The 239,260-nt window shown below is 43.2% G+C and overlaps 1 protein-coding gene across 3 annotated transcripts; it reads right to left on the reverse strand.

The window, feature by feature from the left end:
* Positions 1 to 14,712: 14,712 nt before the first annotated feature.
* Positions 14,713 to 215,164, reverse strand: MAPRE2 (microtubule associated protein RP/EB family member 2). Of its 3 annotated transcripts, none has more exons than XM_040431897.1 (8): positions 215,051 to 215,164; positions 199,132 to 199,191; positions 78,339 to 78,466; positions 62,965 to 63,110; positions 53,164 to 53,377; positions 28,180 to 28,316; positions 26,325 to 26,483; positions 14,713 to 17,789 (listed from the first exon to the last, which is right to left on the reverse strand). In XM_040431897.1, the coding sequence occupies exons 3-8, from the start codon at positions 78,457 to 78,459 to the stop codon at positions 17,712 to 17,714; spliced, it is 855 nt and encodes a 284-aa protein (XP_040287831.1). In that variant the 5' UTR covers positions 78,460 to 78,466; positions 199,132 to 199,191; positions 215,051 to 215,164; the 3' UTR covers positions 14,713 to 17,711. The 3 variants fall into 3 exon arrangements, with proteins under 3 accessions (XP_040287831.1, XP_040287832.1, XP_040287830.1); XM_040431898.1 differs by lacking the exon at positions 215,051 to 215,164 and adding an exon at positions 212,669 to 212,724; XM_040431896.1 differs by lacking the exons at positions 199,132 to 199,191; positions 215,051 to 215,164 and adding an exon at positions 127,233 to 127,663.
* Between the last annotated feature and the right edge of the window lie 24,096 nt (positions 215,165 to 239,260).

The following is a 239,260-nucleotide window of genomic DNA, read 5'->3' on the forward strand; positions in this document are numbered from 1 at the left end:
CATATGCCTAAGTAAGGTAGGTTATTTACACGCCATTTGAAGGGGAAGGAATTTTGCAGCTGCTTTATCACTTTGTCTGGGTGATTAATATTTAGGGCTTCAGACTTGGTATAGTTGATTTTAAAGTTGGACAAAGAGCCGAATCTTTCAAAGAGGGACATGATATGAGGGAAAGCCTGGAGAGGGTTGGTAGGTAAGTAGGTCGTCTACAAATGCAGCACATTTATGCTCCACTGCACCTACTTTAAAGAGGACCTTTCATCTGTTTAGTCCTAGTCTAATTAGGGTCTTACCTCATAGGGCGGCCCCCACTGATGTCATTGCACTTTTTTTTTTTTTCAAAGACCCCCTGTGGCAGGCGCAGCACTATGAAGTGCCTTTTGCGCTGTGGCATTAGAAGAATTTTGATATCTCGGACTTTTAGTCTAACCAGACTGTCTGTTACTCTGTAATTCCTCTAGCGCCGTTCTATGGAAACAGTAGGTTTAAAGAGCACACCAAATGCTTCAAATAACTTCTTTATTAACGTCAACTTTTCTTCATATATAACTATCTCCGCAGCACATAGTCCATGTACAAAACACGTGTTGAAAAGATACACAAAATGGCGGTATGCAGTTAGCAGTAACTATTTGCAGATTGATTGAGTATGATCTGGTATGGTTGTATGCAATTTGGATTGCAATATGTTTGTATGGTATTTGTAGTAGTTCACAGTTTGCAACTGTAGCTTGCAATTTGTATTTGTACTTTGCAATTCGTGGAACTGTAAGTAAACACACATATAACTGGTTCAGTATACAGTTCTAATCACAATAGTAACAACAGGAACATTATATAACTGTTTTAACCCCTTCCCGACCCATGACATACTACTACGTCATGGAAACCACTGCGTTCCCGCAATTTGATGTAATAGTACGTCATGGTGATCGGGCGGGCACTGAAGCAGTGCGCGCGCAATCACTGCAGGGGCCCGGCAGTTCCTGGTAGCCAGGCCCCTGCTGTTACAGCGATGCCGGCGGATTAACCCCTTCTGTGCTGCGGTCCGCGTTGACCGCGACATAGAAGGGGTTTGTGTTGGGTGAGTGAGTGCATCGAGTCCCTGCGCTGCTGTGGCGGGGACTTGATGCGTGACAAGGCAGCCCGATGCCGTGCAGAGGCTGCCCAATGCCTTGCACGGCATTGGGACCTGCCTTCTACGGGTGCCGAGGAGATCCAGCCTCAGGCTGGGTCTCCTAGGCAACCTGTTCATGTACTACACACTGTAGTACACGAACAGGCAATGCATTACAATACAGATGTATTGTAATGCATTGCAGAGGGGATCAGACCCCCAAAAGTGAACAGAGGGGATCAGACCCCCAAAAGTGAACATCAGAAATAAAGTAAAGTAAAGAAAAAAAAGTTAAAAAAAGTATTTTTGTAAAATTAATAAAGTAATAAAGCTAATAAAGTAAAAAAAGCAAAAAAAAGCCCCTTTCCCCTTATTTTATTTAAAAAAAACTGAAGAAAAAAAAACACACATATTAGGTATCGCCGCGTCCGTAATGACCGGCTCTATAAATATATCACATGATCCACCCTGTCCGATAAACACCATAAAAAAATTCAAATAAAAACGATGTAAAAAAAGCCTTTTTTGTCCCCTTACATCACAAAAAGTGCAACACTAAGCGATCAAAAAGGCGTATGTCCCACAAAATTGTATCAATAAAATCATCACCTCATCCCGCAAAAAATGAGCCCCTACCTAAGACAATCGCCCAAAAAAAAAAAATTATAGCTCTCAGAACATGGAGACACTAAAACATCATTTTTTTGTTTCAAAACTGCTATTATTGTGCTAAAGTGAAATACATTTAAAAATATATATACATATTAGGTATCACCATGTCCATAACAACCAGCTCTATAAAAATATCACATGACCTAACCCCTCAGGTGAACACCGTAAAAAAATTAAAAAAATTAAAAATATTTTGTCACATTACATCACAAAAATTGCATCAGCCAGTGATCAAAAAGGCGTATGCCCCCCAAAATAGTACCAATCAGACCGTCACCTCATAAAAAAATTAGACCCTACTCGGTCAAAAAATAATCGGTCAAAAAATAAAAAAGCTATGGCTCTCAGACTATGGATACACTAAAATATCATTATTTTGGTTTCAAAAATGCTATTATTGTGTAAAACTTAAATAAATGAGAAAAAAGTAGACATATTAAGGTAGTGCCACGTCCGTAACGATCTGCTTTATAAAAAAGTCAAATGACCTAATCCCTCAGGTAAACGCTGTAAAATTAAATAAATAAATAAAAACAAACAATTTTTTGGTCACCTTGCCCCATAAAGTGTAATAATGAATGATCAAAAAATCATTTGTACTCAAAAATGGTACTAGTAAAAATTTCAACTCTTCCTGCAAAAAACGAGCCCCTGCACAAGACGATCGGCAGAAAAATAAAAAAGGGCGTTCAGAAAATGGAGATACAAAAACCTAATTTTTGTTTTCAAAAATGCTTTATTATGTAAAACTGAAAAAAACATCATAGAAAGTAGACATATTTGATATCATTGCATCTGTAAAAACCTGCTCTATAAAAATAGCGCATGATCTAACCTGTCAGATAAATGTTATTAAAAATAAAAAACGGTGCCAAAACATAAATTTTTTGGTTACCTTGCCTCACAAAAAAACTTAATATAGAGCAATTAAAAATCATATGTACCCCAAAATAGTACCAATAAAACTGGCACCTTATCCCGTAGTTTCCAAAATGTGATAACTTTTTTGAGTTTCTACTGTGGTGCCGCATCACGGCAGCTTCAAATGGGACATGGCATCTAAAAACAAGTTCAGCTAAACCTGCCTTTCAAAAAACATATGGCGTTCCTTTCTTACTGCGCCCTGCCGTGTGCCTGTACAGCAGTTAACGGTCACATGTGGGGTGTTTCTGTAAACCGCAGAATCAGGGTAATAAATATTGAGTTTTATTTGGCTGTTAACCCTTGCTTTGCTACTGGAAAAAATGAATTAAAATGTAAAATCTGCTAAAAAAGTGAAATTCTGAAATGTTATCTCTATTTTCCATTAATTCTTGTGGAACACCTAAAGGGTTAATAAAGTTTATAAAATCAGTTTTGTGTAGTTTCTAAAATGGGGTCATTTTTGGGTGGTTTCTATTATGTTAGCCTCACAAAGTGACTTCAGACCTGAACTGGTCCTTAAAAAGTGGGTTTTGGAAATTTTCCGAAAAATTTCAATATTTGCTTCCAAACTTCTAAGCCTTCTAACGTCCCCAAAATATAAAGTATAATTTTCAAAATTATCCAAACATGAAGTAGACATATGGGAAATGTAAAGTAATAACTATTATATGAGGTATCACTATCTATTATAAAAGTAGAGAAATTGAAATTTGAAAATTTGGGAATTTTTCAAAATTTTTGGTAAATTTGGGATTTTTTCACAAATAAAGGTTAAATATATTGACTCAAGTTAATTGACACAATCCACCATCTTAACTGAGGGAGAACTTGAGGGCAAGACAATCTGAACTACACAGACGTAGCAGGATGATTCCTGACACATTGATTGGACTCCAGTTGGCTGACACCTCACTCCAATTAGCTCTTTTTCCACCTGCACTGTGAATGTTTACATGGTGTGCTCAATAAAAACATGGTAACATTGAATTCTTTGTGTGTTATTAGTTTAAGCAGACTGTGATTGTCTATTGTTGTGACTTAGATGAAGATCAGATCACATTTTAGGACCAATTTGTGCAGAAATCCATATCATTCAAAAGTGTTCACATACTTTTTCTTGCAACTGTACCTGCTAGTAATTTGGCCCATACTTTAATATCTATATTGAGGAGTGACATTGGCCTATAGTTTCCACACTCCCGTTCATCCTTACCTTCTTTGTGCAGGATTGTTTCTCCACTAGCAAGTGCCTGGCACCAGCTGGTCAAATGTGGGGAGAGTATTGGGAGAAGTTTTTTGTAATAGCCAATTGGGAGTCCATCTGGTCCTGGGGCCTTACCCAGTGGCATGGATTTGATTACATTTTCTACGTCTTGTTGTGTAATTGGGGAAAGAAGGGTGGAAGCATTTTCTTCTGTAAGGGTGGGCAAATTTAAAGTAGTAAGAAAGTTGTCTATCTTAGTTTGATTTTGAGATGGGGGAAGAGAGCCCTGTGGCGAGGTATGATCTGGGGCCAGATTATATAATTTCGCATAGTATTCGCAAAACTCTGCTTTTTTTGTGTGGAAAAGAGAAATTTGCCCTCAGAATTTTTTATCTGGCGAATGTATTGTGAATCTTTACGCTTCTTCAGGAGATGCGTCATTAATTTATTACCTTTGTCTCCATGAGCGTAATATTTGAATTTGGTGTATTGGTAAGCCTTGGCACACTTAGCATTCAGGTGTTCCTTTAATTGCCTTCTAAGGGAAATAAGCTCTTTTAAGCCTGTTTCCACTCTAGTTCTTTTTTGTTGTGATTTTAAAGAGGCTATTTGACATAGTAACGAATTCAACATTTTTTGTCTATTTCTTTTTACCCTAGAGCCTAAGGCTATTAACTCCCCTGTTATGAATGCCTTATGTGGCTCCCAAACAATTGAGTGGGAAGTATCTGATGGTTGGTTATCCTGAAAATATAGGGATAACTTTTGTGTTATATCAGCGAGGTCTTTCTCAGAGTCCAGCAAAGTCTCATTCAAGCGCCATTGCCAAGCCCTAGCTGAAATATCTTTTAAGACCAGTTTCGAGCATACTGGTGCATGGTCAGAGATGGTGACTTGACCAATGGAAGAAGTACGGAGAGCATCTAAGTGTCCCTCAGATATGAAAATGTAGTCAAGTCTTTAAAAGGACTGGTGGACTGGTGAGAAAAAGGTGTAATCTTTGACATCAGCATTCAATGAACGCCAAGAGTCGACTAAGTGGAAGTCTCTTAGTAACTTTTGTATGCCCCCTAATGATTTCTGTGATTGGGCCGAATTACCAGATGATGTTTCTAGTAAGGGGTTTAAAGGGATTCTGTCACCAGGATTTCACTTACTGGGCTGTTAACATGACCACATCAGTCTCCATGATATGGTCATGTTAACAGCTCAGTAAGTGAAATCCTGGTGACAGAATCCCTTTAAGGCAACTTTGAAGTCCCCTCCTATAATCTTAAGACCTTTAGCGAATTTGTGGAATTTTGTAAGTGTGCCATTTGTGTTGGTGGGAGTTGGGAGCGTATAGGTTGGACATAGACACTATTGTGGGACCTACTTTACCTTTCAGGAAGAGGTAGCAACCATTAGAATCATTTTGTACCACATTCAACAGGAAAGGAACATTCTTCGAAATGGCTATGCTGACCCCCCTTGCAGCTGAACTGAAAGTAGAATGGAACCAGTGAGAGAAATAGATGGTGGGAAAAGAAGGAATCCTGCCATTCTTTATATGGGTTTCCTGTAGAAAGCAGATGTCAGTTTTGTGGTTTTTTTTAAGAGAGTGAGAACCTGTGACATTTTTTGAGGGGTATTAAGATCCCTAACATTAAATGTGGTAATATTTAAAGATGCCATAATGAGAAAGGTGTTCTTATCAATATACTTGCTTTAAGAGTCAACCCAGACGTGGCAAGGATCAAAACAACAGAAAATTCTGGTTCTAAAAGAAAAATAAGTGCAGGTGAGAAAACAATAACCTGTAGAAAAGAAGTTAAGATGGGGTACAGCTGTAGAAGAAGGAAGATCCTCAGCTGAAGCCCATCCGTGTATGAGAGGGAATGTGAGGGTTGGGGGTGGAGTAAAGATCTCATCCCAACCTGGCGACACACCCCCATGCCTCTGTTACATGAGTATATACTTGCAAAGAGATATAACATATAGCAATGTAAACCCAACCTGAAAATATAGAACTAAAATTAATAAAACAGAAGCCACATAATCTTATACAGATGTCTGTGAAGAGGTATTTTTCCAGTGTGGCAAACTTGCGCTACTTGATCTGCCTTTCCATCCTTCTTTCTTCACATCTCTGAGAGTTTTCACATTTTTCACATAGAAACACTATGTTGAAAAAACCCACAGATAACTTAGTGTAATAACAGCTTTGTAGTGGGGTATAAAGGTACTCCTGATGAGGGTGCCCCTGGTGGGCCTGGCGGACCTGGAAGGAATCGATGTTGAGGCACTGGGATTATGAAGTGGATTATGACCCCATATTTAAGATGAAAAGTTGACATTCCGTCGCCATCTACTGGTAGGTGCGTGGTACAGTCAAAGAGGGTCACATAACATGTAATCAACAGTGGCCTGCGCCCCATAAGTATTGAAACTGCGAATAAAAGTAGTTATCTGGGTGAAGTGCAGATTTTGAATCTCAGTCTCATGCTGGTCTGCCATAGGTGCAATTGAAAGTTAGAAATTCATTCTATGCATCACTTGTTTCTTGAAATCTTATGCTTGGTGGATGTTGTCCAGGGATCATGTTGAGGCAAAGGTGGCAGCTTGTGCAGGGATATGTCCACTGGTAACCAAGAGTCGATGGGTAGCAGGGCGACATCTAGAATGGACCAGGCTGAGGACAGGTCCGATGGTGTTCTGATAGTGCAGCGCTTTCCTTCCCTGCTGAATGTAATCCCAAAGGGTTACAGCCACCTGTATAGTATTTTCTGACTGCGTAGATAATCAGTGAGAGGCTTAAGAGCCCTTCTTTTAGATAGTGTAGATGGGGCAAGGTCCTAATACAAAAGGATTTGGGTCCCGCTAATAGTAATGACCTTTTTTTCTCTTACCGCCTGCAAGATGACAATTGTGTCTCTTTAACTGAGGAGGCTACAAACGTCTCTAGGGGGTTCGCCTTGCTTGGGTGGAGGCCGGAGGGACCTGTGGATTTTCTCAATAATGATAGTGCACGCTCTGTCTTCCCCCAGGAGGTCTGAGAACAATTCCATGGCGGTAGAGTGCAGGTTTGGCGGTGCAATCGACTCAGGGAGACCTTTAATTCTAATGTTCTTTCTCCTGCTGCGATTCTCTTAGTCTTCTATGAGAAGATAATCAGTATTGAGGGAGTTAGTTTGCGCCCCCATCGATTGGACTACAGCGGAGCTATGAGTAGACATGATACACTGGTTGCTCTCTAGCGATTCCACTCTGTGCCCCAATGCCATCATGTCTTTCCTGAGGTCTCTGACTTCTTTTAACAGTGGGGCAAGCGCTTGTCTTTAAAGAAGGCTCTGGTGACTGCTCTGCGGTCTTCAGATTCAGCTGTGTCTGGCGCGCTGCTTGTCTCTTCCTTGTCTTCCTCATCCGAGCCTCGGCCACATGCTTGTGGTGCCATCTTGTCCATGCATGCAGGGGATACAGCAAACTTCTTTTTAAGGAAGCGGTCCATCTCTGCTTGATTCCTTTTCTGTGTCGGAGTAGCAGGGGATTCCCTGGATCTTTCCCTTCCAATCTTGACCATTTTGGAGTTGTTCCAACGTGGTAATTTATAGAGGCATGGGTTAGTGAAGCGAGAGCTCTGTGTCAGACCTCCATCCTGATCAGCGGTCAGGATCCACTCCCCTACAGCAATTTTTTGTAAATAATGTTAAGAACAGTTCAAACAAGATGGCCACCCCCATAATCAAGTTCAGGAAAAAGAATAAAAAAATCTGCAATCAGAAAATAAAATCAGATTAGAAAAAAAAAAAGTACATGTGTTACTATCTAGTTTTAACTGGAAGATAACATTTTTGGTGACACATTTCCTTTAACACAAATTTTTTTACAATTGTTATTCGCTTTCCACTGACTGCCCATAAATTATTCAGGTCTGAACTTAACTAGTTGTGGACCACCCAAAGACCAGGGGCGCCGCCAAGGGGGGGCCACGGCCCCCCCTACATCATGCTGTGCCCCCCCAACTGAACAGCTCGGAGGGGTGGCGGCGGCCGCAGGGCACAGGGAGATGAGCGCTTCCATTGCGCTCATCTCCATAGTCATCTGTATCGCTGTCCTCAGGACAGCGATACAGATGCCTGTGCTGCGGCGGGGAGGGAGGAGGCGTGTCCCTTACCCTTCCTCTGATAGGCTGCAGGCACTAAGCCAGAAGCCTACCAGAGGCTGGCGCAGGCGTCGCGATGACGGCATTGCGCCGCTTGAGCCATACAGTGCAGGGCACAGGCCGGAAGAGGCCTGCATCGCATCGCTGACATGGAGGTAAGTATTAGTGTTTCTTTTTTATATGTAGAATCGTTTTACAGGCACATTGTGGGGACCTCTTGTTACTGGCACATTGGGGGGGGGGGGCTCTAAGCTCTTGTTACTGGGCTGGCACATGATGGGGGGGGGCCTCTTACTGGCACATGGGGGGCTCTTGTTACTGGCACATGGGGGGCTCTTGTTACTGGCACATTGGGGGGCTCTTGTTACTGGCACATGATGGGGGGCTCTTATTACTGGCACATGATGGGGGGGCTCTTATTACTGGCACATGATGGGGGGCTCTTATTACTGGCACATGGGGGGGCTTATTACTGGCACATGATGGGGGGCTTATTACTGGCACATGATGGGGGGGCTCTTGTTACTGGCACATTGGGGGCTCTTATTACTGGCACGTGATGGGGGGCTCTTATTACTGGCACGTGATGGGGGGCTTATTACTGGCACATGATGGGGGGCTCTTAATACTGGCACACGATGGGGGGGCTCTTGTTACTGGCACATTGGGGGCTCTTATTACTGGCACGTGATGGGGGGCTCTTATTACTGGCACATTGGGGGGGCTCTTATTACTGGCACGTGATGGGGGGCTCTTATTAATGGCAAGTGATGGGGGCTCTTATTACTGGCACGTGATGGGGGGCTGGGCTCTTATTACTGGCACATTGGGGGGCTCTTATTACTGGCACGTGATGGGGGCTCTTATTACTGGCACATGGGGGGCTCTTATTACTGGTACATGATGGGGGGGCACTTATTACTGGCACGTGATTGGGGCTCTTGTTACTGGCACGTGATGGGGGGCTCTTGTTACTGGCATGTGATGGGGGGCTCTTGTTACTGGCACATTATTGGGGGCACTTATTACTGGCACATTATTGGTGGGCACTATAGGGGCATCTACTGAGGCCACAAAGAAGGGGTTATTTATATGGGGGGCTCTGTGCAGTAGCATTTTATACTGGGACACATTATGGTGGGTACTATGGGGAAGGGGGGAGAGGGGTACTATGGGGTCATCTACGGGGGGCACTAAGAAGGGGTATTTTATACTTGCAAATTATGGGGGACACTGAGGGCATCTACTGGGGCACTATACATGGGGCATTTTATACTGTTACATTATGGGGGGCACTAGGAGGAAGGGGGTTGAGGAGCACTATGGGGCATTTACTGGGGCACAATATAGGGGTATTTTATACTGGCACATTATGGGGGCACTATGGGGACATTAGCTCAACTGGGGGCATTACAATGGGGGATTTTTTGCACTGTCACATTATAAGGAGAATTATTTTTACTGGGGGGGCATTATGGTGGGCTTTTTACTTCCCCATGGTATGAGCCCCCTAGTAGCAGCACCAGCCTCTCCCTGCTCTGCTATCCCTCTGCCCCTTCTCCAAATCCTTTTTATGAAATCTTTCTCACATTAGGATAAAACAACATCAGCTCCACCGAGCCCCCCCAGCCAAAGTGTTGAAGTGGTGTCTGAGATCCCCAAGGGCCAAGCCAAGTAATTGTAAGTTTGCATGTGAAATAGGTTTATGTTATACACACATAGCATACACTGTGCCACACAATATACAGTATACCTCTACACAGTGTAGTCTGTTCTATAAGCACCATTGTTTTGTGGCGGCGGACAGAAAATAATCTGGAAGTGCCCCATCCGTGTTTTGCGGATCCGCAAAACACACAACGGGCGTGTGCATGAGGCCTTATACTTATGGCTGTGTAGGGTTCACTACTGGTTTTGGCTCACAATAACTGATGGAAATAACTGCCCAAATGACTGAAGTGTGTATGCAGCCTAACTCTCAAAAGACAGGAAGTCTTAACATATTTTAGGCCTAGTGGCCAGTGCAAATAAATAAAAATTTCTACAAAAAAAAAAAATACTTCACATTAAAATGTGATTTAACCACTTTTATCCTGGGCCTGTTTTTGCCCTTCTGCCCAGGCCATTTTTTGCAAATCTGACATGTGTCACTTTATGTGGTAATAGCTTTGGAACACTTTTATTTATCCAAGCCATTCTGAGATTGTTTTCTTGTGACACATTGTACTTCATGATAGTCATAAATTTAAGTCAATATATTTCACCTTTATTTATAAAAAATCCCAAATTTATCAAAAATTTTGAAAAATTTGCAATTTTTACCATTTCAATTTCTCTGCTTTTAAAACAGAAAGTGATACCTCATAAAATATTTATTACTTAACTTTCCCCATATGTCTACTTTATGTTGGCATCATTTTGCAAATGTCATTTTATTTTTTTAGGACGCTATAAGGTTTAGAATTAAGTGTTCTTGCATGGCAAGACCACTTACTGTTATCTTACATATATATTCTTATTATAGACAAATTTACCACCCTAAATCCTCCCACAGTTTTTACACTACATAGACAGTAATATACCGAAACACGCGGATTGTCCCCGATTGGTGTGCTATTACTTTGTGGAACGTTTCGCCAAATGGTTCACAAAATATCGGCGTTTTTGTGGCGAAATTGGTCCCATAGGAAAGAATGGCGGAATGTTCAAAACTAGAGTGGGAGCTGACAAATCAGGCCATGATTTCTAAACTGCCACCACTCCCTCATTTTCAAGCCCACCTACACAAATCGTATATCATTTAACGTATATCACATAAAAAAAATGTGGGGGATTGGGTCAGCACAACCTGTATGTAAGTGCACATCACTATGGCGAAATACATATACAAACGGAAAGTACAAATGTGATAGCACTCTGGATCCAGCATTCTGCCCTGCCTCCATGCTGGATGAGGCATTGGTGTACATTTTGGCCAAAGCTTAATAAGCCACTCACCACGTCAAGGTCGCCTCTATTGAGTGGTCCCTAACACTAGTTCCTACCTGTTTATTGACCCCCTATGTATCATTTATTTATATTGGGAATACAGCACAATTAATTTACGCATATTTAAAATGAATAGAGTGTTCGTGCTAGTGCTGTTTATGGACTCGACAAATTTGGTGTGGAAAACCAATAGTTAATAATTATATCAATTGTATTAACTATATAAATATCTCACTATGTTGTGGATACTCAATTATTGTACTTATAAAAAATTATTAACCATATATATATATATATTTTTAACCATTTTAAGGCATTTCAACGTTTTTATCCATAAAGTTCCATATCATCACTACTTTGCATTATCACAATTTTATATTTTTTATATTTTAGGTTTTTGAACTGTGATGTTGAATAATATCTGTTACCTTTGACCGTGTCTGCATGCATGGATGCATCTATATGGGGGTCAATATGTATCCATGTAGATCAAACGCATGACTTGCATCAGATGGGGATGCAGATATGGTCAAATGGAATAAAATGAGACAAAATAAAGTAAAATAAAATAAAATTATGATTGGAACCGTATTAACAGACATATAGAAAGGAGACCTAATATGTACAAGTAATGTATGATCCATTAAGTAACCTTGTAGAGTACGGTACTCAAATTTATACTACACACTAAATCACATTATATATGTTTGTAACTATTTTATAAAGCTTTTATTTTCTTATCAATTTTATCTTTTTATTATTTTATCATATTCTAATCTTGAATTGCGGTATTTATCCCTTTGGTCTTGCTTGCATCTCCATATACAATCACATGGAGATTAAAGATTGTATCTATGTGGATAAAACGCAAAAAAACTGCATTAGATGGAGAGACAAATAATATCAAATGCAAATAATATCAAACCGCATCAAGAGATATATGAAATGGCGATTCAATATGCATATAGCATATGCGATTTGCAAATAATTCCGTATGAGTAAGCTGTTTTAAACTATATTATACACCAAGTCCCATTTGGCGTATTTAGGAATCCATTTATATGAAGGACTGTCTTTAAAATATATATTATCAGCCAATGCGTTTATTTTATCAGTTGTTATATATATACTCTTATGCACATTTTTGTTATATCTAGTGAACTTTTATACACGTACATATTTATATTAAGATGATTAAAGGGCAAACAGCCGGGAAACCCATATCCAGACTTTCCGTTTTACTCTGTGATGACGAAACAAGTCATAATGAGCAGATGGATTTAGTCCTATATAAACTCCTACACAACAGACGAGACTTGACCACTGAGTCACTGCCAACTCCGAAACGCGTCTGGTGTACACAAGTCTCGAGTAAAGAAAGAAACCGCAGCATACAATCTGCGCAACATCTCTGAATCCTTGGAATCGCTTCTCTACAGCCGACAGGAAGAAACTTAAGTCCTGCTGTCTCCAGATCAACAGACACTAAGTAACGCCGAAGATTCAAGTGGGTCCTAATTACCTTAGACCCCGGCGTCTAAACGGACAGTTTTCTTCCCTGCTACGGTACCCTGCTCACTTATACCAAAGAGCGGACCAAAATTGAGACCACCTATGCTGCAACACGTGGGACGCCACGCTAAGCACGAGTGATCGGTCACTCCACCGCTTCAGAACAGTGAGTAGTGTGTTCACACACAGTAAGATTTAACAGCACACTATCCGGTATATGCTGTGAAGATAACCAACCAAAAGAACGAGACTGTATATGTATTCGGAAAATACCAGTCATAGTTGCTATTTACCTACTAAATATCAGCAGAGACATTGCGCACCAAACCCTGCGCATTGGAATTTGTATCAAAGACTGTATACAAAATCAAATAACCACGATCTCTTACTGCATAGTAACGAACAACTAGTGACATTTTTACTATATTTAACATCAAGCCCTTACAGATGGTTATTAATTTCTATGATTTTAAGTGAATGTATTTTATAGTAATATATTGAGGTACCTCATTTGTTTTAATTATTTTTTGGTGCAAATAAATAGTATATAAACGTATTGGCTGCAGCTCCATGTGATTTTTAGATGCAGGTCTGCCCCTCTTATTTATTCAGTTAATTTATATACCTTAGAAGATTGAGGATATCTTTCTTTTAGGGGGAGCACCCATTCCATATTATTTGGAGGGTGAGCCAATCCAATTTTTTCAGTAAATGTATGTTTTAATGTAACTGTGAAGCACGTTGGGCAACAACATTGCAATTTAATGTGCTATATAAAAAAAATAAAGTTGAAATGCATTTTTAACTCTATCAAGCTTGCCATGTGCACTTTTTAAATGTGATCAATCAATTGGTTAATGTAATGTTTACTATCTTTACTCACTCCAAACACTCCACACAGTGTACTCTGCCCACTCCATAAAGTTACTGTGCCCAGTCCAGTTGTAGACTGCTGGTGGAAGCAAGAACACTTCACACAATTTCCCCAGAAATTTTAGCTTTTCTATTTTTGTAAGCAATTCTTAAAATTTTTAAGAAAATTTCCAAAACCCACTTTTTAAGGACCTGAAGTCACTTTGTGGGGCTTACATACAAAGGAGAATGGAGATCAAATTTTAAAATTTCACTTTTTTGGCAGATTTTACATTTTAATCCATTTTTTTCTTTAACACATCGAGGGTTAACAGCCAAACAAAACTCAATATTTATTACCGTGATTCTGCGGTTTACAGAAACACCCCATATATGGTCGTAAACTGATGTAAGGGCACACGGCAGGGCGCAGAGGAAAAGGAGCTCCATATGGTTTTTGGAAGGCAGATTTTGCTGGACTGGTTTTTAGATGCCATGTCCCATTTGAAGCCCACTGATGCACCCTTACAGTAGAAACTCCCAAAAAGTGACCCCCATTTTGGAAACTAGGGGATAAGGTGCCAGTTTTATTGGTACTATTTTGGGGTACATATGATTTTTAATTGCACTATATTAGGTTTTTTTCTGAGGCAAGTTAACCAAAAAATGGCTGTTTTGGCACTGTTTTTTATTTTTTACAACATTCATCTGACATGTGCTATTTTTATTGAGCAGGTTGTTGCGGACGCAATGATATCAAATATGTCTACTTTCTTTGTTTAATTTTTTTTTTCAGCCTCCAATTTCTGAACAAATTATTTTTTTTATTTTTCTGCTGATCATCTTTTGCAGGGGCTCGTTTTATGTGGTGTGAACAGGGCATAAAGATAACTTAGCATGCAACTCCGTTTCAAAGTGCCAAGGTCACTACATTTCTTTGATCGACATGCAGATGTCTCACAAAAAGTTTCAAAAAAATGGTCACGTGGCATGCATTTTTTTTTAACCCTGTTTATGCTCATGTCAACAGGATTTTTTTGGCCTATAACACTATTGACAATTCTTACTCAATATCTATGGTAAAACCTAGTACCGTATATTTCCAAAAGAACCATACTGTACATCATTCCAAGATATTTGGTGAGATTTAAAGGTTCAATAAATGGAATAAATTTGCCTACCCTGGCAGGACAAACACTGAAGTGATCAAACCCTTTTCTGGCTTTTACACTTACAGCATGTACATTAATATATTTAGAAGATCGCAATGCAAACATTAAACAAGTGAACCAAGGAAGCCAATCATGTTCATAACTGGGGGTGTTTTATTAATCAGATTCGACTCATGATCATTTCTCCCATAGCCTTTCAGCTGAAACTGTAATAGACAAAATGCATTTTAAAATGAATGTGGTGGTTTAATAACAGACAGACAAGTTACAATGTGCCCCATTTTGAATAGTTGGTAAAATTGGCATTTTTTTAATAACATATACATTTTTTTATTAAATATGTAAAAAGATAAAACGCAAGTTATTCACATATTCATAGACAAAAAAAAACTACTCTATCATGCGACAAGTCATGTGTATGGTAAAATGAGTGTGATACATCCGAATAAGACTCTTGCCATCTAATCAGGACTTCATTACCTATTTATATTTAACAATACATATGTTTACATTCCTTTCAGTTTACATTTCATATATAATTTTGTATGATGTGCTATCCAGAAAAAGAAAAATATAACAGAAGAAAATGCCAAAAGAAAGCGGGGGGGAAAATACAGGCATTGTTAATGTACAGCAATACAATCCACAGAAAACTGTCTCACTTAATTGTCAGTTCCGAAAGCTATTTCCACATGGCTCCACGTGCTGCTTCTACAGGATCTATACACAGGGGAGAAAGCTATATCAATAGGATCGGCTGACCATCTAATGTATGCATGTGTATAAGGCCTACCAAATCTCCCCCGAATGCTGAAGTTGATGCCGATCCTTTTGTTCTCAGGAGAAAAACTGCTGCCAGAATTTTTTGGCAGCAGCTTTCTCTCTTCTTCCCATTCACTACATGGGAGGATCTGGAGAGATAGCTGTCGGCACTGGCATCACTGGTGTGATACATCTGATTCTTCTGTCTCCATAGAGCTGGACAGACGTCTCATCAGCCATGGTGAGATATTTACTGTTGCATCGTTTTCTTGAGACATCACTGATTAGAAGCGTTTTTGCATTCTATACATTTTGAATATTGGTTTGCGATATAAAAAAAAGCTTCTATTGCAGAGACCACAGGGATCTGAACAATGTACTGAAAGTTTCCATGATGCTTGTTAAGAAGGTAGTCACCCAAGCCTTCAATAAGCCAAACATCTGATAAATAATAGAGGTAGTACATATATGGGGAAGATTATATTACTGGTGTCATTGTATACTCAAGTCTGTTAATACTGCATTCAGAGAAATATAGTGCACTACAGCAGCTTAACAAGCATTTTATGATATTTCTGTTTATACTGAATTACTGCATCTTATGCTTAGGCAGATGCCAATTAAGTGAGTATGTGTATTTCTAGAGAAGTCATGTTGCTGTATTCCTGTTTGTTACATGACAGTTTCTATGTGTGTTCTAGCTCTTCGGCAATGAAAAAAAAAAATGTCATGGCATTATCTGGTCAGTCAATAATTCAGGTTAGGGTGCGACCACCTGGCCATGCATGCTTCACGGACTGCAATCTGCAAAATACAAACACTGGCCGTGTGCACCCCGCCTCGTTGACTTTAATGGGCCCGCAATCTGCAATGTGTGGCAAACAATAAGACATGTCCTATCTTCTGCGGAGGGGCCACACGGACCCAGAAGCACACAGAAGGGCTTCCGTGTGCTTCCGGGTCCGCGAGGCCACAAAGCAAAAGATAGGCTGCAACGTGTGGATCGTGGAACAATAGAAGTCAATGAGTTTGCACTGCGATGCGGCGTGCACACGGCCGGTGTCATGTTTTGCGGTCCGTAAAATGGACACGGCCGTGCGAATGCACCCTTACTGTTATAAAACTGTTGTTATGACTGAATACAAATCTCCTCAAGATGACTTTTCAGCCTGACTCAGTAATACTAAGTTAGTGTCGGACTGGTGTGGGAAATGCTGGCGGCTCTCAAGCCTTCAGCAAATGCTTGAGAAGAGGAAAACTTCAAATTAACAATTATGTCAATAACTCAAGATTATTAAATATCAAAACATCGGAGTATGTATTTATATGATTAAAAAAATAAAGAACAATTAAAAAAAAAAAAAACATTTGTACTGCATATAATATCTGTACCTCCTCAGTAGGCCCTCTGGTGCATGAGCTGTGCATGCTTCAGTCCGACGCCAACATCCCATAGCTACTGTGTGTGCTGTAAGTGGTTTTCTACTACTTTAACAATAACAAAATAAAAATGTAATAAACTCTTAGAAAAAATATTAATAAAACATTTATTTTGACAACAATAGAGCTGTATCGGGGAGTGATGAAGATTTTAGGGGTGAAAAATGTATGCAGTTCAGGAATCTCATATTTTTTTTTTCTTGCAGGAAAAAGTCCTGATGTTATGGAAGACCTAGGAACAAATACATTACCTTGAATTAATGTCTCATGCCCTCCACTGATATCCGTGGACATCTGGCATCAGGTGGGTGAATCTTTACTACATGTGGGAGAGTGATCAGATCTTCGCATTTTTGAGTGCAATTATCTTCCTTTAGGATAAATTAACCAAACAAACCCCCTAAAACAGGTCAACACTTTCTCAGCTACAAGCCAGCAGCCGTTTCTCCTTAACAAGATACATTAACCTGGTACACGTGTTTTTTTTTCTAGTTTTTTTCTTTTCTGTTAACTTAGCACTTTTACATTCGTAATACGTGGTAGTGATGGTTCCTATGTACGACATGTATATATAAATATTGTACGATATTACAATTAGAAGCAAGCAGTTTGGAAAACAAGGAAATAGCTCAATTACAAATAAATAAAAAAATATGGAAAAGATTTGAAAACAATTTAAAAACAGTCAAGTGGTACAAGCTGCTGCCGAGTAGCCCCACACCTCTCACTTTTGCTTGGGCTGGAATAACTTCTGTAAACACTTCTTGGGAAAGTAACTGGTACAGAATGCGGTGGTTTGCTGGCACTCACTATAGTACATTACATGGTAGGGGTGTGCCGAGTGTGACTGGCCACACATTGCTCTCTTGAAAGAAAGTTCCACGTGAAATGACAACAGTGAGGGGAGCGGAAGGGAGGAGGTGGGGGTCAGTATTCGTCCTGTTGCTGTGGATCCTCCTGAACATGGTCATGATCCTCACCATCGTGATGGTCTGTTTGGCCCTCCTGAATAGGGACAAAAAAAAATACAAAATTGTAGCTCATATGACTTATGGGAAAAAGGAAGCATGCAAGAAGACAAGGTGATCTTAGTACACAGATATCATAGTTAGTTTAGGCTACTTTCACACTATCCTTTTTTGCGGATCCTTTTCCATTCAGAATGCATTGGGCAAAACTAATCCGTTTTGGACCGCTTGTGAGAGCCCATGACGGATCTCAGAAACGGAAAGCCAAAACACTAGTGTGAAAGTAGCCTTACAGCTATACATTTGTGTGAAGTAGATACTTTAAAGTTTCAAACCATTAGGTAGATATGCTTATACAATGCAAACTGTTTTAATATTCCACGTTAATCCAAAAGAGCCCTGAAAAGGTCATAGACTTTGCTGGATAAGTAATTTTCTGAATACAATGGAGGACTAGACACATAAAAGAGGTCCAAAAGCAAAGAAGGGGGTCCATGTCAGATTCACACAGGCCCCCTAATAATATAGTAACCGTCCTGATCTGGGTCTGCTTTTGTTACATTAAGGGTCCATTCACACGTCCGTAATTTGGGTCCGCATTCGTTCCGCAATTTGCGGACCCATTCACTTTCAATGGGGCTGGAACGGATGCAAATCCACATTTCCTGGATCCGCATCCGTTTTTTCGGGATCTGCAATTTCGTTCCTGGAAAAAATAGAACATGTCCTATTCTTGTCCGCAATTGCGGACCAGAAAAGGCATTTTCTATTATAGTGTCTGTGATGTGTGGATCCGCAAATTGCGGATCGCACATTGCAGGTGTCCGTGTTTTGCGGATCCGCAATTTGCGGAACCGCAAAACACTTACGGACGTGTGAATGGACCCTAAGACATATACAGACACAAAAACAGCCTATATGGATATGTTGATGGCACTTAGTAAAGATCTGGCACAATTGCCTGTGCATTGTGACTTGATCCTTAGCTCAATTTTAATAGTTCTGTCTTGTCACACTAAAGTTTTCTGTGGCACTTTTGTACTTCTAGACAACTATAGTTGTGTTTGTTTTTTTTTTCATTTTACCTGTATAATTAAAAAAGTCTCTTTCCACATTGCATAAATGTAGCGCTTCACCGGTCAAGGAGTGGATTCTTACAGTTAATATGTACCTCTAGTTATAAGAATATTTTCATATATGAATAGTACAGGTGCTTATAAGAAACTTTGTAATATCTCAAAAAAGATTTATGGTTCCTTGTGGGCTTCTCAGGTTGCTCTCCACCTCCGTTCCTTCACTCAGCCTTTTATGTCTAATTGCACGGCCCACCCTCATACATGAAAGTCTATGGAGAAGGGTGGGTACTGCTGTCAGCTAAGTGATTTATTACTCCGAACAGTGTAACAACCTTATACTATTAGATATAGTAGGTTCAATAGTGGCAAGTGTAGCACAGCTAAGAAACTGTAGTTTGTGTGTCCCTCATCCAGGAGCCTCCTCCTCCCCCACCTCTCTCCATAGATGTCAATGTTAAAAGCAGGAAAGAGCAAAGTGGCCAGATAAAAGCAAATAGCAGCCTTTTTCTTTAATAACATATGTTACGAAGTTTGCTACATTCACATGCACTATTCATTTATGAAAAGCTGTTTTATAATTAGAAGAACGCTTTCATTCAAGAATAGTAAGTATTTGACTTAATTATATTGAGGAGTGTGACCCATATAAGAATTTCCCTGTCTTAGGCCTCATGCACACGGACGTTTTTTTTCACGGTCCGCAAAAACGGGGTCTGTAGGTCCGTGATCCGTGACCATTTTTTCGTCCGTGGGTCTTCCTTGATTTTTGGAGGATCCACGGACATGAAAAAAAAGTCGTTTTGGTGTCCGCCTGGCCGTGCGGAGCCAAACGGATCCGTCCTGAATTACAATGCAAGTCAATGGGGACGGATCCGTTTGACGTTGACACAATATGGTGCCATTTCAAACGGATCCGTCCCCATTGACTTTCAATGTAAAGTCTGGAGTCCCTTTTATACCATCGGATCGGAGTTTTCTCCAATCCAATGGTATATTTTAACTTGAAGCGTCCCCATCACCATGGGAACACCTCTATGTTAGAATATACTGTCGGATATGAGTTAGATCGTGAAACCTCCTTTCCGACAGTATATTCTAACACAGAGGCGTTCCCATGGTGATGGGGACGCTTCTAGTTAGAATATACTACAAACTGTGTACATGACTGCCCCCTGCTGCCTAGCAGCATCCGATCTCTTACAGGGGCCGTGATCAGCACAATTAACCCCTCAGGTGCCGCACCTGAAGGGGTTAATTGTACTATCATATACCCCTGTATAGAGATCAGGGCTGCCAGGCAGCAGGGGGCCGACCCCCCCCTCCCCAGTTTGAATAACATTGGTGGCCAGTGCGGCGCCCCCCCCCCCCTTCATCCCTCTATTGTAATAATTTGTTGGTGGCACAGTGTGCGCCCCCCCCCTTCCTCCCTCTATTGTAATAAATCGTTGGTGGCACAGTGTGCGCCCCCCATCGGCCCCCCCTCCCTCTATAGCATTAACAACATTGGTGGCCAGTGTGCGGCCTGAAGGGGTTAATTGTGCTGATCACGGCCCCCTGTAAGAGATCGGGTGCTGCCAGTCAGCAGGGGGCAGTCTTGTACACAGTTTGTAGTGTATTCTAACTAGAAGCGTCCCCATCACCATGGGAACGCTTCTGTGTTAGAATATACTGTCGGATCTGAGTTTTCACGAAGTGAAAACTTAGATCTGAAAAAGCTTTTATGCAGACGGATCTTTGGATCCGTCTGTATGAAAGTAACCTACGGCCACGGATCACGGACACGGATGCCAATCTTGTGTGCATCCGTGTTCTTTCACGGACCCATTGACTTGAATGGGTCCGTGAACCGTTGGCCGTGAAAAAAATAGGACAGGTCTTATTTTTTTCACGGCTAGGAAACACGGATCACGGATGCGGCTGCAAAACGGTGCATTTTCCGATTTTTCCACGGACACATTGAAAGTCAATGGGTCCGCGAAAAAAACCGGAAAACGGCACAACGGCCACGGGTGCACACAACGGTCGTGTGCATGAAGCCTTAACCACCACTAGAATATTTTAGATGCTTCACTATAAAGCTTCCATTACAGGTTTTTAAATAGTTTTACTTAAGGGTAAGTGTATACACTAAAACTGTAGGCAAAAACAAAATATTAAGTGTGTAGTGCTGAATTACATAGTTTTTATTGCGAATCACCTCAATACAGATACAGTAGTATAAGTAGTATCACCCAGAAGTATGTAAAGAGAGATCAGAAGAACAATGCATTATACTGTACATTCATTGCTGCCATAGAAGATAATATATTATGGAATCCATTAGTACTATAGAGGGTTACGAGTGAAGAACACCACAAACCCCACATCTGCTGAAATTTAGCCGGGAACCCACAATTATTATACATCTCCCCCCCCCCCAAAAAGGACAATGTAATTTACTTAAGTTTTCCATTAGGAAAGCGATGGGTGGAAATTTTCTCATGATAGGACCAAGCTGTGTGATTGGGAAGACCTAAAAGACAAACCTTAGGAGAGGAGGTCCACTACTTCTGTTCTGACCAGAATGAGTCAATGTAGCAGCAGCCTCAGAAAATTTTTATTAAAATGTGCCTGCTGAGTTGACAATGTTGATTTATTGTAGAAGGCTATTTACCGATATGAAGGAATCTGGCTGGAGTAAGGTAGCACTGATATAGTATATATAACTGTAAATTGTATTCTTTGCAACTGGGGAGACCAGTAAGTGAGATCCCATTGCTTCTGCTCAATCTTCATATATATCCTTTACATGTTTAACTACTAATCTTACAAATGCAGTTCTTTCTTTGATTCTGTTTTAATAGCCGTCTCCTTCTCAACAAGACTACATGAATACAAATACACAAAGCATTTACCACTTGCAGCCACTAGGTGGAGGCAGAAGAAAACCAATGTGCCTCTTATTGCCAATGACCTATTTACAGATTGCTCTCTGGACATGCAGATGCATGTGTTCTTCAGTAGCAATGTCTTCTAGCTTTAAATGGATTTTTAGAAATGTAATTTTAGCAGAGCCACAAGACACGGATAGAGGTTCATTTTTAATTAACTATTACACATGCACACTCTTAATACCATTAGCGCCTTACTTGTCGTGTTTTCCAGATTGAGCCATTTGTTAGTGGCATCTATATTTAGGACCAGCTTGGTCTCATTTCCATTAACACATATACAACTATACAAATCAATGTAACAAAATTTGAATTGGCACTTTCATATCTACACCACACTATATGTAAGATTGTGTACAAATGCACAAAAAAGCCATCCATAAGGCTGATGAATTTTATGCATGGAAAGGGATTTACAGTAATCCCCAGGTCAGATGAGGCAACAACCGTTAATATGGCATTATTTGGATCAGGAACATCACAATGTGATTATAAAAAAAATGACAAAATAATAATAATAAAAAGCACATCAAAAAGCAAACCATGGAGCACCACGAAAAAGAATCCAAAGATATTGCCAGCCACAGCAATCAATGTTCTCTGATTCCACTACAGCAATGATATCTATAGTTAAACAACCTGCTATGGGCACTGTTATTTCCTCTTCACCAAGTCTCCATCTCCGGCTACTTTCACACTAGCGTTTTTTGTAACGCTACCGTTATTGATAATACAACCATCTGCATCCATTATGAACGGATCCGGTTGTATTATCTTTAACATAACAAAGATGGATCCATCATGAACACCATTGAAAGTCAGTGGGGGACGGATCCGTTTTCTTTTGTGTCAGATTGTGTGTCAGAGAAAACGGATCCGTCCCCATTGACTTGCATTGTGGGTCATGAGGGATCCGTCTTGCTCCGCATCCCAGGACGGAAAGCAAACCGCAGCATGCTACGGTTTGCTCTCCAGTATGGGGACTCAAGCAAACGTAACAGAATGCTTTTTGGAGCACTCCATTCTGTTCAGTTACGTTTTGTCCCCATTGACAATGAATGGGGACAAAACGGAAGTATTTTCTTCCGGTATTGAGACCCTATGACGGATCTCAATACTGGAAAATAGAAACGGTAGTGTAAAAGTAGCCCCAGTGAAGCAAAACTTATACATCAATCTTATTCGGACATTGAAACTACTGTAGAACCAACTTGTGTAAGGATTAAAAGAGATTAAAAATGGGTACATTTTTCTGAAATACAGTATATGCTGGCCATATGTCTATTCATCCATCCATCCCAAGATGGACCTCCACACAGGAACCTGGGCTTTTGTCAGTTATGTGAAACAAGTCCGGACTTTTCAGCTGGGAATAATGTGTTGTTGAAGTATGTATTGTGGCCTCTAGCAGAAAATGACTGGCTTCCAGCAGTGAGATTATAATAATAATGGAGAGGATCTGGGCAAAGGATGGAAATCACATTCCAACCACAAATCAAAAAGGAAAAGCTTGTTTTACTCAATCTTTAATCACTATGTGTGCAGAGGAAAGGACATTGTGTATTTGGTCATCATACCCAAACTTTATATAGGCATTATGGGAGCTTGGCCACTTGGCAGTAAGGATCCCGCTGATCCTGAGAATTAAGGGCCACAGCTCTGGTTTAGCTCTGCATCCCCTTCTAAATTTTCCATGCACAGCAGCGTTCCCCACCGGCTGTGTGTCAGGAAAGTGCAGCAAGCCCCATTCACTTGACTGTGGCCTGCACAGCCAGAGACGGGTGTGTGTGACTCTGTTGAAGGGTTAAAAATCTAAAATAAATGTATATAATAAATATATAGCTCAGAGATCGGACATCCAAGAACCATAGAGTAATGGCATATCCTAGTGATCTGTAATCACTTATATACGCGAGATGGAAATACCTCTTTGTTTCTCTTGAAGAACATGCTAATTGGAATTGTTCCATTTGACCTTCTAGATCACAAATAAATAGTGATTTGGGTAGAAAGTATGAACATACTTAAGAGTCACACACTAGAAAACCATAAAGTTACATATTTTAATAAAAAAAAAACATGACCTATCATTCTTGGATGCATACAGGGATGCTTAGGTTTATATATCTAATATATAAAGCTGAGTGTATGTGTGTGTGTGTGTGTGTATGTCCACTAAAGGAATCCACACCGTTCCATTTACAATCAAGAAATTTGGCACACAGGTACATCAGGTATCCAAGAAGGTTTTAGACCAGGTGTCAGCTCTCTAGGACTTACCGAGATATTCCCAAAAAATGCATTAGCCAATAGAAGCTTGGTCACATGACCCTCATCAGCCAATAGAAGCTCGCAGATCCTCCAGTCTCCACATACACAGTTTTACTCCAGGTTTCCATAACAACCCAGCCATTTATCTTCACTTCTGTAGGAGAGCTTTAAGGAAAGCTGTCACCAGGATAATCGCTATTGAAGTAAAGCCATGGCCTAATAACACTTAGTACCTTATTTCCAGATGTGCCTTTGTTCCAGCAATAAATGTATTTATCCTTGGAAAATCTAGTTTATTTGTTATGCAAATGAGCCAGTGAGGTGCCCAGAGGAGCATCACTCTTGCAGGAAGGAGCCAAGACACGCCCCCAGCCACAATGTGTCCACCCTCAAAAGACTTTAAACCCCGCCCCCAGTTCCAGCTAAGCCACACCCCTCCCACTCTTGAGCCGAAGGGGATTGAAAAAATGAAGGTAAAAATCAACTTCTGTCAGCTGCAGGGGCGGGAGGGAGGATGACTTTCTCCCTGCAGCTTACACTCAGACAGCACAATGCTGCTGTCTTAGAGTAAGCTGTTCAAAAGGACACGCCCCAAATCCAGTTAGGTCACGCCCTCCCCCACTCCTCAGCTGACTGAGATAGAAAAAATGAAGTAAAAAATCAACTTCTAGGTCCCGCTAAGCAACGCCCAGATGTGGTTAGGCCACGACCCTTCCCATTCCTGAGCCGACAGGGATTGAAAAATGAAGTAAAAAATCACCTTCTAGGTCCCGCTAAACCAAGCCCCGATCGGGTTAGACCACGCCCCCTCCACTCCTCTGCCGACAGGGATTGAAAAAATGAAGGTAAAAATCAACTTCTGTCAGCTGCAGAGGTGGGAGGGAGGTTGACTTACTCCCTGCAGCTCACACTCAGACAGTACAGTGCTGCTGTCTTAAAGTGAGCTGTTCAAAAGGACAAGCCCCCGATCCAGTAAAGGTCACTGTTAAGGGACCGGGTTCTGTGGAGGTCACTGTCAAGGGAGTGGTATGCTGTGAAAGTCACTGTTAAAGGGGAAGGCTGCTGTAAAGGTCAAAGTTGAGGGGGTGGGCTGCTGTGGGGTCCCATTTTAAGGGACGGGACACTGTCAGTGTTAAGGGTTGGGGGGCTGTGGAGGTCACTGTTTTGGGGGCGGGGTGCTGTAGATGTCACTGTTATAGTGGATAGTGTTGTTATCTTTTAACGACACGCACAAACATTAAATGAAATAGATTAAATATACCCATGCGAAGCCTGGTCCTTCAGCTAGTATTTTTATATTATTATAATATCACTGCTGGAAGCCATATATTTATTTAGTTCATGCTTAGTGCAATTGTCTGTATTATGTACGTATACCCCTTTTTATATGTACAGCGCTATGGAATGAATGGCGCTTTAATAATAAATAATAGTCTATTTTTTATGGAAAACTTAATAAAGAAACATGTCTGCCAATTGTGATTTAAAACAAAAAAAAAAGGAAAGCTGGTTAACGTTGTTGTGCGGCTTGGAGGAGACAACCCAGGAGTCATGTCCCCTTGAACATACGAAAATCTGCTGCTTGGCTCCCGGCCTCTTCTGGTCCCCACAGGACCAGGAAGAAGCTTGATTACATGCCTCAGCAGCTTGAAGCATACATCACTGCTATGATGTAGCGTTCAAGCTGCTGTGACCACTGAGGCCAAGAACCACAGCCGTCACAGGACCAAGCCACTTCTTGGCCCTGTGGGGCCTGGAACTGGCCAGGCACGGAGCTTCAGTTGGACCGTGGACAGATGTGTTTTTTTTTTGTTTTTTTTATGTTCAGGGGAGGAAACCTGGGCTCCAAGGCTTTACAATCCCTATAATGATTTACAGTTTCTTATGCTCTGAACTTCTGCTAATGGGTAGAAGTTGCTCCTATCAGCCATGTTGGAGGTATGGCTTTTCATCCCTCATCAGTAATCCTTCCACTCTGTCCATTAGATATGACTGACTGAATCCATGCCTATAACTGCAGAGCAGTATAATATCCCAGCCATTCACTACATCCTAATACTGAATATATCAGCAGTCATTGCTAGATCACTAGTGAAATGTATTAGTCAGCAAGGGCATGATGGGCAATTTACTCCAGGCAGAATATCAATGATGGAGGAATTTGCAGCCTGGTGCTTTATTACTTTTGTAATCTACTGTGTTCTACTTAAAAATCTGGAGACGCAAAAACAGGTTCCTACTATTAAAAGGTTGCAGATCACTAAAGCTCTCTTAGTTTTGTGCACAGAAATTTACCTGCTCATCTGTCGCATACAGCACATCCATTAACCGCTGGACAAGGTCATCACCTTCTTGTCCGTGTTCTTGGCACATCAGTTCAATTTCCCTTAGCTTTCCAAAGTAGAAGTCTCTTTCCTTTTCTACTCCCTCTAGGGCAATTTTTAATGAATGCACCTACAAGTAATTACAGAAATGATCACAATAACTTTAATCAGGAGAATTCATTGTACAGCTGTCCAGTCTGATTATGTCTGGTGCCTGTATACTCATGAAGCACATTTACTGTATGGCACAGAAAAAATCCTGGGATTCATAAAGAATAATGAATCTTAATTAGACAGTTAGGCTGAGTTCACACGGGCACTGCGGGAAAATGTGCGGGTGCGTTGCGGGAACACGCGCGATTTTTCCCGCGCGAGTGCAAAACATTGTAATGCGTTTTGCACTCTCGTGAGAAAAATCGCGCATGTTTGGTACCCAAACCCGAACTTCTTCACAGAAGTTCGGGCTTGGGATCGGGGTTGTGTAGATTGTATTATTTTCTCTTATAACATGGTTATAAGGGAAAATAATAGCATTCTGAATACAGAATGCATAGTAAAATAGCGCTGGAGGGGTTAAATTTTTTTTTTAAATAATTTAACTCACCTTAGTCCACTTGATCGCGAATCCCGGCATCTCCTTCTGTCTCCTTTGCTGAACAGGACCTGTGGTGACGTCACTCCGGTCATCACATGATCCATCACATGATCCATCACCATAGTAAAAGATCATGTGATGGATCATGTGATGACCGGAGTGACGTCACCAAAGGTCCTGTTCAGCAAAGGAGATAGAAGCAGATGCCGGGCTGCGCGATCAAGTGGACTAAGGTGAGTTAAATTATATATATATATTTTTTAACCCCTCCAGCGCTATTTTACTATGCATTCTGTATTCAGAATGCTATTATTTTCCCTTATAACCATGTTATAAGGGAAAATAATAATAATCGGGTCTCCATGCCGATCGTCTCCTAGCAACCGTGCGTGAAAATCGCACCGCATCCGCACTTGCTTGCGGTTGCTTGTGATTTTTCTATGTTAAAAAAAACCCCATTCACTTCTATGGGGCCTGCGTTACGTGAAAAACGCAGAATATAGAGCATGTTGCGATTTTCACGCAATGCACAAGTGATGCGTGAAAATCACCGCTCATGTGAACAGCCCCATAGAAATGAATGGGTCGGGATTCAGTGCGGGTGCAATGCGTTCAACTCACGCATCGCATCCGTGCGGAATACTCGCCCGTGTGAAAGGGGCCTTAGGGGTCAGATACGATTCTTTAAAAATAAATAAATACAACTGGGCTATTAAAATGAATACTGAGGTTCTGTAAGATGGTTAAACCCTGGATGTAATATGTTTCTGACTAAGGCTGGGTTCACATCACTGTTTAGTTTTCTGTTCTTCTGATCTGTCAAAAGAACAGAAAACTAAACAAAAAAAAACGGATCCTGTATTTTAAGCATTCGTTATGCTCTGTTATGCACATTTTGCACCCATTTGATTTGTTATTTTAGACGGAAAAAAGTTCTACACAAGGTATTTTTTTTTTCTGTCTAAAATAACGAATCTCAAATGGAAATGGCTAAAATGGATGCAAAATGTGCAAAACGGAGCATAAAGGATGCTTAAAATACAGGATCCATTTATTTTTTATTTTTTTATTTCTGTTCTTTTGACGGATCCGAAGAACAGAAAATGAAACAGTGATGTGAACCTGGCTTAAGAAATCAAATGTACAGACTGCAACTGGAATTCAGAACACACTACGCAGTAGTGAGCCCAGTGGTTGCTGCTGTTAATAAAACACATTCATACAACGTTACCTGTTCATTAAGATGTGCAACTTGTGATTCCAAATCTTTATCGCTTTTTACTGAAGAACTGGGAGCTGCCTTCTTTGCAGATGATGGGCGAGATGAAGTGGAGCCTGGTTTTGCAATAGGACTTGATTTTGCTGCTCCTGGTGTAAAAAAAACAAAAACGAAAAAGGTCAAATCAGCACACCATTTTTGCCAGTACAACTGTTTATTTGGAGACTTGCTGCTTGTGCCTAAAGAGAATGCAATATATGTAGTAGATGTATGGAGAGATCCATTCAGGGAGATGCTGTCTTTAAAGGGAACCAGTCACATTGAAAATAAAAAGCAAAGTGCAGTCAGCATGTTATAGAGCAGGAGGAGCTGAGCAGACTGATATATAGTTTAGTTAGAAAAGTCCTAGTACAGTGGTGGCGAAGCTATGGCACAAGTGCCAAAGGAGGCACTCAAATCCCTCTCTGTGAGCACGTGCACAGGGCCGGATTATAGCCAGGCAGGCCTGGAGTGGCAATCTGGGGGCCGGCCAGTCCGCTCCTTAAATGTGAGGCACGGTGACATATCTTGGCTGACGGCGTGCCCATCCTCCACTAGCATTGTGTGGGCCATCAGGAAAATTGCTGTACACAGGAAGGAGTGCTGGTGTCAGCACATCAGACACTCTGCTGCATTTCCAGCGTGCAGTTGGGACCCCCCGAGTTGACGTAGGTAGGCCTCAGCCCTGTATATGGACTCCCTATTATTGAGGTCCTCCATTGGAGGATGTATGTAAGGCGATTATGAGCTATGTAATATACTGCCCTGTACATGAATGATGTGGTTTTTGGATTGCAGTCTGGCACTCAGTCTCTAAAAGGTTTGCCATCACTGTCCTAGTATAACCCCTTCCCGACATCTGCCATAGATGTATTGCAGATGTCAGGTCTTTAAAGGGAATCTGTCATCAGTGACCTCCCTATCAATCTGTTTTCATAGACACATAGCTGTGGTTCTTTTGGTGATCTGAGGCTTTGTTCTGGGGTTATGATAATTTTTCTTAATATGCAAATTATTAGGCCTTTGGTGTAATGAGGGTGTCACTGTTGCTCTTGTTGCATCTACACTACACTCACTGTGTGGTCCTGTCAATGAAAGCAGCATGGAAAATGAAAATGCTCAAACTATTAAAATATAAAAGTATTTAACCGTGTAATGAAAGAAAATAAAAATGGCCGCATTTTTTGGGATGCTTCACTTCCTGTAAAAAAGTTAAATAAAAAGTGGTCATACCCCCCCCCCCAAATGGTATCAATGAGAAAAATACAGATCACCCCACAAAAAATGAGCTCTCACACAGCTCCATAGATGTCAATATGAAAATGTTATAGGGGTCATGCGATGTAAAGAAAAAAATAAAACTGTATTTTTTTTTTTTTAAGTTTTAATTTTTTTTAAACCAAAACTATATATAAAAAAAAGTGCTATCACTGTAATCGTACTGACCCAGAGAATGACGTTAACATGTCATTTTTACCTCATAGGGAACACCGAGGAAATGAAACCCATAAAACTATAGCAGAATTGATGGGTTTTTTTCAATTCCACCCCGTTGGGATTTTTTTTAGGTTCCCACTACATTGTATGCAATATTAAATGGTGGCATTAGAAATACAAGTTTTCCCACAAAAACAAGCCATCATACGACTATGTAAATGGCTAAAAAAAAAGGGGCACGTTTATTAAGACCAGCGTTTTAGATGCAGATCTTAATAAACCCCTAAGCTGGTGGTGGTTACGCGGAAGTTATAAAGAGGCGCTGTCCTCTTCAGAACTTCGGCGGATCTTTGAGCCAGTTCTAAATGTAAGAGCTTCCGAGCTGTCTTACATCTAGACCTTTTTCGACGCCTGAAACAGGTATAGAAAATGGTAAATTAGACAGTCCTGTCCCCTTCCCAGTCACGCCCGCAATTTTAGACCTGGCATGAGCGGGGGATGTGTCGCAGATTGCGGCGCAACTAACCATTGTGCCGCAATCTGCGCCTAAAATACACCCAAATATAGGCGTATTTTAGCTTAATAAATGACACAGTTTTAAAATCTCTGTTCTCTCTGAGCTTAGTTTAGTGGGTGGTTCTATTCTATGATCAGTCTTGCCTGTATAAGTGTGCATACAGCTATACTTGGTCACTATGAAGCTCTGCCCACTAGACTCCTATGTGCAGATAGAACAAGGATTTAACTGAATAAATTACAAACAAAAAAATAAAATACCATATTTTTGGACTATATGACACTTTTTAGCAAGAAAAAAAATCTTGCTAAAAAGTGCATGTGTCTTTTAGTCTGCAGTCTGCTTTCTTTTTATCTCTTTTTATTGTTTTCTCCATATTTCACATCTTATTGTCTTCTCCAAATTTCATACCCAAATCGGGACACATGGTCAACATCAGCGCACATAGCATCATTGCTATTCCTTCCCTATTAACATATTCCCTTTCAGTCATCCATGCATAGGACTCTCCAAACCCACTCCAAATATTTTTCCCTCAGGTTTAAAAATAAGCAATAACAGGCGATTCATCCACTCACTCCTCTGTCCTCTGTACTAAGTACGCTCACTTCTCACCCTAGACTACAACACCTAACTTACTCCTCTTCTATCTCCTCTGCCACTCTGATGTATTGATTGTGATGTCTTATTCCTCACCACGGCTGCTCAGCACTATTTCATAGCTATAAGGCTTGCTGGGGTGAAGTGCGCCAAGGTTGTCTAGTCTGTCTGAGACGTGCTCTCCTATGTAGTTCAGTATTCTCTCCCTCCTTGATTCACAATTTTACAGCCCCCTCTGTGAATTTGGGCATCACATCAAACACCAATTGATATATTTACATAATTCTTTATTAATAATTTCCCAGGGATACCATTTAATGCGATCCTACCCTGAGAGTTTTTCCTCATATTCTAGGCACTTACATTGGGTGGCTTTTTATTTGTATTCTTTTTTTCTTCTTTATTACTTTTACAATCATGATTTAAATTTTATTATACGGCCCATCCATGACATGTTTTATTACATTGTACTTTCTTGAACAAGCTCAATCATACAACCTGTGACAAAGGATGTAAAAAGTGTTTGTATTTGTGTATATAGATCTTTGCATATTTTTATAACTGTTGTATATTGCCTGATGAAGAGGCTAGTCCAGTCCTGAAACGTGGTACTTTTACACTGTCAATAAAAAGGCCAAAAGAGACGACTTTTCAAGGCATTCTATTCCTAGCAGCACCTAGTACAGTCCTCTTTCCAGCACCTACTACAGAGCAGGAGACATATTTCCTTGGATAGGTACATTTAATGAGGTGACCACATGCACCATTGCGGTTTGTTACAATGGTCAGCAGATGACACACTAAGGTTAACAGGAGCTGACCAAAACTATTAAGCCTACTGCTGACAGCCCAACACAACCATGCCTGCCTCATAGACATTCTCACTAACATGCTGGACTAGTCACCTTATCTCACATTGTTTAGTTGTATATTCCCATTAGAAATATTTTACATTCTTGGGGTTTTCTGGATAGTTGGTTTGTTGCCTAATAGAATGGGAATGTGGGTTTTAGCATCACAGACAGTATTGTGTGGTTTATATGAAAGTTGGCAATGGTGGCAGCACATTTTTGTTATTCATTGTAGATCTGCAAATATACTTTATGTGGTGAAAAAAAAAAGGGTTTTGCATGATTTAAATACTGATGACCTCTGGATAGGTCATCAGTATCTGATCGGTGGGGTCCGAAACCCCAGACCCTGCGATCAGCTGTTTGAGACGGCACCAGCTCTCTTGTGAGCGCTGCAGCCTTCTCTAAGTTTACCAAGCACAGCGTCATATATTGGCCGTGCTTGGGATCGCAGCTCAGCTCCATTCACTTCTATGTGGTTGAGCTGCCCCTAGGCCACGTGACCGATGAACGTGTCATCACTAGGGAAAGCTTTGATAATGAAGGACGTGGCACTACTGTGAGTGCCGCTGATCAGATACTGATGACCTTTCCATCAGTATTTAAGTCTTGGGAAACCCCTTTAATAAAATATGCTCATCACTACCCAATAGGCACGGTTCTATCAACTGCCAAATCTTTTGGCAGTTTTAGAATAGAAACCGTAATATACAAGTGCTCCCTCAAGATACAATATTGTGAACATACAGTGGTCTTTCCTGGTCCATAGTAAGTTGAAACTAGACGCAACATACAATGTCTCAGACCCATATCCAACCAATCGACATTTCTCTAGTAAAACACCTGTACTGGTTGTCTAGTAGCCCCTCTTTACACTGCAGTGTGGTACTAAATGTCTTGTAGTGCCCTCTGTCTGTGCCAGGGTGAGCTGCTTCTTTGGATGTCAGGGGAAATAAAAGTAAAATAAAAAAAACTGTAAAAAGGGCGCTTGCCTTTGAATAAAAATACTAAAACCAACTAAGTATCTCAGGGGGGTACTCGCTCCACTTGTGAGGGGGTGGGTGGGTTTGGGTTTAACAGGAGGAGCACATAGCCTGCCCCTGCACCTCTCACACCAGAGTCGCCTGGAAAAGGTGGTCACACCACAAATCTTATGATGGACTCCAATTACTGGATAGGTCTGAATACTCTGTTTTGGAGAATAGATGTTCCCTTCTTCAGGAGAAGGCAGTAATATATCACCTTTGGATGTCAGGTGAGGGAGGCTTCATTTTATTTTTCTGGTACACTGTATGTTATAAAGGACCCTGAAGAAGCTCCTGTCCTCATCACAAAGTAATTTACATCTTCCAGCATCTATTCCTGTTATATGTAAGGACTTGCTTTATCCGTCTTAGCTATCTCATTATTTTTTTTAATCTTTATTTTCTCTAATTTTGGGATGACATTTTGAGGCTCTGGAACTAATTACTAGTTTTCCATAGAGTTATGGACTCAAGTTACAATGGTTGGTATCTCCTATTTCTCTAAGTGCCAGACAACATAGTTTCTAAACAAATTCACATTTGTTACTTAGATTTCTTTTGATTTTCCAGTAGTAAAAGGGGTTTTGTCACTTCAGTAAGTGGCATTTATTATGTAAAGAAAGTTAATACAAGCCACTTACTAATGTATTGTGCTTATCCATATTGCCTCCTTTGCTGGTTGGATTCATTTTTCCATCACATTATTTACTACTCGTTTCCATGGTTACAGACCACCCTGCAGTCCATCAGTGGTGTTCGTGCTTGCACACTATAGGAAGAAATGCCGGCCTCTCTGGTGGCCAGGACTGTGGGATCTCACATAGGCTGGTGCTTTGTCCTATAGTGCGCAAACACGGGCCACACTGCTGGATTACAGGGTGGTCGTAACCATGGAAATGAGACGTGTATAACGTGATGGAAAAATGAATGAAGTCAGCGAAGGAAGCTATATGGGCAATCACAATACATTAGGGCTCATGCACACAAACATATTTTCTTTCTGTGTCCGTTACGTCTTTTTTTGCAGATCATATGCGGAACCATTAATTTCAATGGGTCCGCAAAAAAAAAAAACTGAAGCTACTCTATGTGCATTCCATTTCTGTATGTCCGTTCCACAAAAAGATAGAACATGTCCTATTATTGTCCGCATTACGGACAAGGATAGGACTGTTGTATTAGGGGCCAGCTGTTCTGTTCCGCAAAATACGAATGCACACGGACATCATGTTTTTTTTTTGCAGACCGCATAATACATACGGTTGTGTGCTTGAGCCCTTAGTAAGTGGCTTGTATTAACTTTATCTACATAATAAATGCCATTTGCTGAAGTGACAAAACCCCTTTTAAAAGGTGGATTCCCAATCTTTGGATGCATTTTTCTATGACTATTGGCATGCCAAATCTGTGTGGGTCTTCTAAAGGTCTTCAGTAAATCAAACTGATAATTGTAAGGCACTATATGGCTTTGTTCACATCTTCACATGTAGGGAGGCCACAAAGCAGATTCTGTAAAAAAAATGCTGGTTAAAATAGAGCATCAAGCCGAGCTATTTTGGCCAGTAAATTAAAGAACATCATGGCGGAAACCTGTGAGCCAGGTGGGAATTGTCAGGCGGGCGGTCATCAGCGCTCAACCACTGACACTGAATGCTGGGGACAGCCCACGTGACAATTCACTGCCATTGCGCTCAAAATTAGCTGCCCCAATATTGGACAAACGGGGGGAGGCTAGGACAACATAAAACTGTGCCGCAGTCACAGAAGATACTGCTGCAAAGGTATGCAGCCCTTTGTATTTCTCTGAAGATGTATCCAAGATGGCTGTGTAGTCAGAACCCTAATTAATGAACTTCAAGATGATACCGAATTAGGCTCTCATGATACTGGTCACCAGCTAAAGGCGATGACCGGTTTACCCCAAAAAAACAAGTAATCGTGTCAGTGTCCAAGACTAGGATGGTTTGGTGGTTTCTACCTTACAGCATGTCTTCCAAAAAGAGGGGGTTGTCCAGATTTTTAATGGTTAACTTTTTTTTTTTTTTCACTCCCCCTGCCCTGCTGGATCTGGGGAGGGAGACATTTTCCTGCTCCTTGACCTTTGGTTCCTACTTCTTCAGTCTGCCGCATTGGGACATATGGGACTGGAATACAGCAAAGGCGGTGGTGAACCAAAGGAGCCAGAACCAAATGCAGGGAAGCAGGCAAGTATGCTTCCTTCCACAAGTCCAGTGGGCCGATGAACAACAACAAAAAAAAGTTTAAAAGCTGGACAACCCCTTTAATTGCAGCACATCTAGTAACTCCTTATTACAGATAGTACATTGTTCTCACGAAAGAACAGAGACCCAAACATCTAGGGCCCTCTGCCAATCTTATTTTGTCCTTTCAAGCAGTAGGTGCTTATTTTTAGCAATCCCTCAATCTAGTGGCATTTTCCAGACACTATTATGAGTCATCAGGCTCCCAGAGCACCTTCTGGGGAAAATGGTGGGAGGAGAAGACTGACTGTACACCATCTCCATGAGCTCTAGATGTGCTGCATGGGAACATTTACATCTTTATGTTCAACCAATCTATGTGATCAGAGGGCAGATCATCCTAAAGAGATGCGATACTGAATAAATGGAACAAGCCTCATATATTTCTCCTAGAAGGCACATAGCATCAAAAACAGCAATTTCTACAACTTGGATCTTACCTAAAATAACTACATCATAGCAGCAGATTACATCAAATTCATAAGAATGATTGAGGGGTTTGAAGCCCAGGTAAATCCATTCCTTTGTACATGATCACACACATTCACATATACAGTAAACTGTGCAGAATAGGATTCTCCAGAAATTAGGAATCGGGGGTCGCAGTACGAGGCCTAAATACAGCTAGCCAGGTCACACCATAGGGGTAAAATGATGATTCTGGATAGTCTATATATGTCTAGCTGGTCTAAGAAGGAAAGTGGAGCATATAATTGGTATTAGAGTTTGACATGCTAACGATATTAATGATTCAGGAATCACAGATGTTAATTTGACTGAATTATACAACATAAGAAGCGATTGCTATGGTAACGGTTTTCTTTTAAGAGTTGGAGTTTCATTAACCCAATTACAAAGAAAAGGAACTTTCTTCATGTAAGTATACATAATATATCTATAAATATTAATCTATATATCGCTATAATATATACACACACTGCACAGTCCACCGCAATTACTATAATTTACGCCAGAATTTGCCGTAAATTAAAGCTCAACTCTTCACCAGCCCTTAGATGGCTATAATATGGAGCTGGGATCCCGGCTGCAACTATAACATCAAACATGCAGGGTCGTCTTTACAACAAGACACATGAGGGCACCTGCCTAGGGCGTCAGGAAGGGGGTGAGCACATCACAGAGAAAACTAATGATTTATGTTGATTCTTTCACCTTAGTGCTGCTTCTCAGCGCTCATCTGCATGTCTCTTTTAACCCTCACACTGCTTACCTACAGATAACGTAACTGAAAGGCAGTGTAAGGCCTCTTTCACACGGGCGAGATTTCCGCGCGGGTGCAATGCGTGAGGTGAACGCATTGCAATTTGCACCCGCACTGAATCTGGACCCATTCATTTCTATGGGGCTGTGCACATGAGCTGTGATTTTCACGCATCACTTGTGCGTTGCGTAAAAATCGCAGCATGCTCTATTTTGTGCGTTTTATACGCAACGCAGGCCCCATAGAAATGAATGGGGCTGCCTGAAAATCGCAAGCAAGTGCGGATGCGGTGCAATTTTCACGCATGGTTGCTAGGAGACAATCGGGATGGGGACCCGATCATTATTATTTTCCCTTATAATATTCTCTTAATACAGAATGCTTAGTAAAATAGGGATGGAGGGGTTAAAAAAAAATAATATATTTTTTAACTCACCTCATCCACTTGTTCGAGCAGCCAGGTTTCTCTTCTGTCTTCTTCTTTGATGCCCATGAAGAAAAGGACCTGTGGTGACGTCACTGCGCTCATCACATGGTCCGTCACCATGGTAATGGATCATGTGACGGACCATGTGATGAGCGCAGTGACGCCACCACAGGTCCTTTTCCTCAAAGAAGAGAAGCCGGGCTGCGCGAACAAGTGGATTAAGGTGAGTTAAATTATTATTATTATTATTATTTTTTTAACCCCTCCATCACTATTTTACTAAGCATTCTGTATTAAGAATGCTATTATTTTCCCTTATAACCATGTTATAAGGGTAAATAATAAAATCTACACAACACCTAACCCAAACCCGCACTTCTGTGAAGAAGTCCGGGTTCGGGTTTGGGTACCAAACATGCCGATTTTTCTCACGCGCGCAAAACGCATTAAAATGTTTTGCACTCGCGCGGATAAATCGTGAATTTTCCCGTGACGCACCCACATCCTATCCGGCCCCCACACGCGACGCCCGTGTGAAAGAGGCCTAAGGGTTACATTCCCTGACTTAGTGCTGCAGTTAAAAAAAAGTTGTGAAATCTGTCATGGATCTGCAAAAACGCTTCTGTTACAATAATACAACCTCATGCATCCGTCATGAACGGATCCGGTTGTATTATGTCTTATATAACCAAGACGGATACGTCATGAACTCCATTGAAAGTCAATGGGGGACGGATCCGTTTTCTATTGTGTCAGAGAAAACGGATCTGTCCCCATTGACTTACATTGTGTGTCAGGACGGATCAGTCTCGCTCCGCATTCCAGGACGAATAGAAAAACGCTGCAGGCAGCGTTTTGGTGTCCGCCTCCAGAGCGGAATGGTGACTGAACGGAGGCAAACTGATGCATTCTGAGCGGATCCTTTTCCATTCAGAATGCATTAGGGCAAAACTGATCCATTTTGGCCCTGAATGGATCTCACAAATGGAAAGCCAAAATGCTAGTGTGAAAGAGTGATAAGAAAACATCAGAGGAGAAAGGTGAAACCAGTACACAGTATGTCCCTTATGTACATTTCCAACCAGCAGAGAGGATTTCTCTGCTTGTCACACAGTCTTTGTCAGACTGGATTGCCTAGGGCCCATCAGTAAAATTTACTTGTGGAGCCCACCGTCCAGGTACATGCAAATACTATCAGCTCCCAAAGCGGCAGACAGCAACAAGCCGCTAGGAGATGACTGATTATGGGAGTCACTGCAGTGGTCCCTGGGAAAAGATGATCCTTGTGCCCCTGTGGACCAGTCTGAGCCGGCACACAGCAAACCATTCTATAATCCACACACCGACACCAAAGCGGTAAAGTTCCTCAGTATAAGGCCTCATGCACACGACCGTGCAGTTTTTGGCGGTCCGCAAACCGCGGATATGCAAAAAAGGAAGCCTCCCGTGTGCCTTCCGCAATTTGCGGAACAGAACCGGCGGTCCATTATAGAAATGCCTATTCTTGTCCGCAAAACGGACAAGAATAGGACATGTTATATTTTTTTGCGGGGCCACGGAACGGAGCAACGGATGCGGACCGCAAAAACTGCGGCTCGGATGCGTACCAGAACTACGGTCGTGGGCATGAGGCCTAATTAAGACCAAAAAAAGTAGCGGCCACAGAATAAAGGTGGCCATACATCTAACAAGAGATAATGCTCATTCAGATAAGGGGTGTTAAATTCTTGTCTTCAGGCCTGTGAACATGGAGGCATTTTATAAGGACCACCCACAGATGATGTCCACGTCCTGTCTGCTTTTCTTGCAGACCCACTCTCTTAAGTGAATGAATTTTGATGGAGAAAATCAGCGCTGGATGGAGCATGCTATAATTTTTTATAGCATGCACCATCAATTGATGGAGAGGTCTTCAGTACATTAGATTTATATTTTTTTACCGACAGCTGTGTAAGTGTATATTTACATGAGATGTTTTTAACCGCAGTCAAAATTGCATTAAAAAGGCGTTTAAAACCGCACTCAGTTTTACCGGGTTTGCTCAAGTTTTGTGATGTGGTTATTTGCCATGCATTTTTACCAGGGTAAAAACGTAACATAAATGTGACTCATATACATTACATGGCCAATAACCACACCACAAAAACCACAGCAATTTATACCGCATGTTCAAAATCATGTTTTGGGGCTGTACCCTCAAATCAAGAGGCAGCTTTAGCTGAATTAAAGGGAATGTGTCATCAGAAAATGACCTGCTTTTGGCGACACTTTTCCTTTAATAGGGAATGTGAGCTCTAAACGTGCCTAGGACAGCATAAACTCTAAATACAGTCTTGGAAACACGTGTCTTCTGCTCCAGAATCCAGTGGCAACATACTTTACACCACACCAACACACACTTTGGAGCAGCAGCAACAGCACCATGAATACCCATGACATTTCATGAAGTTTTGGACCTCGTGTTGGTGTACCTTCCAGAGGGATTTTGTAAATCTGTAGTGAGTTATGCAACAGAGGGGAGTTTTATAACCCACGCGCTTCAGCATTCTCCTGTGACTCTGTGTGGTCTACTGCTCTGTGGCTGAGCTGCTGTTGCTCCCAGATGCTTCCACTACAAATAATAGCACTAAAGGGGCATTTACAGGTGCCAGGTGAGCAGGCAATTATCTGGAAGGAACAGTTCCTTCTCGATAACTGCTCATCAGTGGAAGTAAAGTGTTGCATTTACACGGCAAAGGTACTGTATCATCCTATCTCTTCAGTAAGACCCATGCTACTACCCGTGTTTGTCTAAGGAGATTGCACAGCTGTGTTACACAGTAACTACGGTAGGAGTGTGCACATACTTTTGTCCATATAGTGTATTTACATTATATGATACATAGATATACTTCTAAATATATTTAAAGTTTGGAAAAAACTGTTTTTCATCACGTTTATTTAATTACATGGCCAAAATATTCACTGGTTAATTGGTTGCCTGTAAACAACAATTCTGGTAGTTCTGGTAATCTCTCCTATACTATCATACAAACACCATATACTATACTACATTGTTAAGGTTAGTAAGCATGAACATGTTATTTGCAAAAAAAAAACATACATAAAACTGCAGTAGAGATGCACATTTCTGTGGAGCGATTTTGGAAAACTAGAATGAAAATATCCATTCTATATTGTAGACTGCTGGCTCGTGTCATAAAATGGGTGTAGACTCACACCCAGATTTGGCTTGGGGCTACTTCTAAGGGGTTATCTAAGAGGTTTCCCTGGTCTTCACACTTTAACCCCTGTACAGAGATTTGGACTCTGCAGAAGTAGTTCTACCAGGCCAGCTGACCCACGCGGGTCTAGAGACACCAGTGTGCGGCAATAAAGGGACAAAATACAGCATGGCCAGGGCAGGCAGAGTTCATTCAATCCGGTGTACAGACAATAAGTCAGGGCAGGCAGCACAGGGTCAACATAGGGGTCAGGCAGAGTTGGAACACAGAAAATCAGAAGAGAATAAAAGTGCACATTTGCAGGGACTAGTAAACTAGAGAACCTATTGCTCAGGCACCTCCCACAGGGGAAGGCTACTTAAAACATACAGGGATATACATGTTGGGGATAGATGGCGCTTTAAAGTATGGGAAAATTGGTGTGCACACACACTAGGAACAGCAGGCAGAGCAACAGAAGCTGGAAGAGGCCTAATGCTGCTTTCACACATGCAGCACAGCAATCTGGCAGACTGTTCTGGCAGAGAACAGCCTGCCAGAATTTTCTGGATTCAGCATAGCAGGATAGTGTCGCTTGCCCACTAGACCCCATTGACTATAAGGCCTCATGCACACGACCGTGCCGTTTTTTGCGGTCCGCAAAAAACGGAAGCCGTCCGTGTGCCTTACGCAATTTGCGGAACGGAACGGGCAGCCCATTGTAGAAATGACTATTCTTGTCCGCAAAACGGACAAGAATAGGACATGTTATATTTTTTTGGAGTGCTGTCCGCATCTTTTGCGGCCCTATTGAAGTGAATGGGTCCACATCTGAGCCGCCAAAACTGCAAAAATGTGCATGAGGCCTAATGGGAATTGGTGGGGATCCGGCGGCTTCCCGGCATAAATGTTGGGATTCGGTGTGTCAGAAATTGCTGTACACCACATTTTTTGTCCAGCCGAATCCCCACCGTTTCCCATTATAGTCAATGAGGTCCAACATCACTATCCGGCAGGCTTGCTGTGCTGCATTTTCAAGTGGCCATGCCCACCAGGAGAGGCAAGATACTGGAGGGTATGGACTGCTGGTATAATAGCTTAACTTTGAGAAACCTACTACAATCTGTGGGGGAAACTAGCAGCATGTGTTCAGTTACCATATAACACCACCATAGGCTAAATTAAACATTACATGGTACACATTGAAATTAATGGGCCTTCTGTATAATGCAGGGATGTGTTGGGTCCTCCATAGTCAAAAATGCTCTTTGGAGCTTTTCTCCGCCTAATGCATAAGAGTTTGCCCAATCACATAGAGGCATATGAAGCTTCTTGCACATGGAGAATGGCTGTACTGGATCTCATCAGAAATGTATACAGAATAATCTCACCAAGCAACAAAAGTCAGGCTGCCATCTGAGGGCAGATATCATTAATGAAGACATTTACTCAGTGTAAATTACCATGGATCCTAAAATAAACTATTCTTTGCTACCATCACCTTTCAACATATCTTCTAATGGTCAATTTCTGTTCTGCCTATGGCCTTGGTTCACTATGTAAATTGTCCTTAGTACCATATACCATAGTAACTGCTGGATTGAGAAAATTTTTATATTTTATTTTAGTCCCAACTAGTGTATACAGTTTTTCTACTTATTTAGCTCCCTTTTGCAGAGAATACAGAAGAACTTTACTACACATTTACTTGCACGGCATGTTAATGTGTAGTTTTAACACAATGAAGTCAGGCAAGAAATTCATGCTTCGTGTTAGACAATAGGCTCCACGGGAATTTGGCATGTTGTGCCTTCTTTATTTTTAATCAGACACAGCATACTCCTCGTCACATCACTTACATTACAGCATTCGTATAAGTTTAGTGTGCTTTAGGCTAAGTATGCCTCAAGTCGTGATGGGTCATACCACCATTATAATAAATGGATGCAGTGTACACAAGCAGCGACACCAGAGTCCTTTGTCAGTGCTCCTGTCTCTAATTCTTGTAATAGCACAGACAAAAAAGCCTCAGCGACAAAGTAAAAATAGCCAGACAACTCTGCAGATCTATTGGGGTATGCTGGCACCTTATACTGCGCTCATTCCAACACATGGAAACTTTATGAGAAGTCTGTTCCATATTAGTGATGTAAATACAGGAAGAGATTGTCTCCAAATTATGCCAAGCATCGGATGATCTAAAGTGTACTGTAGTTTATCAAATCCCTGGCACTGACCCACTGCAACCATTCCATATAGAACTTTGAGGGTCAATACCAACCCTCCTTTTGGCCAGGATTGTTTAATTCCAGATATAATAATCTCATAAATGTTACTTTAAATTGTAGAACTTTTTTTTGAGGAATTGTTTTTATTCAACATTTTATGAGAATATTTTTTCCCCATAAACAACATTCGTGGGGGAGGGAGAAAGTGGTGGTTGCTAGTAAGATAGGAGTACGATCATCCTATTGACATGGTGGTGTGGACCAAGTCTGGACATTTATTTTAAAACTTCAATGTAGGCAGGTTTTGTTCTGGCTGTTAAGTACATTTAGCATGTGGTTTAAGTTGAAGAAGTCTAGAATTTTGGAGTCAAGCACGGCTTGGAGTGCGGCTAGGGTTCAAAAGATGAAAGGTCCTGTTTGCGTCACGGTGGGGAGTGGGGGAAAACTCCCCACCATATAACGCGGAAAACGGAGAAGCAGCTAGGCCTGGACACCGGGAAAAGGGAGCTGGTCACCTCCTAGAGCTGTCCTAATCCTCGCCCTGACTCCTAACCGTATGAGCGGACCCAGAAGGTAGGACGGCTCATACCCAGAAACCTCGGACCCCAAGTCGCCCTGAAAATCCCTGGAATAGGGGCAGGGGACAGACGACCTGTTCTTCCACGACACGGATGAACAGGAGTCTCACAGAAAAGGGACAGACAGTGCACGGCTACTGCATCGGCAGAAAAAGAGCCCAGAAACTGGAACCCCATGCAGACAGGATGCATGGCGGCCCCCAGCAGAGCTGCACACTGACTTGTGGTTTCCCCTCCGGGGAACCTTGAGACCCCCTTCTGGAGGCACACCACATAACAGGAACATGTCTAGCAAACATGCTGGACTACAGACACCAAAAGATCAGACATGTAACAACCACTAGACAAGACAACAACCACCCATAGATTAACATCACCAAACATATGAAAGGGTAGTGAAGGGAAGGTAGACAACAGGATGACATAGATGACCTTGATGTTCCACCAGGTGGCCCTCAAGCACTGGGCAGATGGTAGAGGCCGGGCAGGAGCACAGCTCCAGCATACAGCAAGGCTGGAGGAACACTGAACCCAGCCAACAGGCCACAGGCAATATAAACCTCATGGCCACACCCAGGACACACCTACATCCCCACCAGCTAGATAATTAACCCCTCCGGCACCAGACAGGGAAGGCCCCAGGAGAAAGGAAGAGGCACCTACATGCTGCAACCACAACACGTTGCCGCTGGCAACAGCATGCACGGCAAACGTGTCACGGCGCACACAACAGAGGCTGTGACAGCTTGAGGGGTGATCAAGCTATGGGCAGAGTCTTTGAAGGTTATTTTGTGAATAAACTAGAGAACGTATTCCACGTTGAAGGTGAATCATTTATGGTTAATCCACATGGATACTTTTTGGATTTTATGTCGAGGAATCGGGGTCACAAAATCCACTGCATTTTACACTAGCAACAAAGTGGATGAAATTTAAATACATATTATCCACATGCCATGTATAAAAGGTTAGAATGCCTTGTGTACAAGGCCATGGCAGGCAGGGAAAGTAAAGGTACCTTTACACACGGCGCTGATTGGTACGATTGAGTGTCAAACTAGTTGTTTTTTGATATAGTGAACATTTCAACAATGACCCTTTAGACGTGCCAACTATCGTTCACAACATCGTAATTTTGATCGCATACTCAGTGCTCCAGATGGCGACCAAAATGGTCCCCAATGCGACTTAAATCTTGTCGCCATTTGTAAATTCTTGTCGTTATTTGCGACTAGACCCGCCGCTGCAGCTCTGCAGTTCAATACTGCGGCGGGGCACAGGAGATGATAGTTCTCTGCCCCGCCGCTGATCACCCTCATAGGCTTCAGGATTAGAAGGCCTGAAGCCTATGAGGTAGTAAATACCCGCGCAGGGGTGCGTGATAACATCATCACGGCTGGCGCATGCGTGATGACATAATCACGCCTGCCTGCACCGGGACACAGTGAAATGATGTGGCCGTAGACCAGAAGAGGTTGTGGCCTGCATCGTGAATACCAACGAATGTGGGATACAGGTGAGTAATAGTTGTTTTTTTTTCACTGCCAACTTGGGGGCCTTTACTTACAAGAACGATAGCACTGCATGGGGCATTGGGGACATAATACTGAAGGGGCACTGCAGGGGCATTACTCAATGGGAGCACTATGTGGGACACTACTGGAGAGGCACTGTGGGGGACATTACTACAGGAGGGGCACATTACTACAGGAGGAACACTGTGGGGGATGTTACTACTGGCGGGACACTGTGAGGGACGTTACTACTGGAGGGATTCTGTGGGGGATGTTACTACTGACGGGACACTGTGAGGGACGTTACTACTGGAGGACCGCTGTGAGGGACGTTACTACTGGAGGGGCGCTGTGAGGGACGTTACTACTGGAGGAGCACTGTGAGGGACGTTACTACTGGAGGAGCACTGTGAGGGACGTTACTACTACTGGAGCACTGTGAGGGACGTTACTACTGGAGGGGAGCTGTGAGGGATGTTACTACTGGAGGGGCGCTGTGGGTGATGTTACTACTGGAGAGGCGCAGTGAGGAACGTTACTACTGGAGGGCCGCTGTGGGGAACATTACTATCTAAGGGACTTTGTGGGGGACATTACTAATGGAGGGGCACTTTGGGGGACATTACTACTGGAGGGGCACTTTGGGGGACATTACTACTGGAGGGGAACTGTAGGGGGCTTTACTGTTGAAAGGGCACTGTGGGGGACATTACTAATGGAGAGGCACTTTGGGGGACATTAATACTGGGGTGCACTGTGGGGGACATAACTGGCAGCATAATTGGGGCACTCTAGAGGAATTTTTTATACAGGGGACAGTATAAGGGACATTACTGATGGCAAAGGGGACTTAACACTGAGGCCCTATAGGGGGCATTACCAGTGCATTTTTAATGAGGGCACTATATGGGGCATTGCTGGATGCACTGGGGGGCATTTTAATCCTGGGGCACAATAGTGGGATTTTTTTTGTACATGGGCACTATAGTGGCATTTTTACCTGGGGTAAAATAGGAGATATTAATGCTGGAGGCACTGTAGGGGCATTTCTATTACAGGAACATAATAGGGGACATTATTTTTGGGGACACTATACAGGCATTACTACTGGGAGCACAATATAGGGTTTTATTATTATTACTGGGGCATTTTAGCGGACATTATTTTTACTGGGGGAGGGCACTCTAGGGGGCATTATAATTGCTGTAGGCACCATAGGGACATTATGTCTACTGGGGTCACCATTTTTTCAAAAAGGGCATTGGGGAGCACAGTGGGCACAGGGCTGGGAGGGACAGCAGGATGACATTGTTGAGAAACCAGGGTGGGGAGGTTGTGTTGAAAATGTGGGGAGGCTTATAGAAAAATTAAGAAATCTAACATGATTTTAACAAACTCCGCAGAGTCTAGATGCGGCTGAAAGAATCGGTCATGGCAGTCTGGGTCGAATAAAAGGGTTGAACAAAGGAGAAGAGGAAAGAGAATGTCTACATGACAGGAGATGTCAATGGATGGAAGAGGTATGTGTTGCTGTAATTTCTCCTATATGTTTCCTAGTTCTGTCAGGAAGTATGCTGTATGTAGAGTTGGCTCACTACTGTCTCACCTTCTCCTCCAAGTCTTTTTTAATTATAATTATATGTATATAAATTTGGCGACTAATTTTTTTAGTTCAGTAGCCAATGGCTTCTAGGTATTTTTTTTTGTCTGGAGCAATGATATCATCGTTTGTAAAGCAGACTGTTTCATTTACACAAAGCGAAATTTGAGAAGCGTGCAGTGAATGATTCCTATTTACACGTATGAAATAGTTAACGTCCAACGATGATTTTTGTGCCCACACAAATGATCGAACCAATGGGAAATCTGCCGATTGTCGCTCTATCGTTCATTGCTTTTACACTGCTGGATAGTCGAGCAGTTTTACTTGATTTAATGATAATTTACACAATTATCTTGTGTAAATGATTCTTACGAAAGAAACAGGGAGTGATTCGTTTATGTTCATATCCACCTATGATCGGCATTCTAGAATGATTAAACGTGTGATCAATATATCAAGTCCCGGCATTGAGGTGAATGAGGCTGTTTCGATACCAAGCACAGCCACTATCAAATGGACGGTGCTGTGCCTGGTGAGCAGAGAGAAGGCCGTGGCCCTACAGCGAGCAACTATGCCTTCTCAAACAACTGATCATGAGGGTCCCGGGTGTCAGACCCCCACCGATCAGTAGAAAAGCCGTGGAAAACACCTTTAAATCTCAAAAGACTGACTTTTTTTGCACACTAAGAAAAAGTGCACATTTTTGTGCCTTTGATGTCAAAATTGCTCCTCCATGATAAAAGAGGGAGTTGTACAACATCCCATCAAGGGCAGTACAATATCACTGAAAGGGTATTTTACATGTACGGTAATTCAACTAATGTGATATACATGTTAAAATGCCCCTGTGGAAAGGCATATGTGGGACAGTGAAATTACGTATTAATGAGCACAAGTCTGCAATAGGGACATTTTATATAATGCGAATTTCGAAGTACAAAACTGGGGCATAATCAAGAATGAGATAGTGGGTATTAGAAAAATCCATGAAACAAGCATTGCTAGATATTTTGCAGAAGAAGGACATAAGGTATACGATCTAAAATGGCTTGTGTTGTTAGGGATTGAAGGCACTACTTCAGCCCAAACAGAAACTGGATTCGTGTCCCCACCTATCCCTTAGTTAAACTTGATGGACTTATGTATTTTTTCCACCGTATATTAACTATGTAACTATGAGATGACTTCAAAGAGATTTTTGGGATATTTCTGAATACGATTAGTCCAAACGGACTCAATGATAGTTGTAACTTTAATGTATTTTTACAGCTTTCTTAACAGGGCGCTTTAAGTCCTTGAATAGGTCGACACTATTATGACTGTTCATAACCGATATCTGTATTTGAAGATGGTTATAAAATGGAGTATTTTTAGATTAGACATATTATACCATGCAATGATTTGCAGCTTCCTTTTCTCATAGGCCCTATTTTATATCTGTATATTATATTTGTACTTGTATATACAATTATTTTTAATGGTTGATTGAGTACTCTGAAATTTCACACTTGTACTGGAACCATGCATGGCTGAGAAAGCTGAACGCCCCCGAAATGTGGCAGTTGAACGTGGAGCGCCCTGGTCCATCTCTGTTGGTTATGTTGACTATGGATAAATTTTTTTCCCCTCCGTTTTTGGTCACTGACTAGGACTTTCACTTTTATCAGTAACCTGTGTAAGTTATTTGACTTTTGCACAATGGTCAGCTATAAGCTGGCATGGATTTTAGGTATAATTTACATAAGACCTGTTGCCCCTGTACTACCACCATCAGTGCACCCTGTCCGCATTGACTGTTATTAGGTCTGATATAAAATGATTTCAGTAGAAGGCATTGCAGGGACAAACTATAATGAGGGCACAGCAGCAGAATAGAGGCCATGGGCCTCCATCAGCCAGCTGCCGGCCTCGTGACCTGACCAACCTACTGGGATTTCTCTCCGTACAGTCAAAGTCTAATCTGCCCCTTTCTATGGAGCTGGCTTGTGTGTGATAGGGAAATTAGATTGTGAGTTCAAATGGGGACAGGGACTGATGTGAGTAATCATAATCTGTGTACAGCACTGACAGAAACAACAGCACTGCATAATGGATAATAAATAATAATAGAAAACCAGCCATGACTGTAGCGTGTGCGTTACAGAACTCAGACCACTAGGTGTCTCTGTAGAGCAGGTTTTACAACACTAGGTCAGTTACTTGCATCGATGATGCATCAGATTTGCCATCTGTTGTAGTCGATTTTAGTATGAAGAAAAAAAATCCAACATCCAGGAGCTTAATATATATATACATAAAATCATGCTGTTATTCTACAATCAAAGAAGGAGAATACAGTGTTTCAGGATACTTGAAGAAATGGGCTCAAGCTAAATTTCCAGTTCCATCTCCATCTGCACTTCCCCAATATCCTCTTTATAGAATGTTTTACAGTGTAACGTATCGTGCATTACAATGGCAAATTCTATCCTGCTATAAACTATAATGCACATTGCTTATGTGTTAGCGTGTATACCTTATACAATGTATTTCCCTAATATCAATATTTTACAAAATACAAGATAATAAGCTACAACATCACAAAACATTCATTTACAGATCTCTAATAAATACTGCTGAACTTGCTCTACAGTATGTACATATTTACGATACAATACTGCTATTTAACGGTGGAGACTACTGTATACTTTTTAAATATTTTTGCACTGTGATAGATGTGATTTAAAGGCTATGTACACCTTTGGTGGCATTTTTTTTTATTATTATTGCATCATACTTATTTTGAGCTAAAATAATTTTTTCAATTGGTCTTTATTAAAAATATGGAGCCCCTTTTTTTTCTGTACAGAGCTGACATGCTCTAGTAGCAGCCTGTGAATTTTATCACTTTTCCGGCAGTTGGGGAGCTGACAGGCTCTTTATCTCTGCTCTCTGACCTTCTAAACACTCATTATAGCTCAGTTCTTATCTTACTGATAAGGTTTATTAGATGACATCACAAAGTAAAAGTGAAAGTACAGATGTAGCAGGGTTAGCACTCAAACTCTTAACTCAAATTTCTTAAATCATTGTGTTATCTTTAAACAAAAGCCATTGAAAAGCAATTGAAGGTGTTTGCTTAGTTTAGATAACACATCTCAGAATTCTCAGAAAGCATGAGTGTTAACTCTACTACATCGGTACCAGTCACACAGTTAGAAAAAAAAGTTAACCCTTTGTGACAGAACGGCTCAATATTTTTTATAAAGGCCAACTGAAAATGATTTTTAGCCAAAAATGAGTAAAATGCAATTATAAACAAAAGTTGTCCCTGAAGGTGTACGTAGCCTTTAAATCAGCCCGCTAAAAATTTGACAAAGCAAAAAAATGGCCACTAGCTTTTCAAGGCCCCCCTATGTCCACCGTGCTTCGGTTAGTCCAATCCCCTCTGCTCGTATGGGCCAATGCTGATGTCTCAGGCTATGTCTGAGAAACTGGTGGCAATTTAAGATGAATACAGAGTGGAGTGTGAATTGGCAGATTTGTGGCTGAAGGAAGAAACAAAAGGCCACCAAATACTTTGCATTTCCCCTGTTATGTGAAATTTTGATCCACAGCAAGAGGGCCACGCTCTTCTGAAGGCAGTTATTATCCTAAGCCATATAGCTTTTATAGTAGCTCCATATGATTAACTGTCCTCAGACGCTGTTCACATGACATTTCCTGCCTTCTAAACAGATCACATCATCCTGAATGATCCTATCCACAGCGGTTAGTCATGTTTCAAGTAAAGGAATGCCATAACTGCTGCAGGACAGGCACTTTGCATCTGGGCAAGTTCCAGTTCACATGACTGTATGCTTTTTATACTGAAAGGAAGATTACCTCACACACAAAGGTATGTGTGTATTCTTTCCCACCAGCACAGAATCCCTCATCTCATTCTATTTCACTAAAAATACATGTCCACGTCAGTAAAACACTGAGCCATCACCTGGTGGGGTGCACATTTATAGGCTCGGACAACTAGCGTCTTGTTAAAGCTGTACTAGACAACAGACTAAAGCTGGTGACAGAGGGGATAATGGTGATCAGGTTCCATAAATTCTCTAGTTGGGCAAGCATGTTATATCCTTGAAGGTCAAGCAAATTGGGAAACATAGCCTAGGAGCCGATTACATAGAAAACAATGGTAGCTGGCCAGAAAGATCCAACCATCACTTATAACAGCCAGAGCACAAGAAAATTATATCATGCCTAGGCCGCCTTCAGACTATGACATCCACTGTACTTCCTAGGGCAGAAATTCGGTCAACCAGGAATTGACAACTATATACAGCAAGCATGTCAAACTCAAAGGCTAACATGGGCCAAAAAAAAAATAATTTAAGTTTATGTGGGCCGCATCAAAAAAAAAAAAAATTTTTTACAATATAATGCAGACGGATCCGTTCTGAACGGATCCACCGTCTGCATTATATGAGCGGATCCGTCTCAGACGGATCCGCTCTGAACGCAAGTGTGAAAGTAGCCTTAGGGGCGAGAACCTGGGATCTTTCATCCCTTGTCCTATTCAGCTCTATTAGGGTGAATAGGACTTCACACTGTCCCTGCTGCTCTGTGCCTTGTGCACACAGCATCAGGGATGTTACCATGGCAACCAGGGCTTCTGTAGCGTCCTGGCTGCCATGGTAACTGATCGGAGCCCCAGGCTTACACAGCTGGGGCTCTGATCAGAAGCTGCCACTGCACCACCAATGAGGGGGAGGGGAGAGGTCCCTGTGGCCACTGCCACCAATGATTTTAATACTGGGGGGGTTGAGAGGGGCTGGCGCACTGTGCCACTAATGATTTTAATGGGATGGGGGGTTGAGGGGGGCACACTGCACCACCAATGATAAATTTCCCCTTTATACAGGAGGCTGGTACTGGCAGATCAGCAGTTAACCCCTCAGGTGCGGCACCTAAGGGGTTAACTGCCTCTGATCGCAGCTCCCTGTCAGCGGCAGGGTGCCGGCAATGCGATTCTGCTGCCGGCACCCGCCTCCTGTATTGTGTTAAAGACTGACTCTTACTATCAGGCCACACAGAGCGGCGCCCAGCGATGTCTCAGCACTCACCATTAGTTCTGTTCGCCGCTCCGTTCGCCTGCAGTGCTCCATTACTGTCTCCTCTCCTGCTCCACATGCTGCTGATTACTATCGGAGCGATGGGAGGAGACATCAGCTTCACTAGTGGGCGTTCCTTCTTCCTGGCTGTAGCGCTGTCCAATCACAGCGCAGGAAGAAGGAACGCCCACTAGTGAAGCTGATGTCTCCTCCCCATCCCTCCGATAGTAATCAGCATGTGGAGCAGGAGAGGAGACAGTAATGGAGCACTGCAGGCGAACGGAGCGGCGCCCAGGACTAATGGTGAGTGCTGAGACATCGCTGGGCGCCGCTCTGTGTGGGAAATGGGAATAGTCCTATCATTGGTGGCTCAGTGCGCCCGCCCCTCCTCCGCCCCTCTCTCCTCATTGGTGGCGCAGTGCGCCCGCCCCTCCTCCGCCCCTCTCTTCTCATTGGTGGCAGCGGCAGCAGCACAGGGGGGAGGGAGGACAGCTTCCTTCTCCCCGTGCTGCTGAGAGAACATGAGCGCGCCGATAGCAGCGCTCATGTTCAGAGATACTAGACTGCTGGGCCGCAAAGATATTCATTGCGGGCCGCATGCGGCCCGCGGGCCGCATGTTTGACACCCATGATATACAGTATGTATTAACTCACTGTTTTTGGAGAATTTAAAGAGGACCTTTCATGGGTCCAGATATTATGAAATAAGTAGCAGGTTATGTAAGGCATAGTCCATGGATGTAAGATCGCTTACAATTTTTTCTGGGTGCCACTCCCTTCCCCCGCTGTGCCCCTGTTCACTTCTCCTGCCTGGTATGCTAATCAATAGCATCGGTACAGGGAGGAGGAGACTGCCCTGTTTCTCAATGGTCGTCTCCCCCTCCCTGGCTGTAGCGCGGTCCAATCACAAAGGAGAGCGTCACAGCCAGGGAGAAAAAAAAACCCTCACCTTCTCCCTGGCTGTGACGCTCTCCACTGTGATTGGACAGCGCTACAGCCAGGGAGGGGGAGACGCCCATTGATAAACGGGGCAGTCTCCTCCTCCCTGTACCGATGCTATTCATTAGCATATCAGGCGGGCAAAATGAACGGGGGCCACAGCGGGGGAACGGAGCGGCGTCCAGAAAAAAAAAAGTAAGCGATCTTACATCCATGGACTATGCCTTACATAACCTGCTACTTATTTAATAATGTCTAGACCGATGAAAGGTCCTGTTTAACCTATTAATTTATTAGTCATTTATTATTTTTACATTCCTTTTTACTGCTTTTTAAGAAACCAACGAAACTACTCAAATATGTCTGATATAGGGTCCTTTTACACAGGTAGATTTCCTGCCCGTAAGGAGTGCTGCTCTAATATACAGTATGTATACAGCAAGTGAATAGAAAGAAATAGTTAATGTCTGTCCCCATCCAGTTTACGTTTATTAGAAGCACATTCCTGTTTACCCGGAAAGACGTGCTGCCGACAATCATATTAATGCCTACATAAACAATGCGATCACCAACGACGCGGTGCCATAGAAGTGGATTGAGAAGTGGACCACCATGTGAACTATTGCTCCATTCAGAGATGGGATTTTTACTTTTTTTACATCAATCATGGGATAACCCCTTTAAAGGATAGTACAAAATACCGACATTATGCTATAAACTCCCTGCAGAATCATTTTTCCTGTTCTTTTTAGTTTAATTTCACGGTCATTATATACACGTTATATAATACACTTTTTGATAACCCATTAAAAATGAGGAAGCATATGTAAATTTATAACAGTATATTAAATGTGCTGGCTGTTAATATCCTTTATAATAATATATAATATGTGCTGTGTTGAAAAAAGAAGAAACTTTTGCTTTTAAAAACTATAAAGTGTCTGAAAGTTGCTAAAAGAGATTTAGTACTGATCCCATAATTTAGACAATCAGTTGAAGATGAGGTGTAACCTTAGGAGACACTGATTTGTAGATTTTTTCATTAGACAAAAAAACAAACTGACTGAAACAATAATGGAATTTAGATTCCATTTCATCAGTCTGAACAGGGTTCATATAAGGTGGCTCGGACCCTGAGGAACTGCACATTATGTATATATGCCATGACATGACAAGGCACCAAAGGGGATACTCAAACTGAACTCCGATCCAGGGAGGAATGCTGCTCAGAGCAACTCATATTCTTCAGGCAAATTAACTTTCCAAGGACATGAAATATATTCCTTAAAAGAAGAGTCAAACAGCTCTGTACCAGTATGTGTCCATGTACTATAACCTAATTACAATTCCCTGTAAATACTTCTTTGTAGAAGACATCTCTTTTGATCGAAGACACAAAAGATCTCTAAAAAGATGATTATCTGAAAAAATAAAAGTGATTTGACTCCTTTGATCTAGGTCGTACCTGCTGTGGGAGAGTTGGCATGATGAGGCTTTTTTGGCAGGTTGAAGATCTGTTCACCGGGGTCTGGGGGTGGAAGGGCGTCCTGTCCTTGTCTGGCTTCCATGGGATCATATTCTTTGCCATCATAGTTTGCATCAAAGAATTTCTTAAACCACTGAATAAAATCCAGGTTGTCTTGGAATCGTCCTTTAACCAATTTTTCTACCGGTATGACCTAAAAAGTAATCAGAAATGAGTCAAATATATTTTACGTTTAAACTATAAAAAAATTAAAAATATAAGTATAGATCCATAGGAACTATAGGGAAAATTTACTAATCCTATCGAGTGCTTAGACAGTCTAAACGTGTCCTACATTTATCGCGGTGGCTCATTCTGGATAGTAAATTTGGTGCACATTTGGACACTTTCCTCCCCCCTAGTTTTACAACAATTTTACTGGTTCACTTGCTTTGTGCCAAAATTTTGGTGCATATTGGTGGATCCTCACCAAGTTACACACATCCTTCTTAAAGGGAACCTGTCCATCAACTTTATGCTGCCCATACTAAAAGGCAGATTAAGGCCTCGTGCACACAACCGTTTTTCAGGTTCAGTTTTTGCGGCTCGGGTACGCACCCATTCACTTCAATGGGGCCGCAAAAGATGCAGACAGCACTCAGTGTGCTGTCCGCATCCGTTGCTCCGTTCCGAGGAACACAAAAAAATATATAGCATGTCCTATTCTTGTCCGTTTTGCGGACAAGAATAGGCATGTGTACAATGGGCCACCTGTTCCGTAAATTGCGGAAGGGACACGGGCAGCTTCCGTTTTTTGCGGATCCGCGGTTTGCGGACCGCAAAAACCGGCACGGTCGTGTGCATGTAGCCGAAAGTAGAGACAAGTGAGTTTATTTCAGCGCTCTGTCATTTAAAAGTTAAAAGTAAGTGGTTGCCGAGAACCAACATCACAATCATTGCAGACTGGGCCTGGAAAAGAGTCCCGGCCACCTGAGAAGAGTCCTGGTTATTCATGAATTCCTGCTCTCCCGCCCACCTGCTGATGATTGACAGTCTTCTACCTAGTTTTCTCCCTTTCTGTCTAGGAGAGAACTGCCAATCATCAGCAGATGGGTGAGAGTGCAGGAGATTATGAATAACCATGACTCTTCTCAGGTAGGTTTGACTCTTTTCAAGGCCTTTGCTGTAATGATTATGATGCTGGTTCTCACCAACCACTTACTTTTAGCTTATGAGTGACACACCGCCGAAATCAGCATTTCTGTCACTATTTTATGCTGCCCTCTGTAACGGTCACGTCCACACACACACAGGGGGAGGGATAGTGACCACTGCGCTCCACCCTCACCCCTGGCCCTGCCTACTTGCCTCACGAGTCCTGATGACAGGGGACAACTGGACGACAGTCCCTAACTTAGGATACGTGCAGGGAAGACAGACAAGACAAATAACGGAACATGAACGGACCGGGTCAGAACCAAGAGAGCTACGCAGTACAAAGGGTTAAGCAAAGAATGGTCAGGAGAAGCCGGGGTCAAATACCAGGAGAGTAGAGAAGTACAAGAGGAGTCCTAAGAGAGTAGTCAGGTGGGAGCCGAGGTCACAATACCAGGACGGATGCGCAGTACAGGAGGAGCAGGCAAAGGATTGTCAGGGAACGGAATCAGGTGAGTATTCAGTAGTCCAACAAATAGCCAGGAACCTAGAAATTAACAGGCAACCTGTGGCTAGCAGGCTGCCTGTATTTATAGTGGGGAGTGAGGGTCATGTGACGTGGCCAGCGTCACATGACCGACAGACCAACCAGTTGAGCTCAAGGCAGACTTAGGAGCAGGGAGCCACCAAGCAGTAAAGCCGCCCTGGGAATGAGGTCAAACACAGATCCTCATTCCCAAAGCTAAGCAACAGGTCTGCGGGTAATGGGGGACCGAGTGCACCTTCGGAACTCCGTTACACCCTCAGTGAGGTCAGCATAAATTTGATGACAGGTTCCCTTTAACCCCTTAAGGACCCATGATGTACCGGTACGGCATGATTCCCGAGTCATTAAGGACCTGTGTTGTTCCGATCACCGCTGCCCGGCGGGCGGTGATCGGAACAAGGTGCCTGCTCAAATCATTGAGCAGGCACCTCGGCTAAATGCGTGGGGGGGGGGTCAATTCAGACATGCGGTTTGCGGCTTTTACCTGGTGCGGCGGTGGTGGTGCCATCGGGTCCCCATGGGGCTGTGGGGGGGACCCGATGGCATGAAAGGCAGCGCAATGCCTTCCTGAGGCATCAGCGCTGCCTTCCGGTGACGAGCCTGTGAGATCCAGCCCGACGATGGCCGAAAAAAGGGCCATCGTCCGTTTTTCGGTGCAGCTGTCCGTACCAAATTTATGCTTAAAAAGCGCTGTGTGAACGTCCCCTTAAAAGCATGCCACTTCTTGGCGCAGTTTCCATGGCGGTTGACCACATGCAGATTAGCTGTATTAAATAAGGTAATTCCATGTGCAGATCTACAGCATGTACATCTTAAAATCCATGGCAGAAATCCGGGGGTCAGCGTAAAAATTTCTACTGTGGATTACATGGCATATTTTTCCGACAAAACAATTTGCTATGTGTGAATGGAGCTGTGGTGATCGGGCTCTGTACAAGGTTTACTTATGGAACCATTAGGTTGCTGCCTACAGCTGGCTCTTCTGTCCGGCTACCACCAACTATTGACATCATTTTATTATTTTCCATTTTGTACACAATAATTTTATAATATACCTTAATACAAGATTTTTATATGCAAAAATCCTGCTTTCCGCCATAAATTAAGAAAGAAAAAGCCGACTATCTGCATCCACCACCAAGGGGAGCCTAAGAACTCACTGAAAACAGATTTATTAAAGTAGGTTCACATATGCACTCAGAAACACAGTAGCCTGATCTGGCAAAGGAACAGGCTACTGGATTTCACCATATCCAGCATAGCCACAAACTATGTGATCCAGAGGGGATCTGGCTACATTCTAACGAAATGCTGACTTTCGGCCGAACAAAAAGTCACGCATGCAGCGCTTTTTGACTGTCCAAAAGCTGGCATTTATGCTGGAAAGTGGTTGGATCCCATTATAGTAAATGGGGTCTGACAGTGCCTGGTTGTGTCCGGCAATGCCGCATCTGGTGAACTCTGGCAGGCTGTTCCTCTGAACGTAGGGTTAAGTTTAGTTGAATAGGAGATAGTATATCAATCAGTCTTCATGAAGGTGGCCCTCGTGTACGGCTTGTGAAGTAGAGCAGGAGATATAACCCTGTGTAGTGTTTGTGAACTCCTCTGTCTACAGTGTACACACCATGGGAACAATAAAAAAAAAGAAAAGATAATTACATATGAAAGCACTCCCACATTTTTCTCTGACCTGTTAGAAAGTTACATGAAGTAAACTGTGGTGAAGGTAATTTTCCTACTAGTGACTGTATTTGTGAGTTATCCCCTCCCTTCTGATCCTCAGCTGTGTCATATGACCAGCAATCAGACTTTCCAAATAACACAGCATCTTATGTGTAGACAGGAAGCCAGTTTCTCTATGTATTCCTATGGGAGCCTCAATGTCAGTCTCATATGAATGAATAGAGAAGTGACTGACCTCCTGTCCTGTGTTAGTTGGAAATCAGTGTTGGTCACATGACAGAGGATCAGAAGGGAGGGGATAACTCACAAATACAGTCACTGGTAAGAAAATTACCTTCACTACAGTTTACATTATGTACCTTTCTAACAGGTCAGAGAATAAAATAATTTGTGAGTGCTACTTAAATAAGTAATAATGTATGTAATCAATGGTTCATCCCTACAACTACTTGTACAAATACCATGTATTCTAGTTTGCTGAACTAGTTCACCCAGTCCTCAACCACAGAACCATGAGAATCGGCAGACATAACACTACAGCTTATCCTGTGAGAGCTAGATAATAAGAGTGTCATGTTAACAAGCGATAAGATATTCACAGTTATATACTGCCAGGATATTTTTGGAATCTAGACAGATAGGAACCTATTGAGCTCATAACTTCCCATGGTTTATTAATTGTATACCATGTAATATTTACTGTGATTTACTATGTGTGTATATGGATAAATAGATAGATGGATAGAAACTTGCATGCTAGGATGTAATTAGGCATAGGATGAAACAAGTACTGTTAGGTTCTGGCAGGTGTTCTATGAGTGCAGTAATGTTGCAGAATATGTGCTACTTCTGTACTGTAAAGAACGTCTGTCACCATGATCAAATTTATTAAACCAGACAGACATACTGTCTGGTAAAGTCAATCATGGTGGCTAAAATGAGCCATGTGTCTCTGCAATCAGTATTACTGATGCAGAGAAATTCTAACTTTTAGTCATATGCAAATGAGGTGGTCAAAGCTCCAAGGGGCCTGCCTAGGCTCTTGGAGCACCGATTCTTCCCCACCCATCCCACTGAGATTGACAGGGCAAGGCATAATCTCTGCTCCGATTCCTGCCCATGAAATCATGTGCATGCGCATGCAGAAGTACCATCAGCGCATGGTACTGATGGTACATGACCACAAGAGATCTTCACTGTGACAGCACATGCACGAGATTTCACGACCAGGCATCTAAGCAGTGAGGATATCTGGCCCTGTCAACGCCTCATTGCTTTGAGCACCTCATTTATATATAACTAAAAATAAGAAGTTCTCTGCATTGGTAATATCATTTGCAAAGAGAAAGAGCTAATTTCAGCCACCATGATCAGCCCTACCAGGCAGTATGCCTGGTTTAATAGGGTTGATCATAGTGACAAATATTTTTTAAGGGTGCTGTATGGAGTTAAAGAGTTATATATTTGCATATGCAGGTAGGCTAAAGCAAGCTCTGCCTATACACAAACTACTAAATAGCTTATTTTCTGCTAATGTTAGATAATGTAAATGTGCTTGAAAGGGTTCTGCAGTTTTATAATCACATTTTTTATCTGCCCAAAGTACCCCAAACACTGCCAATTTTTGCCCCATAGACCTGTTTTTTAGGTCAGCACTTTCATTGTCCTTTTCCCAGCATCACTGCATCCTGGCAGGATGTTTACAGGCAGAACTTCCTGTTTTCCTCAGCTTCCTGTTGGGTTTTCTAGCCAATCCCAGCATACTTATTTAAAGGGATTGGCCACTCTGTTAGCACTTATTAAAACTATAAAGAAAGTAGGGAGATATTACACTTACTAATATATCTTCTTAAGCAGATCTGCCTGGTTTGCCTGCTATTGGCAGCCACGCCCCCTCCTGTCCTGCTCTCACCACGCCCCCTCCTGTCCTGCTCTCACCACGCCCCCTCCTGTCCTGCTCTCACCACGCCCCCTCCTGTCCGGCTCTCACCACGCCCCCTCCTGTCCTGCTCTCGCCACGCCCCCTCCTGTCCTGCTCTCACCACGCCCCCTTCTGTCCTGCTCTCATCAGCGCCCCCTCCTGTCCGGCTCTCACCACGCCCCCTCCTGTCCGGCTCTCACCACGCCCCCTCCTGTCCGGCTCTCACTACGCCCCCTCCTGTCCGGCTCTCACAGCTACCTGTCTTTCCATCCCTGCAGGTGCCATGGAGGAGCTACCTTGTCGATGCCTGAAGGAGTGTGCTGCTGTCTGGGTCCTAAAGCACCCTGCTTGTATTAGATGTGCTTTCCTTCTGTGACTGGCACTCCTGGCTGTGCAGGGCTGGCAGGGGCTTAGCACGGACACTTGTTAAAAGCTGAAATAAAGACACTTTTGCAGGAGGAAGGGAGACAGGAGAATCTGTGATGGCTGATCTGACTGTAGGCTCTGCCCCCTCGGTTTCCCCTGTACTGAGAGGATCCTGCCAACATGCGAGGATGTAGCAGAGCCAGGGAAGCGCTGTGGACCACAAACTGTGAGCAATCCCAGTGTCTGTCCTGTTTATGGCCCCTCTGATCTGTTCTCTTATCACAGACATGATATTACAGCCAGACCAACAGTTCAGGAGCTTTAACCCCTTGTGAGCTGTCAGTATGGCTGAGGTCAGTGATATCAGCAGCAGGCACTGGGCTCACCATCTATAAATGTGTGCCCTCTCCTTCCTGCACTCGTTATATGGTGATATGTGACCCCTACCACTGCATATAGAGATCTGTGACCCCCTGTACACTGTACATACAGTGATCCGTGCTAACAGTAGCCCACGAGTGCCTCCGGAAGTCCGCTCCGGCCCCATTCAGTTTAATAGGACAGGTCTGAGATGCGGCCACAGCACGGCAAACATGCTGAGAAGTGGCCGGATAAAAAACGCAGCGTGCTGGACATCAGAGAATGTGAATGGGGCCAGAGCGGACTTCCTGCAGCACTCATGCGCTAGCGTTTGCACTGATTCGGCAGGGGAACAGCCTGCTAACGCTAGTGTGAAAGTAGCCTTGTCGTGTGATGATAGACTGGAGGCTCCTCTCTATGTCAGCAGATCTATTTGTACAAATTTATTCATCAGAGTTGGGGCGACTGGTCACTCCCCCTCCCTGCCATTGTCACGCCCTTTTTTTATTTATTTTTTAAAGGCACAGGGCCCCCTCCCTCCCCCGCCAGTAACATATGTATGATACATTAGCATCATATTCCTGTGTGCTGCTGGGGCTGGGGCGTACTTCCTATTGTTATGTCTGTACAGCAGTTATTCACTGAGTTATTGATATTATCTGAGGGGCTCTTGTCTCTATGGAAACACAGGTGGGCGGGGATGTCATGTGACTGCTCCTCTGAAAGTGCTTGCTGCAATGCATGCTGGGATATTTACTTTCACTTTACAGCTGCTCCTCCCACACAGCCGGTCTGAGGATCCTCCTCCAGGGAGCCGCATCATGCTGAACAGGTTACAAAAATGATATACAGCCAGTACATGTCACATGATAGAAATACTTCATGGTTTTGGCTATTGTCTAGGGCACTTTGGATTTTTGATACTTAGGGTGGCCAACATCTTTAATTATAAATTTTACTCATTTATATAGTGCTAACATATTCCACAGCGCTTTACAGACATTATCATCACTTCTTGTCCCCAGAGGTCACAATCCAAGTTCTTTATTAGTATGTCTTTAGAGTGTGGGAGGAAACTGGAGTACCCGGAGGAACCACACGTAAGTTTGGGGAGAACATGCTTTGCTCTGTAATGTTTCACAGGGCTTACTCCACCTAGCTAACATGGAGAGAGGAGGTATAGGGGGCAATGAGAACAGGGGGGCAGCACAACACTATAGGTGGTCTGGAAGGTCATTACACAAGGTTCTATCCCTGAAAAGAGTTTGGATTTGGTAGAACATTAATAAAAAGAACCATAAAAATCTCAAGCAGCAAAATCCACAATAAATCCAGGTCTGGCTTCGTAAAAAATCCACTGTGGAAATATCACCCCAAATAGCAGATTCCTACACTGCAGAGTTTGCTCCAGATTTCCCACCAATTTTACCCTATGTATTGCGAAGGATGAACTCCACGGTAGAAATCACCATCGTAATTTGACATGTTGCAGATATAAAATCTGTAAATTTACACTGGAGATTTGTTTCCCCAGCATGTGGGTGCGATTCTGCTTTGCTGATACTATAAAATGGAATGGAGGGAGGAAAATCTGCATCCTTTACACCGCTGTGGCCGAAAACTTAAGATGGGGCCTGCTATAAAATTCTGAATTTAGATTGAGCAGAGCAGAAGTGCAGGATTCAAGTGTCTCCATGCGTATTTGCCACATGTGGCCGTACACTTACAGTTAACTCTGATAATAAATTTACTCAGTAATATTAGGCAAAATGCATCCATCATGCCCTAACCTGTAGTTTGCTCTCTAGGATCAATTCATTTGACTCTAAAGCATTTTTACCCAGCAATGTAATACATTCCTGAGGAAAATCTAACAGGAAGCTTCATGGTGATAGTGGAATTAGAAGAAGGGGAGATAAAATTGTAATTTTAATAATGTAATTGAACTGGAAGAGATAAATATGGTAATTGAGCTACGAGAGATAGCAAACCATCCCAATTCCACAGTAAAATAGAACCTGAAAACATTACAGTGTAGTCTGATCGGCATGTGTGAAAATGGAACTGGGGAGTAAATTACAGGAGGAAACTTACATTGCAGACCCCTGTTATCTGCATCGCCAGACATTTCCATACAATGACGCAGTAAACAATGTGTTTGTGGATCTGACAACCGACCTTCTTACTATGGAAGGGCTTGGTGTGCAAAGTCACAACCAACCTGTCCTTTGCTGCCTAAAGGTGACCATACACTTTCATCTAAAGCTAATCAAAACGGACGATTTCAGCCAAAATGATCTTTCATCGGGTGAAATTGAACAAACAATCTTTTTAGCCAACCCATGGCCGACCATTATCATCTGAAAAGAAGTCGGGCGTGTTTGAAATTTTCATCTAGTAGTTGAACGAAAGATCTTTTGCTCAAAGAAAGATTGTCAGTGGACAAAACATCTCTCTTTGAAACAAGAGCTTTCACTTAACACATACGGCCAGTTTGACCAAGTTTGCGAAAAGGACGTTCATCAGATGTTTGTTTGTTCAACTATCAACTTACTTCCATGTAATGTGTACGGCCACTATTAGGAAACCCGTGCATATTAGTCAGTTGATCAAAACAGATGATTTCAACCAAAACGATCTTTAGTTGGGTGAAACAACAAACAATTGTTTTAGCTGACTGATGATAGACTGCCATAGTCCCCAGAATTAGATCATGGGCAATACAAGTTGACTCGTCCTCTTTCAGGGACAGTTATTTTTTTCCTAGGTTTACTTCCCTTTGGAGAGAAAATCATGTTCGCACCACAAGACACCCTAGCTGTGACATTCGTTTCTAAAACTATATCCAATTTCGAAACTGGGATCCATCAAAATTTGCATACAGGCTGTAAAACATAAAAGTGGGCAATCCAATATGTTTAGTATAAAGGAAGGTTTTAAAACCAGCACAGAAGGGCGTTTTTAATATTGCTGAATTCCTCAATTACATGAGGACAATTTGGCATCTACTTCAAATGTATAAATTTTGCCTTCCTCTAGATTTATGAACAAGTGTTTTTTATTGCATTAATACAAGAGTACAAGAGTACATTAACATACAGAAAAGAAAAGAAATAAAACAAAGAAAAGCTGTTAAACAACAGTAAGCTGTTAGACTTCCTCTAGATTTAAAGGGATTGTCCAACTTTTATTAAGTGATGAGGATAAGCCTTCACAAGCTGATTGGCGGGGGTCTGGCAACCTGCGTCACAGAAGATAACTGTCTACTTTGCAGTGGACTGGGCTTGTCACTGAAGCACTGCTCCCTGACTGTTGAAGGTGCGGGGTGTCAGACCCCTGCTGATCAGCTAGTGATGCCTTTTCCTGGGAATAAGATGAGGACACCCCATTTAACCCTATATTATATAATAACATACATACATAACTTTCATATGTCCAGATCACTGGAGAGTTGTAGAAACATAAATGGGTCGAGAATGTGTAGCAATATATCAGTAAACTCACATAGAGGCAGGCAGGGGTGAAAAATGTAGCCCCAATAAAGGAGGGGGACTTGCGTAACTATGCTTACATATCGCATACTGAATGACGGATGCCTGGTCTCCTGTAGACTCAACGGCCCTGCAATTTTCCCAGGAGATGCTGATGAGATACAAATCATGCTTTGGCACTTTGCCACCTACTATTTTAGTCATTACCCAGCAAGACTGCATTTTCCCAAAGCTTTCAGTTGACGGCAATAACAGCAGAATTTTTTTTTTTTACATACCTTATCGACATTCATTCTTTTAAATGAGGCTTGTAGCAGTTTGAAATTGTGAATGTACTCGTGTTCCAGCTTGGCTTGAAACTTGACCTTCTTTAGGCTTATGCATTGTGGGAAGAGCATATCCATAAACTGGCAGTAGGCAGCACCTGTGGAGAGAAGCCAGGAGAATCACACACAGGGTAGGAACAGATTGGAACAGTAGCGCTCTGTCATCACATAGTGATCAGATGTGTTTCCAACTCCTTATGTAGAAGAACAGTTAATATTTGTGAAGCTGTGCGGAATGATTTATGGACAATGTTTTCAAATAGTGTGCGAGATATGAGGACCCTAGAGCAGCGGTCGCAATATCGCCTGTAGAGGCCACTAAAAAAAAAGTCTCACAAGCATCAATACGCTTCAGACTTTTCCCTGCCATTCACGAGTGCATTGCGCGCTATGAAAGGCACATCGATACTGCCGGTGCCTGAAGTATCCAGTAAGGCTTCTTTCACACTTGCGTTGTTTAACGGATCCGTTTTGATTTTGCACATCAGGATGCATTCATTCCGTTAGGATGCAGTTGTGTGAAATCCAAACTTGAAAAAAAACGGATCCCTCACTAAATACATGGGTGATGGTTTTCCGTCTCCTAAAAAAAAAAAAAGAACATCCATCACTTACATTGTTTTCAGTGACGGGTCGGTTTTTTCCATTTTTATGACCGGACACAAAACTACAGCTTGCAGCGGTTTTGTTCTCCGGTCACAAAATGGAATGCTGCCAGAATGGAAGACATCCTAATGCAACCTGAACGGATCTCTTTCCATTCAGAATGCATGAGCACTAAACTGAATTAATTTTTTTTTTTTTACGGTATCCTCTGCCAGATCTCAATACCAGAAAACAACAACGCAAGTGTGAAAGTAGCCTAACAAAGCTCCTTAGAGCAATATACTAGACTGTACTTTATCACTTGGCCATAACTGCCTGCTGTGCATTCACTCCAGACCCCTCCCACAAGCTTATTAACCCTATCCTGGAGGGAGAGGAGCAATGTAATTTACATGGGACTTTTCGTTGGAGCGGTGATGTTATTTACATGAGACTGTACGTTATAGGGGTTGGAGGGAGGGGGTGGATATTTACATGGAATTATATGTTGGAGATGCTAATGAGAGGGGAGAGACGTTATTCATATGGGACTGTATGCTAAAGGGGGCTGAACGGAGGGGAGAGATGTTTTTTAGACTAGTAATGGTTTACTTGCATAAATACCCACCTCTTAGGGCACGTTCACACCACCACTATTTATTCCTGCTCTTCTGCTCTGTTAGATGAGCAGAACAATTAAAGTAACGGAAGTGCTGGATCTGGCACATCACTGAGCCGTATGGCGCTGAATAGACTTCATTGACTATGATGGAGTCCATTCAGTTTCAGTTCAGGGTCCTGTCTTTTTACCAGACAAAGAAGTCCTCCATGCAGGGCTTTTTGTCCAGTCTTTTTGACAGAATCTATTACAGAGGCCCCGAATGGAGCCTCCAAAGCAGATGTGAAAGAATCCTTATTATTTAGGCCTACATATTATTTAAACTACTCCTCGGCTAAAAATACGCTTCAAATGTTAAGAGGAGTATTTTTACTCTTCCAGAAAAAAAATGTAGTGCAACCTCTGCCCTAGGCTCTCAGCCGGTTGTACAATTACCACAGGGGCACACACAGTTGCTTTTATGGGTACTCGCCGTGTCCTCATGCTGTGCTTTTAATTTGCAGAAATATATGATTATAACCTTGGTGATACTTTACTGGTAGAGTACTTGGCTTTGATAACCACTGACCTTGAGGCAGCCTCTGATGCTGCTATGTGGTGCATGGAGAGGATGGTCTTAGTAAAAGAATAGTCCCATTGTCCCACCCATGGTTGGTGTGAACCTGCACAAGACTAAAGCTGGCCATACATGTTCAACAGCTGTCGGTTGGACAATTACTCCACAGATAGACATCTCTCCTGACTCCCTCACGACTTCCCATACACATTCGGTTTGGCCTAGTTTGTATGTGTTGGCAATGGGGAGAGAGTAAAAGCTGCCATACACTTCTGGCAGTGACTTATCTCATTAGGTGAAATTGGGTTGTATTCAGTTTGCCCAATCCTTCCCTCCCTGACATCTATCGGGGGGCGAGTTGGGAGCTCCCCATACATTTTAGACTGTATAATGTTTATGGGATCAGTAATCCTCAGTTAATACACCCATTCTCTGTCCCCGTTTTTCCCTTTGCTAAACGGTTAGTATATAATGCCCCGTGAACATTCGCAGGTCGACTGTCAGTTTTCAAATCTGTTAATTTGATGCTACTTTTTGGATTTTGTAGTTGGGTTATGTGGGTGAATATTTCTAAATAAAATTATGTCTAAGGGTAAGTTCACATCTGCATTTTGTAACCCTTGTAGTCTGTTCCGGTAGGGGAGCAGACTACCGGAGTTACTGTATCTGGCATAACCAGACACCGCCAGATCCCCATTCTGGCATAAATGTCAGCTTTGTGCCAGAAAAAAAGTGCTGCATGCAACGCTATTTTTCTAACAAAAAGATAAAATTTATACGGGAAACCCACTGGATCCCATTTTAGTGAATGGGCATATGGTATCTCTTGAACAGACTACTGGAGACCGTACACAGATGTGAACCTACCCTTACTGCGGCATTAGCCATCAGGTGAGATTGAAGGACCACAATGACCCTAGAAAAGATAGCAGGGTGTGTGTATTCCCAGAGGCAAATAAGCTCCTGCTCCGTACAGTATTAGAACAAAGTTTTATGCGAATCGACTTCGGATGTTTCATCCGAAGTCTATTCGCTCATCCCTAGAGTACAGCATGAAACAGTCATTGACTGCAAAAGTAATGCTATCACACACTCACCCATACTCTATATGGAAGCCTATCTGCATTATCCATAGGAGTCAATAGAGAAGTCTATGCCTGGCTCTTTCTGCAACTCCTATAAACTTCAATGGAGAAGAAACAGCAAATGTACTGTACGTCTCATAAATCTAGGATTGTGGGCTACTTGACAATAATATAAATAGAATTGTGCTTTTAATGTGAAAGTATGGACATTTTATGAGTCATATCCTCTTTTCTTTCCAGATCCATGCAATGAATGTAATTTGAATGCATCACACAAGGCTCAAAAGATACATTGCCTCATATAAGACCAGTAGCCGTCTCAATCATTTTGGGTCAAACAGACCAAATTCATACACAATGTTTGGAAAAGAACATGCAAGATACTCCAATGGTCGCATCCAAGTAATATGGATACTCAGCTACATTAAAGAGCACCTGTCACCTCTCCTGACATGTCTCTTAATAGCTTCATACTTTCCCCAAGTAATAAAAATTCTGGAGCATCTATTCTTATGGCTCTATGTTATGCCATTAATTTTTTATTTCTACTAGAAGTTATGAATGAATTTCTAGCAGTCTGCAGTAAGGGTACAGAGGGGAGGTAACCATATAGGGTGGGGGGTGTCCCTGCACATACTCTAGCCAATAAGTGCTGCCATTTTCAGACTGTGAAGGTACACCCCCCCAACTAGTTACCACCCCTCCCTGATCTCATACTGATGAACTATCCTAAGGAAAGGTCATCAATATGTGTATTATGGAAAACCCTTTTAACTAAACTGTTTGGCACGTAGCTGATTTACACAATAAATGGCTTGTGTATCCTACGATTGGGTAGGATTTGTAGACCGGAAATGCTAATGTAGATTGTTCGCTGACCACTTGAATGGAAGCTGAGCTGCAGTAATCAAGCATGGCCACTACACTGAGAATGGCGCTGTCTGCTTCCGTTGCCTGTGACAGTTCCAGCGCTAGCCAGATGATTGGTGAGGTGCCTGGTGTCGGACCCTAGTGTCGGTATCTCTCAACCGTATAAAAGTAGTAAGATACACCTACTCTCATCTACACCCATAACAATAGCTCCAGCAAAACGTTCTCATACATTTACAGCAACAACAAAGTGATTTGAGGTCTGGTGACATCTCTCTTCACAGCTCAATATTACGAGTACAGCTGATATAACTGTATATCATGTGAATGCCATAACCACAATGCATATTTTTCGGTTTTAAATCTATTTATTGTGTAGTATTTATTTGGCTCCTTTATCTGTTTTGGCAACCGATAATATAATAATGTGAGTATCAAAATAGAAGGGTAGCCGGGAACTTGTACAAAACCATATTTCTCCGGACACACAGTACAAACACAGAAGAGAGTTATAAATTAATCAGAAATACTTGTCTATGTGCCAACCTGAAAGAGGTTCAAGCGCAGTAGAAAGTGCTCATTGACGTTTCCTCACAGCTCGTTGTGTACAAGGCAGATTAGAAAGCAAATGCTGATAACAGGTGACTGGATTTAATGTATAATACAAATGCCGAGACATACTGCGAAAGCAATTTACAAAATGATTAACCATGTTTTGTCAGGAAACTATTCTGGGACCAATATAGTCGTATATCGTAATTATCCAGCCTCCAGCACAGTGCTCACATAATACGGTACACACGTCCAACACATTCACACCTCTTTAATATACGGTAGGTTCTTGCCAATAAGACATATCCTTGGGGAATTTAGCTTGTCGTAGTAAAGCACAGAGGTTGTATCACTACATTTTTCTATGATTTATTATCTCTCAACACAGGTACTACTTCTTGTGAAGGTACAGAGTCTACTACTGATATGTCTGAAACTCTTTGTGTAGACTGCAAGTGCAACAGTGCTTCAGATTATAAAATATCGCTCCAAAATTTTGACAAAATGTTTGAAAAATCTCTTAATAGCAATTACCTAATAAACGTAAAACAGCAGAAGAAAAATACCCTAGACCAAAAATACTATACAATCATTAGAAATATGTAATGATAAAATTATACATAGATCAAAATTAGAAAAATACCAAAAAGGGCATTTCATGGGAACGATAGTAGATTAAATTGCAGTGGAATTCTGCTAACCTTTAAACAACATGGAAAGAGAGGAAACCACTGTTGGTGCAGGGAGGCCGATACTGAAGAGGTTGCCCGATGCTGTGAATCCTTATAAGGAATATTTCAAGTGTTTTTGTTTTCTTAGCTGCTGATTAATCTGTTTCCTACCGTGGACTAACCACAATACTAAAATAGAAAATGGTGCATCTCTTGGGAATTTAATCTCAACAGTTATTAACTGTACTTTCTACTGCAGGTCAACCATGAAAGCCTACACAAGCCTTCGGAAACCAAGAAACAACACAGATTATAAAAGCACCCTTTACCAAGCAATCAGCCATTATTTTGTCAGCAGATTCAATCTTTTGACAAAGAATTTCACTGAATCTGATAGACCTTGAGCCGTTTCACTTATCCATTCATACAAAGGATATCGGGATATCAGACCTAGAGTTCAGCAAATCTGCCTTTTGGGGGTGATGTGCTAGTGGCAAATGCTGAATTTTAGGTGTATAAAAGCTGTCATCGTCCATTAAGTGGCATGTTTACAGAGGGCAATGATCGTGAACTCTGATGTGGCCATCATTAGTACCAAGGCAGAACCTGCTTTCATTACTGAACACTATTGTTTGCCATGGATGGCTGCACCAGAGTTTGCATTGTCATCATGCATAGTGCAAAAACATACAAGACCAATAACAGGTGTCATGGTGTGGGACACGATAAGCTACCATGCCCGTTCCCATCGGTTATTCATGGAGGGAACATGGAGCAACATTCAGTATGTCCAGCCACCAGCCCACACACTGCCCACGCTAAACAACATTCTCCTCAGGGTATCCAGCAGCTCCCTTGGCCAGCTCAATTACCAGATCTCTCCCCCATTGGGAATTTCTGGGACTTGTTGGTGTGACAGATCTCCCAAGCACAGCAGCCAACAACCAACTTGGCTGAACTACAGATCCAAGCTGAAACAGCATGGAATGACCTACAGTGCCTTGCAAAATTATTCACCCCCCTTGACTTTTTTCGTGTTTTGTTACACTACAGCCTTAAGTTCAATGTTTTGTTAATCTGAATTAAACTGTTTAGAAATAGAAAACAGAAAATTAGCATGTGCATATGTATTCACCCCCTTTGTTAGGAAGCCCATAAAAAGCTCTGGTGCAACCAATTGCCTTCAGAAGTCACATAATTAGTGAAATTATGTCCACCTATGTGCAATCTAAGTGTCACATGATCTGTCATTACATATACACACCTTTTTTGAAAGGCCGCAGAGGCTGCAACACCAAAGCAAGAGGCATCACTAACCAAACACTGCCATGAAGACCAAGGAACTCTCCAAACAAGTAAGGGACAATGCTGTTGAGAAGTACAAGTCAGGGTTAGGTTATAAAAAATATCCAAATCTTTGATGATCCCCAGGAGCACCATCAAATCTATCATAACCAAATGGAAAGAACATGGCACAACAGCAAACCTGCTAAGAGACGGCCGCCCACCAAAACCCACGGACCAGGCAAGGTGGGCATTAATCAGAGAGGCAGCACAGAGACCTAAGGTAACCCTGGAGGAGCTGCAGAGTTCCACAGCAGAGACTAAAGTATCTGTACATAGGACGACAATAAGCTGTACGCTCCATAGAGTTGGGCTTTATGGCAGAGACGCCAGAAGAAAGCCATTACTTTCAGCAAAAAACAAAAAGGCACATTGTGAGTTTGCGAAAAGGCATGTGGGAGACTCCCAAAATGTATGGAGGAAGGTGTTCTGGTCTGATGAGACTAAAATTGAACTTTTCGGCCATCAAAGAAAACGCTATGTCTGGCACAAACCCAACACAACACATCACCCAAAGAACACCATCCCCACAGTGAGACATGGTGGTGGCAGCATCGTGCTGTGGGGATGTTTTCAGCAGTTGAGGGAAAGATGGATGGTGCTAAATACAGGGATATTCTTGAGCAAAACCTGTACCACTCTGTGCGTGATTTGAGGCTAGGATGGAGGTTCACCTTCCAGGAGCACAATGACCCCAAACACACTGCTAAAGCAACACTTGAGTGGTTTAAGCGACTTAGAGCTGCGATTGCCGCAAAAGGTGGGTCTACAAAGTATTGACTTTAGGGGAGTGAATAGTTATGCACATTGACTTTTTCAGATATTTTGTCCTATTTGTTGTTTGCTTCACAATAAAAACAAAAACAAACATCTTCATAGTTGTGGGCATGTTCTGTAAATTAAATTATACAAATCCTCAAACAATCCATGTTAATTCCAGGTTGTGAGGCACCAAAACATGAAAAAAGTCAAGGGGGGTGAAAACTTTCGCAAGGCACTGTACCACAGGAGGATATCCAGCATCTGTATGACAATTATCATGCCAAAGTAGCAGCTTGCACCACAGCAAGGGGAGATGCCCTCACTATTATTGTGATGCTGCCCAATATGTACCCTGCTGCCGAATCCAAAATAAAGGCTGCACTATCTTTGTTGTGTGATGATTGACCAAGCACCACTAGCAGTTTATACTTTGTCAATTTCTGCTCAATCGCATTAGGTTTTCCAGGTGTTCCTTTTTAGCGGTGTAGAGAAGGAAAGAATTTACTTTACAGAACAAATGAACATTGTAAAAGTTCATAATAAACTCTAAAATGCATGGGGGACTGTATGGCATGGGATCTTTAAACAAGGAGTGTTATCTGTTTTATTAGAAAATGTTATAGGGATATTCCAGCAGACAAGAAACTAGAAAAGAGGCTGCAGGGGAATCATACACAGAGCAAAAATCTACATCCTAAACATTTAGAATTTTGTCACACTATTGCTCACTACTTATGTGCTCCCCAAGATGCAGCAAGTATGAGCTTTTCTTCAGCAGCAGCACATACAGGTAGTATAGTTCCCATCTTGCATTACTGACATCTATTCCAGGATGTTCTCCTCCCCTGTATTTCGATGCCTTTCAGATTTCATATTGTGCTTCCTCCCTTACTGTTGAGCCTCGCAGTAGTAGTTCCCAGTTAAGGTGCTATAACTCCTTATGCTGAAACTGAGCATGCTCGACCAGCAAACTGAAGCTGAACTATTGGTCGTAACCCTAAGTAGCAAGCAATAAACATCAAATTTTGTGACTATAAGTGGTGAGTGATTATGTGGGAAGCTACTGAAAACATTGAATTATTGTATATTGAGAATTTTTTATTTGAGCGGCATACTTTTAAGACAAGTTTTGGGTACTGGAATACCCCTTTAGATCATAGAGTGAATATGTCACAATATTTTAAAAAAGAATTCCACTTAAAAAAAAGTGAGTGATTGTTCTTATAAAGGTGAAATGTGGTCTTTACATTTGTACCTTGCACTTGATATTACTGCAGAGGATAATTTTGCCTATTATGGATATAACAACACATTACATCACAAATTAGCAAAATAATGAATGAACATGAAAATAAACATGAAAAATAAAAAACACGAACATTAAACATAAGGGGAGACGAGGAACTTTTATGTATTCTTTTTAATGGTCAGAACCTGGATTATAATGAGCTAACATTAAAGGTTACGGACACATTTGTACTATTTATTGTTCATTTGCTTCCTACTATAAATGCAACATTAAGCACATTTTTAAATAGTCTTAAAAATCTAAACAAATCCTTCATGTAGCTGGGTATCCTGGTACTTCAGAAAAAGCTCAAACACACTTCTGCTGGTCGTGTGAACTCTATGCCCTCCCCATTCCATTTGTCGGTAAGAGATAGCAGCAGGAAGGGAGATGTTGTAAAAGGAAGATCAGAGTGTGGAGAGGGAGGAAAGCATCCAAGTTTTAGGGAAGACAGCTCACACAGGCTGAACTATATCAGATTCCAAACAGTAAGAATAGCACACACAAATCAGACTGCAGAGGGATGGTAGAGATCATAGAGGATGTGTATCTGTGCAGACAGAAAGGACAGACTGTGCAAGTTGGCTAAAATCCATGCCACTTTGTGATAGTCAATATAAAAGTGCACGTACAATGTTTCCTGTAATTAACCCTTCATCAGCCATTTTTCAGGTCTCTATAAGGGATAATATAGGAGTAGAGAAGAGGATCAATTCACAGAAGGGAACTGTAATTGACTGACTACCAGGGATCTGTAGTAAATTAGGGTAGACTCACTTTAATTAGGATATCCATAGCTCTACTCAGAGGGGGAAACAGCCCTCCGTGGGGGCATTTTACAAAGGAAAAGCAAAAGTGGGTCTGCTAAGACCCAACAGCTCTGCTATGCCCAAGAACATCCAGTAATCACATGATTGCCGAGTCCTTTGCACCATTGTTGCTTCCTCTATTCATTGCATATCACTCACTGAGCACCGTGTATCCAAGAAAGGAGAAATGAGAAAATGTAATAAAACTCTGATGTCTACTCAGGGTCTGTTGTCTAGCCAGGGACCTAAACTACTCCTACTAGATTGCAGGTACTTAAAACCCCCACACTGTACATATACAGCGCACCAGATTAAAGCCCAGCACCACACGACATACATGTACTGCATGTGGTCATAAACAAGTATTGATATACAAAATTCCATAGTATTTACCTATTTATTCGGACAAAGATCTCAATAATTCATTACTGGCTTAATCATCTGATCTGCCACTTTACGTGGATTCTGCATAGTTCAGAACATTTTCACAGGAAGAAAGAATAGCTCTCTAGTCCCGCAAAATTGGAATACTATGGTAAATTTCCCCATCCCCCAAACCAATGCAGTCATCTTGCCCAGAGGTTATTGCTGAAACTGGTCATATTTGGATGGTGTGAGATATATTCAACATCTGCAGTGTCTCCAGAATCAAGACACATGGGTGCTTACAGTGCACTCTTGTGCTATAAACCATATGGTGGAGCAAGGCATCGTAGACTAAGAGTAGCTACAGTCTGCACATTCCCATACAAAGAATGTTTATGCATGACACCATCATAAGGAATGACCCCTCATTAGCTGCGTTAGCTCCAGAGATTCTTTCACTCTTTAAAAGACATTCTAAGACAGAATGTACAAATAATGGGTCATCAAATAATAATTAATACATTACTTATAGATTATAATGTGGCATCACAACAAGAACATGTGTCAGGGTAAGGCCAGATGTTCTTATACTTCCTCTCGTCAGTATTCTTACACTTTGGGAAATAACATTTCCTGGATCATTTGGCTAAAAAGTCCTGGAGTCTATTATTTTCCAGCCTGAATCACTGAGGCTGATGAATTACTTCATAGGGATTATTTATAAAGGAAAGCTGTGAATGAAGCATTCTCAAAGACATTGTTCTGGGGAATCCCAGCAAACCAGAAAGTCATTTTAAATGTCACCTGAATGACAGAACTTTTCTATGTAGTTGTTACACCGGTGACAGGTTTGAGAAGATTATCTGCTCATTAGTGATCTGACAGCATCTTTTGGTTTCACTTTGTCTGTGTGTTGCTTGTATGTCCACACCTCCTGTTCAGGTGTGGATCATGTGACCTTTACCTTCCCCTATTTAGTTTGACTTCACCCATCACTCCTTGCTCTGGATAGCTTCATTTGGTGTTGGAAGAGCTGGAGTGTGGTTCTAGTTGAAGTCCTGATCATCCATCATCCTTAGAAGTTAAGTGTTCCGCTTGTTGTGTTTGGTATTCCTCCCCCCTCCCCCTCTGTTGTTTACTAGGCCTCAGTGAGACGCTGGTTCCTTCACCAGGGAAGGAGCGGGTTGTCTCTGCCCGGTCATTTAGTCTAGGGCATCTGAGGGCCACCAGGGTTTTCTAGGTTACTGTGTATGGGCATCTCTACCATCGAGCGGTTAGGAGTTAGGGCCAGGAGCAGGGTTTCATAGGTGGTGACCCTTTTCCTTCCCTAGCGGTGAGGCCTAGTGTCTTTTCCCTTCCATCTTGTTGTCTTTTGGTGTTCTCCCCTACTACATCCGTGACAGTAGTATGCAAATAATTAGTCGACTAAAAAGGTAGAACAGCACACGACAGGTTTTGCCTTGCTTAACACAGAATTTTATTCAGGGGTTGGCTCAAATCCATGCAAACAACCGCTTTGTGATATACAGAGTGCATGTATAATGTTGTGGATATTTAACCCTTCATCAGCCATTTGTCAGGTTTCCATAAGGGCTTATAAAGGGTCAGTACCCAAGTCACATAAGAGACCTGTAACTGACTGACTATTAGGGTTCTGGAGTAAATTAGGGTAGGTTCACATATGTGGTACTTCTATAGTACTGGAGCTTACCATATCCAGCATAGCCAGATATCGCCACATAATAATAATAATAATAATAATATTTATTTATATAGTGCCACCATATTCAGCAGCGCTTTATCCCTATTAACTATAATGGGATCTAATGGCTTTCCAGCACAAATACTGGAAAGCCGCCAGATCCCCGTTGGATCCCATTATACTCAACAGGGATCCAGTGGTACGCGGCAGTATCCAGCTATGCCGGGTATGGTAAATTCCAGTTAACAGTTCCTCTGCTGGAACAGACTATCAGACTTTGTACCACATATGTAAACCTCCCCTTAGCTGAGTTATGGTTACCTTCAAACTGTATGAAAATTCTGATACAATACTGGTACATAAAGGGGTTTCCCCGGATTAGAGAAAGGCCGCCTTCTTTTTCCAGAAACATTGTCCTCCCTGTCCTTGGACCATGCCTGGTACTGCAGGTTGAGCTACTACATCTGACACTGGCAGGGCCAGACTGGGAACCTAAAGTGGCCCTGGGAAAAAGGAAAACTAAAAATGGCCCCATTTTGTAGCCAGGTCCAAATTAACAGAAGGCAGGGCAACACAAGTAGGTGGGACCAACAATACCATAGTGCAAAATATCATCCCAGCAGAACCAAATAACACAGTGTAGCACAATATACTGCCCCAAAAGCTGGTCCTCTGTGGTGGCCATCAATAGATACCATTTTCTGTCCTCCTCCTCCAGTTGTCTTTGATTACGATATGGAGCAGGAAACTGGGTGAGGTGAGGTGAGGTGCGGGACATGAGTACCTGATTCTCACAGTGTTAATAACTGTTGAGAGCTCATTATGTACATGTTCAGCGGCAGAGAGAAGGACTTGGGTGGCCCCCCTGGGGCATGGACCCATTGGGAAATTTCCCTGTAGGGTCTATGGCCAGTCCGCCCCTGGACACTGGACAAGAGTGGTGCTATTTCTAGAATAAAAAAAATAAATTGTATTTTCTTCTAAATGCAGGGATAATCTTTAATCTTATAGTAAAAATTTGCTGACAGGAAACACAAATCTAGAAAATGGTGAGGAATCGAAACAAAGTATATTACAAAGTTGTAGAACTTCTAATTTATACCACAATTAGGATGGAGCTACACAGTGATCTTGACTGTGACACCCATCACATGTCCAACGCTGGGGTTGTGGGCACTGCAACTTGCAATTTGTGCCATGACCTCCATTCAGTTCATTGGCTGAACTGCTACCCAGCAATCTCTGGTCATGAGATGGGTGTCGCAGCCAAAATTACTGTGTAGCCCTTTAATTGTTTGGTATAAAGGAGTCACAACCATTTGGCACATAAGAGCATAAAAGGCACATATTACATTTAATAAGCATTCATTACATGTAACAATATAAGACTTCGTCCTCCATACACACAAAAGTGTCCACTGTTCTAGAGAAACAGTACAAAGTTCTGTTTTTCTCTGGGGAAAAAAATAAAAAAATACAATTTCTCTTTTAACTGCTGCCCTAGTTACAGTTACTAATCCACCCACGCTAATTTTTGGCCACATGAGGGGAAAATACAATTAAGAAAGTATGTCCGTTCACATTGTTAGAAAATTACAAGAAACTTGAATTCATGTTTTAGCTACAGACAGACATAAAAAGTTTAATTTCCCACATGACTTTGTGCTGGTTGAGAAATAGGCTGGTCCTGAATATAAAACCTGCGGTCAGCGATCCAAACAATTTTACTAATGTTAAAGGGGTTGGCCCATTTCATACATTGGGGGCATATCGCTAGATAAGCCACAAATGTCTGATAGGTGCGAGCTAGGACCCGAACCTATCTCTAGAACGGAGCCGGCAATGTGAAGGTTAGCGGATCTTGCATGCGAGGCTGCGCTCCATTCATTTCTTTGGGAGTGCAGAACATAGCCAAGGGGCGTGCTCGGCTATTTTCAGAAGTCCCACGGAAATTAATGGGAAGCGCATCGTGCAAGCGCGGCCACCACTCCAGTCAGTTCTATGGGGCTTACAAAAAAAGTCAAGTATTTTCGTCAGCTCCATAGAAATGGAGGATGGCTGTGATCGGCTCTCCCACACTGTGCGGGCTCCATTCTAGAGATAGCTGCAGGTCCCATAGGTGGAACCTGCATCTATCAGGCATTGGGAGAATATCATAGCAATATGCCCCCAATGTACAAGATGGGCCAACCTCTTTAAGGATAATTGTTAAGTTTATTGAAGTGTCGCAAAGAAACCATTAGGGGTATAAATTTATCAAAAGCGGTACGGTTGCTCATTGAAACCAAACATATTTCTGCCTTCAATTCTCACCAACAGGGCACACACCTTATAAAAACCAAAAGGCCTGGTATGGTAAATATACTGAAAAATATGGCCAAAATGTTATATTTCTCTGAATAGTTATGCTCCAACGTAGTTGATTTTTGTGTTGCATTTTATGGTCAAATTCTTCAAAATTATTTGCAGTATATATTGAAAATTCAGTCACCATTTAGTCTTGTAATAACATTTCTATTATTTCTCAGATTAATAAAAGCACTATGGTTGACCGACTTTAAAGAGCCGCTGTCAGCATGATCAACCCTATTAAACAAGGAATACTGCCTGGTAGTGTTGATCACGCTGATTAAAAAGATTTGTCTGTACGTTAAACAGCTGCGGAGATTTCTGCATATTAGCATGTTGGAGCTGAATCTTTGGAGCACTGTTTTTGTAACACACCTCTGCACACTCTCCCCCAATCCCCCCGATTGACAGGATTAGACATCAGCATGCTGAGCACAGAACTGTGTCCTAGTATGTATATATCGTATACACTACTTACTATAGACTTATGTTGAGAATAGAGGTTTTCTATGGTTAGAAAGCTAATGCATATTACCGATTTATTCACAGGCACAATATATGATCATAAAGACACCAGTAATATGTATTAGCTTTATAAGTAGAAAAAAACACTTTTCTCAATATAATATGTGGTAAGCATGGCATGTAGATGTCTCAGGTTCAAATCCAATGAGAGAATTCTAGATTTTTTTCTCTAGTAATTTTTTTCTTTCTCATTTACACATAATCAATTACTAAATTGAGAATAGACATTTTCTATTGTTAGAAAGCTAATACATATTATTAATATCATAATAATCATTTATTGTGCCTGTGAATAAACCAGCAATGTATTGGATTTATGATCATAGACAACCTCTATTCTCAATATAGTAAGACTAGCCTTTTATGATGCGTTAAATTAGGGGAAAAAATAACGTAAGAAAATATCTAGAATTTGGTCAATTTGGTCATGGGATTTGAACCTGGGAAATCCACATGCAAGACTGACCATTTACCTACAGGCCTTTTCATATTGAGAATAGTGGTTTTCTATACTTAGAAAGCTAATACATATTACTGGTGTCTTTATTACCATATATTGTTCCTAAGAATAAACCAGTGATATGTATTAGCTTTCTAAGCATAGAAAAACTCTATCATCAACATGGTAAAGCTATAGTAATTTCTGTATATGATATGTACGTGCCATGACACAGCTCTGCCCTCGGTATCCTGATGTCTAGTCCTGTCAATCAAGGGGAGGAGAATGTGCAGAGCACAGGGGTGTTACAAAGCCAGTGCTCCATGGAATCACCCCCACTCCCTGGTGCTTCAACAAGCTCATTTACAAATGAATAAAAACGCAAATATCCCGCAGCTGTTAAACATGCAGACAAAAGAAAGGTATAGTTTTAATCAGCATGATCAACCCTACTAGGCAGTATGCCTGGTTCAATGGGGTTGATCATGCTGACAAAATCCCTTTAAAAGGGGTTGTCAGCCCCCTGTCGATCTGATATTGATGGCCGATCCTGAAAATAGGCCATCAAAATCAAATCCTGGACAACCCCTAAGACCTCATAAATCATCTTCATTTCCTCCCTTAATTTCAACTATCCCATCTGTCCCAACAACATTGTTGCATTTGTAAGATGATGGCATTGGTGGCATAGTAAATTATATATAATATTAATACTAAAAGCAGGAAACAAAATACAGTATCATAAGCATTTATATTTTCAGGATGCCAATGATCCGTATGGATTATGAACAGCAGATAACATACCTGAACATAGCTGTTCGACCTTTGTGTAGTTTAAACACAGAATGTCATTCACCCATGCAATGATGTCATGTCTGCTCATAGTCTCCTGGGTTATCGAGGTAGAGTACACATTGACCGCCATTCCCCAGCTGTAAAGACAAACATGAAAATTAGGATCTGATGACAGGATCAGTATAATAAGAGTCTTAAACATCACCATAACCAGTGGAGTAATAGCTCAGAGTACAGCTCAGGTTTTCAGCTGGCAATATTAAACCCATCAAAAACAGCAGTGTCTGGATTCACAGCATGTGCTAAATGACAATATTGCTGCATAAATTCTTTCCTGATCACAGCACCACTATGTGTGCCCAGTGCTGTAAAGAGCCTATGGCACCAGTGGACAGGAGCATGCAGATGTGTGCATAGGGGGAGTCATCACTCGGATGGAAGTTCACTGTGGCCATATTGTCCACATATTATGATATCGGAAAGGTAATCCTCACAATAATTTTATGTGTAGAACTGGGATAACAGTATGAAAGCTCTATTGTTCTCTTGGCGGACCTATATAAAGATGCTTAGAGAATAGCATCGCACTACTAATAATAATAATAATAATAATAATAATAATAATAATAATAATAAAATAATAAATAGTAAGAGTCAAAAAAATAAAACAAGAGGAATGAGGTCCCTGCTCGCAGGCGTTTACAATCTGATCAATGCCATGCGTGATGCTTTGAGCCTGAACCGATCTCTCTGGCCAGACATGGTGTTAGGTAAGACTGTCTGCCATGCTAAAAAGCCCAAACAAAGTAAAAGAGCCAGGACAAGAAGCAGAATAATGATATCCCAAAAACCATCCTCCCATGATTTTATTAACAAGACAAAACATTACATAGGATAGTCACAAATAGGCTGTGTATGTGTGATTAAAAAAAATTCTGATGGAAATGTCCTGTAAAATTTTAGCTTCAATCTGAAACATTTATTGTGGGCGTATGTTCCAACTGTAGCTCATTTCTTACTGGACAACGACAGAATTTGACACTTTTACATGTGTTTTTTCTGTTGTTCAAATGTGGGGTTTACCCAATATACCTGGCAGCATTGAGATGGCATAAAGCGTGGTCTGTGGGAGTTTGAGGCGATGAGGATCTAGGGCCAAAGATTCATACAGTTCTATTACTGAGGACCTGGGGCCTGTAAATACCTACAATTTCATTTTCCATGCAATGCCTTTTATCTTCTCCAAAGAAAATACGGCAGGCCTTGCAAAAAAGCAGCTAATGCGCAAATAAGCAACCAACATAAAGATCCTGGGTAAAACTGCTTCCAAAAAATACACAGTCAAGTGTATAAAACAGCATGTGGTTGGTCTGCTTACACTAAAACAATCTATTACAGTTACATAGGTGGTCTGTGGTCATTTATCAAGCATGTTCATTAATGACTTTTTTTGGGAAACCATTACAAGGGTTCTAACCTCGCCTCCATACTGCAGTATGATAATTTATAGTCCTCTGGCCACAAAATGCTTTCCTGTCTTGCTCTATATATAGCACTGTGCCGTTTTAATTTAGTACTTCCTCTTAGTAGTGTTTTCTTATGAACAGTTTATACCATGTCTATCACGGCTTATGAGTTCGTTTTCTGCATGAAGAATACTTATTTATAGATCGTTTTACCAAGACCTAAAACTCTACCAGATTAAAATAAAATGTAGCAATGTAGTCATTTGGAGTATTAGTGGGTACTTAAAGAGGTTTTCTGAGATTATGATATCTATGACCTATCCTCAGGGGTCCCGGGTGTCACCGCAGGCTCCTCACAGCTTACCAAGCACAGCGCTGTTAATGGGATAGTGGCTGTGCATGGTATTGCATCTCAGCCCCATTCACTTGAAATGGACTGAGCTGTGCCTAAGGCCACGTGACTGGTCTTCAAACAGCTGATCGGCAGTAGTGCTTGGAGACAGACCCCTACTGATATGATTTTGATGACCTATTCTGAGGATAGGCCATCAATATCAGAATCTCGGAAAAACCCTTTCAAAGTAGGGTTTGTTTGTCATTAGAGGCCATGTGCACACAGAGCAGGTATTTCCACTACAGAATACAAAATCCACATTTGTAAATTATTATGATGTACTTTGCTGTGAATTTTCAGGGCAAAATCAAGTACACAAATCTGCATGGCTAATATATTTACTGGCATAGATCAGTTGATAACAGACGGTTCCCCAATCTGCATCCCAATGTAAATACTACTAATGATAAAACGTAAAGGGGTTATCCTGTGATTAAAAGGGTTTTCTCAGTTATTAATACTGATGACCTATCCTCAGGATAGGTCATCAGTATCTGATCGGTGGGGTGTCAAGTTTGTCAACAGTATTAAAATCCCAGAAGACCCCTTAAATATAAAAAAAATAAAATCAGCTATCATATAGTACACGACAATCACTAACAAAGCTAGAACCAGCCCTGTACGTCACATCTCCCTATTCATTGCTCTAATTGTTCAGCTAGATTTATTTTAGGCTGGCAGCTCAGAGGTGCGTGTCCTTTCTCAGGTGAATTGTCCTTTCTGAAGCAGCTCTCTCCCTATCACAGCTTAGGGCGCATGTCTTGTAACTGGCACAGCTTCTAACAGTACATAGGGCTGGTGGCAGTTGAAGGATGGAACTGAGCATGTGCGACCACCTCAGTAGGCGGACAGAGATGAGGAAACAAATAGACAGCAGGTGGCACTATACAGAAACAGGTTATTGAATAACTCAGTGGCTATACTATATGTTGAATTGCATACAGTTAGAAAAGTATTTGATTCCAGATGTTGATTGGAAAAATACTGAATATTTTTAGTGGCACAATTCCTTTAAAGCGTCATGATACTGATGACCTAGCAGTACACCCAATCCTCCACCGAATTGCTGTTTGAGGAAGCTACAGTGCTCATGCTGTAGAGGCAGTACAGTGTAATTACAGCTTCCTCTCCTGTTCACTTGAATCGGATAAACCGGTATAATTACAATGCACCACTGCTACAATGTAAACACTGAAGAGGACACAGGGCTTGCTTGTGAGATGCAGCCGCTTCACAAAAAAAACCTGATCTGCAGGGGGGGTCCAGAGTTGTACCCCTGCCGTTCTGATATAGGACATCAATATCATGGGACTACTCAATCCCTTTAAGGCCTTATATGTTGTATATTGGTATTACAGGTCACTTGAATGGGATTGATTGCAGAAAGGCCATGATGGACATTACGTCACAGGCAGCAGAAGAGGACATAGTGCTTACCACCACCATATCAGATACTTAGGCCATCAATATTAAAGTCATGGACAACTGCTTTAAGACTAGTAAATCACACTTGAAAATTGGTATTCCGAAATTCCCCAATAAGCAAAATGGACCAGTCAGTCCATGACAGCTCCAAGTGATTTGTAAGAAGAAATACAAGATAATTGTGGCAGAAAATACAACAGCAGCTGTTATCATTACAGACTTGGATCAGTCACATAACCATTCCAATACACAATACACAGCTGACGTTTCCAAGAACTGATAGCTGCTATTATAAGAAGATCGCTAAAACAATAGAGCATCAACGCATGTTTCTTATAAAATGCCAGAGCCAGAAAATGTTTAGAAATTTCTGCAAATGCTTTCCACACAAGGTTAGGGCTCTTTCACACCTGCGTTCTTTTCTTCCGGCATAGAGTTCCGTCGTCGGGGCTCTATGCCGGAAGAATCCTGATCAGTTTTATCCTAATGCATTCTGAATGGAGAGAAATCCGTTCAGGATGCATCAGGATGTCTTCAGTTCCGGAACGGAACGTTTTTTGGCCGGAGAAAATACCGCAGCATGCTGCGCTTTTTGCTCCGGCCAAAAATCCTGAAGACTTGCCGCAAGGCCGGATCCGGAATTAATGCCTATTGAAAGGCATTGATCCGGATCCGGCCTTAAGCTAAACGTCGTTTCGGCGCATTGCCGGATCCGACATTTAGCTTTTCCTGAATGGTTACCATGGCTGCCGGGGACGCTAAAGTCCTGGCAGCCATGGTAAAGTGTAGCGGGGAGCGGGGGAGCAGCATACTTACCGTCCGTGCGGCTCCCCGGGCGCTCCAGAGTGACGTCAGGGCGCCCCAAGCGCATGGATCACGTGATCACATGGCACGTCATCCATGCGCATGGGGCGCTCTGAAGTCATTCTGGAGCGCCCCGGGGAGCCGCACGGACTGTAAGTATACTGCTCCCCCGCTCCCCGCTCCTACTATGGCAACCAGGACTTCAATAGCGTCCTGGCGGATTCGTCTTCAAATGCTTTCAGTTCACTTGCGTTTTTCCAGATCCGGGGTGTAATTCCGGCAAGTGGAGTACAAGTGGAGTACACGCCGGATCCGGACAACGCAAGTGTGAAAGAGCCCTTAGACAAAAGCTTGACAGACATTAGAAAGACAAAAATGAACACACAAAATACAATGAGGGTGTAGAGTAAAAAAAAAAATAAGGCCCCTTTCACACGGGCGAGTTTTCCGCGTTGGTGCAATGCATGACGTGAACGCATTGCACCGCACTGAATCCTGACCCATTCATTTCAATGGGGCTGTGTACGTGAGCGATGTTTCTCACGCCTCACTTGTGCTTTGCGTGAAAATCGCAGCATGTTCTATATTCTGCGTTTTTCACACAACACAGGCCCCATAGAAGTGAATGGGGCTGCCTGAAAATCGCATTGCATCCGCAAGCAAGTGTGGATGCAATGCGATTTTCAAGGATGGTTGCTAAGGAGATGATGTTAATAAATATAGGGATGAGCCCCGGAACCCCATTAAAGTCCATTTACTTTAATATTGTCCATTATAACATGGTTATAATGGAAAATAATAGCATTCTTTAACACAGAATGCTAAGTAAAATGTCCATTGAGGGTTAAAAAATTATTTAAAAAAATACTCACCTCATCCACTTGATCGCGCAGCCGTTATCATCTTTCTTCTTCTCGCAGGACCTGCAAAAGGACCTGCGCTGACATCATCGCGCTCACCACGTGGTGAGCGCTGTGACGTTAGCACAGGTCCTGCTGAATGAAGATATAAGGTTCTTCTATCTTCATTCAGCAGGACCTGTGCTGACGTCATTGTGCTCACCACGTGTTGAGCGCGATGACGTCAGCGCGGGTCCTGCAAGAAGAAGGGTCCAAATTATAACCTTCCCGCTGCTGACATACCTACGTGGGTTTTTCTTTTCATACAATAAGTATAATACTGCAGACTTGCTGCTGTAGCAGTAACACCTATTGCTTTCAAGAACACTCGTTACTATTTTTATCTGTTCCGTCCTCATTGAAATCTCACTTTATTTAATGCACTGTGAAATCTAATGGGAGTAGAGGCCAATGGGAAATCTTGCGACTAACTGAGCTCTTGCAGGGATTGCGTAGCATAACTGTTTTATTGTACTCGATCATTCCTAGTACTGGCTCATGAAAGGACAGTTCTCTGACAGAAGCTTCTCGTATTTCCTATAAAACGCCACATAAGGGTGTGGTAGAAACTGTTATAATATGAGTAATTTGTTTCAAGATATTTTCTCATCCAGCCCATGAAGGTTTATAAAACATAATATCTAGGTCTGACACTATTTTTAAGAGAATATTGACTGAGGCGATTACAATAAACTAATGGTACGGAGTATAAAGTCCTAGTAAATCCGGCATCACGCAGGCAAGCAGCCAATAAGCAAATAAAAAGTAGATGTACTCTTCAATAGCGCAAGAGTGTATTCACATGTAGTGATATTGCTTTTCTTTAATGTTATTTTGTTTAGATTGTGGCAAAAACCGCAATATGACTGCAAAATACAAACAAAAATAGATTTTTAGAAGGCATCAAATGGAAAAAAAAAAGCCACTGATGTAGTCATTGTCAGATTCAACTCAACTGAGTTCAACAGGGTTCAACCCAACTTCAAAGGGGTTTTCCAAGTGTTTCATACTGATGACCTATCCTCAGGATAGGTCATCAGTATCTTATCAGTGAGGATCCGACTCCTGGCACCCTCAACAATCAGTTGCTTGAAGAGGCCGTGATGAACCAACGAGCGCCACTGCCTCTTCTCAGATTACCCTAGGCCAATTACGTCACGTTTATCGGTCAGATGGCCTAGGCGCAGCTCAGCCCGATACCAAACACAAATGCTATCAAATGGACAGCTGCAACCTCCAAGCAGTTCACCAAGCACAGTGGCCACCTCAAAAAGTATAATATACTCATATGCACACATTCCATAATATCTAGATATCAATTGTCATCTTCAGAGTAAACTACCCGACAGCTGGGCATAATGGGTACAGTTGATATTTATATCTAGGGAAAAAGGAAGACTAGAGATGAGCGAACTGATTTATAAGAATTGTCTCATCTCATCGAGTTCTACACCTGCGAAAAGGTGTTCCCAAAGCTGAGGATGCTCGCCACGGCTTGACTGATGGGTCTGGCCCTGACAAACTCACACCTGCACCACTGCTCCAAGTAGCGGCACAAGCGCAGAGACTATGCTTCAGGAGCAGCAACTGGCCATGCACTGCCAAGAGGAAGTAAAATGGTGTATGCACAGTCGATGCTCTAGAAGCGGAGGCAGAGCCCCTGCGTATGTGCCGCTACTCAGAGCGGTGGCGCAGGTGCAAGGCCAAGATGTTAAACCCTGCCTATCAAGCAGCTGGGGAGGGTCTTCAGCTTTGAGGACACCCCATCACAGGTGCAGAACTCTTTTCTATAAGACAAAGTGATTTATACAAATCGATTCACTCCTAGTTAAGACCTCTCCTTTCTTAGGAGTCTGTGATGCTTATGTGCAGCCTAGTGTGCTAGAAAGAAAGTAAAACAAGATTCCTGATTTATTTTTTTATTCTTAAAATTTGGCAATTTCATTGCAGACCGCGCGACGTATGTGCAGGAAGTTTCGTGTTAGCCAGATTAGTAAAATGTGTTTTAAATATAGATATTTCTCAACAGGGTAATTTGCAACCTCTCGCCAGTAGAAGACACTGTGGAAGACCAGCACAAAACCTACGCTCCTTTTTCAGTGAGCAGACGTAAAAGCCTTGGAATGAAGGCTAAGATGGGGATTTCCACAGCAAATACTTAATTATTTATATAATATCCAAAGTCGTGACCTGTTTATACAACGCAAAGTGCGCATTTCATGGAGCAGAACAATAGAGTGGATGATTTAAATGGCAACGTAAACTTAAAGAGGACCTATAAACTCTCCTGGTATTAATAATCACTAGCATCCCTCATGAAGCAGCAATCCTGCAGGATCTATTCTTATAACTCTATGCTGTGCCATGCCACCTCTCTCAAACACTTAACTGCAGTACTACATTAACAGTACTGCTGACACCGACTCCGGATTGCTACTCTATAAGTGTATACTACCCAATTTCCCATGCAGATCGATTTGTAGCTCTGTGACCAAACTTGTGTTTTGCTGAAGCTGCTTCCAATTTATACATGTAGTATTTATTACATTATTTATTTTACGTACTTATATACTATCGTACTATCATCACTCGCACTCCCCAGTGGAGCTCACAATCTAAATCCCCTATCGGAAACCTACAGAAACACGGGGAGAACATACAAACTCCATGCAGATGTAGTCCTTGTTTGGTTTTGAATGTAGGACGGCAGCACTGCAAGGCATCAGTATTACATTGACAGGACTCATGAGCCGCACACACATAATGGAGAGGACTTCCTGAGCGAAGCTTACAAGTCCTGTCAATGAATTACAGGGACAATTTGCTGCAGCACAGTAGGAAAACAAGGGGCGAGTATGAACTCCTTGTTTTTAATTATATCAGTGTACTGGTTAGGGTTGTTGCGGGTATCGAAATTTCGATACCCAATCGATACTTTTGTCCCGGTATCGATACGATACCGGGATTTCCGTTTTTTTGATACTGGGCTGCGCTTCTGCGCAGTCTAGTATCTCTGAACATGAGCGCGCTGCTATCGGCGCGCTCATGTTCTCTCTCAGCAGCACGGGGAGAAGGAAGCTGTCCTCCCTCCCCCTGTGCTGCTGCCGCTGCCACCAATGAGAAGAGAGGGGCGGAGGAGGGGCGGCAATGAGAAGAGAGGGGCGGAGGAGGGGCGGCAATGAGAAGAGAGGGGCGGGCGCACTGCGCCACCAATGATAGGATTACTATCGGAGCGATGGGAGGAGACATCAGCTTCACTAGTGGGCGTTCCTTTTCCCTGCGCTGCGATTGGACAGCGCTACAGCCAGGGAGAAGGAACGCCCACTAGTGAAGCTGATGTCTCCTCCCATCGCTCCGATAGTAATCAGCAGCATGTGGAGCAGGAGAGGAGACAGTAATGGGGCACTGCGGGCGAACGGAGCGGCGCCCAGGACTAAATGGTGAGTGCTGAGACATCGCTGGGCGCCGCTCTGTGTGGCCTAATAGTGAAAGTCTGGACTCATATACAGTAGTCAGTCTTTAACTCATACAGGAGGCGGGTGCCGGCAGCAGAATCGCATTGCCGGCACCCTGCCCCTGACAGGGAGCTGCGATCAGCGGCAGTTAACTGCCGCTGATCTGCTAGTACCCGCCTCCTGTATAAAGGGGTAAAATCATTGGTGGTGCAGTGTGCCCCCCCCCCCCCTCAATCCCCCCATCCCATTAAAATCATTGGTGGCACAGTGCGCCGGCCCCTCTCAACCCTCCAGTATTAAAATCATTGGTGGCAGTGGCCACAGGGACCTCTCCACTCCCCCTCATTGGTGGTGCAGTGGCAGCTTCTGATCGGAGCCCCAGCTGTGTAAGCCTGGGGCTCCGATCGGTTACCATGGCAGCCAGGACGCTACAGAAGCCCTGGTTGCCATGGTAACATCCCTGATGCTGTGTGCACAAAGCACAGAGCAGCAGGGACAGTGTGGAGTCCTATTCACCCTGATAGAGATCTATCAGGGTGAATAGGAAAAGGGATGAAAGATCCCAGGTTCTAGCCCCTAAGGGGGGAAATAGTTATTAAATAAAAAGTGAAAAAAAAAAAAACACTAAAATATGAAGTATAAATCACCCCCCTTTTCCCAATTTCACATATAAAATATATAAATAAACATATTACATCGCCACGTCAGAAAAGTCCAAACTATTAAAATATAAAAAAAAAATCTAGGTGGTGAATGCCGGAACAGAAAAAATAAAATAAAAACTGCGCGATTCGCCATTTTTAAAAATGAGGAATGCACGTGGCTTTTTTTGTTTATTTTTTTCGCGTGGTATCGAATGGTATCGAGTATCGCAATACTTTTTCATGGTATCGAAACCGAATCAAAAATTTGGTATCGCAACAACTCTAGTACTGGTACACCCCTGCATTTGGGGATAATCAGCTTGTGTTCATTATTTTTAAGAGGTTTTATTAGTTACAGAATTGGTAGTGGGCTTGTACTGAGAAAGATTTTTGTATAATACATTTTGATCTTTTTCTGGAGAACAAGTAAAGGTTCCCTTATGAACTGAATTGGTCCATTGTAACCAAAATTCCTCAAGAGCATTTAAGAGTGCGAGGGGAACTGAGGAATTTTACTACAAATTACTATCCAAGAGCCTTGCCATGTCTTCAGGGAACCCCTTCCGAGGCATCAAACATGTGTTTCATCATACAGGCCTGGTTATATCAAGGGAAGGAAATGACTGTCCGTGTTTTAGACCGAAACAGACTGTAGAAGTAATTAACCTATGAATGGTGGATTTCAGATACACATGTGGTGGTGGAGCGCATTATGAAGACATCCAGCCTTCATGTGAATTAGGAGAAGACAGGAAGAAAATAGCTGCTCGGAGGAAAACAATGGGCTTTTGTGAAGGAAAGGGTTAAGATCAGTTGTGAAAGCGTCAAGAGGTTTGAAAAGAAAAAAAATTATGTTTATAAGATTATTTTCAGCAGTCACTTCTTGCACTTAAAACAAGGCAAACAATGGAAGCAGACTGGTGCTACTGCAGCGATCTTCTTCTAATGAGTAGAAGCTATGGTATGATATTTAGGTCAACAATTATCATTATATTTGGCCCTTTTTTGGGGGGAAATTTTATACCAAAATTGTTTATTATTTGTTGTGGGAAACATTGATTAACCATTTGCGCCAGATATTAGAGCCCTTCGCTTGCTGCTTGGCCAGTATTTAGACACATTTACCAATTGCGACTTCATAAAATGTTTGCACAATCTCACTCCAGAAGGTAGATGTCGGAAAAATTTAAGAACATCTCTAGGCATATTTAAACGTGTCAAATTTATCAACCTCTTACAACATTTTTATGAATTTATTGCAAATAACAGCAATGTTCCCTCCAGGAAAACTGACTTCAAAAATATCACATTTGAATTCCCCTTAGTGTTTTTGAAAACAATTTCACACCACATTTTAATAGAACACCTATGTAATTATAAAAAAACATAAATTTTTCAGTATAAACAAAAATCCATGGCAGCATGGTGCCTCAGTGGCTAGAACTGTTGCATTGTAGCACTGGGTTCCTAGGTTCAGATCCAAGAGCAACATCTACATGGAGTTTGTATGTTCTCCATGAATTTGAGTGGGTTTCCTTTGGGTAGTTTGGTTTGCTGCCACTCTCCAAAAACAAACATACTGAAATATTAATTGGTTTCCTATGAAAGTGGTTTGTGTGTGTGTCAAGTAAGCCATATACACTGCCTGTCCAAAAAAAAAAAAAAAGATTCTCAACGGGGTTAAGGTTTGGACTCTGTGGTGGCAAATCCATGTGTAAAAATGATGTCTTATGCTCCCTGAACCACTCTTTCACAATTTGAGCCCGATGAATCCTGGCATTGTCATCTTAGAATATGCCCATGCGATCAGGGAAGAAAAAATCCATTGATGGAATAACCTGGTCATTCAGTATGTTCAGGTAGTCAGCTGACCTCATTCTTGGAGCACATACTGTTGTTGAACCTAGACCTGAGCAACTGCAGCAACCCCAGATCATAGCACTTCCCCCACAGGCTTGTACAGTAGGCACCAGGCATGATGGGTACATCACTTCATCTGCCTCTCTTCTTACCCTGATGCGCCCATCACTCTGGAACAGGGTAAATTTGGACTCATCAGACCACATGACCTTCTTCCATTGCTCCAGAGTTCAATCTTTATGCTCCCTAGCAAATTGAAGCCTTTTTTTTCTGGTTTGCCTCACTGATTAGTGGTTTTCTTACGGCTACACAGCTGTTCAGTCCCAATCCCTTGAGTTCCCTTCACATTGTGCGTGTGGAAATGTTCTTACTTTCACTATTAAACATAGCCCTGAGTTCTACTGTTGTTTTTCTTCGATTTGATTTCACCAAACTTTTAAGTGATCGCCGATCACTATCATTCAGGATTTTTTTCCAGCCACATTTCTTCTTCGAATACGATGGGTCCCCACTATCCTTCTAGTTTTTTATAATGAATTGGACAGTTCTTAACCCAATTTTAGTAGTTTCTGCAATCTCCTTAGGATGTTTTCTCTGCTAGATGCATGCCAATGAATTGACCCTTCTCAAACAGACTAACATCTTTTCCACGACCACGAGATGTGTCTTCTGACCTGGTTGTTTAAGAAATGAGAATCAGCTCATTGCACCAGTTGGGGTTAAATAACTTGTTGCCAGCTGAAAGATAATCGCCCATGCAGTAATTATCCAATAGGAGGATCATAACTATTTGCTTAGTTAAATCCAGGTGGCGACTTATTTTTTGGACAGGCAGTGTATTTTAGATGCCTTCTGACCGCTCATACACCAGCACTGCAAGACACCAGTGCTAACCACTGAGCCTGAGTGCTGTCTTAATTATATGATGTATCCTATTGTCATGTTACAGTGACATCCAGCTTCAGCCAAATGTGCCCCGACTTTCATTTATGACCATAATCTTTTCAATCCTGTTTGTTTATATGCACAATAATTGCTCCAATAAAGTAGCTATATTTTAATATATTATTTTGCATTTGTGGACCCTCATTTTCTGCATGTAGGTAATATAACATTTTAGGTAGGAGGTCCCATGTACGATTATTAGTACCTAGGTGCATACTTTTGTAAACCAACACAAAGGTGTTACGCAACTGGGTGTGGAACAACTGTGTCCACCAACAGATTTGACTTTGGGCTAGTCCTAAGGCTATTATCCTGACAGTCCTCTGGTGTTAACTCTTTAACCTCTATACAGGGATCTGAACTTTGCTGCAGGGAAGCCTCAAGGCAGCTACCTCTTAGAGTAGTCTCTGTGTGGCTAACAGCTGAACCACGGAGGTCAGAGACAATACAGATATCAGGAAAGAGTCAGGTCAGACAGTGGAGTGTCAATATCCAGGAAACAGGCAGAAGTCAGAATATGAGCCGATAGATACAACACACTTTTGCAGGAACTAGCAAACTAATCTATTGTTCAGGCACCCTCCCATAGGGCAAGATGCCTTACAAACTAAGAGGTGGCCAGCCATAGGCTGGGGTGAATTAAGGTGCTCATGTGTTTGCCCCTTAAGAGGGCCTTTGCCAGCCAGGGACAAACACACAGTATTCCAATGACCAGTTCCACTGCCAGGGAGCAGAGAAAGGCCAGCGGGTCCACACCACTGAAGCAGCAGCAGTGGAGTAGTGCCCATTCCTATGTGGGAAAGAGGAACAGCGAAGTGCACAGGCGGTCAACATAACAGGTTTTATAACCTTATTTAACAACAGAGACGTTTGATGTGGAGAATGTCAGGTGCACAGAGCAAATGGGGATAGAAGATTTTAAATAAAACTGGAACACATCCATAGACGATATTGTTTGTGTACAGCCTTCCAACATTCTCATGGATATTTATCTTCTACATAACAATGTGTATAACGTAATCTGGTCATTAAATTTCCACGCAATATAACTGTTAAGTGCAGATGTACAAGACAGATGTTTCGGTATAAGCCAAGTCTAATACAAAAAACAAGGAATTGTTAAATCATTACTTCTAAAAGGAGAGTAACTATGGCCACAAGAACATACAAAACAGCCAGAAACTCAGACAGTATGCATCCACAATGATATCATGTATGCAACATATCGCAGCCATCCACCAGGTCAAAATGATCCTCAACAAAGATACATTCAGTGCATAAAAGTAAATTATTACATATTGCATCAAATTTAACAAAATAGCACTTGCTACACTAATTAGCGCAACATAAAAAAAAAAGACAGAAGTCAATAATGAATTTGAAATAACTAATGCATGTTTTCCTCAGTGCAGAACAAAACGTGGTCCCAAACTGACGGAATAGACAGAGAAAGAGGAACGTCAAGAATGAATGTGTGTCACTTAAAACCTAAATTTTTTTCTACCCAAAACTTTTAAATAGCCATTTTAGGCTCACATCTTTTCTAGGCGCATGCCTATACAGGGAGTGCAGAAATATTAGGCAAATGAGTATTTTGACCACATCATCCTCTTTATGCATGTTGTCTTACTCCAAGCTGTATAGGCTCGAAAGCCTACTACCAATTAAGCATATTAGGTGATGTGCATCTCTGTAATGAGAAGGGGTGTGGTCTAATGACATCAACACCCTATATCAGGTGTGCATAATTATTAGGCAACTTCCTTTCCTTTGGCAAAATGGGTCAAAAGAAGGACTTGACAGGCTCAGAAAAGTCAAAAATAGTGAGATATCTTGCAGAGGGATGCAGCACTCTTAAAATTGCAAAGCTTCTGAAGCGTGATCATCGAACAATCAAGCGTTTCATTCAAAATAGTCAACAGGGTCGCAAGAAGCGTGTGGAAAAACCAAGGCGCAAAATAACTGCCCATGAACTGAGAAAAGTCAAGTGTGCAGCTGCCAAGATGCCACTTGCCACCAGTTTGGCCATATTTCAGAGCTGCAACATCACTGGAGTGCCCAAAAGCACAAGGTGTGCAATACTCAGAGACATGGCCAAGGTAAGAAAGGCTGAAAGACGACCACCACAGAACAAGACACACAAGCTGAAACGTCAAGACTGGGCCAAGAAATATTTCAAGACTGATTTTTCTAAGGTTTTATGGACTGATGAAATGAGAGTGAGTCTTGATGGGCCAGATGGATGGGCCCGTGGCTGGATTGGTAAAGGGCAGAGAGCTCCAGTCCGACTCAGACGTCAGCAAGGTGGAGGTGGAGTACTGGTTTGGGCTGGTATCATCAAAGATGAGCTTGTGGGGCCTTTTCGGGTTGAGGATGGAGTCAAGCTCAACTCCCAGTCCTACTGCCAGTTTCTGGAAGACACCTTCTTCAAGCAGTGGTACAGGAAGAAGTCTGCATCCTTCAAGAAAAACATGATTTTCATGCAGGACAATGCTCCATCACACGCGTCCACGTACTCCACAGCGTGGCTGGCAAGAAAGGGTATAAAAGAAGAAAATCTAATGACATGGCCTCCTTGTTCACCTGATCTGAACCCCATTGAGAACCTGTGGTCCATCATCAAATGTGAGATTTACAAGGAGGGAAAACAGTACACCTCTCTGAACAGTGTCTGGGAGGCTGTGGTTGCTGCTGCACGCAATGTTGATGGTGAACAGATCAAAACACTGACAGAATCCATGGATGGCAGGCTTTTGAGTGTCCTTGCAAAGAAAGGTGGCTATATTGGTCACTAATTTGTTTTTGTTTTGTTTTTGAATGTCAGAAATGTATATTTGTGAATGTTGAGATGTTATATTGGTTTCACTGGTAAAAATAAATAATTGAAATGGGTATATATTTGTTTTTTGTTAAGTTGCCTAATAATTATGCACAGTAATAGTCACCTGCACACACAGATATCCCCCTAAAATAGCTAAAACTAAAAACAAACTAAAAACTACTTCCAAAAATATTCAGCTTTGATATTAATGAGTTTTTTGGGTTCATTGAGAACATGGTTGTTGTTCAATAATAAAATTAATCCTCAAAAATACAACTTGCCTTATAATTCTGCACTCCCTGTAGAAGACACTAAGGGACAGGCAACTGGTAGAATGAAAATAAATACAGTCATGGCCGTAAATGTTGGCACCCCTGAAATTTTCTGAGTATTTCTCACAGAAAAGTATTGCAGTAACACATGTTTTGCTATACACATGTTTTGCTATACACATGTTTATTCCCTTTGTGTGTATTGGAACAAAACCCAAAAAGGGAGGAAAAAAAGCAAATTGGACATAATGTCACACCAAACTCCAAAAACAGGCTGGACAAAATTATTGGCACCCTTTCAAAATTGTGGATAAATAAGATTGTTTCAAGCATGTGATGCTCCTTTAAACTCACCTGGGGCAAGTAACAGGTGTGGGCAATATAAAAATCACACATGAAAGCAGATAAAAAGGAGAGAACTTCACTTAGTCTTTGCATTGTGTGTCTGTGTGCGCCACACTAAGCATGGACAACAGAAAGAGGAGAAGAGAACTGTCTGAGGACTTGAGAACCAAAATTGTGGAAAAATATCAACAATCTCAAGGTTACAAGTCCATCTCCAGAGATCTAGATTTGCCTTTGTCCACAGTGCGCAACATTATCAAGAAGTTTGCAACCCATGGCACTGTAGCTAATCTCCCTGGGCGTGGACGGAAGAGAAAAATTGATGAAAGGTGTCAACGCAGGATAGACCGGATGGTGGATAACCAGCCCCAAACAAGTCAGGCTCAGGGAGCATTAGTGTCAGCGTGAACTATCCGTCAACATTTAAATGAAATGAAACGCTATGGCAGGAGACCCAGGAGGACCCCACTGCTGACACAGAGACATAAAAAAGCAAGACTACATTTTGCAAAAATGAACTTGAGTAAGCCAAAATCCTTCTGGGAAAATGTCTTGTTGACAGATGAGACCAAGATAGAGCTTTTTGGTAAGCATATCATTCTACTGTTTACCGAAAACGGAATGAGGCCTACAAAGAAGAGAACACAGTACCTACAGTGAAATATGGTGGAGGTTCATTGATGTTTTGGGGTTGTTTTGCTGACTCTGGGTGCCTTGAATGTGTGCAAGGCATCATCAAAAAATCTGAGGATTACCAACGGATTTTGGGTCGCTCTGTAGAGCCCAGTGTCAGAAAGCTGGGTTTGCGTCCGAGATCTTGGGTCATCCAGCAGGACAATGACCCCAAACATATGTCAAAAAGCACCCAGAAATGGATGGCAACAAAGCACTGGAGAGTTCTGAAGTGGCCAGCAATGAGTCCAGATCTAAATCCCATTTAACACCTGTGGAGAGATCTTAAAATTGCTGTTGGGAAAAGGCGCCCTTCCAATAAGAGAGACCTGGAGCAGTTTGCTAAGGAAGAGTGGTCCTAAATTCCAGTTGAGAGGTATCAGAAGCTTCTTGATGGTCATAGGAAGCGACTGATTTCAGTTATTTTTTCCAAAGGGTGTGCAACCAAATATTAAGTTAAGGGTGCCAATAATTTTGTCCAGCCTATTTTTGGGGTTTTGTATGTCCAATTTCCTTTTTTTCCTCCCTTTTATGGTTTTGTTCCATTACACACAAAGGGAATAAACATGTGTATAGCAATACATGTGTTACTGCAATACTTTTCTGTGAGTAAGTTGTTATTTTATGTGGACTATAATAATTAACTAAACATGTCAGGAGAGCTGATGGGTCCTTTTTATAGAGGTATTCCCATCTGGCACAGTTATGGCATTTCGATAAGATAAGCCATAAATGTCCGATAGGAGTGGGTCCCAGACGTGGGACCTGAATCTACCTAAAAAAAAAAAGGGGTCCTGCCATAAATGGAAAGGTGGCTGTCCATACATGGCATCTTCTCCATTCACTGCTATGACATTTCACAAAGTAGCCAAACAAGCCCACTTTGCTATTTTCAGGAATCCCATAGCAGTGAATAGAGAGGATGCCATGCATGTGCGGCCACCTTTCCATTCATGGCAGGGCCCTGGCCTTGAGAAGGTAGTGGGCACCAGAAGTGGGGCCTGCACCTATTGGACAATCATGGCATACCCTGGCAAAACATCAGCCTTAGTACAATCTGCCTCATGGCGTTTTGTACATTTCTGTGCAGTGTGGCTTTCAGTTAAATGTGAATGCGTATGGGAGAGTTGGGAGGGATAGCCGACGGTGTAGGGAGTGTTTGACCGTCAGCTATTTAAATTGTATGACATCAATGAGGGGAAGGGGGGTAGGGTGGCCCTGCCCTGATTCTTGGTACCAAATCTGTGGCTCCAGCTTTTTAAAAGAGGGGTTACACCATGAATCATGTAAAAAAAAAGAAAATCGGACATTATACAGTACATGAAAATCTCTTTCTAACAAAGCTAGAACCAGCCCTGTACCTCACATGGATCCAGAGATCTCCCCATTCATTGCTCTGCTAGATTTATATAAGCTGGCAGCTCAGGGGGAGTGTCTTCTCTGCTGCAGATAAGGGGGCGTGTCCAGGCTCTCCTTATCACAGCTCAGGAGGCAGGATGAAGGATGAAACTGAACATGTGCGGCCTCAGTGAGCCAGACAAAGAAATAAGAAAAAAATAAACAGCAGGTGGCGCTATACAGATACCTTTTATTGAATAACTCAGAGGGTTACAAAAATTTTAATTACATGCAATTACAAAAGTATTCAGATCCAGGTGCTGGTTTGAAAACTGTAGAATATTTTTCGTTGGACGACGACTTTAATGTAGCCTATGTCAGAGTTCATACAGCAAGTTAGCTGCAACCATTGTTTTTTTTATTAAAACAGAATAGGATCCCCAAGAGAGAAGTGTAAGGTAATTCTTCCTTCTTTATGAACAGATTCTGTTAAGAAACTAAATGAGCATCAACAAGCTTACAAACCCTGTGTGCATTGAGTAATTTACATGAGAGCGATTTAAAACAAGTAAAATAATCTCAAAACCTAACAGTGTTATGGAGTCATTATTTCAGAAGTATTATGAGCAGAAAGAGACTGGAGAATGTGCTAAGCTGTGGAAGGCATTTACACGAGGAGCCTGGCAGCGCAGCGTAATATGATGATCTATATTCAGTAGTATATTTAGAAGAATTCTGGCAGTAACGGTACATTATTGTAGTTTGTCTCCCTATGCTAGTAATTAGTAGATGCTGCACAATGACGCACACACTAAGGAATTGCTGGATGATGATCTCATTTCTTCAGTAGTCCGTCACCGGCCATGTGTACAAGATGACCGGACCAGGGTGATCTAGATCTCACTCTAGCAATCTCCATGCATGTTTTTAAAGCAGATTTGTTCCCGCCACTGCACAGCTAAACTGTTTCAGAAACTCCATTGACACGCATGGGATGCAGATTGTTCTCAGATGTACGTGTGGAATCCATGCCAAAATCCGTGTGAAAATTCCAGATATGTGAACATACTCTAACATTCAATGACAATTACAGGGACTGACCAAGATAATTATCAATTCTGGCAATGCCCATAAATGCTGTAAAAATCGAAAGATTACATTGATCTATCTCTTGCACGCTCTCTGCATCGGTCAGGTCCTTCTCCTGCTGTCTGCTTACAGATTGCAGTGCTGATATGCAGGTATACAGTACATGATTGCTGCAGCCAATCACTCTCCTCAGCTTTAGGGGTATCAGTAGAGTTTCTAATAATCTGGGACAACCTCTATAAAGTAGACCTGCCACCACAAAATGCAACACAATCTGCAGACAGCATGTTATAGAGCAGGAGAACCGGAGTAGATTAATGTATAGCTGTGTGGGAAAAGATTCACTGAAACTTGGTCTACCCCTGTGTATCAGTGACTGTCAGCTATCTCTGTATATACACTTAAACAGAGAATACTATCAATCATCGATAACACATCCCCCATGTACAACTAACAGTGACTGACAGCTATGTATACACAATTACACAGAGAATGCTATAAGTCACTGATAACACATCCCCTGTGTACAACTATCAGTGACTGACAGCTATGTATACACACCTACACAGAGAAGGCTATCAATCACTGATAACACCTTGCCATGCACCGCTATCAGTGACTGACAGCTATCTCTGTATACACACTTACACAGAGTACGCTATCAATAACTGATAATACATCCCCGTGCACATCTATCAGTGACTGACAGCTATCTCTGTATACACACTTACATAGAGAATGCTATCAATGATAACACTTCCCCGTGTACAACTGAAGTCAGAAAAAGAAGAAACTTAAATGCATAAAATTACAAGTTTTACTGAATCTTTTCCCACAAAACTATATATCAAATTGCTCAGCTCGTCCTGCTCTATAACATGTTGCCTGTAGACTGCACTGCATTTTGTTTGTGGTGACAGGCCCTCGTTAACTATATTTATATAGCCTTAGACGATAAAGCAGCCATTTTAGTGGCAAAATAAATATTTCACCTATCAAATCACTTGATACTAATGACTCAAAGCATAGTGAATGTGTGCAATTGGAAGGACAGAACTAAGCCATAAGGCACAAAGTGGATTTTTTTTCATCCTATTAATAGTTGCTAGTGAATTGCTAGACCTCATGCTCATGAACGCAAGGTCATCATAAAAAATGGCCTTCACAAAATCCTCTACAAGTCTTTCCATAAAGTTGTAGGAATGGCCATCAGGCATATTGCCAGTACATAAAGTAGATTTCTGCAGGGAAAAAAAGCATATAAAACATCCAAAGGGAGAGATTTTCGCTTTACCATTGTAGAGAAAAAAAATGTAAAGCCTTCATGATGAATTTAGCAGACTTCACAACTAAGCCAATATAAATGGTTAAACTTTATGGAGGAATGTTCTTCCTCTTACCCTTTACAGGGAGCATGTTCATTAAAACAAGGAAAAGAAAAAAACTGCAGAGAATAGTGAACTAAAGCAGAAGTGCTGCCCATACTAACCAATGAAGTAACAACATAAACACTAGTACATGTAAATCAGTATAGGTTGTTATGTCGTAACGTAAGATGGCCATACACATTAGATCAAAGCTGTACAAAATTGGAGAACGTTTTTATGTGAACAGGAAAATGTTTAGTAAAAGTTGAATCGGGCACGGCTGTTCCTCACTGAGCCACATATGCCGGCAATGCAGTAGTCAGGAGAGATATCGAGGGGCCCATTTACTTGGCTGATGCACAGGGCAATGTCTGGGAACAAATTGATCAGCACGTTCAACTGTATTCCTAGGCTGCAAACATCCACTCTATATTGGGATGAATGATCTTAAAGAGGACCTTTCACCGATTATTACACTATGAACTAACTATACAGACATGTAGAGCGGCGCCCGGGGATCTCACTGCACTTACTATTATCCCCGGGCGCCGCTCCGTTCTCCTGCTATGCCCTCCGGTATCTCCGTTCCCTAAGTTATGGTAGGCGGAGTCTGCCCTTGTTCTTCTGTAGCGCTGGCCAATCGCATTGCAGAGCTCACAGCCTGGGAGAAAATAACCTCCCAGGCTGTGAGCTCAGTGCTGCGATTGGCCAGCGCTAGAGCAGAACAAGGGAAGACTCCGCCTACCATAACTTAGTGAACGGAGATACCGGAGGACATAGCAGGAGAACGGAGCGGCGCCCGGGGATAATAGTAAGTGCAATGAGATCCCCGGGCGCTGCTCTACATGTCTGTATAGTTAGTTCATAGTGTAATAATCGGTGAAAGGTCCTCTTTAAGTATGATCATTCATCCCCATACAGATTCCATGTTTACACGGGGCAATGTGTTGCTCACAACCAATGATTTTAGGTGCTGAATGAAAGATGCACTCACGCGATAAATGAGCGTTTCTCTGTTCGCCGGATGTCGACCTTTACAAAGGGTAATTATCAGAAATGAGCGTTCATATGAACATTCAGCCCCAATAACTGTCTCAATCCTGGTCCCAGGTAAAAGGGCCCTTATGTATATGACCTGCTTTACTGGCTATTGAATGCTGTAATTTATAACATTTATTTTGTTATGTTAAAGAAGTGAGTAAATGGCCATAATTAATGTTTTACTTATACCGCATCCTTTATATCATGCTCTACACTCATCAGTCCCTTGTGCCTACTGAGGCTCACCATCTCATGCCACTGGATTAAACAAATGTACAGAAAAAGACATATACGCAAATTCTAGAGCCAATTTAACCCTCTCCATAAACAGCCGAGCGTGCATGTGTTCTCAATAGGAAGAAGGTGAAAGTGTCTGAAAGACGGCAGCTATTCTCTCCAAAAGCAAATGGATTGAAAATGTTGAAATCCAACAGCCTGAGTCCCTGACACTCATCTCCTGCGACATCTGCTGTCGTGAGACAGCCAGGAGGCCCCAGATACATTCAATGGTTGGCCTTTAATTAATCTAATGTGTATGGGCAGCTTAAGCCTTCAATTAGACAGAATAGAGAGCACCTACAGGAAATGCTGGCAACTAAAGGGGGATAACATACAACTGTAATGGCAACCACATCAGTGGTTAACAAAGTTTAAAGGGAACCTCTCATGTTGAACATGGTGTCTGAGCTGCAGGCAGCATGTTATAGAGCAGGAAGAGATGAGCAGATTGATGTATAGTTTTGTGGGAAAAGATTCAGTTTAACTTGTATTTACCTAAATTTCTGCTCTTTCTGGGCTTTGAAGTCCAGGAGGCGGTCCTATCAGTGATTGACAGCTATCTCTCTATGACTGAGTACACAGAAATAGCTGTCAATCACTGATAGAACCGCCTCCTCGACTTCAATGCCGGAAATAAGCAGGAGTTTAAATGGATAAAATACATATTATACATGTTCTTTTCCTACAAAACAGATTGTATTGCATTTTCATAAAACACACAGAACAAGTAATATCTGAACAGAAGTTTTAACAACGTAGTTTTACTTATGATTTGTGTAAATGAAAACAACGTATACTATATAACAGGGGTGCTCAACCTGCGGCCCTCCAGCTGTTGCAAAACTAGAATTCCCAGCATGTCTTAATAGCTGTAGGTTGTCCAGGCATACTGGGAGTTGTAGTTTTGCAACAGCTGGAGGGCCGCAGATTTTGGGCATCCCTGGTATATAAGCCTGAAGAACATCAGTGGATCCTCTAATAATTTAAATGGTCATCCCAGTTAACAACTGTCCATACTGATCTAGAAACATGAAAGCACGTCATAACTGTAGGTCAATCAATATAAAATATTCATATGTTCTAAGAGCATTAAGTGCTGTCATTGGGCATGTGGACATTGATCTGCTTTCCAGGTTGCTCTTATGTGACAGATGTTACCTCTCAGCTGTTATGGGTCATTTCTTATGTTCTTGGTGGACAGAGTCAGAACCTTATATAAATCACATGTACTAACATTAACTGGTTTAGGTCAAATGTTACACATGTGTAAGAGCTCCAGAAAATGTGTACATTAGCCTCTTCTGGTGTAAAGGAGACTCTATACATTTATCCACAGAAGCCGATCTCATTCTCTTAGCTAGGTCACTTCACAGCACTATTCTTATCCATTGCCAAATGCACGCAGTATATAACATAGGAAAACTGGCATTTTACTTGCTCGATGGGGGAGGGTATTAGAAGGACCCATCTGTTATGTTCTAGAATTGTCTTCTGTAATTTAAACATTAATTCCTCTATCTGGAGCAGGCAATGCTTATACCGAAGGCTTTTTTATAGGATGATGTGAAGTCTCACAATGATGTCCTAGAACTGCAAATGCGGTGAATGGAATTTGTATCAAGTACAGATGTCTGAATACAATGTGCTGGAGGTCAGAAATGCTGCAATGCTTAGATCATCTAACAGAATGTTTTATTCGAGAATTTCAGGTATGACAAAAATCTAAAGAAGCAGCAGTAAGAGCCATTCAGAAATACATAAAAAGTAGAATAAAAATGGTAATCTCGGAGACTAGAATATCTGTTGTCTTGTGCATTAGCACAGCACTAAAGCTACGTCAACATCTGCGGTCGGTAAATCCGGTAGGCTGTTCCGACAAAGGAGCAGACTATATCCGGCATATATCTGGACACCACCGTGGCCTGCCAGATCCTTATTCACTATAGTTGGATCTTTTGGGTGCCCAGAAAGTATGCCAGCTTTCTGCAAAAAAATAAATAAAAATAAAATGCTACCCCGGACTTACCGAACACAGATGTGAACCTAGCCTTACAGGATCTAAGAGCATTTGTGCAATACAGATATTTTTGTAGATGAGCTTGCATTATTTTTTAAATAACACAAATCCTCTGTTTTCCTAGCTTTTAATTCCAAAACAGAGTAGTAGCTTGATGGGCGTCTAATCTGTCCTGGTAATACAATGTTTGCAAATGCAATTAATCCAGTCTATGACATGCTAATCCTACTATTACATGGTCTCTACTATCTAGCACACAAGAAGCCATCATAAAAGCATTAGCCAATATATTCACACAATTATAAAAAGAACATTAATGCTAGATCTTGTCCTGCTTTACTAAACTCTGGTACTATTCCAGGCTCGTGGTTTCCATATCTTGGTGGAAAGTTCTTAGTGTCATATAAGCTACCTCAATATGGCCATATAGATCTACCAAATACTTCCCATGTTTACTATAAATATATTAGTTGATTTAAGTATGGATTAAAAATACTTTTTAGTTTTATACCTTTACCATAATTCCAACTAAACAGTTGCAATAAAAAGTATGTGAACCCTTTGGAATGATATATTTCTGCACAAATTGGTCATAAAATGTGATCTGATCTTCATCTAAGTCACAACAATAGACCATCACAGTCTGCTTAAACTAATAACACACAAAGAATTAAATGTTACCATGTTTTAATTGAACACACCATGTAAACATTCACAGTGCAGGTGGAAAAAGTATGTAAACCCCTAGACTAATGACTTCTCCAAGAGCTAATTGGAGTAAGATGTCAGTCAACTGGAGTCCAATCAAGGAGATGAGATTGGAGGTGTTGGTTACAGCTGCCCTATAAAAAACACACACCAGTTCTGGGTTTGCTTTTCACAAGAAGCATTGCCTGATGTGAATGATGCCTCGCACAAAAGAGCTCTCAGAAGACCTACGATTAAGAATTGTTGACTTGCATAATGCTGGAAAGGGTTATAAAAGTATCTCCAAAAGCCTTGCTGTTCATCAGTCCACGGTAAGACAAATTGTCTATAAATGGAGAAAGTTCAGCACTGCACTGCCGTCCTGTAAAGATAACTGCAGCAGCACAGCGCAGACTGCTCAATGAGGTGAAGAAGAATCCTAAAGTGTCAGCTAAAGACTTACAAAAGTCTCTGCCATATGCTAACATCCCTGTTAGCGAATCTACGATACGTAAAACACTAAACAAGAATGGATTTCATGGGAGGATACCACAGAGGAAGCCACTGCTGTCCAAAAAAAAACATTGCTGGACGTTTACAGTTTGCACAAGAGCACCTGGATGTTCCACAGCAGTACTGGCAAAATATTCTGTGGACAGATGAAACCAAAGTTGAGTTGTTTGGAAGAAACACACAACACTATGTATGGAGAAAAAGAGGCACATCACACCAACATCAAAACCTCATCCCAACTGTGCCTACGTTTTTGACACAGATTGCCCATTTTCAGGATAGGTCATCAGCTGTCTGGTGATGTCATGTTCATCAGTCACATGGCCTAGGTGCAACTCAGTCCCATTCAAGTGAATCAGGGTGAGCTGTGATACCAAGCATCGCCGGTATCCAATGGACGGTGCTGTCGTTGGTGAGCTGCAAGGAGGCCGCGGGGCTGCTGCCTCCTCAAGCCCCTGATCGACAGGGATTCTAGGTGTCGGACCCCTGCTGATTTGATCCTTTGGATAGGTCATTAATATCAAATCTCAGTAAACCCCTTTAAGCTTTATTAATATTGGTGCACTATGTGAACAGTGCACTAGAAACTCTTGCCCACGCAACGTGTAGCAAATCTGTCAACAGGGCACACATCCTGTTGATTAATCTGGCAGAGGTTAAAAATGTACGTCCTGGGATGTCCTCCCACCTGATCTGACAAGTGCATGCTGGGTGATACAGTTTGCACGGCAACCATAGGACACCCAGCAAGCATCATGAATGGGTCCTAATGCTCACAATAGGACCTGCACATGATACTTGCTGGGTGTTGAATACTTGCCGTGACAACTATACTGCCCAGCATACCATAGCATCTTTCCACCTGAGATATTAAATCGGATGGGATAGTACCCCTGGAGATACAGTTTAAAATGATGCCAGGTTAGGCTACTTTCACACTAGCATTTTTACTGGATCCAGCAGGGTTCAGCAAAAACGCTTCCGTTACTGATAATACAACTATCTGCATCTGTTATGAACGGATCCGGTTGTATTATCTTTAAAGTGTAACTGCCATTTCACTACCAAAAATGAAATTCCTAACATATGTGATGCTGAAGGGAAGATATTTATAAAGCTGCATTTTTCAGCTAATTTTACCTTTCTGATGTCTGTATTCAGCCCTTAGCAACCATATTTCTCTTTGCCTCTATTTCAGCAACTTCCTAAGATGGCCTCTGCTGCTCTTCCTGTGATGATCTTTGCCCTTCCTTGAGGCCATCCTGTATTTCCATCACTTCCCATAAGCCCTTGCTATCCTCACATGAACTAGCAGGACCAATCAGAACACAGATAACTTCCCACAGTACCCAGAGCAGTGTGTATCCTCACATACAGCTAACCAGAGACAAGCCCTGCAATTACATTAAATCAGTAAGCAGTAACCTCTTAATAGCCAACTGTACCTCATTCTCTTCCAGACTCACGGGGGGGGCTGCATTAGCTGCTTATATCTCTGGTTTGGCACCAGCTAGATGGGCTTTGTATTGTCTAAAAGCTGACATTCCAAACTTTCAGACAATACCAGAATGACATAAATCTGTTCAGTACAGGGGAAGATATCAATGATAGAACTCGGGATGCAGTGACTGAAGCTGAAAGTAAAAGCAGATTTTACCTGTGATTATTCCCAACTCTAGTTCTAACAGTTATTTCTCCTCTGTTGCTTGGACTAGAGCTGTCATTCTGGTCTTGTATGAAAGCCTGGACTGTCAGCTTTCAAACAAGACCATATTTCTAGCTGCTACCATTGAGAAGATATCACCATCGAAAGCAGCCCTCCCCCTCCACTTTCTGCCTCAGCCGAGCTCCAGGCTGAGCTCCTCCTCCCAGAGCTCATCCCTCTCTTGTTATAATAATGAGAAGACGGACTGCACATGGCAACGCTGTGAGATGAGAGCTGCTGAATAGGAAAGTAGCATGAGTTTGTGGGAGTTATTAGCAGGTAAAACTGAAAATGATCAAATTTCAAATCACAAAAGCACTTATACAGCAGGGTGTACTATACCATTAGGGAATAAAAAATGAAACGGCAGTTACACTTTAACATTGCCAAGATGGATCCGTCATGAACTCCACTGAAAGTCAATGGAGAACAGATACGTTTTCTATTGTAGCAGATTGATCCGTTCCCATTGACTTGCATTGGGGGTCATGCCGGATCCGTCTTGCTCCGCATCCGAGGACGGAAAGCAAACTACAACATGTTGCGGTTTGCTCTCCGGTATGGGAACGCAACTAAACGGAAATCATTTTGGAGCATTCCGCTCTGCTCAGTTCAGTTTTGCCCTATTGACAATGAATGGGGACAAAACTGAATCGTTTTTTTTTCCAGTATTGAGCCCCTATGACGGATCTTAATACCGAAAAACTAAAACGCTAGTGTGAAAGTAGCCTTAGGCCATACATTGTCATCTCTTTTCAAGGGAGAAAAGTGGTAGAAAAGCTCAATAAATTAGTAGCATTTAAAGGGGAACTATAACCTCTCCTGACATGTCTATTTTACTACAGACTGCTGGCAATTGACTGCTGGCAATTCATTTATACACTTCTAGTCGGAATAATAAAGAAATGGCACAACATGGAGCTATAAGAATAGATGTTCCAGAATTGTTATTACATGGGGAATATAAGCACTAAAACAGACATTGCAGGAGAGGGGAGAGGTCCCGTTTAAAAATAGGACCTTGAAAAATGAGAGATGAAATCTGAAAGGGTTGCCGTGGGCAACAACTCCACTTTTCATTAGCTTTGATAAATCTGGTAATCCATAAATCTCTAAAGCTGAAATCTGGGTCAAATGATATTTATCTGGTCTGCCGTCAGAAAACCTCATTCAATGTCTGTCAGAGGCTTGAAGACCTATATATTATACAGCATAGTATGAAGAGCACCAACACTTTGAGAGTGAAAAACTAACATGATATGACAGTGGAATCTGTAACGGTTCATTTACACGGCCCGATAATTGGGCAGATTATCAGGAACGACTGTTCCCGCGAACGGTCGTTCCCGGCAATCTGGCCGTTTAAATGTGCAGCTAATAACCTGATGAATGAACGAAACCCTTGTTCATTGGGTGATCCTGTCGTTCATGCAGGCACCACTGATCATGGCTTCTGGGCAGCAGATCGTGCTGTCTAAACAGCGATCTGCTCCTAAGAAACCATGATATTGTATGAGGACGAGGGATCGCAATAGCATGTAATCACAATGTAGATGCAGCGGTCTCCTTCCCTGAACAGTCAGCCAATTGTCGGAGTATGAAGCGTTCCTTCCCGACAATCGGCCGTTCAGTCGGCCCGTGCAAATCCAGCTTTACATAATGTGTTGTGTTTGTGTTTTTAATGTGCATTTACCCAGAATAACATGCTTTATTTGGTACAAGACACAGGGGACAGAAGGAGACAAAAAAAGAGAATAATTGCACTGGGGGAGGGGAATTTGTGAAAAAGAGCATAAAATCTGAAAACCCCCTAATCTTTGGGATGGGCTGTGAATAATAGGGGTGGGGGCATGCATTATCTGAAAAAGTTTGCCAGGTGGATTCACAAAACTAATTGGTAAAGAACCATTGTCTGGGTTAAAACAGGCCACAAAAGAATCAGCAAGCAAACCAGGATGCATCTACTGCTTTATGCAGTGTAAAGACAGATAAAAGTGACACCAAGAGACAGGACATTAAAAAATCACTACGTAAAAGGAGAAAATATTTTTTTTTGAAAATGGTTTTGCTCTCATTATTAGTTAATACATGTTCTGAACCAATAAACAAAATCCTTTTCACAGCAGTTAGAGCGGAGGACTATCTGAGGTCAGAGACAGTTTAGTTTTGATAAAAAAAGCTAATTTTCTCCCTATGGAGCCTCAACAGTGGTGGTCAATGTATATAAGGTTATGCTGAGATGTAAATATTCCCATAGTAAAAATAATGTTCCTCGATAAGAATAATCCACATCCATATTTAATAGAAATACAGACCAAGCTAAACTCGTTTTAGAGCTGGTAGTGGAGACTTCTTATCAGTAAATAAACGATGATATATATATATATATGATACAAATGATGCAGCAGATGGGTTGGTTGGTCAATAAATTACCAGTTGTCACCTTAATTAGTTATATATTTTACCTTTCTGATAGTTTTTCATCCATGATTGATTATGTTATCCCAACACTAACCACTACAGATGCCAGGCTGGACATACAGTTGCAAGAAAAAGTATGTGAACCCTTTGGAATGATATGGATTTCTGCACAAATTGGTCATAAAATGTGATCTGATCTTCATCTAAGTCACAACAATAGACAATCACAGTCTGCTTAAACTAATAACACACAAAGAATTAAATGTTACCATGTTTTTATTGAACACACCATGTAAACATTCACAGTGCAGGTGGAAAAAGTATGTGAACCCTTGGATTTAATAACTGGTTGAACCTTCTTTGGCAGCAATAACTTCAACCAAACGTTTCCTGTAGTTGCAGATCAGACGTGCACAACGGTCAGGAGTAATTTTTGACCATTCCTCTTTACAGAACAGTTTTAGTTCAGCAATATTCTTGGGATGTCTGGTTTGAATTGATTTCTTGAGGTCATGCCACAGCATTTCAATCGGGTTGAGGTCAGGACTCTAACTGGGCCACTCCAGAAGGCGTATTTTCTTCTGTTTAAGCCATTCTTGAATATTCTGGTGGACAGATGGCCTTAAGATCTCCTGCAAAATGTCTTGATAAACTTGGGAATTCATTTTTCCTTCGATGATAGCAATCCGTCCAGGCTCTGACGCAGCAAAGCAGCCCCAAACCATGATGCCTCCAACACCATACTTCACAGTTGGGATGAGGTTTTGATGTTGGTGTGCTGTGCCTCTTTTTCTCCACACAGTGTCGTGTGTTTCTTCCAAACAACTCAACTTTGGTTTCATCTGTCCACAGAATATTTTGCCAGTACTGCTGTGGAACATCCAGGTGCTCTTGTGCAAACTGTAAACGTGCAGCAATGGTTTTTTTGGACAGCAGTGGCTTCCTCTGTGGAATCCTCCCATGAAATCCATTCTTGTTTAGTGTTTTACGTATCGTAGATTCGCTAACAGGGATGTTAGCATATGCCAGAGACTTTTGTAAGTCTTTAGCTGACACTCTAGGATTCTTCTTCACCTCATTGAGCAGTCTGCGCTGTGCTCTTGCAGTCATCTTTACAGGACGGCCACTCCTAGGAAGAGTAGCAGCAGTCCTGAACTTTCTCCATTTATAGACAATTTGTCTTACCGTGGACTGATGAACAGCAAGGCTTTTGGAGATACTTTTATAACCCTTCCCAGCTTTATGCAAGTCAACAATTCTTAATCATAGATCTTCTGAGGGGCTTTCAGGGCTCCAGATGGCGACTTAAGATTGCTAAATGGCGACAAGACTTTGTAGTCTTGTCGCCATTTGAGCCTAGACCAGCCGCAGCTCTGGCTCTCACACACGAATAACTGACATGGCACGTGCTGCTGTCAGCTAGTGCCATGTTCTTCTCAGCAGCACAGGAGGCAGTCCCTCCCCCCTGCACAGCTGCTGCCGCTGCCACCAATGGGCTGATAGAAGCGAGGAAGAGTGGAGGGGCTGTGGCCACTGCGCCACCAATGAATATCGTTTATGCTTAATACAAACGCAGGAGCGGGTGGCGGCCATATCCCATACCCAGCCTCTATGACTGCGCGCTGCGATCCGCCGTTATTAACCCCTCAGGTGTGGCGTCTGAGGGATTAATAGCGGCGGATTGCAGCGCGCAGTCATAGAGGCTGTGTGCTGGGTATGGGATATGGCCGGCACCCGCAGCGCAGCCTGCATTTGTATTAAGCATAAACTATATTCATTGGTGGCACAGTGCACCCAACACCCCCCAACCCCAGTATTATAAAGCAGAAACACCCCCCCCCCAAGTATTATAATCATTGGTGGCAGTGACCAGAGGGTCCCCTCTCCACTCCTCCTCAGTGGCAGTTCCGATCGGAGCCCCAGCAGTGTAAGCCTGGGGCTCCGATCGGTTACCATGGCAGCCAGGACGCTACTCAAGCCCTGGCTGCCAAAATCGGCTCCCTGCTGCTGTGTGCACAAAGCAGCAGGGAGAGTGTAAAGTCCTATTCACCCTGATAGAGCTCTATCAGGGTGAGTAGGAAAAGGGATGAAAAGATCCCAGGTACTAGCCGCTAAGGGGGGAAATAGTTAAAAAAAAAGTAAAAAAAAAAAAAAAAGGTTAAAAAAAACAAACACCAAAATATTAAGTTTAAATCACCCCCTTGCCCAATTTTACATATAAAATATATAAACAATAAAAAAAATTACATATCGCCAGGCCCGAAAAAGTGTGAACTATTAAAATATTTAAAAATATCTCCTATGCGGTGAACGCCGCTTTTTTGGTGTTTTATTTTTTTCACGTGGTATCGAGTATCGCAATACTTTTTGAATATGGTGTATTATAGAAAAGAGAAATATAACCTAGAACATGTTACATTGCCAATGGATGAAAATGATCCCACAGCCACCTGAGAAGAGTCCTGGTTATTCATACATTTCTGCTCTCCCTGCCCACCTGCTGATGACCGACAGTCTTCTACCTAGTTTTCTCCCTTTCTCTCTAGGAGAGAACTGACAATCATCAGCAGATGGGTGAGAGTGCAGGAGATTATGAATAACCATGACTCTTCTCAAGTAGATTTGACTCTTTTCAAGGGCTGTGCTGCAATTATTATGATGTTGGCTCTCGGTAACCACTTACTTTTAACTTATAAATGATAGACCGCGGAAATCAACTCACCTGTCTCTACTTTATTCTGCCGTTAGTATGGGCAGCATAAAGTTGATGACAGGTTCCCTTTAAAGGTGTTTTCCAGTAGTTTAACACTTATGGCCTATCCTCAAGATAGGTCATCAATATCCGATCGGTGGGGGTCTAACACCCCGCAGCTGTACTTACTATTGCAGCCAAGGCACATTCATTTGAATGGGACTATGATGTGCCTAGGCCGTGTGACTGAAGAACGTGACTTCACTGGCATAGGAAGAAGCCACAGCCCTCACCGGCCTCTTCAAACAGCTGATCGGTGGAGGTGCTAAGTTTTTGAGGGTCATTTAATAAAATCTTTAAGCCAGTTTTTTTTAGTACAAAAACAGTCAGGTCCATAAATATTGGGACATCGACACAATTCTAACATTTTTGGCTCTATACACCACCACAATGGATTTGAAATGAAACAAACAAGATGTGCTTTCATTTACATCCAAATCAGGTGAACGGTGTAGGAATTACAACAGTTTGCATATTTGCCTCCCACTTGTCAAAGAACCAAAAGTAATGGGACAATTGGCTTCTCAGCTGTTCCATGGCCAGGTGTGTGTTATTCCCTTATTATCCCAATTACAATGAGCAGATAAGAGGTCCAGAGTTCATTTCAAGTCTGCTATTTGTATTTGGAATCTGTTGCTGTCAACTCTCAAGATGAGATCCAAAGAGCTTTCACTATCAGTGAAGCAAGGCATCATTAGGCTGAAAAAACACAACAAACCCATCAGAGAGATAGAAAAAACATTAGGTGTGGCCAAAACAACTGTTTGGAACATCCTTAAAAAGAAGGAACGCACCGGTGAGCTCAGCAACACCAAAAGACCAGGAAGACCGCGGAAAACAACTGTGGTGGATGACCGAAGAATTCTTTCCCTGGTGAAGAAAACACCCTTCACAACAGTTGGCCAGATCAAGAACACTCTCCAGGAGGTAGGTGTATGTGTGTCAAAGTAAACAATCAAGAGAAGACTTCACCAGAGTGAATACAGAGGGTTCACCACAAGATGTAAACCATTGGTGAGCCTCAAAAGCAGGAAGGCCAGATTAGAGTTTGCCAAACGACATCTAAAAAAGCCTTCACAGTTCTGGAACATCCTATGGACAGATGAGACCAAGATCAACTTGTACCAGAGTGATGGGAAGAGAAGAGTATGGAGAAGGAAAGGAACTGCTCATGATCCTAAGCATATCACCTCATCAGGGAAGCATGGCGGTGGTAGTGGCATGGCGTGGGCATGTAATGCTGACAATGTATTTATTGATGATGTGACTGCTGACAAAAGCAGCAGGATGAATTCTGAAGTGTTTTGGGCAATATTATCTTCTCATATTCAGCAAAATGCTTCACAACTCATTGGACGGCGCTTCACAGTGCAGATGGACAATGACCCAAAGCATACTGAAAATGTAACCAAAGAGTTTTTTAAGGGAAAGAAGTGGAATGTTATGCAATGGCCAAGTCAATCACCTGACCTGAATCCGATTAAGCATGCATTTCACTTGCTGAAGACAAAAGTGAAGGGAAAATGCCCCAAGAACAAACAGGAACTGAAGACAGTTGCAGTAGAGGCCTGGTAGAGCATCATCAGGAATGAAACCCAGCATCTGGTGATGTCTATGCGTTCCAGACTTCAGGCTGTAATTGACTGCAAAGGATTTGCAACCAAGTATTAAAAAGTGAAAGTTTGATTTATGATTATTATTCTGCCCCGTTACTTTTGGTTCCTTAACAATTGGGAGGCACATATGCAAACTGTTGTAATTCCTACACCATTCACCTGATTTGGATGTAAATACCCTCAAATTAACCCTTTCATGACCAAAGGTCATTGATGCCCCAGTGTCCAGGTCAAAATTTACAAATCTGACATGCGTCACTTTAAGTGGTAATAGCTTTGGAACACTTTTACTTATCCACGCCATTCTGAGATTGTTTTCTCGTGACACATTGTACTTCATGACAGTCATAAATTTGAGTCAATATATATCTCCTTTTTTAAAAAAAAAATCCCAAATTTACCCAAAAAATGTAAAAATTTGCAATTTTCTAAATTTCAATTTCTCTGCTTCTAAAACAGAAAGTGATACCTCATAAAATATTTATTACATAACATTCCCCATATGTCTACTTTATGTTGGCATCATTTTGGAAATGTTATTTTATTTTTTTAGGACGTTAGAAGGCTTAGAAGTTTAGAAGCAATTCTTAAAATTTTTAAGAAAATTTCCAAAACCCACTTTTTAAGAACTAGTTCAGGTCTGAAGTCACTTTGTGGGGCCTACATAGTGGATAACCCCATAAATGACCCCATTGTAGAAACTACACCCCTCAAGGTATTCAAAACCAATTTTACAAACATTATTAACCCTTTAGGTGTTCCACAAGAATTAAAGGAAAATGGAGATGAAATTTCTAAATTTCACTTTTTTAGCAGATTTTCTATTTTATTACATTTTTTTCTTTAACACATTAAGGGTTAACAGCCAAACAAAACTCAATATTTATTACTCTGATTCTGCGGTTTACAGAAACACCCCACATGTGGTCGTAAACTGATGTAAGGGCGCACGGCAGGGCGCAGAATGGAAGGAGCGCCGCATGGTTTTTGGAAGGCAGATTTTGCTGGATTGGTTTTCTGAACGCCATATGTTTTTTATTTTTCTACCGATCGTCTTGTGCAGGGGCTCATTTTTTGCAGAAAGAGTTGAGGTTTTTATTGGTACCATTTTTGGGTACATAGGATTTTTTGATCATTCATTATTACACTTTATGGGACAAGGTGGCCAAAAAATTGGCTGTTTTGGAACAGGTTTTTTTTTGTTTTTTTTACAGCGTTCATCTGAGGGGTTAGGTCATGTGACAGTTTTATAGAGCAGATCGTTACGGATGTGGCAATACCTAATATGTATACTTTTTCTTATTTATTTAAGTTTTACACAATAATAGCATTTCTGAAACCAAAAAAATGATGTTTTAGTGTCTCCATAGTCTGAGAGCCATAGCTTATTTATTTTTTGGGCGATTGTCTTAAATATGGGCTCATTTTTTGCGGGATGAGGTAACGGTTTGATTGGTACTATTTTGGGGTATATTCGCCTTTTTTGATCGCTTGGTTTTGCACTTTTTGTGATGTAAAGTGACAAAAATGGCTTATTTTTTTACACCGTTTTTATTTTTTATTTTTTATGGTGTTTATTGGACGGGGTTGATGATGTGATATATTTATAGAAATGGTCGTTACGGACACGGTGACACCTAATATGTGTGGTTTTCTGTTTGTTTTTTGTTTTTTTTTATAGGAAAAGGAAATTTATTTTTTACATTTTTATTTATTTATTTTTACTTTTATTATTTTCACATTTTTTTTTATCAGTTCCCTTTTGGATCTTGAAGATCCAGTGGGGCTGATGGTTGTACTATACTTTGCAATGCTCTTGCATTGCAAAGTATAATACAATCAGATGCCTGTAGGTGGCAGCACTGGACGCCTATACCATGGCAACCGGACGCCTTTGCAAAGCGTCCGGTTGCCATGGCAACCATCGGGCGCTGCGATCGCAGCAGCCCTGATGGTTGAGAGAGAGGGGGCCCCCTCCCTCTATTACCCCCATGGATGCCGCTACTGCGGCATCTATGGGGTTACAGCAGTGTCAGCATAGAGCTGACACACGCTGCTGATGGCGGCGGCTCAGGAATGGAGCCGCCGCCATCACACACACACAAGGGGGACCGCATCGGGGGCAGGGGGCAGCGCTGGAAACGGGGGAGGGGGGGCAGCATTTTACTTACAGATCGGGGCAGGAGGGGGCGGACCGCTTCGGGGGGGCAGGATAAGATGATCGACACGAAGGAGGCACAGATCGGTGCAGGAGGGGGCGGACCGCATCGGGGGCAGGACAAGAACAAGGAGGGGGCACAGATCGGGGCAGGACCGCATCGGGGGCAGGACATGAACAAGGAGGGGGCACAGAGGGGGCTTCAGGACACATTACCGATTTCAGGCTGTGATCTGCAGAGCGCAGATCAGAGCCTGAAACCGGCATTTTAACACTGCCGCGATCCGATTGGTTAGTCTGCACAGACTAACCAATCGGATCAATTGCCGGCAAGGGGCCACTCTGATTGGCCCCTTGCCGGCATTACCGCACTGTATGCTGTCCGTGACAGCAGCAGGACAGGGGCAGAAGCTTAAATCCAAGCGCTTTGCAGCGCTTGGATTAAAGAGCTGCCAGAACGTGTATATACGTGGTAGCTGCACGGGGCATGTGCAGCTATCACGTATATATACAGATTGCAGTCGTGAAAGGGTTAAAGCTGACAATCTGCAGTTAAAGCACATCTTGTTTCATTTCAAATCCATTGTGGTGGTGTATAGAGCCAAAAATGTTAGAATTGTGTTGATGTCCCAATATTTATGGACCTGACTGTAGTTGCAAGAACCCTTCTTGTGACTTAAAATGTCCGTGTGACAATATTTCATCGCAGGGGTGTTTATACGCCATCCTCGAGTGCTGGGGGCCGAGCCTTCAGTTCTAAATTTATTATCTTTTATGTCTGAAAGCAGGTTAAAAAGAGGCATAAAAACTACTCCAGTTAGGGGCTGGAGTAGTTTTTAATCCAGGCACACAGACTGCCGGAGGTGCGTCTAATTTATGAAGAGATGCACGCCGCGTCATAAATTAGACGAATCCTCCGGCAGCGCAAAGGGGGAACAAAGACCAGCGTAAATGGCCAGTCTTTGTATATATATAAAGTATAAAAGAGAATCAGTGTAATTTACAATGTGATGTACAGTACATGCAATAATGTACACATGGATAAGGGCCACCTGGAATGAGGCATAAACCTTCTAGCAGGCCTGACCTCTGAAACACAGATCGGAGGTCCTCAATTGATTCAAGACTTTTAGCCAGATATTGCGATATACAGTCCTGATCAAAAGTTTAAGACCACTTGAAAAATGGCAAAAAATCATATTTAGCATGGCTGGATCTTAACAAGGTTCCAAGTAGAGCTTCAACATGCAACAAGAAGAAATGAGTGAGACAAAACATTTTTTGAGCATTCAATTTAATGAAAACAACGAATAAACTGAAACAGGCTGTTTTTCAGCTGATCAAAAGTTTAGGACCACATGCCTTTAAAAGGCCAAATCTGTGCAAAGATTCATTGTCATTTTCTGTCAGGTAGTCACACGTTGTGATGGCAAAGGCAAAAAACTCTCCATTTTTGAACGTGGTCGGGTTGTTGAACTGCATAAGCAGGGTCTCTCACAGCGCGCCATCGCTGCTGAGGTGGGACGCATTAAGACAGTCATTTGGAATTTCTTAAATGATCCTGATGGTTATGGAACAAAAAAGTCAAGTGGAAGACCCAAAAAAATTTATCAGCACTGAGCCGGAGGATCTAATTGGCTGTCCGTCAACACACTGGATGATCCTCGACCCAAATTAAGGCCCTTACTGGTGCTGACTGCAGCCCCATAACCATCAGATGGCATCTGAGACGGAAGGGCTTCAAAAACAAAAAACTTCTTCAACGATCTCGTCTCCTTGAACGCCACAGAACTGCTCGTTTGGACTTTGCAAGAGAGCACCAAACATGGGACATTCAAAGGTGATGAGAAAAAATGTAACCTTGATGGTCCTGATGGTTTCCAACGTTACTGGCATGACAAGCAGATCCCACCTGAGATGTTTTCTACATGCCACAGTGGAGGGGGTGCCATAATGGTCTGGGGTGCTTTTTCCTTCAGTGGAACAATGGAGCTTCAGGAAGTGCAGGGGCGGCAAACGGCCGCTGGCTATGTCCAGATGTTGCAGAGAGAATTCCTCATGACTGAGGGCTCTCGTCTGTGTGGTAACGACTGGGTTTTTCATCAGGACAAAGCTACAGTACACAATGCCCGCAGGACAAGGGACTTCTTCCAGGAGAATAACATCACTCTTTTGGCCCATTCTGCGTGTTCCCCTGATCTAAATCCAATTGAGAACCTTTGGGGATGGATGGCAAGGGAAGTTTACAAAAATGGACAACAGTTCCAGACAGTAGATGGCCTTCGTGCGGCCGTCTTCACACTTGGAGAAATGTTCCCACTCACCTCATGGAAACGCTTGCATCAAGCATGCCGAAAATAATTTTTGAAGTGATAAACAATAACGGCGGAGCTACTCATTACTGAGTTCATGTTTGGAAGTTGGATTTCTGTTTTGGGGGGGTTTAGTTTTTTTTTTGGAGGTGTGGTCCTAAACTTTTGATCAGCTGAAAAACAGCCTGTTTCGGTTTATTCGTTGTTTTCATTAAATTGAATGCTCCATATTTTTTTTGTCTCACTCCCATTTCTTCTTGTTGCATGTTGAAGCTCTACTTGGAACCATGCTAAATATGATTTTTTTGCCATTTTTCAAGTGGTCTTAAACTTTTGATCAGGACTGTATATGGTTCAAACAAACCCCAGCTTTAGTTAAAAATGAATTGGCACATGTCCGCTCAAATATGTAATTATTTACGACACAAACCAGGCTTTATGGGACCTCTGCATAGTCTTGCTGGTAATTTTATTTAATTAGAAATGGATAATTAGCCTTTGACAGAAAAATAACATTGTGGGTCATTTATTAAGACCCCATAACCAGTTTTTGGTATAAAAAAGTTGCACGGCCCTGTTATGCCACTTTTTAAATGCATGTGCGCCTCAATTTAGGTGCATGAAATGTTTTTGTGCCACCCTCAACACTGAGGAGTAGTGGGGGTGGTGTGGAGGAGTGTCGGGGGCAGTGGGGGGGTGTGGAGAGGGTGGGACCATCACAGCAAATTCACAAACATTTACGTAAGGAAACTGGCATAAATGACCGAAATCTACTGAAGGTCCAGTCACCGGCTGGAGTAGATTTCAATCTAGGTGCATGGAATAGTGGAGGATTCACTTAATTTACGATGAGGCCTGAGCCTAGTCATGAATTAGGTGTAACCTCTGGCATCGCAGTGGGTATATTGAAAATCTGTTTAAAAAAAAAAAAAAGGACTTTGATAAATGACCTCCATTTTTTATAATTAGCTTACAATTCAAAGACCAATCATGATTTTCAGCTTGAGAAAGGAATAGAAGAGAAGGCTTGTAGGAGAAAATGGGAAACTCCAGAAGATCTCTGGCATGATCGAGCAGCCAATAGTTACTTTGTACAGCGCGATTTATACCCTGCTCCCACCGCATCTTTTCAGTTAAAGAAATATGGGACTCCTGAAGCAGATGTGTAATGTATGGATGTAATAACTCCTTAGGGCCTTTTGTTTTATTTGTGTATCAATTCTCATTTTAACATTTTACGGTCAAGAAAACAAGAGGATTTTATGTGCAGGATGGGACTCTTTGTGTAAGCAGTCCCTGTCTACCCTTTTCCATTATGCTGCAAAGAACAAGCAGGGATGCGAGTTGTACAGCAGAAAATGGATAGCAGATGTCTACCGATTGCATCTAATAGGTCACATTTGTGGCTGCATGCACTGTATACTGAGCGGACGCGCTGCTATTAGAAGTATTACATAAACATGTTTAACTCTGTCTATCAAAGAAAATCATTCAACTCAACACAGACCAACCCAACATGTGGCGAGATACAAAGTAGCCAATCAAAACCATTGTTACTCTCGTCGTCCTGCACTGAAGTTTTTTTTTTTTTTTTTGCAGTTTCTTTGGATTTTGTTTACTTGAATGCAATTTAAAAAAAAAGAAAAAAGTTCAGACACATGTGCTTCTTATTGCCACATTACAAGTAAAGCTGGGAATAGTCCTGCACTGTTCCAGTAATTGAGCAAATTTCAACAACTACAGCACCTTATTTAAAAGACGGACTCTGATTCTTGTCATCAACTGGACCTATTGTGGGCCACGTCCTGGAACCGTGGGCTGTTGGCCCAAAATAGGATTAGAATTTGGTGATCATGGAAATCTTCAAACATAAACATTAGATGAACATTCTTTATCTAATTTCTAGTTCTAGTTTCCTAAACTAACTTTCTCTCTGAAATGTATGATAAATCTGTTTTATTAGATTACATAGTCCCATAGAAGTCTATAGAAAGGGCAGTGGGGAGAAAGTTTACAGAGAAAACAGAGAGATCATACAACACAGACATGATTCAGCATGATTCAGCAGCTAATAGAAAGTGTTATATCTCATCTCAAGTACTTTATTAACATCTATACTGCTCAGTGCTTCTCTATGCCGTCATATATGGTGCTTCTGAGTGATTATGAGTGAATGAGGGACAGTTAGGGATCAGAATCTCCTGTCTTTATGTGAACTCTATGGGTAGACATCATTACAGCCAGTCTCCACCCACCAGTTCAGAGACAACTGAGAATTAGAGATGCAGCATGCAAAGGAGAAAATTGCTAAAAAAGTAAAAGTTGTATAATGGCCAAATATAGTCTTATCAGTCATGTATACACGCATGGCTGCTTATTCTGAAAAGTTATCCGAAACAGGTACCCTTTAAAAAATTATTCTCACAGCTGTTACTTTGCTACAATTGCATCCAGTCTATACAGCCCTTTGTGAACTCAACAGCCTGAATCTTTGGGTAATACATTATACCAACACTTGTGGTACTTTACCGTAAGCAAACAATAGGGAAAGAGATATTTGTGATTCTGAAGTACTTAGCTGAGAGTTTGCTCAACTTTTACTGCAATCTAAGCAATCCTCCTTGAGCAAAAGGCCACTTGACTTAAACAATTTAGCAGGCGATTTTCTGTAAGGAAGCGTTCCTTCCGGACAATGGCCTGCTCTTCAGCGAAGTAGAGCTCTGCATTTACATGCAGCGATCTCCTCCACAGTGTGGAGAGGTGAGATCATTAATGCCATTGCTCGTCCCCATACAGAATCACCATTTGCCGGCAGCAGAGGCTGTTTAGATGGGACGATCTGCTGCCAGCAAACGATGATTTAGGTGACCACACAAAAGTTCTCATTACCCGATGAACAAGTGTTTCCCTCATTAACTGGCACCTTTACATTGGCAGATCATCGCTAACAAGCATTCCTACAAAAGCTTGTTAGCGGTTATGTGCCCGATGCTTGGCATCAAGTCTGGAAATGTTTTCAGCTTCTGGATGCTGGTAGCTCAAAATGCTGAGGAATTGAAATGCAAAGTATACGTGAAGTATCCATAGTATATATGAATTGGGAATTATTCATAGCTTTTCATTATAAAATAATTAATGCTTGTTTGCATAACACTGGAAGACTCCTAAGAAAAAAGATGTATGTTTGCATCTCACCAATAAAACCTACTCCTTTCTCATCACAAAATGTCAGGATCCCGAAAATCCCACATGGAGAGATCCTCATGGGATTATGATTATCCCATGGTGGCTTATGTCTCGTTTGGCGGGAAGTTTCCCGCCATAACTCGATGGTCAAGATGGCTAAAAATAGCCTGTGTTACTAGGTTAGGGCAGGTGGCATGGGATTGGTCAGTGAGGTGTCCTATGGTGGGATTATTGCTGGGCTAGGATGTTTAAGGGACCCAACAACAGTTAGGGCATTGGTTGAAGGGTTATGGGGTGGTTTTACCAAGGGATATATAATTGCGGTGGCTGCCAGCTTTGTGCTGTCAGCCAGGCCGCAATTGAGGATCTGCTGCCCGCCCTCCCTTTCTGGTAATTTTGTTTGTCACTGTCACTTTATTAGAAGGGTAAAGTTGCTTGCTGAGAAGTTGTGAGCGGACGAGATGATTCTGGTATTTAGGCCGAGCTTATGGCTGGTCTAATCAGTGGTTAAAGAGTTATATGGTTTGTTATCTGTGTTAAGCTATTCTTTAATAAAGTTGGTCGTGGCCTAATGTATCCATGCATAATATGTGTCCACGTGTCTTATTTTACTTATTGATTAGTAGTTTAAGTTGGATAATTGGGTTTTCTATGTGATCTATAATCCCATGGAATGTTACTGGGATCAGGCAGACATTTCTTCCTGGGTAATGCCCAGAAATCCAAGAAACTCATTAACTAGATCAAACTAAGTGTCCGAATTATTATAGTTAGGTGCTTGGCAGAAATAACATGAATCCTGAAACATTTGTGTTCGCTGCCAAGAACAGGAAAAGCAAATACGCACATAAAATCCTTGGTGTGTCTAGCTTCATTTGACTATAATATTTATATACGGAGCCGTCTAGCCAGCAAGATACATGGCATCTATACAGACACCACAGCCTGCAAAAAAGGCCAAAAGATGTACAAAAATAGAGCTTTACCCTACATTCTAAACCACATAGTCAGTTACTAGAATTGACGCTTCACTGACTCTTGGCATGCTAAAGTAATTATTTGAATGGATACCAAAGAACAATGTTACACAGTTAAAGGGGTTATCCCACAAAAAAGTATTACTATTCAATGAACAGAGCATTTTAAACAACATACACTGCCTGTCCAAAAAAAAAAAAGTCGCCAACTGGATTTAACTAAGCAAATAGTTATGAGCCTCCTATTGGATAATTACTGCATGGGCGATTATCTTTCAGCTGGCAACAAGTTATTTAACCCCAACTGGTGCAATGAGTTGCTTCTCATTTCTTAAAAAACCATGTCGAAAGACACATCTAGTGGTTGTGGAAAAGATGTTAGTCTGTTTGAGAAGGGTCAAATCATTGGCATGCATCAAGCAGAGAAAACATCTAAGAAGATTGCAGAAACTACTAAAATAGGGTTAAGAACTGTCCAATGCATTATTAAAAACTGGAAGGATAGTAGGGAGCCATCGTATTTGAGGAAGAAATGTGGCAGGAAAAAAAAATACTGAATAATCGCGATCGGCGATCACTTAAGGGAACCTGTCACCAGGATTTTGTGCATAGAGCTGGGGACATGGGCTGCTAGATGGCCACTAGCACATCTGCAATACCCAGTCCCCACAGCTCTCTGCGCTTTTATTGTGTTAAAAAACCTTTTTGAACAATATGCAAATGACCTGATATGAGTCCTGTATCCGGAGATGAGTCCAGCGGAAAGGAGCCCAGCACCGCCCCGCGTCCTCCGAATCAGAGAGCTGTGGGGACTGGGTATTGCAGATGTGCTAGCGGCCATCTAGCAGCCCATGTCCCCAGCTCTATGCACAAAATACTGGTGACAGGTTCCCTTTAAACGTTTGGTTAAATCAAATCGAAGAAAAACAACAGTAGAACTCAGGGCTATGTTTGATAGTGAAAGTAAGAGCATTTTCACACGCACAATGCGAAGGGAACTCAAGGGATTGGGACTGAACAGCTGTGTAGCCGTAAGAAATCCACTATTCAGTGAGAAAAACCAGAAAAAAAGGCTTCAATTTGCTAGGGAGCATAAAGATTGGACTCTGGAGCAATGGAAGAAGTGAGGAGCCCAGTTTTACCCTGTTCCAGAGTGATGGGCGCATCAGGGTAAGAAGAGAGGCAGATGAAGTGATGCACCCATCATGCCTAGTGACTACTGTACAAGCCTGTGGGGGCAGTGCTATGATCTGGGGTTGCTGCAGTTGCTCAGGTCTAGGTTCAGCAACAGTATGTGCTCTAAGAATGAGGTCAGCTGACTACCTGAACATACTGAATGACCAGGTCAATGGATTTTTTCTTCCCTGATGGCACGGGCATATTCCAAGATGACAATGCCAAGGATTCATCGGGCTCAAATTGTGAAAGAGTGGTTCAGGGAGCATGAGATATCATTTTCACACATGGATTGGCCACCACAGTGTCCAGACCTTAACCCCATTGAGAATCTTTGGGATGTGCTGGAGAAGGCTTTGCACAGCAGTCAGACTTTACCATCATCAATGCAAGATCTTGGAGAAAAATTAATGCAACACTGGATGGAAATAAATCTTGTGACATTGCAGAAGCTTATCGAAACAATGCCACAGCGAATGAGTGCCGTAATCAAAGCTAAAGGCTTTTTTTTGGTGGCGACTTTTTTTTTGGGACAGGCAGTGTATTATTGCAATATACATGCAATAAAAATATAACACTTTTCTCTCTGGTAGAGGCACCTGCTTTTTTTCCTTCTGGTCAGGGGCGGACTGGCCATACACCCTATAGGGAAATTTTCTGGTGGGATGATGCCCAGGGGGACACCCGAGCCCTCCTGATGGATGCTGACCAAATACATAATCATCTGAAGCTCCCTCGTCATTAATTAATTTAGAAGCATCAGGTACTTATACACCTGAGTGGTGGCACTGGGTTATTTGGTTCTGCTGAGGCAGTATTTTGTGCTGCCCCGCATACTTAGGTTGTCCGTGCCTATTTGCGTTGGCCCACCTTCTGTCAATCTGGACCAGCTACAACATGGGGCCACTTAGGTTTTCTTAGTCCCCCTCTGCTACTGGTTCACCTTCTCCTGCATAAAATGGTGGGTTAACATGGTCTGTAGCTTCCCCGATTCTGAGTGCTGAAGCAGTGATCTTATAGTGAAGCGGCCCAGACATCTTTTATTCATTCATCCCTATATGGAATATAGAAGGATGTAGCTATTTCTCTCTCTAGACAGTTAGGGAGGACATTACATACCATATGCATCTCTGGGGCTATATGTAAAGGAATATATTTTAGGCAAGGGAGGAAAGTGTTAATAAGTGCTAATAGCAATGCATACTGGAAGATGTAAGTGCTTGATGAGATGCTGCCCACCCACAGAATGGGGACTCCGAGTTCCCTGTGTAAATTGAGAAGTGGTGGACATGCATGACCACCACTCCATTCTATTCAATGGAACTGACCAGGACAATCAAACACTTTACTCGGCAGTCCTATAGAAGTGAATGGACTGGTGGTCACACATGGGTACAGCTGTTCCATTCGCATTGGGGAGTCATGCACTCCCATTTTAATGATCAATGGGGTCACAGCAGTTGGACCACCTGCATTCATAAATTTATCACAATCTACTGGATAGATAATAAATGTTTGTGAGCCGACTACCCTTTAACATTCATTGTGTAAGTTTCCCTTTTTTATGGATTTTATCTTTCCTAATTTTAATGTATCGTGTGCAAATAAGAATGAAACGCATACTGAACCACTAAAAAAATTAATTAATGTTAGAATATATTAATTTACACCTGTCTATTAGTTCTAAAAGCTGGACAAGGAGCCAAATAGGACTGACCCATTAAAAGATGGGCTCTTGGGGATATGCTTAAGGCCTAATGCACTTAAAGGTATTTTAGAGGGACCTAATGTCTATTTAAGCCCTACTCCCAAAACCCTGCAAAATAGGGCTAGGTCTTATTTTCGGGGTAGGGCTTAATTTTGGGGAAACACGGTATATATGGAAAATGGAGACAAAGACAATCTAAATCCAGCATAAAATATGCAAAAACTCCAAATGTCACAGTATACTTGCTATACAAGCTATTTTCAGGAGAAATTATCCTGATGCCTTCACCACCTGGGGGCCTGAGATGGCTTCCATCATACAACATAATTTTTTTTTTTCAAACAACTGAGTGCTATCAATTAAAACAGTTCACTCTCTAATGTGTCCAAGCTATTATGCATTTATTTTAATCAAATTACCAACTCAGGCCTGTGGACACCGTCAAGTTTATCCTCATCTACTTTTAGCTTTTGGTAGGAACATGTACCACCTTGGCTCACAAAAGTTTCATACTCCACTATGGTCATGTGTAAAAGGTTGGCGATATACCACATGGCATGCAAAATACAAATGTAAAAATACACCGCCATCATCATGGCATGAATAGGAGTGACATACACACACACACAGACGCTTACTTTATCCTTTTCCATTCTTCCAAAAATGGGTAGAAGCCTCCACCAACATTTATTTGGCCATAGTTATATGTATAAACGCAAATATATATAGTTCCTAATAAACAACCAGGTCGTCACAGCCTAAGGCCTCATGCACACGACCGTTGTTTTGGTCCGCATCCAAGCCGCAGTATTTGCAGCTTGGATGCGGACCCATTCACTTCAATGGGGCCGCAAAAGATGCGGACAGCACTCCGTGTGCCTTCCGCATCCGTTGCTCCGTTCCGTGGTCAGCAAAAAAAATATAACCTGTCCTATTCTTGTCCGTTTTGCGGACAAGAATAGGCTGCTATATTAATGGCTGCCTGTGCCGTTCCGCAAATTGCGGAACGCACACGGACGCCATCCGTGTTTTGCGGATCCGCAATTTGCAGTATGTCCGTTCCGTATCCCCGCAAAAAAAATAGAACATGTCCTATTCTTGTCCGTTTTAGGCATTGTTAGGCCTCTTGCACACTAAAGTTTTTTTTTCCGTTTACGTTCCATTTTTTGCTTTCCGTATATGGAACTATTAATTTCAATGTATCCGCAAAAAAAAGGAAGGTACTCCGTAAGCCTTCCGTTTACGTATTTCCGTTCAAAGGTAGAACATGTCCTATTATTGTCTGCATAACAGAAAAGGACAGTACTGTTCTATCAGGGGCCAGCTGTTCCGTTCTGCAAAAAACGGAATGCACACGGATGTCATCCGTATTTTTTGCGGACCGCAAAATACTGAAAAAGCCATACGGTCGTGTGAAGGAGGCCTTACAATGGACCTGCAAAACACATACGGTTGTGGGCATGTAGCCAAACGCATAAAATTACAACAAACACCGTGAGGGTGATGAAGATTTGTTACACCAAGTATAACCTTCAGTATTACCACCCCTAAGGGCTTGTTCACAAGAACGTGTGAAGCCCGTGCTGTGGACCGCAAACTGCGGTCCTTAATGCACGGGCACCGTCCGTGGGGCAGGCGCATGGGGATCGCAGAACCATTTACTTGAATGGGTCCGCGATCCGTCCGTTCCATAAAAAGATAGAGCAAGTTCTATCTTCTTGCAGTGCGGAAGCACGGAACGGAAACCCGGAAAGCACTCCGTAGTGCTTCTGTACTGTTCCATTCTTCCGTTCCGCATCTTCGGATTTGCGGACCAATTGAAATGAATGGGTCTGCCTCCGTGATGTGGAATGGACACGGAACGGTGCCCGTGTATTGTGGATCCGCAAATGCGGTCCGCAATACGGCAACGGGCATCACACGTTCGTGTGAACGAGCCCTAATTGGGATATAAAATACAAAACATAAAGATGAATAAAGATAAAAACACAGTGTGATGCAATACGTACAAATCCACAAGTTTGACCATTTTCCCAACCCCTGCCATTCCCATGCTCCCGATTCATCAACAGTATTGACACATAGGACCTACCTCAGTCAGTGACTGGTTGAATAGTCAAGAGAGACCAGAAAAGAGAGACCAGCAAGGAACTGAGAATCAAATCTGGATTGGCATGGGTTTGATAAAGTGAATATTGCCTATTTTATTATTCTACACCAATTTGAGTTTGCTTAAAAAAAAAAAATTATAATAATGTATTGGTCGGACAAAGGTAAAAACAACCCGATGCCGACAACTGCAATGCCAACTCAGTGTCAATGACCATGATCCATACCTCCCAACTTTTTGGACGGTCAAAGTGGGACACTTATGGTTCATTGCGTGAAAAATACATTTTTTCTGCATATCTATACACCAATAGTTTTCGCTTACGTAATGGCGCAAAAATAATCTTAATATATAGAAATTTCTAAAACCCCAACTGCATCACATAATAAAATAATATACAAGACGGGCTCAAGTATACAGAAATGGAACCAACACTTTCTGGCTCCATATTGTGAATGTAATGAAAATCTATACCTCAGATCAAAAAGAGGGACATTTAAGGAGAAAAGAGGGACAGAGGGACTTGGATCAAAAAGAGTGACTGTCCGTCCAAAAGAGGGACACTTGGGAGGTTTTCATGATCCCCGACCTGACTGCTTTTCGGGATTACCATTTTTTTGGAAGGTGGTGGTGGTGGTTGGGGTACTACCATTAGTGTATATATACACACACAGAGACACATACACCTTGATACTTTTACTTGCTGTAGGTTTTTGATACGCAGTGCATGGTTTTTCATGTGGTATGCAATAGTCATCACGTTTTTGGGACTATTGGCTGGTGCTTTTAGTTGAACCTAAACCCAGATGATGTATGGTCCAGTATGGTCCGGTTACTATTCAAAAATTCCGAATTGCAAATCACAATTAAGTTTTGCTGTCCACATTAAGTAGCGTGAGTGTAGAATAAGAAAAGGAGCACGGTGCAGAGATTTAAATGATCTGACAGCACAGCATCTCTTTGCTTCAATATGGTGGATGTGATTGGCAACGTGAGAAGAATCAGATGTCTGCATTTAGTAGAAGGACATGGCAACTCCTGATGTAGACAGCGACATCATCGGACACTATGAGACTCTCTGTACAGGATTTGGTTATAAATGATCTACTAGAGTTCATGGCTATCGAACATCCATCAGATGTTATACATTTCATCAAGGTGCAGGAATAAGAAACCAGCCCCCTACAACCCCTTAGAGATTCCCTTCCTCATCACCTTGCTGTGACAAACACACCACCAGCCAAACAATACTGTATGTAGTAAAACGAGACTGCCGCGAGGGTTGCTTCCCTTCTGAGAAGCACCGATGCAATTCATTTTCCTCCAACAGGGATGAAAAGACGCTTACACACATGGGCGAGAACGGTTTGCTGCAGATGTCTTCTTTTCCATTGACTAGTAAACATGAACCCACAGCTAGCCAGACAGGTATGGACATTACATGGGGGTTTTCATGAAGAGCTAGAGTGGCATAAAATCAATACAAGACCACCATGTAAAGCATAGGATACAATGGTGAACAGTCCCTGGGAAATAATGGGTTAAGACAAGCCATGACCCTCTGACCTCCACAAATCAACACTCCCACCAATGACAAAGCTGGACCTTTACAAAGCCCTCTCAATCTGGCTTGAAACATTGCAGGCTGCAGCTTAGCCCAGTAAGGATTCTCATTTTCATGAGCAGCAAACACAAGGCTTCTGTTTCGTGACCATTTCCTTCCGTTTTTCAGCAGCTATATCAAGGAGGAAAAGAAAAAAAAAAAAAAAAAAAAAAAACTGAAAAGCAATGGCTGCATGCTGCCAGAATGCTCCGGACTCGTCAGATGCCTGCCCTTCCCCTTCACCTCCGACACAAATCCAGCAAAAATGCAAGGGGACAATACCACCAATTACTAAAATGAATCCATGGACCATGGTCAATTATGTTCAGGCTTTATACATGCTGCCAGAAGCTTTAGAAAATGTTTTACAACGTTCACCTTTAAGAACAGACGTGACGACTATAGAAATGCAAATCCAGCCATCACACTGACCTCAAACATGGCTTCTCTGAAATATCATACAATTGTCAATGCCGTAAGGTGCCTCCTACTTCAGGATGTGTAGGATGCTAGCACCTTTCTTGTTACAGTAACCAGCCTTCAAACGCTTTCCAATTACATAACCCGCGACGTAGAGCCAAATCCAGCACACGCCTGGTGATATCTAAACCCAGCTTAGCTGAAGAGAAGACCTACAACACCCTAGCATCTGAAGGGTTAAATCTGCTGTTTTTGCAACGACATGCTCGTTCCCACAGACCATATACCATCCGAAAAAGGCGTCTAGGTCCAACGGCACATTCAAAATCTGGGAATGTCACCAGCTTTTGCAATGCAGATACATGACAACCAATAAAATGTCCCCCAGCTCGCCTCCATAGCAGAGCCCACCGGGCATCATCTTACCTGTAGGAGCGTTCTCCCCGCACGGTGTGCTTTCTAAAAGGGATGATGCTGCCATTATCATGAATAATGTCGTGGTTGTTGTTTTCTCCATTTGGGGACAGCGTTTGGGTAGGACCCGGCATTGGAGCTGTCCCAGCAATTGGGAGGAATTATTCAATCAGACTGGAAATATTTGGAATAGATGGCGGTGTAGAACGAGGCTTCTATATTGCAGCTTGTACGCTATGGGTAGGCTGAGACCCTGCTGCTGCTGCTGCTGCTGCCACGGATTGCTCTCTCTTCCTCCCTCTCTCCCTCGCTCTGTCTATAGCTTGACGTCAAAACAGCCTGGAGCACCATCCTGATCACATGACCAGGTGGCTTACCATGGCAACCAGCTAACTCACCAGATCCCCAAAATCCAGCCCCACAATACACGCCTAATATCAAAAAGATGCATCCAAAAATAAGAACATAAACACATTAAACATATGGAGGGGGAGGGAAAAAGAGAAAGGGCTAAGACAGGCTTGTAAAAGAGCAAGGGATAACAACACCCCCTCCTCCCTCGCCACCATCCCTTTACACACCCCTCTTCCTCCTCCCTCTCTGTGCTGCAGCTCAGGCAGCTTTTCCTCTAACCATTTCCTTTCAGCTCTTTGATATGCAGCTGCGCACACAAAGATCTATTCACTGCAAGACAATTCTCCAGCAATGTGCAGCAAGCAGGGCTAGAGCAGGATAACATCATGGACCTGGATGCATCCTCCCCCCAGCACCATGCAGGCAGTCATAGTAACGCTCCATCCTGCATCATAAATGGAGCATAGAAACGCCCCTCCAAATCTAACCTGACAAATCAATTGTGCAATCATGCATTTTTTTCACTCAATTGCACCCCCCCCCCTTTATTAATATAAACCATATTTAATGAAGCCCTAAACTATACATCACCCTGTGTCAAGCTCAGTCAACTAGATTTTACAAGGCATGCATGGTATGGTGTGGAGAAGCAAATGTATAGATGATCAAACAAGAAAGCAAGTGAAGAAAAGGAATCAGGTTCTGGAGGTCCGCCGGCTGATCATGGCTGTCAGACCTCCAGGTCCTTGGTAGGTAGCGTTGGTTTTCTGCCTAGATTTATTATAGCACTCACCTTGGAGTAGCTCCATCTCCGCTTGTATTGATGGAAGTTTTTGTGGCACACTGTTTGGGCTCACAAACACGGCTGTGGTTTTGGTCTGCATCCGATCCACGCTTTTTGCGGATCAGATGCAAACTCATTCATCTCATTTCGGGCGCAAAAGATGCGGATAGCACACCCGTTGGCTGTCTGCATCTGTAAGTCCATTCTGCGGCCCCGCAGAATGGACGATCCACGATTTAAGGATATCATGTGCAGGAGCCCCTTGTATCTGCAGGTATCTACTAATCATATCTACAGCATCGGACAGTACATGGAATTAGAGCATATTATGGCAATGTGATATATTCCTGCATTAGATCTTAGTAACTTTGCCAACAACACATCATCTAGCCGGCAGTCGTGCTCAGGCACTGGCACTCCATATGGTGAGCTCATGCTGAGTACTATTAGTAGTATTAAGACTACAAGCGTCCACCTACTCATGTGAATTAGCTCTTAGTTCTACATATATGAATTTTAGTTCCGATGCTAATAACTTCTGTTAAGACAACCTTGACACCATTGTTTTGCTATTGTCGGCTACATATGAAGTCCTACATGAGCTTGCTGTACTGCTAACTCATCTTTAGTAAAGCTGTTCATTTTCCTCAGTTGTCAGAGTAAGTTTGTCGCCATCCACCTGTGTACCTTATACAAGGACTACCTTACAGAAATGGTGGTGCAGATGTGAACCTAGACTAATATAAACCCCAGATCGGCCATATAATAAAACCACCTGCCTAATATAGTGTAAACTTCCTTCATGCCACTAAAACAGCTCTGGCTTGTAAAACCGTGAACTCCACAAGAGCTCAGAAGATGTCCTGTGGTAGGTGCCACCAACATATTACCAGCCGATCCTGGAAGGTGGGGCATCCATGGATCAGACTTGTTTTTGCAGCATATCCCACAGACTGAGATCTTTGCCATGTTCATTGAATCATTCTTGAATAGTTTTTTTGTGTTAGGAAACACTTATGCCTGTATTAACACCACCAGATTATCTGACCAATTTCTGTCCAATCAGACCAATAGTTGGTGTGTATAACAAAAGATCTGTGTGTGTAAATGGCCATCTGACCAATGATTGGTCAGAAAATCTGTCAGATAATCTGTTGGTGTAATACAGGCCTTAAAGGGAACCTGTCACCAGTTTTATGGTGTCCTAACTAAGGGCAACATAAATAAGTGATTGATTCTCTTAGCACAATGCTGGGTCACTTTCATTAATTGACCCAGTCAATCTGCCAACATCTTGTATTGAAAAGCTCCAGCTGATAATGATGAGTCATGAATATTCATGAGCTCCTGACTCTCCCCGCCCACCTGCTGCTGAATGACAGTTTGTTTCCATATGAACCAGCAGCAGGTGGGCAGGGGAGTGGCTATAGCTCTGAATTAAATATACGCTGGACTCAATGACATCACGCTGGACTCCAATCAGCTCATTAGCATGCAGCATCTTTGTGTGTATATTATGAGGTAACCATCTGTCACACCAGTAAGTGAATACATCTAAGGTACTTTTTAGTAGTTAATGATTGTATATAATTAGTTAGATTATAATCAAATATCCACATGACAGGTTCCCTTTAAGGGCCCTTTACATGGACCAAGAATTGAAAAGATCATCTCTAACGAGTGTACATAGTAACTCCTGTTAGCGATGATCTGGCGGTGTAAATGTACAGCCAAACGCTTGTTCACCAGGTAATTGGATCGTTAGTGTAGCACAAAAATCCTTGTTTCTCAGTGGCAGATCGTGCTGTGTAACCACGATCTGCTGCCGGCAACAATGAGTCTCTATGGGTAAGAGTGATGGCATTAGTGATCACTCCTCCTCACCATACTGTGGAGGAGCTGTAAATGCACCGGTCTACTCTGTTAGCGATCAGCAGATTGTCGGGAAAGAACGCTTCCGCCTCCTTGTGCATCGTCCCATATACAGGGGCCTTTACTGTACACCATCAGGGTGTTTTTGGTTTAGGTAGTGTGGGGATTCGCTCCGGTAGTTGGGATAAGCGGTTGCAGTACAGAGGCAAAATACAAGTTCATAGAAACATAGAAACATAGAATGTGTCGGCAGATAAGAACCATTTGGCCCATCTAGTCTGCCCAATATATCTGAATCCTATTAATAGTCCCTGGCCCTATCTTATATGAAGGATAGCCTTATGCCTATCCCATGCATGCTTAAACTCCTTCACTGTATTTGCAGCTACCACTTCTGCAGGAAGGCTATTCCATGCATCCACTACTCTCTCAGTAAAGTAATACTTCCTTATATTACTTTTAAACCTTTGCCCCTCTAATTTAAAACTGTGTCCTCTTGTGGTAGTTTTTCTTCTTTTAAATATGCTCTCCTCCTTTACCGAGTTGATTCCCTTTATGTATTTAAAAGTTTCTATCATATCCCCTCTGTCTCTTCTTTCTTCCAAGCTATACATATTAAGGTCCTTTAACCTTTCCTGGTAAGTTTTATCCTGCAATCCATGTACTAGTTTAGTAGCTCTTCTCTGAACTCTCTCTAGAGTATCTATATCCTTCTGGAGATATGGCCTCCAGTACTGCGCACAATACTCCAAGTGAGGTCTCACCAATGTTCTGTACAGCGGCATAAGCACTTCACTCTTTCTACTGCTTATACCTCTCCCTATACATCCAAGCATTCTGCTGGCATTTCGTGCTGCCCTATTACATTGTCTTCCCACCTTTAAGTCTTCTGAAATAATTACTCCTAAATCCCTTTCCTCAGATACTGAGGTCAGGACTGTGTCAAATATTCTATATTCTGCCCTTGGGTTTTTACGCCCCAGGTGCATTATCTTGCACTTTTCCACATAAAATTTCAGTTGCCAGAGTTCTGACCATTCTTCTAGTTTTCCTAAATCCTTTTCCATTTGGCGTTTCCCTCCAGGAACATCAACCCTGTTACATATCTTTGTGTCATCAGCAAAAAGACAAACCTTACCATCGAGGCCTTTTGCAATATCACTTATGAAGATATTAAACAAAATTGGTCCCAGTACAGATCCCTGTGGAACCCCACTGGTAACATGACCTTGTTTTGAATGTTCTCCATTGACTACAACCCTCTGCTGTCTGTCACTCAGCCACTGCCTAATCCACTCAACAATATGGGAGTCCATGCTCAATGACTGCAGTTTATTGATAAGTCTTCTATGTGGGACAGTGTCAAAAGCCTTACTAAAATCTAGATATGCGATGTCTACTGCACCTCCACCGTCTATTATTTTAGTGACCCAGTCAAAAAAATCTATAAGATTTGTTTGACATGATCTCCCTGAAGTAAACCCCTGTTGTTTTTCATCTTGCAATCCATGGGATTTTAGATGTTCCACAATCCTATCCTTTAATAGGGTTTCCATTAATTTGCCTACTATTGATGTCAGACTCACTGGTCTATAGTTGCTCGATTCCTCCCTACTACCTTTCTTGTGAATGGGCACGACATTTGCCAATTTCCAATCTTCCGGGACGACTCCTGTTACTAATGATTGGTTAAATAAATCTGTTAACGGTTTTGCCAGCTCACCACTAAGCTCTTTTAATAATTTTGGGTGTATCTCATCAGGCCCCTGTGACTTATTTGTCTTCACTTTAGACAGCAAACTTAGAACATCTTCCTCTGTAAAGACACATGCATCAAACGATTTATTAGTCATCCTTTCTAGTGGAGGTCCTTCTCCTTCTTTTTCTTTTGTAAAAACTGAACAGAAGTATTCATTAAGGCAGTCGGCTAGCCCTTTATTCTCTTCTACATACCTTCTGTCCTTTGTTTTTAATTTAGTTATTCCTTGTTTTAATTTCCTTTTTTCATTTATATATCTTAAGAATGTCTTATCCCCTTTTTTCATAGACTGAGCTAGTTTTTCTTCTGCCTGCGCTTTAGAAGTTCTTATAACTTGCTTGGCCTCTTTCTGCCTAATCTTGTAGATTTCCTTAGCTTTTTATTTTTAATGATTTGGGCCACTTCTGCTGAGTACCACAGTGGTCTCTTCCTTTTTTTGCTTTTACTGACAAGTCTAATGCAATTTTCTGTTGCCTTCAATAATGCACCTTTTAAGTAGTCCCATTTCTCCTGGACTCCATGTAATCCGTTCCAGTCTGATAAGGACTCGTTTATGACTAATTTCATTTTTGAAAAGTCTGTTTTTCTAAAATCTAAAACTTTTGCTTTTGTGTGGTGGGACTCTTTCACAGTTCTTATATTAAACCACACTGACTGGTGATCACTAGATCCCAAGGTTTCGCCTACAATGACATCATATACCGAATCCCCATTTGTGAATACCAAATCCAAAATGGCCTCCCTCCGGGTTGGCTCCTCAACCACTTGTTGTAGAGATAACCCCAGTAGGGAATTTAGAATATCTGTACTCCTGGTAGAACTTGCTATTTTGGTTTTCCAGTTTATATCTGGAAGATTGAAATCTCCCATAATGATAACTTCTCCTTTCATTGTCATTTTAGCTATTTCTTCAACTAGTAGATCATCTAGTTCTTTAACTTGACCAGGTGGTCTATATATCACACCTACACGAGTTACTGCATGGTTAGCAAACTGCAACGTAACCCAAACTGACTCTATGTTGGCCTCACCAACTTGTATTAGGTTAGATTTAATGCTATCTTTCACATACAGGGCCACTCCTCCTCCTTTCTTGCCTTCTCTGTCTCTTCTGTATAAAGAGTACCCTGGTATGGTTATGTCCCAGTCATTTCTTTCATTAAACCATGTCTCCGTAACAGCCACTAAATCTACATTCTCAGATGCCATTATTGACCCAAGTTCATTGATTTTTTTACCTAAACTGCGAGCATTTGTAGACAGGACTCTGAGCTTATCATTTCTTAACCTCTGTGCTTCTGACCTGTTCTGGCATTGTTTCGGGGGGCAATTGGACTCTTTTATTTTCACTCTTTTGCCCCCCCTTCCTAGTTTAAATACTCTTCCACAAATTCTTGGAGTTGTTCACTAAGTACATTTGTTCCTTTGAGAGAAAGATGCAAACCATCTTTTTTGTACAGTTCCTTTCTATTCCAAGTAGAGCTATCATGAGAAACAAAGCCAAATCCTTGCTCTTGACACCATTTACCAAGCCATATGTTGAACTCCTTTATGCGCCTCTGCCTATCATTCTGAACATTATGCACAGGCAGAACTTCAGAAAATGAAATGGTGGATGCAAAATCCTGTACGTCATTACCAAGTGTGATAAAAGATTTTTTCACCTCTGACACTTCATTGCAAGCCAGGTCATTTGTCCCTAGATAGACAAGAACATCCACGTCCCCTTCCTGCTTTGCTTGCTTAACAATATTAATAATACGTCTTCTATCTCTTCTAGCAGTAGCCCCAGGGAGACATCTCACAAAACCATTTTCTTTAAGCTCCACACTTCTTATGATTGAATCACCCAGCAACACCTGCTTCCTTTGAGACTTTACTTTATCTTTTTTGTCCTTGGCTGCAGTCTTGCATACATTAGACATAGGAGTCGATGGTTTCTCACCCTCTGTGCTTGAGTCCATATCCATGTTGTCCTTACATTCTGAGAGTGCTGCAAATGAATTATGGAGAACCACCGACTGTAGGACATGTCTTCTATCCACCACTCTAAGTCTTCCAGAACCTACAGTAACCTATCTGCCATTTCTGGGGGTCCTCTGTGGCAGTGGCATTGCAGCAGTCCTAGCTGGAGTTTGTTTAACAGATAATTTAAATATCTCAGATTTCAAAAATGCAATTTCCTGCTGCAGTAAGGAGAACTGTCTACAGATCTGACAGCATCCGAATCTCCAAAGAGTGGAACATGAAATAAATGCACAACAATTCCTGCACTGAACCAAGTCTGCCATTTTAAAGAGGAGAGAGAAAAAAAAAAAAAAAATTGTAAATTTAAATCAAACAAATCTTACCTTTTTTTTGTATTGTTTCCACCTTCCAGCCTACCTCCTGACTATCTCCTGCAATATCTCTTCACTGTACTTAATGTGGTACTTGAAGGTAGTACTTGCAGCTAATGAATTAGGCCAGCTAATGAGTCTGTCTCTATATATACACACACTCCTTCACAAGCTCCTCCCCCAGCAACAAATGTAACACCTTAGTGAGCTAGGCTCATTAGCAAACGCACAATAGCAAACACCTGACCAAATTCCTTACCTCTTCTCAAGCAATGGTCAGCAAAAAAAACACAGATCAGCCAGTTGCAAACTCCAAGCCAATCTCTTGCAGTATCTCTTCAATCTCCTGCAATATCTCTTCACTGTACTTAATGTGGTACTTGAAGGTAGTACTTGCAGCTAATGAATTAGGCCAGCTAATGAGTCTGTCTCTATATATACACACACTCCTTCACAAGCTCCTCCCCCAGCAACAAATGTAACACCTTAGTGAGCTAGGCTCATTAGCAAACGCACAATAGCAAACACCTGACCAAATTCCTTACCTCTTCTCAAGCAATGGTCAGCAAAAAAAACACAGCTCAGCCAGTTGCAAACTCCAAGCCAATCTCTTGCAGTATCTCTTCAATCTCCTGCAATATCTCTTCACTGTACTTAATGTGGTACTTGAAGGTAGTACTTGCAGCTAATGAATTAGGCCAGCTAATGAGTCTGTCTCTATATATACACACACTCCTTCACAAGCTCCTCCCCCAGGGAGGATGGCAAGTTCATAATTCAAATGTCCGTGCTTATTCACACATAAGGTCAAACAAAAAACACTCTTTGCAAGGTTGGTGTTTGTTCACACCGAGTAGAAACTTTGTGCATAACAAAAAACTTCACCTTGTCGGCGGTTCTGCATCCAGCAGTCCAAATGCAGGCTTTAGGTGGCCTGCTCTCCCAACACACAGGTCTCAGCTTTTCAGCCCAGCACGGGGCTCAGTTCCCACACCAGCGATTGCCAGAGCTCCTCTGTCAGAGAGAGGTAATTACTCCCAGCATTCCTCTCTTTGGCCTGGCTCATCCACTTGAGAGGGAAGTGGTCGGTCACCAGACGGAACTTTCTCCCCAACAGATAATAGCGGAGAGACTCGAGTGCCCATTTGATGGCCAGGCACTCTCTCTCGACTATACTGTACCTGGTCTCGGCTGGGGTGAGTTTGCGGCTCAGGAAAACAACTGGATGTTCCTCCCCATTGATTTCCTGAGAGTGTACAGCTCCGAGGCCTACTTCAGAGGTATCGTTCTGTACCACAAACTCCCTCTTGAAGTCGGGCGTCACCAAAACTGGTGACCCGCACAGGACCGACTTCAACGTGGAAATAGCCTCTTCCACCTGGTCATTCCAGCGGAACATCATGGACTTCCGTCCCATCAAGAGCCCTGTCAACAGAGCAGCTACAGGGGCAAAATGGGGAACGATAGCCCACCATTCACAGGAACGACTTTACTTGCCTGGTGGTGACAGGTCGTGGCCAATTCCAAATCGCCTCTATTTTATTCACTTGGGGTTTGATAACTCCACGTCCATGATGTACCACAGATACTTAGTCTCCACTAACCCTATTGCACATTTCTTTGGGTTAGCGGTCAGTCCAGCCTTCCTAAGGGAGTCCACTACAGCCTGCACTTTGGCTAGATGACTTTCCCAGTTGGTACTGTGGATGACTATATTATCCAGGTAAGCCAACGCGTACCGACGATGTGGACGAAGTACAATGTCCATGAGTCGTTAGAACGTGGCGGGGGCACCATGCAGACCAAAGGGTATCACTTTATACTGATACAGCCCCTCAGGGGTGACAAAGGCAGTTTTCTCTTTGGCAGCCTCTATTAAGGGCACCTGCCAGTGGCCCTCTGTGAGGTCCAAAACAGAAAAATATCGGGCTTGTCCTAACCTCTCGATAAGCTCATCCACCCGAGGCATGAGATACGCATTGAAATTGGAGATTTCGTTTAGTTTGCAAAAATAGTTACAGAACCGTAATGTCCTGTCCGGCTTGGGTATTAAGACTATCGGACTGGCCCATTCACTTTTGAACTCCTCAATGACGTCTAGTTGCAGCATTAGCTGCACTTCCTCCGTGATGGCTTGTCGCCGAGCCTCGGGTACCCGGTATGGTTTTAACCGGACTTTTGCCTGAGGCTCAGTGACAATGTCATGCTGTATTATGGAAGTGCATCCAGGGAGGTCCGAAAACACATCCGTGTTCCGACTAATGAACTCCCTGGCTTCCTGAGCCTGTTTAGAGGAGAGGCTATCAGAAATTTTTACTGTGGCAACTGCTTCTCTTACATCGGACCGAGGAGCCTGAACCTTTTCTCCTACAAAACCTGGCCACGGGCTGTCTTCAGTAGAGGACTCCCTATCTTTCCATGGTTTTAGTAAATTCACATGGTACATCTGCTCCAGATTTCGCTGCCCCGGCTGGTGTACATTGTAATTTACCTCTTCCACTTTCTCGGGTACCTTGTAGGGCCCCTGCCACCTAGCTAGGAACTTACTGTCTACCGTTGGTACCAGAACCAAAACCCGATCACCCGGGTTAAAATTCTGGACCCAAGCCTGCCGTTTATAGACCCTACTCTGGGCTTGCTGCGCTGCCTCCATATGCTCCCTGACAAGAGGCAACACTGTCTCCATCCGTCCTTGCATCTGGGTGACGTACTCAATAACACTTTTGTGCGGTGTGGTTGTTGTTCCTATGCTTCTTTGGCTATGTCCAACAGACCGCGAGGGTGTCTGCCATATAGCAGTTCGAAGGGCGAGAACCCAGTAGAGGCCTGGGGCACCTCTCACACTGCAGACATGAGATAGGGCAGAAGAAGGTCCCAGTCCATCCCATCTCCTTGGACACCACTCTTTTTAACATGTTTTTTAATGTTTGATTAAATCTCTCTACCAGGCCATCCGTTTGCGGATGATACACGGATGTCCGTAGCTGTTTTATGTGGAGCAACTTACAGAGTTCCCTCATGACCTTGGACATAAAAGGGGTCCCTTGGTCAGTCAGAACCTCTTTAGGTAGATCCACTGGGGAAAACATCTCCATTAACTCCTTAGCTACGGTATGAGTTTGGCTGATGTATGACGCAATGGCACCGCCTCCAGGTATCGAGTGGCGTAGGCTAGGACGACGAAGATGTGTTGGTGCCCTCTAGCGGGCTTCGGTACTGGGCCTATGAGATCCATAGCGATTCGCTCGAACGGGACATCGATAATCGGGAGAGGCACCAGGGGGCTCCGGAAATGTGGCTGGGGGCTATTTATCTGGCAAGTTGGGCAAGACAAAACTCTTCTACCTCTCTGAACACACTGGGCCAGTAAAACCGCTGTAGTATCCGGTCCTGTGTTTTCTGCCCAAGTGACCCCCAAGAACATGTTGGTGGGCAAGCTCCAATACGAGCTTGCGATACGCCTTGGGCACCACCAGCTGTTCAATATGCTCACCCCGTAGTTTGTTTACCCCATACAGCATTTCCTGGTGAACGACAAAATGGGGAAACATAGACTCGGCCCCAGGTTTTTGTGGTTCACTATCAATTACTACAACATTCTCCCAGGCCCGGGATAAGGTTGGGTCCCGGTGTTATGCGGTTACAAAATTTTCACCGCAGACATTGAGGTCTGCCAATTCAGGACCCGGCGGCAAGTCCTCAACGCCTCCTACCAACACACTTAGGGGGTTGTCTCCCCCTCTTCCACCGAAATGGCGATCACCCCTACCGCTGGTCCTTCGGCCTCGGGTTTCCAGGGTTATGGAGTGGGTCCACTTGCCACCTCCTGTGGATAGAGACACCAGGGCGGTGGGATAGTCCTTTAAATCTCCATGTATGCACACGACCCTGATTTTTCGGCCAGTATACTCGTCGGGCCGCACCAGGGTAGCTCTTACCAAGAACACCAGTGTAGCAGAAATAACCTCGCCACTGGGTTTTGGAGGGGCCTGTTTGCCAGCCTCTTGCCTCAGGATTATGGATCATATACTAACTTTGAAGGAGAAGGCAGACCAGCCGCACAGCCTAAATCTGTGGAACTGTTTTGGGCAGGAAAGCTATGCTTGCTGTCGGTCAAATGTGTCTTCCATAAAGTATAAGAAACATAAAAGTTTTCATACATGCCTATGTTTTCCAGCACACAAAACCGCTGTATTCTGTTTTTTACATTTTTAAAAAAATATTTAAATTCAACTGCAAGGTGTGAAGGCGTCCTAAGCAGCATAGTAACTATTCAATTGTGTTACATGTGATAATGGTAATGAATGTAGATCACTTTCTAGAGATTTTTTTTTTCACTTTCTATTGATCAGTGTCAAAAGTCTAGTTAAAGCAACAGAGGGTCAATGATGTCACAGGGTGCAGAGTAAAAGGTGATGTCTCACACTGAATTCATGTGTGTCATTAACATTTTTAAATTACTGCAAGGTCCAGTGTCATCCAGAGATACCGCAGTCTTGTCTGTGTACAGTTCTCCCATTCATAAAAAGGTATTGCTACTGCACGCAAGGTGGTGATGCAACATTGGATGATTTACTAAGCCTGCAAATGGTATAAACTTACGTATCAACGTATCAAGCTTTTCCGCATCATTCTGCACTTAATACTCATAATGAGAAAGTGAGAATTCAATAAATTAGCAAAGATTTTGAATATTGTAAAGGAAAAACTAAAATCTTGCAATGACATAAGTATTCAGACCCTGTACTCAGGACTTAGTTGAAGCACCTTTGGCAGTGATTACAGCCTCCAGTCTTCTACAGCCTCCAGGTATACAAGGTTTGCACACCTAGATTTGGGGATTTTCTGCCATTCTTCTCTGCAGATCCTCTTGAGCTCTGTCAGGATGGTGATCGTCAGTGGACAGACATTTTCAGGTCTCTCCAGAAATATTCAATTGGGTTCAAGTGAGGGCTCTGGCTGGGCCACTTAAGGAACTCAAGGACATTCACAGGGTTGTCCCTAAGCCACCTCTGTGTTGTCTTGTCCGTGAGCTTGGGGTCATTGGGCATCTTTTACCAAGACCGACTTTTTACGCTAGCCTTTGATTCCCTCCTGTGCTGTCGTAGGAAGTGAAAGATACTGTGTGCTTTCCACATCCATATGTCCATTCCGCAAAAGGTAGAACATACCCTATGCTTGGCCGCAAATGGGTCCACAAACTGTATCCGTATTTTGGGGATCTGCGTTTTGCGTACCACAACATACATACGTGTGAATGTACCCTTCTGCTGCAGTTTTTCCGCAATAACATATGAATGGAAAAACCATGCAAAATCTGAAATGTGCGCACTTAGCCTTTGGGTACTGCCTCACATAGTGTAAATGCTTAAAAAAAAAAAATAATCTCACCCACACGGTGCAGAAAATGTCCACAGTGAAATCTCGTCAGGTCAATTGTGGTTGCACATTTGTGCTGCAGACCCTGCAGAGGGTGAAATTTGTGGACAGTCTGCAGTGGTGCCGCATCCAAAATCACAGCAAAATCCACACAATCTGGTTCAGATTTTGCCACGGAGAGAAATCCACAGCATAATCACTACGTGTGGTCAGACCCTATGTAGTTGAGTCCGAAAGAAAGATGGTAAAATGCGTCTACTTTACGACTGTCTGCAAGTGGCTTTATGTTTAGGTGCCCAACTGCTTATGGATGTCTAAGCATAAAAAATGCAATGCTACAGTAAAATTAGTATGCCAATCAGAGAGCTTCACTGTGAACTGTGGGCACATAGGTTTGCTAGAATGATTTAGTGCGTTACAACCTTCTGTTCCTAAAAGGGCTGCTGTAATCCTTTCCATGCATAACACCCTTTAACTCTCCACTGTCCATCAGATGCTGTAAATAAAAAAAGCGAGTGTGCAATGGACACATGGTAAATGTAAAATTATATGTACCTAACTAGATCGAATTCTGCATTGGATCTGAAAGAAATCACTTCAGAAAATGTAGAATGTAAATAAGTAACACATTCCAATTGTTAAATTGAACCTGTCATCAACTTTATACTGACCTCACTGAGGGCAGCATAAATTAGTGACAGAAATGCGGATCTCAGCGGTGTGTCACACATGAGCTAAAAGTCAGTGGTGCCGAGAAACAGTATCATAATCATTGCAGCCCAGGCCTTGAAAAGAGTCAAATCTACCTGAGAAGAGTCCTGGTTATTCATAATCTGCACTCTCCCTGCCCATCTGCTGATGATTGGTAGTTCTCTCCTAGACAGAAAGGGAGAAAACTAGGTAGAAGACTGTCAGTCATCAGCAGGTGGGCAGGAGAGCAGGAAGTCATGAATAACCAGGACTCTTCTCAGGTGGCCATGACTCTTTTCCAGGCCCAGTCTGCAATGATTGTGATGTTGGTTCTCGGCAACCACTTACTTTTAACTTTTAAATTACAGACCGCTGAAATCTACTTACCCGTCTCTACTTTATGCTGCCGTTAGTATGGAGAGCATAAAGTTGATGACAGGTTCCCTTTAACCAATTAATCCTATGTACTGCGTATTAAAGGGGTTGTCCAATTTTTACTAAGTGATGGCCTATCCTCAGGATAGGTCATCAATAGCTGATCAGAGAGGGTCCGACACCAGGGACTCCCACAATCAGCTGTTTGGGTGTAGTACTGTAACCAGAAGTTGGTGCCGAACCTGCATCAATTGTGTAGTGGACAAAGCTCATCACTGCAGTGCTACTACCATTAAAGTCACTGGGAGCAGCTCTGTAGTAACAGGCTCCCTCCACTACAATGATGACAGTGCAGTGTAGATGTGGGGCAGACTTTTGGCGATGGAGCTACAGCTGAACGGGGGATCAGCGGGGATGGGATTGTCGGACCCACTCTGATCCGCTCGTCCTGAGGATAGGCCATCACTTGAATGAAGGCTCATGCACACAAGATTTGGCTGTTTTACGATCCACAAAACACAGTATACTGACCGTGTGCATTCCTCATTTTGTGGAGCGGAACATCTGGCCCCTGGTAGAACAGTTCTATACTTGTCCGTAATGCGGACAATAATAGACATGTTCTGTTTTTTACAGAACGGCCATGCGGACACGGAATGCACACAGTGTAAATTCCATTTTTTATGCGAACCCATTGAAGTTTCCAGGAGAAAAAAAAACAAAAACGTTTGTGTGCATGAGCCCTAAAAGCTAGACAACCCCTTTAATAAAAACCTTAGCAGATTATAGAGGTTATCCCACAAAAAATATTTATTGCCTATTCAGCGGTGGACGCCCCACAGTCCTGAGGATAAGAGGTCTTTCTCTGGATGGCGCGGTGGTAGGTCCACTGCTCCATACACCTCTATGGGATTGTCTACCTCAGCCGCATAGAAGTGAACAGATATACGTACTAATGATCCATTCAGAGAGGGGACTCTGGGACCTCTCATTCTCAGGATCACGTGGAGGGTCCCAGCAGTCGGATCTGCTATATCCATTATTTATCACCTATACTGTGGATAAGTTAAAAATCATTTTAATAGGATAATCCCCTTTAAGGCTACTGCATGATTACAGCATGTCTATAGTGCAGATTCTGTGCATACGCCATTGAACTCCAAATATATAAATTGCGGTATACTTTCATTAATGTTTAGGGCAGACATATTCAATTGTATGGGGTCAATGTTCCAATCACAAATTGCTGCAAACCTACACTAACAGAGAAAAAAATGTGAGACATCAGGAGCAGCTCATGTGTGAGACGCTCCATTATCATGAATGCTATGATCAAAGCCTCTCCAGAGAACATATCCCGTAGCCTCATGTTCCCAGCATCTTACTACATGGATGCAGTTGTGGCCACTTGGTGCTTAGCAGATACTAAAAAACAAAGCAGTCAACATGTTCACAGGCCAAGTGCCAGGCAGCGAACATCTTTCAGTGTATCTCCAGCTGGCTATGGCCTGCATAGGTCCTACTGAAACAAGCCAAGTTTTATAAGCCTGCCATGAATGCCAAGCGTGATCTGTGGCAAATCTGGAAAATCTGTTCCTCCCTGTGGCTTGCTAATCTATTCCATACCATTACATACAACAGTAGGAAGTTGTGACTAACCCTCCACTTACCGCTCGGAGCTTCAAAGCTACCAAAGAACTAGGCTGAAATAATCAAATCATTGTTCCAGTGTTAGGGTACAGCCATTTTGGGGGGGTTCCTGGTGCAGTTTTGGAAGCCAAAACCAGGAGTGAATTCACTTATTCTCCTTTTATGATCCACTCCGGATTTTGGCTTCCAGAACTACATGCACAAAGCTTATGACACCAATAACTTAGGCTTTCATACGTATACCATTCATATTCATATAAAAAAAACTGAACGCAAGGAAACCTTCGCACAGAGCTTTGTGACTTTCCTCGGACATCATCCTATACTACCTTGTCACAATATGTTCATCTCTTCCATGGCCCAATAATATGGCCATGTGAATGAGGCTTAAAGGGGTTGGTTATATTGCTAGATGCGTGTCCTGATAACAGCACATACATGCAGCTAGTAATAATCATCATTAAACATTTGCCACTGATGTCCGATAGCTGAACATTAATAATTCATGTATACATACATACATGCCCTGTGTGCCGGTTCTGCACTGGGAACATGGCTGCTGATGGATGATTCCGTCAGCGGCCTCCATTCACATATACTGGGGATTGACAGGGGAACTAACACATGTACAGTCCGTCCCCAGTGTAAGTGAATGGAGGATGCTGACGGATAGGACCCTCCATCAGCGGCCTAGTCCCCAGCGCAGAGTAGGCACGCAGGGCAGGTTCTTACTTGTGGCTAAACAGCAAAAATGACTACTTCCTATTAATAACAAAAAACTCCACCGCATGGAGCGCCGCCTCCTCATCAAACAACTGATTGGTAGGGGTGCAGGACCCCTACCGATCAGATATTATTGGCCTATCCTGAGGATAGGTCATCAATACATATGGCCGGACAACAGCTTTAAGGCCATGGCATCTATTACTGGGATGAAGGAAAACGCATCCACCTTAAAGGGGTTCTGCAGTTTTTTTAAACTGATGATCTATCCTCTGGATAGATCATCAGCATCTGATCGGCGAGGGTCCGACACCCGGGACCCCGCCGATCAGCTGTTTGAGAAGACAGTGGCGCTGGCAGTAGCGCCGTGGCCTTCTCGCTGTTTACCGCAGGCCCAGTGACGTCACGACTAGTATCACTGGCCTGGGCACGGCTAAGCTCCATTCAAGTGAACAGAGCATAGCCGCGCCCAGGCCATTGATACTAGTCGTGACATCGCTGGGCCTGAGGTAAACAGAGAGGCCGCGGCGCTACTGCCTGCGCCGCTGCCTTCTCAAACAGCTGATCGGCGGGGGTCCCGGGTGTCGGACCCCTGCCGGTCAGATGCTGATGATCTATCCAGAGAATAGATCATCAGTTTAAACAAACTGCAGAACCCTTTAAATTGTACTGGCTATATAATAAACTAGACTAGCCAAAGCACTCAAAAACCATCAACCAAAAACAAACAAATAATATCAATAATGAAACAATAATTTCCTTTTTGAGGGAATTAATTGATTGAGACACTTTGGAGATCTAATCCAAAAGAGGCCTCCTCATGCCCCCACCTCGACATGACTCCATCATAAACGTATTATCTGTTGTGACTCTGAATGAGATGTTTTGCCGCGCTGGAAATGTTATCTCTATTGGAATTGTTAATATACATCAAGTGCTCTAACCTGCGGGACGTACTCCCCACATATATGTCATCACACTCTGTGCGTAATATAATATAAACAACTAATTCAGATTTACAATTAATGTATTGTCTCATTTGGGAATATATTTGCATGATTGAATCTTGAAACGTTTTACACGGCAATGTACATAGACGCGTTTTACATGGGTGCGAACCGTACCAGAAAAACCATTATGATGCAGCCAAGTCTTATTAACACTAGATGACACAAGCAGGCTGGGGGAAAAGAGTGACCTAACTGCCCTACACCCTTTGGCAAGCAAAGTTTCCATTCTTTCGTCTTTTAAATAATTTAATCACGGCACGCTTGATATAAGGAAACTACCTGTTGTACAGAAGTCTAGGTACATGGGTATTATTTCTCGTTTTATGTTGGCTGTTTTTAAACAATAAATCCCGTCTGTGTTTGGAATATATGATTTTAAATGCCCTATCTAACCTCCATTGGGGGTATCCTCTGGTGCTTAAAGGGGTTCTCCGGGAATGATTCAAAATGGCTGCCAGCAACTTGTCCTAGAATGTGAGCAGGACTGGTTGCCTCCACTTGCAGTGCTTTGTAGGGGGTGTGGGGACGGGGCCACACTTACATCACATGAAGACTGGTGTTTTTTTTACATTTACTCTAATATGGTTCATAACAATAAGACCACATCTTATTAGTAAATCAATGCCAAAATTCAGGTCATTTGAAATGATTTCACTTACTTTTTTTTTTTTTTGCAACTGTTTATGGTCAACTTAAAGCGTTGTCCACTACTACCCTCATGATAACCCATCAATATCTGATCAGTGGGAGTCCAATACTGTGCATGCCCCAGCAGTCATCTGTATTAGAGTAGTTGGAGGACTACACAGCTCTGTCCATTATGCTCTTCACTTCAGCTAATTGGAGGGGGTGTGGACTGTCGGCAGTGATGGACCGGGAACCTCAAGTGGCCCTGGGAAAAAAAAACTAAAAGTGGCCCCATGTTGTAGGTAGGTCCAAATTGCATTGGTCTGTTTATGTCAAATAGGCAAGGACAACATAAGTAGGCTTGGCCTAGAATACCGTAGTGTGCAGCATAAAATACTGCCCTAGCAGAACCAAATACCACAGTGCAGCATAAAATACCGCCCTACCAGAACCACATACTACAGTGTAGCATAAAATACCGTCCTAGCAGAACCAAATACCACAGTGCAGCATAAAATACCGCCCTAGCAGAACCACATACTACAGTGTAGCATAAAATACTGCCCTAGCAGAACCAAATACCACAGTGCACAATAAAAATACACCCTAGCAGAACCACATACCACAGTGCAGCACAAAAACTGCCTCAGCAGAACCACAGTGCAGCATAAAATGCCGCCCTAGCAGAACCACATACCACAGTGCAGCATAAAATACCGTCCTAGCAGAACCACATACTACAGTGTAGCATAAAATGCCGCCCTAGCAAAACCACATACCACAGTGCAGCATAAAATACCGCCCTAGCAGAACCACATACTACAGTGTAGCATAAAATACCGCCCTAGCAGAACCACATACTACAGTGTAGCATAAAATGCCGCCCTAGCAGAACCACATACCACAGTGCAGCATAAAATACCGTCCTAGCAGAATCACATACTACAGTGTAGCATAAAATGCCGCCCTAGCAGAACCACATACTACAGTGTAGCATAAAATACCATCCTAGCAGAACCACATACTACAGTGTAGCATAAAATACCGCCCTAGCAGAATCACATACCACAGTGCAGCATAAAATACCGTCCTAGCAGAACCACATACTACAGTGTAGCATAAAATACCGCCCTAGCAGAACCACATACTACAGTGTAGCATAAAATGCCGCCCTAGCAGAACCACATACTACAGTGTAGCATAAAATACCATCCTAGCAGAACCACATACTACAGTGTAGCATAAAATACCGCCCTAGCAGAATCACATACCACAGTGCAGCATAAAATACCGTCCTAGCAGAACCACATACTACAGTGTAGCATAAAATACCGTCCTAGCAGAACCACATACTACAGTGTAGCATAAAATGCCGCCCTAGCAGAACCACATACCACAGTGCAGCATAAAATACCGTCCTAGCAGAACCACATACTACAGTGTAGCATAAAATACCGCCCTAGCAGAACCACATACCACAGTGCAGCATAAAATACCGTCCTAGCAGAACCACATACTACAGTGTAGCATAAGATACCGCCCTAGCAGAACCACATACTACAGTGTAGCATAAAATACTGCCCTAGCAGAACCAAATACCACAGTGCACAATAAAAATACACCCTAGCAGAACCACACACCACAGTGCAGCACAAAAACTGCCTCAGCAGAACCACAGTGCAGCATAAAATGCCGCCCTAGCAGAATCACATACCACAGTGCAGCATAAAATACCGTCCTAGCAGAACCACATACTACAGTGTAGCATAAAATGCCGCCCTAGCAGAACCACATACCACAGTGTAGCATAAAATACCGCCCTAGCAGAACCACATACTACAGTGTAGCATAAAATACCGCCCTAGCAGAACCACATACTACAGTGTAGCATAAAATGCCGCCCTAGCAGAACCACATACCACAGTGCAGCATAAAATACCGTCCTAGCAGAATCACATACTACAGTGTAGCATAAAATACCGCCCTAGCAGAACCACATACTACAGTGTAGCATAAAATGCCGCCCTAGCAGAACCACATACCACAGTGCAGCATAAAATACCGTCCTAGCAGAACCACATACTACAGTGTAGCATAAAATACCGTCCTAGCAGAACCACATACTACAGTGTAGCATAAAATACCGCCCTAGCAGAACCACATACTACAGTGTAGCATAAAATGCCGCCCTAGCAGAACCACATACCACAGTGCAGCATAAAATGCCGCCCTAGCAGAACCACATACCACAGTGCAGCATAAAATACCGTCCTAGCAGAATCACATACTACAGTGTAGCATAAAATACCGCCCTAGCAGAACCACATACTACAGTGTAGCATAAAATGCCGCCCTAGCAGAACCACATACCACAGTGCAGCATAAAATACCGTCCTAGCAGAACCACATACTACAGTGTAGCATAAAATACCGTCCTAGCAGAACCACATACTACAGTGTAGCATAAAATACCGCCCTAGCAGAACCACATACTACAGTGTAGCATAAAATGCCGCCCTAGCAGAACCACATACCACAGTGCAGCATAAAATGCCGCCCTAGCAGAACCACATACTACAGTGTAGAATAAAATACTGCCTCAGCAGAACCAAATAACAGTGCAACATAAGTACCTGGTGCTCCTAAATTAATTAATGATGAGAGAGCATTAGATGATTATGTACCCGGTCAGCATCCATCAGGAGGGCTCGGGTGGCTCCCTGGGCATCAGCCCACAGGGAGATCTACCTGTAAGGTCTATGGCCATTCCGCCCCTAACTGTCGGACCCCCATAGATCAGTATATTGATAATATCCTGAGGGAAGGCCGTCAGTATAAAAGTAAATTGATAATCCCCGAGTATGGTGTATTGGAGACAGCCCTCCGAGTGCTGCAGCCCCCTTCATCCGCACCGTAGGTCTTGTACATTGTATTCTATGAGAATTTGAGATTCTCAATGCACACATGCAGATTTTTTCCGCGTGGAGTTTGACCTGTGGTGCGGATTTTAAAATACGCAGCATGTAAATTTATTTTATTTTTCCTGACCGGATTTTCTTCATTCACTTAGTAAAATCCACATGCGTAAAATCCGCACGCAAATCCGCACCAATTGATGCGGATTGACCGCACAGATTTGCCTGCGGACACCTGAGGATTTCAGTGTGGATTCTCCGCACATGAAACCTGACTGTGTGCATGTACCCTTAGATGTCCTACTCAGGAAAGACAAGGATGGTTGCTGTTGGATGAAATGTTAGTGACAGCAGGGGGTCCAGCAGTCAGACCCCAGTGATCAGACAGTGTACCTTGTAAGTGTATTTTGCAAGTTTCAGACCAATTTTCTTTCATTTGTGCACCGTGTATGTGAGTCATAGTATCGCTGCTGACTCCAAGCCATTAAAAACAAATGTTATTTCACATGGCTCTGCTACTTGCTAAGCGTCAGCAGATATTCTGGCAGACTGGTTCTGTGATGTAATTAAGGCACTACCCTCACATGTGGGACAATAATGTAGGATATATTCAGGAGGGGCATTTATAACACCGCCTTCACTTCAAATACAGTCAGGTCCATAAATATTGGGACATCGACACAATTCTAACATTTTTGGCTCTATACACCATCACAATGGATTTGAAATGAAACAAACAAGATGTGCTTTAACTGCAGACTGTCAGCTTTAATTTGAGGGTATTTACATCCAAATCAGGTGAACGGTGTAGGAATTACAACAGTTTGCCTATGCAAATCCTTTGCAGTCAATTACAGCCTGAAGTCTGGAATGCATAGACATCACCAGACGCTGGGTTTCATCCCTGGTGATGCTCTGCCAGGCCTCTACTGCAACTGTCTTCAGTTCCTGCTTGTTCTTGGGGCATTTTCCCTTCAGTTTTGTATTCAGCAAGTGAAATGCATGCTCCGTCGGATTCAGGTCAGGTGATTGACTTGGCTATTGCATAACATTCCACTTCTTTCCCTTAAAAAACTCTTTGGTTTCTTTTGCAGTATGCTTTGGGTCATTGTCCATCTGCACTGTGAAGCGCCGTCCAGTGAGTTCTGAAGCATTTGGCTGAATATGAGCAGATAATATTGCCAGAAACACTTCAGAATTCATCCTGCTGCTTTTGTCAGCAGTCACATCATCAATAAATACAAGAGAACCTGTTCCATTGGCAGCCATACATGCCCACGCCATGACACTACCACCACCATGCTTCACTGATGAGGTGGTATGCTTATGATCACGAGCAGTTCCCTTCCTTCTCTATACTCTTCTCTTCCCATCACTCTGGTACAAGTTGATCTTGGTCTCATCTGTCCATAGGATGTTGTTCCAGAACTGTGAAGGCTTTTTTAGATGTCGTTTGGCAAACTCTAATCTGGCCTTCCTGTTTTTGAGGCTCACCAATGGTTTACATCTTGTGGTGAACCCTCTGTATTCACTCTGGTGATGTCTTCTCTTGATTGTTGACTTTGACACACATACACCTACCTCCTGGAGAGTGTTCTTGATCTGGCCAACTGTTGTGAAGGGTGTTTTCTTCACCAGGGAAATAATTCTTCGTTCATCTACCACAGTTGTTTTCCGTGGTCTTCCGAGTCTTTTGGTGTTGCTGAGCTCACCGATGTGTTCCTTCTTTTTAAGAATGTTCCAAACAGTTGTTTTGGCCACGCCTAATGTTTTTGTTATCTCTCTGATGGGTTTTCCAAGTAAGTAAGGTAGGGGGCGGCACAACCACACCAGCAGTTAAGCACTAACAATCAATGCGATGCATACGGCTGGGGAGGACACACACAATCGGCGGTGCTCAGCTGGAGATAGCAGGTAAAGTGCACATAAGACCAGTGTAGGGAAGAAGATAGACAACGGCACTCACCCGTGTGTTGAAATAGCAGCTTTTATTTTCAAAAACGCTGTTCAATGCGTGCTTCAGAATTGTCCGCCCCCTGCCTGAGGCTATTTTGAAAATAAAAGCTGCTATTTCAACTCTCTGATGGGTTTGTTGTGTTTTTTCAGCCTAATGATGGCTTGCTTCACTGATAGTGACAGCTCTTTGGATATCATCTTGAGAGTTGACAGCAACAGATTCCAAATGCAAATAGCACACTTGAAATGAACTCTGGACCTTTTATCTGCTCATTGTAATTGGGATAATGAGGGAATAACACACACCTGGCCATGAAACAGCGGAGAAGCCAATTGTCCCATTACTTTTGGTCCCTTAACAAGTGGGAGGCACATATGCAAACTGTTGTAATTCCTACACCGTTGACCTGCTTTGGATGTAAATACCCTCAAATTAAAGCTGACAGTCTGCAGTTAAAGCACATCTTGTTCGTTTCATTTCAAATCCATTGTAGTGGTGTATAGAGCCAGAAATTTTACAATTGTGTCGATGTCCCAATATTTATGGACCTGACTGTAACTGGTGGGTTTCTGTTGTATCTTATTGTAATATGGTTCATAAATTAAAAGGTCTTGGGGCGGTTAGTAACTTCTGCTCTATGCCAGTTTTCTGGTGGAGAAAAGTAACAAACTTTATCAAAATCCTGACAAAACGTGTGACTTTTTAGATTTTTACGACACCATCACCACTTTTCCAAAAAGTGGGGAGGAGGGAGCAGGCCTTGGGTGAGAGCTCTGTGGCCCTACTAGAAAACTGGTGCACATTACATCAGAAACCTACTCCAGCTCCTAGAGAAGATTTCAGTTCGGGTGCACAGACAGCGAAAGATACAAATTTATTAAAGGGGTTTTCTGGGATTAAACTTTTATGTTCCATTAAACATGCCCTGGTCATACTAACATATATCTAATATGGTTTTATTACCTATTCTGCTCTGTTTGCTCATGTGAGCTAGTTTGTTGTCTTGCTGACATCACGTTGATGGGTCACATGGTTTCACCACCCCTCCCATCCCCGAGCTGCACTGCCCATTGAGGTGATGTCAGCATTGAGGGGCAGAGTCAGGGAGAGGCTGCCTCTGTGTATGTGCACGCCCCTCTCCTGTGTCCACAGCTCTGCACCACTATTCTCCGCCTACAATGATGCCCCTTCACTGGCTCCCTAATCATCCTTGACTTGTCCCCACTGTGTATTAGTGCTCTATCAGATGCTGATTTGAGGTACGTTTTTTGGGGCAATGACCTTGGGTCAACCGTTCCGGAAGTGGCTTGTTATCGTGCCCACCATGGCCAATCACTGGCCTCAATGGTTATGTGTGCTAGAATGCCATGTTACTAGCAGTGACATTGTGTTTTTTAGCACATGTGACCACTGAGGTCAGTGACTGGCCACAGTGCTCACAGGACCAAGCCACTTACGGGGACCTGAAGCACACAGGTGACAGATTATTTTTTTTTATTTAATTGGCCACAGGGTCCGAGGAAAAGTCTCCTAAACCAGACAATCCCTTTAATTATGTATAAAGTATACACTGTAAAGATTTACTGTAATTATAATTGCAGCCTAAGGAAAAATAAAGATGTTTATCTTATAAATTAAAGATCAATCCCACCAGATAATACTTAGGGAATCTGTGATATAAATTTGCTTGTGGAAGGAAAAAGCATTTTTGGAAGTTTTGGAAACCTATCTTTGTTACAGCTTTTATGTGGGAACATATTTAAACCAGTCACACACCCATTAGTAAAAAAAACATGAGTGATGCAGATCACGCAACACCCAGTGACTTCATCATTGGTGCATTTCACACTGATGGTTTTTACAAGACAGCATTACAGAGTTTCTCAGTGATTAAGTTTGCATGGTACTGCCAATATACACAGATTTAAGCAGTCATGATCTTCTAAAGGAGAAAACGAGGTGCCTGCAAGAACCACAAAACTATTCTTTAAGGAATGAGCAGAATGGCAGTGATCTGACAGTCAATTATGTCTCTACACTTACTTTTTGATATGTCAGAAACATCCCCCCCCCCCCCCCCCCCCCCCTTTCGCTAGAACCAGGAGAGAGAAGCTCTCCCCTCGCTGGAAAGGACTCGATAGAAGGTCTTCAGGCCAGGCTCTAAACCACCCTCTGCAACGATGAAAGACCGTGTGATATGCTCAGCACTCAGGCCCTCATTGATTAAAACGGTTGATGTGTCTTTAGGACAACAGTTTTACCAAAATTCTGTGACCTTTTGAAGAGGTTGACTCAGAATGACAACCCATCATCTACCCACAGGATAGCGATGCAAAGTAGGAATCACAGCAGCATATCCAGCGCGTCTTTTATTGGAAGCCTTGAGTGCACACACAGACAAAATACGACGTTTCGGCTACGCAGTAGCCTTTGTCAAGTATACAAATGGTAAAAACTAGCAATGTTAAATACATACATGTGACCACTCCCACAACATCTTGGAGCCAATCATTAATAAAAATTAGCAGGTAAAGTAATCTCACTTAGTTTCGGCAAAAAATGTCCAGTATCCCTGACATAGGAGGGCGCTGAGGTTGCATGGACACGGAGCAGTCTGTCCAAAAAGATGGCAATAGTGCTAAAGATAGATCCCCTGCCAGACACAATAGGTCTGCCAGGAGGATCAATCAGACGTGTGTGTATCTTGGGGAGCACATAAATCAGCGGGGTGACGGGGTGTGAAACCTTGAGAAACTGGCATAAATCTGCATCTATGATACCCCATGCATGGTCCGTGTCAACTAAATCAGCGACCACCCTAGCAATCTCCCATTTGGGATCCTGTCTCAAAGTTTCATATACCTCACCGTCACCCAACTGCCTACGTATCTCCCCCAAATATCTGTCCGTGTCCATAACAACCACAGCGCCCCCCTTGTCGGCAGGCTTGATGGTAATATCATGTGACTTGATGACACGTTGGTCACGTGATTGACGATTGCACGTCACGCAGGTAGCGCGATGACGTCACTGACATGCGCAGTGCGATTGGCCAGACGCCGAAGTGGATGTGAGGATGCCTAACACTATCAGACGATGTTTCATAAGTTTCAGGTACACACTTATATATTTCAGATGGCCTGATTATTTAAGAGGCTGTCTTTAATTGCACTGATGTATCGAGTGGGCTGAGCCCCTTAATGATTGGCTCCAAGATGTTGTGGGAGTGGTCACATGTATGTATTTAACATTGCTAGTTTTTACCATTTGTATACCTGACAAAGGCTACTGCGTAGCCGAAACGTCGTATTTTGTCTGTGTGTGCACTCAAGGCTTCCAATAAAAGACGCACTGGATATGCTACGATTCCTACTTTGCATCGTTATTCCTGGACTGCTGGGATCTGTGGTCCCTCCGCGGCTGTTGCATTCCGGTTTTAGTCTAAAGGTCCGGTTGTGCTGTTCTTTCACCTTTGTTTTGCTACCCACAGGATAGGTGACAAGTATCGGATAGGTGAGGGACCCATCAATCAAGAGAACAGGGGTCATGTCCCCCCCCTTTTGAGCAGGTGCACTTACGTTTCATTCAAATTCATGGCACTGTACTCCGCTATTTTCAGCAGTCCCATCGATTCTAAATGGAGCGGAAGCGCACATGCTCGAACATAGCTGCATTTAAAAGATGGAAACATGACCGCTCTGCTCCGTATCAATGGAAGCCCCTGTGGTCAAACCTCTACTGATGAAACACTGTGGACAGGTGGTAAGTTATCATTCTGGGACACCCCTTTCATGAAAATTCGACCTTGAATTTTAAACCTGAGAATTCAACTGTATTGCTGTCCTCAGAACGATGATACAGTTTCATACTGTGGCACGGGTGGCAGTATTTTATGCTGCACTGTGGTAATTGGCTTTGCAGAGGCAATATTTTGTGCTGCATTGTGGTATCTGGTTCTGCTGGGGAGGTAGTTTGTTCTGCACTATGGTACTGTTGCCCCAATTACTTTTTCTGTGCCACCTTCTGTCAATTTGGACACTCCTACAACATGGGGCCACTTTTAGTTTTTTTTTTCCAAGAGTTTCTTTAAGTTCCCAGTCCGCCTCTGATTCCAACCTTCAGCACAGCAATGGAACTACAACTCCCAGCTGTTCTCAGAACTCCCACAGAAGTAAATGGAGCTTGCTGGGAGTTGCAGTTTTACAATTAAGTCATATCACATCATTCCCCATCTCAGTATGCAGATCAATCACTGCCATACCTGACAGCAGCATATGGTAGAGAGGCGACATAAAAGCAATGAAAAAAGAATGGAAATGAGTTTTATATCCTCGCTGCTACCTGGCTTTGAAGTATAGGAAACTGGCTCTGGCGTGCCCTCAGTGAATGACAACCCTCGCTACATGGATCACAAAAATGCCTACCCAGGAAAAGTGTAGGTATGTGTGTGGGGCGGGAGACATGCACTTTAAAAGGGTTTGCCCCAACCTTGTCTATCACCAATATCTATAAGGGACGTGTTCTCTTTAAATGAAGAGCTCGAAAAAAAGAAAAATATTCATCAGCTTTAAATAGGTTACAGAGACAGAACTAGAACAGAGATTTATAAAACATGCAAAAGCTGCAGTACTCAAAGTAGCCAAGAGAAAAGCAGAGTTTGAAAAAAATGCACGACAGATCATTTAAATAAAGGATAAAAAAAAAATACTGAAAAGAAGTAGAATATATATATATATGTACTTGGCTTGCATGCTGACCTGCATTCCCTGGATTTTATGTGGCTGTCATGGCCCATGAACAGGTAGGAACAAGAGTTAGGGACCACTCATGAGACGACCTTGACGCGGTGAGTGGCTTACTATGCTTTGGCCAAAATATAAACCAATGTCTCATCCAGCATGGAGGGCAGAGTGCTGGATGTAGTGTGCGATCACATTTGCATTTTCCGTTTGTATATGTATTTCGCCATAGTGATCTGCACCTACAGGCAGGTTGTGCTGACCCAACCCCTTATTTTTTTCTTTGTAGTATATATATATATATATATATATATATATATATAAAACCATGAAGTGGTGCCATAATGGGCAATAATATTGGCCTGATTTTTTTCATGTAATTATCATGGCAATGGTGCAAAAGGGCAATGTCCCTTCCATATATAGTTTATGGATGAGTCCCAGGACTGAGAAATCTTCTGGTTTCAAATGACAGCTTTGTACAACATGGTAAGTGCCATGTCCAGGCATCTCCAGAACCCTTCACAGCAAGATACCAAGGCACTCCTCTCCAGATCATAATGAGAAGCTTAAAATGAAACAAGTATAACTTTCATTTAAACCTCTCAATACAAGACTATAATACAGTATACAGGAAAAAAGGCACTGTGCACGGTAAAGTGTCCTAATTTTGATGCAGATTGACTATGTAATGTTGGAAAGGTCCAGGGCTTTGTACAAAAACTGTTCTAACAGGCAGTAGGGTGAGGTTTGGCAACCGATGCAAGTCAATGGGGACGGATCCGTTTTCTCTGACACAATAGAAAACGGATCCCTCCTCCATTGACTTTCAATGGAGTTCATGACGGATCAGTCTTGGCCATGTTAAAGATAATACAACCGGATCCGTTACTAATGGATGCAGATGGTTGTATTATCAGTAACGGAAGCGTTTTTGCTGGACCCTGCCGGATCCAGTAAAAACGCTAGTGTGAAAGTAGCCTTAGCCTACAATGTTCAGGGCATTTACACTCTGCTTAGAAGCCCTAGGCAGATGGGCAGGGAGTGCGTAATCTAAAAGGAGGCAGCTACCCTCCAAAACACACTGCAAGAAAATTTAGACTAGCACATCCAAAGTCACAGGTGCACATCCATAAAGCTAACTTACAAACAGCTAAAAAAAAAATATGACAGCACACTGTTATACAAGCAAACAATGGAACTAGGGATCAGAGATCATTATGTTGCTGTTTGTTGCAAAATGTCAACTATTACTCTGAAAACCGTGACACCTCATACCTACAGAAAACTATTAGGGTACTTTCACACTTGCGTAACTTGTGAAGATCCAGCAGGCAGTTCCGTTGCTGGAACTGCCTGTCGGATCCGGAAATCTGTGTGCAAACGGATGGATCCGGATGCGGATAACAAATGCATTGAAACATCGGATCCGTCTCTCCGGTGTCATCCAGAAAAACGGATCCGGTATTTTATTTTATTTTTTGCATTTTTAAAGGTCTGTGCATGTGCAGACCGGAAAACCGGATCCGTTTTGCCGGAACACTTGGTGCCAGATTCAGCATTAATGCATTTCAATGGAAAATAATGCAAGTGTTCCGGAATTTTGGACTGAGAAAATACCGTAAGAGTGACTGAACTGAAGACATCCTGAACGGAATGCTCTCCATTCAGAATGCATTAGGATAAAACTGATCAGTTTTTTCCGGTATTGAGCCACTAGGACGGAACTCGATACCGGAAAAGAATAACGCTAGTGTGAAAGTACCCTTAAACGCACCAATGTTATATAAATACAGCAATTGTTACAAATAGCTGAGTAAACAGAATTATAGGCACTGCTCTGATACCTTGTGAAATCGAACTGGAAATTTAAGAACGAAGAAAAACAAGAAGCCTGAATCACAAGGAGTTTATAGGAGGCACGTTTTACAACAGTTTCTAACAATGCTTGTTATTGTGCTTTGTCAGCGGATTTATAAGCTATTTTGGTGTTTAAAACAGGTTTCCAGAGTAACCAAGTAGGTAACATGGAAAAAGAGTCATCTGTCAGGCAGGTAATCATTTCCCCAACTCCAGAGATACTCCAAACTGAACTATGGTCCTTGTAAGTGAGAGGATGACTACAGGGACGAGGGAGAGGATCAGATATCTTTAATTAAAAAAAGGACACATGGGATCTATTGGCTGGAAAAATATGCAACAAAGAATTTACTTAGAAGTAAACAAAAAAAAAAGCATGAAATGGGAGCATCCAATGCAAAATCTCTGGTGGAAAAAGATGATTTTTTTTTTCCCTACAAAAACATAGTTCATTTTTCTTCATGGCGTACAGGGTCTGGCTAAGCTTATAATGTTGAGCTCTTTCTATCTTACAGAGACATTCCAGATGTTTCATGTTCAGGGAATTTTTTCTGTTTCCTCCAAGACTGAAGTAAACCACACACTAAAAGAATGTGAGAGAAAGTGGTTTCTATGAAGGTGTTAGACTGTGAGACATTTGGCGGTATAGTAAGAAAGAAAATAAATTGAAAAAAATAAAATAAAATCATAAACTGCCTCTGTACAGTTTGATCTTAGAAGGCGTCCTTTCTGTGGTCAACATCACAAGCCTACTACTGGTCTGCATAATCGCACGGTGGTAAGTATTACTGCCGGTCCTACAGGTCATGGGTTCAGAACTGGACCTCAGTGTGGTGCTCTAAGTTCTCATGGGATCCTTAGGGCCCATTTAGATGGGCACATAATCTGCTCGTAACAAGTGTGATTGCTATGTAGCAAATTGATGAATGCTCGTTTGCTTTCTTTTATTTATGTTCTGAGAAACAATTATTATTTCAGCCATACTTTGTTGCTATATAGTTTGCATCATTGTTGACAAACTATACTTGTTATGCCCGTAAAAAAAATAATAATATGCTCTCTGTGTACTGTGTGGGCCCTGGCTGCTGTCATAGGGTTGTCACTGTTACTGCATGAGGTGGGTTACCCTTTGTGTTTGCATCATATAATAAGCTAAATGTTAAAGAAGCGACCTGTAGCCTTAAATGCACTACAAAGCCTAGAAAGCCCTCAGCTATTTATGCCATACAGACACTGAATGGATATTGTATATGTAGGTGTAATAGATAGCATACAATAACATGTTACATTACATAATGTGTAGTCCTTACAGATAAAGATATTGATTGGTCTATGTAAATACAGTCACCGATCATGCAGTGTTGTGATAAAAGGAAAATATATATTGATTTTTGGATTTTTACTACAGAATTATATCACTGCAGTGTGCTGCCATTTCTTTTGGGATAAGTGAGAATACCACTGCATTATACAAGCAATGTCTCCTATAGGGACTAAAAGTTATAGATTAATAAAGTTTATTGTAATATATATATATATATATACAGTACAGACCAAAAGTTTGGACACACCTTCTCATTCAAAGAGTTTTCTTTATTTTCATGACTATGAAGGCATCAAAACTATGAATTAAAGAGGACCTTTCACCGATTCTTACCCTATGAACTAAGTATACAGACATGTGGAGCGGCGCCCGGGGATCTCTCTGCACTTACTATTATCCCCGGGCGCCGCTCCGTTCTCCTGCCATGCCCTCCGGTATCTCCGTTCCCTAAGTTATGGTAGGCGGAGTCTGCCCTAGCGCTGGCCAATCGCATTGCAGAGCTCACAGCCTGGGAGAAAATAACCTCCCAGGCTGTGAGCTCTGCGCTGCGATTAGCCAGCGCTAGGGCAGACTCCGCCTACCATAACTTAGGGACTGGTATCTCCGCCTACTATAACTTAGTGAGCGGAGATACCGGAGGGCATAGCAGGAGAACGGAGCGGCGCCCGGGGATAATAGTAAGTGCAGTGAGATCCCCGGGCGCCGCTCTACATGTCTGTATAGTTAGTTCATAGGGTAAGAATCGGTGAAAGGTCCTCTTTAACACATGTGGAATTATATACATAACAAACAAGTGTGAAACAACTGAAAATATGTCATATTCTAGGTTCTTCAAAGTAGCCACCTTTTGCTTTGATTACTGCTTTGCACACTCTTGGCATTCTCTTGATGAGCTTCAAGAGGTAGTCCCCTGAAATGGTCTTCCAACAGTCTTGAAGGAGTTCCCAGAGATGCTTAGCACTTGTTGGCCCTTTTGCCTTCACTCTGCGGTCCAGCTCACCCCAAACCATCTCGATTGGGTTCAGGTCCGGTGACTGTGGAGGCCAGGTCATCTGGCGCAGCACCCCATCACTCTCCTTCATGGTCAAATAGCCCTTACTTTCAAAGTTTTCCCAATTTTTTGGCTGACTGACTGACCTTAATTTCTTAAAGTAATGATGGCCACTCGTTTTTCTTTACTTAGCTGCTTTTTTCTTGCCATAATACAAATTCTAACAGTCTATTGAGTAGGACTATCAGCTGTGTATCCACCTGACTTCTCCTCAACGCCACTGATGGTCCCAACCCCATATATAAAGCAAGAAATCCCACTTATTAAACCTGACAGTGCACACCTGTGAAGTGAAAACCATTTCAGGGGACTATCTCTTGAAGCTCATCAAGAGAATGCCAAGAGTGTGGAAAGCAGTAATCAAAGCAAAAGGTGGCTACTTTGAAGAACCTAGAATATGACATATTTTCAGTTGTTTCACCCTTGTTTGTCATGTATATAATTCCACATGTGTTAATTCATAGTTTTGATGCCTTCAGTGTGAATCTACAATTTTCATAGTCATGAAAATAAAGAAAACTCTTTGAATGAGAAGGTGTGTCCAAACTTTTGGTCTGTACTGTATATGAAACTTTTTTTCATAAAAAAGTGTTTGCCAGAACCTATGTAATAACTAGGGTTGTCCCGATACCACTTTTTTAGGACCGAGTACAAGTACCGATACTTTTTTTCAAGTAGTCACCGATACCGAATACCGATACTTTTTTTAAATGTCATGTGACCGTTTTGGGGGATCTGTGGATCTGTGGATGACGCACTGTCATGTGGGGGATCTGTGGATGGCACTGTTATGGGGGATCTGTGGATGGCACTGTTATGGGGGATCTGTGGATGGCACTGTTATGGGGGATCTGTGGATGGCACTGTTATGGGGGATCTGTGGATGGCACTGTTATGGGGGATCTGTGGATGGCACTGTTATGGGGGATCTGTGGATGGCACTGTTATGGGGGATCTGTGGATGGCACTGTTATGGGGGATCTGTGGATGGCGCTGTTATGGGGATCTGTGGATGGTGCTGTTATGGGGGATCTGTGGATGGCACTGTTATGGGGATCTGTGGATGGCACTGTTATGGGGATCTGTGGATGGCACTGTTATGGGGATCTGTGGATGGCACTGTTATGGGGGATCTGTGGATGGCACTGTTATGGGGGATCTGTGGATGGCACTGTTATGGGGGATCTGTGGATGGTACTGCTATGGGGTGGGATATCTGTGGATGGCATTGTTATGGGGTGGGGGGATCTGAGGATGGCATTGTTATTTGGTGGGGGATCTGTGGATGGTGCTGTTATAGGGGATCTGTGGATGGAACTGTTATGGGGAGGATCTGTGGCTGACACTGCTATATGTCATCCACAGATCCCCCTCATAACAGTGTCCCCCAATACACCGGGCCCCGCCGCTCACCGAAGTATTTATAAACGTGAATCCTTATCCTGTTGTTAAGTTGAACTAACGCTGCCCTCTCTCATGTTCCCCTGTATCCCCCTGTATCCCCACAGCACTTACTTAAGCTTCCATAGCAGGCAGAGCGGACGGCACCAGTAACGTCACTCACTGACGTCGCGCGCCTGCTCCGCCTGCTTCACTCATAAAGTGGGCGGAGCAGGCGCTCTACGTCAGTGAGTGACGTTACTGGTGCCGTCCGCTCTGCCTGCTATGGAAGCTTAAGTAAGTGCTGTGGGGATACAGGGGGGACATGGGAACATGGGAGAGGGCAGCGTTAGTTCAACTTAACAACAGGATAAGGATTCACGTTTATAAATACTTCGGTGAGCGGCGGGGCCCCGCCCATAGTTACGCCCATAGTATTCTATTTATGTATCGGGGCGGGGTATCGGCGGCTGAGTACCGCCGAGAAAACTCGGAATCGGTCCCGATACCGATACTAGTATCGGTATCGGGACAACCCTAGTAATAACGATAACATTATTTAAACCACCCTGTCAACAAAAACACAAAAATATGGAATAGTTTTTTCCTATTCACCCCAGCCTCCCTAAAAATAATAAATGTTCCAAGAACCCCCCCAAAAAATTGTCCCAATGAAATCTACATTTCGAGCCCCCCAAAAACAAGCCCTTGTGAAATCTGCTCAAAAATGAATGATTCCTGGTTCTTGGAATGTACCAACGTAACGAGACAAAACACATAAAACTACACATATTTTGGATCACCGTAACAGTACTGACCCACAGAATAACAGTAAAATGCTACTAATGTCACACCGTGAACGTCGTAAATTTAGAGTGCAAAAAGCAGTGTCGTAACTGCATTTTTTCCCCTATTACCATTCCAAAAAGGGTAATAAAAGTTAAGTTATATTTCCCCCCAAAATAGAGTCACTAGAAAGTACAGTTCACCCACACAGAAATAAAAAAAAGTTATGGCCACAGAAAAAAAAAACAGCTGTTTTGAACTCCTCATTGGCTGAAAATACTCCTCAAAAATGCTAAGAGGAATATTATTACTCCTCCGGAAAAAATGTAGTGCAACCCCTGTGTAATATATACAGGGAGTGCAGAATTATTAGGCAAGTTGTATTTTTGAGGATTAATTTTATTATTGAACAACAACTATGTTCTCAATGAACCCAAAAAACTCATTAATATCAAAGCTGAATATTTTTGGAAGTAGTTTTTAGTTTGTTTTTAGTTTTAGCTATTTTAGGGGGATATCTGTGTGTGCAGGTGACTATTACTGTGCATAATTATTAGGCAACTTAACAAAAAACAAATATATACCCATTTCAATTATTTATTTTTACCAGTGAAACCAATATAACATCTCAACATTCACAAATATACATTTCTGACATTCAAAAACAAAACAAAAACAAATCAGTGACCAATATAGCCACCTTTCTTTGCAAGGACACTCAAAAGCCTGCCATCCATGGATTCTGTCAGTGTTTTGATCTGTTCACCATCAACATTGCGTGCAGCAGCAACCACAGCCTCCCAGACACTGTTCAGAGAGATGTACTGTTTTCCCTCCTTGTAAATCTCACATTTGATGATGGACCACAGGTTCTCAATGGGGTTCAGATCAGGTGAACAAGGAGGCCATGTCATTAGATTTTCTTCTTTTATACCCTTTCTTGCCAGCCACGCTGTGGAGTACTTGGACGCGTGTGATGGAGCATTGTCCTGCATGAAAATCATGTTTTTCTTGAAGGATGCAGACTTCTTCCTGTACCACTGCTTGAAGAAGGTGTCTTCCAGAAACTGGCAGTAGGACTGGGAGTTGAGCTTGACTCCATCCTCAACCTGAAAAGGCCCCACAAGCTCATCTTTGATGATACCAGCCCAAACCAGTACTCCACCTCCACCTTGCTGGCGTCTGAGTCGGACTGGAGCTCTCTGCCCTTTACCAATCCAGCCACGGGCCCATCCATCTGGCCCATCAAGACTCACTCTCATTTCATCCGTCCATAAAACCTTAGAAAAATCAGTCTTGAGATATTTCTTGGCCCAGTCTTGACGTTTCAGCTTGTGTGTCTTGTTCAGTGGTGGTCGTCTTTCAGCCTTTCTTACCTTGGCCATGTCTCTGAGTATTGCACACCTTGTGCTTTTGGGCACTCCAGTGATGTTGCAGCTCTGAAATATGGCCAAACTGGTGGCAAGTGGCATCTTGGCAGCTGCACGCTTGACTTTTCTCAGTTCATGGGCAGTTATTTTGCGCCTTGGTTTTTCCACACGCTTCTTGCGACCCTGTTGACTATTTTGAATGAAACGCTTGATTGTTCGATGATCACGCTTCAGAAGCTTTGCAATTTTAAGTGTGCTGCATCCCTCTGCAAGATATCTCACTATTTTTGACTTTTCTGAGCCTGTCAAGTCCTTCTTTTGACCCATTTTGCCAAAGGAAAGGAAGTTGCCTAATAATTATGCACACCTAATATAGGGTGTTGATGTCATTAGACCACACCCCTTCTCATTACAGAGATGCACATCACCTAATATGCTTAATTGGTAGTAGGCTTTCGAGCCTATACAGCTTGGAGTAAGACAACATGCATAAAGAGGATGATGTGGTCAAAATACTCATTTGCCTAATAATTCTGCACGCAGTGTATATAGAAAATGAATATTCCATGGCACTCCAAAAAAGTCAAATAGATGTGACTTTTTATTCACCAACGCAACGTTTCGGTCCACATACTGGAACCTTCCTCAAGCACTGCTTGAGGAAGGTTCCAGTGTGTGGACCGAAATGTTGCGTTGGTGAATAAAAAGTCACATCTATTTAACTTTTTTGGAGTGCCATGGAATATTCATTTTCTGCATTTTTGGAGATTGGATCGCTTCAACATCCGCTGGCACCCATTTGTCTTTGTATTTGCGGTGCTGTTCACACTATTATTTTTGAGATAGATATATATATATATATATATATATATATATACACACACACACACACACACACACACATAAATACACCTGAATACACACAACTCGTGGCTCATTGCAGTACAGTTATTAGAACGTTGTCCCATAACGAGTCCTCATCACATGACCAGAACAAATTTTCACCCAATGGGAGTAAAAATGAGGGGCATATCGAATCAATGCAAGCCGAGATCCTGAAAATCAGGAGGAATTAATGTAGAAAGTACACTGGAAAAATTATATAACTTTTCATTACATATTGAATAAAATATATTGGCATAACTCAGTGAATACCCCTTTAAAGTTCTACAGTTTTATAGTGTTAGAGAAGATCATGCGCACTGGTAGAGCAAGCATCATAGATTCGAGCAGAAAAAAATAGCAAAATTGCAGTCATAGTTGCATTATTAAAAATGTTATACTGAAAATATTCAAAACAACTATCCAATAAGACGAAGATTAGAAACCTATTAATTATTAATTTCACTCATATAATGCATGTAGAAGCTACATCACGGTGCAGACACACTATATGGCTGCATGATGACATCATTTCCCAAATGACCAGCCTACAGCTCCAGCACTAGAGACACAGCATATTCTGCCTGCACTGGAATGAACTACTATAGTCATTAGGTCGCATATGGCAGGTCCGCAATACACGGGCACCGGCCATGTGCATCCCGCATCACAGATCGCGGACCCATTCACTTCAAAGGGTCTGCAATCCGGGAGATGCTGAACGGAGGCACAGACCGGAAGCCCACGGAAGCACTACGGAGTGCTTCCGTGGGTTTACTGTACGTGCCTCCGCACCGCAAAAAAGTAGTGCATGCACTACTTTTTTCAGTGTGGACCGTAGGATGCGGACCGCAGACCGCATTCCTCAATTTTTGGTCCACAGCACAGGCACGAAGCACTTACGTTCATGGACATGAGCCCTTAGTGGTATATATATTCAAGGGGGCCTAGGCAGGTCCAAACTGACGGAAGCCACCAACAAGGTACATAAGAACCTGGTGCTTCTAGCGTTGATTAAGGCCTCTTGCACACAACGTTGTTCATCCGTTCCGTGCATTGGGGACTGCAATTTGCAGTCGGGACGGATCGAGACCCATTCAACTTGAATACAGCCACGGGCACACAACGTTCGTGTGCAAGAGGCCTAATGCTGAGAATATCAGATCATTGTGTACCCAGCTGGCAGGAGGGTTTGGGCGGGCCCATAAGCATCGGCCCACCGCGAAATTTGGCCAGTCCATCCCTGAATATACTGAAGTGGGGTCAGTATATGTGTCTGGCTAATAAACGGACTCCCTAGAGACCAATAATCACATCAGTCTCGGGTGTTCAGTAAAATATACTATTCTTCCACGAGCAATGAATACCACCCATGTGTTACTACACTGGTGTTCTGCTCTGTGAAACAAACCTATTCTTCTCTTCTGGCCTCAAACCAAGAAGGCTGAAGGTGAAATCATACTGAATTCCTAAATTCGGTTTCTGCACTATGTCAGATTTTACAAAGAGCAATAAAAGTAAAAAACAAGACGTTTAACAGGCAGCAAGCACAGCTTCAAAATGTGAAATATCTTACTTCTGTGCTCAGCAAATTAAATACAAAGTCGTAAGTAACTTTATATATTGCTACCAAGTACAGTACATCCTTTGTAACAGGGATGCCAGGGCTGCTGGTCATAACCCAACTTGCTGCACAGTTTTTGTTGGCTTTGCTTAAGGGGTTATCTCGCTTCAGCAAATGGCATTTATCATGCAGATAAATACAAGGCACTTACTACTGTGATTGTCCATATTGCCTCTTTTACTGGCTGGATTCACTGTTCACTGGGTCCATTGGCTTTTATTAGAGACTTATTAAAAGTTATGTTTTAGAATATATGGTATTTCTGTGAAGTCTACTCTAATTGACCATATTCTACTATAGTCCCGTGAACAGGGTTATGTTAAACCTGTGAGCCTCCTACTTATGATAATTTAAAAAATATATATTCTGTATTAGTCATTGTTACTTTTTGGGATGGCCGGCTTTCTCAGCATGCAAATAAATGAAGATAGATGGCTGTTAGAAGCCACTGAAATCTTCTGGGATAAGGAACTTACCCTATCCTACATAACGAGTCCCTCAATTAAAACTATATTTAAAGAGGACCTTTCACCTGTATAAACTATGTTAACTGAGTATGCTGCCATATAGAGCGGCACCCGGGGATCTCACTGCACTTACTATTATCCCCGGGCGCCGCTCCGTTCTCCGGGGATAATAGTAAGTGCAGTGAGATCCCCGGGCGCCGCTCTATATGGCAGCATACTCAGTTAACATAGTTTATACAGGTGAAAGGTCCTCTTTAAGGACTTATATGAGATACATAAAGAATACATCAAAGCATGGTGAGAAATTCAATCCCTAGATAATTATATAAAAAATTCAATCGTACCAAGTGGTCTACGGATTTATATACGTCCAGCAGCACGCATAAGTAACACTGTTGAAATGGGAAGCTGAGGCCACAGCAAGCTCTGAAAGGTTTATGCAACTACTACTAGACCAGGAAAAAAATCAATATTGAACAACTAGAGAAACGGAAATTAGCCCTAACAGAGACAGCTTTAAAATTTAAAGACCATACTGAATTCCCTAAAAAGGAAGTTGAGTTGCAAAACAACATTGAAAAATTTAGAACAACATTGGTTGAGAGGAAACATAGACAATTTACCAAAGATCTAACGGAGTTTAGAAATAACACTGCCTATACGAATACTAGAGCAGAACAAAGGGGGTCCATTACAGAAACATCAGCCTCAGAGGCAGAAAGCTCAGACCCGGAATCCACCTCATATCGACCACTATACCCATATCCAAGAACACATTGGAGGGGGAGAGGTCGTACGAGGGAACGCAACAGATATCCGGGGGCTAGATCTACCTGGAGAGGTGAACAATATACAGGTGCACATTATTCTAAACAATAGGGGTCCCAAAATATGGGAGGGACAGGAGACAGGACAAGGAACGAAAAAAACTCAGGAACAATTAGAGCAGGATGGATGTACATCTGGATCCTCTGCTTCCTCTGGAATACTAGTACCCAACCCTCAAACTTTTTTAGGCCAACCCCAATTAAACACCTATGCATTAAGGGACCGACAACAACCCCAACAACACAACAAGAAATAAACACATCCTCCTCTGACACCCTGATTATCAATCTATCGGGGGTTATCTTGTCCAAAGATGAAATGTCTATTTTGAGAAAAGGACTTACTTTTGTTCCAACTACACGCTTTAATTGCTTTGATTAGATCAAAGATATACATCTCTTTACTAGAAAACTCCGATGGCATAAGATATTTGCAACATCGGACAAAAAGAGGTGCTCTGAGTTAGACCTAGATAGAGAAGACTTAGAGAGTCTAGATAACTTCACACATCTGCTAGATGAGAATGAACGACCAAGTGGACAAGGCCCTTTCACTTCCCTGAGAAATAAAAGTGTAAAAATGCCACCAAAAACACTGAACGAAGCCAACATTGATATTTTTCTCAGGTCAGTTACATGTGATTTGGAGAAAATTGGACACACCAGCCCTAATAAAAACTATACTCAAACAGAGATGATGGCGTTACAAAATCTGAGTACGAACAAAAAGATTATAGTAAAGCCATCTGATAAAGGGGGAAACATTGTGATCCTCTCCCTTCAACAATATAGGAGGTATGTGTCTTTCTCTATTATCAGATAAAAATAGCTATGAAGTACTTAGGGGGGACCCTACCAGTTTGTACTCGGCTGAGCTATCTCAAATTGTACATGGGGGATTGGTAGACAAATGTATAGACCGCAAAGAACTTGAATTCCTGTTACCCACTACTCCTAAAATAGCAACATTTTACGGACTCCCTAAAATTCATAAGGGAACCGTCCCTTTAAAAGGACGCCCTATAGTTTCAGGAATTGACAGTCTCACTCAACATGCGGGGACCTATATTGACCATGTGTTACGTCCCTTTGTGTCGTCTTTACCTTCCTATCTTCGCGACACGACGGACTTATTAAAACGAGTGGAAGGTATAACCATAGAACCAGATAGTTGGTTTGCCTCTATTGATGTAGAGGCACTCTATATGTCAATCCCCCATGAAAAAGGCCTCTCAGCAGCTAAATATTTCTTAGTATACATATTAGGTATCGCCGCGTCCGTGACAACCTGCTCTATAAAAATATTACATTATCTAACCCCTCAGATGAATACCGTAAAAAAAACAAAAAAAAAACGGTGTAAAAGAAGCCATTTTTTGTCACCTTACATCACAAAAAGTGTAATAGCAAGCGATCAAATAGTCATACGCACCCCAAAATAGTGCCAATCAAACTGTCATCTCATCCCGCAAAAATCATACCCTACCCAAGATATTTGCCCAAAAACTGAAAAAACTATGGCTCTCAGACTATGGAGACACTAAAACATAATTTTTTTTGTTTCAAAAATGAAATCATTGTGTAAAACTTACATTAAAAAAAAAAATTGTATACATATTAGGTATCGCCGCATCTGTGACAACCTGCCCTATAAAAATATTACATGATCTAACCTGTCAGATAAAACGGTGCCAAAACAGCTATTTCTTGTTACCTTGCCTCACAAAAAGTGTAATATAGAGCAACCAAAAATCATATGTACCCTAAACTAGTACCAACAATACTGCTACCCTATCCTGTAGTTTCTAAAATGGGGTCATTTTTTTCTACTCTAGGGGTGCATCAGGGGGGCTTCAAATGGGACATGGTGTCAAAAAAATCGGTCCAGCAAAATCTGCCTTTCAAAACCGTATGGCATTCCTTTCCTTCTGCACCCTGCTGTGTGCCCGTACAGCGGTTTACGACCACATATGGGGTGTTTCTGTAAACTAAAGAATCAGAGCCATAAATATTATGTTTTGTTTGGCTGTTAACCCTTGCTTTGTAACTGGAAAAAAATTATTAAAATGGAAAATCTGCCAAAAAAGTTACATTTTGAAATTGTATCTCTATTTTCCATTAAATCTTGTGGAACACCTAAAGGGTTAACAAAGTTTGTAAAATCAGTTTTGAATACCTTGAGGGGTGTAGTTTCTTATATGGGGTCCATTTTATGGAGTTTCTACTCTAGGGGTGCATCAGGGGGGCTTCAAATGGGACATGGTGTCAAAAAAAACAGTCCAGCAAAACCTGCCTTCCAAAAACCATATGCCGCACCTTTCCCTCTACGCCCTACTGTGTGCTCGTACAGTAGTTTACGGCCACATATGAGGTGTTTCTGCAAACTACAGAATCGGGGCAATAAATATAGCATTTTGTTTGGCTGTTTACCCTTGCTTTGTTACTGGAAAAAATTGATTAAAATGGAAAATTTGCCCAAAAAATCAAAATTCTGAAATGTTATCACCATTTGCCATTAACGCTTGTGGAACACCTAAAGGGTTAACGACGTTTGTAAAAATCAGTTTTGAATACCTTGAGGGGTGTAGTTTCTAGAATGGGTAATTTTTGGATGGTTTCTATTATGTAAGCCTCACAAAGTGACTTCAGACCTGAACTGGTCCCTAAAAAGGGGGGTTTTGAAAATTTCAGAAAAATTTCAAGATTTGCTTCTAAACTTCTAAGCCTTGTAACATCCCCCATAAATAAAATATCATTCCCAAATTGATCCAAAAATGAAGTAGACATATGGGGAATGTAAAGTAATAACTATTTATATGGATACACCTTAATAAAATGGGAATGGTTGGTGATATTAACTTCCTGTTTGTGGCACATTAGTATATGTGAGGGGGGAAACTTTCCAAGATGGGTGGTGACCATGGCGGCCATTTTGAAGTCGGCCATTTTGAATCCAACTTTTGTTTTTTCAATAGGAAGAGGGTCATGTGACACAACAAACTTATTGGGAATTTCACAAGAAAAACAATGGCGTGCTTGGTTTTAACGTAACTTTATTCTTTCATGAGTTATTTACAAGTTTCTGACCACTTATAAAATGTGTTCAATGTGCTGCCCATTGTGTTGGATTGTCAATGCAACCCTCTTCTCCCACTCTTCACACACTGATAGCAACACCGCAGGAGAAATGCTAGCACAGGCTTCCAATATCCGTAGTTTCAGGTGCTGCACATCTCGTATCTTCACAGCATAGACAATTGCCTTCAGATGACCCCAAAGATAAAAGTCTAAGGGGGTCAGATCGGGAGACCTTGGGGGCCATTCAACTGGCCCATGACGACCAATCCACTTTCCAGGAAACTGTTCATCTAGGAATGCTCGGACCTGACACCCATAATGTGGTGGTGCACCATCTTGCTGGAAAAACTCAGGGAACGTGCCAGCTTCAGTGTATAAAGAGGGAAACACATCATCATGTAGCAATTTCGCATATCCAGTGGCCTTGAGGTTTCCATTGATGAAGAATAGTCCCACTATCTTTGTACCCCATATACCACACCATACCATCAATTTTTTTTGTTCCAACAGTCTTGGAGGGATCTATCCAATGTGGGTTAGTGTCAGACCAATAGCGGTGGTTTTGTTTGTTAACTTCACCATTCACATAAAAGTTTGCCTCATCACTGAACAAAATCTTCTGCGTAAACTGAGGGTCCTGTTCCAATTTTTGTTTTGCCCATTCTGCAAATTCAGTGCGCCGATCTGGGTCATCCTCGTTGAGATGCTGCAGTAGCTGGAGTTTGTAAGGGTGCCATTTGTGAGTAGCTAATATCCGCCGAAGGGATCTTCGACTAATACCAGTCTCCAGTGAAATGCGGCGAGTGCTACGCTGTGGGCTCTTGCTGAATGGAGCTAGGACAGCCACTGATGTTTCTTCATTAGAGACAGATTTCATGTGTCCACATTTTGGCAAATCCAACACTGAAACCAGTTTCACGAAACTTAGCAAGCAGTTTGCTAACTGTAGCATGGGAGATGGGTGGTCTCGTAGGGTGTCTTGTATTGAAATCTGCTGCAATGACCCGGTTACTGCGTTCACCAGACATCAACACAATTTCTATCCGCTCCTCACGTGTTAACCTCGGCGACATGTCAATGGCTGTAAACAAAGAGAAACTTGTAAATAACTCATGAAGGAATAAAGTTACGTTAAAACCAAGCACACCATTGTTTTTCGTGTGAAATTCCCAATAAGTTTGATGTGTCACATGACCCTCTTCCTATTGAAAAAACAAAAGTTGGATTCAAAATGTCCGACTTCAAAATGGCAGCCATGGTCACCACCCATCTTGAAAAGTTTCCCCCCTCACAAATACTAATGTGCCACAAACAGGAAGTTAATATCACCAACCATTCCCATTTTATTAAGGTGTATCCATATAAATGGCCCACCCTGTAGAAGTAGAGAAATTGAAACTTGGAAACTTGCAATTTTTTAAATTTTTTGGGTAAATTTGGTATTTTTTTATAAATAAAAATCCATTTTTTTTACTTCATTTTACCAGTGTCATGAAGTACAATATGTGACAAAAAAACTATCTCAGAATGGCCTGGATAAGTCAAAGCGTTTTAAGGTTATCACCACTTAAAGTGACACTGGTCAGATTTGCAAAAAATAGCTTGGTCCTTAAAGGGACACTGTCAGGCCTTCTGAGCATATTTAGATCTTTATATGCCCTCCTGGGTCTTGTAATAAGTTTCCCATTCATATAAGTATTATCCCTGTGCGCATTGTAAAACGTGAAAAATAATCTTTATAATCACCTGTCAATCAACTGTTCTTTGCGCCGCATTTGTGCCCAGCCGCGCCCCAACTGCCGGATCCTTAGAGACGCCTATCTCATTAGAATTCACTTCGCTGGGCGGTATTTTTCGGTCCCCAACATTCGGAGATCCCGCGCATGCCCAATACGAAGTTACGCAGATAATGCTATTGAGGCCATGACCGTAACTTCGTATTGGGCATGCGCGGGATCTCCGAATGCCGGGGACAGGAAAATACCGCCCAGCGAAGTGAATTCTAATGAGATGGGCTTCTAAGGATCCGGCAGTTGGGGCACGGCTGGGCACAAATGCGGCGCAAAGAACGCCCCTTGGGCACAAAGGACAGTTGATTGACAGGTGATTATAAAGATTATTTTTCACGTTTTACAATGCGCACAGGGATAATACTTATATGAATGGGAAACTTATTACAAGACCTAGGAGGGCATATAAAGATCTAAATATGCTCAGGAGGCCTGACAGTGTCCCTTTAAGGTGAAATAAGGCTGTGTCCCTAAGGGGTTAAAGAAGGGTATCCCCAGAAGGACAGTTTTTGAGGGTATGGCGGAACTGTTCTGAACCTGAGATATTTACACGTGAGGCATCCAAGCTATTCCATCGCTTTAAGGAAAGGGGGTACCCCAGCCCATGCCTCTATGAGGCATGGAACTGGGCAAAATCTAGAGACCGCTCCTCCTTACTACGACCACAAATGAAGAAAACTAACTTAAAAGGACCTATAAGGATCATTGGGACCTTTGACTCTGAGTCACAACAGGTCCGCGATATTTTGAGTCGCTATTGGTCACTGATTAAAACGGATCCTGACTTAACTACAGTTTTACCTGAAAATCCGTCCATTACCTTTAGACGTGGCTGCAGTATAGGGGATGTGCTGGTCCACAGTCATCTAGATCCATCTGTAACCAACACTTGGTTGTCCAATAGACAAGTAGGTACCTTCAAATGCGGCAAATGCAAGGCATGCAATTTTATATCTCTAGGAAATACGTTCAAGAATAGTTCTGAAGATAGACTATTCCACGTCCGGAGCTTTGAGAACTGCAATACCTCGGGAATGATTTATTTGGCTCAATGCATCTGCGGACTCAAATATGTAGGGAAAACTAAGAGGATGTTCAAGAAAAGAATTCTTGAGCACATTGGGGACATCCGTAATAGACGGGATAAACCTATTTCCCGACATGTATGGGCCAGCCATGCTGGGGTTACGAATGTCATTCATTTCTCCATGATTGAAGTATTGAAATCAACAAAGGGGGGGGGGGGGGATTTAGACAAATTTCTCAGACAGAAGGAGTCCAGATGGATCTTCATGCTTTAGGCTACTTTCACACTTGTGTTCGGGGTTCCGCTTGAAGGCTCTCACAAGCGGCCCCGAACGCATCCGTCCAGCCCCAATGCATTCTGAGTGGATGCGGATCCGCTCAGAATGCCTCAGTCTGGCTCCGCTTGGCCTCCGTTCCGCTCAGCAGGCGGACACCCGAACGCACCTTGCAGCGTTCGATTGTCCGCCTGGCCGTGCGGAGCCAAACGGATCCGTCCAGACTTACTTTTTCTGAAATATAATGCAGACGGATCCGTTCTGAACGGATACCATAGTTTGCATTATAGGAGCGGATCCGTCTGTGCAGACACCAGACGGATCCGCTCTGAACGCAAGTGTGAAAGTAGCCTAACACTGCTGCACCTGCTGGACTAATCGAATATATTGATTTTGCGTGCTTTCTATGAAAGGGTCTCCCATATCTTTCTCGGATATGGGGATTAAAGTATCATTGACATCATATGTATATAACTAGTGTGGGGAGGATTCTCCCGACACTCATCCCAATATCCCTTAGAGCTAATATTTCCCTTACTAGACCATGGGCAATTTATTAAATACACTGACATGTCCTCAGTTATGTCCGACCGTGCATTGAGTTCACACTTATAGGATAATAGAATAATGTTTTTCTCTTTCTAAATGGTCATCTTGTCCATAATTGGACTATCTGGAATATCAAATGGGGGGCGTCCAATATATAATATAGAGATATTTAAATGGACTATCACAGGGGTTACCTAATCTATAGTTAGGACTACCTGGCGATTACTTGGCCTATGTGATCTTTATTCACTGCATCATATCCCATTGAAGCTTGGTGATCGGCGCACTGAATGGGAAGGCGGGGTCACATGATCGGGACTTAGACATGTGACCATTTACGTCAGCCAGCTAGCGCGATCACCTGATCGGGATCAAGGTCAGGTGCGCACTAACGTCATACCCGGAAGTGGTGTTTAAATGGCGCGAGTGCGATTTACAGAGTGCTGCCTCCATCCGCTTTACATCTTGAAGACTCCGGGCCGCCCAGCATGTGTCTGCATCCGAACACTGCCTGTCGCTTCCTCCCTGTGGGCATCTAATAGGCTGACATGCACATCTTATGGGCACGCAAGTACTGCTGGTTTTACCAGCCCATGTATACATCAGGGAGACATTGTTGACTGATTACTGAATATGTCATGGCATCTATGTGTATCATCTCTACCCTAATTGACAGATATTAGCCCACATGTTTTCTTGAGTCAGATATCAGACATGCTGTTCATAAAGGGATCTCCCTTCCTTTCTTCTATCCAGCTATTGTGCCCAGAAAGATAAGAAAGGTTCACTATGATTTTCTCCTAACTCTATTATCCTATGCTATGAAACGGTTTCATTAAAACGTTACTTAGTGATATAGCAGTGGCTATAATAATGATGACTCGGCTATCACTTTTCACCCATAGCCTGGCTATGAGCTGAGCGCTGCGATCGGCCAGCGCTACAGCATAGGAGAAAGAGGGGCGGCTATTCCGTTTGCAGGCAGGGCGACAATTAATAGGGCCAGAATCAGGGACATTGCCCCACAAGCCTATGAAACACTTGTCGGCCACCCTGCAAACGTTAGGCTAGTGGAATATTATTTCCACATCTAGTTTTTTTATTTATTTCTTGATTTATATTTTTTTCTGTACTATAACATTTCTGTACTAGAACATTGGCTTTTATTAGCGACTTATTAAAAGTTATGTTTTAGAATATATGGTATTTCTGTGAAGTGGATTCACTGTTCATCACATTATGCAGGTGTTTCTCAATAAATTAGAATAAAATCTAAATGTTATTTCAGTAATTCAATTCAAAAAGTGAAACTCCTATTCTATAGATTCATTACACAGTGATCCATTTCAAGCATTTACCGTATATACTCAAGTATAAGCTGACCCGAGTATAAGCCGAGCCCCTAATTTTACCCCAAAAAAATGGGAAAAATTATTGACTCGAGTATAAGACTAGGGTGGGAAATGCAGCTATAATGCAGAGTGTATGTGTATATAATGCACACACTCTACATTATTTACACACACATCTGCAAGAGGGTGACTCCCTGTATTTAATGCAGAGTGTGTGCATTATATACACACACACTCTGCATTAAATACAGGGAGCCATCCACAGATCTCCCCCCTAAACAGTGCCATCCACAGATCCCCCCTAAACAGTGCCATCCACAGATCCCCCTCCCCTAAACAGTGCCATGATGGCACTGTTTAGGGGAGGGGGTATCTGTGGATGGCACTATAGGGGGATCTGTGGATGGCACTGCCATCCACAGATCCCCCTACAGTGCCATCCACAGATCCCCCTACAGTGCCATCCACAGATCCCCCTACAGTGCCATCCACAGATCTCCCTACAGTGCCATCCACAGATCTCCCTACAGTGCCATCCACAGATCCCCCTACAGTGCCATCCACAGATCCCCCTACAGTGCCATGCACAGATCTCCCTACAGTGCCATCCACAGATCCCCCTACAGTGCCATCCACAGATCCCCCTACAGTGCCATCCACAGATCCCCCTCCCCGACGCTCACAGCAGTATTCTTACTTTGTCTTTGCTCCGGTAATACAGGCAGTGCGGGGAGCGGCGCTCACTCACTGACGTCACGCGCCTTCTCCCACTAGGCGGCGCAGGCACGTGACGTCAGTGATTGAGCGCCGCCCCCCGCACTGCCTGTATTACCGGAGCTAGACTAGACTCGAGTATAAGACGAGGAGGCTTTTTGAGCACAAAAATATGTGCCAAAAAACTCGTCTTATACTCAAGTATATACGGTATTTCTTTTACTGGTGATGATTATGGATTGCAGCTAATGAAAACCCCCAAAAATCTGTATCTCTAAAATTAGAATATTATATAAGACTAATTATAAAAATTATTTTTAATACAGAAATATTGACCGATTAAAAAGTCTGTACAGTATATGCAGTCAATATTTAGTCGGGCATGGCATGGAGGAGATCAGCCTGTGGCACTGCTGTCCTTTAGCTCATTTTCATTGTTGGGTCTGGTGTCTCAACTTCCTCTCAACCAGGGATGGCCAACTTGAGGCTCTCCAGCTGTTGTAAAACGACAACTCCCAGCATGCCCAGACTGCCTACAGCAGGGCATGGTGAGAGTTGTAGTTTTACAACAGCTGGAGAGCTGCAGGTTGGCCATCCCTGCTCTCGACAATACCCTATAGATTCTCTATGGGGTTAAGGTCAGGTAAGTTTGCTGGCCAACCGAGCACAGTGATCCCATGGTTATTACACCAGGTATTGGTACTTTTGGCAGTGTGGGCAGATCTAAAGGCCTGCTGGAAAATGAAAACAGCATTTTCATAAAGCTCGTGAACAGAAGGAAACATGAAATGCTCTAAAATTTCCTGGTAGATGGCTGTGCTGACTTTGGACTTGTACAACACAGTGGACCAGCACCAGCAGATGACACGGTTCCCCAAACCATCACAGACTGTGAAAACGTCACACTGGACCTAAAGCAACTTAAATTGTGTGTCTCTCTACCCTTCCTTCAGATTCTGGGACTTGACATTGCAGCAGCAGAGCAGCTATAATTACATCAGCTCGCCACTGCAGTGTCAATCGTGAGCAGATAAACAGTGAAGAAAATGCAGATATCGCAGCACCCTTTAATATATAAACATAAAACATCAAGGGAATTTTTACAGTCCTATAATATGGGACCATGGTACTATGCTGTAGGACCCCTAACATGAAAAGTTCATGTAGTCTAAAAGAAATGTGGGGGATGCAAGAACCTCTCTACACATTGGCCCAGATTTACTAATGTGTCTGGACCATAAATCTGTCTAAAAACATGTGGTGTGATTTGGTGCATCTAGGTTTTCTACACTTTTTACCGACATGCTCGGCGTGGAGGGCAGGGTTTAATGTGAAATTGGTAGAGCTTTTTAGCATGCTATTTTGGCAAGATTTTGGCATAATTCTGGCATAAAAATCTGTCTGAAAGTATGCCAACCAATAGTTGGTATACAGTCCATGGCAAGCTTTTACCCCTGGACCAGATTTATCAGCCTGAGCCACTGTGATAAATGTGGGGGAGGTCTAGGCAGCCGGCATAAGCTTAAAATGCATTTACACTGTGCTGACCGGCAGACGAATATCAGGAAGGAAGGCCCCACTTCTTGGTCTATACAGATCACTTTACTGCAGTTATATATTATTCTAAACCTGCCTGTAATGATAAGGAGGTATCACCTCTGTGTATAGATAAGACAGTATCCACCATTCACAATGGGTGATTGTAAGATCTTATTTTTTCCTTGTACAATTACCTCTGCACAGGTCACAGGCAAATTGCGGTCCCCAATGCACGGAACGGCCGCACAACGGCCATGTGCATGAGGCCTAAGAAAAGGGGCAAGCTGTTGTTTTACACTCTTTGGATTTTGCCATGCAGTAATATTGCAAGAGGGTATTTGGAAGGCAGACAAGAAATGTAGAAGGAATGCGATGTACCTGCAGCGCTATAAAGTGATTTCCTCCTAACTATGACAGTTACTCTTTCATCGTTTTCTTTTTATGCAAAATTGTTAGAAACGCAAGACAAAACTATCCACGAGACTTTGCTGGCAGACAGCTGTCTAAGGTAAGCGGATAACCTGCCTGGAGGCAGCAGCTGTCTATTTGACAGCTCCTTTTTCTTTATTTCTATAGCATGCAGGTGAGACAATTAGCTGTGTCAGGATCTGACATGTAGACTGCCACACTTGAGACGTTGTCCATTAGTCTAACCTTAGATTGATGATGGGTTTGGTATTTGCATTGCTTTACTGATATTAAAAGGGTTTTCTGAGATTTTAATACTCAGGATAGGTACTGATCAGTGGGGGTCAGACACCAGGGACCCCCTCTGATCAGCTTTTCGAGAAGGCAGTGGCACCTGCAGTAGCACCACGGCCGCCTCTCTGCTTTTCCCAGGCCAGTGAGGTCACGTTCATCGTTCACGTGGCCTAGGTGCAGCTCAGCCACATTTAAGTGAATGGGGCTGAGCACGATACCGAGCACAGCCGCTATACAATGTACGGTGCTGTGCTTGGTGAGCTGTGAGAGCACCGGCACCTTCTCAAAACAGCTCATCGGCGGGGGTCCTGGGTATTGGACCGCCACTGATCAGATACTGATGACCTATCCAAAGGATAGGTCAACAGTATTAAAATCTAGGAAAACCATTTTAAATATGTTAGAAGTGTCAATGTTGCAAACATATCCTTCCAAAACTCCAACACAAACAATATAATACTATAGTAAAATTCTAACAAACCAGCATCCATAGAGCCAGGGCGTTATCATTAGTGCATTCTTCTGACTATCTTAGTCTGCATTACAATGTAGTATTCTGCTGAATAGTGTTATCACGGCTTTGGATTCATTTTCGGCAGCACAGTTTGCACGGGTGAAACATGTCTTTAAATATCACAGAGACAAAAACTGCATTGCGAAGCCACAGCAACTCATGGTAAAACACATGCACCATACTGCCGCTATATGTGAGCCTAGCCTTAAAGGGGGTTTTCCAAGATTTGGTCCCTTTTTAGGCAGGTCCCATAGGATGTGGTAACTAATGAAAGAATAATACTCACCTGCTTCCCGCCCCTGGCTTGTTTACTTGCAGCCAGGATCACATGCACCACCCCAGGCCTCTGTGGCAATATAGACTCACTTGGGGACACATTTATTGGCTGCAGCAGTGGACATGACCCTGTCTGAACCCCGCCTAGAAGTAAACAAGCTGGGGCCAGGTTCCCGTTTCCACTCAGATGGAGCCAGGGCACCAAACTCGAGTGCCAGGGAGAAGAGGAGTATGATTCTTTCACTAGGCAGTGCACGCTAGGCTAGGGGGCATAATTTAAAGGTGACTAAATCCTGGAAAACTCCTATAATTGTACAAACCAAGCTGGCAAAATTCAGCCTTCCTAACAACCACCTAGCTAAACAGCAACCATTTGGATACACAGAGCTACTTGCACATAAAGGGAGCCCATCAGCAGTCTTCACCATGTAAACCGTCTGTCAGCAGTAGGCAAGGGCAGTGGTGAGCAGTGAACTTCACTGTGAAGTGTTCTCTGTCTTATGTTGCTTCACATCCCCTCCCTTCTGCTCCGATTCATGGTGGCAACATCCCACCAGGAGACCACCACAGATGGAATCAGTGTGGGATGAAACATGTAAATACAGTATATATTCTTTTACTATTTTATGACACTCGTTGGCTTGGGTGATTTTTTTTAAAAGAAAACAAAAACAAACCCTTTAATAATTTTGGTGTCTTCCAAAAGGGGCATTCGGGCATCTCAGACACCAATGACCAAGGGCAACTGCTACCTCTACACCACCGTAGTTACACTCCTGTGCCCATGTACTAGTCCATCACTTGGCGCCTCTCTTACTGCTCCTTTTCTGTCCAACTTGTATGCAGCGTATCATCTATGCCTGGGTACAGATGACTTAAAACCATGTGGGTGGCATATAAATAAGAACAGTACAATGTGAATATATATATACAAATATATGGTATAATTACTGCAAGAGGACATTTGCAGCGCATGACCTTATAAAGTCAACTTATCTTTATTTTCACTTGTTTGTAGTTAGAATAAAAGGAGAACCACATCTTTGTCAAGACTTCAACTCTAAACAAGTGCATTAAGCGTGCCCAGCAGAAAGAGGCTCATTAAGTAAAATATTTTTCTAATTAAAAGAAATAAACACACTTTGGGGGAAAAAAGAAATTTTATTTACTGATCAAATACAATTTTAGTTATTATAATCTCTAAATAAAGCCATTTATGTAAACCAACCAGAAGCAAAACCAGATGAACTTCACTTGAAAGCTACCAGTAAAGCAGAAGAGTCTTGGGCTATGATATTTACTAAAGCAGGGGATAAGACGGGCATAGCAGGCTTTGATTTAGCTCAAGATTCAAGATTAAAACAAGTCATCCCCAAAACAAAGGGAACAGACTAGGATAACCGTATAAGTCATTAAATCCTTGGTGGTTCATTCTCCTTTTTAAACATTTCCCATGAACATCTGAGGGCCGGGGTGTATTTAAGGAACCGTAGAGATTACATTCATTCTGAAGTATATGACAACCAAACTTTTCTCCTGGCTTTAGATTAAAAAGTATATAAAGCTAATACATCGTTCCAGAGCAAATGTCCTCATTGAAGAGCTTTAGATTGGAATCCAGTTTATAAACTGAAAACCGTTTCACTGCCCCCAAGAAAAGCTGTGTGGTCATAAAACATATACAAGGGGTCTTTGATTTTACACTAATGTTATATATTTCAGTTACAGGAGTATTAGGCCGCATCCACAGTGACTGGTCTGTCCGCATCCGAATGTCAGTTTCAAAGCCCCGCAAGAAAATTAGAGCATGTCCTATTCTTGTCCATTTTGTGTGACCTGTGGAATGTAAAAATGTGGCATGGACACAGCTGGTGTTAATGTTTTGAGGACCGCCAAAACGGATAAAGTCGTGTACATGGGGCCTTCAAGAGGACCTTTCACTAGAATAAAAAATGTAAACTAAGCATACAGACATGGAGAGCGGCTCCCAGGGATCTCCCTGCACTTACTGTTATCCCTGGGCGCCGCTCCGTTCTCCCGGTATAGGCTCCGGTATCTTCATATGTTCGGCTCCACCCAGTTGAGCCTGCCGGCGTCTCCTTCTCCCAGGCTGTAACGCTGGCCAATCGAAGCTCAGCTCGTAGCCTGAGAGTTTTTTTTTTTCTCAGGCTATGAGCTGAGCGCTGCGATTGGCCAGCGCTACAGCCAGGGAGAAGGAGACACCAGCAGGCTCCACCCAGTTGAACTGAACATATGAAGCTACCGGAGCCTATACCGGGAGAACGGAGCGGCGCCCAGGGATAATAGTAAGTGCAGGGAGATCCCTGGGCGCCGCTCTCCATGTCTGTATGCTTAGTTTACATTTTTTATTCTAGTGAAAGGTCCTCTTTAAAGGACATATTCATAAGTTGGGTATTTGTCACAGAAAAAAAAAAGTGCAAAAATGCTCTGGTAAGTGCAACCTGCTCCCAGCAGCTTTCCAAGCACAGCGACGTACATAGTGCAGCGACTGGCTGTGCTTGGTATTGAGGCTCAGCCTCATTCACTTCCATGGGGCTGAGCTGCCTATGGTGTACGCTGTGACACTGTTGCCACACTTGCGGTTGCCCGCGGCAACGTGTTGCTGTGAGAGCATGCGGTGGCAGTGTCTCGGCCTTCTGGGCGATTGCCGTGACATGGTTGCCACGCATGCTGTTGCCGGTGGTTACGTGTTTGGTATGCTTGTGTGTGCACTTCCTCTTTAAGTTGTAGCCTCCCTCTGTCTGGTGCTCTAAGTGTTAACTTCCTGACTGGGTGTGGTTACTTGGCTTATATCTTCTGTGGCTTCCTGGCTGGAGTGAGCGGTACTTCAGCTGTCGTTGGTGCTGGAGCTGGGCTCCAGTCTCGGGTGTTTCATCTGTCCAGTGAGGGCCACCCTTGTGGTCATCAATGTCATCCCGGTGTCTCATTCCATTCCTGTCCCTATTTGTATGGAGTGGGTTATGTTCAGGGAGTTGGTATGTTTAGTTTGGTGTTACATGTCTGGTGGTGTTTGGTGTCCAGCTTGTTTACTAGACCTTTCCCTGTCTCATGTTTTTTGCAGCTATGGATGTCCTGGGTTCCTGTGTGGTTGGTGATGTGTGCTGTGTCCTTTAATGTTGGTGTGGACAGCAGCACTAGTGCACGGGTTTCAGTCAGAGTGTCTGTGGCAGGTAAGTGTGTTATTGGTTTCACTTACCTGCCATCTCCTTATGCTGTATGTTTTCCCCTCTCCTTGCAGCCTGGCCTCAGATAGAGACTCCTGTTCCTCCATTACTGGGATGAACAGGTCGTCTCTTCCCTGCTCCTTGGAGAGGGATTACCAGGGCGACTTAGGGTCTCTAGGAATCCTGAGTATGAGTCGTCCTATCATCGGGGTCCGCTCATACGGTGAGGAGTCAGGGAGAGGATTAGGGACGCTGTAGGAGGTGACCTGCTCCCTTATTACTCCTTTTAGCCAGGCTGATCCCCTTTTACCCTCACTCCCCATCGTGACAGCCACGTGACCGATGTACGGTGATGTCACATGGCCTAGGAATAGGCTGCGGTGCTCTTAACAGCTGATTGGCGAGGGTTCCGGGTGTCGGAGCCTCGCCGATCTGATATTGATGGAGGATAGGTCATCAATATTATTGCCGGATAACAATATTGTTCTACTGCAGACAGGACAAAAGCAGGGAGACTCCTGCTCCTGCCATTTGTCATTCTCTGTAGGTCTCAGTTTTAACTGTAATTTAGGACAAAATAGAACCATGTGCTGTGTTTAAGGTGCCTCTCTTTATGTGTGGGACTAGGGAATCCTCACAGGCTCTGTTGCTTTCTCCCACACACTCCATAATCACCTGCTCCAGTAAGGTCCAAGCTAAGAAAAAGGGAAACAGTAATGGACAGAGGAGAAGAGCTTCACACTTTTACATTTTGGATACCAAAAATGAAGTCTACGAGTTTTTACTGCATTGTATTATACACCTGTCTGCAACCCTTTTAAGACACCTTAGATATTTATTGATATTATTGAAGTAAAAAAAAAAAAAAAAAAACTGCATCATTCATATATAAAGACTGACAGGCTGCAGGAGCAGTTGCCTAGCAACCATTTTAACAAAGAATCACTGATGATGCCTGACCTCCATTATTCTATGTGTCTAGCATTGTCACCCTGCTCCAGCAGTGCTTTCTGGCGTTTCCTCCCTGAAGGACCAGACACTATTTCAGAAACTGAATCTAGGAGATTAAAAATAGAAATATCAAGCTGGAGGTGTATGGAGGCAGAGAAGGTCTTACCTGTAGTAAAAAGAAGCAGAAATTGAGTCCAATATGATAAAATCTAATTAAATCCTTAAATTATTAGGAATGAAATTAATTCTAAACTCTAAGCCAGGGGCGTAGCTCAAGGCTCATGGACCCTGGTGCAAGACTTCAGCTTGGGACCCCCCTTCCGTCAGTGCTTTGGGGCAAGGGGCAGGGAAGCACATAGCCTTCAGGCAAAAATTTCAACTGTACCCCCCATCATGCCAGATTCTCAACCTAACCCCTTCCCTCCAGCCAGAGGTGTAACTTGGCGTACTTTCACACTAGCGTTTTTCTTTTCTGCCGCTGAGTTCCGTCCTAGGGGCTCTATACTGGAAAATAACTGATCAGTTTTATCCCCATGCCCGGTGCAGTCACTGTATTCTACTACACCGGGCCCCGCTCACTGTAGTATACGGTAATCATATCGTATATGGGGGGGATCTGTGGATGACACATAAGATAAGATGCTATATATGTGTCATCCACAGATGCCCCCACAATGATCCCCCATAACAGTGCCATCCACAGATGCCCCCATAACAGTGCCATCCACAGATGCCCCCATAACAGTGCCATCCACAGATGCCCCCATAAGTGTCATCCACAGACCACCATTAGTTCAAAACCCACCAAAAGCACACCTTTTTGTTCAAAATATTTTTTTTCTTATTTTCCTCCTCAAAAACCTAGGTGTGTCTTATGGGCGAAAAATACGGTAATTAATTATAACGTTTTGTGAATTGGGACATTTAAACGTGCTTTTTTTATTTTTTTATTCCAATTTAAATCTAGTAGGAGTCGGTTCATTTTTTGCCGACTCAGAGTACCCAAAAAAAATAGCCTCCGACTCCACAGCCCTGCATTCGTCTCCGTACAGTATTACAATGTATTGGCTCTGATGAGCCAAATTCCAATATTCATGAAGTCACGCGCAACTTGAATTACTTCATAAGCTGAAAAACCTTGGAACCGAACTCGGCTTTGGTTCCAAGGGCCCACTTGGAACCAAAGCAGAGTTCAGTTCCAAGCTTTGAAGTGGTTTTTCCCTGTAATAACTACTGAAGTTAGTCTCACGTGACTTCGTGAATAATTTACTTCGGCTCATCGGAGACCATACATTCTAGTATGGTACGGAGACGAATCTCTGTACAAAATTATAATTTTTTTTAGCAAAGCGGCTTCGGACGTACCATCCGAAGCTCGCTTCGCTCATCTCTAGCCGACAGCTATCGCTCCTGACCACCCCATACATATGCACGCTCGGCCAAGCATTCATGTGTGGAATGGCAAGAATGGAGTAAGCCACTGCCAGACATCTCTGGCAGTCGGATCGGGCAAGTTGAAATCCAACTGTCTGATCCTTCTCTCCCCTGACATCTGGCACCAGGGAGGAGAGTCGGGAGGCCCCATACACATTAAGCTTCATTCACACGTCAGTGTTTTGGTCAGTGATTTCCATCAGTGATTGTGAGCCAAAACCAGGACTGGAGCCTCCACAGACATAAGTTATAAGGGAAAGATCTGCTCCTGTTGGAAATCACTGACCGAACACTGACTGTGAATAAGGCAGGACTAAAGGATGGGGCAAGTTGAAATCCAACTCTCTTTTCCTTCTCTCCACAACACCTGCCATTGAGGGAGAGAAGGACGGGCCCATACACATTAGATGGTCAGCCAGTCCCGGAGATATTGGCGGGTTTAGGAAAGATTTATCTAATGTGTATGGCCAGCTTTACTTTGATTATCCGGTAAGTCAGGAGATATGGCACTATAGATTTCTCCCCCTTTTGGGGGTGTAGCCCTTTCTAAATTTTGCTATGGAGCTGTCTCGGTCCCTCAGGTGACTGATGTCAGGAAATCAAGGAGATTGGCTGAGCGTGGAGGAATCTAACAGCCTCCTTGATTTCTTTTGATTCAGTGTTAATAGGGTTAATGACCACTTCCCTTTTCTCAGCTGTTCCTCAGTGGTCATCACTTCTAACTTTTATAGTCTGACCCCACCCTTCTGACTATGCGGTAGATGGCTTCATTTGGGTTTGGCTGAGCTGGTGTGAGTTTGTCTCTGGTGGTCCTGCTCGTCCGTCTCTTCAGAAGTTAAGTGTCGCGTTTGTTTGTGTTTGTTATATTCCCTGTTTGTATCTGGGCCTGAGACAGAGACTTCCATTCATCCATCTGGGGAGGAATGGGTTGTCTCTGGTCCTAACCTGGGATATAAAGGCCTAGGTATCCTGCACATGAATATTCCTACCTTCAGGGTCTATTCATATTGATAGGTAGTTAGGGCCCGGATTAGGGTTGTCTATGAGGTGACTTGTTCCTTCCCTAGTTTCCAGGCCCAGTTACTGTTCCCCTTCCCTCCTGTGTTCAGTGTGAAGTCCCCCCCCGTCCCCCCCCACACTGATCGTGACAGGAGCCGTATTACTTCTGTGCATGCACTTGGGCTAGGAGGATAAAATAATACAGATAAATATAACTCACTTCCACTTGCCCATTGCTTTGCTTTGTAGCCTTGTAAAGGCTACATATTGGAAGGAATAGTCTACCTGTCCTGGTCAATCTTCACTAAGCCCAGTCCTGGTCCACCGATTGATGTGGATGACACCTATGATGTCATCCACAGGCTGCACAAAATCTGGCAGTTACATGGTAAAGCTGAAAACCACCACCTTCACCGGGTGTTTGTCCTTGTGTGGGCAGCATAATCAATTATGGTCTGCGCATGCAATGGTCCCGATGACTAGGTAGTTAGCTTGCGAACGGCAAATACACAGAACTAAAGTGATTACTCTGATGACTTAGTTAGCAATTTGTCATCTCTATTTCAATCAACAGACCAGGGCTGGATTTAAAGAGAGTCTGTCACCAGGATCTTGAACTATTATCTGCAGTAATAAATGAGTAGTACAGCAGCTAAGAAGTCCAGATAGCGATTTCGTATTTTCCTACTGTCCTCCACCCTCTCGTTGTTATAGTTCAAAGCGCCACCGAAATATATTGCCGGGTCTGCTGTGCATGCAAACTGAAGTCCTCTCCGTTACCTTAGCATTGAACAGCAGTCAGGACTGAGTTTTAAAGTGCTCCATTAATTTGGAGGGGCTCCATGCGGTACAGGACCCCCGTTCCCATGATCAGCATGGGTCCCAGCTGTAGGACCCCCACTAGATAGGTGATAACTTTATATAACAGGATTACCCCTATAAGGAAGGACACTTCTATACGATCAGTGGTGTACAACCTGCGGCCCTCAATATCATTCTATGCGGTACCCAACTATGGTGACAGACATGCATGTCTATGTCTTGTGGCTGCTCACATGCACTTTTCATGTATTCTCCAATGAGATGGGAATCCTCGAGGCGTAACCAGGCGTATTTATAATATATACTGTAGGTACAATATGTCATAAATACAGTATTTCAGTTAGTAATACCCATTTAACTTTTATTTTCGGCCCTTGGGATTCCTTAAAGGGGTTTTCCGAGTTATTTTTTTATTCTTTCTAGGTTTCTAACTAGGCAAATGTAACAGCTTTCCAATTAACTCACTTTTATCTCCAGTGGCTGCTTTCTAAGATTTCACTGAGGGTCGCATGACCTGTGATGTCCGCTTCTCTCCCTGCTCTGATAATGTTTGTGCACAAGCCTGAGAGATCAGTACAGATGTCACTGTGCTGGCCACGCCCCCCTGCACTGCAGGCTGCTGCTTATTGCTCTCTCCCAGGATTCTTAACCCCTTCAGCTGCACAGACTCAGGGGTGAAGTGTTTACTGCGTAGCTGCAGGCAGTGAGGAGACAAGTGCTGGGCAAAGGAACGGAAAGAGAAGTTCTGCAGAGCATTGCAGGTAGAGGGAAGATCCTGTGTGTATTAGCAGTGTCATTATACAGCTGGGACTTGTAGTTCTACACATACAAAATGCTCCCGAGTCTCCCAGCAGGCAGACATGTCACTCAGGGCAGCACTTGTATTCACTCCCTTAGCAGTGCAGGGGGAGGGGCAGAGATTGTTGTTATTGCAGGTAAACAAAGGGCCAGAAGAGAACCAGAGAAATGAGGAAATAGATATTTTTTTGGCTAAAACTTGCTCAGCTTAGTTCTATATCGCTGACCATCAGATTTAAAGTGCTATATCTTTTTTTCCCCGTAACTCGGACAACCCCTTTAAGTCTGACAATGTGGCCTCCAACCAGAAAAGGTTGTGCACCCCTGGTCTGTATACACCGAGCTGACACTTGAAGCCTCATTTTAATACGGCGCCGAAGTTTTTCAAAGTACTTCCTATAAGGTATGCAGAGATACAATTGACTTATGGATATCACTTTAGAAAAATCTTCTCAGGCCACAAACTGTAGTGGCAGCGGTTTATAGGAGTAAATCATGCTGACAGTCCTGGCGCGGCAGCTTTTCCCAATTAACATAACAACAAATATCAAACGGAAGCCAAAGAATGTCTAATCCACAAGTGTGATGCGGCTTTCTAAAGGTGACACAGCTGACAATCACATGCGCCACATCACTCACTCGTATTTATTCTCATCAGCTTTCTGCATGTGGCGCTACCATTTCATCCCTTTCCAGGATGGAAAATACCAAAGAACATTCTTCATAAAGTTCTAATTCCTTCTGAAACCATGGTTTACTCTTAAGAAATAATATCGGTTTAGAAAGACACAAATCAAAGTAAAGATTACCGAGTGCATTAAGCCTCACATGTCACAGCTGTGTAAAATCTAATCTGACTTCTTACAGGAATCCCTTTAAATTCAAGCATTTTTAAATCAGTTCTGTGGTGTGAAAACATCAACACATGAACCCTGTTGCCATAAAAGTACTGTATTGGCTCGGTGTGTTCTGATCCTTCCAGATGCCATGCTTCTGCAACTTATAATCAAGGGGCAGAAAAACAACCTCTTGATAGAATGCAGAGGAGCAGAAGATGTAGTTGTGCAGCCAGATCTGACTGGAAGCTGTGCTTTTAATTACAGTACAAATGTCGCCGCCTGCTGGATGAATTAATTATTACAAGAAGTAGGCTCCATTCCTGAAAAATAAGTTTGGTAAGGAGAACAAAGTACTCAAAATATCCCATAGGATAAAGGGAAACTAATCAGAATATTAAGAAAACCCTATACTTACCGTACAAGCCCACTCCTGTGCTGCACCACCACACCTCTCCTCCCCGCCACTGCAGCCATGACATAATGCTTTGGCTGCAGTGGTGACGTGCACTTAGCAGTATATGGCACAAGGCTATTGAAGCTAGCTACTAACTGCTGCATTCATGTGGCGTATACTATGGGCAAGTCACTGCTGCAGCCAGGAAAACAATGGCCAGTGTGGAGGACGGGGTGGCGGCAATGGACCAGAGGGGGCTTGAGGTAGTAAGTATAAAACTTTAAAAAAAAATTAAATTAGGCTACATTCACACGACAGTGAAAAATACACTGTCAGTTTCTCATGGCCATTTTGCATCAGTGTATGCATCCATTTTCTGGCCTTTTATCCATTTCTAATGTTTGTTTTGCATGAGTTTTTAACTTTTTTTATATTTAAATCTCAAACCCTGCAGGACCCTTAGTATACAGTATCTCACAAAAGTGAGTACATCCCTCACATTTTTGTAAATAGTTTATTGTATATTTTCCTCGGACAACAGTGAAGATCTGACACTTTGATGCAATGTAAAGTAGTCAGTGTACAGCTTGTATAACAGTGTACATTTGGAATAACTCTACACACAGCCATTAATGTCTAAACCGCTGGCAACAAAAGTGAGTACACCCCTAAGTGAAAATGGCCAAATTGTGCCCAATTAGCCATTTTCTCTCCCCGGTGTCATGTTACTCGTTAGTGTTACAAGGCCTCAGGTGGGAATGGGGAGCAGGTGCGATAAATTTGGTGTTCATCGCTCTCACACTCTCTCATACTGGTGACTGGAAGTTCAACATGGCACCTCATGGCAAAGAACTCTCTGAGGATCTGAAAAAAATAACTGTTGCTCTACATAAAGATGGCCAAGGCTATAAGAAGACAAGAACACCCTGAAACGGAGCTGCAGCACGGTGGCCAAAACCATACAGAGGTTTAACAAGACAGGTTCCACTCTGGGTGTCATGGTTCAGGGCTGCATGAGTGCTGCTGGCTGTGGGGAGCTACAGTTCATTGAGGGAACCATGAATGCCAACATGTACTGTGATACCATGAAGCAGAGCATGATTCAACATGATAACGACCCCAAACACAACTCCAAGATGATCACTGCCTTGCTAAAGAAACTAAGGGTAAAGGTGCTGGACTGGCCAAGCAGGTCTCCAGACCTAAACCCTATTGAGCATCTGTGGGGCTTCCTCAAACGGAAGGTGGAAGAGCACAAGGTCTCTAACATACACCAGCTGCTCAGTGATGTCTTCATGGAGGAATGGAAGAGGATTCCAGTGACAACCTGTGAAGCTCTAGTGAACTCTATGCCTAAGAGAGTTAAGGCAGTGCTGGAAAATAATGTTGGCCGCACAAAATATTTACACTTTGGGCACAATTTGGCAATTTTCACTTAGGGGTGTACTCACTTTTGTTGTCAGTGGTTTAGACATTAATGGCTGTATGTTGCGTTACTTTAAGGGCACACCAAATGTACACTGTTAGGCCTCATGCACACGACCGTTGTGTGCATCCGTGGCCGTTGTGCCGTTTTCCGTTTTTTTTCGCTGACCCATTGACTTTAAATTTAAAAACTGAAAATGCACCTTTTGCAGCCGCATCCGTGATCCGTGTTTCCTGTCAGTCAAAAAAATATGACCTGTCCTATTTTTTAAACGGGTCATGGGTCCGTGAAAGAAAGAACACGGGTGCACACAAGATTGGCATCCGCGTCCGTGATCCGTGGCCATAGGTTACTTTCATACAGACGGATCCGAAGATCCGTCTGCATAAAATCTTTTTCAGAGATGAGTTTTCACTTCGTGAAAACTCATATCCGGCAGTATATTCTAACACAGAGGCGTTCCCATAGTGTTGGGGACGCTTCTAGTTAGAATATACTGCGAACTGTGTACATGACTGCCCCCTGCTGCCTGGCAGCACCCGATCTCTTACAGGGGGCTGTGATCCGCACAATTAACCCCTCAGGTGCTGCACCTGAGGGGTTAATTGTGCATATCATAGCCCCCTGTAGGAGATCAGGGGCTGCCAGGCAGCAGGGGGCAGAGCCCCCTCCCTCCCCAGTTTTAATTTCATTGGTGGCCAGTGCGCCCCCCCCCCCGGCCCCCCCTCCCTCTATTGTAATATCATTGGTGGCCAATGTGCGGCCTCCCCCGGCCCCCCCTCCCTTTATTGTATTATCATTGGTGGCCAGCGTGCGCCCCCCCGGCCCCCCCTCTATTGTATTAATATCATTGGTGGCCAGTGTGCGGCCTCCCCTCTCCCCCCCCCCCCCCCCCCGATCATTGGTGGCAGCGGAGAGTTCCGATCGGAGTCCCAGTTTAATCGCTCTGGGGCTCCGATCGGTAACCATGGCAACCAGGACGCTACTGCAGGCCTGGTTGCCATGGTTACTTAGCAATATTACAATATTAGAAGCATCATACTTACCTGCTGCGCTGTCTGTGACCGGCCGGGAGCTCCTCCTACTGGTAAGTGACTGATCATTTAGCAATGCGCCGCACAGACCTGTCACTTACCAGTAGGAGGAGCTCCCGGCCGGTCACAGACAGCGCAGCAGGTAAGTATGATGCTTATAATATTGTAATATTGCTAAGTAACCATGGCAACCAGGCCTGCAGTAGCGTCCTGGTTGCCATGGTTACCGATCGGAGCCCCAGCGATTAAACTGGGACTCCGATCAGAACTCTCCGCTGCCACCAATGATCGGGGGGGGGGGGGGGGGAGGCCGCACACTGGCCACCAATGATATTACAATAGAGAGAGGGAGGGGGGGGGGGCGCACACTGGCCACCAATGATAATACAATAGAGGGGGGGAGGGGGGGCCGGACACTGGCCACCAATGATAATACAATAAAGGGAGGGAGGGGGGGCCGGGGGAGGCCGCACACTGGCCACCAATGATATTACAATAGAGGGAGGGAGGGGGGGCCGGGGGAGGCCGCACACTGGCCACCAATGATAATACAATAGAGGGAGGGGGGCCGGGGGTGGGGGCCGCACACTGGCCACCAATGATATTCAAACTGGGGAGGGAGGGGGGTCTGCCCCCTGCTGCCTGGCAGCCCCTGATCTCTTACAGGGGGCTATGATATGCACAATTAACCCCTCAGGTGCAGCACCTGAGGGGTTAATTGTGCGGATCACAGCCCCCTGTAAGAGATCGGGTGCTGCCAGGCAGCAGGGGGCAGTCATGTACACAGTTCGTAGTATATTCTAACTAGAACCGTCCCCATCACTATGGGAACGCCTCTGTGTTAGAATATACTGTCGGATATGAGTTTCACGATCTAACTCATATCCGACAGTATATTCTAACAGAGGCGTTCCCATGGTGATGGGGACGCTTCAATTTAAAATATACCATCGGATTGGAGAAAACTCTGATCCTATGGTATATTAACTCCTGACTTTACATTGAAAGTCAATGGGGGACGGATCCGTTTGAAATTGCACCATATTGTGTCAACGTCAAACGGATCCGTCCCCATTGACTTGCATTGTAATTCAGGACAGATCCGTTTGGCTCCGCACGGCCAGGCGGACACCAAAACTACTTTTTTTTCATGTCCGTGGATCCTCCAAAAATCAAGGAAGACCCACGGACAAAAAAACGGTCACGGATCACGGACCAACGGAACCCGGTTTTGCGGACCGTGAAAAAATACGGTTGTGTGCATGAGGCCTTAGGCTGAGTTCACACGGACGAGATTTCCGCGCGGGTGCAATGCGGGAGGTGAACGCATTGCACCCGCACTGAATCTGGACCCATTCATTTCTATGGGGCTGTGCACATGAGCTGTTATTTTCACGCATCACTTTTGCGTTGCGTGAAAATCGCAGCATGCTCTATATTGTGCGTTTATCACGCAATGCAGGCCCCATAGAAGTGAATGGGGCTGAGTGAAAATCACAAGTATCCGCAAGCAAGTGCGGATGCGCTGCGATTTTCACGCATGGTTGCTAAGATGACAGTCTATTCACTGTATTATTTTCCCTTATAACATGGTTATGGACCATGTGATTGGACCATGTGATCTGACGTCACCACAGGTCCTTTAGCCGGCAGTTCATGATTAAAAAAGTAAGAAGAGACCGGCAGCTACGCGATCAAGATGAGAAGGTGAGTTAATTATTTTTTAACCCTCAATTGACCACCTACTAAGCATTCTGTATTAAAGAATGCTATTATTTTCCCTTATAACCATGTTATAAGGGAAAATAATAACATCTACAGAACACCGAACCCAAACCTGAACTTCTGTGAAGAAGTTCGGGTCTGGGTACCACAGTCAGTTTTTTATCACGCGCGTGCAAAACGCATTGCACCCGCGAGATAAAAACTGAACAACGGAACACAATCGCAGTCAAAACTGACTGCAATTGGGTACCTACTCGAGCGGGTTTGCCACAACGCATCCGGACCTTATCCGGACACGCTTGTGTGACCTCAGCCTTATACAAGCTGTACACTGACTACTTTACATTGTATCAAAGTGTTAGATCTTCAGTGTTGTTCCATGAAAAGATAGAATAAAATATTTACAAAAATGTGAGGGGTGTAATCACTTTTGCGATACACTGGATATAATGCCCCTCTGTGGAGGCCCCCTTAGTGCTCCCAGTATCTATAATTGCCCCACAGTGCGCCCTGCATATACATGTCCCCATAGCGCCCACTGTATATATGTCTTCATAGCGGCCATAATAATGTCCTGTTAGTGGCAACATTTATTTATTTATTTTTTAAGTAATAATAATGATAATATTCACTTCATCCACTTGTACTCACAGGGACATTTTCTAGTCACTGGAGGCCCAGGACCTGACGTTCCCAGCGTTGTGACGTCCCATATGACATCACCACACAGTGTGCGTTAGGTCCTGCTGCCTCTAGTAAGGAGCGACTGTTCCTGTGCGTGCAAGTGGACAAAGTTAATATTTTATTTCATTTTTTTACGGTGTTTTCAAAAAATGGCCATGTGAATAGCCCCACTGACTTTAATTGGCTCTGAAAATGGCAGAGTGAATGTAGCCTTATTTTGATAGTTTCCGTTCCTTTAGGGCTGGCATCCTCAAACTGCGGCCCTCCAGCTGTTGCAAAACTACAACTCCCACAATGTCCTGCTGTAGGCTGATACCTGTAGGCTGTTCGGGCATGCTGGGAGTTGTAGTTTTGCAACAGCTGGAGGGCCGCAGTTTGAGGATGCCTGCTTTAGGGGAACAAAAATGTAAAAACCCTTTAAAAGCTACGTGCATCTTCACAGGATAGGTCGTCAATATCAGACGGCAGGGGGCCAACTTCCGAGTTGGAGGAGCTGTAATTACACCTGCTTACCGCTACCATGTCAACGGCAAGCAGGTAAGCAGTGAGAACACGAGCATCACATTCTCTTCATACAACTGATCGCCGACTGATATTGATGACCTATCCTGAGGATTGGTCATCAATATAGGATAAGCGGATAACCCCTAAATCAGCAACATTTGTTAATTTTCCTTGTGGATCTATTCAACGGTGTGTGCACGAGAACTGCTAAACATTCACTTTGCTTGTACATAATTTCAGTCACATAAAGACATGCCTTAAATGTTCTGTATCTGAAAACCAACATAATTTACCATTAGGTAACCATTCACCATTCGGCAAATACAGCTGTAAGGCTACTTTCACACTAGCGTTTTTACTGGATCCGGCAGGGTTCAGCAAAAACGCTTCCATTACTGATAATACAACCACCTGCATCTGTTATGAATGGATCCAGTTGTATTATCTTTAACATGGCCAAGGTGGATCCGTCATGAACTTCACTGAAATTCAATGGGGGACGGATCCGTTTTTTATTGTGGCATAGTCAGTCTTGCTCAACATCCCAGGACAGAAAGCCAAATACAACATGTTGCGGTTTGCTCTCCGGTATGGGAACGCAACTAAACGGAACGGAATGCATTTTGGAGAATTCCGTTCAGTTTTGTCCCAATTGATAATGAATGGGGACAAAACTGAAGCGTTTTTTTTTCCGGTATTTAGCCCCTATGACAGATCTCAATACCGGAAAACTAAAACACTAGGGTACCAAAATTAGCTGCATAAGCAAAAGTTGCTGGGACTAAAATTGTGCAATCTGTGTGCAACAGCAGCTAGGAATTACTCCTTTAGTAAAATAATTAAAACTATTAAAACTATAAACTACTAAATTAAACTAATAATAAAAAAAAAAAAGTAAAATGGTTGCAACCAATTATAAAGCATGGCATTAATTACCTATTGCTGTCTGCATGCTTAAAGGGGTTGTCCGGGTTCAGAGGGGAACCTGAACATATCCCCTTCTTCCCACACTCAGCCCCTCTGACGAGCTTCGGAACATTTAATGTCCAATGCTCTCCCTTGCCATGCACTTATGGACGGGCTTTAGTGCTGCCCTAGCCATTTTACAGGCTAGGGCAGCACTAAAGCCCACTCATCAGTGCAGGTGACGTCATCGGGCTCACAGCTAGGCGGAAGCCTTCACCTAGCTTATCCATGGAGAGAGCCCGTAAGTCACTGAACCTCCAGAAAAAGCCCTTGCCCTGTGCAACCCAGGTCAGGGCAAGGGAGAGCATCGGAGAATGAAATGCTCAGATGCTCATGTCAGAGGGGCTGAGTGAGGGAAGAAGGGGATATGTCTAGGTTCAGCTCTGAACCCGGACAACCCCTTTAAGAAGGTGACACTTCAATGTCTTACTGTACAGTACAGTATTCCAGGTTGGGTGCAAAGCCTCAGGTCTGACCCATCACCAGATTTCACTATACAAGCTGCACACATTCTTATTTAGATCTCAGCTGATGAGACTGGTGTACTTACTTCGAAAATCCATGGCGAGAATGGCTGTATAATCATTTCTGAAAGTTTGATATTAAAATGAGCTTTCTATGGCCCAGATTTACTAATGTGTCTGTGCCTAAAATCTGTCTAAAAACTGGTGCAATTTGGGCTTCTACAATTTATTTTACTGTCTCAAAAAGGTGCGGCTTAGTGGGAAGGGTTGGACTTCATGGGGAATGGGTGTAACCCAAGATATATTTTGCGCCAAAACTGCACCACAATTTTGTCTTAAAGTAAGGCAACAAATAATTGTTTATAGCGGGAGATTTATCCCCCATAGAGTCAGAGATAAGTGTCTATCCTTGTACTAGATTTATATTCCAGCCTGAGCCCCTGTGATAAATCTGGTGCAGATCCAGACAGCCAGTCTAAGTTTATGTTTAGTAAATCTTCCCCCATGAGTCCACCTAGAGGCTGAACTTTCACAAAGTAAGTACACCAGCCTAATCAGGTCTAAGAAATCTATCTAATAATGTGTGAAGTACGTAATAATCGATACAGTCTGTCCTCTGAAATCTGGTGTCCTGAGTATACGAGAGAAGAGTCAGCACTCAAAGGATAGTCAATGTTTTTTTTTCCCATCCATCATTCATGGCGAATCTGACAAGCTGTGCTGCTTCTTCTCTTGGCTGTTGGCTTGATATGCTATGTAACTGATGTCATTTCATTGCTAAATCGTCCACATGGCAACTTTCATTGCAGGGCCAATTTCTGAAATTGGAAGGGGAAGGTGATGGGCACATTAAGAGACAAATCAATGGTTATAAGATGTTATCGCCTATCCACAGTGGAGGAGGTCCCACTGCTGAGGCCGCCACCGATTACAAGAATGGGTGCACCATAACCAGTAAGGAATAGAGTGGCTGGTCAAGCATGTGCCATTTCATTCATTCTCTATGGGACTGCCAAAGACAGCAGGTTCTAGCACTCGCCTATTTCTAGCAGCCTCATACAGAATGCATAGAGCAGCGTGGTGCAGGACCCCATTTTATAGTTATCCCCAAACCTGTGGAGAGGTGATCGTTTCTCATAACCGGAACACCCCTTTAATGCAAGCAGAGACCGTGCTATACAGAAGAGCACCATGTAATGATATAACCCCCATACATTGTAAAACCTAAACCTGCATGCAGTGCTAATCACTTCTAGGACACATTGCGTTATTCACATTGTAACCTGCATGCAGTGTTCATATAACTAATCACTTCTAGGAAACACTGCGTTAAGGTCCATTCACGCGTCCGCAAAATGGGTCTGCGTCAATTTTGCGGAACAGGTGCGGACCCATTCATTCTCAATGGGGCTGGAATGTGCTGTCCGCATCTGCATTTGTAGATCCGCACTTCCGTTCCGCAAAAAAATAGAACATGTCCTATTGTTGTCCGCAATTGCGAACAAGAAAAGACATTTTCTATGAGAGTGCCAGCGATGTGCGGTCCGCAAAATGCGGAACGCACATTGCCGGTGTCCGTGTTTTGCGGATCCGCAAAACACATACGGACGTGTGAATGGACCCCTATTCACATTATAACCTGCATGTCATGAAACCTGAAAATGGATCTTGCACACTGAGCTATGTAAATGTTTCCATAGTTATAAGATTGTATCATATAACCAGACTGCAGCACGTATAGTTCACAGTCCGTTATAAAGAGTTATGTCATTTGTCACTTCAGAGACTGGCTGCCGTCCAGTTAGCATTTACTGTAAATGGAGTGGACTGTTGTTGCATGTTCATGGTCTATAAGGATCTCTGCTTCAGAGATTACTGAACATGTCACCTACAGTGGATATAAAAAGTCTACACACCCCTGTTAAAATGTCAGGTTTCTGTGATGTAAACAAATGAGACAAAGATAAATAATTTCAGAACTTTTTAATGTGACCTATAAACTGTACCACTCAATTGAAAAACAAACTGAAATCTTTTAAGTGGAGGGAAGAAAAAAAATAACGAGGTTGCATAAGTGTGGATGTATAACTGGGGATGTAGCTGTGTTCAGAATTAAGCAATCACATTCAAAATCATGTGGAGTCAGCATACACCTGCCATCATTTGCCTCTGATTAACCCCAAATAAAGTTCAGCTGCTCTAGTTGGTCTTTTCTAAAATTTTCTTAGTCGCATCCCACAGAAAAAGCCATGGTCCACAGAGAGCTTCCAAAGCATCAGAGGGATCTCATTGTTAAAAGGTATCAGTCAGGAGAAGGGTACAAAAGAATTTCCAAGGCATTAGATATACCATGGAACACAGTGAAGACAGTCATCATCAAGTGGAGAAAATATGGCACAACAGTGACATTACCAAAAACTGGACGTCACTCCAAAATTAATGAAAAGACGATAAGAAAACTGGTCTGGGAGGCTACCAAGAGGTCTACAGCAACATTAAAGGAGCTGCAGGAATATCTGGCAAGTACTGGCTGTGTGGTACATGTAACAACAATCTCCCGTATTCTTCATATGTCTGGGCTTATGGGGTAGAGTGGCAAGACGAAAGCCTTTTCTTACGAAGAAAAACATCCAAGCCAGGCTACATTTTGCAAAAACACATCTGAAGTCTCCCAAAAGCATGTGGAAAAAGGTGTTATGGTCTGATGAAACCAAGGTTGAACTTTTTGGCCAGAATTCCAAAAGATATGTTTGGTGCAAAAACAACACTGCACATCACCAAAAGAACAGCATACCCACAGTGAAGCATGGTGGTGGCAGCACCATGCTTTAGGGCTGTTTTTCTTCAGCTGGAACTGGGGCCTTAGTTAAGCTAGAGGGAATTATGAACAGTTCCAAATACCAGTCAATATTGGCACAAAACCTTCAGGCTTCTGCTAGAAAGCTGAACATGAAAAGGAACTTCATCTTTCAGCATGACAACGACCCAAAGCATACATCCAAATCAACAAAGGAATGGCTTCCCCAGAAGAAGATTAAAGTTTTGGAATGGCCCAGCCAGAGCCCAAATCCGAATCCGATTGAAAATCTGTGGGGTGATCTGAAGAGGGCTGTGCACAGGAGATGCCCTCGCAATCTGACAGATTTGGAGTGTTTTTGCAAAGAAGAGTGGGCAAATCTTGCCAAGTCAAAATGTGCCATGCTGATAGACTCATACCGAAAAAGACCGAGTGCTGTAATAAAATCAAAAGGTTCTTCAACAAAGTATTAGTTTAAGGGTGTGCAGACTTATGCAACCATATTTTATTTTTTATCCACTGTACATATAATATAAAGGTCAAGGTCCAGTTTCTAATTATCGCACGTTCGCATGAGTTGCATTTACAAGCAGCAATCATCCCCTTTGTATAGGGAAGAATGGTCACTACTACGATTATTCATTCCCATGCAGATTCACTGTTTGTCAGCAGAATATCAGTGTCCATACAGGGAGATGTGCTGTCCACAAAATTATGTGTTGCAGAAATGATCAGGGTACCCAACAAACAAGTGTTGTGCTTGTCTGTCGGGTGATCGTTGGCCCGTCCATGTAAATATGCCAATTATTGGGAAGGAATGCTCATAGGAATGTTCACTCCCAATAATTGGTCCGAAACTCAGCTCATGTAAAACACGCGTCAATGTTTTATCTGTTTTTGTATCCTGCAAAGAAATAAAGAATCCGGTTTTTCAAGTACGGCAGTGCTGGAGTATTTTTTCTGTATTTGGGGTGTGGCAGTGCCATATTGGGCTGGATTTGCAACTGGTGCTGTCCAAGGCATTCATTATGAACAACTCATCACTCACTTATTTACTGCAAATGACATAGCTCCAGTACATTTTGCTTTGTTTTCCTCATTCCATTTCTGTCCAGAGTGGGGCACACATTAATGCACATGGGACAGCTATTGTTTTTGAAAAAATCCATTTAATTTTAACCTTTTAACATAAATTTAAATGGAAAAAAGTAATACTTGTAAAGGATTACACAACACTTAATTTATTCGTTCAAGGTGAAAGGATTCCCATTAAATAGCTTTCTTATGTATACAGGCATACAGTGGTAAAAAAAAAAGAAAAAGAAAAGAAAAGAAAGTGCTATAACTGTATAGATAAATGACAAAATATATGATAATAGAACATTTAAAGATTGGTAAATTCCATCTCAAAGGAATGGCTTCACCAGAAGAAGATTAAAGTTTTGGAATGGCCCAGCCAGAGCCCAGACCTGAATCTAATAGAAAATCTGTGGGGTGATCTGAAGAGGGCTGTGCACAGGAGATGCCCTCGCAATCTGACAGATTTGGAGTGTTTTTGCAAAGAAGAGTGGGCAAATCTTGCCAAGACAAAATGCAGAGTGCTGTAATAAAATCAAAAGGTGCTTCAACAAAGTATTAGTTTAAGGGTGTGCACACTTATGCAACCATATTATTTTATTTTTATATTTTTTTCTTCTCTCTATCTAAAAGATTTCAGTTGGTTTTTCAATCGAGTGGTACAGTTTATAGGTCACATTAAAGGTGGAAAAAGTTTGGAAATGATTTATCTGGTCCTGGTGCTATAACTGTATAGACAAATGAAAAAATATATGATAATAGAACATTTGTAGATTGGTAAATTCCATCTCGGGTACAGAGCACCAAAACAATTTTGGCGCACACATGCAAACATTATGAGCTGAAAGTAATCTGTATGGGGTAAACACAGATGTAGCAGAGCAATTGCTACGTAAAATCACAAATGACACATAATGAACTAAGCTAAAGACACACTTAGCTCTGCTACACATATATGCATACATATTTCCAAGGATCCTTAAGCAGGAGTAACTTTTGGGTATATTTATGATATATAAGCAGTATATTAGCCTGAAGACCTGCTCCAACAAACTCTGCATACACCGTCACAGTGTCCCTAAGGTGGGGAATACGTCATACGGTACCTGATCAATGCAACGTTTTGTATAGAAATGTGGTAAATCTTAGTACATCAATCCTCCTTACTTTTAACACAAATTAAAATTGCAGCAGAAGCAATATTAACCTGTCATATGCATCAACAACAACATTATAAAATGTGAATCCCTTACCCTGTGCATTCAGCTTATACACCACTTGGCAAAATAAATGTCTCCGACAAGGTTGCTGCCCTGAAAAATAAGCAGACCTTAGATTAGCTGGTACGTAGGGCAAAACAATCGCACACAATCTATCCAATACAATGCCGCTTCTGTTGCGTTTCTGACAGTGCCATTACTTGTGGTTTTCGACCCCTGCAAGCTGTTAGATAGAGGCCTTTGTTGAAAAACAGCAATGTGACCCATCTTCACTCCCGGGACAGGAAGGCCTGGCATCTGTTTCACTCCTTTGAGGTTTTCCTATCCCTTGGTTTCTAAGATTGAGGTGCCTGTGGTGCGGAAAGACCTGCAAGTTTATACTGCCCCAGGTACATAGCTATAAGGGGTGAGAGGTGGCAGTGACACCTGGGCGCTAGTGCCAAAGACCCCACCACCACTATTATAAAGGGTAGAGGTGTGTGTGTGGGGGGGGGTCCCATTACACCTGTGTCCTGCTCATAAAGAAGAGAGAAATGGGTTTCACATTTCCAAGTCCTCCACATATATATATATATATATATATATATATATTTTTTATCTCTGCTGGGTTAATATTATACATACATACACAATATATATGTCACGGCTGTGTCATGGTCTGGTGTAGTGGACCATGACACTTTTGCCGTGCACGCTTGTTACTGGTGGCAACATGTTGTTTTGCATGTTTTGACACTTCCCCTTTAAGTTGTGTGACCCTTCCCATCCTGGTGTGTTCGGGGTTAAGATGTGTGCTTGGTGGAGCTGAATGTGGCCTCTGGCTTTTCTTATACTGTGTTGTGAGCCTGAAGATCAGTTGGTTGTTTGCCTGCGTATGTGTAGGAGCCCTGCTCCTTTCTTGATGTCTATTCTTACTTGTGTGAGGGACTCCTAGTTGGACATCGTTTGTCTCCCTTGTCTCCTTTTCCTTCCTCACTAGTTATGTTGTTTGGTGTGCTTTATGTTGGGGTTTTGTTTATGTCATGTCTGGTGTTCCATGTCGGGTCGGTTTGGTGTTGTGATCTGCATGGATGTTTGATATTTTCCCCAGTCTGTTGTTGAACCATAAGCCTGGAGCTTCCATGCATCTGGTGTTCGCACGGAGGTCCGGGTAGATGTTTGGCTCCGTCTTTGCATCTCTGCTCCGGCAGGTAAGTGTTGGTTGTCGCCAGGCTTGGACTGGCCCACAGGGGTACAGGGGAATCCCCCGGTGGGCCCTTAAGCAAGGTGGGCCCCTAGTCTCCCACCCCCTACACAAGTGGCACATAACACAGTAGACTTACTGCACTACATGCATATATTCAATGTACAGCACCTCAACCAGTCTATGTTCATATAAAAAAAACTTGTTAAATTATTTATTATATTTGAATGTATCCGTATGATGGGCCCCCAAAATAAATTTTACTGGTGGGCCCCAGGTACCCCAGTCCGACACTGGTTGTTGCTAGTGTTCTGTTGTTGCACTGTGTACTTACCTGCCATCCAGTTTCTGCATTTGGTCTTTTCCCTTCTGTTACTAGGCCTGTGGGAGACTCCAATTTATCCGTGTCGTGGATGAATCGACCGTCTCTTATTCCTGACTTCCATATTGCAGGGACCGATAGGGTCAGTAGGGCCCAGGTTCGAGAGTATGAGCCCCCCTACCATCGAGGGCGGCTCATACAGCCAGGAGGTCAGGGATAGGATTAGGGAGGCTGTAGGAGGTGACCTGCTCCCTATCCCTGTTTTTGGGCTTAGTAACAGCTCTAATTATACGGTGGGGAGTTTCCCCCACTCCCCACTGTGACAATATAGATGTCATAGTGACATTCAAGTTACCTATACAATTTATTTTATTTTTTTATAGACATACAAACAATATTCAAAGAAAGTAACTACGGTAGATAATCTGTCCACTTATACTTGCACATTAAACATCTCCTTATCTACAACTCATTCATGACATTATACATCGCTTATTCCCATAAAAAATAAATAAATAAATGACCGGTAACCTGTATTTCAGACTCATCTCAGGGACAGGACTCATCTCCGGTTAATTTGCATATGTATCAAATTGGTTATTTTACACAATAAAAGCACACAGAGCTATGGGGACTGGATATTGCGGATGTGCTAGCGGCCATCTAGCAACCCATGTCCTCAGCTCTATACACAAAATACTGGTGACAGGTTTCCTTTAACATGGGTTGTCTTGGATGGTTTGGAATAAATTGTTGGAAAAACTGAATGAATATACTAAAAATAAATAAAATAAATAAAGAAAAATAAATAAGACAAGATGTAACAAGCATGCAATACACAAAGCTTTGTAGATACTCAAAGGCGGATACTCGTCTTGCAATTCCCCGCACCCACCTCCTGTGTTTGACAGTCCCTGAGGGCCAAGCGGAGACAGCCCTGTTGTAGACACACACCAGAGAGGAGTGGGCTAGGATTGCTGTCTGTGTAGTGGCAAGCCAGACGCACAATGAAGAAGCAGCGTGGTAATCTTCCCAATGACTACACCTCCATTCTTCCGAATAACATAGTAAATATAATGAGGGACCGCTCAGAATGAGAGCCCGTGTTCCCCCTCTGTCCTATAAAGTGCTGCACTATTGACCCGGCAATAACGGATCATTTACTCCAGCACATTCACTGGCCTATTTCTTCCAATGTCACCTTATATATAGCGCAGCTGTGGTGGTCTTAGTTGTAGTTAATCTTGAACTTCAGACTTCTCTCATGCTACACTGATATGGAGTTTAACAACAGGTTAATGCTGTGGTGTAGTTACAATTAATATTAAATCGCTGGCTGATTAAAGAATGTCACCACAGCACATACTCCTAGGACTGAGAGATGTAAGCAATTATATCCACCTCCATGTAACTGAGCCCTCTCCTCACAGGACATAAGGCAAGAAGCAACATTCATGATGGACATGGATGCACAGTGTTTAAAGGGGTTCCCCTATCCACAGAACAGGACATAAGTGTCTAATCACGGGGGATCCAAAAGCTGGGACTCCCACAAATCACAAGAACGGAGATCCCAGACTCCCCATGTGAAAGGAGGGGTAGTGTACATGCAGGACCACCCACTCCATTCACTTCTCACGAATGCTGGATGTCCCCAGAGATCAGATACCTATCCTTTGATAGTTTTAGGCCTCATGCAAACTACCGTATGTTCCTTCTGTATCTGATCCTAATTTTTTGTGGATCGGATGCGGACTCATTCACTTCAATGGGGTTGCAAAAGATGCGGACAGCATACCGTGTGCTGTCCGCATCCGTATGTCTGTTCCTAGGCCTCAGAAAAAAAAAAGTAGAACAAGTCTTATTCCTGTCAGTTTTGTGGACAAGAATAGGCATTTGTAACATACTGTGGGACCTGCGGAAGGGAAAATGTGGGATGCACACGGCCGGTATTAGTGTTTTGCATGGACTGCGAAAACCGATATGGTCATGTGCATGAGGCCTCAGTATGGTTTAAATCCTTAAAGGGGTTGTCTCACTTCAGCTAATTGCATTTATCATGTAGGCAAAGTTAATCCAAGGCACTTACTAATGTATTGTGATTGTCCATATTGCTTCCTTTGCTGGCTGGATTCATTTTTCCATCGCATTATATACTGCTCATTTCCATGGATTATGGCCAGGACGGGAGTTGCTGCAGGTGTGCTTATGTGCACTCCCACAGTCCTGGCCATGAGAGGGGCAAGTACTTGTTTTTCTATAATGTGCAAGCACGACCGCTGCTGCTGGATTGCAGGGTGGTCGTAACCCTTGGAAATGAACAGTGTATAATGTCATGGAAAAATGAATCCAGCCACCAAAGGAGGCAATATGGACAATCACAATACATTAGTAAGTGCCTTAACTTCATCTACATGATAAATGCCATTTGCTGAAGAGTGACAACCATATTAAGGAAGCAGCAACTTTTCATGTGTTAATTTTTAGGGTTTTTTCTGCCCCACCTTTCAAGAGCGGTAACTTTACTTTTCCGTAAGCACAGCCATATGTGGGACAAGCCCCCTCCCTCCGTTCAACTACTCAGCTCATACATACCCCAGGTGCAAGTGATGGATATATAGCGCAAAGAGGTTAGGCTGAGTTCACATCAGCGTTCAGCCTTTCCGTTCTCCTGATCAGTTATAGGAGCAGGAGAACGGAAAGGACGGATTCGGCACATAACTGAGCCGAACGGAGCCTGCGGACCCCATAGACTATAATGGGGTCCATTAGGTTTCCGCTCAGAAGATGATTTTGGAGCGGAGACAAAAGTTGTGCGCACAGGACTTTTGTCTCTGCTTCAAAAATCTTCCTCTGAGCGGAAATCGAACAGACCCCATTATAGTCTATGGGGTCCGCAGGCTCCGTTCGGCTCAGTTATGTGCCGAATCCGTTCTTCTGCTCCTATAACGGAGCAGGAGAACAGAGCGGCTGAACGCTGATGCAATTTGCAAGGATAGAGTTTTATACAGACCTGATAGAAGAGGTAAAAATTAAAGTGGCATAGATTTGGAGTTGCAGTTTCAACCAAAACCCTAAGCCTGGAGAGCATGTGAGCCCCCCCAACACCACTGCCGAGTGCTCCTGAATCTCTTTACTAGTCATAGAGAGAAACATTCAGCCACATAGTTATAACTGCGCAGTTCTCCCTATCCATGTGGACAGTAACTTTCACTGCACTAGATCTGGATGCCATTTAATCCTATTTGCCAGGAGGCTATATGGCCCTGTGTATCCAGCTGCTGTATAGTTCATTATTATGGCGTTATACATTAATATTTTTTGTCTGGCTTAGGGCTCTTGCACAGGAACGTAAGGGCTCTGTGCCTGTGCTGCGGACCGCATACAGCGGTTCCGCAATACACGGGTCACCAGCCGTGTGCATTCCGCATCACGGACGCGGACCTATTCACTTGAATGGGTCCGCAAATCCAGAGATGCGGTGCCCCACGGAAGCACTACGGAGTGCTTCTGTTTTGCGGAATGGACGGATCACGGACCCCATTCAAGTGAATGGGTCTGCGATCCGCATGCGGCTGCCCCACGGTCGGTGCCTGCAATTTGTGGTCCACAGTATGGGCATGGAGCCCTTAGAGGGATCAGTGCTCAGGTATCTTACTGTCCACTCACTAGCTACAAATGCTTAGAGAGAACACGGTCAGGAATGTAGCTGAAAGCTACAGATTCTGCCGATTTTATTTTATTTTTTTAATATGGCATGTTGATAAGATTTGTTTAACTCTCATCCACTCTGCTGCTCCTGTAAATGCAGATTATCTACCCGAAAATTTCAGTGGAAAATCCACAGCGTACACACCCCATGAGAACATACCCTTCTAGTATGTCAATGCAAATAGTGATATACATGACTAACTATTGCTTTATATTGCAGTGAACCAGGGGCACAGCGCACACAGTGGAAAAATCAATGCAAGTAAATTACATGTCAGCAAGTTTAGTGGCTCAGTCACAAGTCATAAGCTGGTTGTAATTCAGAATAACTCTTTTCCAGTGTTTGCATGTGTCAGTGCATGGAGATGAGCTGTTACATATACTATCTGCATGCATTTGCATGTCAGCCATGGTAGCATGCACCTGTAATTTATTTCATATTGCTTGGACGGAATGGTCTTTGTTTTTTGAAAGTCAAATACTGTAGTCATAGGGGGAGATATTTCAGGATAGTCATAAATTTGGCGCATCCTCCGGCAGTCCGTGCACTTAAACAGAAATCTACGACAGCTCAGAGCTGCTACAGATTTAGTAACATAGTTTATAAGGCTGAAAAAAAAAGACATCTGTCCATCCAGTTCGGCCTGTTATCCTGCAAACTGATCCAGAAGAAGACAGACAATTTTACTCATTTTAGGGTAAAAACTCCCTGGATCAACGACAGCTCTCTAGAAACTATAACCTGTAATATTACCCTCCAGAAATACATCCAGGTCCCTCTTGAACATATTTAATAGGGATCGACTGATGAAAATCTGTGAACTTTCAGGCCGATAGTCGATAATTTATACCGATATTTTATATCTCATAATATATTATATTAGTTGGTAGTCACTGAGGTGGTGGAAATTAGCATTTGGCACTAGTATATTATAAATGTAAATTATAAATTAATAAAGCCCTTAGTTGGTAGTCAATTTATAATTTACATTTATAATATATTAGTGCAAAATGGCAATTGTTAAACCATCCCCCCTTTCCCCCTCCTCACTGACTTTATCAACCCCTATCAGACCTCAGATCAGCTCTTTATCAACCCCCATCAGACCTCAGATCAGACCTTTATTAATCCCTATCAGACCTGTACGGGGTCAGGACAGTGCAGCGCGGGCCCCATCAAAAAAGACCAGGGAGGGTGAGTATCGGAAGCGCTTGCTGTGCTTCTTCCCCGCTCCCGACACCCGATACATACTAGTGCACGCTTCTATAATGGAAGCGCTCACTAGTAATGCATATAAAGCGAATATCGGTATATCGGCAAGGTTAGATGCCGATAATGTACAAAATCCTGAATATCGGCCAATTGTTGCAACCCATTATCTTATTGGCCTTGGCAGCAGCTGCCTGACACTGGTATCTACAGCTTAGTTTGCTGTTCACTAAAATTCATCAGTCCTTTCCCATGTCAGTGTTACCCAGTGTTTTACCATTTAGTATGTATGGGTGACTTGCATTATTCCTTCCCATGTGCATAACCTTACATTTGTCATTGTTAAACCTTATCTGCACAAGCCTCCAATCTATCCAGATCCCTCTGCAGCCGTATACTGACCCCTGAGGTACCCCACTAGTGACAGTGACCCAATCTGAGTGTGTACCGTTAATAACCACTCTCTGTTTTATCACTGAGCCAGTTACTTACCCACATACAGATATTTACCCCTAGTCCAAGCATTCTCATTTTATATACTAACCTTTCAAGCGGTACAGTATCAAATGCTTTTGAGAAGTCCAGATAAACGACATCCATTGATTCGTTGCGGTCAAATCTAGAACTTACCTCCTCATAGAAACTGATTAAATTAGTTTGACATGACCAATCCCTCATAAAGCCATGTGTCAAGGCCTAATGTGTACGCCGTGACACTGTTGCCAGGCTTGCTGTTGCCGGTGGCAACCTGTTGCCTTTTGCTTGGGTATGCAATTCCCCTTCAGTTGCTTCTTCCTTGTGTATGGTTAACTTGGGGTTAATGATTGTTCTTGGTGTGGGTGTGGTAGCTTTGGGCTATTTAGCCTCTGCTGGATGCCTGTAGCTTGGTGTTCCTCCAGGCTTGGTGTGTGTTGGTGGTTCACTGCTCCTGCCTGGCCTTACCATCTGTCCAGTGAGGGCCACCCTTGAGGTCATCAAGGTCTTCCCAGTGTCTCCTTCCCATCCTACCCTTTGTTGACTGGTGTGGGTTTTGTCCAGGGTGTATTTATGTCTAGTGTGTTGACTGTCTGGTCTGTTTATGTTTCCAGCATGTTTGCTAGATATTCCCCTGTTGTATGTTGTACCTCCGTGAGGGGGCTGGTTTCCCGGAGGGGTGAACCATAAGCCTGTATGCAGCGCTGCCTGGGGATGCCGTGCACTTTGCTGCATGGGGGTCCAGGCAGTAACTGGTATCCTGGTTTCCTGTATGTGTTGTGCCCTATTTGGCATGTAAGCTCCGGTTCGTATGCACAGATTCCAGTTGTGGTGGCAGCGGCAGGTAGGTGAGTTTTCCGGTGTTCTTACCTGCCGATCCAGTTGCTGCATATGGTCATTTCCCTTCCACCTGTTACTAGGCAGCTGGAGACTCCGGTTCGTCCGAGTCCCTGAGGAACCGGTTGTCTCCTATTCCTGACCCCTATGCCAGGGACAATCAGGGTCAGCAGGTTCCAGTGCATGAGCCCTCCCACCTTCAGGGTTCGCTCATGCGGTCAGGGTCAGGATTAGGGAGGCTGTAGGTTGTGGCCTGCTCCTTTCTTTGTAGTCTGGCCTAGTAACAGTTCCCACTATACGGTGGGGAGTTTCCCCCACTCCCCACCGTGACAGTATGACCACAAAGGCTCCTTGCTTGGCGCCTTCGGAAGAGGGCCCAGCATGTGTCGCCTGCCATTTTCTGGCGCGCATGCTTATCCTCCGGAGGGAGGGTGAAAGGTGAGACACTGTTAACAGTGCTGTTCTCTGTGACAGTGGTTGCAGTAGGTGTGAACAGTCACTTGTGTTTGCGTCTCTCCTCGTCCATTTCTCAGTGCTTCTGTTGCTGGTGTGTGCTGGCTGCATTCCTTCGGTGTGCTGGTTGGGGATGCATGCTGGCAGCAACTTTGTGTGAACAGTGTCTGAGCTGGATGCAGCGTTCAGTGTGGTCTCTCGTCGCTGTTTGGTGGCTGGTTCCTGTGTGTTGCTCCAGGGGCTGGCGGCAGTCCTGGAGAGACTTCCTTGCACTGGCACTGAATCTGCTACATACATATTTTTTTTCTCCCCCCCCCCTCCCATCTCCCCTTTTCTGTTTGGGGGGGCATTGAGGGGTGGGAGTGTCACGGCGTATGGTGTACACCTTGACACTGTTACCACGTGTTGCTGTTTTGATATGTTGTGGCAGTGTCACGGGTTTTGCTGTGTGCGCCGTGACTTGCTTGCCACGCATTCTGTTGCCTGCGCCAACCTGTTGCCTTTTGCTTGGGTGTGCAATTCCCCTTCAGTTGCTTCTTCCTTGTGTTTGGTTAACTTGGGGTTAATGAGTGTTCTTGGTGTGGGTGTGGTCGCTTTGGGCTATTTAGCTTCTACTGGATGCCTGTAGCTCGGTGTTCCTCCAGGCTTGGTGTGTGTTGGTGGTTCACTGCTCCTGGCCTTATCTGTCCAGTGAGGGCCACCCTTGTGGTCATCAAGGTCTTAGTCTAGTGTCCCCTTCCCATCCTACCCTTTGTTGATTGGTGTGGGTTTTGTCCAGGGTATATTTTTGTCTAGTGTGTTGTGACTGTCTGGTCTGTTTATGTTTCCAGCATGTCTGCTAGCTATTCCCCTGTTGTATGTTGTATCTCCATGAGGGGGCTGGTTTCCCAGAGGGGTGAACCATAAGCCTGTATGCAGCGCTGCCTGGGGATGCCGTGCACCTTGCTGCATGGGGGTCCAGGCAGTAACTGGTATGCTGGTTTCCTGTATGCGTTGTTTGTGTTGTGCCCTGTTTGGTGTGTGGGCTCCGGTTCGTATGCACGGATTCCAGACGTGGTAGCAGCGGCAGGTAGGTGAGTTTTCCGGTGTTACCTGCCGATCCAGTTGCTGCATATGGTCATTTCCCTTCCACCTGTTACTAGGCTGCTGGACACTCCGGCTGGAACCGGTTGTCTCCTACTCCTGACGCCTATGCCAGGGACTGTCAGGGTCAGCAGGATCCAGGTTCCAGTGCATGAGCCCTCCCACCTTCAGGGTTCGCTCATGCGGTCAGGAGATCAGCTTCAGGATTAGGGCGGCTGTAGGCTGTGGCCTGCTCCTTTCACTGTAATCTGGCCTAGTAACAGTTCCCACTATACGGTGGGGAGTTTCCCCCCCTCTCCACCGTGACACCATGCTGATCTGGCGTTATTTGCTTATTTTCATTGATATTCCGGAAATGCATCTTTTAGAAAACCTTCAAACAGTTTACTGGCATAAATGAAGATAAATTTGTCACTGCTGCTGGTCACGCCCCCTTCCTGAAAATTTGTGAGGGTGGTATAAAACTGGAATTTTTGCCAATTTTTTTTAAAAAGTCGCAAACACATTTTTCAACACCACTGTGCAGGTGCCAGGGGTATGAAAAATTTCCCCAATAATGTATGCAAAATGCATTAAATTTTCTGGCTTGCATGTACATGGTTTATTTGCAGAATATTTCAGTTTTGTTGTGGGAGCTATTTTTGTGACAACTAGAAATGCAGTAATACTGGTTGTCACTCCTGAATATCACACTCTTGATTATCATTTTCGAAGCAATTAATACAACTGTCAAATTATCAGCATGCTGTATCAATAAACATTCATTAGAGAGTTGCTGAAAAGCCATTTGAAAAACTGACAACCAACATGGCTGCACTTTGTGTTGTCAGTCACATAAATAGCAGCTAAACAGATAAATTCTACAAGTGATGCATGTACACACATGTCAAGGAGAATCCCAAAGCGCTTTATGTAACTACAGTGGATTTCTTTTTATTGTGCCACTAAATTTGCTGCCATAATTTACTTTTGGTGGTTTTTCCATTGTGTACACTATTGGGGTCATTTATCAAACTAGTGTAAAGTAGAACTGCTTTAGTTGCACATAACGACCAATCAGATTCCACCTTTCATTTTTGATAGCTCCTTTGAAAAATGAAAGGTGGACTGATTGGTTGCTATGGGCAACTAAGCCAGTTCTACTTTACACCAGTTTGATAAATGACCCCATATGCCTTTATGTCAATTATTTAAAAACTGACACTAAGGGTCCATTTTGCGGAACGGAATTGCGGACCCATTAATTTCTATGGGGCAGCACGATGTGCTGCCCGGACACGGAATTGCGGACCCGCACTTCCGGGTCTTGCGGACAAGAACAGGCATATTCTATTAGTGCCGGCAATGTGCAGTCCGCAAAATGTGGAACGCACATTGCCGCTGTCCGTGTTTTGCGGATCCGCAAAACACATTGCGGACGTGTGAATGGACCATAAAAGGAAAAGTTCAATATATCTGCAGCACAGAAATAATTACTAAACTTTAGTTATTGCTCAGACTTCTGATTTACTAAATGGTATTTTTTAATTTTTAGTGGAAATCCTCTTTAAGGATAGGAGGCTGGCATTGCCCAGAGGAATTCCTAAGATTCCAATTTCAGCAGCTTACTTCGAAGGTGGCAACTTTTTCTAGCTGTCATATTTGAATCCTTTTCACGTTAAGGCATAGTGCGATACAGCAGGCGATTTGTCGGGAGGGAAGCGTTCCTGCTCAGCAATCAGCTGCTCATTAGTAGAAGTTACCGCTGCTATTACATGCAGCGATCTCCTCCATAGTATGGGGATGACTGATCGCTAATGCCATCGCTCATCCCCATGCCGTCTAGTTGTTTGCCGGCAGCAGACTGTGATAAGACATCATGATCTGCTGCCAGCAAACGGTCATTTTTTTAACCAGTTTAGAGATCTGCATTGCCCGATGAAAGAGTGGCAGTATTACACTGCCAGATCATCTCTAATGAGCGTTACTATGAATGCTCGTTAGCAATTACCTGGCCGACTATCTGCAGCTCTAATACAGTCTTTAGGCAAACACAGAACAGAAGGACTAAACAGAACAGAAGGACTGTATGGCATTCATACAGAAATTTGCAAACTGATTAGATGATATAGTTTTAGGATTTTTAGAGTCCACTTCACTGTCCATGGTACTGACAAGACTTGGGGGCCTGCGATTCAAAGGGGTTTTCCAGGCTCCCAATACTTATGACCTATCCTCAGGAAAGGTTATTAATTTTAGATTTTTAAGGGTCCTGATGCCCCACACCCCCACCCATCAGCTGTTCCCTGCAGCCTCCAGCGCCAGAAATAGCGCTCTAAACTTAACAGGAAGCACAGCTCCGTTCAAAGTGCAGTGGCCGTGCTGGGTTACTGCAGCTCATTTCCCATTGAAGTGAGTGGGAGCAAACCTGTAGTGACCTGCTGTGGCCAAAACACTTTGAAACAGAACTGTGCATCCTGTTCTGGCACCAGAGGACTCCCCTGCATAACGGAAACGGGACGGATCAGTTATGCAGCCCATAGACGTCTATTATGACTAATTGAATTATGGACCGTGGTAACGGAATCCATAATGCAATTCACCTTTTACCAACAAAAAAAGTCTCTGGTGGGCCCAGCCTCTGATAGTAGTGGGCTCCAAAGGTCCAGGAGTAAAAAAATGAAAATAAACATTTGGAGCCAATCATTTGCCACCAGGGTCTAATTCTTTGAATGGAAATGTATTACACTTTTGAGGTCATTTCTGAAAATGGTTTAAAGTAAAACTGACTTAGTTGCCCATAGCAACCAAAGATTCCACCTTTCATTTTCCAAAGGAGCTGTCAAAAATTAAAGGAGGAATCTGATTGGTTGCTATGGGCAACTAAGTCAGTTCTACTTTACACCAGTTTCATAAATTACCCCATTTGTTTGGGATATGGGCTTCGGGAAACATTTACAAAGAAAAAAATGGTGCACTACAATGGAAAATGCAATTGACAATATATGGCTAAACTCTCACACTGATATTAAAATGAGACTTTCGCCAATATATTGTTATATCAAGAACATACTGGAGCCCGCGCACCCCTTCAAGGTCTCTCAAAGTGGCACGGGACCTAAAGCTAAATGTTTGATTTATATAGCCAATTACATCCACACATTTGGCTCCCCTGTGTAGCATGTGTGGTACAAGTGGCCCGTTGCCGGCATCCTCCATTGTATACATTTTTCTGGGGGTTGCTGTTAGCAACGGACCACATGTGCAGGATTTGCTCCACCGATTATATATGCGCAACAGCATATGGGGTTTTGGGCATCCTTCTGCCTTTTATGACCCCGTTATTTTGTCATTGGCTTTGGGCCATGAGAATAATTTCCTCTGGTAGGCCCAAAAAAGCCCAGTCCGACCCTAGTACTGAAGATAACTCAACATTCAAATTACATAAATGTAGGTATGGAACTGCTATAAGGACTCTGTCAGAGGGGTACGTGACATCTGGGTGTTGCCCAAGTATAGAACGAACAGAACATGGTCTGAACTCTGGGAAAGATTTATCAAAACTGGTGGAAAGGGAAACTGGCTTAGTTGCCCATAGCAACCAATCAGATTCCACCTTTCATTTTTCAGAGCGCCTTTGAATTGGGTGCTATGGGCAACTAAGGCTAATTTCACATCTGTGCTTTTTCTTTCCTCTATTGAGATCCGTCATAGGATATCAACAGCGGGGGAAAACGCTTCCGTTTTGTCCCCATTCATTATCAATGGGGACAAAACTGAACTGAACGAAACAGAGTGTACCAGAACGCGTTCCGTTGCGTCCCCATCGCGGACAGAATAACGATGCAAGCAGCGTTTTTCTGTACGCCATGTGGTGCGGAGCAAGACTGATCCGTCACGACTCACAATGTAAGTCAATGGGGACGGATCCATTATCTTGGACACAATAGAAAACGGATCTGTCCCCCATTGATTTTCAATGGTGTTCATGACGGATCCGTCTTGGCTATTTTAAAGATAAATACAACTGGATCCATTCATAATGGATGCAGACTGTTGTATTATCATGACGGAAGTGTTTTTGCTGATCCAGGACGGATCCAGCAAAAACGCTGGTGAAAGTAGCCTAAGCCAGTTCTACTTTCCACCAGTTTGATAAATCTCACACTGAGTGTTATAGTCAATAAGCCATATGCAGGGCCATCTTTAATATTGATTGGACCCTGGGCAAGAATTTACTTGGGCCCCCTGGATCCTGCCTTCCCACATAAAACAAGTAATATAATATAGCTTACAGTGAATTACTGTAAATACTTACAGTTCTGAAGACTCCAGGAGGCTCAGGATCAGTGCTCTGGGCAGCTGGAGGTCAGGAGGAGCAAGCAAGTACCGTATTTTCCACTTTATAAGATGTACCTGATGATAAGACTCACCTAGGTTTTTGAGACGGAAAATAAGAAAAAAAATATATTTTTAACCAAAAGGTATGCTTTTGGTGGGTTAGTGTGGGTTGGTGGTCTGTGGATGAGGCACTGTTGTGGGGGCATCTGTGGATGAGGCACTGTTGTGGGGGCATCTGTGGATGAGGCACTGTTGTGGGGGGGGGGAAGAATCTGTGGATGAAACTGTTATGGGGGGGAATCTGTGGATGAAACTGTTATGGGGAAGGGGAATCTGTGGATGACACTGTTATGGGGAAGGGGAATCTGTGGATGACACTGTTATGGGGGGGAATCTGTGGATGACACTTATGGGGGGGAATCTGTGGATGACACTTATGGGGGGGAATCTGTGGATGACACTGTTATGGGGGGGAATCTGTGGATGACACTGTTATGGGGGGGAATCTGTGGATGACACTGTTATGGGGGGGAATCTGTGGATGACACTGTTATGGGGGGGAATCTGTGGATGACACTGTTATGGGGGGGAATCTGTGGATGACACTGTTATGGGGGGGAATCTGTGGATGACACTGTTATGGGGGGGATCTGTGGATGACACTGTTATGGGGGGGGGGGATCTGTGGATGACACTGTTATGGGGGGGGGGGGGGGAATCTGTGGATGACACATATATAGCAACTTATGCTATATATGGGTCATCCACAGGTCCCCCCCCCCCTCAAAACAGTGTCCCTGTGTAAATAGTGACCAATACAGGGGGTGGAGGCTGGCAACTAATCGTGGGGGGGTCTTTATATGTAAAGTGTAGTCAACTAGTCATGGCTGGAAGGCTAGTACTCACTATCAAACATTCAAACTACCGTAGCAGGCAGGCACTCAGTCACGCCGCACGCGACTGCTCCTCCCACTTTATTAATGAAGCAGGCGCATGACGGAGTGAGTGACGTTACACAGCCAGACGTCCTGCCTGCTACGGTAGTTTTCACCGGGACATGGAGCCGATCATGTCATTGTGGCTGTGGGCAGTGGCCAGCGGGGCTCAAGAGGCAGCTGCCCCTTTTGCCTCGCGTTAAATAAAGATGGCCCTGACCATATGTGATTTTCTACATGGACCACCAGTCTGTGCAGAAATTATTTCAGTAAGCGCTATTTAGGTCTTATTTTCCATATTTCCTGACCAGAACACGGACAAGTTTCAGATTGCATGTCTAAAAGAGTCCCAAGGCCAAGTTTGTTCAACCCACTAGTTATATTTGCTCTAAGACTATCTCAGATTTACGGAGCGTGTAAAGTTAGAGATCCAACTAGCCCCTTGTGTTACGAGCCCCCCGTCAGAGCACGCACAGCATTCACTCCAATTACGCTGCATCTCTCAGCGCTCTGAACTGTCTTCTTTCTCCATCCTTGGACTACTTTGCGCAAACAGGATTTCTCCTTTGTGCAAGTCATTCCCCAGAGAGTTCGGCTGTCTCTAGTGCTTTTAGCTGGAGTAAAGTGCCACCCCTGATGTATAGCCGTGTGGCTATTCTTTGCGATTCCACAGAAGTGCAGCAGGTCCTCTTCTAGACGAGGCCACCCCCCACCATCAATCTCTAAATGTGCCTAATCATTGATTCAGCGCATACATTAGCGGTCCAGGGGCCGGCAGCTGGGGACAAGCATCTCAATAATAACCCTAATTATCCATCTGGGGCTGCGAGGAGAGGGCTGACCGGTGACAGCAGGAAGGTTACCAGCTGCCATCCTCCTGTGGATGTCACTATGAGAAACACTGGTAAATGGACGGCATAAAGCGCCACCCCAGCTGTAGTAAAACAGGGAATAGCAGCACTTTAAAAACCCAAGTACTTTAAGTGACTGGCAATATGTTATTTATAGAGAATTCCAGGCGGGGACCCAGTGTATTCCAGATGTGGGCAGTAGCTGCCCTGACAGGGAGCTGACAGCAGCTCTGCAGTCAGTCAGAGTTGGGGACACTTCCTGGTCATGTGTCATGGAGGAAATGCAGGGCAGACACCTATAGATCTGGCACCATGTATACAGAAGGCTACATAAAGTGCACTGCCCCTCTGTACAGCAATGCGGGCGTGAATGAGTCATTCCCTGGGGTGCGGTGTGTGACTGACAGAGACGTACATGTACACCCTACACCACAGACTGAGCGTGCAGCACATCACACATGTGCACAATGCACCGCTGGCAGCCACGAGTATACACTGGAGGAGCGCTGCACACGCGGTACAGGTGCGCACAGCAATAAGCAGCACTTTACAGCCACAATGCACTTGACTCACCTGCTGCTGCTGTTGTCGCGCCCTCACCCGGACTCGAACTCACTGACAGCTGCTGCCGGCTCCAGCGCTTTGTTGTTTACCCTCCCTCTCTAACAAGCTACAGTGACACGCCCAGCCCGCCTCGGTCCTTCTGCTGGATCACATGACCAGCTAGGACACGCCCTCTCACCTCATACCGCTGGAAGTCTGGGGAAGCCGTCAGCTGGGGGGCGGGGCTAGCAGGTCGTGTGACGTATCTTTGTGTTTCCCAGCTGGAGGGTGAGAGGCGGCGTGTTCAGACCCCTCGACTCTCTTGCGGCGAGGGGCGTTAACGCGTGTGGCAGATACCTGTTTAAGGATAGCTTCACACGGAGGAAATCCTCCGACTATCCCACTGCAGAAGTCGCTGCGGTTTCTGTTGTGGATATGCATGCGGACTCCAGGTTTAATGCTTTGAATGGAGCAGAGCAGGCTTCTGCTGCGGTTTAGCAAGCAGTCTGCGAGGCTATGAGGCCAAAAATGGATCCTGTCTGTGCTGCATAAACTGTGGGCGATTTTCGGCAGTGAAACCTGCGCCCAAATCGCTCTGTGTGAACCTGCTGTAACCGTGCACTTTCTGGGCTCTGCTATGGCAGAAACGCGCACAGGAAGCGTCCTTGTGGAATGGATTTAGTGAGATTTGTATTAGGCCTCATGCACACGACTGTATGTGTTTTGCTGGCAGTATCCCGGCCATTTGCATGCCGCCATTTTTTTAAAACCCTGTAGAAATGTCCTATCCTTGTCTGCAAAACTGACAAGAATGATATAATGTTCTATCCTTTTTACGGACCTATGGATGCTGACAGCACACTGTGTATCTTTTCTGGCCTCAGAAGTGGATGGGTACACATTTGATACGCAAAAACTCCGGAAAAACAATTTAGTCATGAGGCCTTATCTGCAGGATGATGGCACCCCGTCAAGGGGAGGAGGATTCCGATATTCTGCCCCTATGTATTTGTAGCTAAAATACAGAGGATTAACAGTGTGTGTCCGTTTTTCAGTGTTGTGACGGCAGGTGGTGGCAGCCGGCCATAGACCCTACTGGGAAACCCTTGGTGGGCTGCTCAAGCCCTCTTCATGACTGCCAGCTGGGTATGTAACAACCTGATGCTCCAGGTGTTGGGGTATTAATGTACCCGGCCAGCGGCCGCTGGTGCCCTCCTGAATTCAGCTGTATCACATGAATCGGGTACAGTACGGGTGCTAATAAAACAATGACCTGATGAAAACTGTCTGCTGGTGCCGCCCACCAAATAGGGACAGCTTCTGGGGAGGTATTTGGTGTCATGTGGTTTTAGTGGGGCAGTATAATGCGTTGTACTGATGTGGTTCTGCTGGGGCAGTACATTGCGCTGCACTGTGGTATATGGTTTTCCTGGGGCAGTATATTGTGCTGCACTGAGGTATGTGGTTTTCCTGGGGCAGTATATTGTGCTGCACTGAGGTATGTGGTTCTGCTGGGGCAGTATTGTAGCTGGCCAGCTAAGACCTGTCCTAGGTTGTTAATATAGCTTATATATGTATACAGCTAAACCTGCCAATAGCCTTAATACAGTTCCTATGTTTATGTGTTAAAGACAAAAGCAGAGTTATTTACTGTGACATCATGTTTTGGATGCTATATAACTGTTATATTTTGTGTACACAGAAGCAGAAAAGATAATATGCCTTTTAAGATTCATTTTGTAATGTAAGGTGGGCTCAGTGACACAGCAGGAACAACAGAAAGCATAGTGTTAAGCTGTTACTGGACAGAAGTCTAGACCAATCACAGCCAGCTTCTCACACAGCAAGAGTTTTCACCAATCACAGCCAGCCTCACACACAGCCTGTCTGGGAATTCCCCTAGCAGGAGCTGCTAGAATCATTATTCACTAGAGACAGGAGCTGAAGAGACATTCACTGCACTGAGAGCTGTGTTTTTATGGGAACAAGAGGTCAAAATGGGTATTTAGAACAGTTATATAATGTTCATATTAGTATTAGATGATTAGAACTATAAACTGAACCAGTTATATATGTGTTTTCTTACAGTTCCACCAAATTCAAATGCAAAGTACAAAGTGCAAATTGCAAGCTACAGTTGCAAACTGTGAACTACTACAAATACCATACAAACATATTGCATACTACCATACTCAACCAATCTGCAAGTAGTTACTGCTAACTGCATACCGCCATTTTGTGATATCTTTTCAACACATGTTTTTTACATGGACTATCTGCTGCGGAGGCGGCAGTGTTATATATATGAAGATAAGTTGAAGTTAATAAAGAAGTTATTTTCAAGCATCTAGTGTGCTCTTTAAACCTACTGTTTCCATAGAACGGCGCTAGAGGAATTACAGAGTAAGGCTACATGCAGGCGACTGTTGTGTTTTGCGGTCCGCAAATCGCGGATTTGCAAAACACGGATGGCGTATGTGTGCATGGAACGGCACAGACAGCCTTTAATATAACTGCCTATTCTTGTCCGCAAAGCGCGGACAAGAATAGGACATGTTGTTTTTTGTTTTTTTTTGCGGTCAACGGAACGGAGCAACTGATGCGGACAGCACACGGAGTGCTGTCCCCATCTTTTGCGCCCCATTGAAGTGAATGGGTCCGCATCAGAGCCGCCAAAACTGCGGCTCGGATGTGGACCAAAACAATGCCGTGTGCATGAGGCCTAATAGACAGTCTGGTTAAACTAAAAGTCAGAGATATCAAAATTCTTCTAAGGGCTGTTTCACACGAGCGAGTCCATTGTGGGAATCGCGCTCCGTGTGTGAGTGATTCTCCGCTCTGAACTTGCAGGAGCGCACATGATTTATAATGCTATGTGTCTCTACATGGCCTTTTTTTTACAGAATCATAGTGACATAAAGCTGTCACAATGATTTTGTAGAAATGAGGTCAATCAGAGGCACAGAGCATTATAAAACATGATAATGCCGTGCGCTCCTGCAAGTCCAGAGCGGAGGATCACACGGAGCGTGATTCCCGCAATGGATTCTCTCGTGTGAAACAGCCCTAATGCCACAGCGCAAAAGGCACTTCATAGTGCTGCGCCTGCCACGAGTATATTGTGCTGCACTGAGGTATGTGGTTTTCCTGGGGGCAGTATATTGCAGTCATGTGGTTCTGCTGGGGTGATATTCTGTTAGACTTTTAGTTCCTAGTCCACCCCTGGTGGCAGCTGAACTTGTGGCTGTCACTAGGCAGGCTAACTGGTCATGCTCTGTAACCACTCCCAGGTTCCTCTTTTGGTCGTGGCTCATCCGCCATCACCTTGGCCTGGAAGTTGATCTGCAGCCAGTTGCAGATGCTGTAGGGCAGTGCAGCAGACCCCACGTTTCCTGCAGTCAGGACTCGGGTGTGGTGTAGGGTCAGATCTCAGAAATGTTGCCAGGCTCAGGTGACCCAGTTCCCACCGGCACCTCTCACTGCTTACTAACAGTCTCACGAGGCAGGAGAATGTTTGGTGTCACTAACTACGGGCCGGAGATGCTCACAGCTTCTAACGTATATAACTCTGTCCTTCTTTATGGGGCTAACCTGCCGCAAAAGTTAGTGACCAAGAGCCAGTGCTTTGCACCAGTGCCTTACAGAGGACCTGTCCCCTCTCTGGACATGTCTGTTTTAGTAACTACTTGCATTCCCCATGTAATAGCAATTCTGGAGCATCATTACTGTTTTGTGTAATTCCTCTGTTATTCCTGCTAGATGTTTGAGTGAATTGCCAGCAGTCTGCCAGGTCTGGATTAGTGTTACCAGTTGGGGTTGTGGCCCTGCTCAGTCTGACATTGGTAACACTGTTTGGATAGTGTCAGACCATGCATGGACATCTTCCCATCTGGACCATCATTGCAGACTGCTGGCAATTAATTCATCAATTTCTAGCAGGAATAATAGAGGAATGACATAACAGTTATATAAAAAGGATTGTTATTGCATGGAGAATAAAATCATTTTGTAAAAGAGACATATCAGGAGAGGTGACATGACCTGTTTAAAGAATCAATGTGTATAACCTAAGTGCACAGTAAGGGTACGGCCTCGTTGGGTGGGTCTCTTTCTACACAAACTGACATGCTGCTTAGAGCTCATTCAGACGACTATATGAGTGAGTTTGCATGCGTTCCGCAATTTTGCGGAACGGGTGCGGACGCATTCATTTCAATGGGGCCGCAAAAGCACACGGTGTGCTGTCTGCATCCATAGTTCTGTTCCGCGGCTGCGCAAAAAAGATAGAGCATTTCCTATTGTTTTCCACAATCGTCATAGGGCCGGCAATGTGTGGTCCACAAAATGCAGAGCACACAGGGCTGGTATCCGTGTTTTGTGGCCCGCAAAACACGTCCGTCTGAATGAGGCCTTATTTACAGTAAGCAGCACAGTTCGTTTTTTTTTTTCGTTTGCAGCATGTGGATGAAATTCCGTAAAACCCTATGGATACACAAATCTGTGGCATATCCGTCCCATTTGGACATACCGCAAAGTAATATGGAGATTCTCAGCCAGTACAGTAGTGCATCATAACCATTAGCAAGACATCATCAGCGTCACACCCAAATTACTAGCACGCATGCATCAGTCACTCCTAGGCAACACAAGTGCTTCATAAATATGATGCTCATTCTGAACCCCATATATCTCATTGTATTTACAGCAAACTGGCATGAATACATTGATAAATCTCCCCCATACAGCTCTAAATCACTGCTTCCCTTCAGATGATATATAACAAAACTGCCTGCAACCACCACTAGGGGGAGCTCAGGGCACAGGGATTTATAATTACTGTTGACTGCATTGGAAGCTGTAGTAATCTTTTATTTATTTTTATTTTTACTGAGCTCCTCCTAGTGGTGGCTGCCTGAAAATGCAGTGTTTTCATATTGGGAACAGAAAAAGCAGGCCCCGCAGCAGCCGTATGCTCTACCTCCATGAAATGCCTGCAGTGACCAGAATTGGAGATACCTCTAGTCCAAATAAATGGTTCTGCTATATGGCGATCTTGGGGAGCAGCTGTTGTGCCCAAGGATTGCACTGTAGCAGTGCTCACATATAAGTGAATGGGGTCACAGGGTGACTTTCACATTTGCTGCAACTGCAATGGCAGAATCTAAAAAAAAATGGTGCAAAATCACTGTGTAGCTAAACCCTTAACCCCTCAGATGCTACGGTCAATAGCAACCGTGCCATCTGAGTGGTTAAACAGAGAAGGGGGCTCCCTCTGTCCTCTATACAGGAAATACGGGACACGTTGTACAGTACGTTCTAATGGTACCATCTAAGATTGTAAATGATGTAGTGGGAAGCATGAAGAAAATTCCAAATGGGGTGGAATTGGAAAAAAAGCACTATTCCACCATAGTTTTATGGGTTCCCTGTGCAGCAAAAACTGACCTGTTTCCTTATAAGACCAAATTTATATATGAATATTTGTGTGGCAGGCCTTGGAGCCTGGGCCACAGAGAAAGCCAGCTCAGATGCCGTGGTCGCAATTAAATGTCCATGATCTGTGTTATCGCCAATCACAGACATTGCTGGGTGTCTGTCATGTAAAGCTCCAGAGCAGGTGCCTTCTCTAAAGAAATGACTTGCACAGGTATATTGCTTGGTTGATCCTGCTGATTAAAATGATATCTGACTTAAGAAAAATGTGAGAAGATGTGGTGTCACCTGGAATAAATAGCGTCCATGGAGTAATAGTTATACCAGAGAATTTGGATGCAAATTCTAGTATCAATTACCCCTTTTCTTTTGTTATAATTTCTGCTTTTTCAGGTCATCATTCAGCTACTTTCACACTGGCAATTTGGCTTTCCGTTTGTGAGATCCGTTCAGGGATCTCACAGGCGGTCCAAAACTGATCAGTTTTACCCTAATGCATTCTGAATAGATAAGGATCCGCTCAGAATACATCAGTTTTCCTCCGTTCCGCTCTGGAGGCGGACACCAAAACGCTGCTTGACACACAATGTCCTGACACACAATGTAAGTCAATGTGGACGGATCAGTTTTCTCTGACACAATGCAAAATGGATCCACCCCCCCATTGACTTTCAATGGTGTTCTAGACGGATCCGTTTTGGCAATGTTAAAGATAATACAAACGTTCTGAATGGATGCATGCGGTTGTATTATCGTTGCAGATCCATGACCGATCCGCACCAAACGCGAGTGTGAAAGTAGCCTTACATAGTTTTCTATGCTTCATGTCATTTTTATTATCTAGTAACCAGTTGTTGCCTATATAATAGCATGAGGATACCATTGTCTGTAGCCTGAGGAAGGAGGTAGTCCAACTCCGAAACATGTTGCTTTCTGTCCTCTCATGTATTTTATTTTTTACGCTACCATTTCAGTGATCATCTCCTTGAAACCATTTTTATTTTTCTCCTCTTCATCTTTACCAACTATTGGTTGTCTTACTTTCAGACAGATTTTTACTCCAGAATTGCACTGAAATGTTGGTGCAAAATGGGGCATTGTAAGCCCCACCCTGTCGACATGAAGCTCCACACCCTTGCGGAGCATATCCGAAAACCAGTGTAGAAACCCTTGCTGCAGCATTTTGTATCACTTTTGTTAGACAGATTTTTTGAGCAGATACATTAGTCTGATGTTACATTGATGCAAATGAGATTTACAATTTGTTTTTATTTATTACTAATTGTATGTTTTTATTTTTTCTATCATGCCCTATGAATTCAGGTTTTGCTGTATATTTTCCATGTTGACTTCAATAAAGAATAACTGCAGCATTAAAAACTGTCTGTTGAAACCACAGGTATCCAAAAAGAATCAGTTCTAGAAACATCTTCGAATTGTCCCTTTAATTTGAAAAAGTGTCAAGCCCTCATGCACACAACTATGTCTGTATTTCGGTTCGCAACCAATGGATCCCCAAAATACAGATCCCCCTCCTTGTGCTCTCCACATTTCTCCCACTCCCATCAATAGAAATGACTCTTCTGGTTGCAATGCAGACCAGGGTAGGACATGTTCTAAAATTTGCAGAACAACTACATGTATCTGCAAAAAAATACAGATGTGTGCATGACCCTGAATGGCTCAGGGTGCTAGCCGTAAAAAAAATAAAAATGTGGGTAGCACAAAAACGTTCATGTGCATGAGACTTTAAAGGGAGTCTGTCACCACTATATGACCTTATACAGCACTTACATGGCTCTGTAGCAAACCTATACAGGATTCTAATGGTACCTTTGTACGTGAAGCGATGCCATGCCCACAATGGGCCTCACAGTGCGCATGCCCCGGGCTGGCGGAGCAGTGCGCAGGCGTGGGATCTCGGACGGACCTAGCGATGGTGCAGGTGACTTGGAGAGCGGGCAAAAGAAGAGGCTGGGGAGGAGTAAAGTAAAAAGAAGGCAGAGCAACCTGGGCACTTACACACTGAACGCCGCCCCTGGGCACTTACACACTGAACGCCGCCCCTGGGCACTTGCGAGTGCTCATTTGCATATAGATTAAACTGCGTTTTTCCTGCTTGTTCAAGTCAAAAGAAAAGAACAAAGGTACCGTTACATTCATGTATAGGTGTGCTACAGAGCCATGTAAGCGGTGTATAAGGTCATATAGTGGTGACAGACTCCTTTTAAAATGTTTTTGGCACAATTTAGACTCTGCGTTTATATTGCATAAGGCAAAGTGTGAACATCCTCTTCCATAGGTCGGAGGTGTAGAACTATTCTCTGAATGTGTGCATTATAAGGAAGGAGAGGGGGAGACATTACATATATATCAGTCTATGAGCAGGAATGAGTGCAGTGCAGCTATGAGAGGTTTTAAATAGCAGCTACCAAATTAGCTGTACAGATGAGTCAGCCTGAATGCCCCATGCCATTTAAAGTAGGTCATTCTAACATCTAGCATTGGATGAGAAGTCCGCACTTTCTGTAGCAACCTAAACTGTCGTGCACATGATCGTATATGTTTTGCAGTCTGCAAATTGCGAATCTGCAAAACACTAATGCTGTCCGTGTGACAACAGCATTCTATTTGTGGACCCATTGTCTTCAGTGGGACCGTGATACGCATTTTGTGGGCATATTCTGTCTTTTTGCGAAACAGACGTACAGATGCGGAAAGCATGCAGAAAGAACATGTTCTAAACTTGTCCAGAAAATGCGGGCCATGGACCCACTGAAATCAATGGGTCTGCAAAAAATGCAGATGCAACATAGACTGCAGCTGTATTTTGTGTCAATTAAAATGGAGAGGAAGCGGCAGTTGCACAGAGAGCAGGGTCTCTAGGAGTAAGGGCAACACCCCTGTTGCTCCTAGAGGCTCATTTGCATATATTAAACCATCATTGTTCTCAGCAATGCAGGAACAAACGCTCCCTAGGCCAGTGATGGTGAACCTTTTAGAGACCGAGTGCCCAAAACTGCAACCTAATACCCACTTATTTATCGCAAAGTGCCGACACAGCAATTTAACCTAAATACCAATATAATAGATCTTTCATGTCCTTTATCATTTATCTATAATAGATTAATAGCCTACATTTAATGCGCTGCCTGTGCTGTTTATAGGGTGTCCTGGGGATGAATGGCAGGAAAAGTCTAAAGCATATTGCTATGCCATAGACTTTTTCCAGGGCGTGGGTGCCCACATAGAGGGCTCTGAGTGCCGCCTCTGGCACCCGTGCCATAGGTTTGCCATCACTGCCCTAGGCTGTCAGCAATACCGCACAACTCCCCCATGTGCAAGATACAGACAATACCCCAGAGTCTGCTCCTCCTGTATTATAGTGACCAGATACAGACAGTACCCCAGAGTCTGCTCCTCCTGTATTATAGTGACCAGATACAGACAATACCCCAGAGTCTGCTCCTCCTGTATTATAGTGATCAGATACAGACAATACCCCAGAGTCTGCTCCTCCTGTATTATAGTGACCAGATACAGACAATACCCCAGAGTCTGCTCCTCCTGTATTATAGTGACCAGATACAGACAATACCCCAGAGTCTGCTCCTCCTGTATTATAGTGACCAGATACAGACAATACCCCAGAGTCTGCTCCTCCTGTATTATAGTGACCAGATACAGACAATACCCCAGAGTCTGCTCCTCCTGTATTATAGTGACCAGATACAGACAATACCCCAGAGTCTACTCCTCCTGTATTATAGTGACCAGATACAGACAATACCCCAGAGTCTGCTCCTCCTGTATTATAGTGACCAGATGCAGACAATACCCCAGAGTCTGCTCCTCCTGTATTATAGTGACCAGATACAGACAATACCCCAGAGTCTGCTCCTCCTGTATTATAGTGACCAGATACAGACAATACCCCAGAGTCTGCTCCTCCTGTATTATAGTGACCAGATACAGACAATACCCCAGAGTCTGCTCCTCCTGTATTATAGTGACCAGATACAGACAATACCCCAGAGTCTACTCCTCCTGTATTACACTGCGTGCAGAATTATTAGGCAAATGAGTATTTTGACCACATCATCCTCTTTATGCATGTTGTCTTACTCCAAGCTGTATAGGCTCGAAAGCCTACTACCGATTAAGCATATTAGGTGATGTGCATCTCTGTAATGAGAAGGGGTGTGGTCTAATGACATCAACACCCTATATTAGGTGTGCATAATTATTAGGCAACTTCCTTTACTTTGGCAAAATGGGTCAAAAGAAGGACTTGACAGGCTCAGAAAAGTCAAAAATAGTGAGATATCTTGCAGAGGGATGCAGCACTCTTAAAATTGCAAAGCTTCTGAAGCGTGATCATCGAACAATCAAGCGTTTCATTCAAAATAGTCAACAGGGTCGCAAGAAGCGTGTGGAAAAACCAAGGCGCAAAATAACTGCCCATGAACTGAGAAAAGTCAAGCGTGCAGCTGCCAAGATGCCACTTGCCACCAGTTTGGCCATATTTCAGAGCTGGAACATCACTGGAGTGCCCAAAAGCACAAGGTGTGCAATACTCAGAGACATGGCCAAGGTAAGAAAGGCTGAAAGACGACCACCACTGAACAAGACACACAAGCTGAAACGTCAAGACTGGACCAAGAAATATCTCAAGACTGATTTTTCTAAGGTTTTATGGACTGATGAAATAAGTGAGTCTTGATGGGCCAGATGGATGGGCCCGTGGCTGGATTGGTAAAGGGCAGAGAGCTCCAGTCCGACTCAGACGCCAGCAAGGTGGAGGTGGAGTACTGGTTTGGGCTGGTATTATCAAAGATGAGCTTGTGGGGCCTTTTCGGGTTGAGGATGGAGTCAAGCTCAACTCCCAGTCCTACTGCCAGTTTCTGGAAGACACCTTCTTCAAGCAGTGGTACAGGAAGAAGTCTGCATCCTTCAAGAAAAACATGATTTTCATGCAGGACAATGCTCCATCACATGCGTCCAAGTACTCCACAGCATGGCTGGCAAGAAAGGGTATAAAAGAAGAAAATCTAATGACATGGCCTCCTTGTTCACCTGATCTGAACGCCATTGAGAACCTGTGGTCCATCATCAAATGTGAGATTTACAAGGAGGGAAAACAGTACACCTCTCTGAACAGTGTCTGGGAGGCTGTGGTTGCTGCTGCACGCAATGTTGATGGTGAACAGATCAAAACACTGACAGAATCCATGGATGGCAGGCTTTTGAGTGTCCTTGCAAAGAAAGGTGGCTATATTGGTCACTGATTTGTTTTTGTTTTGTTTTTGAATGTCAGAAATGTATATTTGTGAATGTTGAGATGCTATATTGGTTTCACTGGTAAAAATAAATAATTGAAATGGGTATATATTTGTTTTTTGTTAAGTTGCCTAATAATTATGCACAGTAATAGTCACCTGCACACACAGATATCCCCCTAAAATAGCTAAAACTAAAAACAAACTAAAAACTACTTCCAAAAATATTCAGCTTTGATATTAATGAGTTTTTTGGGTTCATTGAGAACATGGTTGTTGTTCAATAATAAAATTAATCCTCAAAAATACAACTTGCCTAATAATTCTGCACTCCCTGCATAGTGATCAGATACAGACAATACCCCAGAGTCTGCTCCTCCTGTATTATAGTGACCAGATACAGACAATACCCCAGAGTCTGCTCCTCCTGTATTATAGTGACCAGATACAGACAGTACCCCAGAGTCTGCTCCTCCTGTATTATAGTGATCAGATACAGACAATACCCCAGAGTCTGCTCCTCCTGTATTATAGTGACCAGATACAGACAATACCCCAGAGTCTGCTCCTCCTGTATTATAGTGACCAGATACAGACAATACCCCAGAGTCTGCTCCTCCTGTATTATAGTGACCAGATGCAGACAATACCCCAGAGTCTGCTCCTCCTGAATTATTTGAGGAAAGAAAGTGGTTTATTGGTGGCTCACCTGATCAATACAATGTATAGGTGCTCTGGTTCTAAACTGATTCACCCAATCAGAAAAGCGGTTTGTGACAAATAAAGGTATATATTGGAAAACCGGCACTCTACATCTATCAGTAAACACAACAGAAAAAACATAACCTAACAATTAACACATGGCAAAAACTCAAAGGATTCTATAGATGCAATCAATGCTCCAACTGTAAAATCACCTCATTCCAGAAAAAAACTGAGAGAGTACAATCCACAACCACGACACTAGAACACGAAATAAAAGAATTCCTCACTTGTAGCAGTACAAATTTAATTTACATCATCACCTGTCCCTGTAAAAAACAATACATCGGTAGAACAAAAAGAACCCTAAAAAAACGAATATCAGAACACATAAACAATATCAAAAAAGGTTTCGAAACTCACTCACTCTCCAAACACTTCAAAACACACCACAAACAAGACCCATCAGGACTATCCTTTGCAGCACTGGAAAAGGTAAATACAGACTGGAGAGGAGGAAACCACGTAGCTAAGATGTCCCGCATCGAATCCAAGTTCATCTTCGAGTTCAATACAATCATACCAGGAGGCCTAAACGCTGACCTCGAACTATTCGGGTTCCTATAAACCATCCCCAGAGTGGCCGCCCCCATTTGACTCGCAGTAGGCGTCCGGCTGTCTACCAGCACCCTTACCGACACTCGATACGTGGCCGCCACCCCACCAACACAGCAAAAAGAAGAAAAATAAGAAAAAGCAAACCCACACAAAATACCACCAAAAAGATTGAGAAATCCACCATTCCAAAAATATCCAAACGAAAATCGTAAAAACCCAAGACTGAGCCCCACAACCGGACTCAAAAACATAACCGGATTCAAAAACATAGCAGTACCAGAAGAGACCCCAACATGGACACAACAGCAATCCCAAATACACACCACCGACAGAATATACAACAATCACAAAAACTGGATCCCAAAAAACCGCATCCAAATTTTGGACAAAAAATTGAGCATATATGAGCACAACCACACAGGACAACACACGTAGCACCAACCAAGAGTCTAATTCCCCCACCAACACCTATCACAGAACACATCACCCCAACGTCACCACTTGACACACCCCTGTCAGCATATACAACAATACGCTGTACTCTTATCAAGACATCACCACCCTAAAAACACAGCAACACAGTAGGCAAAATAAAAATCACACTAGGCCTCTTAGACACCAAATACCCCCAAAAAATAATAATTAATAATAAAAAATAAAAAAAAAAACGCATTGCTGAAAAACGCATCACAGAAAACGCACCATAGAAACGCAATGGCACCACAGGAAAATATATATTAAATATATAGATCCCCAACCTGGATCCTCAGACACCATATCAGCAATTCTAAACACAAAATACCTCATAATGGATCCCAAAACCGCATCCAAATTCACATAGGATAACACGCACTCTCCCACCAACACTCAGAATGGAACGCGCCACCCCATCCACGTCACCACAGACACACCCCCCCACTAACACTCATCACAACACACTGCCATGATGACCAAACGCACCATTGGAAAAACGCAACAAATACCGCAGGGTAACAAAAACCACACAAGGTCTCTTAGATACCAAATATCCCCAAAAAAATAAATACACAACTCGAACAAAATATCGCAGGAAAGACAAAAAAAAATAAAAAATTCAGAGGATATTAGAGACTAGTAATCCAGAGGATATTAGAGACTAGTAATCAATAAAGAAGAAATCACAGATAAAAACAGTGATTATAGTGATCAGATACAGACAATACCCCAGAGTCTGCTCCTCCTGTATTATAGTGACCAGATACAGACAATACACCAGAGTCTGCTCCTCCTGTATTATAGTGACCAGATACAGACAATACCCCAGAGTCTGCTCCTCCTGTATTATAGTGATCAGATACAGACAATACCCCAGAGTCTGCTCCTCCTGTATTATAGTGACCAGATACAGACAATACCCCAGAGTCTACTCCTCCTGTATTTAGTGACCAGATACAGACAATACCCCAGAGTCTACTCCTCCTGTATTATAGTGACCAGATACAGACAATACACCACAGTCTGCTCCTCCTGTATTATAGTGACCAGATACAGACAATACCTCAGAGTCTGCTCCTCCTGTATTATAGTGACCAGATACAGACAATACACCAGAGTCTGTTCCTCCTGTATTATAGTGACCAGATACAGACAATCCTTCGTTGCCCAGGCGGTGTGTTTGGGATCATTGTCATGCTGAAAGACCCAGCCACGTTTCATCTTCAATGCCCTTGCTGATGGAAGGAGGTTTTCACGATACATGGCCCCATTCATTCTTTCCTTTCCACGGATCGGTCGTCCTGGTCCCTTTGCAGAAAAACAGCCCCAAAGCATGATGTTTCCACCCTCATGCTTCACAGTAGGTATGGTGTTCTTTGGATGCAACTCTGCATTCTTTCGCATCCAAACACGAGTTGAGTTTTTATCAAAAAGTTCTACTTTGGTTACATCTGACCATATGACATTCTCCCAATCCTCTTCTGGATCATCCAAATGCTCTCTAGCAAACTTCAAACGGGCCCGGACATGTACTGGCTTAAGCAGGGGGACACGTCTGGCACTGCAGGATTTGAGTCCCTGGCGGCGTAGTGTGTCACTGATGGTAGCCTTTGTTACTTTGGTCCCAGCTCTCGGCAGGTCCTTCACTAGGTCCCCCCGTGTGGTTCTGGGATTTTTGCTCACCGTTCTTGTGATCATTTTGACCCCACTGGGTGAGATCTTGCATGGAGCCCCAGATCGAGGTAGATTATCAGTGGTCTTGTATGTCTTCCATTTTCTAATAATTGCTCCCACAGTTGATTTTTTCACACCAAGCTGCTTGCCTATTGCAGATTTGGTCTTCCCAGCCTGGTGCAGGTCTACAATTTTGGTTCTGGTGTCCTTCGACCGCTCTTTGGTATTGGCCATAGTGGAGCTTGAAGTGTGACTGTTTGAGGTTGTGGACAGGTGTCTTTTATACTGATAACAAGTTCCATCAGGTGCCATTAATACAGGTAACGAGTGGAGGACAGCGGAGCCTCTTAAAGAAGAAGTTACAGGTCTGTGAGAGCCAGAAATCTTGCTTGTTTGTAGGTGACCAAATACTTATTTTACCGAGAAATTTACCAAATAATTCATTAGAAATCCTACAATGTGATTTCCTGTATTCTTTCCCCCCATTCTGTCTCTCATAGTTGAGTGTACACATAGTAAATTTCCTGCATATACTGCATATATTACATATGCACTTGCACCATATGCAGGAGATCTACTATTTATACTGCATATATAGTAGATCTCCTGCAGGTGGTGCATAAATAGTAGTTCTTATGCATATAGGGGGAGATTTATTAAACTGGTGTAAAGTAGAACTGTCTTAGCTGCCCATAGCAACCAATCAGAGTCCACCTTGCATTTTCCAAAGTAGCTGTGAGAAATGAAAAGTGGAATCTGATTGGTTGCTATGGGCAACTAAGCCAGTTCTACATTACACCAGTTTGATAAATCTCCCCCATATTGTGTATATATAGTAGATCCCCTGGATATATGTAGTGCAAGTGCATATATAATATATCCATACGCAGGAGATCTACTTTATATGTACAATATCTGCAGGAGATACAGTATCTATAGATTTTCTGCAGATGGTGCATACATAGTAGTGTATATATAGTAGATTTCCTGCAGATGGTGAACATATAATAGTATATATAGTAAATCTCTTTGCACTATATGCATATCTACTATATATAGACTATATGTTCACTATATGAAGGAGATCTACCACATATATTGTGGTGATATGTACAGTTTAAGTGCTGGGAGGCATGTATATCCCACCCAGATACCTCAGCTGGGTGAGAACTGAAATCTAGAAAGCTGCAGTGGTTTCAGCAAAGTGTAGTTTGCTGAGACAGTTTTGTCTAGATGTTGTTCTGGGCTGGATTTCATGTGGACTGGGGGATAGGTTTGGTAGTGAGATCTGCCAGTCCACATCTTTCCACTACGTGTATTGTCTTTTGCCGGAGGTGATCGCAGTTGAGGCCTGCTGCTGTATTCAAGGAGGGATAAAACAAACCTCTGTGTATGACCTGAGGGGTGAAAACCTGAGAGAGAGGGGAGCCTGAGAGGCTCAGTGTGGTCTCAGCCAAGAGGGCTGAGGGGCCACAAGGCATTGTAAAGCCTGAAGTTTGGGGGGGGCCCAGCAACGCCATTGGAAAAAGGTTCGCACGGTCAGTCAGACCATCTCCCCCCAAGTGTGGTCACAGCCTGGAAGCTGCTGGACTGTATATGCCTGAGGAAGCCGGACCTAATCCCATGTGTGAACGGCGCTCTATATGTGAGGTAGAGACAACGTGTATTAGGTAGAGCCCATAAGGGCAGGTGTTTATTTTCGATGTTTGTGTGTGATGGTGCTTAAGTGCCAAAATAAAGCACCATTTGGACTTGAACCCCATTGTCAGAGGAGAAGTCCGTGATTGCGACCCCCTGAGAGAGAGCGATCACTTACAATATGCACTATATAAAGGAAATTTAATATATATATATATATATATATACAGTACAGAACAAAAGTTTGGACACACCTTCTCATTAAAAGAGTTTTCTTTATTTTCGTGACTATGAAAATTGTAGATTCACACTGAAGGCATCAAAACTATGAATTAACACATGTGGAATTATATACATAACAAACAAGTGTGAAACAACTGAAAATATGTCATATTCTAGGTTCTTCAAAGTAGCCACCTTTTGCTTTGATTACTGCTTTGCACACTCTTGGCATTCTCTTGATGAGCTTCAAGAGGTAGTCCCCTGAAATGGTTTTCACTTCACAGGTGTGCCCTGTCAGGATTAATAAGTGGAATTTCTTGCCTTATAAATGGGGTTGGGACCATCAGTTGCGTTGAGGAGAAGTCAGGTGGATACACAGCTGATAGTCCTATTGAATAGACTGTTAGAATTTGTATTATGGCAAGAAAAAAGCAGCTAAGTAAAGAAAAACGAGTGGCCATCATTACTTTAAGAAATGAAGGTCAGTCAGTCAGCCGAAAAATTGGGAAAACTTTGAAAGTAAGGGCTATTTGACCATGAAGGAGAGTGATGCGGTGCTTCGCCAGATGACCTGGCCTCCAAAGTCACCGGACCTGAACCAAATCGAGATGGTTTGGGGTGAGCTGGACTGCAGAGTGAAGGCAAAAGGGCCAACAAGTGCTAAGCATCTCTGGGAACTCCTTCAAGACTGTTGGAAGACCATTTCAGGGGACTACCTCTTGAAGCTCATCAAGAGAATGCCAAGAGCAGTAATCAAAGCAAAAGGTGGCTACTTTGAAGATCCTAGAATATGACATATTTTCAGTTGTTTCACACTTGTTTGTTATGTACACTGCTCAAAAAAATAAAGGGAACACTTAAACAACACAATCTAACTCCAAGTCAATCACACTTCTGTGAAATCAAACTGTCCACTTAGGAAGCAACACTGAGTGACAATCAATTTCACATGCTGTTGTGCAAATGGAATAGACAACAGGTGGAAATTATAGGCAATTAGCAAGACACTCCCAATAAAGGAGTGGTTCTGCAGGTGGTAATCACAGACCACTTCTCAGTTCCTATGCTTCCTGGCTGATGTTTTGGTCACTTTTGAATGCTGGCGGTGCTTTCACTCTAGTGGTAGCATGAGACGGAGTCTACAACCCACACAAGTAGCTCAGGTAGTGCAGCTTATCCAGGATGGCACATCAATGCGAGCTGTGGCAAGAAGGTTTGCTGTGTCTGTCAGCGTAGTGTCCAGAGCATGGAGGCGCTACCAGGAGACAGGCCAGTACATCAGGAGACGTGGAGGAGGCCGTAGGAGGGCAACAAGCCAGCAGCAGGACCGCTACCTCCACCTTTGTGCAAGGAGGAACAGGAGGAGCACTGCCAGAGCCCTGCAAAATGACCTCCAGCAGGCCACAAATGTGCATGTGTCTGCTCAAACGGTCAGAAACAGACTCCATGAGGGTGATATGAGGGCCCGATGTCCACAGGTGGGGGTTGTGCTCACAGCCCAACACCGTGCAGGACGTTTGGCATTTGCCAGAGAACACCAAGATTGGCAAATTCGCCACTGGCGCCCTGTTCACAGATGAAAGCAGGTTCACACTGAGCACGTGACAGATGTGACAGAGTCTGGAGACGCCGTGGAGAACGTTCTGCTGCCTGCAACATCCTCCAGCATGACCGGTTTGGCATTGGGTCAGTAATGGTGTGGGGTGGCATTTCTTTGGAGGGCCGCACAGCCCCTCCATGTGCTCGCCAGAGGTAGCCTGACTGCCATTAGGTACCGAGATGAGATCCTCAGACCCCTTGTGAGACCATATGCTGGTGCGGTTGGCCCTGGGTTCCTCCTAATGCAAGACAATGCTAAACCTCATGTGGCTGGATTGTGTCAGCAGTTCCTTCAAGACGAAGGCATTGATGCTATGGACTGGCCCGCCCGTTCCCCAGACCTGAATCCAATTGAGCACATCTGGGACATCATGTCTCGCTCTATCCACCGTCACATTGCACCACAGACTGTCCAGGAGTTGGCAGATGCTTTAGTCCAGGTCTGGGAGGAGATCCCTCAGGAGACCGTCCGCCACCTCATCAGGGGCATGCACAGGCGTTGTAGGGAGGTCATACAGGCACGTGGAGGCCACACACACTACTGAGCCTCATTTTGACTTGTTTTAAGGACATTACATCAAAGTTGGATCAGCCTGTAGTGTGTTTTTCCACTTTAATTTTGAGTGTGACTCCAAATCCAGACCTCCATGGGTTAAAAAATTTGATTTCCATTTTTTTATTTTTGTGTGATTTTGTTGTCAGCACATTCAACTATGTAAAGAACAAAGTATTTCAGAAGAATATTTAATTAATTCAGATCTAGGATGTGTTATTTTTGTGTTCCCTTTATTGTTTTGAGCAGTGTATATAATTCCACATGTGTTAATTCATAGTCATGAAAATAAAGAAAACTCTTTGAATGAGAAGGTGTGTCCAAACATTTGGTCTGTACTATATATACACTGCTCAAAAAAATAAAGGGAACACAAAAATAACACATCCTAGATGTGAATTAATTAAATATTCTTCTGAAATACTTTGTTCTTTACATAGTTGAATGTGCTGACAACAAAATCACACAAAAATAAGAAAATGGAAATCAAATTTTTCAACCCATGGAGGTCTGGATTTGGAGTCACACTCAAAATTTAAGTGGAAAAACACACTACAGGCTGATCCAACTTTGATGTAATGTCCTTAAAACAAGTCAAAATGAGGCTCAGTAGTGTGTGTGGCCTCCACGTGCCTGTATGACCTCCCTACAACGCCTGTGCATGCTCCTGATGAGGTGGCGGATGGTCTCCTGAGGGATCTCCTCCCAGACCTGGACTAAAGCATCTGCCAACTCCTGGACAGTCTGTGGTGCAACGTGACGTTGGTGGATAGAGCGAGACATGATGTCCCAGATGTGCTCAATTGGATTCAGGTCTGGGGAATGGGCAGGCCAGTCCATAGCATCAATGCCTTCATCTTGCAGGAACTGCTGACACACTCCAGCCACATGAGGTCTAGCATTGTCTTGCATTAGGAGGAACCCAGGGCCAACCGCACCAGCATATGGTCTCACAAGGGGTCTGAGGATCTAATCTCGGTACCTAATGGCAGTCAGGCTACCTCTGGCGAGCACATGGAGGGCTGTGCGGCCCTCCAAAGAAATGCCACCCCACACCATTACTGACCCAATGCCAAAACGGTCATGCTGGCATTGCTGGAGGATGTTGCAGGCAGCAGAACGTTCTCCACGGTGTCTCCAGACTCTGTCACGTCTGTCACATGTGCTCAGTGTGAACCTGCTTTCATCTGTGAAGAGCACAGGGCGCCAGTGGCGAATTTGCCAATCTTGGTGTTCTCTGGCAAATGCCAAACGTCCTGCACGGTGTTGGGCTGTAAGCACAACCCCCACCTGTGGACGTCGGGCCCTCATATCACCCTCATGGAGTCTGTTTCTGACTGTTTGAGCAGACACATGCACATTTGTGGCCTGCTGGAGGTCATTTTGCAGGGCTCTGGCAGTGCTCCTCCTGTTCCTCCTTGCACAAAGGCGGAAGTAGCGGTCCTGCTGCTGGCTTGTTGCCCTCCTACGGCCTCCTGCACGTCTCCTGATGTACTGGCCTGTCTCCTGGTAGCGCCTCCATGCTCTGGACACTACGCTGACAGACACAGCAAACCTTCTTGCCACAGCTCGCATTGATGTGCCATCCTGGATAAGCTGCACTACCTGAGCTACTTGTGTGGGTTGTAGACTCCGTCTCATGCTACCACTAGAGTGAAAGCACCGCCAGCATTCAAAAGTGACCAAAACATCAGCCAGGAAGCATAGGAACTGAGAAGTGGTCTGTGATCACCACCTGCAGAACCATTCCTTTATTGGGGGTGTCTTGCTAATTGCCTATAATTTCCACCTGTTGTCTATCCCATTTGCACAACAGCATGTGAAATTGATTGTCACTCAGTGTTGCTTCCTAAGTGGACAGTTTGATTTCACAGAAGTGTGATTGACTTGGAGTTACATTGTGTTGTTTAAGTGTTCCCTTTATTTTTTTGAGCAGTGTATATAGTTGATATCCTGCATATAGAGTATATTTAGTAGATCTCCTGCACCTATACTACTATATATGGCCTATATGCAGGAGATCTATTATATATACAGTAGTAGATCTCCTACATAATTGACCACATGGGGATGATGTTTTGGGAAAATCCAAAAAGCAAAAATTGTTTTCAGTGAAACATCCACAAATAGGAATGTATAAGCTTTTATACATTAACACAATGGCATACTGTCATGGTCTTACCTTCTTGCTGTTCTCCTTCGTTTGACATGTGCTGGCGGCCATCTTGGTTTCTGGGTTTCTTGTAGCCTCCCACCCTGCGGCTCCTCCTTCCCACTGGGAGGAGCTGGATGCCTAGCTCATATATATAGGAGGTCTGTGGCTTCAGTTCCTTGCTTGGTCCTCCTGTGTTCACATGCTTCTAGACTGCTGCTGCTTCTGGTTCCTGATCCTGGTTTCGTCCGACTACCCTGCTGGTTCCTGATCCTGGTTTCGTCCGACTACCCTGCTGGTTCCTGATCCTGGCTTCGTCTGACTACCCTGCTGGTTCCTGATCCTGGCTTCGTCTGACTACCCTTCTGGTTCCTGACCTCTGGCTTCGCAAAGACTCTGCTTCGGTTTCGCCATCCGTTTGGACTTTTGCTTTACAGCTTTATTTTCAATAAAGCCTTCTTATTTTCACTTATCCCTTGTTGTACGTCTGGTTCATGGTTCCGTGACATTAGGACCAAGCCATGAATTCTGACGGTACAGGGCCATCCTCGCTACCCACGCTGGTTGCCAGACTTGATCAGCAGGATCACCTGTTGGGTCGGTTCGCTGTGGCGTTGCAAACCCTGCTTGAACGCACGGCTCATTTCGCTCCCGTTGCCGATGGGTCGGTTGTCGCTCCTGGGCCGCTCCTACTGCCGCTCCGGTTGTTGCGCCAGAGTCTACCCCGACACCTGTTGTTGCACCTGCGGTGTTTCGGGGTATGACCGGTTCTGCCCCTCTTCCACAGCGCTTTGAGGGAGAGCCAACTCAGTGCCGAGGTTTCCTTAACCAGGTGGGCATTTATTTCGAGTTGCTGCCACATGCCTTTCCTACTGAGAGATCAAAGGTGGGCTTCTTGATCTCGCTGCTCTCGGACAAGGCCTTGGCCTGGGCCAGCCCTTTATGGGAGAACAACAATCCGGTGGTTGCCGAGTTTTCCGGTTTTGTTGCTTCTCTTCGGAAGGTATTCGATGTGCCGGCTCGTGCTGCCTCTGCTGCGAAGCTCCTTATGTCCATCAGACAGGGTTCACGATCCGTAGCTGAATACGCCATTGAGTTTCGTACCCTGGCAGCAGAGGTGGGCTGGAATAATGAGGCTCTGGTCGCTGCTTTCTCTCATGGTCTCTCGGATGCCTTGAAGGATGAGGTTGCAGCTAAGGACCTACCAATGGAGCTCGAGTCTCTTATTTCTTTCCTGATTTTGATTGACACCAGACTCAGGGAGAGACCTTCCTTTAAGGAGAGCCTGCGGAGGTTTTCTAACAGATTGGCGCCTACGTTTGCTGTCCCACCCGTGCCTCCCTCTCCTCCCACGCCTCCTGGGGATGACTTGTCTGGGGGTGAACCCATGCAGCTGGGGTTTGCTCGCCTGTCTGAGGGGGAGAGGGTACTCCGGAGACGCGAGGGCCGATGCATGTACTGTGGTCTCGGTGGGCATTTTCGGTTGGCATGTCCGAACCGTCCGGGAAACGCTCGCACCTGAGATCCTGTTGGGGGCAGATCTTGGGTGGAGTCTCCTCGTCCCCGGTTTCCCGTGTTGACAAACCACTGATCACTGTTGTCCTCTCCTGGGTCGGGGGCTCGGTGACGACCCAGGCGTTGGTGGACTCTGGTGCTGGTGGTTTGTTCATTGATAATGTGTTCGCTGCCGCCAATTCCATTCCTCTGCAGGCTCGAGGTTCCCCACTGGCTCTTGAGGCGATAGACGGCAGGCCCCTTCTGCCGCCACACGTGACTCATGAGACCCTTCCAGTGGGGATAGCCATTGGTGCCGTTCACAGAGAGTCGGTCTGCCTCCAGGTTATTTCGTCTCCACACTACTCGGTGGTCTTGGGGTACCCCTGGCTCCGGAAGCATAATCCGACTTTCGATTGGAGATCGGCCGAGATCCTCTCGTGGTCACCGCAGTGTGGGGCTAGTTGCATCCATGGGTCTGTCAAGTTGCTGTGTACTTCCTCGGACTCTCTGTTGCCTCCTGAATACGAGGAGTACCGGGATGTATTCGATAAGGTGCGCGCGGTTGCCCTACCTCCGCACCGCCCATAAGATTGTGCCATAGAGTTACAATCTGGTGCCGTTCCTCCTCGTGGCAAAGTCTATCCACTGTCGGTAGCGGAGAATGAGGCCATGGAGGAGTACGTGAGGGAGGCGCTTTCACGCGGACACATTCGCAAATCCTCGTCCCCGGCAGGGGCTGGATTTTTCTTTGTGAAAAAGAAGGGCGGTGAGTTGAGGCCTTGCATCGATTACAGGGGTCTCAATCGCATCACGATCAAGAACGCTTACCCGATACCCTTGATTTCCGAGCTGTTCGATCGCCTTAAAGGGGCCACGGTCTTTACCAAACTCGACCTGAGGGCGGCATATAACCTGGTAAGGATCAAGGCGGGCGATGAGTGGAAGACCGCGTTTAACACCAGGACCGGTCATTATGAATCCTTGGTTATGCCCTTTGGGTTGTGCAATGCGCCCGCAGTCTTTCAGGAATTCATCAACGATGTTTTCCGTGACCTGTTGCAGCAGTGTGTGGTGGTCTATTTGGATGACATCTTGGTATATTCTGAATCCATGGAGGCCCACATTCTGGATGTCAGACGAGTGTTGCAACGGTTACGAGAGAACAAGCTGTTCGGTAAGCTTGAGAAATGCGAATTTCACCGATCCCAGGTAACCTTCTTAGGTTACATCATTTCCGCTGAGGGGTTCTCCATGGATCCTGAGAAGGTTTCGGCTGTCTTACAGTGGCCCCAGCCCAGTGGTCTTCGTTCCCTGCAGCGCTTTTTGGGCTTCGCCAATTATTATCGGAAGTTCATCAGGGACTTTTCCATGCTAGCCAAGCCTCTCACGGATCTGACCAGGAAGGGCAGTAATTCCCAGGTCTGGCCGCTCGAGGCCATCCGAGCTTTTGAGGCTCTAAAGTCCGCCTTTGTGTCGGCTCCGATTCTGTCGCATCCCAACCCTGGGTTGCCCTTTGTCCTCGAGGTGGACGCGTCTGAGACGGGAGTAGGCGCCCTTCTGTCTCAGCGTAGAACACCAGAGGGTCCTCTGCTTCCTTGTGGGTTTTACTCCCGGAAACTGTCTTCCGCGGAGTGCAACTATCAGATTGGTGACAGGGAGTTATTGGCCATCGTGCAGGCCCTTAAAGAATGGAGGCACTTGCTCGAGGGTTCGGTGGTTCCGGTCCTCATCCTGACGGACCACAAGAATCTGACCTACCTTTCTGAGGCCAAGAGATTGACACCACGTCAGGCCAGATGGGCTCTGTTCTTGTCACGTTTTAATTACGTGGTCTCCTACCTACCCGGTTCCAAGAACATCAGGGCGGATGCCTTATCACGGCAGTACTCCGAGCTGTCCAGGGAGGAGTCGATTCCGACTTCGGTCATACCTCCGAATCAGATCTTGGCCGCCATTCGCACCAGCCTGACCTCTCCCCTGGGTGAGCAGATTTTGGCGGCTCAATCTGGTGCTCCCTCTGGGAGACCCAACGGCAGATGTTTTGTGCCTGAGGAGTTGCGCACTCGGTTGTTGCGAACCTACCATAACTCCAAGACCGCGGGGCATCCTGGAAAGAATCAGCTGTCCTGGGCTGTTTCACGTCTGTTCTGGTGGCCTTCCCTACGTTCCGACATCGCCGCATATGTAGCGGCATGCTCCGTTTGTGCCCAGAGTAAGTCCCCTCGGCACCTTCCGTTGGGCCTTCTGCAACCCATAGCCACCGGGGAGCGCCCATGGTCACACCTGGGGATGGATTTCATTGTGGACCTCCCTGCATCCCGAGGCCATACGGTCATTCTCATGATTGTGGATCGGTTTTCCAAAATGTGCCACTGTGTTCCTCTCAAGAAGTTACCCTC

Source organism: Bufo bufo, chromosome 5, assembly GCF_905171765.1.
Source record: "Bufo bufo chromosome 5, aBufBuf1.1, whole genome shotgun sequence".
Classification (NCBI taxonomy): Eukaryota; Metazoa; Chordata; class Amphibia; order Anura; family Bufonidae; genus Bufo; species Bufo bufo.

Bases quoted from the DNA above. Each gene is read 5' to 3' on its own strand.
- MAPRE2 (XM_040431896.1), bottom strand. From the start codon at position 127,354: ATGCCGGGTCCTACCCAAACGCTGTCCCCAAATGGAGAAAACAACAAC. The intron at 28,317-53,163 runs GTACGACCTAGA...TTTTTACACCAG, and splicing joins TGCCAACTCTCCCACAGCAG to GAGCAGCAAAATCAAGTCCT. The intron at 26,484-28,179 runs GTAACGTTGTAT...AATTACTTGTAG, and splicing joins TTGCACATCTTAATGAACAG to GTGCATTCATTAAAAATTGC.